At 44.8% G+C, this 288,358-nt stretch overlaps 5 protein-coding genes, 6 long non-coding RNA genes, 4 other non-coding genes and 2 pseudogenes across 17 annotated transcripts; 8 read left to right on the forward strand and 9 right to left on the reverse strand.

The window, feature by feature from the left end:
• Positions 1-21,496: 21,496 nt before the first annotated feature.
• LOC137307006 (histone H4) lies at positions 21,497-21,864 on the reverse strand. Its single transcript, XM_067976358.1, has one exon. The coding sequence runs from the start codon at positions 21,862-21,864 to the stop codon at positions 21,553-21,555; it is 312 nt and encodes a 103-aa protein (XP_067832459.1). The 3' UTR covers positions 21,497-21,552.
• A 695-nt stretch (positions 21,865-22,559) lies between these two features.
• On the reverse strand, positions 22,560-23,543 carry LOC137306903 (histone H1.3-like). Its single transcript, XM_067976290.1, has 4 exons — positions 23,364-23,543; positions 23,199-23,270; positions 22,936-23,048; positions 22,560-22,635 (listed from the first exon to the last, which is right to left on the reverse strand). Exons 1-4 carry the CDS (start codon positions 23,541-23,543, stop codon positions 22,560-22,562), a joined length of 441 nt encoding a protein of 146 aa, XP_067832391.1.
• A 3,100-nt stretch (positions 23,544-26,643) lies between these two features.
• Positions 26,644-36,039, forward strand: LOC137307007 (uncharacterized). The gene is made up of 3 exons (XR_010958984.1): positions 26,644-27,103; positions 27,477-27,563; positions 35,953-36,039. It is a non-coding gene; the product is annotated as an uncharacterized lncRNA (long non-coding RNA).
• An 897-nt stretch (positions 36,040-36,936) lies between these two features.
• LOC137307009 (uncharacterized) lies at positions 36,937-87,315 on the reverse strand. The gene is made up of 4 exons (XR_010958985.1): positions 87,224-87,315; positions 86,763-86,848; positions 40,039-40,129; positions 36,937-37,246 (listed from the first exon to the last, which is right to left on the reverse strand). It is a non-coding gene; the product is annotated as an uncharacterized lncRNA (long non-coding RNA).
• A 14,647-nt stretch (positions 87,316-101,962) lies between these two features.
• Positions 101,963-102,034, reverse strand: trnar-ucu (transfer RNA arginine (anticodon UCU)). The gene has a single exon. It is a non-coding gene; the product is annotated as a tRNA-Arg (tRNA).
• A 579-nt stretch (positions 102,035-102,613) lies between these two features.
• Positions 102,614-119,119, forward strand: LOC137307012 (uncharacterized; annotated as a pseudogene).
• Positions 105,544-116,195, forward strand: LOC137307013 (uncharacterized). 2 transcript variants are annotated; one of them, XR_010958987.1, is made up of 4 exons: positions 105,544-105,955; positions 106,332-106,417; positions 112,254-112,344; positions 115,933-116,195. It is a non-coding gene; the product is annotated as an uncharacterized lncRNA (long non-coding RNA). The 2 variants fall into 2 exon arrangements; XR_010958988.1 differs by lacking the exon at positions 115,933-116,195 and adding an exon at positions 114,725-115,918.
• Positions 119,120-127,065: 7,946 nt separating the features above from the next.
• On the forward strand, positions 127,066-127,776 carry LOC137307172 (histone H1-like). The gene has a single exon (XM_067976532.1). The coding sequence runs from the start codon at positions 127,100-127,102 to the stop codon at positions 127,739-127,741; it is 642 nt and encodes a 213-aa protein (XP_067832633.1). The 5' UTR covers positions 127,066-127,099; the 3' UTR covers positions 127,742-127,776.
• A 1,000-nt stretch (positions 127,777-128,776) lies between these two features.
• On the forward strand, positions 128,777-129,118 carry LOC137307010 (histone H4). Its single transcript, XM_067976360.1, has one exon. It carries the CDS (start codon positions 128,777-128,779, stop codon positions 129,086-129,088), a length of 312 nt encoding a protein of 103 aa, XP_067832461.1. The 3' UTR covers positions 129,089-129,118.
• Positions 129,119-132,401: 3,283 nt separating this feature from the next.
• LOC137306932 (histone H2A type 1-C-like) lies at positions 132,402-132,758 on the reverse strand (the record flags this gene model as incomplete). Its single annotated transcript, XM_067976312.1, has 1 exon — positions 132,402-132,758. A coding segment is annotated over exon 1 (357 nt), but the record flags the coding sequence as incomplete, so codon positions are not given.
• Positions 132,759-136,311: 3,553 nt separating this feature from the next.
• Positions 136,312-139,865, reverse strand: LOC137307011 (uncharacterized). Its single transcript, XR_010958986.1, has 2 exons — positions 138,954-139,865; positions 136,312-136,719 (listed from the first exon to the last, which is right to left on the reverse strand). It is a non-coding gene; the product is annotated as an uncharacterized lncRNA (long non-coding RNA).
• A 5,145-nt stretch (positions 139,866-145,010) lies between these two features.
• LOC137306904 (protein FAM200A-like) lies at positions 145,011-146,876 on the forward strand (annotated as a pseudogene).
• A 5,903-nt stretch (positions 146,877-152,779) lies between these two features.
• trnar-ucg (transfer RNA arginine (anticodon UCG)) lies at positions 152,780-152,869 on the reverse strand. The gene is given in 2 exon segments: positions 152,780-152,815; positions 152,833-152,869. It is a non-coding gene; the product is annotated as a tRNA-Arg (tRNA).
• Positions 152,870-173,777: 20,908 nt separating this feature from the next.
• On the forward strand, positions 173,778-213,361 carry LOC137307015 (uncharacterized). Of its 2 annotated transcripts, none has more exons than XR_010958990.1 (3): positions 173,778-173,886; positions 206,370-206,441; positions 211,164-213,361. It is a non-coding gene; the product is annotated as an uncharacterized lncRNA (long non-coding RNA). The 2 variants fall into 2 exon arrangements; XR_010958991.1 differs by lacking the exon at positions 211,164-213,361 and adding an exon at positions 208,918-209,020.
• On the reverse strand, positions 194,835-196,607 carry LOC137307014 (uncharacterized). The gene is made up of 2 exons (XR_010958989.1): positions 196,461-196,607; positions 194,835-195,134 (listed from the first exon to the last, which is right to left on the reverse strand). It is a non-coding gene; the product is annotated as an uncharacterized lncRNA (long non-coding RNA).
• A 43,485-nt stretch (positions 213,362-256,846) lies between the features above and the next one.
• trnar-ucg (transfer RNA arginine (anticodon UCG)) lies at positions 256,847-256,935 on the reverse strand. The gene is given in 2 exon segments: positions 256,847-256,882; positions 256,899-256,935. It is a non-coding gene; the product is annotated as a tRNA-Arg (tRNA).
• Positions 256,936-276,654: 19,719 nt separating this feature from the next.
• trnar-ucg (transfer RNA arginine (anticodon UCG)) lies at positions 276,655-276,744 on the forward strand. Its single transcript is given in 2 exon segments — positions 276,655-276,691; positions 276,709-276,744. It is a non-coding gene; the product is annotated as a tRNA-Arg (tRNA).
• Positions 276,745-288,358: the final 11,614 nt, after the last annotated feature.

A 288,358-nucleotide genomic window follows, 5' to 3' on the forward strand; every position in this document is an offset into this window, starting at 1 on the left:
GTGTTCCCCGACTGGGAGGGAACCCTCCTGTTTGGCGATTGTTGCGCGGTGTCCGTTCATCCGTTGTCGCAGCGTCTGCATGGTCTCGCCAATGTACCATGCTCTGGGGCATCCTTTTCTGCAACGTATGAGGTAGACAACGTTGGCCGAGTCACAGGAGTATGAACCATGCACCTGGTGGGTGGTGTCCTCTCGTGTGATGGTGGTATCTGTGTCGATGATCTGGCATGTCTTGCAGAGGTTACCGTGGCAGGGTTGTGTGGCGTCGTGGACGCTGTTCTCTTGAAAGCTAGGTAGTTTGCTGCGAACGATGGTCTGTTTGAGGTTGGGTGGCTGTTTAAAGGCGAGTAGTGGAGGTGCGGGGATGGCCGTAGCGAGGTGTTTGTCCTCATTGATGACATGTTGAAGGCTGCGGAGAACATGGCGTAGTTTCTCCGCTCCGGGGAAGTACTGGACAACAAAGGGTACTCTGTTGGTTGCGTCCCGTGTTCGTCTCCTGAGGAGGTCTATGCGATTTTTTGCTGTGGCCCGTCGGAACTGTCGATCGATGAGTCGAGCGTCATATCCCGTTCTTACTAGGGCGTCTTTCAGCGTCTGTAGGTGTCCATCGCGTTCCTCCTCGTCTGAGCAGACCCTGTGTATTCGCAGGGCCTGTCCATAGGGGATGGCCTCTTTGACGTGGTTAGGGTGGAAGCTGGAAAAGTGGAGCATCGTGAGGTTGTCCGTGGGCTTGCGGTAGAGTGAGGTGCTGAGGTGCCCGTCTTTGATGGAGATTCGTGTGTCCAAGAAAGAAACTGATTCTGAGGAGTAGTCCATGGTGAGCTTGATGGTGGGATGGAACTTGTTGATGTTATCGTGTAGTCTCTTTAGTGATTCCTTGCCGTGGGTCCATAGAAAGAAAATGTCGTCCATGTATCTGGTGTATAGTGTTGGTTGGAGGTCTTGTGCAGTGAAGAAGTCCTGCTCGAACTTGTGCATGAAAATGTTGGCGTATTGGGGTGCGAATTTGGTCCCCATGGCTGTTCCGTGTGTTTGGGTAAAGAACTGGTTATCGAAGGTGAAGACATTGTGATCCAGGATGAAGCGGATGAGTTGTAGGATGGCTTCCGGAGATTGGCTGTTGTTGGTGTTGAGTATTGATGCTGTCGCAGCGATGCCTTCATCGTGGGGGATACTGGTGTAGAGTGCCGAGACGTCCATCGTGGTGAGAAGTGTTCCTGGTTCAACTGGTCCGTGGGTACTGAGTTTTTGTAGGAAGTCTGTAGTGTCGCGACAGAAGCTGGGGGTTCCCTGTACGATGGGTTTCAGGATGCCCTCGATGTATCCAGAGAGGTTCTCACACAGGGTTCCGTTGCCTGATACGATAGGATGTCCGGGTGTGTTGGCTTTGTGTATCTTTGGGAGGCAGTAGAAGTCTCCCACACGGGGATTACGTGGGATGAGAGTGCGTAGGATGCTTTGAAGGTCTGGATCGAAGGTCTTGATCAGTTTGTTGAGCTGGTGGGTATGTTCTTTGGTCGGATCTGCGGGTAACCGTCTGTAGTGTTCCTGGTTGTCCAGTTGTCGGTATGCTTCTTTGCAATAGTCTGTTCTGTTCTGTATGACTATGGCTCCTCCTTTGTCCGCTGGTTTGATGACGATGTTGCGGTTGGTCTTGAGAGCGTTGATGGCGTTGCGTTGTGCTCGGGTGACATTCTGGACTGTCTTCTGAGTGCGGCTGATGAATCTGGCATTGACGCATTTCCTGACAGCTTGAGCATACATGTCCAGCTGAGGGCAGCGACCCTCTGGAGGAGTCCAGTTTGACTCTTTCCTCTTCGGTTGCTGTACCGCGGATCCCTCTGTCTGCTGTTCCGGATCGTCGATTGTCTCATTGGGTTCGCTGCTGAAATCTTGGGGTTTGTGGTAGAATTCCCGGAGCCTCATTCTCCTGATGAATTCCTCTGTGTCCGCCGCGAGACTAGTGGGGTCCATTTTGGTAGTGGGGCAGAAATTGAGCCCTCGGCTGAGAACTTCGATTTCGTCTGGTTGAAGGGTGTGGTCGGATAAATTGACAATAGACTTCCCTGTGGTTGCAACCGTGGTACCAGGGGAAGCTTGGTCGTTGCTGGTGGTGATGCCGAGTTTCTCAAGCTTCCTGCTCTTGGTTTTCATGTAGGCAGCGTAGTTCCGTTGCCTCGTCTGTTTGGCGGTATAACGTAGCTGGTCTGCTGTGTCCTGAGTACAGGACCCACCGCAACATCGTCATCAAACCAGCGGACAAAGGAGGAGCCATATTCATACAGAACAGAACAGACTATTGCAAAGAAGCATACCGACAACTGGACAACCAGGAACACTACAGACGGTTACCCGCAGACCCGACCAAAGAACACACCCACCAGCTCAACAAACTGATCAAGACCTTCGATCCAGACCTTCAAAGCATCCTACGCACTCTCATCCCACGTAATCCCCGCGTGGGAGACTTCTACTGCCTCCCAAAGATACACAAAGCCAACACACCCGGACGTCCCATCGTATCAGGCAACGGAACCCTGTGTGAGAACCTCTCTGGATACATCGAGGGCATCCTGAAACCCATCGTACAGGGAACCCCCAGCTTCTGTCGCGACACTACAGACTTCCTACAAAAACTCAGTACCCACGGACCAGTTGAACCAGGAACACTTCTCACCACGATGGACGTCTCGGCACTATACACCAGTATCCCCCACGATGACGGCATCGCTGCGACAGCATCAATACTCAACACCAACAACAGCCAATCTCCGGAAGCCATCCTACAACTCATCCGCTTCATCCTGGATCACAACGTCTTCACCTTCGATAACCAGTTCTTTACCCAAACACACGGAACAGCCATGGGGACCAAATTCGCACCCCAATACGCCAACATTTTCATGCACAAGTTCGAGCAGGACTTCATCACTGCACAAGACCTCCAACCAACACTATACACCAGATACATCGACGACATTTTCTTTCTATGGACCCACGGCAAGGAATCACTAAAGAGACTACACGATAACATCAACAAGTTCCATCCCACCATCAAGCTCACCATGGACTACTCCTCAGAATCAGTTTCTTTCTTGGACACACGAATCTCCATCAAAGACGGGCACCTCAGCACCTCACTCTACCGCAAGCCCACGGACAACCTCACGATGCTCCACTTTTCCAGCTTCCACCCTAACCACGTCAAAGAGGCCATCCCCTATGGACAGGCCCTGCGAATACACAGGGTCTGCTCAGACGAGGAGGAACGCGATGGACACCTACAGACGCTGAAAGACGCCCTAGTAAGAACGGGATATGACGCTCGACTCATCGATCGACAGTTCCGACGGGCCACAGCAAAAAATCGCATAGACCTCCTCAGGAGACTAACACGGGACGCAACCAACAGAGTACCCTTTGTCGTCCAGTACTTCCCCGGAGCGGAGAAACTACGCCATGTTCTCCGCAGCCTTCAACATGTCATCAATGAGGACAAACACCTCGCTATGGCCATCCCCACACCTCCACTACTCGCCTTTAAACAGCCACCCAACCTCAAACAGACCATCGTTCGCAGCAAACTACCTAGCTTTCAAGAGAACAGCGTCCACGACGCCACACAACCCTGCCACGGTAACCTCTGCAAGACATGCCAGATCATCGACACAGATACCACCATCACACGAGAGGACACCACCCACCAGGTGCATGGTTCATACTCCTGTGACTCGGCCAACGTTGTCTACCTCATACGTTGCAGGAAAGGATGCCCCAGAGCATGGTACATTGGCGAGACCATGCAGACACTGCGACAACGGATGAACGGACACCACGCAACAATCACCAGACAGGAGGGTTCCCTCCCAGTCGGGGAACACTTCAGCAGTCATGGACATTCATCCACCGACCTTCGGGTAAGCGTACTCCAAGGCGGCCTTCGAGACACACGACAACGCAAAATCGTCGAGCAGAAATTGATAGCCAAGTTCCGCACCCATGAGGACGGCCTCAACCGGGATCTTGGGTTCATGTCACGCTACACGTTACCCCACCAGCGAACAAATGTTATCTGTTTTTAATATAATGGGTCATTTGCTGGCTCTCTCTGCCTTCCGGATGTTTCTGCCTCTCTCTGTGTTTTTTCTCTGTTTTTTTTCCCTGTTTGTTTTTTTGTTGAATGTGTATTCGGGGGTTCTGCAGGTGACACCTCTCTGTCTGAACACGGTGATTGCCTTGGCAACGGGCAGTTGCAGGGGCAGTCTGTAAACACCATGTATTGTTCTATATGTATAAATGCGTAGGCTTCAAGGAGCTCTTGAAACATTTGCCTGAGGAAGGAGGAAATCTCCGAAAGCTTGTGAATTTAAAATAAAATTGCTGGACTATAACTTGGTGTTGTAAAATTGTTTACAATTGTCAACCCCAGTCCATCACCGGCATCTCCACATCAAGCCATTATAGAGAGTGCGGTGCCCAGAACTGAACACAGTTCTCGAAATGAGGTCTAACCAGAGCTCTGTATAACTGTGACATAACTTCCACTCCTTCTTATTCCAGTTCCCTTGAGATGAAGATCAAATTTTAATCTCTATTTCACCTTATATTTTTTTGTGAATTCTGTACTTGGACCCCTAAATCTCTCTCCTCCCCCACAGTTCCTAGCTTCTTGCCATTTAGAAAATACTCGGATCTATCTTTTTAAGGTTCAAAGTCGATGACCTCACACTTTCAAACGTTGAACTCCATCTGCCACTGTCTTGCCCACTCACTTAATCTTTCAATGTCCATTTGCAACTTTCTGCTCCCATCTATAATGCTTACTGTGCCACCTAACTTAGTTTCGTCAGTACACTGGGTTATAAGGTTCTCTACATAAGAACAGAACAAATAGGAGCAGGAGTAGGCCCTACGGCCCCTCGAGCCTGTTCCGCCATTCAATCAGACCATGGCTGATCTTCAACCTCAACTCCACTTTTCCACCCGATCACCATATCCCTTGATTCCCCTAAAATCCAAAAGTCGATAGATCACAGACTTCAATATGCTCAACGGCTGAGCGTCCAAAGTCCTCTGGGTGAGAGAATTCCGAAGATTCACAACCCTTTGAGTGAAGAATTTTTTCCTCATGTTGGTCCTAAATGGCCGACCCCTTATCTTGAGACTATGACCTCTAGTTCTTGACTCTCCAGCCAGGGGAATCAGCCTCTCAGCATCTACACTGTCAAGCCGTCGAAGATTTTTATACATTGCAATGTGATCACCTCTCTTTCTTCTGAACTCCAACGAATGTAGACCAATTTTACACAATATCTCCTCACAGTAAAATTGCAGCAAGTCCTCCTTACTCTTATATTCCAACACCCTTGCAATGAAGACGAATATTTTATTTGCCTTCCTCACTCTCATTGGACCCTTGGTAACTCACTATTTCCAGTACGTTTTTCCTCTATTCTTTCTGCAGGGAGAGAAAATCATCGTTGAAAACATTTCACTCCAATTATATCCGTTTATGTTTGGGGAACAAAATCCAGCCGAACGACAACAAATGCGGCTCCAAACTTAGAGTTTCTGAAGAAAGAATATTAATGTGAACGTTGAATTGCGATGGCTGGGAATCGAACCCGGGTCAACTGCTTGGAAGGCAGCTATACTCACCAGTATACCACCAACGCTGAAAAAAATCATCAATAAAATAGTTCCCAACCATCAGATCCTGAACAGCCACTGCAGGCTGATGCATTTTGTTCTTCATTTCAACTGGTTTCTGACGGATCCTTTCTCGCTCTGTTGCAGTTCCAGTTTCCGTCCAGTAGATGACGCCAAGCCCCAATCAATGGAAATTACACAACAGCCAGTAATTCTTCACCTGAGATCGGACTGAAGAGATCCTCGATCCCTGCAATACTTGACCAGCTGGAAATACAACGCAAAATCGTCGAGCAGAAATTAATAGCCAAGTTCCGCACCCATGAGGACGGCCTCAACCGGGATCTTGGGTTCATGTCACACTACACGTAACCCCACCAGCGAACAAATGTTATCTGTTTTTAATATAACGGGTCATTGACTGTGTTCCTTCTCTCTCTCTCTCTTTTTTTTTTGGGGGGGGGGTTTGTATATTCAGTGGCCTTTTAGATGACACCTTTCTGTCTGCTCACTGTGATTGCCTTGGCAACGGGCAGTAATCACCAGGCTTTGTTCTGTGATCTTAAAATGCGAAGGATTCGAAATTGTCTTTTCCACACTGCCTGAGGAAGGGGAAAGCCCCCGAAAGCTTGTGGGATTAAAAATAAAATCGTTGGACTACAACTTGGTGTTGTAAAATTGTTTACAATTGTTAACCCCAGTCCATCACCGGCATCTCCACATCATCTTTGGAAAGGACAGAGAAGTGGGGAAAGGAGGAGGAGTAGCAATATTGCGAATGGAAAATATTACAGCAGTTGAAAGATAGAATATCAGTGAGCGTGAGGGGGCAGTGTAAACACTCTGAGAGAGACTGATCAAAAGTGGCCCCACTGCACAACTCCAGAAGGTATAAGAAGGGCGAGTTGGGGAGGATTTCTTCATTCTTTGTGAAAGTGTTTGTGAGATTGTGGAAATGTCTGAATGAGGAAAATCCGGTGGAAAAACTCGGGCCAAGGCCAAGTCTCGCTCATCCCGGGCAGGACTGCAGTTCCATGTGGGCCGTGTTCACAGGTCCTGCGAAAGGGGAACAATGCTGAATGTGTCGGTGCCGGAGCTCCGGTCAATCTGGCTGCTGTGCTCGAGCACCTGACGGCTGAAATCCTCGGGCTGGTTGGTAATGCGGCCCGCGACAACAAGATGACGCGCATCATCCCCAGACACCTGCAACTGGCCGTCCGCAACGACGAGGAGCTCAACAAGCTGCTGTGAGATGTGACCATCGCTCAGGATGGGGTGCTGCCTAATATCCAGGCCTGTTTCTGTGATGTAATTTCGATGTAATTAGATGTAAATGCTCTTTTCAGAGCCACCCACTGTATCTATGAAAGGGCTGGTTACTGTCTGAAGGGAGACGCTGATATCATGCTACCAGTGCTGCTTTGAGCTGCTTTTTTTCTCGTTGTGGACGAGATGAGGTATTAATGGGACTGGAGTCGGTGCACCGACCACATTCCGGTACTTTAAACGGTAACTTATGGACCCCAGTCCACACATCACCAGATTTCTTGTATTTATTTAAACTACTTCTCATGATGGGCTCGAAAAGCATCACCAGAACTGCTCGACTAACCTTTCAACATCTGTGGGATTCAGCGCTTCGCTCCGTTTCTGTTCTATTTTGTTGGATTATTTAAATAACTAATCAAACTCACTGGGGAATCACTGAAATGTAACTCTGTACAGAAACAAATAACAGTGAACGGCCTGGTGCCCAGGAGATCAGAAATATTATTCGCCTTTCGCCTTGTTGACCAGTAAACCGTGTTTGGAGTCCACCAACCCGCGTTGTTTACATATGGGGATCAAATAGAGAGGGCGGGAGGGGAGGAGACAGAGTGACGGACAGAGCAGAGAGCGGCCTCTGATCTTCCAGCTCCACGTCCAGCTTTCTCCACCCGCCAATTTCAAACCGTTTATTGATAATAGAACCGAAACACAGCGCTCCGCACAAACCCTTACAGACTCGGGCTTCATATTCAAGGATTCCCAGGAACCCGGAGCTTTCAAATAAACCCCGTTGCAATCAACAGTCAGTAATATTCCTGACTAAATACAGTCCCTTCGATAACAAGTCAAACCGTCTCCTTCCATTTCAGTCCCACACCCGATTCTATCTCCCCACATATCCCCTCCCAGACGGGTTCAGCGTTTTACAAACACCTTATTCCAGCTGATTTGGAGAATCTCATATGTTGGGGTTTGAGTTAAGACGCGGAGTTTCTCCGCCAGTGTTACCGTCTCACAGAGACTCTCGCCCTGAATCTGTGAAAAGAAAATGACCATGAACTGGGAGTGGAGCCGAACACATCCCCAGTTACAGTGAGGCTCGGACACCCCATTCTCTCTGTTTTATATCAGACAGTATCCGACCTTCGTGTCCAGCACTTGACAGAGCGAGCGGAGAGGCACAGTGCCACAGTATCAGTTCCAGACTGACCTGTAAAGTTGCGTTTTATCCAGAAAATCCCGTTGGAGAGACAGAAGATGCATTCTTATCTCTCATCGATATACCAGAGACGGAGACACTATTAATCCCACACTCAAGGACAGTACAGAGAGTGACAAAAACAATGTGGGCCGAATTTAACCCTCTCTTGCCTGTTGTACTATATTCGGTTTTGCAGATCAGGTCCGTTCGTTATTACTCTCAGTGACCGAGAGTTTCACTCTGATTATATTAATCTGGGACTGTTGCTGTCTGATATTAATCCGACACAGTCCCAGCAAATACACCGACTCCCGCTTTCCTCCCATGTTTCTCCAGGATTGGTTTGAGAAATCCTGCCTTCAGTTTCGGGTTCACGCGTTACTTTATCAGTAAAGGGACCAAGAATAAACAGAACCCATTGGCTCATTTCACAGCCGTCCACGTTATCTCTGATTGCCCCTTTACCATAAAAAGATACCGAGAGAAACAGCAGGGATGGAAACATCGAGTTTCATGGTTGGAGATTGTAAAGTCAGTCTGGATTCCAGCGTTCGGCACTGGTGGAATCCCATCAGTTTCCCATTCTGGTGCCTGTTCCTGCACTGCCTGTGGACCCCATTCCCTCTGACCTTTCCCCCACTTCCTTTGCTCAGACTCTGAAAAATTCCAATTGGGGAAAGTTTCCATCGATTTTGGTATTGCGAATTAAACCAGATATCTGCGCATGCGTGACTCAGCCCCGGCCCCAGCGCTGCTTGCTGGTGAGCAGAAGAGCGCATGCGCGCTCCCCTCCCCCAGCTCGGCCTGTGGGCGACATTCCCTCAGTGAGCGGAAGAAGATGGTTTAAAACAGCCGGGAATGGAGAGATCACGTCCCCCGGGGGAAGGGAGCAAAGAGCAGCCTCGTTACAGCAGCTCATCGCTTCGGGACCGTGTCCGCAGATGGGCTCAGAGATCGGCATTGAGTCCGGGGGAAGGTCAGGGGGAGTCCGGGGGCTGTTTGTAAGAGGCGGAGTGGATCAGGATCTCGTCCCGGAACATGGAGTGAGCGGGGGAAGGGAGAGGTCATTCTCGGGCTGTGTGTGTCCAGGGTGAGGGAGAGAGAATGGGATGAGCAGGTTATTTGAAATCATTGCTGCTTTCTCTCCCCAAACCAGTGGTGAATTGTTCCTGGTTTAGTTCCAGTCTCACCCTGTTTATTCTTATTGAACAGTGAACAGTGGAAGCAGAGCCGGACAATGAGGATATGGGGAGTTTTGCAAAGAGCATCTATTGCAGGCACCAGGTGACAATTGTGAACACATTTTAAACAGCGGCTGTTATGTTTCGGTTGAACGGTTAGTTCCATGGTAGAGGGTATTAGAAACCTGACCTGCACAAAGGTCCCTGCCCCATCGGGTCGTCCCATTCATGGATCAGTGCAGGGGTTGTGTTGTGTCTGGATGTCACCAAATTGTTGTCAAACAGCCCAACACACCTGGTGTGCAGAAGCTGAGTGCTGCAGTACTGCAGTGGAGTACTGACACTGTTTGTATGTTTGTATCGCTGGTTTTCATTTGTGGTTATTACAATGATTATTAACGGAGAAATTCAATTGATCACTTTTGTATTTTCCACTTCACCTGTTCTTGAGTTACAAGAGGTACTTTTTCTTCCCACAGTCAAATCCTTGAAGGACCCAGAATCAGTGTAATGTTTACTCCACCCGAGCCACAAGGAGCAGTCAGTGCAGCCAGCTCCTTCTCACACACAGTAAGTACATTATCACTCACAGAGCACAGAGACACAGACAGGTCATCAGTCCCACAGTCTCAGACAGCGGAAATAGTCAGTCGCACACTGACCCCAATCCAACACTCAAACAGAGCAGGAGAGACAGACATAATTTCCATTTCACAACGACTCAGTACTGCTGACCGGCAGATAAATAATTCCCAGTCCAAAATCACACCCAGTATCAGATTGAAAGGCACTGTGTCAATCTCTCTTTCGTTCAGCCTTAGCTACAAATTAAATACCAGATAGAACTGACACATGGTACTGATTGATAGGTACAGAATGAATCAGAATAGTGTGCTCCAAGATTCAAATTAAATACCAGCCCACAACTCTCACACATTATGAGTTTAAAGATGCAATATTCATGCCACTATTGTGCACTGAGATACAAATTAGATACCAGTTCAGATGTTACCCATTTTTGACTCACATATATGTCCAAAAACTTCATAGTGTCAGAATGAAATGTACAGTTTCAATTCATTCACTGCAGGCTGAGGTACACATTAGATACCAGTCCAAAATTCTCATACAGTATGAGACTGAAAGAGAGACTATCAACCCCATTAGTGCAGACTGAGCAACACATCACATACCAGTCCAAAAATCTCAGTGTCAGGTTGAAAGATACAGTATCAATTCCATAAGTGCAGATTGAGCTCCACATTATCGACCAGTCCAAAATTTGCATAAAGTATCGTACTGGAAGATACAGTATCAATCCCATTAGTGCAGACTGAGGTACACATTATTTACCTGTCCAAAAATCACATTGTGTCAAATGAAAGGCACAGTGTAAATTCCTTTATTGCAGACATAGGTTCACATTAGATACCTGTCCAAAAATCTGGTCCAGTATTATCGTGAAAGATATCGTGTTGATGTGATTAGTACAGAATGACCTACACGTTACATACCAGAATAAAAATCTCACACAGTTTTAGACTGGAAGATACAGTATCAATCCCTTTAGTGCAGACTGAGGTGTATATTAGATACCAGTCCAAAAGTCACATTCAGTGTCAAATTGAAAGATACAGTATCAATTCCATTAGTGTAGACTGAACTACACCTTACAAAGCAGTCTAAATATATTACACAGTATCAGAATGAAAGTTACAGTATGAATTCCATTCGTGCAGACTGAGCTACACATTATATATCGTCCAAAAATCTCATACATTATCATACTGAAACATACAGTATGAATCCTTTTAGTGTGGACTAAGCTACACATAACAAAGCAGTCCAAAAATCCCTCGCTGTGTCTGACTGAAAGTTCGAGTGTCAATTCCATTGGTACAGACAGAACCACACATCACATACCAGTCCAAAAATCTCATACAGTGTCAGACTGAAACATACAGTATCAATTCCATTAGTACAGACTGAGCGACACCGAACACACCAATCCAAAAATCTCATACAGTGTCAGACTGAAACATACAGTATCAATTCCATTAGTACAGACTGAGCGACACCGAACACACCAGTCCAAAAATCTCATTCAGTGTCAGACTGAAACATACAGTATCAATTCCATTAGCCCAGACTGAGCTACACAATAAATACCAGTCCAATAATTTCACAGTAAAAGGTTGAAGTGAACATTATCTTCACAGAGATTAAGATACAATCATACAACAAAACTCACACATGTTGTTTGATTAAAACAAAATCCAAAAGCGTATCCATATTTACACATTAATGCCGGACAAAAGATTTGTATACATTAGTGAATTAAAGATACAGTTTCAAGCACCATACTGCAACCTGAAATAAGAATACAGAACGAATACAGACTTGCACTTTGCCCAGAGACTGAGTTACAGAATGAATCCCACACTGAGATAAAATACCAGAGATTGAGAGATACCGAATGAATCCCACACTCACAGATTGCACCAGAGATTGACAGATACCGAATGAATCCCACACTCACACACATTCCCAGAGATTGACAGATACCAAATGAATCCCACACTCACACACATTCCCAGAGATTGACAGAAACAGAATGAATCCCACACTCACAGATAGCACCAGAGATTGACAGATACAGAATGAATCCCACACTCTCACACATTCCCTGAGATTGACAGATACAGAATGAATCCCACACTCACACACATTCCCAGAGATTGACAGAAACAGAATGATTCCCACACTCACAGATAGCACCAGAGATTGACAGATACCGAATGAATCCCACACTCACACACAGTATCAGAGACTGACAGACACAGAATGAATCCCACACTCACAGACTGAACTGGAGACTGACGGAAACAGAATGAATATCACACTCACATACAATCTGACATCTACTGGCCATAAGTGAGAACTGTAACAGAGTGGAACAAATTCACATTTTCTGTCGTTGTTTTTCGATTCAGGACAATGTGCAATGTGAGGAAATAGTTTCTCTCTGTAACTTCTACTCTCGTATTTTTTCATATTTTTTCAGTGAAAAATTGGACAATTGATTCATAATAAAGTTTTTGTTTTGCTCATTCGAAAGTTGCCCCATTGTATTTCACTCTGCATTGCACAATATTTCTGTCTGATTTCTCAAGACACGATTTATATTAATCCAAATAAACCAAACTGAAACACAAATAAAAACTGAGCGCAAATCTGGAAGTTTGAATGGCGACCGTCAAAAGTGAAAGGGACAAAATATAGAAAAAATTAAAACCGAAAATGCTGGAAAGACTCAGCAGGTCCGGCAGCATCTGTGGAGAAGGGAAGCTCGGGTTAACGGTTCAGGACGATGACCCTTCTCTCGATCAGAAAGGTTAATCAGACATAATTTAAATAAGGAACGGGAATCAGCAGACGGAAAACCTTCAGAAAATCAATTAATTTCACTGAATCCGAGCAATTGAGTCCCGCATCCACCATTCAGATCAGAGCAAGTAATAATACAAAGGAACAGAGTTGTGGGGGAAATAAATGCATTTTAGAAGTATTTTTACATGAATTAGACCCGTTTGTGTTTTGGAAACACTATCCCTCTGAACATCATCAAATTCAGTTCCAGTCTTGGTGTTTCTGAATTCAGCGTGCTGGGATTCAAACCTGTTGGAATTAACTACTTGGAAGACAGCTATACTCACCATTATAGCGCCTTATTTCACCAGGAGGGAGAAGTCGAGTGTTTCTGTGGAGTTTCAGACTGAATTGCTCCCTTTGGGTTTCTGGCACTTTAATCATAAGGCAATAAATAGTTCCCAAACATCAGCCCCTGAACAGACACAACAAGCTGGTGGAATTTCTCATTCATAGATATTAAATAAGAGGATGGCAAAAGCGAATAGGAAGAGGTTCGGAAGAAGTCACCAAAACAATTAGGGAAGCAAACAGGAACCACGAAATCAAATTATCAAGGAATATAAAAAGAAATAGTAAATTATTCCACTGACACAAAAATAACAAAAGGAAAATCAGAATATCTTGAGTGCCACTAAGTGATGCACAAGATAAACTCACAGATAACGTCAGCGAAATGGCAGAAATATTGAATTGTTACTTTGTCTCAGCATTTAACCGGGAGATTAACAGGGTGAATGTATTAGAGGAAGAGGTCAATAAAGATATCAAGGCATTTAAGTCAGAAAGGGTGGTTAAACTCCTGGTCCAGATCGATTGCATCTGTGCATATTAAATGAAGCAAGGGTAGAGATAGCAGAGGCACTGTTACATATATGGGAAAAATCATCACAAAAAGGAATAGTGCCAGAGGACTGGATGACAGCTAATGTGATTCTTATATTTTAAATCAGGTGATAGAACAAGTTTAGGGAACTATAGACCAGTTAACTAAAGGTCGGTGGCAGGAATGATCATGGAATCTTTTACTCAATGATGCAATAGAAAAACATCTAGAAACCGAAAATATAATATAAGCAGTTTGACAGAAGGTTTGACAGTTTAAATTATAGTTCAACATAACTTATTTGCTTTCAATTCTATTCCTCGAGAAATAAACCCCAGTGCTGTGTTTGCTTTTTATGTCCTTATCAAATTGTGTTGCTACTTTTAATGATTTGTCAATCTGTACCCCTAAATCCCTTTGTTCTTTTACCCCATTTAGACTCTTACTTTCCAAACAGCATGTGGCCTCCTTATTCCCCCCAGCAAAATGCACCACATCACACCTTTCAATATGGAAATTCAATGGCCATTTACACCGCCATTCAGCAAGCTTATTAATTCTTCTTGTATCGGCTACACCCCCTAAATTAATTACAAGAATTTAACACAGCATTACAACTAATGTTTGATCTAACAAAATGTACTTGCAGCTCGTCTCCATTCCCAGTTTTTCTAAATCCCACTCGTGCAATATAATGTGAAGAATTAGTTTCTGTTCTGTCCCTCTCTCATCTGCAAACTTCACTGTCCCGGGGTTTGGGGACATCTACTGGCCGGAAGCAGAACTGCAACAGTTCGGAACAAATTGCTGAAACCGGACAATGTGCAGTGTGAGCGTGTTTGTGATTGGTGGCAGGTACTAAATCTGATTGTCTGAAGAAACCAATTAGAGAGTTACTGTTAATAATTATTGTGACCTCACTCCCAATGACCCAATCACCATCATTGCCGTTCCCAATCCCTCATTACCATAGGGCTGTGGTGCTGCCGATTTAATCCGAGCTCGGAGCGGATTTGGGTCATTCCTGGGTCTGAAATTGAGTTTGAAAATGCCTGAGGACAAGAAAGCAGCTCCCAAGAAGGGCGCCAAGAAAACCTTGAATAAAGCACCAGCCAAAGGCGGCAAGAAGCGGAGAAAGTCGAGGAAGGAGAGTTACTCCATCTACATCTACAAAGTGATGAAGCAGGTTCACCCCGACACCGGCATCTCCTCCAAGGCCATGAGCATCATGAACTCCTTTGTGAGCGATATTTTCGAGCGCATCGCAGGTGAGGCTTCCCGCCTGGCCCATTACAACAAGCGGGCGACCATCAGCTCCCGGGAGATGCAGACCGCCGTGCGCCTGCTGCTGCCCGGGGAACTGGCCAAGCACGCCGTGTCAGAAGGGACAAAGGCGGTGACCAAATACACCAGCTCCAAGTAAAACTCCACAATGAACTGAAAAAAAAACAACGGCTCTTTTAAGAGCCACCCACAACCTCTCTGAAAGAGCTGCATTTCCTGTATATTTACTTAGGATCATTTTATTGCAGCAATATTATTATTCCAATCGAAAAGTGACTCGAACTACCCCGTTCATATCCCTGGCCCCTAAAATGAACACGAGTTTATCATCCGCTCCTTCCCATTTGTTTTGTTCTTAAAGCATTACTATTCTGGCCTCTCATCCCCTTTATGATCCCCTCAGCAATTCCGTTCTATGAATGCAGTTTCTGAAATGTTTATGGACTGACGTGAAAATCCCCAGATTAACAGTAACCCCACCCCTTGCAGTAACAGCGGAATCGGGGCAGAATGAGAGCTCTGTCCTGGTCCCTCTTTTCACAGAAACACTCCCGGCACTGAGAAGGGACCAATCTATAACGTTTCACTTTTCTAAAGACTAAATTCAAATGTGTCCTTTCACGGAATGCTGTGAATGGGGCTTTAGTCCGGTCCGGTGCAGTTTGAAGGCGATGGTAGAATGCGACATAATTTAAAGCAGATTTTAAAACAGAGCGAGCGATTAGTGACGGGGAGCGCTGAATAAGACAAGATAAGAAGAACGGGTTTAAAATATTGTGCTCAGGGCGACATTGATCGAAATCCGATCCTTCACTGCACTGAAATTGGCGGGCTTTTTGTAATTCATAAAATTCCTGGTCTGACTGTTGAGGCCGGTAAATCCCGCCCTCTTCTAATTTCCAGCTATCTGATTGGTTAATGAAATCGGAAAATGAGGTGTAATAAGGGACAACCAATCATAGAGTCATAGAGTTATACAGCACGGATAGAGGCCCTTCGGCCCATCGTGTCCGCGCCGGCCATCAAGCCCTGTCCAATCTCATCCCATATTCCAGCATTTGGTCCGTAGCCGTGTATGCTATGGCATTTCAAGTGCTCATCCAAATGCTTCTTGAATGTTGTGAGTGTTCCTGCCTCCACAACCCTTTCAGGCAGTGAGTTCCAGACTCCAACCACCCTCTGGGTGAACAAGTTCTTTCTCAAATCCCCTCTCAACCTCCCGCCTTTTACCTTGAATCTATGTCCCCTTGTTATCGAACCCTCAACGAAGGGAAAAAGCTCCTTAGTATCCATCCTATCTGTGCCCCTCATAATTTTGTACACCTCAATCATGTCCCCCCTCAGCCTCCTCTGCTCCAAGGAAAACAAACCCAATCTTCCCAGTCTCTCTTCATAGCTGAAGCTCTCCAGCCCTGGTAACATCCTGGTGAATCTCCTCTGCACCCTCTCCAAAGCGATCACATCCTTCCTGTAGTGTGGCGACCAGAACTGCACACAGTACTCCAGCTGTGGCCTAACCAGTGTTTTATACAGCTCCATCATAACCTCCTTGCTCTTATATTCTATGCCTCGGCTAATAAAGGCAAGTATCCCATATGCCTTCTTTACCACCTTATCTACCTGTTCCGCCGCCTTCAGGGATCTGTGAACTTGCACACCCAGATCCCTCTGACCCTCTGTCTTGCCTCGGGTCCTCCCATTCATTGTGTATTCCCTTGCCTTGTTAGTCCCTCCAAAGTGCATCACCTCGCACTTTTCCGGGTTAAATTCCATTTGCCACTGTTCCGCCCATCTGACCAACCCATCTATATCGTCCTGCAGACTGAGGCTATCCTCCTCGCTATTTACCACCCTACCAATTTTTGTATCATCAGCGAACTTACTGATCATACCTTTTACATTCGTATCCAAGTCATTAATGTAGAACACAAACAGCAAGGGACCCAGCACCGATCCCTGTGGTACCCCACTGGCCACAGGCTTCCAGTCACAAAAACAACCTTCGATCATCACCCTCTGCCTTCTGCCACTAAGCCAGTTTTGTATCCAAAGTGCCAAGGCACCCTGGATTCCATGGGCTCGTACCTTCTCGACCAGTCTCCTGTGCGGGACTTTATCGAAGGCCTTACTGAAATCCATGTATACCACATCCATTGCGTTACCCTCATCCACACGCCGAGTCACCCCCTCAAAAAATTCAATCAAATTAGTCAGACATGATCTTCCCTTGACAAAGCCATGTTGACTATCCCTGATTAATCCTTGCTTCTCCAAATGGAGACTAATTTTGTCCTTCAGAATTTTTTCCAATAATTTTCCGACCACTGATGTTAGGCTCACTGGCCTGCAGTTCCCCGGTTTTTCCCTACTCCCCTTCTTGAATAATGGTACTACATTAGCGGTTCTCCAGTCCTCTGGCACATCCCGTGTGGCCAGAGAGGTTCTGAATATATGTGTCAGAGCCCCCGCAAACTCCTCCTTTGCCTCACACAGTAGCCTGGGATACATTTCGTCCGGGCCTGGGGATTTATCCATTTTTAGGCCTGCTAAAACCGCCAATACCTCCTCCCGCTCGATGTTAATATGTTCGAGTATATCACAGTCCCCCTGCCGTATTACTATGTCTGCATCGTCCTTCTCCATAGTGAAAACAGATGCAAAAAATTCATTTAGAACCCCTCCTACATCTGCCGGCTCCACACACAGATTGCCATTTTTGTCCCGAATGGGCCCTATTTTTTCCCGAGTCATCCTCTTACCCTTAATATACTAATAAAACATCTTAGGATTTTCCTTTATTTTGCTCGCCAGTGTTATTTCATGGCCCCTCCTTGATCTCCTAATTTCTTTTTTAAGTATCCCCCTGCACTTTTTGTACTCTTCGAGGGCTTCCTCCGTCTTTAGCCTTTTGTATCTGCCAAAAGCCCTGCTTTTTTTCCTAATCCATTCTCGTATATCCCCTGACATCCAAGGTTCCCTGGAGTTCTTGGAACCACCCTTGACCTTCACGGGAACATGTTGCCATTGTATGGTCTCAATCTCCCTTCTGAAAGACTCCCATTGCTCCGATGCGGATTTTCCTACAAGCAGCTGATCCCGGTCCATTTTGGCCAGATCCTGCCTTATCCTATTAAAATCGGCCTTCCCCCAATTTAGAACCTTTATTTCCGGCCCCTCCCGATCCTTTGATCTTTCAGTCTGCAAGAAGGGTAAATACAGAAGTCATTCTTCATTCTTTGTGAAAGTGTTTGTGAGAATGTGGAAATGTCTGGAAGACGAAAAACCGGCGGTAAAGCTCGGTCCATGGCCAAGTCTCGCTCATCCCGGGCCGGACTGCAGTTCCCTGTGGGCCGTGTTCACAGGCTCCTGCGAAAGGGGAACTACGCTGAACGTGTGGGTGCCGGAGCCCCGGTCTATCTGGCCGCTGTGCTCGAGTATCTGACGGCTGAAATCCTCGAGCTGGCCGGCAACGCGGCCCGGGACAACAAGAAAACCCGCATCATCCCCAGACACCTGCAACTCGCCATCCGCAACGACGAGGAGCTCAACAAGCTCCTGGGACGGGTGACCATCGCTCAGGGCGGGGTGCTGCCTAATATCCAGGCCGTGCTTCTGCCGAAGAAAACCAGCCATGTGAGCACCAAGAGCAAGTAAAGCGGCCAAGATTTAATCTGATAACCCAAAGGCTCTTTTCAGAGCCACCCACTGTATCTTTGAAAGGGCTGATTACTGTCTGAAGAGAGTCAGGAATCAATTTAATAAGGACTTGATTCCGATCCTAGAACTAACAATAACTTGTTGATCACAAATGATCCAGATCGGTCTGTTGAAGTACTCGCTTCCGGACAGCAGATGTCGCCAACCTCCAATAGATTGATATTTGCAGTTTGTGTGGTGAATGAGACAAAATGTCAAAATTGTCATTAAACTGGGCGGGTGGGATACAGAAATACCAGGGACGTTTGATCATCGGCATCAAGAGGCATTCTGTTGTGTTCCACCCAATAATATTTACAGTCTCATCCTCCGACAACACTTGCTCGGTCTGTATTATTTTACCCAGATTTGTGCAACAGAAGCTGACTGATGTGTTGAATATTGTGTCAGCGATTGCTGAATCAAGAATGTGAGTGAAATTTGCCCGTGTTATTAGATGTGATTGAGGGATTGATTCTGTCCCTGTATCAGTTACGAGTGTTAGTGAATGTAACACTAATGTTTTACACTGCTTCTGATTCTAGCGCTGATAGAGAGCAAGACACACTGCCTTTCGATCTATTAGTGCGAGTTGCATTGAAACAGCCTCTGCCACTATATCTGCAGGGGGAGAACAGACTGAAACGTTATTTGATCCGAGTCTGATTCCTTACATCCAGCATGGGTTTTCGGTCCCGTCCGATTGCACCTGTCCTTCAGTGCTGGACTCAAATGTCCAGTAAAGTGTTGGAGTGAGGCTCGAACTTTTAAACCCCTGACTCTGACATTCGAGTGTTTCCAACCGAGCCAAGCTGACACGACATTGGAAATGAGAACTTGTATCTCTCGTGCTTTCCACGAGTCCCTCTTTCGAGTCATCGAGTTATACAGCACGGATAGTGGCCCTTCGGCCCATCGTGTCCGCGCCGGCCATCAGCCCTGTCTACTCTAATCCCATATTCCAGCATTTGGTCCGTAGCCTTGTATGCTATGGCATTTCAAGTGCTCATCCAAATGCTTCTTGAATGTTGTGAGGGTTCCTGCCTCCACAACTCTCTCAGGCAGTGAGTTCCAGACTCCAACCACCCTCTGGGTGAAAAAGTTCTTTCTCAAATCCCCTCTAAACCTCCCGCCTTTTACCTTGAATCTATGGCCCCTTGTTATAGAACCCTCAACATATGTCCCAGGAAGTTTGACACTGGGGGTGTATGTACCTCATGTGAAAGAGTGGGGTCGGAATCAGAACTTTCTGCAGCTGTTTGCCAGAACTTTCTCTGTCCGAATGAGGCACTGGTGGTGATGAGAGTCAGTCTGGTGGAATTCACCTCCCTCCAGTCCTGCGTGTGTGTGAAAATGAAACTGTCTCCGTTTCAAATTCCTCATGTTGGTCAGTCTGGAATTGGCACTCCTCTCTGGTGCTGAATCTTCGTCCAAAATGAACAGCAGCTGTTTCTGCCATAAAACCGAGACGTCTCTGTTCCCATCTCTCCGCTGTTATGATGAGCCAACAGTCTGTCAGGCCTTCCCGTCTGACATCCGCTCACTCCCCTTTATGCATTTCCCATTTAATCAAATTTCGGTGAACTGCACGGCCCTGCGATTTCAACCCCAGAGATCACAGCTCTTTCCTTTGCTGATTTGGTGGCTCTGAAAAGAGCCTTTGTTGCACTTGGTGCTGAAGGCGGGTCAGGTTTAAGCGCGCTCCCCGCGGATGCGGCGGGCCAGCTGGATGTCTTTGGGCATGATGGTGACTCGCTTGGCGTGGATAGCGCACAGGTTGGTGTCCTCAAACAGCCCCACCAGGTAAGCCTCGCTGGCCTCCTGCAGGGCCATGACGGCCGAGCTCTGGAAGCGCAGGTCTGTCTTGAAGTCCTGAGCGATCTCTCGCACCAGGCGCTGGAAGGGCAGTTTGCGGATGAGCAGCTCGGTGGATTTCTGGTAGCGGCGGATCTCCCTCAGAGCCACAGTGCCGGGTCTGTAGCGATGAGGCTTCTTCACTCCGCCTGTGGCTGGAGCGCTCTTCCGGGCCGCTTTGGTCGCCAACTGTTTGCGAGGAGCTTTCCCGCCGGTCGATTTACGCGCTGTCTGTTTGGTCCTGGCCATTTTCTGAACAGATCTCAACACAACCTGAGACACAGAAACTGTTAATAGCGAGCCGGCTCTGGGGCTGCATTTTAAAGTGTCTGTGAGGAACCGCCCCGAGACTGTGATTGGCTGTATTCCGACACCCAGTCAGGGAGGGACCGCCCCTGGACTGTGATTGGCAGGTTTGAACCGAGCTCTGACAGTCAGAACGAAACGGCGGGAGGTCTTGGGCCCCAATTGGCTGAGCTGAATTTAATCATCAATTTCAAAAAGCCCGCCAATTTCAGAGCATCAAATAACAGTTTGAAGAAAATCTCATTTCCCTCCAGCAATTTAAGAATCTCTCTCTTTATAATCTCCATTATTTCCTACTCGTCACCACAAATCTCAGGTTGTTTCACATTCCGGTTCATTCTCTGACCTATCTGTAAACGGGCGGGAATAAAGTCCCGGTCATTGCTTTCCGTGGGAAGCGGGACAAAGTCCCGCTTCGATTTCAAAAATCCCGCCAGTTCCGGCCCGGTGAACGGCTCCTCAAACAGAAACTTCACATCGAACTGATATTTGAATGAGGGCAAGAAATAAACACCGAGCAGAGAGGACACAGCGGGAGAGGGAGTGAGGAGGGATTTTACTCTGAGGGAAGAATGTAATGTCTGTGGAAAGACTCTGCATCCCCGCCTGTTCATTTATACCGTGAAACCGGGAATTCCGCTCCTTCTCTCGGGATGGCCGAGAAGCCCGGCCGTTTTTCTGATCTCCCTGCAACGAGTGCTGGAGAAATCTCCCCATATTAATAGAATATCGGAAACTACTTCCCCACCCCAAGATCGTCCCACTCCCCCTTCCCAGGTCACTGCTCTCTCTGTGAGGCGGTGGGTGGCTCTTAGAAGAGCCTTTGTTTTGTGTTTGGTTGGAAAGGGTCGAGTCGTTCAGCCGCCGAATCCATAGAGGGTGCGGCCCTGCCGTTTCAGAGCGTACACCACATCCATGGCCGTGACCGTCTTGCGCTTGGCGTGTTCAGTGTAAGTGACCGCGTCCCTGATCACATTCTCCAAGAAAACCTTCAGTACCCCACGGGTTTCCTCGTAGATCAGACCCGAGATCCGCTTAACACCGCCACGGCGAGCCAGGCGGCGGATGGCTGGTTTGGTGATCCCCTGGATGTTATCACGAAGAACTTTTCGGTGCCGCTTGGCGCCACCTTTGCCCAGTCCTTTGCCTCCTTTACCTCTGCCAGACATGATAATTCTTCACTGAAATGAACAGCGAACTCGTGCTGGTTCCCTTTTTTATGCAGACTGCCCCGACCTGACTGAAACATGCACAGAGTGAAAGTGGGAGGGGAGGAGACAGAGTGAGAAATTAAACAGGGAGGGGAGGAGACAGAGTGAGATATTAAACAGAGAGGGGAGGAGACAGAGTGAGAAATTAAACAGGGAGGGGAGGAGACAGAGTGAGATATTAAACAGGGAGGGGGAGGAGACAGAGTGAGAAATTAAACAGGGAGGGGAGGAGACAGAGTGAGAAATTAAACAGAGAGGGGAGGAGACAGAGTGAGATTAAACAGGGAGGGGCGAGAGAGTCAGAGTGATGGACAGGGCGGAGAGCAGTCTCTGATCTTCCAGCTCCAACTCCAGCTTTCTCCACCCGCCAATTTTAAACCGTTCATCGATAATAGAACCGAATCACAGCGCTCCGCACAAACCCTGACAGACTCGGGCTTCATATTCAAGGATTTACAGAAACCGGGAGCTTTTAAATAAGCCCCGTTACAATTATCAGTCAGTAATATTCCTGCCTAAATACAGTCCCTTCTATAACTGGTCAACCCGCCTGCTTCCATTTCAGTCCCAGACCCGATTCTATCTCCCACACATTCCCTCCCAGACGGATTCAGCAGTTCACAAACACATTATTCCAGCTGATTTGGAGAATCTCATGTGTTGGGGTTTGAATTGTGATAGCGGCGGATCTCCGCCAGTTTTCCCCTGTCACGGACCCTGGCCATGAATCTGTGAGAAAAAGAATGAACTGGGACTGGAGGTGAACACGCCCCCAGTTACAGTGAGGCCCGGCCCGGGTATCCCATTCTCTCTATTTTATATCAGACAGTGGGAGTGGGGCGGGGGTAGGGAATGTCAGCGAGTCACCAGGACCCTGGGTTTATTGTAAATGAGTTCAATCTGAAATCTGAGCCCGGCCCCGGGACAGGAATCATCTGATTCCGGGATCAGCTCTTTTCTGAGAGACGTGGGTGGCTCTGAGAAGAGCCGTTGGGTTCAGATGGTCACAAGTTGCACTTGATTTTTTACTTCTTTTTGCCTGCTGCTTTCTTCGGTTTGGGCTTGGCGCTCGGTTTTTGTACCTTCTTCGCCTTCGCCTTTACTGGCTTGGGGGTCTTGGGCTTCTTCACAGCCGCTTTCTTCTTAATTGGTGATTTCGCCGCCTTCTTTGTGGTCGATTTCTTGACAGCTGTTTTCTTGACCGCTGGTTTCTTGGCCGTTAATTTCCTGGCCGCTGGTTTCTTGGCCGCTGGTTTCTTTCCGGGAGATTTCTTGGTTCCTTGTTTCTTCACCTTCTTTCCCACTTTTTCCTGGGCTTCCTTCTTAGCGACTCTGAAGGAGCCCGAGGCGCCCGTGCCCTTGATCTGCACCAGGGAGCCTTTTTCCACATTTCTCTTGATACTTAATTTGATCTGGGTCCGGTGCTTCTCCACATCCAGGCCTTTGGTGGCCAGAACCTTCTTTATCGCGGCCAGGGATATCCCCTTGCGATCCTTGCAATCCGCCACAATCTTGAGGATCTGTTCGCCCAATTTGGGACCGGCTGTCTTGGGTCGGTGAACCGCCTTCTTCTTCTTCGGAGCATTGGTTTGAGCGGCGGCGGGAGGTGCGGTTTCGGCGGCTGCAGTATCTGTCATGTCCGGGACTCTGAAGAAAATCTCTCTGACAGTCAGAGCTGGGTCAGAAATGAAACGAGAGGCGGCGGCACAGAGCAACTTAAAGGCCCAGAGCGGACGGGGCGGAGACACCCTGCTGTCAGCTCTCGGCACCTCCAGCCTCTCTGTGTTTCTCTCTCCTCTTAAACTACCCGATTCTAATTATAATCCGGCACTCCAGAGTCCCAGACTCGCCCCTTCCCATCTCCAACACCGGAATGTTTGCTGTCGAAAAACTTTCACCGGAATTAAAAGCACCAGTTTCGATTTAAACCCGTTTCATTGCTGCACTGATCGCGCTCTCTCACCCGATCGCTGACAGGATTTCTGTTTTTCGGCTGAAATCTTGAATTGAACAAAAACCGTACCTTTAATTTTCACTTCGGGTCTCGGCAGGGGAGGAGGGCGATCCTTTGACAGGGATTTTTTAAAAAAATACTCAAAAGGGACTCGGACATCCGGCGATGAGACCGGCCATACAAACACAGTGGCATTAATCTAACCCGCCCGCCCATTTCACACACTCTCTCTGACACAATGTTCACATCTGTACATTCACAGGACAAACTGTTCGCCAGATTGACAATTCCCGGGACAGACTTTCCTCCCCGCTCGGCCTGTGCTGCGGATTCTCGGGGGTTGGTTGTCGTTTCCCAGCTCAGGAACTGTTAAACACTCTGAGGCCGGCGCTCCTCACAGTCTCTGGTCTCCAGATTCAGGGACAGGAGCCAATCACAGCTCTGGCTGTGATAATCCATATCTGCTTTTACATTATTGTATTGTTCGCACACAGAAATATGTTTGGTTAAGTTGAAAATTCAAATTATCCGCTCTGGGCTCCTCCAGTCTCTCTCTGTTTCCTTCTCCTGCTAAACTGACTGACAGGCAAAAGTAACTGGTGTCCGATCCATCCCATTCTCCACACACAGAGACGGCGAGTCACTGAATAAATTCAACACTCACAGACAGTCCGGAGTCAGACTGTTACAGGCTGTTTCTCATCACCTTTACTTTTCGGCGGATAAATGCACCGTCAGACCGGCTCATATACAGTAGAAGGGAGAGTAATCGTCTCACCAACAGCACACAGACACAGAATCAGTCTTTCACATTCCATCAGTGGGTCTATATTACGCTCAGTAACAGTGTCCCGCATTCATGTGCAGAACTAAAGAGAGAGAGAGACGGAGCGGCTGATAAACGGACAGACAGAGACACAGTCAGACAGACGCAGAATCAGTCTCACACATCCCATCAATGTGTCCGTTTCACGCTCAGTAAACATTATCCCAGCTTCATGTACAGCACTAGAGAGAGAGAGAGATACAGACAGGCACAGTATCAGTCTCACACATCCCACCAGTGTGTCTGTATCATGCTCAATAACAGTATCGCACCTCCATATAAAGTACAAGAGAGACAGAGAAACTGAGCTGCAATGAGCGGTATTCACCCAGTAACAAATAGGGAACTATTCCATTCCAATTGCTGTTCCAAGGTTGAATAATTTTAATTGAAAATCACAAGCTTTCGGAGGCTTCCTCCTTCCTCGGGTGAATGTGGAAATGAAATCCTCGAAACTTTCGCATTTATAAATCACAGAACAATACCTGGTGATTACAGAAAGTCTTTCCAACTGCCCGTTGCCAAGGCAATCAAAGTGTTCAGACAGAGAGGTGTTACCTACAGGGCCACCGAATATAGGGGATGGCCTCTTTGACATGGTTAGGGTGGAAGCTGGAAAAGTGGAGCATCGTGAGGTTGTCCGTGGGCTTGCGGTGGAGTGAGGTGCTGAGGTGCCCGTCTTTGATGGAGATTCGTGTGTCCAAGAAAGAAACTGATTCTGAGGAGTAGTCCAAGAAAGAAACTGATTCTGAGCACCTCACTCTCCCGCAAGACCACGGACAACCTCACGATGCTCCACTTTTCCAGCTTCCACCCTAACCACGTCAAAGAGGCCATCCCCTATGGACAGGCCCTGCGAATACACAGGGTCTGCTCAGACGAGGAGGAACGCGATGGACACCTGCAGACGCTGAGAGATGCCCTAGTAAGAACGGGATATGATGCTCGACTCATCGATCGACAGTTCCGACGGGCCACAGCGAAAAATCCCAGAGACCTCCTCAGAAGACTAACACGGGACGCAACCAACAGAGTACCCTTTGTCGTCCAGTACTTACCCGGAGCGGAGAAACTACGCCCTGTTCTCCGCAGCCTTCAACATGTCATCAATGACGACGAACACCTCGCTATGGCCATCCCCGCACCTCCACTGCTCGCCTTTAAACAGCCACCTAACCTCAAACAGACCATCGTTCGCAGCAAATTACCCAGCTTTCAGGAGAACAGCGTCCACGACGCCACACAACCCTGCCACGGTAACCTCTGCAAGACATCCCAGATCATCGACACAGATACCACCATCACACGAGAGGACACCACCCACCAGGTACATGGTTCATACTCCTGTGACTCGGTCAACGTTGTCTACCTCATACGTTGCAGGAAAGGATGCCCCGGAGCATGGTACATTGGCGAGACCATGCAGACGCTGCGACAACTGATGAACGGACACCGCGCAACAATCGCCAAACAGGAGGGTTCTCTCCCTGTCGGGGAACACTTCAGCAGTCATGGACATTCATCCACCGACCTTCGGGTAAACATACTCCAAGGCGGCCTTCGAGACACACGACAACGCAAAATCGTCGAGCAGAAATTGATAGCCAAATTCCGCACCCATGAGGACGGCCTCAACCGGGATCTTGGGTTCATGTCACACTACACGTAACCCGACCAGCGAACAAAAGTTATCTGTTTTTAATATAACGGGTCATTTGCTGTCTTTCTCTTCCTTCCGGATGTTTCTATGTTTCTGCCTCTCTCTCTCTGTTTTTTTTCGTTGTTTGTATATTCTGTGGCCCTGTAGGTAACACCTCTCTGTCTGATCACTTTGATTGCCTTGGCAACGGGCAGTTGGAAAGACTTCTGCAATCACCAGGTATTGTTCTGTGATTTATAAATGCGAAAGGTTCGAGGATTTCATTTCCACATTCACCTGAGGAAGGAGGAAGCCTCAGTGAGCGGAAGAAGATGGTTTAAAACAGCCGGGAATGGAGAGATCACGGCCCCCGGGGGAAGGGAGCAAAGAGCAGCCTCGTTACAGCAGCTCATCGCTTCGGGACCGTGTCCGCAGATGGGCTCAGAGATCGGCATTGAGTCCGGGGGAAGGTCAGGGGGAGTCCGGGGGCTGTTTGTAAGAGGCGGAGTGGATCAGGAACTGGTCCCGGAACATGGAGTGAGAGGGGGAAGGGAGAGGTCATTCTCGGGCTGTGTGTGTCCAGGGTGAGGGAGAGAGAATGGGAAGAGCAGGTTGCTTAAAATCATTGCTGCTTTCTCTCCCCAAACCAGTGGTGAAATGTTCCTGGTTTAATTCCAGTCTCACTCTGTTTATTGTTATTGGACAGTGAACAGTGGAAACAGAGCCGGAGAGGAAGGATGTGGGGAGTTTTACAAAGAGCATCTATTGCAGGCAACAGGTGAGAAGTGTGAAGGACACAATTTAAACAGCGGCTGTTTGGTTTTGGTTGAACGGTTAGTCCCATGGGAGAGGGGATTCGAAACCTGACCGTTGCAAAGGCCCCTCCCCATCGGGTAGTCCCATTCATGGATCAGTGCAGGGGTTGGGTTTTTTCTGGATGTCACTAAATTGTTATAAAACAGCCCAACACACCTGGTATGGAGAAGCTGAGTGCTGCAGCCCTGCAGTGGAGTCAGACACTGACACTCTTTGTATCACTGGTTTTCATTTGTGGATATTCAAAATAATTATTAACAGATATTACATTGATCACTTTTGTATTTTCTACCTCACCTGTTCCTGAGTAACAAGATATAATTTTCTTTTTTCAGGCCAATCCTTGAAGGACCCAGAATAAATGTGATGTTTCCTCCACCCGAGGCAGAAGGAACAGTGCGGCCAGCTCCTTCTCACAAACAGTAGGTCCATTATCACACACAGAGATACAGACAGGTCATCAGTTCCCCAGTCTCAGACAGCAGAAGTGGTCAGTCCCACACTGATCCCAGTTTCCAGAGACACATTTTCAATCCAACAGTCAAACAGAGCAGGTGAGGCAGACGCTGTTTCCATTTCCCCCGAACTCAGTCCCGCTGACAGGAAGATACAAAAATCCCAGTCCAAAATCACACTTTCAGATTGAAAGACACTGTGTCAATCTCACAATCGGGCAACATTAGCTCTGAATTAAATACCAGATAGAAATCACACATGGTACCCGATTCAAAAGTGCAGAATAAACCCCAATAATGTACCTCGAGATTCCAATTGAATACTAGCCCAGAACTCACACATGTGAGTTTAATAGATGCAGTATCAATTTGATTAGTGTATCATGAGATACAAATTGCAGGCAAGTCTAAAACACATGTACAGTATCAGATTGAGAAATGCTGTGACAGTGTAACCTGAGAAACAAATTAGAAACCAGTTTATAATACACTCATTGTATGAGATGTAAAGATAGAGTATCAATTCTATTCGTGCAGACTGAGATATACATTACATACCAGTCCAAAAATCTCATAATATTCGATTGAAAGACACAGTGTCGATTACAATAGTACAGACTGAGCTGCACATTATATATCAATTCAAAAATCACCATATCAGTTTGAAATATATATTATCATTCACAATATTACACAGAAATATAGATTTAATAGTGGTCCAAAAAGCACACAAATGATTTGATTAGGATTTGGTGCTGGATGATTTTAAAGTTTATCAATATTTACCAATTAAATAATGATAAATACTATTTAAACATGAAGCTATTAAAGCTACAGTATTGTATGTCATAAGATAATCTGAGAGAACAATTATAGACAGATACAGAATGAATCTCACACTCATGTATGGTACCAGAGTTGACAGATACAGAATGAGTCCCACACTCTCATAATGTACCAGATACTGGCAGATAAAGTATGAATCCCACACTCACACAGTACCAGAGACTGAGAGATACAGACTGAATCACACACTCACACACAGTACCAGAGAATGTATCGACAGAATGAATCTCACAATCATATAGAGTACCAGATTACTGATTCAATCCCACACTAACATACATGATGAGAAACTGCATATATAAAGTGAATTCAACATCCACATACAGTACTGGAAACTGACAGACACAGAATGAATCCCACACAGTATCACGGAGTGAGAGATACAAAATGAATCTCACAGTCACCTACATTACTGCTGGCTGAGTTACAAATTACGTACCAGTCCAAAAATCTCAGTGTCAGATTGAAAGATACAGTATCAATTCCATTCGTGCAGATAAACCACTACAAAAAATATCTGATGCAGATTCAGACTGAAATATACAGTGTTCCATTCATGCAGACTGAGCTCCACATTATATACAAGTTCAAAAATGTCACCATATCAGTTTGGAAGATGCACTAAATCACAGTTGTGTTCACATCGATGCAGATTTAAGAGTAGCCCAAAAAGTGCACTCATTCTCTGATTATAACCTACAGCATCACATGTTAAAGTGTATGATTATCTACCAGTTAAATACTGGGAAAAATTATTTATACATTTAGGTATTAAAGATACAGTTTTGAACGCCATACTTTAAACTGAGATACAAATTAGATACAGATAAAGAATTAATCTCATACTCAGTTCCAGTGCCTGAGACTGACATACAGAATGAATCTCACACTCACACAATGTACCAGTGATTGATAGATACAGGACAAATCCCACACTCACAGACAGTAGCACAGACTGACAGATACAGAATTTATATCACTCATAGACAGTATCAGAGATTGATGGAAATGGAATGAATGTCTCACTCACATACAGCATCAGAGACTGACAGATATGGAATGAATCCCAAATTCACACACAGTTTCAGAGACTGACAGGAACAGAGAGAATCACAAGTACCACAGTCAGACAGATACAGAATGAATCTCACTCACAGACAGTACCAGGGACTGACATATAGAGAATGAATCCCACACTCACACACAGTAGCACAGGTTGACAGATACAGAATGAATCACAAAGTACCACAGTCAGACAGATACAGAATGAATCTCACAGTCACATTATTGCAGACTGAGTTACACATAAATCAGTCCAAAAATCTTATTGTTTCATATTGGTAGATAATGTTTCAATTCGATTAGTGCAGACTGAGCCAAACAATACATAGCAGTCGAACAATTTCATACCATATCAGACTCAAAGATACAACATCAATTCCATTAGCATGCACTGAGCTACATGTTACACACCAGTCCAAAAATCTCATACAGTATCAGACTGAGATACAGAATTAATTCCATTATTATAGACTGAGCGACACATTATATACCAGTCCAATAATTTCACCGTGAACGGATTGAAAGGTACGTTATCATTCACACTAGAGTTCAGAGATTAAGATGTAATACTACTCTGAAACTCACACACATTGTTTGATTTAAGAAAATCCAAAAGTGTATCCATATTAACAAATTAAATACTCGACGAAGAACTGTATATACTTTGAAGTGGAAAAGATACAGTTTCAAATAAGATACTGTAAACTGAAATAAGAATCCAGACTGAATGCAGACTTGCACATTATCTCAGAGACTGAATTACTGAATGAATCCCTCACTGAGATAAAGTAGCAGAGAATGGCAGATACTGAATGTATCCCCCCCACACACAGACAGTACCGGAGACTGACAGATACAGAATAAACCCCATACACATGTACAGTACCAGAGAATGACAGGCACAGAATAAATCCCAAATTCAGATACAGTACCAGAGACTGACAGATACAGAATAAATCCCACACTCGCATACCTTATCAGAGACTGACAAATGCAGAATGAACCCCAATCTCTGGTACAGTATCAGAGACTGACAGATACAGAATAAACCTCACACTCATGTACAGTACCAGAGACAGACAGATACAGAATGAATCCCACATGCACACACAGTATCAGAGACTGACAGATACAGAATAAACCCCACACTTGCATACTGAACCCAAGATTGACAGATCTAGAGTAAAACCCACACTCATATACTGGACTAGAGACTGACAGATACAGAATAAACCCCACACTCATATACAGTACCAGAGACAGACAGATACAGAATAAATCCCACGCTCATGTATAGTACCAGAGACTGACAGGCACAGAATGTATCCCACACTCACGTACAGTACCAGAGACAGACAGGTACAGAATAATTCCCGCACTCCTATACATCACCAGAGACAGACAGATACAGAATAAACCCCACATTCATGCACAGTAACAGAGACTGACAATTATAGAGTTAATTCCACACTTGTTAATAGTACCAGGGACTGACAGAATACAGAATAAATCCCACTCTCATACACAGTACCAGGGACTGACAGAATACAGAATAAACCCCACTGTCATATACAGTACCAGGGACTGACAGAATACAGAATAAACCCCACTGTCATATACAGTACCAGGGACTGACAGAATACAGAATAAACCCCACTGTCATACACAGTACCAGGGACTGACAGAATACAGAATAAACCCCACTGTCATACACAGTACCAGGGACTGACAGATACAGAATAAACCCCACTCTCATACACAGTACCAGAGACTGACCTCTACTGGATATAAGCGAGAACTGTATACGAGCGGAACAAATTCACTTTGTCTGTCGTGGTTGCAGAAACAGGACAATGTGCAATGTGAGGAAAGTCTCTGTCTGTAACTTCTACTCTCGTATTTTTGCACATTTTGATAGTGGAAAATGAGGACAATTTATTCATAATAAAGTTTTGTTTCACTCATTCAATAGTTGTGAATTTGCCCCATTATATTTCACTGTACATTGCGCAGTATTTCTCTCTGATTTCTCAGGTCGATTTACATTACTCCTCTACCCCTTTCAGACGCTTTTTGCCAAGCAGTATGTGGCAAACTTGTTCCCCTGGCAAAATGCACCAGCTCACACCTTTCTATATTGAAATTCAGTGGTCATTTGCACAGCCGTTCTGCAAACTTATTTTTTGCAGTCTTCCTCAGTATTGACTATACCCCCTAAATCAATTATAAGAATTTAACACAGCATTACATCTAATGTTTGGTCTAACAAAATGTACTTGCAGCTCGTCTCCATTCCCAGTTTTTCTAAATCCCACTCGTGCAATATAATGTGAAGAATTAGTTTCTGTTCTCTCCCTCTCTCATCTGCAAACTTCACTGTCCCGGGGTTTGGGGACATCTACTGGCCGGAAGCAGAACTGCAACAGTTCGGAACAAATTGCTGAAACCGGACAATGTGCAGTGTGGGCGTGTTTGTGATTGGTGGCAGATACTAAATCTGATTGGATATCTGAAGAAATCAATCAGTGAAAGGAACAGGTGTGTCTTTGGGGATGTCTTACTGCTGTTATACAGGCCTTGGTGAGACCACATCTGGAGTATTGTGTGCAGTTCTGGTCTCCTTATCTGAGGAAGGATGTCCTTGCCATGGAGGGAGTGCAACGAAGGTTTACCAGACTGATTCCTGGGATGGCAGAACTGACGTATGAGGAGAGATTGGGTCGACTCGGCCAGTATTCACGAGAGTTAAAAGAATGAGAGGTGATCTCATCAAAACATATAAAATTGTAACAGGTCTAGACAGACCAGATGCAGGGAGGATGTTCCCGATGGCTGGGGAGTCCAGAACCAGGGGTCACAGTCTCAGGATACGGGGTATGCAATTTAGAACCGAGATGAGGAGAAAATTCTTCACTCAGAGAGTGGTGAACCTGTGGAATTCTCTACCACAGAAGGCAGTGGAGGCCAAGTCATTAGATGTATTCAAGAAGGAGATGGATATATTTCTTAATGCTGAAGGGACCAAGTGATATCAGAGCCAGACCTTTCAGGAGCGAGATTAGAAAACATTTCTCCACACAAAGGGTGGTAGAAGTTTGGAACTCTCTTCCGCAAACAGCAATTGATACTAGCTCAATTGCTAAATTTAAATCTGAGACAGATAGCTTTTTGGCAACCAAAGGTATTGAGGGATACGGGCCAAAGTCGGGTACATGGAGTTAGATCACAGATCAGCCATGATCTTATCAAATGGCAGAGCAGGCAGGAGGGGCTGAATGGCCGACTCTTGTTCCTATGTTCTTATATGGGGTATAAGCGGGAACAGGGCACTGAATTAGACGATCAGCCATGATCATTTTGAATGGCGGAGCAGGCCCGACGGTCGGAATGGCCACTCTTACTCCGATTTTCCATGTTTCGATGTAAGGTGGCTTCACTCCCATCCGTCAAATCACAATCATTGCCTTCACCCATCCCTCATTAGCATAGGGCTGTGTGGCTGCCTATTTAATCCGAGCTCGGAGCGGATTTGGGTCATTTCTGGTTCAGAAATTCAATTTGAAAATGCCTGAGGACAAGAAAACAGCTCCCAAGAAGGGCGCCAAGAAATCCTTCAGTAAAGCACCAGCCAACAGCGGCAAGAAGTCGCAACTGACACAGGAACAGAATAATTCCCTCGCTCACATCCAATTACAGACAAATGTCATTCACTGATTCAGTAATCGCTGACACAATAATCAACACATCAGTCAGCTTCTGCTATACAAATGTGGGTAAAATAATACAGAGCGAACAAGTAATATTGAATATGAATGTAAAAGGTGTGATCAGTAAGTTCGCTGATGATACAAAAATTGGTAGGGTGGTAAATAGCGAGGAGGATAGCCTCAGTCTGCAGGACGATATAGATGGGTTGGTCAGATGGGCGGAACAGTGGCAAATGGAATTTAACCCGGAAAAGTGTGAGGTGATGCACTTTGGAGGGACTAACAAGGCAAGGGAATACACAATGAATGGGAGGACCCTAGGCAAGACAGAGGGTCAGAGGGATCTTGGTGTGCAAGTTCACAGATCCCTGAAGGCGGCGGAACAGGTCGATAAGGTGGTAAAGAAGGCATATGGGATACTTGCATTTATTAGCCGAGGCATAGAATATAAGAGCAAGGAGGTTATGATGGAGCTGTATAAAACACTGGTTAGGCCACAGCTGGAGTACTGTGTGCAGTTCTGGTCGCCACACTACAGGAAGGATGTGATCGCTTTGGAGAGGGTGCAGAGGAGATTCACCAGGATGTTACCAGGGCTGGAGCGCTTCAGCTATGAAGAGAGACTGGGAAGATTGGATTTGTTTTCCTTGGAGCAGAGGAGGCTGAGGGGGGACATGATTGAGGTGTACAAAATTATGAGGGGCACAGATAGGATGGATACTAAGGAGCTTTTTCCCTTCGTTGAGGGTTCTATAACAAGGGGGCATAGATTCAAGGTAAAAGGCGGGAGGTTTAGAGGGGATTTGAGAAAGAACTTTTTTACCCAGAGGGTGGTTGGAGTCTGGAACTCACTGCCTGAGAGGGTTGTGGAGGCAGGAACCCTCACAACATTCAAGAAGCATTTGGATGAGCACTTGAAATGCCATAGCATACAAGGCTACGGACCAAATGCTGGAATATGGGATTAGATTAGACAGGGCTTGATGGCCGGCGCGGACACGATGGGCCGAAGGGCCTCTATCCGTGCTGTATAACTCTATGAACTCTAAGTGTAGTCGGAGGATGAGACTGTAAATCACATTGGGTGGAACACAACAGAATGCCTCTTGACGCCGATGATCAAACGTCCCTGGTATTTCTGTATCACACCCGCCCAGTTTAATGACAATTTTGATATTTTGTCTCATTCACCACACAAACTGCAAATATCAATCTATTGGAGGTTGGCGACATTTGCTGTCCGGAAGCGAGTACTTCAACAGACCGATCTGGATCATTTGTGATGAAACAGTTATTGTTAGTTCTCGAATCGGAATCAAGTCCTTATTAAATTGAGTCCTTATTAAATTGATTCCTGACTCTCTTCAGTCAGTAACAAGCTCTTTCATAGATACAGTGGGTGGCTCTGAAAAGAGCCTTTGGGTTATCAGATTAAATCTTGGCCGCTTTACTTGCTCTTGGTGCTCACATTGCTGGTTTTCTTCGGCAGCAGCACGGCCTGAATATTAGGCAGCACCCCGCCCTGAGCGATGGTCACCCGTCCCAGGAGCTTGTTGAGCTCCTCGTCGTTGCGGATGGCGAGTTGCAGGTGTCTGGGGATGATGCGGGTCTTCTTGTTGTCCCGGGCCGCGTTGCCGGCCAGCTCGAGGATTTCAGCCGTCAGATACTCGAGCACAGCGGCCAGATGGACCGGGGCTCCGGCACCCACAGGTGCCTGTGAACACGGCCCACAGGGAACTGGAGTCCGGCCCGGGATGAGCGAGACTTGGCCTTGGCCCGAGCTTTACCTCCAGTTTTTCCTCTTCCAGACATGTTCACAATCTCACAAACACTTTCACAAAGAATGAATGATGTGGAGATGCCGGTGATGGACTGGGGTTGACAATTGTAAACAATTTTACAACACCAAGTTATAGTCCAGCAATTTTATTTTAAATTCACAAGCTTTCGGAGGCTTCCTCCTTCGTCAGGTGAACGATGTGAAAATGAAATCCTCGAAATGAAATCGCATTTATAATTCACAGAACACCGCTTGGTGATTACAGACAGTTTTTTCAACTGCCCGTTGCCAAGGCAATCAGTGTGCAGACAGACAGGTGTTACCTGCCAGGTCTCAGAATATACAAATCACCAAAAAAACAACAAACAAAAAAAAACAGAGATGGAGAGGTAGAAACAAAGAAAAGACAGCAACTGACCCGTTGGAGGAGATGCCGGTGTCGGGGTGAACCTGCCTCATCACTTTGTAGATGTAGATGGAGTAACTCTCCTTCCTCGACTTTCTCCGCTTCTTGCCGCCTTTGCCTGGTGCTTTACTCAAGGTTTTCTTGGCGCCCTTCTTGGGAGCTGCTTTCTTGTCCTCAGGCATTTTCAAACTCAATTTCAGACCCAGAAATGACCCAAATCCGCTCCGAGCTCGGATTAAATCGACAGCCCCACAGCCCTATGGTAATGAGGGATGGGGGAAGGCAATGATTGTGATTGGGTCATTGGGAGTGATGCAACGTCACCTTTTCTTTTCACTCTCTGATTGGCAATCTGAAGAAACCAATCAGATTTAGTACCTGCCACCAATCACAAACACGCTCACACTGCACATTGTCCGGTTTCAGCAATTTGTTCCGAACTGTTGCAGTTCTGTTTCCGGCCAGTAGATGTCCCCAAACCCCGGGACATTTTTTAAATTATTTTTTTAAACCAAAAACCAAGTGTCAAATTAAAATTTTATTTCCCTCGTCCAGGATACACTCCAGCTCCTGCGGTGCCCACCGGTGGCGGAAAGCCTCAAGCGTACCGGCAGACACCGCGTGCTCCATCTCCAGGGCCACCCGGGCACCGAGCATTCCGCGGAAGAGAGGCAGACAGGCCGAGCGACCGCCCCCACGGGCCCCGAGCAACCTGGACCTGTGGATGGCCACCTTGGACAGGCCCAGGAGCAGGCCCACGAGGACGTCCACCGACCTGCCCGCCCCCCTCCTCACCGGGCGGCCAAAGATCAGGAGCGTGGGGCTGAAGTGCAGCCAGAACTTCAGGAGCAGCCCCTCCAAATAATCAAACAGGGGCTGCAGTCTCCCACACCCGGTGAACAAGTGAAACACGGACTCCTCCAGGCCGCAGAAATTGCAGGCGGCCTGGGCGTCCGTGAAATGGCGTAAACGCCTATTGGACGCGACTGCTCCGTGCAACACCCTCCACCCCAGATCCCCGATGTAACACGGGAGGATCCCTGAGTAGAGAGCCCTCCATTGGGGACCCCCGCCTCCGCCGGACGGCAGGATGGTACGCCAGGGCGTGTCCGGGCGAGAGACGAGGGCGAGGAATTGGAGAGTGTGCAGGAGCAGCCCGAACCCCGGGACAGTGAAGTTTGAAGATGAGAGAGGGAGAGAACAGAAACTAATTCTTCACATTATATTGCACGAGTGGGATTTAGAAAAACTGGGAATGAAGACGAGCTGCAAGTACATTTTGTTAGACGAAACCTTCGTTGTAATGGTGTGTTAAATTCTTGCAATTAATTTAGGGGGTATTGTCCATACCGAGGAAGATTGCAACAAAATACAAGACGACTTTAATCAGCTTGCTGAAAGGCGGTGTAAATGGCCATTGAATTTCCATATTGAAAGGTGTGAGGTGGTGCATTTTGCTTGGGGGAATAAGGAGGCCACATACTGCTTGGAAAATAAGAGTCCAAATGGGGTAAAAGAGCAAAGGGATTTCGGGGTACAGATTGACAAATCATTAAAAGTAGCAGCACAGGATGATGAGGCCATAAAAAAGCAAACACAGCACTGTGGTTTATTTCCAGAGGAATAGAATTGAAAAGCAAATAAGTTATGTTGAACTGTAATTTAAACTGTCAAACCTTTGGCCAAACTGTTAAACCTTCCCTTTCTGAAATCCGTGCTGACTATTCTTTATTATATTTTCGGTTTCGAGATGTTTTTCTATTGCATCATTGAGTAAAAGATTCCATGATCAATCCGACCACCGACCTTTAGTTAACTGGTCCATAGTTCCCTGGACTTGTTCTATCTCCTGTATTAAAATATAAGAATCACATTAGCTGTCATCCAGTCCTCTGTCACTATTCCTTCTTGTGATGATTTTTCCTACACATGTAACATTGCATCTGCTATCTCTTCCTTTGCTTCATTTAATATGTGCGGGTGCAATCCATCTGGACCGGGAGTTTAACCACCCTTTCGAACTTAAATGTCTTTATATCTTTATTGATCTCTTCCTCCAATATCATATTCACCCTGTTAATCTCTCGGGTAAATACTGAGGCAAAGTAATAATTCAATATTGCTGTCATTTCGCTGATGTTACCTGTGAGTTTATCTTGTGCATCACTCAAGCAATTCTGATTTTCCTTTTGTTATTTTTGTATCTGTGGAATAATTTACTATTTATTTTTATATTCCCTGATAATTTGATTTCCTGGTTCCTGTTTGCTTCCCTAATTGTTTTGGTGACTTCTTCCGAGCCTCTTCCTATTCGCTTTTGCCATCCTCTTATTTAATATCTATGAATGAGAAATTCCACCAGCTTGTTGTGTCTGTTCAGGGGCTGATGTTTGGGAACTATTTATTGTCTATGATTAAAGTGCCAGAAACCCAAAGGGAGCAATTCAGTCCGAAACTCCACAGAAACACTCGACTTCTCCCTCCTGGTGAAATAAGGCGCTATAATGGTGAGTATAGCTGCCTTCCAAGCAGTTAATTCCAACAGGTTTGAATCCCAGCACGCTGAATTCAGAAACACCAAGACTGGAACTGAATTTGATGATGCTCAGAGGGACAATGTTTCCAAAACACAAACGGGTCTAATTTATACAAAAAATAATATTAAAATTCATTTATTTCCACCATAAAGTTGAATTTAACTCTGTTCCTTTGTATTATTACTTGCCCTGATCTGTCCGGTGGATACGGGACACAATTGCTCGGATTCCGTGAAATTAATTGATTTTCAGAAGTTTTTCCCTCTGCTGATTCCCGTTCCTTTTTTAAATTATGTCTAATTAACCTTTCTGATCTATAGAAGGGTCATAGTCCTGAACCGTTAACCTGAGCTTCCCTTCTCCACAGATGCTGCCGGACCTGCTGAGTCTTTCCAGCATTTTCGGTTTTAATTTTTTCTATATTTTATCCCTTTCACTTTTGACGGTCTCCGTTCAAACTTTGCGCTCAGTTTTTATTTGTGTTTCAGTTCGGTTTATTTGAATTAATATAAATCGTGTCCTGAGAAATCAGACAGAAATATTGTGCAATGCAGAGTGAAATATAATGGGGCAACTTTCGAATGAGCAAAACAAAAACTTTATTATGAATCAATTGTCTCATTTTTCACTGACAAAATATGAAAAAATATGAGAGTAGAAGTTACAGAGAGAAACTATTTCCTCACATTGCACATTGTCCTGAATCTGCAACAACGACAGATGATGTGAATTTATTCCACTCTGTTACAGTTCTCACTTATGGCCAGTAGGTGTCAGATTGTATGTGAGTGTGAGATTAATTCTCAGTCTGTCAGTCTCCAGCACAGTCTGTGAGTGTGGGATTAATTCTGTATCTGTCAATCTCTGGGAATGTGTGTGAGTGTGGGGATTCATTCTGTATCTGTCAGTCTCTGATACTGTGTGTGAGTGTGGGATTCATTCTGTATCTGTCAGTCTCTGGTACTGTGTGTGAGTGTGGGATTCATTCTGTATCTGTCAGTCTCTGGTGCTCGTTCAGTCTGCACTAATGGAATTGATACTGTATCTTTCAATTTGACACTGAATGTGACTTTTGGACTGGTATCTAATGTATACCTCAGTCTGCACTAATGGGATTGATAATGTATCTTCCCGTCTGATACTGTGTGAGATTTTATACTGGTATGTAACGTGTAGGTCAGTCTGTACGAATCAAATCGATACTATATCTTTCAGTCTGATATTATACTCGATTTTTGGACAGGTATCTAATGTAAACCTCTATCTGCAGTAATGGAATTGATACTCTGCATTTCAGTTTGACAAAATGTGATTTTTGGACAGGTAACTAATGTGTATCTCAGTCTGCACTAATGGGACGGATACTGTATCTTCCAGTATGTTACTTTATGCGAATTTTGGACTGGTATATAATGTGGAACTCAATCTGCATTAATTGAATTAATACTGTATCTTTCAACCTGACACTGTGATTTTTGGGCTGGTATGTGATGTGTTGCTCAGTCTGCACTAATGGGGTTGATACTCTCTCTTTCAGTCTTATACTGTATGAGAATTTTGGACTGGTATCTAATGTGTACCTCAGTCTGCAGTAAAGGAATTGAAACTGTACATTTCATTCTGACACTGAGGTTTTTGGACATATATGTGAGTCAAATATGGTTAACATCTGAACTGGTATCTAATTTGTATCTCAGTGTACAATAGTGGCATGAATACTGCATCTTTAAACTCATAATGTGTGTGAGTTGTGGGCTGGTATTTAATTTGAATCTTGGGGTGCATGATTGTGATTCATTCTGTACCTATCAATCAGTCCAATGTGTCAGTTCTATCTGGTATTTAATTTGTAGCTAAGGCTGAACTAATGTGAGATTGACAGAGTGCCTTTCAATCTGATACTGGGTGTGATTTTGGACTGGAAATTATTTATCTGCCGGTCAGCTGTAATGAATCGTTGTGAAATGGAAATTACATCTGTCTCTCCTGCTCTGTTTCACTGTTGGATTGGGATCAGTGTGGGACTGACTATTTCTGCTGTCTGAGACTGTGGGACTGATGACCTGTCTGTGTCTCTGTGCTCTGTGAGTGATAATGTACTTACTGTGTGTGAGAAGGAGCTGGCTGCACTGACTGTTCCTTGTGCCTCGGGTGGAGTAAACATCACACTGATTCTGGGTCCTTCAAGGATTTGACTGTCGGAAGAAAAAGTATCTCTTGTAACTCAAGAACAGGTGAAGTAGAAAATACAAAAGTGATCAATTGAATCTCTCTGTTAATAATCATTGTAATATCCACAAATGAAAACCAGTGATACAAACAGTGTCAGTGTCTGACTCCACTGCAGTACTGCAGCTCTCAGCTTCTGCACACCAGGTGTGTTGGGCTGTTTTGCAACAATTTAGTGACATCCAGACACAACCCAACCCCTGCACTGATCCATGAATGGGACTACCCGATGGGCCGGGGACCTTTGAACATATCAGATTTCTGTTTCCCACTCCCTTGGGACAAACCATTGAACCGAAACAAAACAGACGCTGTTTGAAATGTGTCCTTCAACCTTCTCACCTGATGTCTGCCATAGATGCTCTTTGTATAACTCCCCATATCCTTACTGTCCGGCTCTGTTTACTGTTCAATAACAAACACTAAAGGTTAATGCGCAGGTTTAAAAAATCAGATTTAGTACCTGCCACCAATCACAAACACGCTCACACTGCACATTGTCCGGTTTCAGCAATTTGTTCCGAACTGTTGCAGTTCTGCTTCCGGCCAGTAGATGTCCCCAAACCCCGGGACAGTGAAGTTTGCAGATGAGAGAGGGACAGAACAGAAACTAATTCTTCACATTATATTGCACGAGTGGGATTTAGAAAAACTGGGAATGGAGACGAGCTGCAAGTACATTTTGCTACACCAAACATTAGCTGTAATGCTGTGTTAAATTCTTGTAGTTGATTTCGGGGGTATCGTCAATACTGAGGAAGACAGCGGCAAAATAAACTTGCTGAACGGCTGTGTAAATGGCCAGTGAATTTCAATATCGAAAGGTTTGCGGTGCTGCATTTCGCTCGGGGAAATAAGGAGGCCACATACTGCTTGGAAAGTAAGAGTCTAAATGGGGGAGAGGAACAATGTAAATCGTGTCCTGAGAAATCAGAGAGAAATACTGCGCAATGTACAGTGAAATATAATGGGGCAAATTCACAACTATTGAATGAGTGAAACAAAAACGTTATTATGAATAAATTGTCTTCATTTTTCACGGTTAAAAAGTGCAAAAATACGAGAGTAAAAAATCAGGTACTGTGTATGAGAGTGGGGTTTATTGTGTATCTGTCTGTCTCTGGTATCTGTGTCTTTACCATTTCAAATGAAACACAGTTCTTCGTCAAGTATTTAATTTATTAATATGGATACATTTTTCGATTTTCTTCAATCAACGTGTGTGAGTTTTGGAGTAGTATTATATCTTAATCTCTGAACTCGATTGGGAATGATAATGTACCTTTCAATCTGTTCACGGTGACATTACTGGACTGGTATGTAATGTGTTGCTCAGTCTGCAATAATGGGATTAATTCTGTATCTGAGTCTAACACTGTATGAGGTTTTTGGACTGGTGAGTAACACATAGCTCAGTCTGTGCTCATGGAATTGACACTCTATCTTTCAGTCTAATATTGTATGACATTGTTGGACTGTTATATAATGTTTAGCTCAGGCGGTGCGAATAGAATTTAAACTATATCTTCCAGTCTGATCATTTATTTGATTTTTGGACTGGTATGTAATGTGTAGCTCAGTCTGTACCAATGGTATTGATAATGCTTCTCTCAGTATAACACAAGTATTTCCCAATATATCGGATATGTAGCTCAGTCTGCACCAATGGAATTGATACTGTATCTTTCAATCTGACCCTATGAGATTTTTGGACTGGTATGTAATGTGTAGCTCAGTCTGCAGTAATGTGAGTGTGAGATACATTCTGTATCTGTCAGTCTCTGGTGCTATATGTGAGTGTGGGATTCATTCTGTATCTGCTATTCTCTGCTACTTTATCTCAGTGAGGGATTCATTCTGTAATTCAGTGACTGAGACAATGTGCAGGTCTGAATTCATTCCACATTCTTATTTCAGTTTAAAGTATCTTATTTGAAACTGCACCTTTAATACTTTAAAATATATACAGTTCTTTGTCCAGTATTTAATTTGTTAATATGGATACACTTGTCGATTTTCTTTACTCAATGTGGGTGTGGGATTCATTCTGCATCTGTCAGTCTGGAGTAGTGTGTGTAAGTGTTAGATTCATTCTGTATCTGTCAGTCTCTGGTACTGTGTGTGAGTGTGGGATTCATTCTGTATCTGTCAATCTCTGGTACTGTGTGTGATTGTGGGATTCATTCAGTATCTGTCAGTCTCTGGTACTGTGTGTGAGTGTGGGATTCATTCTGTATCTGTCAATCTCTGGTACTGTGTGTGATTGTGGGATTCATTAAGTATCTGTCAGTCTCTGGTACTGTGTGTGAGTGTGGAATTCATTCTGTATCTGTAAATCTCTGGTACTGTGTGTGATTGTGGGATTCATTAAGTATCTGTCAGTCTCTGGTACTGTGTGTGAGTGTGGGATTCATTCTGTATCTGTCAGTCTCTGGTACTGTGTGTGAGTGTGGGATTCATTCTGTATCTGTCAGTCTCTGGTACTGTGTGAGTGTGGGATTCATTCTGTATCTGTCAGTCTCTGGTACTGTGTGTGAGTGTGGGATTCATTCTGTATCTGTCAGTCTGTAGTTTTGTGTGTGAGTGTTCGATTCATTCTGTATCTGTCAGTCTCTGGTACTGTGTGTGAGTGTGGGATTCATTCTGTATCTGTCAGTCTCTGGTATTGTGTGTGGGTGAGACATTCATTCTGTATCTATCAATTTCTGATGCTGTATGTGAGTGATATAAATTCTGTATCTGTCAGTCTGAGCTACACTGTGTGAGTGTGGGAATCATTTTGAATCTGTCAGTCGCTGGTACATTGTATGTGTTCGGGATTCATTCAAAATGTCAGTCTCTGGCACTCTATCAAAGTGTGAGATTCATTCTTTATCTGTATCTAATTTGTATCTCCGTTTACAGTATGGCATTCAAAACTGTATCTTTAATACATTAATGTATGACTATTTTTCACTGTCTTTAATTGGAAGATAATGATATATTTTAAAATGTAATGCTGCAGAATATAATCAGATAATGTGGGCATCTATTTTTAGACTTCTATTACATCTGTCTCGACGGGAACACAATTGTGAATTTGTGCGTCTTCCAAACTGATATGGTGACATTTTTGAACTTGTATATAATGTGGAGATCAGTCTGCATCAATAGAATACTGTATATTTCAGTCTGAATCTGTATCAGTTTTTTTGTAGTGGTTTATAATGTGCAGCTCAGTCTGCACCAATGGAATTGATACTGTATCTTTCAATCTGACACGATGAGATTTATTGGACTGGTAAGTAATGTGCAGCTCAGTCTGCAGTAATATGAGTGTGGGATTCATTCTGGATCTGTCAGTCTCTGGTACTGTTTGTGAGCATGAGGTATATTCTGCATCTGTCAGTCTCATGGGGTACTACATATAAGTGATGGATTCATTCTGTGTCTGTCAGTCTCTGGTACTGTGTGTGAGTGTAGGATTCATTCTGCATCTGTCAGTCTCTGGTACTGCATGTGATTGTGGGATTTATTCTGTCTCTGTCAGTCTCTGGTACTGTGTGTGAGTGTGGGATTCATTCTGTAGCTGTCAATCTGAGCTACAGTTTTGCAGTGTTGGATTCATTCTGTATCTGTCAGTCCCTGGTACTGTGTGTGAGTGTGGGATTCATTCTGCATCTGTCAGTCTCTGGGAATGTGTGTGAGTGTGGGATTCATTCTGTATCTGTCAGTCTCTGGGAATGTGTGTGAGTGTGGGATTCATTCTGCATCTGTCAGTCTCTGGTACTGCATGTGATTGTGGGATTTATTCTGTCTCTGTCAGTCTCTGGTACTGTGTGTGAGTGTGGGATTCATTCTGTAGCTGTCAATCTGAGCTACAGTTTTGCAGTGTTGGATTCATTCTGTATCTGTCAGTCCCTGGTACTGTGTGAGAATGTGGGATTCATTCTGTGTCTGTCAGTCTCTGCTCCTGTATGTGATTGAGGGATTCATTCTGTATCTGTCAGTCGCTGGTACTGTGTGTGAATTTGGGATTCATTCTGTGTCGGTCCGTCACTGGTACGATGTGTGAGTGTGGGATTAATTCTGCATCTGTCAGCCTCTGGTACTGTATGTGAGTGTGGGATTCATTCTGTATCAGTCAGTCTCTGGTGCTGTAGACAAGTGTGGGATTCATTCTGTATCTGTCAGTCGCTGGTACTGTGTGTGAATTTGGGATTCATTCTGTATCTGTCAGTCTCTGTTACTGTGTTTGAGTTCGGAATTCATTCCGTATCTGTCAGTCTCTGGAACTGTGTGTGAGTGTGGGATTCATTCTGTATCGGTCAGTCTCTGGTGCTGTGTGTGATTGTGGGATTCATTCTGTATCTGTCAGCCTCTGGTACTGTGTGTGAGTGTGGGATTCATTCTGTACCTGTCAGTCTCTGGTACTGTGTGTGCGTATGGGATTCATTCTTTGTCTGTCAGTCATTGGTACGGTGTGTGAGTGTGGGATTAATTCTGCATCTGTCAGCCTCTGGTACTGTATGTGAGTGTGGGATGCATTCTGCGTCTTTCAGTCTCTGGTACTGTGTGTGCGTATGGGATTCATTCTGTGTCTGTCAGTCATTGGTACTATTTGTGATTGAGGGATTCATTCTGTATCTGTCAGAAACTGGTGTGGCAGGGAAGTGTGGGATTCATTCTTTATCTGTCAGTCGCTGGTACTGTGAACATAAGAACATAAGAACATAAGAAATTGGAGCAGGAGTAGGCCAATCGGCCCCTCGAGCCTGCTCCGCCATTCAATAAGATCATGGCTGATCTGATCCCAACCACAAATCTAAAGAACACAAGAAGTCGGAGCAGGACCCGGCCACATAGCGCCTGGGCCCTCTCCGCCACCCACAGGGCATTGACCGATCCGAACTCAGCTGTGTGTGAGTATGTGGGATTCATTCTGCAACTGTCAGTCACTGGTACTGTGTGTGAGTATGGGATTCATTCTGTATCTCTCTGTCTCTGGTACTGTGTGTGAGTGTGGGATTCATTCTGTATCTCTCTGTCTCTGGTGCTGTGTGTGAATGTGGGATTCATTCTGTATCTGTCAGTTCCTGTGACTGTGTGTGAGTGCAGGATTCATTCTGTATCTGTCAGTCTCTGGTACGATGTGTGAGTGTGGGATTCACTCTGCATCTCTCTGTCTCTGGTGCTGTGTGTGAGTGTGGGATTCATTCTGTATCTGGCAGTCTCTCGTACTGTGTGTGAGTGTGGGATTCATTCTGTATCGGTCAGTCTCTGATCCTGTGTGTGAGTGTGGGATTCATTCTGCATCTCTCTGTCTCTGGTTGTGTGTGTGAGTGTGGGATTCATTCTGTATCTGTCAGTTCCTGGGACTGTGTGTGAGCATGTGGGATTCATTCTGCAACTGTCAGTCTCTCGTACTGTGTGTGAGTTTGGGATTCATTCTGTATCTGTCAGTCTCTCATACTGTGTGTGAGTGTGGGATTCATTCTGTATCTGACAGTCTCTGGTACTGTGTGTGAGTGTGGGATTCATTCTGCATCTGACAGTCTCTGGTACTGTGTGTGAGTGTGGGATTCATTCTGCATCTGACAGTCTCTGATACTGTGTGTGAGTGTGGGATTCATTCTGCATCTGACAGTCTCTGATGCTGTGTGTGAGTGTGGTATTCACTCTGTATCTCTCTGTCTCTGGTGCTGTGTGTGAGTGTGGGATTCATTCTGTATCTGGCAGTCTCTCATACTGTGTGTGAGTGTGGGATTCATTCTGTATCGGTCAGTCTCTGATCCTGTGTGTGAGTGTGGGATTCATTCTGCATCTGTCAGTCTCTGGTACTGTGTGTGAGTGTGGGATTCATTCTGCACCTGTCAGTCACTGGTACTGTATGTGAGTGTGGGATTCATTCTGTATCTGTCAGTCTCTGGTTCTGTGTGTTAGTGTGGGATTCATTCTGTATCTGTCAGACTCTGGTACTGTGTGTGAGAGTGGGATTCATTCTGTATCTGTCAGTCTCTGGTACTGTGTGTGAGTGTGGGATTCATTCTGTATCTGTCAGTCTCTGGTGCTGTGTGTGAGTATGTGGGATTCATTCTGTATCTCTCTGTCTCTGGTACTGCGTGTGAGTGTGGGATTCATTCTGTATCTCTCTGTCTCTGGTGCTGTGTGTGAATGTGGGATTCATTCTGTATCTGGCAGTCTCTCGTACTGTGTGTGAGTGTGGGATTCATTCTGGATCGGTCAGTCTCTGATCCTGTGTGTGAGTGTGGGATTCATTCTGCATCTCTCTGTCTCTGGTTGTGTGTGTGAGTGTGGGATTCATTCTGTATCTGTCAGTTCCTGGGACTGTGTGTGAGCATGTGGGATTCATTCTGCATCTGACAGTCTCTGATGCTGTGTGTGAGTGTGGTATTCACTCTGTATCTCTCTGTCTCTGGTGCTGTGTGTGAGTGTGGGATTCATTCTGTATCTGGCAGTCTCTCGTACTGTGTGTGAGTGTGGGATTCATTCTGTATCGGTCAGTCTCTGATCCTGTGTGTGAGTGTGGGATTCATTCTGCATCTGTCAGTCTCAGGTACTGTGTGTGAGTATGGGATTCATTCTGTATCTCTCTGTCTCTGGTTGTGTGTGTGAGTGTGGGATTCATTCTGTATCTGTCAGTTCCTGGGACTGTGTGTGAGCATGTGGGATTCATTCTGCAACTGTCAGTCTCTCATACTGTGTGTGAGTGTGGGATTCATTCTGTATCTGTCAGTCTCTCATACTGTGTGTGAGTGTGGGATTCATTCTGTATCTGACAGTCTCTGGTACTGTGTGTGAGTGTGGGAATCATTCTGCATCTGACAGTCTCTGGTACTGTGTGTGAGTGTGGGATTCATTCTGCATCTGACAGTCTCTGATACTGTGTGTGAGTGTGGGATTCATTCTGTATCTGTCATTCTCTGGTACTGTGTGTGAGTGTGGGATTCATTCTGTATCGGTCAGTCTCTGGTACTGTGTGTGAGTGTGGGATTCATTCTGTATCGGTCAGTCTCTGGTACTGTGTGTGAGTGTGGGATTCATTCTGCACCTGTCAGTCACTGGTACTGTGTGTGAGTGTGGGATTCATTCTGTATCTGTCAGTCTCTGGTACTGTGTGTGAGTGTGGGATTCATTCTGTATCTGTCAGTCTCTGGTCCTGTGTGTGAGTGTGGGATTCATTCTGTATCTGTCAGTCTCTGGTACTGTGTGTTAGTGTGGGATTCATTCTGTATCTGTCAGTCTCTGGTACTGTGTGTGAGTGTGGGATTCATTCTGTATCTGTCAGTCTCTGGTACTGTTTGTGAGTGTGCGATTCATTCTGTATCGGTCAGTCTCTGGTACAGTATGTAAGTGTGGGATTCATTCTGTATCTGTCAGTCTCTGGTACCTTGTGTGAGTGTGGGATTCATTCTGTATCTGTCAGTCACTCATGCTGTGTGTGAGTGTGGGATTCATTCTGCATCTGTCATTCTCTGGTACTGTGTGTGAGTGTGGGATTCATTCTGTATCTGTCAATCTCTGGTACTGTGTGTGAGTGTGGGATTCATTCTGTATCTGTCAGTCTCTGGTACTGTGTGTGAGTATGGGATTCATTCTGTATCTGTCAGTCTCTGGTACTGTGTGTGAGTGTGGGATTCATTCTGTTGCTGTCAATCTCAGCTGCAGTTTTGGACTGTGGGATTCATTCTGTATCTGTCAGTCTCTGGTACTGTGTGTGAGCATGGGATTCATTCTGTATCTGTCAGTCTCTGGTACTGCATGTGAGTGTGGGATTCATTCTGTATCTCTCTGTCTCTGGTACTGTGTGTGAGTGTGGGATTCATTCTGTATCTGTCAGTCTCTGGTACTGTATGTGAGTGTGGGATTCATTCTGTATCTGTAAGTCTCTGGTACGATGTGTGAGTGTGGGATTCATTCTGCATCTGTCAGCCTCTCGGCCTGTGTGTGAGTATGGGCTTCATTCTGTACCTCTCTGTCTCTGGTACTGTGTGTGAGTGTGGGATTCATTCTGTATCTGTCAGTCTCTGGTACTGTGTGTTAGTGTGGGATTTATTCTGAATCTGTCAGTCTCTGGTACTGTGTGTGAGTGTGGGATTCATTCTGCAACTGTCAGTCACTGGTACTGTGTGTGAGTGTGGGATTCATTCTGTATCTCTCTGTCTCTGGTACGATGTGTGAGTGTGGGATTCATTCTGCAACTGTCAGTCACTGGTACTGTGTGTGAGTGTGGGATTCATTCTGCATCTGTCAGCCTCTGGGCCTGTGTGTGAGTGTGGGATTCATTCTGTATCTGTCAGTTCCTGGTACTGTGTGTGAGCGTGGGATTTATTCTGCATCTGTCAGTCTCTGGTACTGTGTGTGAGGATGTGGGATTCATTCTGCAACTTTCAGTCACTGGTACTGTGTGTGAGTGTGGTATTAACTCTGTAACTCTCTGTCTCTGGTGCTGTATGTGAGTGTGGGATTCATTCTGTATCGGTCAGTCTCTGATCCTGTGTGTGAGTGTGGGATTCATTCTGCATCTCTCTGTCTCTGGTTGTGTGTGTGAGTGTGGGATTCATTCTGCATCTGTCAGTTCCTGGGACTGTGTGTGAGCATGTGGGATTCATTCTGCAACTGTCAGTCTCTCATACTGTGTGTGATTGTGGGATTCATTCTGCATCTGACAGTCTCTGATACTGTGTGTGATTGTGGGATTCATTCTGCATCTGACAGTCTCTGATACTGTGTGTGAGTGTGGGATTCATTCTGCATCTGACAGCCTCTGATGCTGTGTGTGAGTGTGGGATTCATTCTGTATCTGACAGTCTCTGGTACTGTGTGTGAGTGTGGGATTCATTCTGTATCTGTCATTCTCTGGTACTGTGTGTGAGTGTGGGATTGATTCTGTATCGGTCAGTCTCTGGTACTGTGTGTGAGTGTGGGATTCATTCTGCACCTGTCAGTCACTGGTACTGTATGTGAGTGTGGGATTCATTCTGTATCTGACAGTCTCTGGTACTGTGTGTGAGTGTGGGATTCATTCTGTATCTGCAAGTCTCTTACACTGTGTGTGAGTGTGGGATTCATTCTGTATCTGTCAGTCACTGGTACTGTATGTCAGTGTGGGATTCATTCTGTATCTGTCAATCTCTGGTACTGTGTGTGAGTGTGGGATTCATTCTGTATTTCTCTGTCTCTGGTACTGTGTGTGAGTGTGGGATTCATTCTGTATCTGTCAGTCTCTGGTACTGTGTGTGAGTGTGGGATTCATTCTGTATCTGTCAGTTCCTGGTACTGTGTGTGAGTGTGGGATTTATTCTGTATCTGTCAGTCTCTGGTACTGTGTGTGAGTGTGTGGGATTCATTCTGCAACTTTCAGTCGCTGGTACTGTGTGTGAGTGTGAAATTCATTCTGTATCTGTCAGTCTCTGGTGCTGTGTGTGAGAGTGGGATTCATTCTGTATCTGTCAGTCTCTGGTACTGTGTGTGAGTGTGGGATTCATTCTGTATCTGCAGTCTCTGGTGCTGTGTGTGAGTATGTGGGATTCATTCTGTATCTGTCAGTCTCTGGTCCTGTGTGTGAATGTGGGATTCATTCTGTATCTGTCAGTTCCTGGTACTGTGTGTGAATGTGGGATTCATTCTGTATCTGTCAGTTCCTGGTACTGTGTGTGAGTGTGCGATTCTTTCTGTATCTGTCAGTCTCTGGTACTGTGTGTGAGTGTGGGATTCATTCTGTATCTGTCAGTCTCTCATACTGTGTGTGAGTGTGGGATTCATTCTGCATCTGTCATTCTCTGGTACTGTGTGTGAGTGTGGGATTCATTCTGTATCTGTCAATCTCTGGTACTGTGTGTGAGTGTGGGATTCATTCTGTATCTGTCAGTCTCTGGTACTGTGTGTGAGTATGGGATTCATTCTGTATCTGTCAGTCTCTGGCACTGTGTGTGAGTGTGGGATTCATTCTGTATCTGTCAGTCTTTGGTACTGTGTGTGAGTGTGGGATTCATTCTGCAACTGTCAGTCTCTGGTACTGTGTGTGAGTGTGGGATTCATTCTGTTGCTGTCAATCTCAGCTGCAGTTTTGGAGTGTGGGATTCATTCTGTATCTGTCAGTCTCTGGTACTGTGTGTGAGCATGGGATTCATTCTGTATCTGTCAGTCTCTGGTACTGCATGTGAGTGTGGGATTCATTCTGTATCTCTCTGTCTCTGGTACTGTGTGTGAGTGTGGGATTCATTCTGTATCTGTCAGTCTCTGGTACTGTTTGTGCGTGTGGGATTCATTCTGTATCTGTCAATCTCTGGTACTGTGTGTGAGTGTGGGATTCATTCTGTATCTGTCAGTCTCTGGTCCTGTGTGTGAGTATGGGATTCATTCTGCATCTGTCAGTCTCTCATACTGTGTGTGAGTGTGGGATTCATTCTGTATCTGTCAGTCTCTGGTACTGTGTGTGAGTGTGGGATTCATTCTGCAACTGTCAGTCACTGGTACTGTGTGTGAGTGTGGGATTCATTCTGTATCTCTCTGTCTCTGGTACGATGTGTGAGTGTGGGATTCATTCTGCATCTGTCAGCCTCTGGGCCTGTGTGTGAGGATGGGCTTCATTCTGTATCTCTCTGTCTCTGGTACTGTGTGTGAGTGTGGGATTCATTCTGTATCTGTCAGTCTCTGGTACTGTGTGTGAGTGTGGGATTCATTCTGTATCTGTCAGTTCCTGGTACTGTGTGTGAGTGTGGGATTTATTCTGTATCTGTCAGTCTCTGGTACTGTGTCTGAGGATGTGGGATTCATTCTGCAACTTTCAGTCGCTGGTACTGTGTTTGAGTGTGGGATTCATTCTTTATCTGTCAGTCTCTGGTACGATGTGTGAGTGTGGGATTAATTCTGTATCTGGCAGTCTCTCGTACTGTGTGTGAGTGTGGGATTCATTCTGTATCGGTCAGTCTCTGATCCTGTGTGTGAGTGTGGGATTCATTCTGTATCTCTCTGTCTCTGGTACGATGTGTGAGTGTGGGATTCATTCTGCATCTGTCAGCCTCTGGGCCTGTGTGTGAGGATGGGCTTCATTCTGTATCTCTCTGTCTCTGGTACTGTGTGTGAGTGTGGGATTCATTCTGTATCTGTCAGTCTCTGGTACTGTGTGTGAGTGTGGGATTCATTCTGTATCTGTCAGTTCCTGGTACTGTGTGTGAGTGTGGGATTTATTCTGTATCTGTCAGTCTCTGGTACTGTGTCTGAGGATGTGGGATTCATTCTGCAACTTTCAGTCGCTGGTACTGTGTTTGAGTGTGGGATTCATTCTTTATCTGTCAGTCGCTGGTACTGTGTTTGAGTGTGGGATTCATTCTGTATCTGGCAGTCTCTCGTACTGTGTGTGAGTGTGGGATTCATTCTGTATCGGTCAGTCTCTGATCCTGTGTGTGAGTGTGGGATTCATTCTGCATCTGTCAGTCTCAGGTACTGTGTGTGAGTATGGGATTCATTCTGTATCTCTCTGTCTCTGGTTGTGTGTGTGAGTTTGGGATTCATTCTGTATCTGTCAGTTCCTGGGACTGTGTGTGAGCACGTGGGATTCATTCTGCAACTGTCAGTCTCTCATACTGTGTGTGAGTGTGGGATTCATTCTGTATCTGTCAGTCTCTCATACTGTGTGTGAGTGTGGGATTCATTCTGTATCTGACAGTCTCTGGTACTGTGTGTGAGTGTGGGATTCATTCTGCATCTGACAGTCTCTGATACTGTGTGTGAGTGTGGGATTCATTCTGCATCTGACAGTCTCTGATACTGTGTGTGAGTGTGGGATTCATTCTGCATCTGACAGTCTCTGATGCTGTGTGTGAGTGTGGGATTCATTCTGTATCTGACAGTCTCTGGAACTGAGTGTGAGTGTGGGATTCATTCTGTATCTGTCATTCTCTGATACTGTGTGTGAGTGTGGGATTCATTCTGTATCTGTCATTCTCTGGTACTGTGTGTGAGTGTGGGATTCATTCTGTATCGGTCAGTCTCTGGTACTGTGTGTGAGTGTGGGATTCATTCTGTATCTGACAGTCTCTGGTACTGAGTGTGAGTGTGGGATTCATTCTGTATCTGTCATTCTCTGATACTGTGTGTGAGTGTGGGATTCATTCTGTATCTGTCATTCTCTGGTACTGTGTGTGAATGTGAGATTCATTCTGTATCTGTCAGTCTCTGGTACTGTGTGTGAGTGTGGGATTCATTCTGTATCGGTCAGTCTCTGGTACTGTGTGTGAGTGTGGGATTCATTCTGTATCTGTCAGTATCTGGTACTGTGTGTGAGTGTGGGATTCATTCTGTATCTGTCAGTCTCTGGTGCTGTGTGTGAGTATGTGGGATTCATTCTGTATCTGTCAGTCTCTGGTACTGTGTGTGAGTGTGGGATTCATTCTGTATCTGTCAGTTCCTGGTACTGTGTGTGAGTGTGGGATTTATTTTGTATCTGTCAGTCTCTGGTACTGTGTGTGAGCATGTGGGATTCATTCTGCAACTTTCAGTCGCTGGGACTGTGTGTGAGTGTGAAATTCATTCTGTATCTGTCAGTCTCTAGTACTGTGTGTGAGTGTGGGATTCATTCTGTATCTGCAAGTCTCTTACACTGTGTGTGAGTGTGGGATTCATTCTGTATCTGTCAGTCTCTGGTACTGTGTGTGAGTGTGGGATTCATTCTGCACCTGTCAGTCACTGGTACTGTATGTGAGTGTGGGATTCATTCTGTATCTGTCAGTCTCTGGTCCTGTGTGTGAGTGTGGGATTCATTCTGTGTCTGTCAGTCTCTGGTCCTGTGTGTGAGAGTGGGATTAATTCTGTATCTGTCAGTCTCTGGTACTGTGTGTGAGTGTGGGATTCATTCTGCACCTGTCAGTCTCTCGTACTGTGTGTGAGTGTGGGATTCATTCTGCATCTGTCAGTCTCAGGTACTGTGTGTGAGTGTGGGATTCATTCTGTATCTCTCTGTCTCTGGTTGTGTGTGTGAGTGTGGGATTCATTCTGTATCTGTCAGTTCCTGGGACTGTGTGTGAGCATGTGGGATTCATTCTGCAACTGTCAGTCTCTCATACTGTGTGTGAGTGTGGGATTCATTCTGTATCTGTCAGTCTCTCATACTGTGTGTGAGTGTGGGATTCATTCTTTATCTGTCAGTCTCTGGTACGATGTGTGAGTGTGGGATTCATTCTGTATCTGTCAGTCTCTCATACTGTGTGTGAGTGTGGGATTCATTCTGTATCTGTCAGTCTCTCATACTGTGTGTGAGTGTGGGATTCATTCTGTATCTGACAGTCTCTGGTACTGTGTGTGAGTGTGGGATTCATTCTGCATCTGACAGTCTCTGATACTGTGTGTGAGTGTGGGATTCATTCTGCATCTGACAGTCTCTGGTACTGAGTGTGAGTGTGGGATTCATTCTGTATCTGTCATTCTCTGATACTGTGTGTGAGTGTGGCATTCATTCTGTATCTGTCATTCTCTGGTACTGTGTGTGAGTGTGGGATTCACTCTGTATCGGTCAGTCTCTGGTACTGTGTGTGAGTGTTGGATTCATTCTGTATCGGTCAGTCTCTGGTACTGTGTGTGAGTGTGGGATTCATTCTGTATCTGTCAGTCTCTGGTTCTGTGTGTTAGTGTGGGATTCATTCTGTATCTGTCAGTCTATGGTACTGTGTGTGAGAGTGGGATTCATTCTGTATCTGTCAGTTCCTGGTACTGTGTGTGAGTGTGGGATTTATTCTGTATCTGTCAGTCTCTGGTACTGTGTGTGAGCATGTGGGATTCATTCTGCAACTTTCAGTCGCTGGTACTGTGTGTGAGTGTGAAATTCATTCTGTATCTGTCAGTCTCTAGTACTGTGTTTGAGTGTGGGATTCATTCTGTATCTGCAAGTCTCTTACACTGTGTGTGAGTGTGGGATTCATTCTGTATCTGTCAGTCTCTGGTCCTGTGTGTGAGAGTGGGATTAATTCTGTATCTGTCAGTCTCTGGTACTGTGTATGAGTGTGGGATTCATTCTGTGTCTGTCAGTCTCTGGTCCTGTGTGTGAGTGTGGGATTCATTCTGCATCTGTCAGTCTCTGGTACTGTGTGTTGGTGTGGGATTCATTCTGTATTTGTCATTCTCTGGTACTGTGTGTGAGTGTGGGATTCATTCTGTATCTGTCAGTCTCTGGTACTGTGTGTGAGTGTGGGATTCATTCTGTACTTGTCACTGTTTGATACTGTGTTTGAGTGTGGGATTCATTTTGCATCTGTCAGTCACTGGTCCTGTGTGAGAATGTGGGTTTCATTCTGTATCTGTCAGTCTCTGGTACTGTGTGTGAATGTGGGATTCATTCTGTGTCTGTCAGTCTCTGGTACTGTGTGTGAGTGTGGGATTAATTCTGTATCTGTCAGTCTCTGGTGCTGTGTTTGAGTGTGGGATTCATTCTGTATCTGTCAGTCTCTGGAACTGTGGGTGTGTGTGGGATTCATTCTGTATCTGTCAGTCTCTGGTACTGTGTGTTAGTGTGGGATTCATTCTGTATCTGTCATTCTCTGGTTCTGTGTGTGAGTGTGGGATTCATTCTGTATCTGTCAATCTCTGGTACTGTGTGTGAGTGTGGGATTCATTCTGTGTCTGTCAGTCTCTGGTACTGTGTGTGAGTGTGGGATTCATTCTGCAACTGTCAGTCACTGGTACTGTGTGTGAGTGTGGGATTCATTCTGTATCTCTCTGTCTCTGGTACTGTGTGTGAATGTGGGATTCATTCTGCATCTGTCAGCCTCTGGTACTGTGTGTGAGTGTGGGATTCATTCTGTATCTGTCAGTCTCTGGTACTGTGTGAGTGTGGGATTCATTCTGTTGCTGTCAATCTCAGCTGCAGTTTTGGATTGTGGGATTCATTCTGTATCTGTCAGTCTCTGGTACTGTGTGTGAGTGTGGGATTCATTCTGGATCTGTCAGTCTCTGGTGCTGTGTGTGAGTGTGGGATTCATTCTGTATCTGTCTGTCTCTGGTACTGTATGTGAGTGTTGGATTCATTCTGTATCTGTCAGTTCCTGGTACTGTGTGTGAGTGTGGGATTCATTCTGTGTCTGTCATTCTCTGGTACTGTGTGTGAGTGTGGGATTCATTCTGTGTCTGTCATTCTCTGGTGCTGTGTGTGAGTGTGGGATTCATTCTGTATCTGTCAATCTCTTGTCCTGTGTGTGAGTGTGGGATTCATTCTGTGTCTGTCAGTCTCTGGTACTGTGTGTGAGTGTGGGATTTATTCTGTATCTGTCAGTCTCTGGTACTGTGTGTGAGGATGTGGGATTCATTCTGCAACTGTCAGTCTCTCATACTGTGTGTGAGTGTGGGATTCATTCTGTATCTGTCAGTCTCTCATACTGTGTGTGAGTGTGGGATTCATTCTGTATCTGACAGTCTCTGGTACTGTGTGTGAGTGTGGGATTCATTCTGCATCTGACAGTCTCTGATACTGTGTGTGAGTGTGGGATTCATTCTGCATCTGACAGTCTCTGGTACTGAGTGTGAGTGTGGGATTCATTCTGTATCTGTCATTCTCTGATACTGTGTGTGAGTGTGGCATTCATTCTGTATCTGTCATTCTCTGGTACTGTGTGTGAGTGTGGGATTCACTCTGTATCGGTCAGTCTCTGGTACTGTGTGTGAGTGTTGGATTCATTCTGTATCGGTCAGTCTCTGGTACTGTGTGTGAGTGTGGGATTCATTCTGTATCTGTCAGTCTCTGGTTCTGTGTGTTAGTGTGGGATTCATTCTGTATCTGTCAGTCTATGGTACTGTGTGTGAGAGTGGGATTCATTCTGTATCTGTCAGTATCTGGTACTGTGTGTGAGTGTGGGATTCATTCTGTATCTGTCAGTCTCTGGTGCTGTGTGTGAGTATGTGGGATTCATTCTGTATCTGTCAGTCTCTGGTACTGTGTGTGAGTGTGGGATTCATTCTGTATCTGTCAGTCTCTGGTCCTGTGTGTGAGTGTGGGATTCATTCTGTATCTGTCAGTTCCTGGTACTGTGTGTGAGTGTGGGATTTATTCTGTATCTGTCAGTCTCTGGTACTGTGTGTGAGCATGTGGGATTCATTCTGCAACTTTCAGTCGCTGGTACTGTGTGTGAGTGTGAAATTCATTCTGTATCTGTCAGTCTCTAGTACTGTGTTTGAGTGTGGGATTCATTCTGTATCTGCAAGTCTCTTACACTGTGTGTGAGTGTGGGATTCATTCTGTATCTCTCTGTCTCTGGTGCTGTGTGTGAGTGTGGGATTCATTCTGTATCTGTCAGTCTCTGGTCCTGTGTGTGAGAGTGGGATTAATTCTGTATCTGTCAGTCTCTGGTACTGTGTGTGAGTGTGGGATTCATTCTGTGTCTGTCAGTCTCTGGTCCTGTGTGTGAGTGTGGGATTCATTCTGCATCTGTCAGTCTCTGGTACTGTGTGTTGGTGTGGGATTCATTCTGTATTTGTCATTCTCTGGTACTGTGTGTGAGTGTGGGATTCATTCTGTATCTGTCAGTCTCTGGTACTGTGTGTGAGTGTGGGATTCATTCTGTACTTGTCACTGTTTGATACTGTGTTTGAGTGTGGGATTCATTTTGCATCTGTCAGTCACTGGTCCTGTGTGAGAATGTGGGTTTCATTCTGTATCTGTCAGTCTCTGGTACTGTGTGTGAATGTGGGATTCATTCTGTGTCTGTCAGTCTCTGGTACTGTGTGTGAGTGTGGGATTAATTCTGTATCTGTCAGTCTCTGGTGCTGTGTTTGAGTGTGGGATTCATTCTGTATCTGTCAGTCTCTGGTACTGTGTGTGAGTGTGGGATTCATTCTGTACTTGTCACTGTTTGATACTGTGTTTGAGTGTGGGATTCATTTTGCATCTGTCAGTCACTGGTCCTGTGTGTGAGTGTGGGATTCATTCTGTGTCTGTCATTCTCTGGTACTGTGTGTGAGTGTGGGATTCATTCTGTATCTGTCAATCTCTTGTCCTGTGTGTGAGTGTGGGATTCATTCTGTGTCTGTCAGTCTCTGGTACTGTGTGTGAGTGTGGGATTTATTCTGTATCTGTCAGTCTCTGGTACTGTGTGTGAGGATGTGGGATTCATTCTGCAACTGTCAGTCTCTCATACTGTGTGTGAGTGTGGGATTCATTCTGTATCTGTCAGTCTCTCATACTGTGTGTGAGTGTGGGATTCATTCTGTATCTGACAGTCTCTGGTACTGTGTGTGAGTGTGGGATTCATTCTGCATCTGACAGTCTCTGATACTGTGTGTGAGTGTGGGATTCATTCTGCATCTGACAGTCTCTGGTACTGAGTGTGAGTGTGTAATTCATTCTGTATCTGTCATTCTCTGATACTGTGTGTGAGTGTGGCATTCATTCTGTATCTGTCATTCTCTGGTACTGTGTGTGAGTGTGGGATTCACTCTGTATCGGTCAGTCTCTGGTACTGTGTGTGAGTGTTGGATTCATTCTGTATCGGTCAGTCTCTGGTACTGTGTGTGAGTGTGGGATTCATTCTGTATCTGTCAGTCTCTGGTTCTGTGTGTTAGTGTGGGATTCATTCTGTATCTGTCAGTCTATGGTACTGTGTGTGAGAGTGGGATTCATTCTGTATCTGTCAGTATCTGGTACTGTGTGTGAGTGTGGGATTCATTCTGTATCTGTCAGTCTCTGGTCCTGTGTGTGAGTATGTGGGATTCATTCTGTATCTGTCAGTCTCTGGTACTGTGTGTGAGTGTGGGATTCATTCTGTATCTGTCAGTCTCTGGTCCTGTGTGTGAGTGTGGGATTCATTCTGTATCTGTCAGTTCCTGGTACTGTGTGTGAGTGTGGGATTTATTCTGTATCTGTCAGTCTCTGGTACTGTGTGTGAGCATGTGGGATTCATTCTGCAACTTTCAGTCGCTGGTACTGTGTGTGAGTGTGAAATTCATTCTGTATCTGTCAGTCTCTAGTACTGTGTTTGAGTGTGGGATTCATTCTGTATCTGCAAGTCTCTTACACTGTGTGTGAGTGTGGGATTCATTCTGTATCTCTCTGTCTCTGGTGCTGTGTGTGAGTGTGGGATTCATTCTGTATCTGTCAGTCTCTGGTCCTGTGTGTGAGAGTGGGATTAATTCTGTATCTGTCAGTCTCTGGTACTGTGTGTGAGTGTGGGATTCATTCTGTGTCTGTCAGTCTCTGGTCCTGTGTGTGAGTGTGGGATTCATTCTGCATCTGTCAGTCTCTGGTACTGTGTGTTGGTGTGGGATTCATTCTGTATTTGTCATTCTCTGGTACTGTGTGTGAGTGTGGGATTCATTCTGTATCTGTCAGTCTCTGGTACTGTGTGTGAGTGTGGGATTCATTCTGTACTTGTCACTGTTTGATACTGTGTTTGAGTGTGGGATTCATTTTGCATCTGTCAGTCACTGGTCCTGTGTGAGAATGTGGGTTTCATTCTGTATCTGTCAGTCTCTGGTACTGTGTGTGAATGTGGGATTCATTCTGTGTCTGTCAGTCTCTGGTACTGTGTGTGAGTGTGGGATTAATTCTGTATCTGTCAGTCTCTGGTGCTGTGTTTGAGTGTGGGATTCATTCTGTATCTGTCAGTCTCTAGAACTGTGGGTGTGTGTGGGATTCATTCTGTATCTGTCAGTCTCTGGTACTGTGTGTTAGTGTGGGATTCATTCTGTATCTGTCATTCTCTGGTTCTGTGTGTGAGTGTGGGATTCATTCTGTATCTGTCAATCTCTGGTACTGTGTGTGAGTGTGGGATTCATTCTGTATCTGTCAGTCTCTAGAACTGTGGGTGTGTGTGGGATTCATTCTGTATCTGTCAGTCTCTGGTACTGTGTGTTAGTGTGGGATTCATTCTGTATCTGTCATTCTCTGGTTCTGTGTGTGAGTGTGGGATTCATTCTGTATCTGTCAATCTCTGGTACTGTGTGTGAGTGTGGGATTCATTCTGTGTCTGTCAGTCTCTGGTACTGTGTGTGAGTGTGGGATTCATTCTGCAACTGTCAGTCACTGATACTGTGTGTGAGTGTGGGATTCATTCTGTATCTCTCTGTCTCTGGTACTGTGTGTGAATGTGGGATTCATTCTGCATCTGTCAGCCTCTGGTACTGTGTGTGAGTGTGGGATTCATTCTGTATCTGTCAGTCTCTGGTACTGTGTGAGTGTGGGATTCATTCTGTTGCTGTCAATCTCAGCTGCAGTTTTGGATTGTGGGATTCATTCTGTATCTGTCAGTCTCTTGTACTGTGTGTGAGTGTGGGATTCATTCTGGATCTGTCAGTCTCTGGTGCTGTGTGTGAGTGTGGGATTCATTCTGTATCTGTCTGTCTCTGGTACTGTATGTGAGTGTTGGATTCATTCTGTATCTGTCAGTTCCTGGTACTGTGTGTGAGTGTGGGATTCATTCTGTGTCTGTCATTCTCTGGTACTGTGTGTGAGTGTGGGATTCATTCTGTGTCTGTCATTCTCTGGTACTGTGTGTGAGTGTGGGATTCATTCTGTATCTGTCAATCTCTTGTCCTGTGTGTGAGTGTGGGATTCATTCTGTGTCTGTCAGTCTCTGGTATTGTGTGTGAGTATGGGATTCATTCTGTATCTGGAAGTCTCTGGTACTGTATGTGAGTGTGGGATTCATTCTGTATCTGTCAGTCTCTGGAACTGTGGGTGAGTGTGGGATTCATTCTGTCTCTGTCAGTCTCGGGTGCTGTGTGTGAGTGTGGGATTCATTCTGTATCTGTCAGTCTCTGGAACTGTGTGTGAGTATGGGATTCATTCTGTATCTGGAAGTCTCTGGTCCTGTGTGTGAGTGTGGGATTCATTCTGTATCTGTCAGTCTCTGGAACTGTGGGTGAGTGTGGGATTCATTCTGTCTCTGTCAGTCTCTGGTACTGTGTGTGAGTGAGGGATTCATTCTGTATCTGTCAGTCTCTGGTCCTGTGTGTGAGTGTGGGATTCATTCTGTATCTGTCAGTCTCTTGTACTGTGTGTTAGTGTGGGATTCATTCTGTATCTGTCAGTCTCTTGTGCTGTGTGTTAGTGTGGGATTCATTCTGTATCTGTCATTCTCTGGTTCTGTGTGTGAGTGTGGGATTCATTCTGTATCTGTCAGTCTCTGGAACTGTGGGTGAGTGTGGGATTCATTCTGTCTCTGTCAGTCTCTGGTTCTGTGTGTGAGTGTGGGATTCATTCTGTATCTGTCAGTCACTGGTACTGTGTGAGAATGTGGGTTTCATTCTGTATCTGTCAGTCTCTGGTACTGTGTGTGAATGTGGGATTCATTCTGTATCTGTCAGTCTCTGGTACTGTGTGTTAGTGTGGGATTCATTCTGTATCTGTCAGTCTCTGGAACATTGGGTGAATGTGGGATTCATTCTGTCTCTGTCAGTCTCTGGTGCTGTGTGTGAGTGTGGGATTCATTCTGCATCTGTCAGTCTCTGGTCCTGTGTGTGAATGTGGGATTCATTCTGCATCTGTCAGTCTCTGGTCCTGTGTGTGAATGTGGGATTCATTCTGTATCTGTCATTCTCTGGGACTGTGTGTGAGTGTGGGATTAATTCTGTATCTGTCAGTCTCTGGTACTGTGTTTGAGTGTGGGATTCATTCTGTATCTGTCAGTCTCTGGAACTGTGGGTGTGTGTGGGATTCATTCTGTATCTGTCAGTCTCTGGTACTGTGTGTTAGTGTGGGATTCATTCTGTATCTGTCATTCTCTGGTTCTGTGTGTGAGTGTGGGATTCATTCTGTATCTGTCAATCTCTGGTACTGTGTGTGAGTGTGGGATTCATTCTATGTCTATCAGTCTCTGGTACTGTGTGTGAGTGTGGGATTCATTCTGCAACTGTCAGTCACTGGTACTGTGTGTGAGTGTGGGATTCATTCTGTATCTCTCTGTCTCTGGTACTGTGTGTTAGTGTGGGATTCATTCTGTATCTGTCAGTCTCTGGAACATTGGGTGAATGTGGGATTCATTCTGTCTCTGTCAGTCTCTGGTGCTGTGTGTGAGTGTGGGATTCATTCTGGATCTGTCAGTCTCTGGTCCTGTGTGTGTGTGGGATTCATTCTGTATCTGTCATTCTCTAGTACTGTGTGTGAGTGTGGGATTCATTCTGCATCTGTCAGTCTCTGGTCCTGTGTGTGAATGTGGGATTCATTCTGCATCTGTCAGTCTCTGGTCCTGTGTGTGAATGTGGGATTCATTCTGTATCTGTCATTCTCTGGGACTGTGTGTGAGTGTGGGATTAATTCTGTATCTGTCAGTCTCTGGTACTGTGTTTGAGTGTGGGATTCATTCTGTATCTGTCAGTCTCTGGAACTGTGGGTGTGTGTGGGATTCATTCTGTATCTGTCAGTCTCTGGTACTGTGTGTTAGTGTGGGATTCATTCTGTATCTGTCATTCTCTGGTTCTGTGTGTGAGTGTGGGATTCATTCTGTATCTGTCAATCTCTGGTACTGTGTGTGAGTGTGGGATTCATTCTATGTCTATCAGTCTCTGGTACTGTGTGTGAGTGTGGGATTCATTCTGCAACTGTCAGTCACTGGTACTGTGTGTGAGTGTGGGATTCATTCTGTATCTCTCTGTCTCTGGTACTGTGTGTGAATGTGGGATTCATTCTGCATCTGTCAGCCTCTGGTACTGTGTGTGAGTGTGGGATTCATTCTGTATCTGTCAGTCTCTGGTACTGTGTGAGTGTGGGATTCATTCTGTTGCTGTCAATCTCAGCTGCAGTTTTGGAGTGTGGGATTCATTCTGTATCTGTCAGTCTCTGGTACTGTGTGTGAGTGTGGGATTCATTCTGGATCTGTCAGTCTCTGGTGCTGTGTGTGAGTGTGGGATTCATTCTGTATCTGTCTGTCTCTGGTACTGTATGTGAGTGTTGGATTCATTCTGTATCTGTCAGTTCCTGGTACTGTGTGTGAGTGTGGGATTCATTCTGTGTCTGTCATTCTCTGGTACTGTGTGTGAGTGTGGGATTCATTCTGTGTCTGTCATTCTCTGGTACTGTGTGTGAGTGTGGGATTCATTCTGTATCTGTCAGTCTCTGGAACTGTGGGTGAGTGTGGGATTCATTCTGTCTCTGTCAGTCTCTGGTACTGTGTGTGAGTGAGGGATTCATTCTGTATCTGTCAGTCTCTGGTCCTGTGTGTGAGTGTGGGATTCATTCTGTATCTGTCAGTCTCTTGTACTGTGTGTTAGTGTGGGATTCATTCTGTATCTGTCAGTCTCTTGTGCTGTGTGTTAGTGTGGGATTCATTCTGTATCTGTCATTCTCTGGTTCTGTGTGTGAGTGTGGGATTCATTCTGTATCTGTCAGTCTCTGGAACTGTGGGTGAGTGTGGGATTCATTCTGTCTCTGTCAGTCTCTGGTTCTGTGTGTGAGTGTGGGATTCATTCTGTATCTGTCAGTCACTGGTACTGTGTGAGAATGTGGGTTTCATTCTGTATCTGTCAGTCTCTGGTACTGTGTGTGAATGTGGGATTCATTCTGTATCTGTCAGTCTCTGGTACTGTGTGTTAGTGTGGGATTCATTCTGTATCTGTCAGTCTCTGGAACATTGGGTGAATGTGGGATTCATTCTGTCTCTGTCAGTCTCTGGTGCTGTGTGTGAGTGTGGGATTCATTCTGGATCTGTCAGTCTCTGGTCCTGTGTGTGTGTGGGATTCATTCTGTATCTGTCATTCTCTAGTACTGTGTGTGAGTGTGGGATTCATTCTGCATCTGTCAGTCTCTGGTCCTGTGTGTGAATGTGGGATTCATTCTGCATCTGTCAGTCTCTGGTCCTGTGTGTGAATGTGGGATTCATTCTGTATCTGTCATTCTCTGGGACTGTGTGTGAGTGTGGGATTAATTCTGTATCTGTCAGTCTCTGGTACTGTGTTTGAGTGTGGGATTCATTCTGTATCTGTCAGTCTCTGGAACTGTGGGTGTGTGTGGGATTCATTCTGTATCTGTCAGTCTCTGGTACTGTGTGTTAGTGTGGGATTCATTCTGTATCTGTCATTCTCTGGTTCTGTGTGTGAGTGTGGGATTCATTCTGTATCTGTCAATCTCTGGTACTGTGTGTGAGTGTGGGATTCATTCTATGTCTATCAGTCTCTGGTACTGTGTGTGAGTGTGGGATTCATTCTGCAACTGTCAGTCACTGGTACTGTGTGTGAGTGTGGGATTCATTCTGTATCTCTCTGTCTCTGGTACTGTGTGTTAGTGTGGGATTCATTCTGCATCTGTCAGTCTCTGGAACATTGGGTGAATGTGGGATTCATTCTGTCTCTGTCAGTCTCTGGTGCTGTGTGTGAGTGTGGGATTCATTCTGGATCTGTCAGTCTCTGGTCCTGTGTGTGTGTGGGATTCATTCTGTATCTGTCATTCTCTAGTACTGTGTGTGAGTGTGGGATTCATTCTGCATCTGTCAGTCTCTGGACCTGTGTGTGAATGTGGGATTCATTCTGCATCTGTCAGTCTCTGGTCCTGTGTGTGAATGTGGGATTCATTCTGTATCTGTCATTCTCTGGGACTGTGTGTGAGTGTGGGATTAATTCTGTATCTGTCAGTCTCTGGTACTGTGTTTGAGTGTGGGATTCATTCTGTATCTGTCAGTCTCTGGAACTGTGGGTGTGTGTGGGATTCATTCTGTATCTGTCAGTCTCTGGTACTGTGTGTTAGTGTGGGATTCATTCTGTATCTGTCATTCTCTGGTTCTGTGTGTGAGTGTGGGATTCATTCTGTATCTGTCAATCTCTGGTACTGTGTGTGAGTGTGGGATTCATTCTATGTCTATCAGTCTCTGGTACTGTGTGTGAGTGTGGGATTCATTCTGCAACTGTCAGTCACTGGTACTGTGTGTGAGTGTGGGATTCATTCTGTATCTCTCTGTCTCTGGTACTGTGTGTGAATGTGGGATTCATTCTGCATCTGTCAGCCTCTGGTACTGTGTGTGAGTGTGGGATTCATTCTGTATCTGTCAGTCTCTGGTACTGTGTGAGTGTGGGATTCATTCTGTTGCTGTCAATCTCAGCTGCAGTTTTGGAGTGTGGGATTCATTCTGTATCTGTCAGTCTCTGGTACTGTGTGTGAGTGTGGGATTCATTCTGGATCTGTCAGTCTCTGGTGCTGTGTGTGAGTGTGGGATTCATTCTGTATCTGTCTGTCTCTGGTACTGTATGTGAGTGTTGGATTCATTCTGTATCTGTCAGTTCCTGGTACTGTGTGTGAGTGTGGGATTCATTCTGTGTCTGTCATTCTCTGGTACTGTGTGTGAGTGTGGGATTCATTCTGTGTCTGTCATTCTCTGGTACTGTGTGTGAGTGTGGGATTCATTCTGTATCTGTCAGTCTCTGGTATTGTGTGTGAGTGTAGGATTCATTCTGTGTCTGTCAGTCTCTGGTACTGTGAGTGAGTGTGGGATTCATTCTGTATCGGTCAGTCTCTGGTATTGTGTGTGAGTGTGGGATTCATTCTGTATCTGTCAGTCTCTGGTACTGTGAGTGAGTGAGGGATTCATTCTGTTTCTGTCAGTCTCTGGTACTGTGTGAGAAAGTGGGATTCATTCTGTATCTGTCAGTCTCTCGTACTGTGTGTGAGTGTGGGATTCATTCTGTATCTGTCAGTCACTGGTACTGTGTGAGAATGTGGGTTTCCTTCTGTATCTGTCAGTCTCTGGTACTGTGTGTGAATGTGGGATTCATTCTGTATCTTTCAGTCTCTGGTACTGTGTGTGAGTGTGGGCTTCATTCTGTATCTGTCAGTCTCTGGAACTGTGGGTGAGTGTGGGATTCATTCTGTCTCTGTCAGTCTCTGGTACTGTGTGTTCGTGTGGGATTCATTCTGTATCTGTCATTCTCTGGTACTGTGTGTGAGTGTGGGATTCATTCTGTATCTGTCAGTCTCTGGTACTGTGTGTTGGTGTGGGATTCATTCTGTATCTGTCATTCTCTGGTACTGTGTGTGAATGTGGGATTCATTCTGTATCTTTCAGTCTCTGGTGCTGTGTGTGAGTGTGGGATTCATTCTGTATCTGTCAGTCTCTGGAACTGTGGGTGAGTGTGGGATTGATTCTGTCTCTGTCAGTCTCTGGTACTGTGTGTTCGTGTGGGATTCATTCTGTATCTGTCATTCTCTGGTACTGTGTGTGAGTGTGGGATTCATTCTGCATCTGTCAGTCTCTGGTACTGTGTGTTGGTGTGGGATTCATTCTGTATCTGTCATTCTCTGGTACTGTGTGTGAGTGTGGGATTCATTCTGTATCTGTCAGTCTCTGGTACTGTGTGTGAGTGTGGGATTCATTCTGTATCTGTCAGTCTTTGGTGCTGTGTGTGAGTGTGGGATTCATTATGTATCTGTCAGTCTTTGGTGCTGTGTGTGAGTATGGGATTAATTCTGTTTCTGTCAGTTCCTGGTACTGTGTGTGAGTGTGGGATTCATTCTGCATCTGTCAGTCTTTGGTGCTGTGTGTGAGTGTGGGATTAATTCTGTATCTGTTAGTCTCTGGTACGATGTGTGAGTGTGGGATTCATTCTGCATCTGTCAGTCTCTGGAACTGTGGGTGAGTGTGGGATTCATTCTGTATCTGTCAGTCACCGGTCCTGTGTGAGAATGTGGATTTCATTCTGTATCTGTCAGTCTCTGGTACTGTGTGTGAATGTGGGATTCATTCTGCATCTGTCAGTCTCTGGTACTGTGTGAGAATGTGGAATTCATTCTGCATCTGTCAGTATCTGGTGCTGTGTGTGAGTTTGGGATTCATTCTGTTTCTGTCAGTCTCTGGTAATGTGTGTGAGTGTGGGATTCATTCTGCATCTGTCAGTCTCTGGTGCTGCATGTGAGTGTGTGATTCATTCTGTATCTGTCAGTCTCTGGTACTGAGTGTGAGTGTGGGATTCATTCTGTGTCTGTCATTCTCTGGTACTGCGTGTGAGTGTGGGATTCATTCTGTATCTGTCAATCTCTTGTACTGTGTGTGAGTGTGGGATTCATTCTGTATCTGTCAATCTCTGGTGCTGTGTGTGAGTGTGGGATTCATTCTGTATCTGTCAGTCTCTGGTACTGTGTGTGTGTATGGGATTCATTCTGTGTCTGTAAGTCTCTCAGACTGTGTGTGAGTGTGGGATTCATTCTGTATCTGTCAGTCACTGCGACTGTGTGAGAATGTGGGTTTCATTCTGTATCTGTCAGTCTCTGGTACTGTGTGTGAATGTGGGATTCATTCTGTATCTGTCAGTCTCTGGTACTGTGTGTGAGTGTGGGATTCATTCTGTATCTGTCAGTCTCTGGAACTGTGGGTGAGTGTGGGATTCATTCTGTCTCTGTCAGTCTCTGGTGCTGTGTGTGAGTGTGGGATTCATTCTGTATCTGTCAGTCTCTGGTAATGTGTGTGAGTGTGGGATTCATTCTGTACCTGTCACTGTCTGATACTGTGTTTGAGTGTGGGATTCATTTTGCATCTGTCAGTCACTGGTCCTGTGTGAGAATGTGGGTTTCATTCTGCATCTGTCAGTCTCTGGTACTGTGTGTGACTGTGGGATTCATTCAGCATCTGTTAGCAGCTGGTACTGTATGTGAGTGTGGGATTCATTCTGTTTCTGTCAGTCTCTGATCCTGAGTGTGAGTGTGGGATTCAATCTGTATCTGTCAGTCTCTGGAACTGTGGGTGAGTATGGGATTCATTCTGTATCTGTCAGTCTCTGGAACTGTGGGTGAGTGTGGGATTTATTCTGGATCTGTGCGCAGCTGGTACTGTATGTGAGTGTGGGATTCATTCTGCATCTGTCAGTCTCTGGTACGATGTGTGAGTGTGGGATTCATTCTGCATCTGTCAGCCTCTGGTACTTTATGTGAGTGTGTGATTCATTCTGTATCGGTCAGTCTCTGGTATTGTGTGTGAGTGTGGGATTCATTCTGTATCTGTCAGTCTCTGGTACTGTGAGTGAGTGTGGGATTCATTCTGTATCTGTCAGTCTCTGATACTGTGTGTGAGTGTGGGATTCATTCTGTATCTGTCAGTCTCTGGTATTGTGTGTGAGTGCAGGATTCATTCTGTGTCTGTCAGTCTCTGGTACTGTGAGTGAGTGTGGGATTCATTCTGTATCGGTCAGTCTCTGGTATTGTGTGTGAGTGTGGGATTCATTCTGTATCTGTCAGTCTCTGGTACTGTGAGTGAGTGAGGGATTCATTCTGTTTCTGTCAGTCTCTGGTACTGTGTGAGAAAGTGGGATTCATTCTGTATCTGTCAGTCTCTCGTACTGTGTGTGAGTGTGGGATTCATTCTGTATCTGTCAGTCACTGGTACTGTGTGAGAATGTGGGTTTCCTTCTGTATTTGTCAGTCTCTGGTACTGTGTGTGAATGTGGGATTCGTTCTGTATCTTTCAGTCTCTGGTACTGTGTGTGAGTGTGGGCTTCATTCTGTATCTGTCAGTCTCTGGTAATGTGTGTGAGTGTGGGATTCATTCTGCATCTGTCAGTCTCTGGTGCTGCATGTGAGTGTGTGATTCATTCTGTATCTGTCAGTCTCTGGTACTGAGTGTGAGTGTGGGATTCATTCTGTGTCTGTCATTCTCTGGTACTGCGTGTGAGTGTGGGATTCATTCTGTATCTGTCAATCTCTTGTACTGTGTGTGAGTGTGGGATTTATTCTGTATCTGTCAATCTCTGGTGCTGTGTGTGAGTGTGGGATTCATTCTGTATCTGTCAGTCTCTGGTACTGTGTGTGAGTATGGGATTCATTCTGTGTCTGTAAGTCTCTCAGACTGTGTGTGAGTGTGGGATTCATTCTGTATCTGTCAGTCACTGCGACTGTGTGAGAATGTGGGTTTCATTCTGTATCTGTCAGTCTCTGGTACTGTGTGTGAATGTGGGATTCATTCTGTATCTGTCAGTCTCTGGTACTGTGTGTGAGTGTGGGATTCATTCTGTATCTGTCAGTCTCTGGAACTGTGGGTGAGTGTGGGATTCATTCTGTCTCTGTCAGTCTCTGGTGCTGTGTGTGAGTGTGGGATTCATTCTGTATCTGTCAGTCTCTGGTAATGTGTGTGAGTGTGGGATTCATTCTGTACCTGTCACTGTCTGATACTGTGTTTGAGTGTGGGATTCATTTTGCATCTGTCAGTCACTGGTCCTGTGTGAGAATGTGGGTTTCATTCTGCATCTGTCAGTCTCTGGTACTGTGTGTGACTGTGGGATTCATTCTGCATCTGTTAGCAGCTGGTACTGTATGTGAGTGTGGGATTCATTCTGTTTCTGTCAGTCTCTGATCCTGAGTGTGAGTGTGGGATTCAATCTGTATCTGTCAGTCTCTGGAACTGTGGGTGAGTATGGGATTCATTCTGTATCTGTCAGTCTCTGGAACTGTGGGTGAGTGTGGGATTCATTCTGGATCTGTGCGCAGCTGGTACTGTATGTGAGTGTGGGATTCATTCTGCATCTGTCAGTCTCTGGTACGATGTGTGAGTGTGGGATTCATTCTGCATCTGTCAGCCTCTGGTACTTTATGTGAGTGTGTGATTCATTCTGTATCGGTCAGTCTCTGGTATTGTGTGTGAGTGTGGGATTCATTCTGTATCTGTCAGTCTCTGGTACTGTGAGTGAGTGTGGGATTCATTCTGTATCTGTCAGTCTCTGATACTGTGTGTGAGTGTGGGATTCATTCTGTATCTGTCAGTCTCTGGTATTGTGTGTGAGTGCAGGATTCATTCTGTGTCTGTCAGTCTCTGGTACTGTGAGTGAGTGTGGGATTCATTCTGTATCGGTCAGTCTCTGGTATTGTGTGTGAGTGTGGGATTCATTCTGTATCTGTCAGTCTCTGGTACTGTGAGTGAGTGAGGGATTCATTCTGTTTCTGTCAGTCTCTGGTACTGTGTGAGAAAGTGGGATTCATTCTGTATCTGTCAGTCTCTCGTACTGTGTGTGAGTGTGGGATTCATTCTGTATCTGTCAGTCACTGGTACTGTGTGAGAATGTGGGTTTCCTTCTGTATTTGTCAGTCTCTGGTACTGTGTGTGAATGTGGGATTCATTCTGTATCTTTCAGTCTCTGGTACTGTGTGTGAGTGTGGGCTTCATTCTGTATCTGTCAGTCTCTGGAACTGTGTGTGAGTGTGGGATTCATTCTGTATCTGTCAGTCTCTGATACTGTGTGTGAGTGTGGGATTCATTCTGTATCTGTCATTCTCTGGTACTGTGTGTGAGTGTGGGATTCATTCTGTATCTGTCAGTCTCTGGTACTGTGTGTTGGTGTGGGATTCATTCTGCATCTGTCATTCTCTGGTACTGTGTGTGAGTGTGGGATTCATTCTGTATCTGTCAGTCTCTGGTACTGTGTGTGAGTGTGGGATTCATTCTGTATCTGTCAGCCTTTGGTGCTGTGTGTGAGTGAGGGATTCATTATGTATCTGTCAGTCTTTGGTGCTGTGTGTGAGTGTGGGATTCATTCTGTATCTGTCAGTCACCGGTCCTGTGTGAGAATGTGGGTTTCATTCTGTATCTGTCAGTCTCTGGTACTGTGTGTGAATGTGGGATTCATTCTGCATCTGCCAGTCTCTGGTACTGTGTGAGAATGTGGAATTCATTCTGCATCTGTCAGTATCTGGTACTGTGTGTGAGAGTGGGATTCATTCTGTATCTGTCAGTCTCTGGTAATGTGTGTGAGTGTGGGATTCATTCTGCATCTGTCAGTCTCTGGTGCTGCATGTGAGTGTGTGATTCATTCTGTATCTGTCAGTCTCTGGTACTGAGTGTGAGTGTGGGATTCATTCTGTGTCTGTCAGTCTCTGGTACTGTGGGTGAGTGTGGGATTCATTCTGTTTCTGTCAGTCTCTGGTACTGTGTGTTTGTGTGGGATTCATTCTGTGTCTGTCATTCTCTGGTACTGTGTGTGAGTGTGGGATTCATTCTGTATCTGGAAGTCTCTCAGACTGTGTGTGAGTGTGGGATTCAATCTGTATCTGTCAGTCACTGGTACTGTGTGAGCATGTGGGTTTCATTCGGTATCTGTCAGTCTCTGGTACTGTGTGTGAATGTGGGATTCATTCTGTATCTGTCAGTCTCTGGTACTGTGTGTGAGTGTGGGATTCATTCTGTATCTGTCAGTCTCTGGAACTGTGGGTGAGTGTGGGATTCATTCTGTATCTGTCAGTCTCTGGTAATGTGTGTGAGTGTGGGATTCATTCTGCATCTGTCAGTCTCTGGTGCTGCATGTGAATGTGTGATTCATTCTGTATCTGTCAGTCTCTGGTACTGAGTGTGAGTGTGGGATTCATTCTGTGTCTGTCAGTCTCTGGTACTGTGGGTGAGTGTGGGATTCATTCTGTATCTGTCAGTCTCTGGTACTGTGTGTTTGTGTGGGATTCATTCTGTGTCTGTCATTCTCTGGTACTGTGTGAGCATGTGGGTTTCATTCGGTATCTGTCAGTCTCTGGTACTGTGTGTGAATGTGGGATTCATTCTGTATCTGTCAGTCTCTGGTACTGTGTGTGAGTGTGGGATTCATTCTGTATCTGTCAGTCTCTGGAACTGTGGGTGAGTGTGGGATTCATTCTGTCTCTGTCAGTCTGCGGTACTGTGTGTGAGTGTGGGATTCATTCTGTATCTGTTAGTCTCTGGTCCTGTGTGTGAGTGTGGGATTCATTCTGTATCTGTCAATCTCTTGTACTGTGTGTTAGTGTGGGATTCATTCTGTATCTGTCATTCTCTGGTTCTGTGTGTGAGTGTGGGATTCATTCTGTGTCTGTCAATCTCTGGCACTGTGTGTGAGTGTTGGATTCATTCTGTATCTGTCAGTCTCTGGTACTGTGTGTGAGTGTGGGATTCATTCTGTATCTGTCAGTCTCTGGTACTGTGTGTGAGTATGGGATTCATTCTGTGTCTGTCAGTCTCTGGTGCTGTGTGTGAGTGTGGGATTCATTCTGTGTCTGTCAGTCACTGGTACTGTGTGAGAATGTGGGTTTCATTCTGTATCTGTCAGTCTCTGGTACTGTGTGTGAATGTGGGATTCATTCTGTATCTGTCAGTCTCTGGTACTGTGTCTTCGTGTGGGATTCATTCTGTATCTGTCATTCTCTGGTACTGTGTGTGAGTGTGGGATTCATGCTGTATCTGTCAGTCTCTGGTCCTGTGTGTGAGTGTGGGATTCATTCTGCATCTGTCAGTCTCTGGTACTGTGTGTTGGTGTGGGATTCATTCTGTATCTGTCATTCTCTGGTACTGTGTGTGAGTGTGGGATTCATTCTGTATCTCTCAGTCTCTGGTACTGTGTGTGAGTGTGGGATTCATTCTGCATCTGTTAGCAGCTGCTACTGGATGTGAGTGTGGGATTCATTCTGTTTCTGTCAGTCTCTGATCCTGAGTGTGAGTGTGGGATTCAATCTGTATCTGTCAGTCTCTGGAACTGTGGGTGAGTGTGGGATTCATTCTGGATCTGTCAGTCTCTGGTACGATTTGTGAGTGTGGGATTCATTCTGCATCTGTCAGCCTCTGGTACTTTATGTGAGTGTGTGATTCATTCTGTATCGGTCAGTCTCTGGTATTGTGTGTGAGTGTGGGATTCATTCTGTATCTGTCAGTCTCTGGTACTGTGAGTGAGTGTGGGATTCATTCTGTATCTGTCAGTCTCTGATACTGTGTGTGAGTGTGGGATTCATTCTGTATCTGTCAGTCTCTGGTATTGTGTGTGAGTGTAGGATTCATTCTGTGTCTGTCAGTCTCTGGTACTGTGAGTGAGTGTGGGATTCATTCTGTATCGGTCAGTCTCTGGTATTGTGTGTGAGTGTGGGATTCATTCTGTATCTGTCAGTCTCTGGTACTGTGAGTGAGTGAGGGATTCATTCTGTTTCTGTCAGTCTCTGGTACTGTGTGAGAAAGTGGGATTCATTCTGTATCTGTCAGTCTCTCGTACTGTGTGTGAGTGTGGGATTCATTCTGTATCTGTCAGTCACTGGTACTGTGTGAGAATGTGGGTTTCCTTCTGTATCTGTCAGTCTCTGGTACTGTGTGTGAATGTGGGATTCATTCTGTATCTTTCAGTCTCTGGTACTGTGTGTGAGTGTGGGCTTCATTCTGTATCTGTCAGTCTCTGGAACTGTGGGTGAGTGTGGGATTCATTCTGTCTCTGTCAGTCTCTGGTACTGTGTGTTCGTGTGGGATTCATTCTGTATCTGTCATTCTCTGGTACTGTGTGTGAGTGTGGGATTCATTCTGTATCTGTCAGTCTCTCGTACTGTGTGTTGGTGTGGGATTCATTCTGTATCTGTCATTCTCTGGTACTGTGTGTGAGTGTGGGATTCATTCTGTATCTGTCAGTCTCTGGTACTGTGTGTGAGTGTGGGATTCATTCTGTATCTGTCAGCCTTTGGTGCTGTGTGTGAGTGAGGGATTCATTATGTATCTGTCAGTCTTTGGTGCTGTGTGTGAGTGTGGGATTCATTCTGTATCTGTCAGTCACCGGTCCTGTGTGAGAATGTGGGTTTCATTCTGTATCTGTCAGTCTCTGGTACTGTGTGTGAATGTGGGATTCATTCTGCATCTGTCAGTCTCTGGTACTGTGTGAGAATGTGGAATTCATTCTGCATCTGTCAGTATCTGGTACTGTGTGTGAGTGTGGGATTCATTCTGTGTCTGTCAGTCTCTGGTAATGTGTGTGAGTGTGGGATTCATTCTGCATCTGTCAGTCTCTGGTGCTGCATGTGAGTGTGTGATTCATTCTGCATCTGTCAGTCTCTGGTCCTGTGTGTGAGTGTGTTATTCATTCTGCATCTGTTAGCAGCTGGTACTGTGAGTGAGTGTGGGATTCATTCTGCATCTGTCAGTCTCTGGTACTGTGTGTGAGTGTGGGATTCATTCTGGATCTGTTAGCAGCTGGTACTGTATGTGAGTGAGGGATTCATTCTGTATCTGTCAGTCTCTGGTACGATGAGTGAGTGTGGGATTCATTCTGCATCTGTCAGCCTCTGGTACTTCATGTGAGTGTGTGATTCATTCTGTATCTGTCAGTCACTGATACTGTGTGTGAGTGTGGGATTCATTCTGTATCGGTCAGTCTCTGGTATTGTGTGTGAGTGTGGGATTCATTCTTCATCTGTCAGTCTCTGGTACTGTGAGTGAGTTTGGGATTCATTCTGTTTCTGTCAGTCTCTGGTACTGTGTGAGAAAGTGGGATTCATTCTGTATCTGTCAGTCTCTCGTACTGTGTGTGAGTATGGGATTCATTCTGTATCTGTCAGTCTCTGGTACTGTGTGTGAGTGTGTGTTTCATTCTGTATCTGTCAGTCTCTGATCCTGAGTGTGAGTGTGGGATTCAATCTGTATCTGTCAGTCTCTGGTACTGTATGTGAGTGTGGGATTCATTCTGTATCTGTCAGTCTCTGGAACTGTGGGTGAGTGTGGGATTCATTCTGCATCTGTCAGTCTCTGGAACTGTGGGTGAGTGTGGGATTCATTCTGTGTCTGTCAGTCTCTGCTACGATGTGTGAGTGCGGGATTCATTCTGTGTCTGTCACTCTCTGAAACTGTGTTTGAGTTTGGGATTCATTCCGTATCTGTCAGATTCTGGTACGATGTGTGAGTGTGGGATTCATTCTGTGTCTGTCAGTCTCTGGTACTGTGTGTGAGTGTGGGATTCATTCTGTGTCTGTCAGTCTCTGGTACTGTGTGTGAGTGTGGGATTCATTCTGCATCTGTCAGTCTCTCGTCCTGTGTGTGAGTGTGGGATTCATTCTGTATCTGTCAGTGTCTGGAACTGTGGGTGAGTGTGGGATTCATTCTGTATCTGTCAATCACTGGTACTGTGTGTGAATGTGGGATTCATTCTGCATCGGTCAGCCTCTGGTACTGTGTGTGAGTGTGGGATTCATTCTGTGTCTGTCAGTCTCTGGTACTGTGTTTTAGTGTGGGATTCATCCTGTATCTGTCAGTCTCTGGTACTGTGTGTGAGTATGGTATACATTCTGTATCTTTCAGTCGTTGGTACTGTATGTGAGTGTGTGATTCATTCTGCATCTGTCAGTCTCTGGAACTGTGGGTGAGTGTGGGATTCATTCTGCATCTGTCAGTCTCTGGTGCTGTGTGTGAGTGTGGGATTCATTCTGTATCTGTCAGTCACTGGTACTGTGTGTGAGTGTGGGATTCATTCTGCATCTGTCAGTCTCTGGTACTGCATGTGAGTGTGTGATTCATTCTGTATCTGTCAGTCTCTGGTACTGAGTGTGAGTGTGGGATTCATTCTGCATCTATCAGTCTCTGGTACTGTGTGTGAGTGTGGATTCATTCTGTATCTGTCAGCCTCTGGTACTGTGTGTGAGTGTGGGATTCGTTCTGCATCTGTCAGTCTCTGGTACTGTGTGTGAGTGTGGGATTCATTCTGTATCTGTCAGTCTCTGGTACGATGTCTGAGTGTGGGATTCAATCTGCATCTGTCAGTCTCTGGAACTGTGGGTGAGTGTGGGATTCATTCTGTTTCTGTCAGTCTCTGGTACTGTGTCTGAGTGTGGGATTCATTCCGTATCTGTCAGTTCCTGGTCCTGTGTGTGAATGTGGGATTCATTCTGCATCTGTCAGTCTCTGGTGCAGCAGGTGAGTGTGGGATTCATTCTGCATCTGTCAGTCTCTGGTACTGTGTGTGAGTGCGGGATTCATTCTGTCTCTGTCAGTCTCTGGTACTGTGTGTGAGTGTGGGATTCATTCTGTATCTGTCAGTCTCTCGTGCTGTGTGTGAGTGTGGGATTCATTCTGCATCTGTCAGTGTCTGGAACTGTGGGTGAGTGTGGGATTCATTCTGTATCTGTCAATCACTGGTACAGTGTGTGAATGTGGGAATCATTCTTTATCTGTCAGTCTCTGGTACTGTGTGTGAGTATGGGATACATTCTGTATCTGTCAGTCGTTGGTCCTGCATGTGAGTGTGGGATTCATTCTGCATCTGTCAGTCTCTGGTGCTGTGTGTGAGTGTGGGATTCATTCTGTATCTGGTCGTAGCTCGTACTGTGTGTGAGTGTGGGATTCATTCTGCATCTGCAAGTCTCTGGTACGATGTGTGAGTGTGGGATTCATTCTGCATCTGTCAGCCTCTGGTACTGTGTGTGAGTGTGTGATTCATTCTGTATCTCTCAGACTCTGGTACTGTGTGTGAATGTGGGCTTCATTCTGTGTCTGTCCGTCTCTGGTGCAGCAGGTGAGTGTGGGATTCATTCTGCATCTGTCAGTCTCTGGAACTGTGGGTGAGTGTGGGATTCATTCTGTATCTGTCAGTCTCTGGAACTGTGGGTGAGTGTGGGATTCATTCTGTACCTGTCAGTCTGTGGGACTGCGTGTGGGTGTGGGATTCATTCTGTGTCTGTCAGTCTCTGATACTGCATGCGAGTGTGGGATTAATTGTGTATCTGTCAGTCTCTGGTACTGTGTATTAGTGTGGGATTCATTCTGTATCTGTCAGTCTCTGGTACTGTGTGTTAGTGTGGGATTCATTCTGTATCTGTCAGTCTCTGGTGCTGTGTTTTAGTGTGGGATTCATCCTGTATCTGTCAGTCTCTGGTACTGGGTGTGAATGTGGGATTCATTCTGTATCTTTCACTCTCTGATACTGTGTTTGAGTTTGGGATTCATTCTGCATCTGTCAGTCTCTGGTACGATGTGTGAGTTTGGGATTCATTCTGTATCTTTCAGTCTCTGGTACTGTGTGTGAGTGTGGGCTTCATTCTGTATCTGTCAGTCTCTGGAACTGTGGGTGAGTATGGGATTCATTCTGTATCTGTCAGTCTCTGGAACTGTGGGTGAGTGTGGGATTCATTCTGGATCTGTGCGCAGCTGGTACTGTATGTGAGTGTGGGATTCATTCTGCATCTGTCAGTCTCTGGTACGATGTGTGAGTGTGGGATTCATTCTGCATCTGTCAGCCTCTGGTACTTTATGTGAGTGTGTGATTCATTCTGTATCGGTCAGTCTCTGGTATTGTGTGTGAGTGTGGGATTCATTCTGTATCTGTCAGTCTCTGGTACTGTGAGTGAGTGTGGGATTCATTCTGTATCTGTCAGTCTCTGATACTGTGTGTGAGTGTGGGATTCATTCTGTATCTGTCAGTCTCTGGTATTGTGTGTGAGTGCAGGATTCATTCTGTGTCTGTCAGTCTCTGGTACTGTGAGTGAGTGTGGGATTCATTCTGTATCGGTCAGTCTCTGGTATTGTGTGTGAGTGTGGGATTCATTCTGTATCTGTCAGTCTCTGGTACTGTGAGTGAGTGAGGGATTCATTCTGTTTCTGTCAGTCTCTGGTACTGTGTGAGAAAGTGGGATTCATTCTGTATCTGTCAGTCTCTCGTACTGTGTGTGAGTGTGGGATTCATTCTGTATCTGTCAGTCACTGGTACTGTGTGAGAATGTGGGTTTCCTTCTGTATTTGTCAGTCTCTGGTACTGTGTGTGAATGTGGGATTCGTTCTGTATCTTTCAGTCTCTGGTACTGTGTGTGAGTGTGGGCTTCATTCTGTATCTGTCAGTCTCTGGTAATGTGTGTGAGTGTGGGATTCATTCTGCATCTGTCAGTCTCTGGTGCTGCATGTGAGTGTGTGATTCATTCTGTATCTGTCAGTCTCTGGTACTGAGTGTGAGTGTGGGATTCATTCTGTGTCTGTCATTCTCTGGTACTGCGTGTGAGTGTGGGATTCATTCTGTATCTGTCAATCTCTTGTACTGTGTGTGAGTGTGGGATTTATTCTGTATCTGTCAATCTCTGGTGCTGTGTGTGAGTGTGGGATTCATTCTGTATCTGTCAGTCTCTGGTACTGTGTGTGAGTATGGGATTCATTCTGTGTCTGTAAGTCTCTCAGACTGTGTGTGAGTGTGGGATTCATTCTGTATCTGTCAGTCACTGCGACTGTGTGAGAATGTGGGTTTCATTCTGTATCTGTCAGTCTCTGGTACTGTGTGTGAATGTGGGATTCATTCTGTATCTGTCAGTCTCTGGTACTGTGTGTGAGTGTGGGATTCATTCTGTATCTGTCAGTCTCTGGAACTGTGGGTGAGTGTGGGATTCATTCTGTCTCTGTCAGTCTCTGGTGCTGTGTGTGAGTGTGGGATTCATTCTGTATCTGTCAGTCTCTGGTAATGTGTGTGAGTGTGGGATTCATTCTGTACCTGTCACTGTCTGATACTGTGTTTGAGTGTGGGATTCATTTTGCATCTGTCAGTCACTGGTCCTGTGTGAGAATGTGGGTTTCATTCTGCATCTGTCAGTCTCTGGTACTGTGTGTGACTGTGGGATTCATTCTGCATCTGTTAGCAGCTGGTACTGTATGTGAGTGTGGGATTCATTCTGTTTCTGTCAGTCTCTGATCCTGAGTGTGAGTGTGGGATTCAATCTGTATCTGTCAGTCTCTGGAACTGTGGGTGAGTATGGGATTCATTCTGTATCTGTCAGTCTCTGGAACTGTGGGTGAGTGTGGGATTCATTCTGGATCTGTGCGCAGCTGGTACTGTATGTGAGTGTGGGATTCATTCTGCATCTGTCAGTCTCTGGTACGATGTGTGAGTGTGGGATTCATTCTGCATCTGTCAGCCTCTGGTACTTTATGTGAGTGTGTGATTCATTCTGTATCGGTCAGTCTCTGGTATTGTGTGTGAGTGTGGGATTCATTCTGTATCTGTCAGTCTCTGGTACTGTGAGTGAGTGTGGGATTCATTCTGTATCTGTCAGTCTCTGATACTGTGTGTGAGTGTGGGATTCATTCTGTATCTGTCAGTCTCTGGTATTGTGTGTGAGTGCAGGATTCATTCTGTGTCTGTCAGTCTCTGGTACTGTGAGTGAGTGTGGGATTCATTCTGTATCGGTCAGTCTCTGGTATTGTGTGTGAGTGTGGGATTCATTCTGTATCTGTCAGTCTCTGGTACTGTGAGTGAGTGAGGGATTCATTCTGTTTCTGTCAGTCTCTGGTACTGTGTGAGAAAGTGGGATTCATTCTGTATCTGTCAGTCTCTCGTACTGTGTGTGAGTGTGGGATTCATTCTGTATCTGTCAGTCACTGGTACTGTGTGAGAATGTGGGTTTCCTTCTGTATTTGTCAGTCTCTGGTACTGTGTGTGAATGTGGGATTCATTCTGTATCTTTCAGTCTCTGGTACTGTGTGTGAGTGTGGGCTTCATTCTGTATCTGTCAGTCTCTGGAACTGTGTGTGAGTGTGGGATTCATTCTGTATCTGTCAGTCTCTGATACTGTGTGTGAGTGTGGGATTCATTCTGTATCTGTCATTCTCTGGTACTGTGTGTGAGTGTGGGATTCATTCTGTATCTGTCAGTCTCTGGTACTGTGTGTTGGTGTGGGATTCATTCTGCATCTGTCATTCTCTGGTACTGTGTGTGAGTGTGGGATTCATTCTGTATCTGTCAGTCTCTGGTACTGTGTGTGAGTGTGGGATTCATTCTGTATCTGTCAGCCTTTGGTGCTGTGTGTGAGTGAGGGATTCATTATGTATCTGTCAGTCTTTGGTGCTGTGTGTGAGTGTGGGATTCATTCTGTATCTGTCAGTCACCGGTCCTGTGTGAGAATGTGGGTTTCATTCTGTATCTGTCAGTCTCTGGTACTGTGTGTGAATGTGGGATTCATTCTGCATCTGCCAGTCTCTGGTACTGTGTGAGAATGTGGAATTCATTCTGCATCTGTCAGTATCTGGTACTGTGTGTGAGAGTGGGATTCATTCTGTATCTGTCAGTCTCTGGTAATGTGTGTGAGTGTGGGATTCATTCTGCATCTGTCAGTCTCTGGTGCTGCATGTGAGTGTGTGATTCATTCTGTATCTGTCAGTCTCTGGTACTGAGTGTGAGTGTGGGATTCATTCTGTGTCTGTCAGTCTCTGGTACTGTGGGTGAGTGTGGGATTCATTCTGTATCTGTCAGTCTCTGGTACTGTGTGTTTGTGTGGGATTCATTCTGTGTCTGTCATTCTCTGGTACTGTGTGTGAGTGTGGGATTCATTCTGTATCTGGAAGTCTCTCAGACTGTGTGTGAGTGTGGGATTCATTCTGTATCTGTCAGTCACTGGTACTGTGTGAGCATGTGGGTTTCATTCGGTATCTGTCAGTCTCTGGTACTGTGTGTGAATGTGGGATTCATTCTGTATCTGTCAGTCTCTGGTACTGTGTGTGAGTGTGGGATTCATTCTGTATCTGTCAGTCTCTGGAACTGTGGGTGAGTGTGGGATTCATTCTGTCTCTGTCAGTCTGCAGTACTGTGTGTGAGTGTGGGATTCATTCTGTATCTGTTAGTCTCTGGTCCTGTGTGTGAGTGTGGGATTCATTCTGTATCTGTCAATCTCTTGTACTGTGTGTTAGTGTGGGATTCATTCTGTATCTGTCATTCTCTGGTTCTGTGTGTGAGTGTGGGATTCATTCTGTGTCTGTCAATCTCTGGCACTGTGTGTGAGTGTTGGATTCATTCTGTATCTGTCAGTCTCTGGTACTGTGTGTGAGTGTGGGATTCATTCTGTATCTGTCAGTCTCTGGTACTGTGTGTGAGTATGGGATTCATTCTGTGTCTGTCAGTCTCTGGTGCTGTGTGTGAGTGTGGGATTCATTCTGTGTCTGTCAGTCACTGGTACTGTGTGAGAATGTGGGTTTCATTCTGTATCTGTCAGTCTCTGGTACTGTGTGTGAATGTGGGATTCATTCTGTATCTGTCAGTCTCTGGTACTGTGTCTTCGTGTGGGATTCATTCTGTATCTGTCATTCTCTGGTACTGTGTGTGAGTGTGGGATTCATGCTGTATCTGTCAGTCTCTGGTCCTGTGTGTGAGTGTGGGATTCATTCTGCATCTGTCAGTCTCTGGTACTGTGTGTTGGTGTGGGATTCATTCTGTATCTGTCATTCTCTGGTACTGTGTGTGAGTGTGGGATTCATTCTGTATCTCTCAGTCTCTGGTACTGTGTGTGAGTGTGGGATTCATTCTGCATCTGTTAGCAGCTGCTACTGGATGTGAGTGTGGGATTCATTCTGTTTCTGTCAGTCTCTGATCCTGAGTGTGAGTGTGGGATTCAATCTGTATCTGTCAGTCTCTGGAACTGTGGGTGAGTGTGGGATTCATTCTGGATCTGTCAGTCTCTGGTACGATTTGTGAGTGTGGGATTCATTCTGCATCTGTCAGCCTCTGGTACTTTATGTGAGTGTGTGATTCATTCTGTATCGGTCAGTCTCTGGTATTGTGTGTGAGTGTGGGATTCATTCTGTATCTGTCAGTCTCTGGTACTGTGAGTGAGTGTGGGATTCATTCTGTATCTGTCAGTCTCTGATACTGTGTGTGAGTGTGGGATTCATTCTGTATCTGTCAGTCTCTGGTATTGTGTGTGAGTGTAGGATTCATTCTGTGTCTGTCAGTCTCTGGTACTGTGAGTGAGTGTGGGATTCATTCTGTATCGGTCAGTCTCTGGTATTGTGTGTGAGTGTGGGATTCATTCTGTATCTGTCAGTCTCTGGTACTGTGAGTGAGTGAGGGATTCATTCTGTTTCTGTCAGTCTCTGGTACTGTGTGAGAAAGTGGGATTCATTCTGTATCTGTCAGTCTCTCGTACTGTGTGTGAGTGTGGGATTCATTCTGTATCTGTCAGTCACTGGTACTGTGTGAGAATGTGGGTTTCCTTCTGTATCTGTCAGTCTCTGGTACTGTGTGTGAATGTGGGATTCATTCTGTATCTTTCAGTCTCTGGTACTGTGTGTGAGTGTGGGCTTCATTCTGTATCTGTCAGTCTCTGGAACTGTGGGTGAGTGTGGGATTCATTCTGTCTCTGTCAGTCTCTGGTACTGTGTGTTCGTGTGGGATTCATTCTGTATCTGTCATTCTCTGGTACTGTGTGTGAGTGTGGGATTCATTCTGTATCTGTCAGTCTCTCGTACTGTGTGTTGGTGTGGGATTCATTCTGTATCTGTCATTCTCTGGTACTGTGTGTGAGTGTGGGATTCATTCTGTATCTGTCAGTCTCTGGTACTGTGTGTGAGTGTGGGATTCATTCTGTATCTGTCAGCCTTTGGTGCTGTGTGTGAGTGAGGGATTCATTATGTATCTGTCAGTCTTTGGTGCTGTGTGTGAGTGTGGGATTCATTCTGTATCTGTCAGTCACCGGTCCTGTGTGAGAATGTGGGTTTCATTCTGTATCTGTCAGTCTCTGGTACTGTGTGTGAATGTGGGATTCATTCTGCATCTGTCAGTCTCTGGTACTGTGTGAGAATGTGGAATTCATTCTGCATCTGTCAGTATCTGGTACTGTGTGTGAGTGTGGGATTCATTCTGTGTCTGTCAGTCTCTGGTAATGTGTGTGAGTGTGGGATTCATTCTGCATCTGTCAGTCTCTGGTGCTGCATGTGAGTGTGTGATTCATTCTGCATCTGTCAGTCTCTGGTCCTGTGTGTGAGTGTGTTATTCATTCTGCATCTGTTAGCAGCTGGTACTGTGAGTGAGTGTGGGATTCATTCTGCATCTGTCAGTCTCTGGTACTGTGTGTGAGTGTGGGATTCATTCTGGATCTGTTAGCAGCTGGTACTGTATGTGAGTGAGGGATTCATTCTGTATCTGTCAGTCTCTGGTACGATGAGTGAGTGTGGGATTCATTCTGCATCTGTCAGCCTCTGGTACTTCATGTGAGTGTGTGATTCATTCTGTATCTGTCAGTCACTGATACTGTGTGTGAGTGTGGGATTCATTCTGTATCGGTCAGTCTCTGGTATTGTGTGTGAGTGTGGGATTCATTCTTTATCTGTCAGTCTCTGGTACTGTGAGTGAGTTTGGGATTCATTCTGTTTCTGTCAGTCTCTGGTACTGTGTGAGAAAGTGGGATTCATTCTGTATCTGTCAGTCTCTCGTACTGTGTGTGAGTATGGGATTCATTCTGTATCTGTCAGTCTCTGGTACTGTGTGTGAGTGTGTGTTTCATTCTGTATCTGTCAGTCTCTGATCCTGAGTGTGAGTGTGGGATTCAATCTGTATCTGTCAGTCTCTGGTACTGTATGTGAGTGTGGGATTCATTCTGTATCTGTCAGTCTCTGGAACTGTGGGTGAGTGTGGGATTCATTCTGCATCTGTCAGTCTCTGGAACTGTGGGTGAGTGTGGGATTCATTCTGTGTCTGTCAGTCTCTGCTACGATGTGTGAGTGTGGGATTCATTCTGTATCTGTCAGTCTCTGGTACTGTGTGTGAGTGTGGGATTCAATCTGCATCTGTCAGTCTCTGGAACTGTGTGTGAGTGTGGGATTCATTCTGTATCTGTCAGTCTCTGGTACTGTGTGTGAGTGTGGGATTCATTCTGTATCTGTCAGTCCCTGGAACTGTGGGTGAGTGTGGGATTCATTCTGTACTGTTCAGTTTCTGGTACTGTACGTGAGTGTGGGATTCATTCTGCACCTGTCAGTCTCTGGTACTGTGTGTGAGTGTGGGATTCATTCTGTGTCTGTCACTCTCTGAAACTGTGTTTGAGTTTGGGATTCATTCCGTATCTGTCAGATTCTGGTACGATGTGTGAGTGTGGGATTCATTCTCTGTCTGTCAGTCTCTGGTACTGTGTGTGAGTGTGGGATTCATTCTGTGTCTGTCAGTCTCTGGTACTGTGTGTGAGTGTGGGATTCATTCTGCATCTGTCAGTCTCTCGTCCTGTGTGTGAGTGTGGGATTCATTCTGTATCTGTCAGTGTCTGGAACTGTGGGTGAGTGTGGGATTCATTCTGTATCTGTCAATCACTGGTACTGTGTGTGAATGTGGGATTCATTCTGCATCGGTCAGCCTCTGGTACTGTGTGTGAGTGTGGGATTCATTCTGTGTCTGTCAGTCTCTGGTACTGTGTTTTAGTGTGGGATTCATCCTGTATCTGTCAGTCTCTGGTACTGTGTGTGAGTATGGTATACATTCTGTATCTTTCAGTCGTTGGTACTGTATGTGAGTGTGTGATTCATTCTGCATCTGTCAGTCTCTGGAACTGTGGGTGAGTGTGGGATTCATTCTGCATCTGTCAGTCTCTGGTGCTGTGTGTGAGTGTGGGATTCATTCTGTATCTGTCAGTCACTGGTACTGTGTGTGAGTGTGGGATTCATTCTGCATCTGTCAGTCTCTGGTACTGCATGTGAGTGTGTGATTCATTCTGTATCTGTCAGTCTCTGGTACTGAGTGTGAGTGTGGGATTCATTCTGCATCTATCAGTCTCTGGTACTGTGTGTGAGTGTGGATTCATTCTGTATCTGTCAGCCTCTGGTACTGAGTGTGAGTGTGGGATTCATTCTGCATCTATCAGTCTCTGGTACTGTGTGTGAGTGTGGGATTCGTTCTGCATCTGTCAGTCTCTGGTACTGTGTGTGAGTGTGGGATTCATTCTGTATCTGTCAGTCTCTGGTACGATGTCTGAGTGTGGGATTCAATCTGCATCTGTCAGTCTCTGGAACTGTGGGTGAGTGTGGGATTCATTCTGTTTCTGTCAGTCTCTGGTACTGTGTCTGAGTGTGGGATTCATTCCGTATCTGTCAGTTCCTGGTCCTGTGTGTGAATGTGGGATTCATTCTGCATCTGTCAGTCTCTGGTGCAGCAGGTGAGTGTGGGATTCATTCTGCATCTGTCAGTCTCTGGTACTGTGTGTGAGTGCGGGATTCATTCTGTCTCTGTCAGTCTCTGGTACTGTGTGTGAGTGTGGGATTCATTCTGTATCTGTCAGTCTCTCGTGCTGTGTGTGAGTGTGGGATTCATTCTGCATCTGTCAGTGTCTGGAACTGTGGGTGAGTGTGGGATTCATTCTGTATCTGTCAATCACTGGTACAGTGTGTGAATGTGGGAATCATTCTTTATCTGTCAGTCTCTGGTACTGTGTGTGAGTATGGGATACATTCTGTATCTGTCAGTCGTTGGTCCTGCATGTGAGTGTGGGATTCATTCTGCATCTGTCAGTCTCTGGTGCTGTGTGTGAGTGTGGGATTCATTCTGTATCTGGTCGTAGCTCGTACTGTGTGTGAGTGTGGGATTCATTCTGCATCTGCAAGTCTCTGGTACGATGTGTGAGTGTGGGATTCATTCTGCATCTGTCAGCCTCTGGTACTGTGTGTGAGTGTGTGATTCATTCTGTATCTCTCAGACTCTGGTACTGTGTGTGAATGTGGGCTTCATTCTGTGTCTGTCCGTCTCTGGTGCAGCAGGTGAGTGTGGGATTCATTCTGCATCTGTCAGTCTCTGGAACTGTGGGTGAGTGTGGGATTCATTCTGTATCTGTCAGTCTCTGGAACTGTGGGTGAGTGTGGGATTCATTCTGTACCTGTCAGTCTGTGGGACTGCGTGTGGGTGTGGGATTCATTCTGTGTCTGTCAGTCTCTGATACTGCATGCGAGTGTGGGATTAATTGTGTATCTGTCAGTCTCTGGTACTGTGTATTAGTGTGGGATTCATTCTGTATCTGTCAGTCTCTGGTACTGTGTGTTAGTGTGGGATTCATTCTGTATCTGTCAGTCTCTGGTGCTGTGTTTTAGTGTGGGATTCATCCTGTATCTGTCAGTCTCTGGTACTGGGTGTGAATGTGGGATTCATTCTGTATCTTTCACTCTCTGATACTGTGTTTGAGTTTGGGATTCATTCTGCATCTGTCAGTCTCTGGTACGATGTGTGAGTTTGGGATTCATTCTGTATCTGTCACTCTCTGATACTGCATGTGAGTTTGGGATTCATTCTGTATCTGTCAGTCTCTGGTACCATGTGTGAGTGTGGGATTCATTCTGCATCTGTCAGTCTCTGGTACTGTGTGTGAGTGTGGGATTCATTCTGTATCTGTCAGTGACTGGTACTGTGTGAAAATGTGGGATTCATTCCGTATCTGTCAGACTCTGGTTCTCTGTGTTAGTTTGGGATTCATTCAGTATCTGTCACTCTGATACTGCATGTGAGTTTGGGATTCATTCTGTATCTGTCAGTCTCTGGTACTATGTGTGAGTGTGGGATTCATTCTGCATCTGTCAGTCTCTGGTACTGTGTGTGAGTGTGAGATTCATTCTGTATCTGTCAGTGACTGGTACTGTGTGAAAATGTGGGATTCATTCCGTATCTGTCAGTCTCTGGTACTGTGTGTGAGTGTGGGATTCATTCTGTGTCTGTCAGTTGCTGGTACTGTGTGTGAGTGTGGGATTCATTCTGTATCTGTCAGTCTCTGGTACTATGTGTGAGCATGCGATTCTTACTTTACCTCTCAGTCTCTAGTGCTTTATGAGAGTGTGGGGTGAACTCGGTTTCTGTCAGTCTCTGGTACTGTCTGCCTGTGTGGGATTCATGCTGTCACTCTCATCTCTGGTGCTGTGTGTGAGTGTGGGATTCATTCTGTATCTGTCAGTATCTGGTACTGTGTGTGAGTGTGGGATTCATTCTGTATCTGTCATTCTCTGGTGCTGTATGTGAGTGTGGGATTCATTCTGTATCTATCAGTCTCTGGTACTGTGTGTGAGTGTGGGATTCATTCCATGTCTGTCAGTCTCTGGTATTATGTGTGAGTATGCGATTCTTACTTTACCTCTCAGTCTCTAGTGCTTTATGAGAGTGTGGGATGAACTCGGTATCAGTCAGTCCTTGGTGCTGTCTGCCTGTGTGGGATTCATTCTCTATCTATCATCTCTGGTACCATACTTGTGTGTGGGATTCACTCTATGTCTGGCAACCTCTTATGCTGGATGTGAGTTTGGGATTCCTTCTGCTTCTGTCAGTCTCTGGTATGGTATTTGAGTGTGGGATTCATTCTGTGTCTGTGTGTCTCTGTACTGTATCTGTGTGTGAGATTCATTCTGTATCTGTATATAATTATTCGCTCAGATTACGTTATGGCGTTCAATACTGTAACTTTAATACCTTAATGTTGAAATATTTTTTTCTCATTTTGTCGTTGGTAAATATGGATACACTTTAGGATTTGATGCTGGAGGTTTTAATCAGATAATTTGTGTGCTTTTTGGACTCCTATTAAATCTGTATCTCTGTGAGTAATATTGTGAATGATAATGTATCTTTAAAACTGATATTTTTGAATTGGTATATAATGTGTGGATGAGTCTGTCCTAAATTAATTGATACTGCATCTTTAAATTTATTTTATAACATTTTTCGACTCATGTGTAATGTGTATCTCAGTCTGTGCAAATAGAATTGATGCTGTATCTTTAAATCTCATACTATGAGTGTATTATAAACTGGTATCTAATTTGTTTCTCAGGTTACACTGTCACAGCATTTCTCAATCTGATACTGTACATGAGTTTTGGACTTGCAATTTGTATCTCTTCATATGCTATTCGAATGGATACTGCATGAATTAAACTCAAGTGTGTGTGAGAGTTCTGGGCGAGTATTCAATTTGAATCTCGGGGTATCTGGTATTTAATTCATGGCTAATGTTGCCCTTTTGTGAAATGGACAACCTGAAAGCGTGACTTTGGACTGGGATTTTTGTATCTTCCTGTCAGCGGGACTGAGTTCGGGGGAAATGGAAACAGCGTCTGCCTCACCTGCTCTGTTTGACTGTTGGATTGAAAATGTGTCTCTGGAACCTGGGATCAGTGTGGGCCTGACCACTTCTGCTGTCTGAGACTGTGGACCTGATGGCCTGTCTGTGTCTCTGAGCTCTGTGAATGATAATATACCTACTGTGTGTGAGAAGGAGCTGGCTGCACTGTTCCTTTGCCTCGGGTGGAGGAAACTTCACATTCATTCTGGATCCTTCAATGGTTTGCCTGTGGAAAGAAACGTATCTCTTGTAACTCAAGAACAGGTGAGGTAGAAAATACAAAAGTGATCAGTTTAATATCTCTGTTAATAATTATTTTGAATATCCACAAATGAAAACCAGTGATACAAAGAGTGTCAGTGTCTGACTCCACTGCAGTACTGCAGCACTCAGCTTCTGTATACCAGGTGTGTTGGGCGATTTTAAAACAATTTAGTGATATCCAGACACAACCCAACCACTGCACTGATCCATGAATGGGACTACCCGATGGGGAGGGGCCTTTGTACCGGTCAGGTTTCTAATCCCCTCTCCCATGGGATTAACCATTCAACTGAAAGCAAAGAGCCGCTGTTTAAATTGTGTCCTTCACACTTCTCACCTGGTGCCTGCAATAGATGCTCTTTGTATAACTCCCCACGTCCTGACTGTCCGGCTCTGTTTCCACTGTTCACTGTCCAATAACAATAAACACGGTGATGTGGAGATGCCGGTGATGGACTGGGGTTGACAATTGTAAACAATTTTACAACACCAAGTTATAGTCCAGCAATTTTATTTTAAATTCACAAGCTTTCGGAGACTTCCTCCTTCCTCAGGTAAATGTTCAGGAGCTCCTGAACATTTACCTGAGGAAGGAGGAAGTCTCCGAAAGCTTGTGAATTTAAAATAAAATTGCTGGACTATAACTTGGTGTTGTAAAATTGTTTACAATAAACAGGGTGAGACTGGAACTAAACCAGGAACAATTCACTACTGGTTTGGGGAGAGAAAGCAGCAATGATTTTAATAGCAGGTTCTTCCCATTCAGTCTCCCTTCCCCTGGACACACCCTGTACACACACAGCCCGAGAATGCCCTCTCCCTTCCCCCGCTCACTCCATGTTCCGGGACCAGTTCCTGATCCACTCCGCCTCTTACAAACAGCCCCCGGACTCCCCCTGACCTTCCCCCGGACTCAATGCCGATCTCTGAGCCCATCTGCGGACACGGTCCCGAAGCGATGAGCTGCTGTAACGAGGCTGCTCTTTGCTCCCTTCCCCCGGGGGCCGTGATCTCTCCATTCCCGGCTGTTTTAAACCATCTTCTTCCGCTCACTGAGGGAATGTCGCCCACAGGCCGAGCTGGCGGGGGGGGAGCGCGCATGCGCTCTTCTGCTCACCAGCAAGCAGCGCTGGGGGCGGGGCTGAGTCACGCATGCGCAGATATCTGGTTTAATTCCCAATCCAAAAATCGATGGAAACTTTCCCCAATTGGAATTTTTCAGAGTCTGAGCAAAGGAAGTGGGGGAAAGGTCAGAGGGAATGGGGTCCACAGGCAGTGCAGGAACAGGCACCAGAATGGGAAACAGATGGGATTCCACCAGTGCCGAACGCTGGAATCCAGACTGACTTTACAATCTCCAACTGTTAAACTGGATGTTTCCATCCCTGCTGTTTCTCTCGGTATCTTTTGATGGTAAATAGACTTTCAGAGATAAAGTGGGACGTTTTGAAATGAGCCAATGTGTTCTGTTCATTCTTGGCCCCTTTACCGATTAAGTAACGTGTGACTCCGAAACTGAAGGCAGGATTTCTCAAACCAATCCTGGAGAAACATGGGAGAAACGTTGGAGTCGGTGTATTTGCTGGTACTGTGCAGGATTAATACCTGACAGCAACAGTCCCAGGTTAATATAATCAGAGTGAGACTCTCGGTCACTGAGAGTCATCGCGAACGGATCTGATTTGCAAAACCGAATATGGTACAACAGGCAAGACAGTGTTAAATTCGGCCCACATTGATTTTCTCACTCTCTGCACTGTCGCTGACTGTTGGATTAATAGTGTGTCCGTCTTTGGTATATCAGTGAGAGATAAGAATGCATCTTCTGTCTCTCCAACGGGATTTTCTGCATAAAACGCAACTTTACAGGTCAGACTGGAACTGATACTGTGGCGCTGTGCCTCTCCGCTCGCTCTGTGATCGTATTTGTCTCTCTTTCTCTCCCGCTCTGATGGTTGGATGCAGCTATTGGGGTTGATATGAACACAATGAAGTGTAAGATTGAAAGTGTGTATGTGTGTGTCTCTCTCTCTCTAGTGCTGGACATGAAGGTGGGATACTGTCTAATATAAACAGAGAGAATGGGGTGTCCGGGCCTCACTGTAACTGGGGATGGGTTCGGCTCCAGTCCAGTTCATGGTCATTTTCTTTTCACAGATTCAGGGCGAGAGTCTCTGTGAAACGGTAACACTGGCGGAGAAACTCCGCGTCACAACTCAACCCCAACACATGAGATTCTCCAAATCAGCTGGAATAAGGTGTTTGTGAAATGCTGAACCCGTCTGGGAGGGGATGTGTGGGGAGATAGAATCGGGTGTGGGACTGAAATGGAAGCAGGCGGGTTGACTAGTTATAGAAGGGACTGTATTTCGGCAGGAATATTACTGACTGTTAATTGTAACGGGGCTTATTTAAAAGCTCCGGGTTCCTGGGAATCCTTGAATATGAAGCCCGAGTCTGTCAGGGTTTGTGCGGAGCGCTGTGTTTCGGTTCTATTATCGATAAACGGTTTGAAATTGGCGGGTGGAGAAAGCTGGAGGTGGAGCTGGAAGATCAGAGGCCGCTCTCCGCCCTGTCCATCACTCTGACTCCTCCCCTCCCGCCCTCTCTATTTGATCCCCATGTGGAACCAACGCGGGTTGGTGGACTCGAAACACGGTGTATTTGTCAATAAGGTGAAAGGCGAGTAATATTTCTGATCTCCTGGGCACCAGGCCGTTCACTGTTATTTGTTTCTGTACAGAGTTACATTTCAGTGATTCCCCAGTGAGTTTGATGCGTTATGTAAATAATCCAACAAAATGGAACAGAAACGGAGCGAAGCGCTGAATCCCACAGATGTTGAAAGGTTAGTCGAGCAGTTCTGGTGATGCTTTACGAGCCCAGCATGGCAAGTAGTTGAAATAAATACAAGAAATCTGGTGATGTGTGGACTGGGGTCCATAAGTTACCGTTTAAAGTACCGGACTGTGGTCGGTGCCCCGACTCCAGTCCCATTAATACCTCATCTCGTCCACAACGAGACAAAAAGCAGCTCAAAGCAACACTGGTAGCAAGATATCAGCGTCTCCCTTCAGACAGTAACCAGCCCTTTCACAGATACAGTGGGTGGCTCTGAAAAGAGCCTTTACATCGAGTTACATCGAAATTACGGCACAGAAACAGGCCATTCGGCCCAATTGCTCTGATGCCGGCGTTTCTGCTGCTCACGCGCCTCCTCCTTCCTGACTTCATCTAACCCTATCGGCATATCCTTCCATTCCTTTCTCTCTCATGTGCTGATCTATCTTCCCCTTAAATGCATCAATACTATTGGCCTCAGCTATCCTGAGAAACCCTATCATTATCTTAAAAAAATTTATCAGGTCAACCCTCAGCCTTCACTTTTCTACTGAAACGAGACCCAGTCTGCTCAGCCTTTCCTGATAAGAATATCCTTTCATTTCTGGTATCATCCTTGTGAATCTTATTTGCATCTTCTCCAATGCCCCTATGTCTATAATATGGAGACCAGAACTGTTCGCACTATTCCAAATGTGGTCGAACCAAGATTCCATACTCGTTGAGCATTACTTCTTAGCTTTTCAATACTATCCCTCTCGAAATGAATCCTCGTGTTTGATTTGCCTTTTTATCACCAGCGTCGCTACTTTCAGTAATTTGTTCATCTGCACCATGAGATCCCTTTGCTCCTCTATCCCGTTTAGACTCTTATTATCCAAACAGTATGTGATCTCCTTATTCTTCATTCTGCAAGTTTATTAATGTCCTCTTGAATTTTGACACATTATTCCTTTGTATTAAAGACATCCCCCAATTTGATGTCATCAGCAAATTTTGAAATTGTACATCCGATTCCGGAATCCAAATCATTATTGTAAATTGTGAAGAACAGTGTTCCCAGCACCGATTCCTGTGGAACTCCACTTCCCAACTATTGCCAGTCTGAGTACCGACCCTGGACCTCTATTCTCGGTTTTCTGTTTTGTAGCCAGCTTCCGATCCATTCTAAAACCTGTCCACGTGCTCTGATGTCAGGGGATATACGAGAATGGATTAGGAAAAAAAGGAGGGCTTTTGGCAGATACAAAAGGCTAAAGACGGAGGAAGCCCTAGAGGAGAACAAAAAGTGCAGGGGGATACTTAAAAAAGAAATTAGGAGATCAAGGAGGGGCCATGAAATAACACTGGCGAGCAAAATAAAGGAAAATCCTAAGATGTTTTATAAGTATATTAAGGGTAAGAGGATGACTAGGGAAAAAATAGGGCCCATTAGGGACAAAAATGGCAATCTGTGTGTGGAGCCGGCAGATGTAGGAGGGGTTCTAAATGAATTTTTTGCATCTGTTTTCACTATGGAGAAGGACGATGTGGACATAGAAATACGGCAGGGGGACTGTGATATACTCGAACATATTAACATCGAGCGGGAGGAGGTATTGGCGGTTTTAGCAGGCCTTAAAATGGATAAATCCCCAGGCCCGGACGAAATGTATCCCAGGCTACTGTATGAGGCAAAGGAAGAGATTGCGGGGGCTCTAACACATATATTCGGAACTTCTCTGGCCACAGGGGATGTGCCAGAGGACTGGAGAACCGCTAATGTAATACCATTATTCAAGAAGGGGAGTAGGGAAAAACCGGGGAACTACAGACCAGTGAGCCTAACATCAGTGGTAGGAAAATTATTGGAAAAAATTCTGAAGGACAAAATTCGTCTCCACTTGGAGAAGCAAGGATTAATCAGGGATAGTCAACATGGCTTTGTCAAGGGAAGATCATGTCTGACTAATATGATTGAATTTTTTGAGGGGGTGACTAGGCGTGTGGATGAGGGTAACGCAGTGGATGTGGTATACATGGATTTCAGTAAGGCCTTCGATAAAGTCCCCCACAGGAGACTGGTCAAGAAGGTACGAGCCCATGGAATCCAGGGTGCCTTGGCACTTTGGACACAAAACTGGCTTAGTGGCAGAAGGCAGAGGGTGATGGTCGAAGGTTGTTTTTGTGACTGGAAGCCTGTGGCCAGTGGGGTACCACAGGGATCGGTGCTGGGTCCCTTGCTGTTTGTGGTCTACATTAATGACTTGGATATGAATGTAAAAGGTATGATCAGTAAGTTCGCTGATGATACAAAAATTGGTAGGGTGGTAAATAGCGAGGAGGATAGCCTCAGTCTGCAGGACGACATAGATGGGTTGGTCAGATGGGCGGAACAGTGGCAGATGGAATTTAACCCGGAAAAGTGTGAGGTGATGCACTTTGGAGGGACTAACAAGGCAAGGGAATACACAATGAATGGGAGGACCCTAGGCAAGACAGAGGGTCAGAGGGATCTTGGTGTGCAAGTTCACAGATCCCTGAAGGCGGCGGAACAGGTAGATAAGGTGGTAAAGAAGGCATATGGGATACTTGCCTTTATTAGCCGAGGCATAGAATATAAGAGCAAGGAGGTTATGATGGAGCTGTATAAAACACTGGTTAGGCCACAGCTGGAGTACTGTGTGCAGTTCTGGTCGCCACACTACAGGAAGGATGTGATCGCTTTGGAGAGGGTGCAGAGGAGATTCACCAGGATGTTACCAGGACTGGAGCGCTTCAGCTATGAAGAGAGACTGGGAAGATTGGGTTTGTTTTCCTTGGAGCAGAGGAGGCTGAGGGGGGACATGATTGAGGTGTACAAAATTATGAGGGGCACAGATAGGATGGATACTAAGGAGCTTTTTCCCTTCGTTGAGGGTTCTATAACAAGGGGACATAGATTCAAGGTAGAAGGCGGGAGGTTTAGAGGGGATTTGAGAAAGAACTTTTTCAACCAGAGGGTGGTTGGAGTCTGGAACTCACTGCCTGAAAGGGTTGTGGAGGCAGGAACCCTCACAACATTCAAGAAGCATTTGGATGAGCACTTGAAATGCCATAGCATACAAGGCTACGGACCAAATGCTGGAATATGGGATTAGAGTAGACAGGGCTGATGGCCGGCGCGGACACGATCGGCCGAAGGGCCTCTATCCGTGCTGTATGACTCTATGACTCTATGACTCTATGAACTTAGCCATGAGTCTACAATGCGGTACATTATCGAAGGCCTTCGGAAAATCCAAATATATCACATCTACAACATGAACCTAGTCTATCTGTTCCTTCTTCAAATGATTTGATAAGTTTGGTCCTGTCCTTGCCCTGTTATTAGATTAAATCTTTGTTTTATGTGTTCATGGGATGTGGGCGTCGCTGGTGAGGCCGGCATTTCATCCCCATTCCAAATTGCCCTTGAGAAGGTGGTGGTGAGCCGCCTTCTTGAACCGTTGCAGTCTGTGTGGTGAAGGTTCTCCCACAGTGCTGTTAGGAAGGGAGTTCCAGGATTTTAACCCAGCGACGATGAAGGAACGGCGACATATTTACAAGTCGAGATGGTGTTTGACTTGGAGCAGAACGTGCAGGTGGTGTTGTTCCCATGTGCCTGCTGCCCTTGTCCTTCCAGGTGGTAGAGGTCGCGGGTTTGGGAGGTGCTGTCGAAGAAGCCTTGGCGAGTTGCTGCAGTGCATCCTGTGGATGGTACACACTGCAGCCACAGTGTGCCGGTGGTGAAGGGAGTGAATGTTTATGGTGGTGGATGGGGTGCCAATCAAGCGGGCTGCTTTGTCCTGGATGTTGTCGAGCTTCTTGAGTGTTGTTGGAGCTGCACTCATCCAGGCAAGTGGAGATTATTCCATCACACTCCTGACTTGTGCCTTGTAGATGGTGGAAAGGCTTTGGGGAGTCAGGAGGTGAGTCACTCGCCGCAGAATACCCAGCCTCTGACCTGCTCTTGTAGCCACAGTATTTATATGGCTGGTCCAGTTAAGTTTCTGGTCTATGGTGACCACCAGGATGCTGATGGTGGCGATGGTAATGCCGTTGAATGTCAAGGGGAGGTGGTTAGAATCTCTCTTTTTGGAGATGGTCATTGCCTGGCATTTGTCTGGCGCGAATTTTACTTGCCACTTATGAGCCCAAGCTTGGATGTTGTTCAGGTCTTGCTGCATGCGTGCTCAGACTGCGAATGGAACTGAACACTGTGCAATCATCAGCGAACATCCCCATTTCTGACCTTATGATGGAGGGAAGGTAATTGATGGAGCAGCTGAAGATGGTTGGGCCTCGGAAACTGCCTTGAGGAATTCCTGCAGCAGTGTCCTGGGGCTGAGATGATTGGCCACCAACAACCACTACGATCTTCCTTTTTGCTAGGTATGACTCCAGCCACTGGAGAGTTTTCCCCCTGATTCCCATTGTCTTCAATTTTACGAGGGCTCCTTGCTGCCACACTCGGTCAAATGCTGCCTTGATGTCAAGGGCAGTCACTCTCACCTCACCTCTGGAATTCAGCTCTTTTGTCCATGTTTGGACCAAGGCTGTAATGAGGTCTGGAGCCGAGTGATCCTGGCGGAACCCAAACTGAGCATCGGTGAGCAGGTTATTGGTGAGTAAGTGCCACTTGATAGCACTGTCGAAGACACCTTCCATCACTTTGCTGATGATTGAGAGTAGACTGATGGGGCGGTAATTGGCCGGATTGGATTTGTCCTGCTTTTTGTGAACAGGACATACCTGGGCAATTTTCCACATTGTCGGGTAGATGCCAGTGTTGTCGCTGGACTGGAACAGCTTGGCTGGAGGCGCAACTAGTTCTGGAGCACAATTCATCAGCACTACAGCCGGGTTGTTGTCGTGGCCCATAGCCTTTGCTGTATTCAGTGCACTCAGCCGTTTCTTGATATCACGTGGAGTGAATCGAATTAGCTGAAGACTCGCTTTTCTGATGGTGGGGATATCGGGAGGAGGCCGAGATGGATCATCCATTCAGCACTTCTGGCTGAAGATGGTTGCAAACGCTTCAGCCTTGTCTTTTGCACTCACGTGCTGGACTCCGCCATCGTTGAGGATGGGGATGTTTACAGAGCCTCCACCTCCCGTTATGTGTTTAATTATCCAGCACCATTCACGACTGGATGTGACAGGACTTCAGAGTTCAGCATAGTTCCCCTTTCGCAGGACCTGTGAACACGGCGCACATGGAACTGCAGTCCTGCCCAGGATGAGCGAAACTTGGTCTTGGCCCGATATTTACCGCCGGATTTTCCTCTTCCAGGCATTTCCACAATCTCACAAACACTTTCACAAAGAATGAAGAAATCTTCCCTAACTCGCCCTTCTTATACCTTCTGGAGGAATACAGTGGAGCCACTTTTGATGGGTCTCTCTCAGAGTGTTTACACTGCCCCCTCACCCTCCCTGATACTCTATCTTTCAACTGCTGTAATATTGTCCTTTAGCAATATTGCTACTCCTCCTCCTTTCCCTACTTCTCTGTCCTTTCTAAAGATCTTATAAACTTGAATATTAAGCTGCCATTTGTGCCCAGTTGGCAGTCAGGTCTCCGTAATAATTTAATGAAATTATTTAACTTTACTTGATGGCTGATGTGAATTGCGGCAAAGTGTATTTCCACTGGTCAAGTATTGCAGGGATCGACGATCTCTTCAGTCCGATATCAGGTGAAGAATTACTGGCTGTTGTGTAATTTCCATTGATTGGGGCTTGGCGTCATCGACTGGACGGAAACGGGAACTGCAACAGAGCGAGAAAGGATCCGTCAGAAACCAGTTTAAATGAAGTACAAAATGCAACAGCCTGCAGTGCCTGTTCAGGATCTGATTGTTGGGAACTATTTTGTTGATGGCTATTTTTAGCGATGGTGGTATCGTGGTGAGTATAGCTGCCCCGGGTTCGATCCCCGGCGATTGCAATTAATCTACTTTCTTCAGAACCTCCAAATTTGTTGCTGTTCAGCTGGACTTTGTTCCCCAATCACAAACGGGTATAATTAGAGAGAAATGTTTTCAACGATGATTTATTTTCCCTATAGAATGAATGGAGGAAAAACATACTGGAAATCGTGAGTTGCCAAGGGTCTAATGAGAGTGAGGAAGGCAAATGAAATGTTAGTCTTTATTGCAAGGGTGTTGGAATATAAGAATAAGGAGGACTTGCTGCAATTTTACTGTGAGGAGATAGTGTGTAAAATTGGCCGACATTCGCTGGAGTTTAGAAGAAAGAGAGGTGATCACATTGCAATGTATAAAATTCTTAGCCGGCTTGACAGTGTCGATGCTGAGAGGCTTATTCCCCTGGCTGGAGAGTCAAGAACTAGAGGTCATATTCTCAAGATAAGGGGTCGGCCATTTAGGACCGACATGAGGAAAAAATTCTTCACTCAAAGTGTTGTGAATCTTCGGACTTCTCTCACCCACAGGACTTTGGAAGCTCAGTCGTTGAGTATATTCAAGTCTGAGATCGATCGAGTTTTGGATTTTAGGGGAATCAAGGGATATGGGGATGGCGGGAAAGTGGAGTTGAGGTCGAAGATCAGCCATGGTCTGATTGAATGGCGGAACATGCTCGAGGGGCCGTCGGGCCGACTCCTGCTTCTATCTGTTCTATTCTTATGTAGAGAACCTTCTATCCCAGTGTGCTGACGAAACTAAGTTAGGTGGCACAGTAAGCTTTATAGATGGGAGCAGAAAGTTGCAAAGGGACATTGATAGAATAAGTGAGTGGGCAAAACAGTGGCAGATGGATTTCAACGTGGGAAAGTGTGAGGTCATCCACTTGGGACCTTAAAAAGATAGATCCGAGTATTTTCTAAATGGCAAGAAGCAAGGAACTGTGGGGGAGGAGAGAGATTTAGGGGTCCAAGTACAGAATTCACTAAAAATATAAGGTGAAATGGAGATTAAATTTTGATCTTTATCTCAAGGGAACTGGAATAAAAAGGAGTGGAAGTTATGTCACAGTTATACAGAGCACTGGTTAGACCTCATTTCGAGAACTGTGTTCAGTTCTGGGCACCGCACTCTCGATAATGGCTTGGAATGAGAAGGGGTTTTTCTCTTTGTGATTCTCTATGATGGGAGGGAATGGGAAAGGGTTTGGTCTGTTTGGATTTTTTTCCAGTGGCAGTGAATGAGAAGGGGTTTGATTCATTGGGATTCCTTCTGCGTGCTCTTGCATTGATACGGAGACCTGCATGTTGCCAAATTGCTTTGTGTTTAACTTTGTGCCCCCTCGTTTGAACCCTGAAAAGAAAACCATAAATGTAATGGAACATGGAAAGGAAATTCGTCAGATATCAGGTTATCAGCGGAGCTTATGTGTAAGGAGTAAGGATGGGTGATACGAGAACTAGGGGGCATAATCTTAGAATAAGGGGCTGCTCTTTCAAAACTGAGATGAGGAGAAACTTCTTCACTCAGAGGATAGTAGGTCTGTGGAAGTTGCTGCCCCAGGAAGCTGTGGAAGCTACATCATTAAATAAATTTAAAACAGAAATAGACAGTTTCCTTGAAGTAAAGGGAATTAGGGGTTACGGGGAGCGGGCAGGAAATTGGACATGAATTTAGATTTGAGGTTCGGATCAGATCAGCCATGATCTTATTGAATGGCGGAGCAGGCTCGAGGGGCCGATTGGCCTACTTCTGCTCCTATTTCTTCTGTTCTTATGTTCTTATAGGGCAGGTAACTGCTCGCCAGAGAATGCCGAGCCGGATTGGCAATATCAGCTCACTGCCATTAAATGGGTACGGTCACAATACAAACCCAAGAAAATCAAATGAACCATAACTGGACATTAAATAAGAAAGTGGCAAATATTTATTTCATAAAGAGATAAAATGTCACGGGCAGTTTTGTGGTCAGAAGTCGTGATTGCGTGACATTGATTGGTTGAATGTTGGACTGAAGTTTACATTCACATTTTTATTCGGTAATTCCCGTTGGGCGGATGACAGACAGTCATTTCATTCTGTGGAGCGATGACTTGTTCCAGTGGAATGGTCATTCTGTTCCGTTTAGTGTTTCTCAGCATCACCCAGGACGCGCTCTTCCTCGCCACCAAAGCCATGGTGAGTGGTGCTGGTCTGGGCCCAGTATCACGGGGAAAGGAGTCAGGGGCGGATTAATCACCAAACCTTAATTCCCAAAATTGATAATTTTGTAATAAAACAAAGAAGTTCGAAAACACAGTTCTCAAACCCATCAACATCCGACAATAAAACCAACATGTGTGAGTCCGTCGTCTGCAACAGGAAGTTCGAGTAATGACGGACAAACTTCTGTCATGTGGACCAGGCCTGAACCGTCCACTAAGAAGAAAACCAAATCGTAGACGAGGCAGTACAGTGAGGCTTTTTTGAAATGTGGTTTCATCAATTGTGCAAATGCAAACCATGATCCAAAGCCCCGGTGTTTTATTTGTAGCGAGGTGCTTGTTAACGAGAGTTTAAAACCGTCAAAATTAAAAAGACATTTTGAAACAAAACATGGGGATCTCGTTGATCACCCGCTTGAATATTTTCAAAGGAAGCAACGGGGATTAAAGTTATCAGCACAAGTTCTTAATCGGTCAACTGCTCTGAATGATAAGGCACAACTGGCGTCATATTTGGTCGCAAACCGTGTGGGAAAAGAGAAAATGGCCCTTACAGTTGCCGAAAAACTTATTTTTCCAGCATCTCTGGATATTGTGCGTACAATCTTCGACGAGAAGCCGACTGAAAAATTGAGAAGCATTTCTCGCAGTTATATGTCTCGGCGAATATGTTCTATTGCTGAGCATTTAGAATCCAAGCTTACAGTCAGCCGGGGATTTTACTATCCAACTTCACGATAGTGCTGATATTTCAAATTGTACAACCCTGTGAGTTTATGTGAGATAGGTCGGAAGGTTGGCTGTATTGTCTAACTTTACCAACAAATACAGGAGCACAATATTCGAATCACTGCATGACTGTGTAGATGGAAAATACAAATTGGACTGGGCTAATTGCAAAGGAATTCCAAGTGATGGAGCAGCAAATATGACAGGTAGAAATAGTGGAATTATGAGAAGAATATCTGAGGCAGCTGATCATGATGTTTGGAATCACTGTTTCATTCACCACGAAGCTTTGCCGTCCAAGTGTATTCTCCCTGATCTTATGGCAATACTGAAGGAAGTAGTGAAAATTGTTAATTTTTTTAAATTAAGCACACTGAACTGCAGGCTTTTTGAAGTGTTATGCTCAGAAATCAGGAGCTGAGCTTACTCATTTACTGTTTCACATTGAAGTATGATGGCTGTCACGGGGCAGAGTGCTTAGATCTGTGTTCGACCTCAGGAAGAGATTCACATTTTTTCCTGGTAGAGAAAGAGTCTAATATGACAAATTTGTTTTACGATGGCAGTTGGTTAATGAAGTTGTCATACCTGGCTGACATGTTCTCAATTTTAAACGAACTAAATTTGAAGTTACAAGGAAGAGGCAGTGATTTGTTTCGACCTTGTGAACAGATACAAGCATTCAAAAAGTCATTAGAACTGTGGCAAGCCCGACTGAAAATTAATCACCCGAGCTATTCCATGTTCCCAACACTGTTACAACACATTGAGGAGAACAGCATCAAAGAAGAAAAAGGAAATGAAATGAAATGTTTCATACCTTTTTAAAAAAAAAGGTAATGCAATAATCATGGGCGATTTTATATTTCATATAGATTGGACAAATCAAATTGGCAAAAATAACCTTGAAGAGGAGTTCATAGAGTGTATTAGGGAATATTTCTTCGACCAATACGTCGGGGAACCAACCAGGGAACAGGCCATCTTGGATTTGGTAATGGGTAACGAAACAGGATTAATTACTGATCTCAAAGTGAAGGATCCCTTGGGAAGCTGTGATCATAACATGATAGAATTTCACATCCAGTTTGACAACGAGAATCTTGGGATTGAAACTACTGTATAAAAGTTAAATAAGGGCAATTATAAAGGAATGAGGGCGGAATTGGCTAAAGTGGATTGGTAAACAGATTAGATGGTATGATGATGGATAAGTAGTGGCAAACATTTAAAAATATATTTTATGACTCGCAACAAAAATGTATCCCTGTGAGGAGGAAAGACCCCACAAAAAGGGTGAACCAACCATGGCTAACTAAGGAAGTCAAGGATGGTATCAGGTTAAAAGAAAAAGCATACAGCATGGCAAAGATTACTGGTAAGCCTGAAGATTGGGCACTGTTTCACATCCGGCCAACCTGTAACATGCAATATTAATGCACACTGGACCTCATCTGGTCAATGAGAAACATTTAATAATAATGAACAATTGACATTGGGCCACATTTGGTCCATCTGAAACATTTACTAATAATTCACATTGGAGACTTGCGCATAACTGGCCTCAGTGAAACATTTAGTAATAATGCACGCTGGTCACTGGGGCATATCTGTTCAACGTAAACATTTAATAATAATGCACATTGAACACTGGGTCTGATATGGAAAACCTATAACATTTAATAATAATGCACACTGGGCACTGGGTTACATCTTGTCAATGTGAAACATTTAATAATAATGCACAGTGGACAATGGGCCATATCTGGTCAATGAGAAACGTTTATTAATAATCTGCACTTGACTCTGGGCTACATCTGGACAATCTGATGCAATCTGGAGCCTGGGGCATATATCGCCATTGTAATACACTTAATAATAATGCACACTCGACACTGGGGTACAACGGGTCAATGTGAAACATGTAATTCTAATGTACACTGGAAATTGGGTCACATCTGGCCAATTTGAAACATTTAATAACAGTGCACACGGGACTCTCAACCACATCTGGTCAATGAGAAACATGTAATAATAACGCACACTGGCCGCTCGGTCACATCTGGTCACTGTCAATCATTTAACAACAATGTACAATGTACACTAGCCCACATCTGGTCAACGTGAAACATTCATTAATAATGCAGATTGGACACTGCCACATCTCGTCAACGTGTAACATTTAATAATAATGCACACTGGACCCTGGACCACATCTGGTCAATGAGATACATTTATTAATAATGATACACATTGGACACTGCAATGTCAATATGAAGCATTTAGTAATAATGCACATTAAACACTGGGCCAACTATGGTCAATGTGAAACATCGAATCTTAATGCACACCGGACACTGCATCACATCGTGTAACATTTAATAATGCACACTGGATACTGGGTCACATCTGAACAATGTGAAGCACTTAGGAGTAATGCACACTGGACAATGGGGCACATCATCGCAGACACGGACCAGCTTTCAGATGTAAGCTGACAAAACCACCGCCTCTCTTGATCCTTCCAGGTCTTTGTTTTATCAGACCGACATCGTGTTTCAGATGAGCCACAATTTCCTCTGGTTACAATTGGAGAGTCTTTGGTCCCACAACTTCCACATCATTGCCACTGATTCCAACCCCATGCCTGGCTTTCGTCTGAGGCTGATCCTGACTGTTGATAACTGCGAAGCTTCTGACCCCATACCCGCTCCATACCAAAGACCGCCTACTTCTACATCCGTAACGTCCCACCTGCCGAGCCCATCTGCAACTAAAACCCTCAGCCATGGGTTTGAAACGTCTCTGGCCTTTGTTCTCCTCTCCGGCCTCTCCACAAACTTCAGCTCATCCAAAACTCTGCTGTCCGTATCCTATCCCGCACTAAGTCCCTCACCAATCACCCAAGTCCTCATTGACCTGCAATGGCTTCCTGTCTCCTCAGCCTGCAGTTTAATTTTTCTTTCTTGTATAAGAACACAAGTAATAGGAGCAGGAAGAGGCCATGAAGCCCCTCGAGCTGCTCCCGTATTCAATAAGATCATGGCTTATCGTCGTCCTTACCCTCCCTATCTCTGTAATCTCCTGTTCCACAGCCCTTCCCTCTGCTCCTCCGCCTTTGGCCGCTGTTTGACCAATGTTTACTTTAGCTGCCCTCTTCCTTTTTATATACTTGTGGAAGCTTTTACTGTCAGTTTTTATATTTCTTGCTAGTTTACTCTCATAATTTATTGTGTCTCTCTTTATTATTCTTTTAGTCATTCTATGCTGGTTTTTAAAGTTTTCCCAATCTTCGGGCTGACAGAGCTGAACTGCAACAAATTCGGCTGCAAACTTAGAGTTTCTGAAGAAAGCAGATGAATGGAAACATTGAATTGCGATGGCCGGGGATCAAACCCGGGTCAACTGCTTAGAAGGCAGCTATACTCACCACTATACCACCATCGCTGGAAATAATCATCAATAAAATAGTTTTTACCCATTAGATCCTGAACACACATTTTGTTCTTACTTTAAACTGGTTTCTGACGGATCCTTTCTCGCTCTGCTGCAGTTCCCGTTTCCGCCCAGTCGATGACGCCAAGCCCCAATCAATGGAAATTACACAACAGCCAGTAATTCTTCACCTGATATCGGACTGAAGAGATCGTCGATCCCTGCAATACTTGACCAGTGGAAATACACTTTGCCGCAACACATATCAGCCATCGAGTAAAGTTAAATAATTTCATGAAATCATTACTGAGACCTGACTACCAACTGGGCACAAATGTCAGCTTAATATTCAAGTCTATAAGATCTTTAGAAAGGACAGAGAAGCAGGGAAAGGAGGAGGAGTAGCAATATTGCTAAAGGACAATATTACAGCAGTTGAAAGATAGAATATCAGTGAGGGTGGGGGGGCAGTGTAAACACTTTGAGAGAGACCCATCAAAAGTGGCCCTCACTGCAATCCTCCAGAAGGTAGAAGGGCGAGCTCTGGAGGATTTCTTCATTCTTTGTGACAGTGTTTGTGAGATTGTGGAAATGTCTGGAAGAGGAAAATCCGGTGGTAAAACTCGGGCCAAGGCCAAGTCTCGCTCATCCCGGACCGGACTGCAGTTCCCTGTGGGCCGTGTTCACAGGTCCTGAGAAAGGGGAACTCTGCTGAATGTGTGGGTTCCGGAGCTCCGGTCTGTCAGGCTGCTGTGCTCAAGTATCTGACGGCTGAAATCCTCGAACTGGTCGGTAATGCGGCCCGCGACAACAAGAAGACCCGCATCATTCCCAGACACCTGCAACTAGCCGTCCGCAACGACGAGGAGCTCAACAAACTGCTGGGAGGGGTGACCATCGCTCAGGGCGGGGTGCTGCCTAATATCCAGGCCGTGCTGCTCCCGAAGAAAAGCGCTGGGAGCATCAAGAACAAGTGAAGCGGCCAAGATTTAATCTAATAACAGGGCAAGGACACGAACAAACTTATTAAATCATTTGAGGAAGGAACAGAAAGACAAGGTTCATGTAGTAGATGTGATAGATTTGGATTTTCCGAAGGCCTTCGATAATGTACCACATTGTAGACTCATGGCTGAGTTCAGAGCACGTGGAGTCAGTGGACAGGTGGTGGAATGGATCGGAAGCTGGCGACAAAACAGAAAACCGAGAATAGAGGTCCAGGGTCGGTACTCAGATTGGCAAAAGTTGGGAAGTGGAATTCCACAGGGATCGGTGCTGGGACCACTGTTTTTCACAATTTACAATAATGATTTGGATTCCGGAATCGGATGTACAATTTCAAAATTTGCCGATGACATCAAATTGGGGGATGTCTTTAATACAAAGGAAGAATGTGTCAAAATTCAAGAGGACATTAATAAACTTGCAGAATGAAGAATAAGGAGATCACATACTGTTTGGATAATAAGAGTCTAAACGGGATAGAGGAGCAAAGGGATCTCGTGGTGCAGATGAACAAATTACTGAAAGTAGCGACGCTGGTGATAAAAAGGCAAATCAAACACTGGGATTAATTTCTGGAGGGATAGAATTGAAAAGCTAAGAAGTTATGTTAAACTAGTATGGGATCTTGGTGAGACCACATTTGGAATAATGCGAACATTTCTGGTCACCATATTACAGACATAGGGGCATTGGAGAAGATGCAAAAAAAGATTCACAAGGATGATACCAGAAATGAGAGGATATTCTTATCAGGAAAGGCTGAGCAGACTGGGTCTCGTTTCATTAGAAAAGACAAGGCTGATTTTCATTAATGATAGGGTTTCTTAGGATAGCTGAGGCCAATAGCATAGATGCATTTAAGGGGAAGATAGATCAGCACATGAGGGCGAAAGGAATGGAAGGATATGCCGATAGGGTTAGATGAAGTAAGGAAGGAGGAGGCGCGTGAGCAGGATAAACGCCGGCATCAGACCAATTGGGCCGAATGGCCTGTTTCTGTGCCGTAGTTTCGATGTAACTCGATGTAAAGGCTCTTTTCAGAGCCACCCACGGTATCTGTGAAAGGGCTGATTACTGTCTGAAGGGAGACGCTGATATCATGCTACCAGTGCTGCTTTGAGCTGCTTTTGTCTCGGTGTGGACGAGATGAGGTATTAATGGGACTGGATTCGGGGCACCGACCACAGTCCGGTACTTTAAACGGTAACTTCTGGACCCCATGCTGGTCTCGTAAAGCATCACCAGAACTGCTCGACTAACCTTTCTACATCTGCGGGATTCAGCGCTTCACTCCGTTTCTGTTCTATTTTGTTGGATTATTTACATAACGCATCAAACTCACTGGGGAATCACTGAAATGTAACTCTGTACAGAAACAAATAACAGTGAACGGCCTGGTGCCCAGGAGATCAGAAATATTACTCGCCTTTCGCCTTGTTGACTAGTAAACCGTGTTTCGAGTCCACCGACCCGCGTTGGTTCCATATGGGGATCATGTCCAGCACTGGAGAGAGAGACAGAGCCTGTCAGTCTTACACTTCCTATCAGTGTGTTCATATCACGCTCAATATCTGTATCCAACCTTCATATCGAGCATCAGAGAGTGAGAGAGAAAGGAAGACAAATACGGTGACAGAGCGAGCGGAGAGGCACAGTGCCACAGTATCAGTTCCAGACTGACCTGTGAGCTTGCGTTTTATCCAGAAAATCCCGTTGGAGAGACAGAAGATGCATTCTTATCTCTCACTGATATACCAAAGACGGACACACTATTAATCTCACACTCAGGGACAGTGCAGAGAGTGACAAAAACAATGTGGGCCGAATTTAACCCTCTCTTGCCTGTTGCACTATATTCGGTTTTGCAGACCAGTTCCGTTCGCTATTACTCTCAGTGTCCGTGAGTTTCACTCTGATTACATTAATCTGGGACTGTTGCAGTCTGATGTTAATCCCACACGGTCCCAGCAAATACACCGACTCCCATTTTTCTCCCATGTTTCTCCAGGATTGGTTTGAGAAATCCTGCCTTCAGTTTCGGAGTCACACGTTACTTAATTAGTAAAGGGGCCAAGAATGAACAGAACCCATTGGCTCATTTCAAAACGTCCCACTTTATCTGTGAAAGCCCCTTTACCATCAAAATATACCGAGAGAAACAGCAGGGATGGAAACATCGAGTTGAATAGTTGGAGATTGTGAAGTCAGTCTGGATTCCAGCGTTCGGCACTGGTGGAATCCCATCTGTTTCCCATTCTGCTGCCTGTTCCTGCACTGCCTGTGGACCCCATTCCCTCTGACCTTTCCCCCACTTCCTTTGCTCAGACTCTGAAAAATTCCAATTGGGGAAAGTTTCCATCGATTTTTGTGTTGGGAATTAAACCAGATATCTGCGCATGCGTGATTCAGCCCCGGCCCCAGCGCTGCTTGCTGGTGAGCAGAAGAGCGCATGCGCGCTCCCCTCCCCCAGCTCGGCCTGTGGGCGACATTCCCTCAGTGAGCGGAAGAAGATGGTTAAAAACAGCCGGGAATGGAGAGATCACGGCCCCCGGGGGAAGGGAGCAAAGAGCAGCCTCGTTACAGCAGCTCATCGCTCCGGGACCGTGTCCGCAGATGGGCTCAGAGATCGGCATTGAGTCCGGGGGCTGTTTGTAAGAGGCGGAGTGGATCAGGAACTGGTCCCGGAACATGGAGTGAGCGGGGGAAGGGAGAGGTCATTCTCGGGCTGTGTGTGTGCAGGGTGTGTCCAGAGTGAGGGAGAGAGAATGGGAAGAACCTGCTATTAAAACCATTGCTGCTTTCTCTCCCCAAACCAGGAGTGAATGGTGCTGGTTTAGTTCCAGTCTCACTGTGTTTATTGTTATTGGACAGTGAACAGTGGAAACAGATGTGGGGAGTGAAACAAAGAGCATCAATTGCAGGCACCAGGTGAGAAGTGTGAAGGACACATTTTGAACAGCGGCTGTTTGCTTTCAGTTGAACGGTTAGTCCCATGGGAGAGGGGATTAGAAACCTGACCTGTACAAAGGTCCCTGCCCCATCGGGTGGTCCCATTCATGCATCAGTGCAGGGGTTGGGTTGTGTCTGGATGTTACTAAATTATTTTAAAACCGCCCAACACACCTGGTGTACAGAAGCTGAGAGCTGCAGTACTGCAGTGGAGTTAGACACTGACACTCTTTGTATCACTGGAAATCATTTGTGAACATTAAAAATAATTATTAACAGAGATATTAAACTGATCACTTTTGCATTTTCTACCTCACTTGTTCGTGAGTTACAAGAGATACGTTTCTTTCTACAGGCAAATATTTGAAGGATCCAGAATGAATGTGAAGTTTCCTCCACCCGAGGCAAAGGAACAGTGCAGCCAGCTCCTTCTCACACACAGTAGGTATATTATCACTCACAGAGCACAGAGACACAGACAGTAATCAGGTCCACAGTCTCAGACAGCAGAAGCGGTCAGTCCCACACTGATCCCAGGTTCCAGAGACACATTTTCAATCCAACAGTCAAACAGAGCAGGTGAGGCAGACGCTGTTTCCATTTCCCCCGAACTCAGTCCTGCTGACAGGAAGATACAAAAATCCCAGTACAAAGTCACGCTTTCAGGATGTCAATTTCACAAAAGGGCAACATTAGCCATGGATTAAATACCAGATACCCCGAGATTATCATAGAAGTTACAACATGGAAACAGGCCCTTCGGCCCAACATGTCCATGTCGCCCAGTTTATACCACTAAGCTAGACCCAATTGCCTGCACTTGGCCCATATCCCTCTATACCCATCTTACCCATGTAACTGTCCAAATGCTTTTTAAAAGACAAAATTGTACCCGCCTCTACTACTGCCTCTGGCAGCTCGTTCCAGACAATCACCACCCTTTGAGTGAAAAAATTGCCCCTCTGGACCCTTTTTTATCTCTCCCCTCTCACCTTAAATCTATGTCCCCTCGTTATAGACTCCCCTACCTTTGGGAAAAGATTTTGACTATCTACCTTATCTATGCCCCTCATTATTTTATGGACTTCTATAAGATCACCCCTAGAACTCCGACTCTCCAGGGAAAAAAGTCTCAGTCTATCCAACCTCTCCCGATAAGTCAAACCATCAAGTCCCGGTAGCATCCCAGTAAATCTTTTCTGCACTCTTTCTAGTTTAATAATATCCTTTCTATAATAGGGTGACCAGAACTGTACACAGTATTCCAAGTGTGGCCTTACTAATGTCTTGTACAACTTCAACAAGACATCCCAACTCCTGTATTCAATGTTCTGACCAATGAAACCAAGCATGCTGAATGCCTTCTTCACCACCCCATCCACCTGTGACTCCACTTTCAAGGAGCTATGAACCTGTACTCCTAGATCTCTTTGTTCTATAACTCTCCCCAACGCCCGACCATTAACGGAGTAGGTCCTGGCCTGATTCGATCTACCAAAATGCATCACCTCACATTTATCTAAATTAAACTCTATCTGCCTTTCATCGGCCCACTGGCCCAATTTATCAAGATCCCGTTGCAATCCTAGATAACCTTCTTCACTGTCCACAATGCCACCAATCTTGGTGTCATCTGCAAACTTACTAACCATGCCTCCTAAATTCTCATCCAAATCATTAATATACATAACAAATAACAGCGGACGCAGCACCGATCCCTGAGGCACACCGCTGGTCACAGGCCTCCAGTTTGAAAAACAACCCTCCACAACCACCCTCTGTCTTCTGTCGCCAAGCCAATTTTTTTATCCAATTGGCTACCTCACCTTGGATCCCGTGAAATTTAACTTTATATAACAACCGACCAAATTGAATACCAGCCCAGAACTCTCACAAACACGTGAGTTTAATTAATGCAGTATCCATTTGAATAGCGTATCAAGAGATACAAATTGCAAGTCAAAACTCATGTACAGTATCAGATTGAGAAATGCTGTGACAGTGTAACCTGAGAAACAAATTAGATACCAGTTTATAATATACTCATAGTATGAGATTTAAAGATACAGTATCAATTCTATTAGCACAGACTGAGATACACATTACACATGAGTCCAAAAATATTCTCAAATAAAATTTAGAGATGCAGTATCAATTCCTTTCGTGCAGACAGATCTACACATTATAGACCAATTCCAAAATGTCACCATATCATTTTGAAAGATACATTATCATTCACAATATTACTCACAGAGATACAGGTTTAATAGTAGTTCAAAAAGCACACAAATTATCAGATTAAAAGCTCCAGCATCAAATTCAAAAGTGTGTCCATATTTACCAATTAAATAATGAGAAAAACTATTTAAGCATTAAGGTACTAATCCTACAATATTGAACATGATAATGTAATCTGAGAGAATAACTATGTACAGATACAGAATGAATCTCTCACACAGATACAGTACAGAGACACACAGACACAGAATGAATCCCACACTCACATACAGTACGAGAGACAGACAGACACAGAGTAAGTACCACACTCAAATATGGTACCAGACATGATAGATACAGAATGAATCCCACACAGGCATACAGCACCAAGGACTGACAGGTACTGAGTTCATCCCACAATCTCATAAAGCACTAGGGACTGAGAGGTAAAGTATGAATCCCACACTCACACACTGTACCAGAGACTGACAGATACAGAATGAATCCCACACTCACACACAGCACCAGAGAGAGACAAATACAGAATGAATCCCACACTCACACACAGCACCAGAGACAGACAAATACAGAATGAATCCCACACTCACAAACAGTACCAGAGACTGACAGATACAGAATGAATCCCACACTCACTCACATCACCAGCGACAGACAGATACAGAATGAATCCCACACTCACAAACAGTACCAGAGACTGAGAGATACAGAATGAATCCCACGCTCACACACAGCACCAGAGACAGACAGATACAGAATGAATCCCACGCTCACACACAGCACCAGAGACTGACAGATACTGAATGAATCCCACACTCACACACAGTACCTGAGAATGGCAGATACTGAATGAATCCCATACTAACATACATTATGAGAAACTGCATATAAGGATGTAATTCAACACCCACACACAGTACTAGAGAATGTATATACTGAATGAATCCCACAGTTAAATTGAGTACCAGGGAGTGACAGATGCAGCATGAATCCCACACTCACACGCAGTACCAAGAGACTGAGAGATACAAAGTGAATCTCATAGTCACCTACATTAGTGCAGGCTGAGTTACAAATTACGTACCAGAGCAAAAATCTCATTGTGTCAGATTGAAAGATACAGTATCAAATCCACTAGTGCAGACTGAGCTACATATTAGATATATTGGTAAATACTCAGAGTATTATACTGAAATAAACAGTATCAATACCATTGATACAGACTGAGCTACACATTACATACTCGTTCAAAAACCTCAAATGTTCAGACTGGAAGATACTGAATTAAAGAATGAATCCCACACTGAGATAAAGTACCAGAGACTGACAGACACAGAATGAATCCCACACTCACACACAGTATCAGAGACTGACAGATACAGAATGAATCCATCACTGATATATAGTACCCCTGAGACTGAGAGATGCAGAATATACCCCATGCTCACAGCCAGTACCAGAGACTGACAGATATAGAATGAATCCTACACTCACATACAGTACCAGGAACAGAATGAATCTCACTCATGCACAGTACCAGAGTCTGACAGTTGTAGAATGAATCTCACACTCACACACAGCACCAGAGACAGACAGATACAGAATGAATCCCACACTCACACACAGCATCAGAGACTGACAGATACAGAATGAATCCCACACTCACACACAGTTCCAGAGTCTGACAGTTGTAGAATGAATCTCACACTCACGCAAAGTACCAGAGTCTGACAGATACAGAATGAATCTCACACTCGCATTACTGCGGACTGAGCTACACATTACATACCAGTCCAAAAATCTCATAGGGTCAGATTGAAAGATACAGTATCAATTCCATTGGTGCAGACTGAGCTACATATTCGATATATTGGTAAATACTCGTGTTATACTGAAATAAACATTATCAATACCATTGGTACAGACTGAGCTACACATTGCATACGAGTCCAAAAATCAAATAGATGATCAGACTGGAAGATATCGTTTAAATTCTATTAGCTTAACATTATATAACAGTCCAACAATCTCATACACTTTTAGACTGAAAGATACCGTATCGATTCTATTCGTGCAGACTGAGCCACACATTATAGAGCAGTCCAACAATCTCATACAATATCAGACTCAAAGATACAATATCGATTCCATTAGCACAGACTGAGCTATATGTTACTCACCAGTCCAAATATCTCATACAGTGTTAGACTCAGATGCAGAATTAATCCCATTATTGCAGTTTGAACGACACATTATATACCAGTCCAGTAATTTCAACGTGAACAGATTGAAAGGTACATTATCATTCACAATAGAGTTCAGAGATTAAGATGTAACACTGAGCCAAAACTCACACATGGTGCTTGATTAAAGAAAATCGAAAAGTGTATCTATATTAACAAATCAAATACTCGACGAAGAAATGTATCTACTTTGAAGTGGTAAAGATACAGTTTCAAATACGATACTGTAAACTGAAATAAGAACCCAAAATGAATCCAGACTTGCACATTGTCTCAGAGACTGAATTACAGAATGAATCCCTCACTGAGATAAAGTAGCAGAGAATGGCAGATACAGAATGTATCCCCCCCACACACAGACAGTACCAGAGACTGACAGATACAGAATTATTCCCAAACTCACATAAAGCACTTGAGACTGACAGATACAGAACGAATCCATCACTTATATATAGTACCTGAGAGTGACAGATGCAGAATATACCCCATGCTCACACTCAGCACCAGAGACTGACAGATACAGAAAGAATCCCAAACTCACGCACAGTACCAGAGACAGACAGATACACAATAAACCCCACTCTCATATACAGTACCTGAGACTGACCTCTAATGGACGTAAGCGAGAACTGTAAAAGAGCGGATCAAATTCACATTATCTGTCGTGGTGAGAGAAACAGGACAATGTGCATTTTGAGGAAAGTTTCTGTCTGTAACTTTTACTCTCGAATTTTTGCACTTTTTGACAGTGAAAAATGAAGACAATTTATTCATAATAAAGTTTTTGTTCCACTCGTTCAATAGTTGTGAATTTGCCACATTGCGCAGCATTTCTCTCTGATTTCTCAGGACACGATTTACATTGTTCCTCTATCCCATTTAGACTGTAATTTTTCAAGCAGTATGTGGCCTCCTTATTCCCTCCAGCGAAATGCAGCACCGCAAACCTTTCGATATTGAAATTCACTGGCCATTTACACAGCCGTTCTGCAAGTTTATTTTGCCGCTGTCTTCCTCAGTGTTGACAATACCTCCTAAATCAATTACAAGAATTTAACACTGCGTTACAACTAATGTTTGGTCTAACAAAATGTACTTGCAGCTCGCCTCCATTCCCAATTTTTCTAAATCCCAATCGTGCAATATAATGTGAAGAATTAGTTTCTGCTCTGTCCCTCTCTCATCTTCAAACTTCACTGTCCCGGGGTTTGGGGACATCTACTGGCCGGAAGCAGAACTGGTCGGAACAAATTGCTGAAACCGGACAATGTGCAGTGTGAGCGTGTTTATGATTGGTGGCAGGTACTAAATCTGATTTTTTAAACCTGCCCATTAACCTGTAGTGTTTGTTTCTGAAAAGTAAACAGAGCCGGACAGTAAGGATATGGGGAGTGAAACAAAGAGCATCTATGGCAGTCATCAGGTGAGAAGGTTGAAGGACACATTTTAAACAGCGTCTGTTTTGTTTCAGTTCAATGGTTTGTCCCAAGGGAGTGGGAAACAGAAATCTGATATGATCAAAGGTCCCCGCCCCATCGGGTAGTCCCATTCATGGATCAGTGCAGGGGTTGGGTTGTGTCTGGATGTCACTAAATTGTTGTAAAACTGCCCAACACACCTGGTGTGCAGAAGCTGAGAGCTGCAGTACTGCAGTGGAGTCAGACACTGACACTGTTTGTATCGCTGGTTTTCATTTGTGGTTAATGCAATGATTATTAACGGAGAGATTCAATTGATCACTTTTGTATTTTCTATTTCACCTGTTCTTGAATTACAAGAGAATCTTTTTCTTCCGACAGTCAAATCCTTGAAGGACCCAGAATCAGTGTGATGTTTACTCCACCCGAGGCACAAGGAGCAGTCAGTGCAGCCAGCTCCTTCTCACACACAGTAAGTACATTATCACTCACAGAGCACAGAGACACAGACAGGTCATCAGTCCCACAGTCTCAGACAGCAGAAATAGTCAGTCCCACACTGATCCCAATCCAACAGTGAAACAGAGCAGGAGAGACAGATGTAATTTCCATTTCACAACGATTCATTACAGCTGACCGGCAGATAAATAATTTCCAGTCTAAAATCACACCCAGTATCAGATTGAAAGGCACTCTGTCAATCTCACATTAGTTCAGCCTTAGCTACAAATTAAATACCAGATAGAATTGACACATTGGACTGATTGATAGGTACAGAATGAATCACAATCATGCACCCCAAGATTCAAATTAAATACCAGCCCACAACTCACACTCATTATAAGTTTAAAGATGCAGTATTCATGCCACTATTGTACACTGAGATACAAATTAGATACCAGTTCAGATGTTACCCATATTTGACTCACATATATGTCCAAAAACCTCATAGTGTCAGAATGAAATGTACAGTTTCAATTCATTCACTGCAGACTGAGGTACACATTAGATACCAGTCCAAAATTCTCATACAGTATAAGACTGAAAGACAAAGTATCAACCCCAATTGTGCAGACTGAGCAACACATCACATACCAGTCCAAAAATCACAGTGCCAAGTTGAATGATACAGTATAACTTCCATAAGTGCAGATTGAGCTACACATTATATACAAGACCAATATTCACATGAATTATTGTACTGGAAGATACAGTATCATTCCCATTCGTGCAGACTGAGGTACACATTAGTTACCTGTTCAAAAATCACATTGTGTCAAACTGAAAGTACAGTATCAATTCCTTTACTGCATACAGACGTTCACATCAGATACCTGTCCAAAAATCGGGTACAATATCAGACTGAAAGATATGGTATCGATGTGATTAGTACAGACTGACCTACATGTTACATACCAGTATAGAAATCTCACACAGTATCAGACTGTAAGATACAGTATCAATCCCATTAGTGCAGACTGAGGTATACATTAGATACCAGTCCAAAAGTCACATTCAGTAACAAATTGAAAGATACAGTATCAATTCCATTAGTGCAGACTGAACTACACCTTACTGTGTAATATATTTAGGCTGGTTTGTATCAGATTGAAAGGTACAGTATAAATTCCATTAGTGCAGACTGAGCTACACATTATATACCGTCCAAAAATCTGATACTTTATCAAACTGAAACATACAGCATGAATCCTATTAATGTAGGCTAAGCTACACATTACAAACGAGACCAAAAATCTCTTGCAGTGTCTGACTGAAAGTTGGAATGTCAATTCCATTCGTGCAGACTGAACCACACATTACACACCAGTCCAAAAATCTCATACAGTGTCAGACTGAAAGAAAGAGTGTCAATTCCATGAGTACAGAGTGAGCTGCACCTTACACACGAGTCCAAATATCTCATACCGTATCAGATTGAAAGAAAGAGTGTCAATTCCATTAGTACTGACTGAGCGACACCATAAATACCAGTCCAATAATTTCACAGTAAAAGACTGAAGTGTACATTATCTTCACAGAGATTAAGATATAATCCGACAAAAAAACTCCCACACGTTGTTTGATTGAAACAAAATCCAAAAGTGTATCCATATTTACAAATTAATGCTACACAAAAGATTTGCATAAATTAGTGAATTAAAGATACAGTTTCAAGCACCATACTGCAGCCTGAAATAAGAATACAGAACGAATCCAGACTTGCACTTTGCCCAGAGACTGAGGTACAGAATGAATCCTACACTGAGATAAAATACCACAGATTGACAGATACAGAATGAATCCCACACTCACACACATTCCCACAGATTGACAGAGACAGAATGAATCCCACACTTACAAATAGCACCAGAGATTGACAGATACCGAATGAATATCACACTCACACACAGTACCAGAGACTGACAGATACAGAATGAATCCCACACTCACACACAGTACCAGAGACTAACAGATACAGAATGAATCCCACACTCACAGACTGAACTGGCGACTGACGGATACAGAATTAATCCCACACTCACACACAGTACCACAAACTGACAGACAGAGAATTAATCTCACACTCACATACAATCTGACATCTACTGGCCATAAGTGAGAACTGTAACAGAGCGGAAGAAATTCACATTATCTGTCGTTGTTTCAGATTCAGGACAATGTGCAATGTGAGGAAATAGTTTCTCTCTGTAACTTCTACTCTCAGATTTTTTCATGTTTTTCAGTGAAAAATGAGACAATTGATTCATAATAAAGTTTTTGTTTTGCTCATTCGAAAGTTGCCCCATTATATTTCACTCTCCATTGCACAATATTTCTGTCTGATTTCTCAGGACACGATTTATATTAATTCAAATAAACCGAACTGAAGCACAAATAAAAACTGAGCGCAAATCTGGAAGGTTCAACGGCGACCGTCAAAAGTGAAAGGGACAAAATACAGAAAAAATTAAAACCGAAAATGCTGGAAAGACTCAGCAGGTCCGGCAGCACCTGTGGAGAAGGGAGGCTCGGGTTAACGGTTCAGGACGATGACCCTTCAATAGATCAGAAAGGTTAATCCGATATAATTTAAATAAGGAAAAGGAATCATCAGAGGAAAAACTTCCGAAAATCAATTAATTTCACTGAATCCGAGCAATTGTGTCTCGTATCCACCGTACAGATCAGGGCAAATAATAATACAAAGGAACAGAGTTAAATTCAACATTATGCGGGAAATAAATGAATTTTAAAAGTATTTTTAATATAAATTAAACCCGTTTGTGTTTTGGAAACACTGTCCCTCTGAACATCATCAAATTCAGTTCCAGTCTTGGTGTTTCTGAATTCAGCGTGCTGGGATTCAAAACTGTTGGAATTAACTGCTTGGAAGGCAGCTGTACTCACCATTCTAGCGCCTTATTTCACCAGGAGGGAGAAGTGGAGTGTTTCTGTGGAGTTTCGGACTGAATTGCTCCCTTTGGGTTTCTGGCACTTTAATCATAGACAATAAATAGTTCCCAAACATCAGTCCCTGAACAGACACAACAAGCTGGTGGAATTTCTCATTCATAGAGGATGGCAAAAACGAATAGGAAGAGGCTCGGAAGAAGTCACAAAACAATTCGGGAAGCAAACAGGAGCCAGGAAATCAAATTATCAAGGAATATAAAAAGAAATAGTAAATTATTCCACTGACACAAAAATAACAAAAGGAAAATCAGAATTGATTGAGTGCCACTAAGTGATGCACAAGATAAACTCACAGGTAACGTCAGCGAAATGGCAGAAATGTTGAATTGTTACTTTGCCTCAGTATTTACCCGGGAGATTAACAGGGTGAATGTATTAGAGGAAGAGGTCAATAAAGATATCAAGGCATTTATGTTCGAAAGTGTGGTTAAACTCCTGGTCCAGATAGATTGCATCTGTGCATATTAAATGAAGCAAGGGAAGAGATAGCAGAGGCATTGTTACATGCATCGGAAAAAATCATCAAAAAAGGAATAGTGCCAGAGGACTGGATGACAGCTAATTTGATTCTTATATTTTAAAACAGGATGTAGAACAAGTCTAGGGAACATAAGACCAGTTCACTTAAGGTCGGTGGTCGGATTGATCATGGAATCCTTTACCCAATGAAGCAACAGAAAAACATCTAGAAACCGAAAATATAACAAAGAATACTCAGCACAGATTTCAGAAAAGGAAAGCTTAACAGTTTGGCCAAAGGTTTGACAGTTTAAATTACAGTTCGACAGAACTTACCTGCTTTACAATTCTATTCCTCTGGAAATAAACCTCTGTGTTTGCTTTTTTATGGCCTTATCATCCTGTGCTGCTACTTTTAATCATTTATCAATCTGTACCCCGAAATCCCTTTGTTCTTCCACCCCATTTAGACTCTTAATTTCCAAGCAGTATGTGGCCTCCTTATTTCTCCGAGCAAAATGCACCACCTCACACCTTTTTATATGGAAATTCAATGGCCATTTCGACCGCCTTTCAGCAAGCTTATAAAAGTCTTCATGTATTTTGTTGCATTCTTCCTCAGTATCGGCTATAACCCCGAAATTAATTACAAGCATTTAATACAGCATTACAACTAATGATTTGTCTGACAAAATGTTCTCCATTCCCAGTTTTTCTAAATCCCACTCGTGCAATATAATGTGAAGAATTAGTTTCTGTTCTGTCCCTCTCTCATCTGCAAACTTCACTGTCCCGGGGTTTGGGGACATCTACTGGCCGGAAGCAGAACTGCAACAGTTCGGAACAAATTGCTGAAACCGGACAATGTGCAGTGTGAGCGTGTTTGTGATTGGTGGCAGATACTAAATCTGATTGGTTTCTTCAGATATCCAATCAGAGAATGAAAATAATAGACGACGTTGCATCACTCCCAATGACCCAATCACAATCATTGCCTTCACCCATCCCTCATTACCATAGGGCTGTGGGGCTGCCGATTTAATCCGAGCTCGGAGCGGATTTGGGTCATTTCTGGGTCTGAAATTGAGTTTGAAAATGCCTGAGGACAAGAAAGCAGCTCCCAAGAAGGGCGCCAAGAAAACCTTGAATAAAGCACCGGGCAAGGGCGGCAAGAAGCGGAGAAAGTCGAGGAAGGAGAGTTACTCCATCTACATCTACAAAGTGATGAGGCAGGTTCACCCCGACACCGGCATCTCCTCCAAGGCCATGGGCATCATGAACTCCTTTGTGAACGATATTTTCGAGCGCATCGCAGGTGAGGCTTCCCGCCTGGCCCATTACAACAAGCGGGCGACCATCAGCTCCCGGGAGATCCAGACCGCCGTGCGCCTGCTGCTGCCCGGGGAACTGGCCAAGCACGCCGTGTCAGAAGGGACAAAGGCAGTGACCAAATACACCAGCTCCAAGTAAAACTCCACAATGAACTGAAAAATTTTTAAACACAAAGGCTCTTTTAAGAGCCACCCACAGTCTCTCTGAAGACGCTGTACCGACACCTCTGTATGGAATCATTTTACTGTAGATAATTTGACACTAACGTTCTCTCTAACGGCAATTGATACCAGCTCAAATGCTAAATTTAAATCAGATAGATAGCTTTTTGGCAACGAAAGGTATGAAGGGATATGGGCCAATGGCAGGTGTATGGAGTTAGATCACAGATCAGCCATGATCTTATCAAATGGCGGAGCAGGAAAGAGGGGCTGAATGGCCGACTCCCTGTTCCTATGTTCTTGTGCTTTTGAAATTTCTCTTGAAATCTGTAAGATTCTCTCAATCACTGCCCGGTATAATCAGTGGATCGCTTTTTTAATCAGTCCCAATAACTAAAAACGTGTCCTTGATCCTCTCATTCCCGCTCATATTCCGCCCCTTCCCCCGCATCTGCCCCATCAGAGCCGTTTTAAGGCGGTGGATTACACTTCAGTCATTTCTTTCTCCTTGTCACCTTTGTTTGCTCATTATTCGGGAATATCACTTTCAGAACCGCAATCCTTTGTGAAGCAGCAATCCCGAAAGGGTGTTCACACCGAGGACAGAACAGTCTAAAGACTCTGTCACTGTTCGACTTCTTGCACCAGGAGTCTCGGCTGCGGTTTCGATCGCGCTGCAGCTCCTGTGAACAGGGATCAATCCACAATCTGTGGTTTGTTACTTTTACAAAGATTGAGCTGGAATCTGTCCCGTTACAAAATGGGGCTTTATTCCCGCCCGATTGAAAGCGAAAGGTGAATGAAGGCGGATTTTAACCGGATTGTAAAAGATTCTAGAAGTTGTGACGGGAAATGTGGAATAACAGAGTAAAAGGAGAGAGATTTTTAAATCTTTGTCTTTACGCGACATTATTTACTAAATCCGCTTCTTGTGTTGGAAATATATTGGCGGGCTTTTCAAATTTCATCAACTGTTCAGTTCGGTGTTTTCCGCCCTTTTCTCATTGCCGGCTATTGATTGGTGAATAAAGCAGCTCTCTGATTGGTTCAACGAACAGCCCAATGAGATTGCGAACAGTTGGACCAATCACAAGTGCCCCCACTGTATTCCTCCAGAAGGTATAAAAAGGGCGAGTTCGGGAGGATTTCTTCATTCTTTGTGAAAGTGTTTCTGAGATTGTGGAAATGTCTGGAAGAGGAAAAACCGGCGGTAAAGCTCGGGCCAAGGCCAAGTCTCGCTCATCCCGGGCCGGACTGCAGTTCCCTGTGGGCCGTGTTCACAGGCACCTGCGAAAGGGGAACTACGCTGAACGTGTGGGTGCCGGAGCCCCGGTCTATCTGGCTGCTGTGCTCGAGTATCTGACGGCTGAAATCCTCGAGTTGGCTGGCAACGCGGCCCGGGACAACAAGAAGACCCGCATCATCCCCAGACACCTGCAACTCGCCATCCGCAACGACGAGGAGCTCAACAAGCTCCTGGGACGGGTGACCATCGCTCAGGGCGGGGTGCTGCCTAATATTCAGGCCGTGCTGCTGCCGAAGAAAACCAGCAATGTGAGCACCAAGAGCAAGTAAAGCGGCCAAGATTTAATCTGATAACCCAAAGGCTCTTTTAAGAGCCACCCACTGTATCTTTGAAAGGGCTGGTTACTGACTGAAGAGAGTCAGGGATCAATTTAATAAGGACTTGATTCCGATTCGAGAACTAACATGAACTTTTTCATCACAAATGATCCAGATCGGTCTGTTGAAGTACTCGCTTCCGGACAGCAGATGTCGCCAACCTCCAATAGATTGATATTTGCAGTTTGTGTGGTGAATGAGACAAAATATCAAAATTGTCATTAAACTGGGCGGGTGGGATACAGAAATACCAGGGACGTTTGATCATCGGCGTCAAGAGGCATTCTGTTGTGTTCCACACAATATTATTTACAGTCTTATCCTCCGACAACACTTGCTCGGTCTGTATTATTTTACCCAGATTTGTATAGCAGAAGCTGACTGATGTGTTGATTATTGTGTCAGCGATTACTGAATCAGTGAATGACATTTGTCTGTTATTGGATGTGAGCGAGGGAATTATTCTGTTCCTGTGTCAGTTACGACTTCTTGCCGCCGTTGGCTGGTGCTTTACTGAAGGATTTCTTGGTGCCTTTCTTGGGAGCTGTTTTCTTGTCCTCAGGCATGTTCAAACTCAATTTCTGACCCAGAAATGACCCAAATCCGCTCCGAGCTCGGATGAAATAGGAAGCCCCACAGCCCTATGCTAATGAGGGATGGGTGAAGGCAATGATTGTGATTGGACGGATGGGAGTGATGCCACCTGACATCGAAAATATGAGTAAGAGTCGGCCATTCCGGCCTTCGGGTCTGCTCTGCCATTCAAAATGATCATGGCTGATCGTCGAACTCAGTACCCTGTTCCCGCTTTTTCCCCATATAAAAACATAGGAACAGGAGTAGGCCATTCAGCCCCTCCTGCCTGCTCTGCCATTTGATAAGATCATGGCTGATCTGTGTTCTAACTCCATGTACTCGCCTTTGGCCCATATCCCTTAATACCTTTGGTTGCCAAAAAGCTATCCATCTCAGATTTAAATTTAGCAATTGAGCTAGTATCAATTGCCGTTTGCGGAAGAGAGTTCCAAACTTTTACCACCCTTTGTGTGGAGAAATGTTTTCTAATCTCGCTCCTGAAAGGTCTGGCTCTAATATCCCTTGATCCCTTTAGCAGTATGAAATATATCTATCTCATTCTTGAACACATCTAATGACTTGGCCTCCACTGCCTTCTGTGGTAGAGAATTCCACAGGTTCACCACACTCTGAGTGAAGAATTTTCTCCTCATCTCGGTTCCAAATTGCATACTCCGTATCCTGAGACTCTGACCCCTGGTTCTGGACTCCCCAGCCATCGGGAACATCCTCCCTGCATTTGGTCTGTCTAGTCCTGTTAGAATTTGATATGTTTTGAAGAGATCACCTCTCATTCTTTTAACTCGAGTGAATACTGGCCGAGTCGACCCAATCTCTCCTCATACGTCAGTTCTGCCATCCCAGGAATCAGTCTGGTAAACCTTCGTTGCACTCCCTCCATGGCAAGGACATCCTTCCTCAGATAAGGAGACCAACACTGCACACAATACTCCAGATGTGGTCTCACCAAGACCTGTACATCAGCAGTAAGACATCCCTAAAGACATCTCTGATTGATTTCTTGAGATATCCAATCAGATTTAGTACCTGCCACCAATCACAAACGCACTCACACTGCACATTGTCCGGTTTCAGCAATTTGTTCCGAACTGTTGCAGTTCTGCTTCCGGCCAGTAGATGTCCCCAAACCCCGGGACAGTGAAGTTTGCAGATGAGAGAGGGACAGAACAGAAACTAATTCTTCACATTATATTGCACGAGTGGGATTTAGAAAAACTGGGAATGGAGACGAGCTGCAAGTACATTTTGTTAGACCAAACATTAGTTGTAATGCTGTGTTACATTCTTATAATTGATTTAGGCGGTTATAGTCAATCCTGAGGAAGAATGCAACAAAGTAAGTTTGCAGAACGGCCGTGTTAATGACCACTGAATTTCAATATAGAAAGTGTGAGCTGGTGCATTTTGCCAGGGGATCAAGTTGGCCACATACTGCTTGGAAAATAGGAGTCTAAACGGGGTAGAGGAGCAAAGTAAATCGACCTGAGAAATCAGATAGAAATACTGCGCAATGTACAGTGAAATATAATGGGGAAAATTCACAACTATTGAATGATTAAACAAAACTTTAATGAATAAATTGTCCTCATTTTTCACGATCAAAATGTGCAAAAATACGAGAGTAGAAGTTACAGACAGAAACTTTCCTCACATTGCACATTGTCCTGTTTCTGCAACCACGACAGACAAAGTGAATTTGTTCCACTCGTATACAGTTCTCGCTTACGTCCATTGGAGGCCAGTTTCTGGTGCTGAAGATGAGAGTGGGGTTTATTCTGTATCTGTCTGTCTCCGATACTGTACATGAGTTTGGGGTTTATTCTGTATCTGTCTGTCTCCGATACTGTACATGAGTTTGGGGTTTATTCTGTATTTGTTGTTATCTGGTACTGTACATGAGTGTGGGATTTATTCTTTATCTGTCTGTCTCATTTACTGTGTGTGAGTGTGGGTTTTATAATGTATCTGTCTGTCTCTGATACTGTACATGAGTTTGGGGTTTATTCTGTATCTGTCTGTCTCTGGCACTTAACATGATTGTGGGGTGTACTCTGCATCTGTCTGCATCTGGTACTGTGTGTGAGTGTGGGGTTTACTCTGTATCTGTCTGTCTCGGGTACTGCATATGAGTGTGGGGTTTATTCTGTCTCTCTCAGTCTCTAGTACTGTGTGTGAGTGTGGGATTCATTCTGTATCTGTCAGTCTCTGGTACTGTGTGTGAGTGTGGGATTCATTCTGTATCTGTCAGTCTCTGGTACTGTGTGTGAGTGTGGGATTAATTCTGTGCCTGTCAGTCTCTGGTACTGAAGATAAGTGTGGGGTTTATACTGTATCTGTCTGTCTCTGGTACTGTGTGTGATTGTGGGATTTATTCTGTATCTCCCTGTCTCTGGTACTGTATATGAGTGTGGGGTTTATTCTGTATCTGTCTGTCTCTGGTGCTGTGTGTGATTTATTCTGTATCTCCTGTCTCTTGTACAGTATATGAGCGTGGGGTTTATTCTGTATTTGTCTGTCTCTGGTACTTTACATGAGTGTGGGATTTATTCTGTATCTGTCAGTCTCTGGTGCTGTCTATGAATGTGGGGTTTATTCTGTATCTGACAGTCTCTGGTACTGCATGCGAGTGTGAGGTTTATTCTGTGCCTGTCAGTCTCTGATACTATAAATGTGTGTGGGGTTTATTCTGTATCTGTCAGTCTCGGGTACTCTATGCGAATGTGGGATTTATTCTGTATCTATCTGTCTCTGGTACTGTGTGTGCGTGTGGGGTTTATTCTGTATCTCCCTGTCTCTGGTACTGTATATGAATGTGGGGTTTATTCTGTATCTGTCTGTCTCTGGTACTGTGTGTGAGTGTGGGATTCATTCTGTGCCTGTCAGTCTCTCGTACTGTACATGTTTGTGGGGTTTATTCTGTATCTTTCACTCTCTGGTACTGTAAGCCAGTGTGGGCTTTATTCTGAATCTGTCTGTCTCCGGTGCTGTGTGCGAGTGTGGGGTTTATTCTGTATTTGTCACTCTCTGATACTGTATATGAGTGTGGGTTTTATTCTGTATCTGTCAGTCTCTGATACGATATATGAGTGTGGGACTAATTCTGTAACTGATATTCTCTGGTACTGTCTGTGAGTATGGGATTCATTCTGTATCTGTCATTCTCTGGTTCTGGCTGTGAGTGTGGAATTCATTCTGTATCAGCCATTCTCTGCTGCTTTATCTCAGTGTGGCATTATTTCTGCAATTCAGTCTCTGAGGCAATGTGCAAGTCTGGATTCACTCTGTATTCTTATTTCAGTTTACATTATTGTATTTGAAACTATATCTTTAATACTTTAAAGTACATGCTTTTTTGTCGAGTGTTTAATTTGTAAATATTGAGACACTTATGGATTTTCTTCAATCAAACAATGTGTGAGAGTTTTGGAGTAGTGTTACATCTTAATCTCTGAACTTTATTGTGAATGACAATGTACCTTTCAATCTGTTCACGGTGAAATTATTGGACTGGAATATAATGTGTAACTCAGTCTATAATAATGGAATTAATTCAGTATCTCAGTCTGATACTGTATGAGATTTTTGGACTGGTGTGTAACATATAGCTCAGTGCATGCTAATGGAATTGATGTTGTATCTTTGAGTCTGATATGGTATGAAATTGTTCGACTGCTATGTAACGTTTTGCTCAGTCTGCACTAATCGAATTCAAACATTATCTTTCGATATGACACTGTAAGATTTTTGGACTGGCTTGTTATGTGTAACTCAGTCTGCAATAATGTGACTGTGAGATTCATTCTGTATCTGTCAACCTGTGGTACTGTGTGTGAGTGTGGGATTCATTCTATTTCGGTCAGTCCCTGGTACTGTATGCAAGTGAGATTCATTCTGTATCTGTCTGACTGTGGTACTTGTGATTCTCTCTGTTCCTGTCAGTCTCTGGCACTGTGTGTGAATTTGGGATTCATTCCATATCTGTCAGTCTCTGATGCTGTATGTGATTGAGACATTCATTCCGTTTCCATCAATCTCTGATACTGTCTATGAGTGATATAAATTCTGTATCTGTCAGTCTGTGCTACTGTATGTGAGTGTGGGATTTGTTCTGTATCTATCAATCACTGGTACATTGTGTGAGTGTGAGAATCATTCCATATGTCAGTCTCTGGCACTGGATCTGAGTATGAGATTCATTCTTTATCTGTATCTAATTTGTATCTCAGTTCAGAATATGGCGTTCAAAACTGTATCTTTCATACCTAAATGTATAAATAATTTTTCCCAGTATTTAAGTGGGCCTGACCACTTCTGCAGTCTGAGACTGTGGACCTGATGACCTGTCTGTGTCTCTGTGCTCTGTGAATGATAATATACCTACTGTGTGTGAGAAGGAGCTGGCTGCACTGTTCCTTCTGACTCAGGTGGAGGAAACATCACATTTATTCTGGGTCCTTCAAGGATTTGCCTGTAGAAAGAAAATTTTATCTTGTTGCTCAGGAACAGGTGAGGTAGAAAATACAAAAGTGATCAATTTAATATCTCTGTTAATGATCATTTTGAATATCCACAAATGAAAACCAGTGATACAAAGAGTGTCAGTGTCTGACTCCACTGCAGCTCTCAGCTTCTGCATACCAGGTGTGTTGGGCGATTTTAAAACAATTTAGTGACATCCAAACACAACCCAACCCCTGCACTGATCCATGAATGGGACGACCCGATGTGGCGGGGGCCTTTGCACCGGTCAGGTTTCTAATCCCCTCTCCAATGGGACCAACCGTTCAACCGAAACCAAACAGCCTCTTTTTAAATCGTGTCCTTCACACTTCTCACCTGGTGCCGGCAGTTGATGCTCTTTGTTTCACTCCCCACATCCTTACTGTCCGGCTCTGTTTCCACTGTTCACTGTCCAATCACAATAAACAGGGTGAGACTGAAACTAAACCAGCACCATTCACTCCTGGTTTGGGGAGAGAAAGCAGCAATGATTTTTAATAGCAGGTTCTTCCCATTCAGTCTCCCTCACCCTGGACACACCCTGCACACATACAGCCCGAGAATGCCCTCTCCCTTCCCCCTCTCACTCCATGTTCCGGGACCAGTTCCTGATCCACTCCGCCTCTTACAAACAGCCCCCGGACTCCCCCTGACCTTCCCCCGGACTCAATGCCGATCTCTGAGCCCATCTGCGGACACGGTCCCGAAGCGATGAGCTGCTGTAACGAGGCTGCTCTTTGCTCCCTTCCCCCGGGGGCCGTGATCTCTCCATTCCCGGCTGTTTTAAACCATCTTCTTCCGCTCACTGAGGGAATGGCGCCCACAGGCCGAGCTGGGGGGGGGGGGTGCGCGCATGCGCTCTTCTGCTCACCAGCGCTGAGGGCGGGGCTGAGTTACGCATGCGCAGATATCTGGTTTAATTCCCAATACAAAAATCGGTGGAAACTTTCCCCAATTGGAATTTTTCAGAGTCTGAGCAAAGGAAGTGGGGGAAAGGTCAGAGGGAATGGGGTCCACAGGCAGTGCAGGAACAGGCAGCAGAATGGGAAACAGATGGGATTCCACCGGTGCCGAACGCTGGAATCCAGACTGACTTTACAATCTCCAACTGTTAAACGAGATGTTTCCATCCCTGCTGTTTCTCTCGGTATATTTTGATGGTAAAGGGTCTAACAGAGATAACTTGGGCGGCTGTGGAATGAGCCAATGGGTTCTGTTCATTCTTGGTTCCTCTACTGATAAAGCAACGCGTTAATCCGAAACTGGAGGGAGGATTTCTCAAACCAATCATGGAGAAACATGGGAGGAAAGTGGGACTCGGTGTATTTGCTGGGACTGTGCAGGATGAATATCTGACGGCCACAGTCCCAGTTTATTTCAATCGGAGTGAAACTCTCGGTCACTGAGAGTAATACTGAACCGCCCTCTGCTGCAAGATTGCAGAGAGTACAATCTGCAAGAGAGGATTAAATGTGTGACACTGTCCCTGAGAGTGGGATTAATAACGTGTCTGTCTCTGGAATAAGATCAGTTACAGATGAGACTGCATCTTCTGTCATTCAACCTTGGAATAGTAATTGGAATGGAATGATTCCCTATTTGGTACTGGGTGAAAACCGCTCATTACAGCTCAGTTTCTCTGTCTCTCTTGTACTTTATATGGAGGTGCGATACTGTTATTGAGCATGATACAGACACATTGATGGGAAGTGTGAGACTGATACTGTGCCTGTCTGTATCTCTCTCTCTCGAGCGCTGCACATGAAGCTGCGATAATGTTTACTGAGCGTGAAACGGACACATTGATGGGATGTGTGAGACTGATTCTGCGTCTGTCTGACTGTGTCTCTGTGCGTTTATCAGCCGGTCCGTCTCTCTCTCTCTCTCTCGCTTAATTTCTGCACATGAATGCGGGACACTGTTACTGAGCGTAATATAGACCCACTGATGGAATGTGAAAGACTGATTCTGTGTCTGTGTGCTGTTGGTGAGACGATTACTCTCCCTTCTACTGTATATGAGCCGGTCTGACGGTGCATTTATCCGCCGAAAAGTAAAGGTGGCGAGAAACAGCCTGTAACAGTCTGACTCCGGACTGTCTGTGAGTGTTGAATTTATTCAGTAACGAGCCGTCTCTGTGTGTGGAGAATGGGATGGATCGGACGCCAGTTACTATTGCCTGTCAGTCAGTTTAGCAGGAGAAGGAAACACAGAGAGACTGGAGGAGCCCAGAGCGGATAATTTGAATTTTCAACTTAACCAAACATATTTCTGTGTGCGAACAATACAATAATGTAAAAGCAGATATGGATTATCACAGCCAGAGCTGTGATTGGCTCCTGTCCCTGAATCTGGAGACCAGAGACTGTGAGGAGCGCCGGCCTCAGAGTGTTTAACAGTTCCTGAGCTGGGAAACGACAACCAACCCCCGAGAATCCGCAGCACAGGCCGAGCGGGGAGGAAAGCTTGTCCCGGGAATTGTCAATCTGGAGAACAGTTTGTCCTGTGAATGTACAGATGTGAACATTGTGTCAGAGAGAGTGTGTGAAATGGGCGGGCGGGTTAGATTAATGCCACTGTGTTTGTGTGGCCGGTCTCATCGCCAGATGTCCCAGTCCCTTTTGAGTATTTTTTTAAAAATCCCTGTCAAAGGATCGCCCTCCTCCCCTGCCGAGACCCGAAGTGAAAATTTAAGGTACGGTTTTAGTTCAATTCAAGATTTCAGCCGAAAAACAGAAATCATGTCAGCGATCGGGTGAGAGAGCGCGATCAGTGCAGCAATGAAACGGGTTTAAATCGAAACTGGTGCTTTTAATTCCGGTGAAAGTTTTTCGACAGCAAACATTCCGGTGTTGGAGATGGGAAGGGGCTAGTCTGGGACTCTGGAGTGCCCGATTATAATTGGAATCGGGTAGTTTAAGAGGAGAGAGAAACACAGAGAGGCTGGAGGTGCCGAGAGCTGACAGCAGGTTGTCTCCGCCCCGTCCGCTCTGGGCCTTGAAGTTGCTCTGTGCCGCCGCCTGTCGTTTCATTTCTGACCCAGCTCTGACTGTCAGAGAGATTTTCTTCAGAGTCCCGGACATGACAGATACTGCAGCCGCCGAAACGGCACCTCCCGCCGCCGCTCAAACCAATGCTCCGAAGAAGAAGAAGGCGGTTCACCGACCCAAGACAGCCGGTCCCAAATTGGGCGAACAGATCCTCAAGATTGTGGCGGATTGCAAGGATCGCAAGGGGATATCCCTGGCCGCGATAAAGAAGATTCTGGCTACCAAAGGCCTGGATGTGGAGAAGCACCGGACCCAGATCAAATTAAGTATCAAGAGAAATGTGGAAAAAGGCTCCCTGGTGCAGATCAAGGGCACGGGCGCCTCGGGCTCCTTCAGAGTTGCTAAGAAGGAAGCCCAGGAAAAAGTGGGAAAGAAGGTGAAGAAACAAGGAAGCAAGAAATCTCCCGGAAAGAAACCAGCGGCCAAGAAACCAGCGGCCAGAAAATTAACGGCCAAGAAACCAGCGGCCAGGAAATTAACGGCCAAGAAACCAGCGGTCAAGAAAACAGCTGTCAAGAAATCGACCACAAAGAAGGCGGCGAAATCACCAATTAAGAAGAAAGCGGCTGTGAAGAAGCCCAAGACCCCCAAGCCAGTAAAGGCGAAGGCGAAGAAGGTACAAAAACCGAGCGCCAAGCCCAAACCGAAGAAAGCAGCAGGCAAAAAGAAGTAAAAAATCAAGTGCAACTTGTGAACATCTGAACCCAACGGCTCTTCTCAGAGCCACCCACGTCTCTCAGAAAAGAGCTGATCCCGGAATCAGATGATTCCTGTCCCGGGGCCGGGCTCAGATTTCAGATAGAAATCATTTACAATAAACACAGGGTCCTGGTGACTCGCTGACATTCGCTCCCCCCGCCCCACTCCCACTGTCTGATATAAAATAGAGAGAATGGGATACCCGGGCCGGGCCTCACTGTAACTGGGGGCGTGTTCACCTCCAGTCCCAGTTCATTCTTTTTCTCACAGATTCAGGGCCAGGGTCCGTGACAGGGGAAAACTGGCGGAGATCCGCCGCTATCACAATTCAAACCCCAACACATGAGATTCTCCAAATCAGCTGGAATAATGTGTTTGTGAACTGCTGAACCCGTCTGGGAGGGAATGTGTGGGAGATAGAATCGGGTCTGGGACTGAAATGGAAGCCGGCGGGTTGACCAGTTATAGAAGGGACTGTATTTAGGCAGGATTATTACTGACTGATAATTGTAACGGGGCTTATTTAAAAGCTCCGGGTTTCTGTAAATCCTTGAATATGAAGCCCGAGTCTGTCAGGGTTTGTGCGGAGCGCTGTGATTCGGTTCTATTATCGATGAACGGTTTGAAATTGGCGGGTGGAGAAAGCTGGAGGTGGAGCTGGAAGATCAGAGACCGCTCTCCGCTCTGTTCATCACTCTGACTCTCTCGCCCCTCCCTGTTTAATATCTCACTCTGTCTCCTCCCCTCCCTGTTTAATATCTCACTCTGTCTCCTCCCCTCCCTGTTTAATATCTCACTCTGTCTCCTCCCCTCCCTGTTTAATTTCTCACTCTGTCTCCTCCCCTCTCTGTTTAATATCTCACTCTGTCTCCTCCCCTCCCTGTTTAATATCTCACTCTGTCTCCTCCCCTCCCACTTTCACTCTGTGCATGTTTCAGTCAGGTCGGGGCAGTCTGCATAAAAAAGGGAACCAGCACGATTTAGCTGTTCATTTCAGTGAAGAATTATCATGTCTGGAAGAGGTAAAGGAGGCAAAGGACTGGGCAAAGGTGGCGCCAAGCGGCACCGAAAAGTTCTTCGTGATAACATCCAGGGGATCACCAAACCAGCCATCCGCCGCCTGGCTCGCCGTGGCGGTGTCAAGCGGATCTCGGGTCTGATCTACGAGGAAACCCGTGGGGTACTGAAGGTTTTCTTGGAGAATGTGATCAGGGACGCGGTCACTTACACTGAACACGCCAAGCGTAAGACGGTCACGGCCATGGATGTGGTGTACGCTCTGAAACGGCAGGGCCGCACCCTCTATGGATTCGGCGGCTGAACGACTCGACCCTTTCCAACCAAACACAAAACAAAGGCTCTTCTAAGAGCCACCCACCGCCTCACAGAGAGAGCAGTGACCTGGGAAGGGGGAGTGGGACGATCTCGGGGTGGGGAAGTAGTTTCCGATATTCTATTAATATGGGGAGATTTCTCCAGCACTCGTTACAGGGAGATCAGAAAAATGGCCGGGGTTCTCGGCCATCCCGAGAGAAGGAGCGGAATTCCCGTTTTCACGGTATAAATGAACAGGCGGGGATGCAGAGTCTTTCCACAGACATTACATTCTTCCCTCAGAGTAAAATCCCTCCTCACTCCCTCTCCCGCTGAGTCCTCTCTGCTCGGTGTATATTTCTTGCCCTCATTCAATTATCAGTTCGATGTGAAGTTTCTGTTTGAGGAGCCGTTCACCGGGTCGGAACTGGCGGGATTTTTGAAATCGAAGCTGGACTTTGTCCCGCTTCCGACGGAAAGCAATGACCGGGACTTTATTCCCGCCCGTTCACAGACAGGTCAGAGAATGAACCGGAATGTGAATCAGCCTGAGATTTGAGCTGAGGAGTGGCAAATAATGGAGATTATAAAGAGAGAGATTCTTAAATTGCTCGAGGGAAATGAGATTTTCTTCAAACTGTTATTTGATGCTCTGAAATTGGCGGGCTTTTTGAAATTGGGGCTCAAGACCTCCCGCCGTTTCGTTCTGACTGTCAGAGCTCGGTTCAAACCTGCCAATCACAGGCCAGGGGCGGTCCCTCCCTGACTGGGGTCGGAATACAGCCAATCACAGTCTCGGGGCGGTTCCTCACGGAGACTTTAAAATGCAGCCCCAGAGCCGGCTCGCTATTAACAGTTTCTGTGTCTCAGGTTGTGTTGAGATCTGTTCAGAAAATGGCCAGGACCAAACAGACAGCGCGTAAATCGACCGGCGGGAAAGCTCCTCGCAAACAGTTGGCGACCAAAGCGGCCCGGAAGAGCGCTCCAGCGACGGGCGGAGTGAAGAAGCCTCATCGCTACAGACCCGGCACTGTGGCTCTGAGGGAGATCCGCCGCTACCAGAAATCCACCGAGCTGCTCATCCGCAAACTGCCCTTCCAGCGCCTGGTGCGAGAGATCGCTCAGGACTTCAAGACAGACCTGCGCTTCCAGAGCTCGGCCGTCATGGCCCTGCAGGAGGCCAGCGAGGCTTACCTGGTGGGGCTGTTTGAGGACACCAACCTGTGCGCTATCCACGCCAAGCGAGTCACCATCATGCCCAAAGACATCCAGCTGGCCCGCCGCATCCGCGGGGAGCGCGCTTAAACCCGACCCGCCTTCAGCACCAAGTGCAACAAAGGCTCTTTTCAGAGCCACCAAATCAGCAAAGGAAAGAGCTGTGATCTCCTGGGTTGAAATCGCAGGGCCGTGTAGTTCACAGAAATTTGATTAAATGGGAAATCCATAAAGGGGAGGGAGCGGATGTCAGACGCAAGGCCTGACAATCTGTTGGCCCATCATAACAGCAGAGAGATGGGAACAGAGCCGATCTACGTTTTATGGCAGAAACAGCTGCTGTTCATTTTGGACGAAGATTCAGCACCAGAGAGGAGTGCCAATTTCAGACTGACCAACATGAGGAATTTGAAACGGAGACAGTTTCATTTTCACACACACGCAGGACTGGAGGGAGGTGAATTCCACCATTCTGACTCTCATCACCACCAGTGCCTCATTCGGACAGAGAAAGTTCTGGCAAACAGCTGCAGAAAGTTCTGATTCCGACCCCACTCTTTCACATGAGGTACATACACCCCCAGTGTCAAACTTACTGGGACATATATGCAGAGAGGGACTCGTGGAAAGCACGAGAGATACAAGTTCTCATTTCCAATGTCGTGTCAGCTTGGCTCGGTTGGAAACACTCGAATGTCGGAGTCAGGGGTTTCAAAGTTCAAGCCTCACTCCAACACTTTACTGGACATTTGAGTCCAGCACTGAAGGACAGGTGCAATCGGACGGGACCTGAAACCCATGCTGGATGTAAGGAATCAGACTCGGATCATATAACGTTTCAGTCTATTCTCCCCCTGCAGATATAGTGGCAGAGGCTGTTTCAATGCAACTCGCACCAATAGATCGAAAGGCAGTGTGTCTTGCTCTCTATCAGCGCAAGAATCAGAAGCAGTGTAAAACATTAGTGTTACATTCACTAACACTCGTAACTGATACAGGGTCAGAATCAATCCCTCAATCACATCCAACAACACGGGCAAATTTAACTCACATTCTTGATTCAGCAATCGCTGACACAATATTCAACACATCAGTCAGCTTCTGTTGCACAAATCTGGGTAAAATAACACAGACCGAGCAAGTGTTGTCGGAGGATGAGACTGTAAATAATATTGGGTGGAACACAACAGAATGCCTCTTGATGCCGATGATCAAACGTCCCTGGTATTTCTGTATCACACCCGCCCAGTTTAATGACAATTTTGATATTTTGTCTCATTCACCACACAAACTGCAAATATCAATCTATTGGAGGTTGGCGACATCTGCTGTCCGGAAGCGAGTACTTCAACAGACCGATCTGGATCATTTGTAATCAACAAGTTATTGTTAGTTCTTGAATCGGAATAATAATTCATAGAGTTCATAGAGTTATACAGCACGGATACAGGCCCTTCGGCCCATCGTGTCCGCGCCGGCCATCAAGCCCTGTCTACTCTAATCCCATATTCCAGCATTTGGTCCGTAGCCTTGTATGCTATGGCATTTCAAGTGCTCATCCAAATGCTTCTTGAATGTTGTGAGGGTTCCTGCCTCCACAACCCTTTCAGGCAGTGAGTTCCAGACTCCAACCACCCTCTGGGTGAAAAAGTTCTTTCTCAAATCCCCTCTAAACCTCCCGCCTTTTACCTTGAATCTATGTCCCCTTGTTATAGAACCCTCAACGAAGGGAAAAAGCTCCTTAGTATCCATCCTATCTGTGCCCCTCATAATTTTGTACACCTCAATCATGTCCCCCCTCAGCCTCCTCTGCTCCAAGGAAAACAAACCCAATCTTCCCAGTCTCTCTTCATAGCTGAAGCGCTCCAGCCCTGGTAACATCCTGGTGAATCTCCTCTGCACCCTCTCCAAAGCGATCACATCCTTCCTGTAGTGTGGCGACCAGAACTTATTAAATTGAGTCCTTATTAAATTGATTCCTGACTCTCTTCAGTCAGTAACCAGCCCTTTCAGAGATACAGTGGGTGGCTCTGAAAAGAGCCTTTGGGATATCAGATTAAATCTTGGCCGCTTTACTTGCTCTTGGTGCTCACATTGCTGGTTTTCTTCGGCAGAAGCACGGCCTGGATATTAGGCAGCACCCCGCCCTGAGCGATGGTCACCCGTCCCAGGAGCTTGTTGAGCTCCTCGTCGTTGCGGATGGCGAGTTGCAGGTGTCTGGGGATGATGCGGGTCTTCTTGTTGTCCCGGGCCGCGTTGCCGGCCAGCTCGAGAATTTCAGCCGTCAGATACTCGAGCACAGCAGCCAGATAGACCGGGGCTCCGGCACCCACACGTTCAGCGTCGTTCCCCTTTCGCAGGTGCCTGTGAACACGGCCCACAGGGAACTGCAGTCCGGCCCAGGATGAGCGAGACTTGGCCTTGGCCCGAGCTTTACCGCCGGTTTTTCCTCTTCCAGACATTTCCACAATCTCACAAACACTTTCACAAAGAATGAAGAATGACTTCTGTATTCACCCTTCTGACAGACTGAAAGATTATCTGATTGGTTGTCCCTTGTTACACCTCATTTGCCTATTTCATTAACCAATCAGATAGCTGGAAATTAGAAGAGGGCGGGATTTACCGGCCTCAACGGTCAGACGAGGAATTTTATGAATTACAAAAAGCCCGCCAATTTCAGTGCAGTGAAGGATCGGATTTCGATCAATGTCGCCCTGAGCACAAGATTTTAAACCCGTTCTTTTTATCTTGTCTTATTCAGCGCTCCCCGTCACTAATCGCTCGCTCTGTTTTAAAATCTGCTTTAAATTATGGCTCATTCGACCATCGCTTTCAAACGCCACCGGACGGGACGAAAGCCCCATTCACAGCATTCCGTGAAAGGACACATTTGAATTTAGTGTTTAGAAAAGTGAAACGTTATAGATTGGTCCCTTCTCAGAGCCGGGAGTGCTTCTGTGAAAAGAGGAACCAGGACAGAGCTCTCATTCTGCCCCGATTCCGCTGTTACTACAAGGGGTGGGGTTACTGTTAATCTGGGGACTTTCACGTCAGTCCATAAATATTTCAGAAACTGCATTCATAGAACGGAATTGCTGAGGGGGTCATAAAGGGGATGAGAGGCCAGAATAGTAATGCTTTAAGAACAAAACAAATAGGAAGGAGCGGATGATAAACTCGTGTTCATTTTTGGGGCCAGGGATTTGAACGGGGTAGTTCGAGTCACTTTTCGATTGGAATAATAATATTGCTGCAATAAAATGATCCTTAGTAAATATACAGGAAATGCAGCTCTTTCAGAGAGGTTGTGGGTGGCTCTTAAAAGAGCCGTTGTTTTTTTTTCACTTCATTGTGGAGTTTTACTTGGAGCTGGTGTATTTGGTCACCGCCTTTGTCCCTTCTGACACGGCGTGCTTGGCCAGTTCCCCAGGCAGCAGCAGGCGCACGGCGGTCTGGATCTCCCGGGAGCTGATAGTCGCCCGCTTGTTGTAATGGGCCAGGCGGGAAGCCTCACCTGCGATGCGCTCGAAAATATCGGTCACAAAGGAGTTCATGATGCTCATGGCCTTGGAGGAGATGCCGGTGTCGGGGTGAACCTGCTTCATCACTTTGTAGATGTAGATGGAGTAACTCTCCTTCCTCGACTTTCTCCGCTTCTTGCCACCTTTGGCTGGTGCTTTACTCAAGGTTTTCTTGGCGCCCTTCTTGGGAGCTGCTTTCTTGTCCTCAGGCATTTTCAAACTCAATTTCAGACCCAGAAATGACCCAAATCCGCTCCGAGCTCGGATTAAATCGGCAGCCCCACAGCCCTATGGTAATGAGGGATGCGGGAAGGCAATGATTGTGATTGGGTCATTGGGAGTGAGGTCACAATAATTATTAACTGTAACTCTCTGATTGGTTTCTTCAAATATCCAATCAGATTTAATAACTGCCACCAATCACAAACACGCTCACACTGCACATTGTCCGGTTTCAGCAATTTGTTCCGAACTGTTGCAGTTTTGCTTCCGGCCAGTAGATGTCCCCAAACCCCGGGACAGTGAAGTTTGCAGATGAGAGAGGGACAGAACAGAAACTAATTCTTCACATTATATTGCACGAGTGGGATTTAGAAAAACTGGGAATGAAGACGAGCTGCAAGTACATTCTGTTGGACCAAACATTAGTTGTAATGCTGTGTTAAATTCTTGTAATTAATTTAGGGGATGCAGCCTACACTGAGGAAGAATGCGACAAAATACAAGAAGAATTAATAAGCTTGCCGAAAGGCGGTGTAAATGGCCATTGAATTTCCATATAGAAAGGTGTGAGGTGGTGCATTTTGCTTGGGGGAATAAGGAGGCCACATACTGCTTGGAAAATAAGAGTCCAAATGGGGTAAAAGAGCAAAGGGATTTCGGGGTACAGATTGACAAATCATTAAAAGTAGCAGCACAGGATGATAATGCCATAAAAAGCGAACAAAGCACTGGGGTTTATTTCTAGCGGAATAGAATTGAAAAGCAAATAAGTTATGTTGAACTGTAATTTAAACTGTCAAACCTTCTGTCAAACTGTTTTATTATATTTTCGGTTTCTGGATGTTTTTCTGTTGCATCATTGAGTAATAGATTCCATGATCAATCCAACCACCGACCTTTAGTTAACTGGTCTATAGTTCCCTGGACTTGTTTTATCACCTGATTTAAAATGTAAGAATCAGATTCGCTGTCATCCAGTCCTCTGGCACTATTCCTTTTTGTGATGATTTTTTCCTATATATGTAACAATGCCTCTGCTATCTCTATCCTTGCTTCATTTAATATGCACAGATGCAATCTCTCTGGACCAGGAGTTTAACCATGCTTTCTAACTTAAATGCCTTGATATCTTTATTGACCTCTTCCTCTAACGTATTCACCCTGTTAATCTCCCGGGTAAATACTGAGACAAAGTAACAATTCAATATTTCTGCCATTTCGCTGACGTTATCTGTGAGTTTATCTCGTGCATCACTTTGTGGCACTCAAGATATTCTGATTTTCCTTTTGATATTTTTGTGTCAGTGGAATAATTTACTATTTCTTTTTATATTCCTTGAGAATTTGATTTCGTGGTTCCTGTTTGCTTCCCTAATTGTTTTGGTGACATCTTCCGAACACTACAGGAAGGATGTGATCGCTTTGGAGAGGGTGCAGAGGAGATTCACCAGGATGTTACCAGGGATGGAGCGCTTCAGCTATGAAGAGAGACTGGGAAGATTGGGTTTGTTTTCCTTGGAGCAGAGGAGGCTGAGGGGGGACAAGATTGAAGTGTACAAAATTATGAGGGGCACAGATAGGATGGATACTAAGGAGCTTTTCCCCTTCGTTGAGGGTTCTATAACAAGGGGACATAGATTCAAGTTAAAAGGCGGGAGGTTTAGAGGGGATTTGAGAAAGAACTTTTTCACCCAGAGGGTGGTTGGAGTCTGGAACTCACTGCCTGAAAGGGTTGTGGAGGCAGGAACCCTCACAACATTCAAGAAGCATTTGGATGAGCACTTGAAATGCCATAGCATACAAGGCTATGGACCAAATGCTGGAATATGGGATTAGAGTAGACAGAGCTGATGGCCGGCGCGGACACGATGGGCCGAAGGGCCTCTATCCGTGCTGTATAACTCTATGACTATGACTCTTCCTATTCGCTTTTGCCATCCTCTTATTTAATATCTATAAATGAGAAATTCCACCAGCTTGTTGTGTCTGTTCAGGGACTGATGTTTGGGAACTATTTATTGTCTATGATTAAAGTGCCAGAAACCCAAAGGGAGCAATTCAGTCCGAAACTCCACAGAAACACTCTACTTCTCCCTCCTGGTGAAATAAGGCGCTAGAATGGTGAGTATAGCTGCCTTCCAAGCAGTTAATTCCAACAGGTTTGAATCCCAGCACGCTGAATTCAGAAACACCAAGACTGGAACTGAATTTGATGATGTTCAGAGGGACAGTGTTTCCAAAACACAAACGGGTCTAATTCATGTAAAAATAATTCTAAAATTCATTTATTTCCCCCATATCGTTGAATTTAACTCTGTTCCTTTGTATTATTATTTGCCCTGATCTGAATGGTGGATACGAGACACAATTGCTCGGATTCAGTGAAATTCATTGATTTTCTGAAGGTTTTCCGTCTGCTGATTCCCGTTCCTTATTTAAATTATATCGGATTAACCTTTCTGATCTCTGGAAGGGTCATAGCCCTGAACCTTCAACCCGAGCTTCCCTTCTCCACAGATGCTGCTGGACCTGCTGAGTCTTTCCAGCATTTTCGGTTTTAAGTTTTTCTATAATTTGTCCCTTTCACTTTTGACGGTCGCCGTTCAAACTTCCAGATTTGCGCTCGGTTTTTATTTGTGTTTCAGTTCGGTTTATTTGGATTGATATAAATCGTGTCCTGAGAAATCAGACATAAATATTGCGCAATGTAGAGTAAAATATAATGGAGCAACTTTCGAATGAGCAAAACAAAAACTTTATTATGAATCAATTGTCCAATTTTTCACTGACAAAATATGAAAAAATACGAGAGTAGAAGTTACAGAGAGAAACTATTTCCTCACATTGCACATTGTCCTGAATCTGTGACAACGACAGATGATGTGAATTTGTTCCACTCTGTTACAGTTCTCACTTATGGCCAGTAGATGTCAGATTGTATCAGAGTGCGAGATTAATTCTCTGTCTGTCAGTCTCTGATACTGTACGTGAGAGTGGGATTCATTCTGTTTCTGTCAATCTCTGGTACTGTGTGTGAGTGTGGGATTCATTTGGTATCTGTCAATCTCTGGGTGCTGTCTGTGAGTGTGGGATTCATTCGGTATCTCTCAATCTCTGGTATTTTATCTCAGTATGGGATTCATTCTGTAACTCAGTCTCTGGGAAAAGTGCAAGTCTGGATTTGTTCTGTATTCTTATTTCAGGTTACAGTATGGTGCTTGAAACTGTGTCTTTAATTCACAAATGTATGCAAATCTTTTGTCCGGCATTAATGTGCAAATATGGATACGCTTTTGGATTTTGTTTTAATCAAACAACGTGTGTGAGTTTTGCTGTGTGATTGTATCTTAATCTCTGTGAAGATAATGTTCACTTCAACCTTTTACTGTGGAATTATTGGACTGGTATTTATTGTGTAGCTCAGTCTGGGCTAGTGGAATTGATATTGTATGTTTCAGTCTGACACTGAATGAGATTTTTGGATTGGTGTGTTCGGTGTCGCTCAGTCTGTACTAATGGAATTGATACTGTACGTTTCAGTCTGACACTGAATGAGATTTTTGGACTGGTGTGTGATGTGTGGTTCTCCCTGTACCAATGGAATTGACACTCTAACTTTCAGTCAGACACAGCGAGGGATTTTTGGACTGCTTTGTTATGTGTAGCTTAGACTACACTAAAAGGATTCATACTGTATGTTTCAGTATGATAATGTATGAGATTTTTGGACGATATATAATGTGCAGCTCAGTCTGCACTAATGGAATTCATACTGTACCTTTCAGTCAGATACTGTGTAATATATTTAGACTGGTTTGTAAGGTGTAGTTCAGTCTACACTAATGGAGTTGATACTGTGTATTTCAATTTGACACTGAATGTGACTTTTGGACTGGTATCTAATGTATACCTCAGTCTGCACTAATGGGATTGATACTGTATCTTCCAGTCGAATACTGTGTGAGATTTTTATACTGATATGCAACGTGTAGGTCATTCTGTATTAATCACATCGACACTATATATTTCACAATAATACTGTACCAGATTTTTGGACAGGTATCTGTTGTGAACCTCTGTCTGCAATAAAGGAATTGACACTGTGCCTTTCATTTGACACAATGTGATTTTTGGACAGGTAGCTAATGTGTACCTCAGTCTGCACTAATGGGATTGATACTGTATCTTCCAGTACGATACATTATGCGAATTTTGGACTGGTATATAATGTGGAGCTCAATCTGCACTTATGGAATTGATACTGTATCTTTCAACCTGACACTGAGATTTTTGGACTGGTATGTGATGTGTTGCTCAGTCTGCACTCATGGGTTTGATACTCTCTCTTTCAGTCTTATACTGTATGAGAATTTTGGACTGGTATCTAATGTGTACCTCAGTCTGCAGTGAATAAATTGAAACTGTACATTTCATTCTGACACTATGAAGTTTTTGGACATATATGTGAGTCAAAAATGGGTAACATCTGAACTGGTATCTAATTTGTATCTCAGTGTACAATAGTGGCATGAATACTGCATCTTTAAACTCATAATGTGTGTGAGTTGTGGGCTGGTATTTAATTTGAATCTTGGAGCACACTATTGTGATTCATTCTGTACCTATCAATCAGTGCCATGTGTCAGTTCTATCTGGTATTTAATTTGTAGCTAAGGCTGAACTAAAGAGAGATTGACACAGTGCCTTTCAATCTGATACTGGGTGTGATTTTGGACTGGGAATTATTTATCTGCTGGTCAGCAGTACTGAGTCGTTGTGAAATGGAAATTACGTCTGTCTCTCCTGCTCTGTTTGAGTGTTGGATTGGGGTCAGTGTGCGACTGACTATTTCCACTGTGGGACTGATGACCTGTCTGTGTCTCTGTGCTCTGTGAGTGATAATGTACTTACTGTGTGTGAGAAGGAGCTGGCTGCACTGACTGCTCCTTGTGGCTCGGGTGGAATAAACATCACACTGATTCTGGGTCCTTCAAGGATTTGACTGCAGGAAGAAAAAGTATCTCTTGTAACTCAAGAACAGGTGAAGTGGAAAATACAAAAGTGATCAATTGAATCTCTCCGTTAATAATCATTGTAATATCCACAAATGAAAACCAGCGATACAAACAGTGTCAGTGTCTGACTCCACTGCAGTACTGCAGCTCTCAGCTTCTGCACACCAGGTGTGTTGGGCTGTTTGACAATAATTTGGTGACATCCAGACACAACACAACCCCTGCACTGATCCATGAATGGCACTACCCGATGGGGCAGGGACCTTTGTGCAGGTCAGGTTTCTAATACCCTCTACCATGGAACTAACCGTTCAACCGAAACATAACAGCCGCTGTTTAAAATGTGTTCACACTTGTCACCTGGTGCCTGCAATAGATGCTCTTTGCAAAACTCCCGATATCCTGACTGTCCGGCTCTGTTTCCACTGTTCACTGTCCAATCACAATAAACAGGGTGAGACTGGAACTAAACCAGGAACAATTCACCACTGGTTTTGGAGAGAAAGCAGCAATGATTTCAAACAACCTGCTCTTCCCATTCTGTCTCCCTCACCCTGGACACACACTGTGCACACACAGCCGGAGAATGCCCTCTCCCTTCCCCCGCTCACTCCATGTTCCGGGACCAGTTCCTGATCCACTCCGCCTCTTACAAACAGCCCCCGGACTCAATGCCGATCTCTGAGCCCATCTGCGGACACGGTCCCGAAGCGATGAGCTGCTGTAACGAGGCTGCTCTTTGCTCCCTTCCCCCGGGGGCCGTGATCTCTCCATTCCCGGCTGTTTTAAACCATCTTCTTCCGCTCACTGAGGAAATGGCGCCCACAGGCCGAACTGGGGGAGGGGAGCGCGCATGCGCTCTTCTGCTCACCAGCAAGCAGCGCTGAGGGCGGGGCTGAATCACGCATGCGCAGATATCTGGTGTAATTCGCAATACCAAAATCGGTGGAAACTTTCCCCAATTGGAATTTTTCAGAGTCTGAGCAAAGGAAGTGGGGGAAAGGTCAGAGGGAATGGGGTCCACAGGCAGTGCAGGAACAGGCACCAGAATGGAAAACAGATGGGATTCCACCAGTGCCGAACGCTGGAATCCAGACTGACTTTACAATCTCTCACTATTCAACTGGATGTTTCCATCCCTGCTGTTTCTCTCGGTATCTTTTTATGGTAAAGGGGCAATCAGAGATAACGTGGACGGCTGTGAAATGAGCCAATGGGTTCTGTTTATTCTTGGTCCCTTTACTGATAAAGTAACGCGTGAACCCGAAACTGAAGGCAGGATTTCTCAAACCAATCCTGGAGGAACATGGGAGGAAAGCGGGAGTCGGTGTATTTGCTGGGACCGTGTAGGATTAATATCAGACAGCAACAGTCCCAGATTAATATAATCAGAGTGAAACTCTCGGCCACTGAGATTAATAACGAACGGACCTGATCTGCAAAACCGAATATAGTACAACAGGCAAGAGAGGGTTACATTCGGCCCACATTGTTTTGTCACTCTCTGTACTGTCCCTGAGTGTGGGATTAATAGTGTGTCCGTCTCTGGTATATCCGTGAGAGATAAGAATGCATCTTCTGTCTCTCCAACGGGATTTTCTGGATAAAACGCAACTTTACAGGTCAGTCTGGAACTGATACTGTGGCACTGTGCCTCTCCGCTCGCTCTGTCACCGTATCTGTCTCCCTTTCTCTCTCACTCTCTGGTGCTGTATATGAAGGTTGGATACAGTTATTGAGGGTGATATGAACACACTGATAGGAAGTGTAAGACTGACAGTCTCTCTCTCAAGTGCTGGACATGAAGGTGGGATACTGTCTGATATAAAACAGAGAGAATGGGGTGTCCGAGCCTCACTGTAACTGGGGATGTGTTCGGCTCCACTCCCAGTTCATGGTCATTTTCTTTTCACAGATTCAGGGCGAGAGTCTCTGTGAGACGGTAACACTGGCGGAGAAACTCCGCGTCATAACTCAAACCCCAACATATGAGATTCTCCAAATGAGCTAGAATAAGGTGTTTGTAAAACGCTGAACCCGTCTGGGAGGGGATATGTGGGGAGATAGAATCGGGTGTGGGACTGAAATGGAAGGAGACGGTTTGACTTGTTATCGAAGGGACTGTATTTCGGCAGGAATATTACTGCCTGTTAATTGTAACGGGGTTTATTTAAAAGCTCCGGGTTCCTGGGAATCCTTGAACATGAAGCCCGAGTCTGTAAGGGTTTGTGCGGACCGCTGTGTTTCGGTTCTATTATCAATAAACGGTTTGAAATTGGCGGGTGGAGAAAGCTGGAGGTGGAGCTGGAAGATCAGAGGCCGCTCTCTGCTCTGTCCATCACTCTGACTCCTCCCCTCCCGCCCTCTCTATTTGATCCCCACATGGAACCAACGCGGGTTGGTGGACTCGAAACACGGTTTACTCGTCAAGAAGGCGAAAGGCGAATAATATTTCTGATCTCCTGGGCACCAGGCCGTTCACTGTTATTTGTTTCTGTACAGAGTTACATTTCAGTGATTCCCCAGTGATTTTGATGAGTTATTTGAATAATCCAACAAAATAGAACAGAAACGGAGCGAAGCGCTGAATCCCGCAGATAAAGAAAGATTTGTCGAGCAGTTCTGGTGATGCTTTACGAGCCCAGCATGGCAAGTAGTTTAAATAAATACAACAAATCTGGTGATGTGTGGACTGGGGTCCATAAGTTACCGTTTAAAGTATCGGAATGTGGTCGGTGCCCCGACTCCAGTCCCATTAATACCTCATCTCGTCCACAACGAGAAAAAAGCAGCTCAAAGCAACACTGGTAGCATGATATCAGCGTCTCCCTTCAGACAGTAACCAGACCTTTCACAGATACAGTGGGTGGCTCTGAAAAGAGCCTTTACATCGAATTACATCGAAATTACGGCACAGAAACAGGCCTGGATATTAGGCAGCACCCCATCCTGAGCGATGGTCACATTTCACAGCAGCTTGTTGAGCTCCTCGTCGTTGCGGACGGCCAGTTGCAGGTGTCTGGGGATGATGCGCGTCATCTTGTTGTCGCGGGCCGCATTCCCAACCAGCCCGAGGATTTCAGCCGTCAGGTGCTCGAGCACAGCAGCCAGATGGACCGGAGCTCCGGCACCTTCACATTCAGCATTGTTCCCCTTTCACAGGACCTGTGAACACGCCCCACATGGAACTGCAGTCCTGCCCAGGATGAGCGAGACTTGGCCTTGGCCCGAGTTTTTCCACCGGATTTTCCTCTTTCAGACATTTCCACAATCTCACAAACACTTTCACAAAGAATGAAGAAATCCTCCCGAACTCGCCCTTCTTATACCTTCTGGAGGATTACAATGGGGCCACTTTTGATCAGTCTCTCTCAGAGTGTTTACACTGCCCCCTCATCCTCACTGATATTCTATCTTTCAACTGATGTAATATTGTCCTTTAGCAATATTGCTACTCCTCCTCCTTTCCCTACTTCTCTGTCCTTTCTAACGATCTTATAGACTTGAATATTAAGCTGCCATTTGTGCCCAGTTGGTAGTCAGGTCACCAGAATGATTTAATGAAATTACTTAATATTAAACAATGGCTGATGTGAGTTGCGGCAATGTGTATTTCCAGCTGGTCAAGTATTGCAGGGATCGACTGTCTCTTCAGTCCGATATCAGGTGAACAATTACTGGCTGTTGTGTAATTTCCATTGATTGGGGCTTGGCGTCATCTACTGGGCGGAAACGGGAACTGCAACAGAGCGAGAAAGGATCCGTCAGAAACCAGTGCAAATGAAGAAAAAAATGTAACAGCCTGCAGTGGATGTTCAGGATCTGATGGTTGGGAACCATTTTATTGATAACTTTTTTCGGCGATGGTGGTATAGTGGTGAGTACAGCTGCCTTCCAGCAGTTGATCCGGGTTCGATTCCCGGCCATCGCAATTCAACGTTCATCCGCTTTTTTCAGGAAACTCTAAGTTTGCAGTTCAGCTGGATTTTGTTCCCCAAACACAAACTGGTATAATTGGAGTGAAATGTTTTCAACAATGATTTATTTTCCCAGCAGAAGGAATGGAGGAAAAACATAATAGAAATAGTGAGTTACCAAGGGTCCAATGAGAGTGAGGAAGGCAAATAAAATATTCGTCTTCATTGCAAGGGTGTTGGAATATAAGAGTAAGGAGGACTTGCTGCAGTTTTACTGTGAGGAGATAGTGTGTAAAATTGGCCTACATTCGCTGGAGTTTAGAAGAAAGAGAGGTGATCACATTGCAATGTATACAATTCTTCGACGGCTTGACAGTGTAGATGCTGAGAGGCTGATTCCCCTGGCTGGAGAGTCAAGAACTAGAGGTCATAGTCTCAAGATAAGGGGTCGGCCATTTAGGACCGACATGAGGAAAAAAATCTTCACTCAAAGGGTTGTGAATCTTCGGAATTCTCTCACCCACAGGACTTTGGACGCTCAGTCGTTGAGTATATTGAAGTCTGAGATCGATCGAGTTTTGGATTTTAGGGGAATCAAGGTATATGGTGATCGGGCGGGAAAGTGGAGTTGAGGTTGAAGATCAGCCATGGTCTGATTGAATGGTGGAACAGGCTCAAGGGGCCGTTGGGCCGACTCCTGCTCCTATTTGTTCTGTTCTTGTGCAGAGAACCTTATAACCCAGTGTGCTGACGAAACTAAGTTTGGTGGCACAGTAAGCATTATAGATGGGAGCAGAAAGTTGCAAAGGGACATTGATAGATTAAGTGAGTGGGCAAGACAGTGGCAGATGGAGTTCAACGTGGCAAAGTGTGAGGTCATCCACTTTGAACTTTAAAAAGATAGATCAGAGTATTTTCTAAATGGCAAGAAGCAAGGAACTGTGGGGGAGGAGAGAGATTTAGGGGTCCAAGTACAGTAATCACTAAAAATATAAGGTAAAATGGAGATCAAATTTTGATCTTTATCTCAAGGGAACTGGAATAAAAAGGAGTGGAAGTTATGTCACAGTTATACAGAGCTCTGGTTAGACCTCATTTCGAGAACTGTGTTCAGTTCTGGGCACCGCACTCTCTTTAATGGCTTGCACTGTGAAAGGGTTTTTCTCTTTGGGATTCTATGCAATGGGAGGGAATAGGAAAGGGTTTGGTCTGTTTGGATTTTTTTCCAGTGGCAGTGAATGAGAAGGGGTTTGGTCCATTGGGATTTCTTCTGCGTGCTCTTGCATTGATACGGAGACCTGCATGTTGCCAAATTGTTTTGTGTTTAACTTTGTGACCCCTCGTTTGAACCCAAAAAAGAAAAGCATAAATGTAATGGAACATGGAAAGGAAATTCGTCAGACATCAGGTTATCAGCGGAGCTCATAGGGCAGGTTACTGCTTGCCAGAGAATGCTGAGCCGGTTTGGCAAGATTAGCTCACTCCCATTAAATGGGTACGGTCACAAAACAAACCCAGGAAAATCAAATGAACCATAACTGGACATTAAGTAAGAAAAGGGCAAATATTTATTTCATAACGAGATGAAATGTCACGGGCAGTTTTGTGGTCAGAACTTGTGATTGCGTGACGTTGATTGGTTGAATGTTGGACTGAAGTTTACATTCACGTTTTTATTCGGTAATTTCCGTTGGGCAGATGACAGGCAGTCATTTCATTCTGTGGAGCGATGACCTTGTTCCAGTGGAATAGTCATTCTGTTAGGTTTAGTGTTTCCGAGCATCAACCAGGACGCGCCCTTCCTCGCCGCCAAAGCCACGGTGAGTGGTGCTGGTCTGGGCCCAGTATCACGGGGAAAGGAGTCAGGGGCGGCTTAATTACCAAACCTTAATTCCGCAAAATTGATCATTTTATAAGAAAACAAAGAAGTTCAAAAACACAGTTCTAAAACCCATCCACATCCGACAATAAAACCAACATGTGTGAGTACGTCGTCTGCAACAGGAAGTTCGAGAAATGAGGGACATAATTCTGTCATGTCGACCAGGCCTGAACCGTCCACTAAGAAGAAAACCAAATCGTGGACGAGGCAGTATAGTGAGGCTTTTTTGAAATGTGGTTTCATCAATTGTGCAAACGCAAACCATGATCCAAAGCCCCAGTGTGTTATTTGTTGCGAGGTGCTCGTAAACGAGAGATTAAAACCGTCAAAATTAAAAAGAAATTTTGAAACAAAACATGGGGAACTCTTTGATCACCCGCTTGAATATTTTCAAAGGAAGCAACGGGGATTAAAGTTATCAGCACCAGTTCTTAATCGGTCAACTGCTCTGAATGAGGAGGCACAACTGGTGTCATATTTGGTCGCATACAGTGTGGCAAAAGAGAAAATGGCCCTTACAGTTGCCGAAAAACTTATTCAGAGATGCTGGAAGAATTTCAGCATCTCTGGATATGGGGCGGAAATCTTCGACGAGAAGCCTGCTGAAAAATTGAGAAGCATTCCTCTCAGTGATAGCACAATGTCTCGGCGAATATGTTCCATTGCTGAGGATTCAGAAGCCAAGATTATTACTCGGTTACAGTCAGCCGGGGATTTTGCGAGCCAACTTGACGAGAGTGCTGATATTTCAAATTGTGGAACACTGTTAGTTTCTGTGAGATATGTCGGGCAAGATGACTTTATGGAAGTTTGGCTGTGTTGTCTAACTTTATCAACAAATGCAACAGGAGCACAAATATTCGAAGCACTACATGACTGTGTAGATGGAAAATACAAATTGGACTGGGCTAATTGCAAAGGAATTCCAAGTGATGGAGCAGCAAATATGACAGGTAGAAATAGTGGAGTCATGAGAAGAATATCTGAGGCAGCTGACCATGATGTTTGGAATCACTGTTTCATTCACCACGAAGCCTTGACGTCCAAGTGTATTCTCCCTGATCTTATGGCAATTATGAAGGAAATCATGAAAATTGTTAATTTCATTAAAGGAAGCTCACTGAAGTAAAAGCTTTTTTGAAGCGTGATGCTGAGAAATGGGAGCTGAGTTCATTCATTTCCTGTTTCACACTGAAGTACGATGGCTGTCACGGGGCAGGGTGCTTACAAGGGTGTCCGACCTTAGGAAAGAGATTCACATTTTTCTGGCAGAGAAACAGTCTAACATGACAAATTTGTTTTACGATGACAGTTGGTTAATGAAGTTGTCATCCCTCGCTGACATGTTCTCAATTTTAAACGTTCTGAATTTGAAATTACAAGGAAGAGGCAATGACTTGTTTCGACATTGTGAACAAATACAAACTTTCAAAAATCATTTGAACAGTGGCAAACCGGAGTGAAAAGTAATCGCCCGAGCTATTCCCTGTTCCCAACATTGTTACAACACACTGAGGAGAACAGCATCAATGAAGAAAAAGGGAATGAAATGAAATGTGTCATACAGTTCCATCTCGCTGCTCTGTCTGATCATTTTAGTCGCTACTTCCCTGCAGAGAGGTTTGAAAATTTGAAGGCAAAGTGTTGGGTGAAAGGTCATTTTGTTTTCGAAAACCCTGAATCAATAATGAAGCGAAACTTGATGCCTGAGCAAGAAAACGAGCTGGTGCGACTCACCTGTGATAGCACACTGAAAACACGCCACAAGTCATTCAGTTTGTCATCTTTTTGGATCAGTATTTTCAAAGAACATCCTCTGTTAAGTCAGATTAGTGTTCTGTTTTTGCTGCCCTTAACAACAACCTACATGTGCGAACTTGGATTTTCGACTTTGACAAGGCTAAAAACAAGAGAAAGAAACCGACTCAACAGCGCACCTGATATGCGTGTGGAGCTTTCATCGTGTGATCCAGATTGGAACGAGATCATGAAGAAGCGACAGTCCAACCCTTCACATTAAGAAAGTGAAACTCAAACTGATCTTTTTTTACTTTATTAATACTGTATTTAAAATATTTTTCAAGTAACGTCGATGTCTAATTTTAGTTATTACTTGAAGTGAAGTGAAGTGAAGAGCGAGCATGGATTGTCCTCCATTGGGATTTGATGAAAACTCCAGTCAGAAGATATTATTGTTTTGGGTCCCTGGGGGAAGTGTTTTTCTTTCACTGGGTCACGAGAAAAATAGTTTGAAAAACACTGTTCCACATTGTACGGTCAGTGTCTGTTCAGCAAACCGGCTCTGAACTCCTCAGTCTGCATTTCGAGAAACGGTTCTGTGCGCGACGCGGGCAATAAAACACTGAACGACGCCCGGCGACTAATGGCGGCCGCCGGCCCCACAATCCGCCGCGCCCCAGAAACCCCTCTATCTCTCCAAGGCGCTGCATTTCCGCTCAGACGGCGCAAGCTCCCCAGGCCCGCCCCGCGTTCTGGGAGCGCCTCTGCCCTGTCTCTTGTCTCGAGTCGGACTCGGTGGAAACGGGAGATGAAATCGGGAAGCGGCGGGTTGGACTTGTGAGGCGCTGGGTGATCGGTTTAATGGTGCCCGGGCCCCCCGGCACGCCCGTCCGCCGGGTCCCCCTGCTCTGATTCGGGGCCTGAGCCGCACTCGGTGTTGCTGAGACTCCGCTCAGTGTGAATGCAGGTTATTGTTGATCTGCCACCGTTGGCTTCAGCTTTGCCGGAGAGAATCAGCCAGAGACGGCGGCTACCGATGGTCGAAATACCGGCAGTTCACTGCATAGGCTCACAAGTGCAGAATTACCACTTGGCCTAATACTGGAGGGCAGACAGTGACTGGGGCCGAACCCCACCATCACGCTGCACCTTCAGGAGAGAAAGGCAGAAAATTAGAGCCTGCGATGAATCTGGATTTCAAACAGTGAGGACGTGTCAAGGAGGTAGAGTGTGTGTGGGGGATTTACAGCTTAATAGGAGCAAGGAGGGAGAGTGTGGGACGGGGGATTTACAGATTAATAGGAGCAAGGAGGGAGAGTGTGGGACGGGGGATTTACAGATTAATAGGAGCAAGGAGGGAGAGTGTGGGACGGGGGATTTACAGCTTAACAGGAGGAAGGAGGGAGAGTGTGTGGGACGGGGGATTTCCAGCTTAATAGGTGCAAGGTGGGAGACTGTGGGACGGGGGATTTGCAGATTAATAGGAACAAAGAGGGAGAGTGTGGGACGGGGGATTTGCATCTTCTTGGGACTATGGAGAAAATAATGTTCCACACAAACTGAAACTGTCTGTTCTGAATTTCTATCCTGCACTTACAGTGACCACTTATGTAAATTATGAGAATCGATGCATAGACTCGGCTTGTCTTCACTTGAATATACAAGATTAATGGGTGATCGAATTGTGGTGTTTCAGGTGATTAAAGGATTTGATAGGGTAGATACAGAGAAACTATTTTCTGTGTTGGGAGAGTCTGGAACAAGGGGTTATCACCTTAAAATTAGAGCTGGGCCGTTGAGGGGTGATGTCAGAAGGAATTCTTCACACAAAGGGTAGTGGAAATCTGGAACTCTCCTCACTCCAAAATGCTGTTGAGGCTGGGGGTCAATTAAAAATTTGAAAATTGAGATTGATAGATTTTTGTTTGGCCAGGGTATTATGATTTATGATACCAAGCCAGGCAGATAGAGTTAAGATACAGATCAGCCATGGTCTAATTGAATGACGGAACAGTCTCGTGGAGCGGTGTGGCCTGCTCCTGTTCCTATGTTTCCAGATGCAGCCACCCGCAATAAGGTTGTGGATGACAAGGGCCTTGTTCACAAGTGAACGGACATCTGGAGGGAGATGCGGAGAGAGGAAGTAACTGGTTAGGGAGTGTCTGTAAATGAAGGAAATATGTTGGCGTGTCAGGTTGCGACTGCAAATGAAGGAGAAATGGTGACTGGTCAGACAGTGTCTTTAAATGAAGGAGAAATGGTGACGGGTCAGGGAGAGTCCTTAAATGAAGGAGAAATGGTGACTGGTCAGACAGTGTCTTTCAATGAAGGAGAAATGGTGACGGGTCAGGGAGAGTCCTTAAATGAAGGAGAAATGGTGACGGGTCAGGGAGAGTCCTTAAATGAAGGAGAAATGGTGACGGGTCAGGTAATGTTTGTAACTGAATGAGAAATAGTGACTTATCAGGGAGTGTCTGTAAATGAAGGAGGTCAGGGTGAATCTTCAAATGAAGGATAAATAGTGACTGGTCAGGGAGTATCTGGAATTGAAGGAAAATGGTGACGGGTTTGGGAGAATCTGCAAATGAAGTAGAATAGTGACAGATTAGGGACCGTCTTTAAATGAACGAGAAAAGGTGACTGGTCAGAGAGAGTCCGTCGCCAAAAGTGGGAGATACCACAGATGGACAGCTTACCGGCAGCAATAGGGTGGGACGTAATGTCGAAATGAGGGGGAGAGCATATATCCCCAGCCAGTCTCAGCATCTTCAGGAGAGGAGAGGGAGGGGAACCACTGAGTGTGGAACTGAACCCGGTCAGAGCCAGCACCTTCAGGGGAGGAGAGAGAGGGAGAGGGGAACCAGTGAGTGTCGAACTGAACCCAATCAGAGTAAGCACCTTCAGGGGAGGAGAGAGAGGGGAACCAGTAAGTGCAGAACTGAACCCAGCCAGAGTCAGCACCTTCAGGGGAGGAGAGAGAGAGAGATGGGAACCTTCACCGTGTCGAGCTTCTTGAATGTTGTTGGAGCTGCACTCATCCAGGCAAGTGGAGAGTATTCCATCACACTCCTGACTTGTGCCTTGTCGATGGTGGAAAGGCTTTGGGGAGTCAGGAGGTGAGTCACCCGCGAATAATGAATAAAATTAAAACTAAAGAAAAAGGCGTACGCTGAGTACATCGACAATACCGGAGAGGATGAGAAAAGGGAACGTGAGAAGATTGGGAACAAAGTAAAAAAAACAATTCGGAAAGCAAAGAGGAACGACGAGGTTGAATTAAATTATCAAGCAGTATAAAAATAGTTAATGATTCGACAGACACATAAATAACAGAAGAAAAATCAGGATAGGGATAGGGCCACTGAGGGATACATAGGATAAACTCACAGGTAATGACAGGGAAATGGCGGGAATATTCAATAATTACTTTGCCGCAGTATTTGTGAGGTTATCCACTTTGGTTGTAAAAACAGAAAAGCAGATTATTATCTGAATGGTGATGGATTGGGAAAAGGGGAGGTGCAACGTGATCTGGGTGTCCTTGTACACCAGTCGCTGAAAGCGAGCATTCAGGAGCAGCAAGCCGTTCGGAAGGCGAACGGTATGTTAGCCTTCATTGCAAGAGGATTTGAGTACAGGAGCAGGGATGTCTTACTGCAGTTGTACAGGGCCTTGGTGAGACCACATCTGGAGTATTGTGTGCAGTTTTGGTCTCCTTATCTGAGGAAGGATGTCCTTGCCATGGAAGGAGTGCAACGAAGGTTTACCAGACTGATTCCTGGGATGGCAGCACTGACGTATGAGGAGAGATTGGGTCGAGTCGGCCTATATTCACTAAAGTTTAGAAGAATGAGAGGTGATCTCATCGAAACATATAAAATTCTAACAGGACCAGACAGACTGGATGCAGGGAGGATGTTCCCGATGGCTGGGGAGTCCAGAACCAGGGGTCACAGTCTCAGGATACGGGGTATGCCATTTAGAACCGAGACGAGGAGAAATTTCTTCACTCAGAGGGTGGTGAACCTGTGGATTTCTCTCGCACAGAAGGCAGTTAGGCCAAGCCATTAGATGTATTCAAGAAGGAGATAGATATATTTCTCAATGCTAAAGGGATCAAGGGATATGGGGAAAAAGCAGGAACAGGTTACTGAGTTAGACGATCAGCCATGATCATTTTGAATGGTGGAGCAGACCCGAAGGGCCGAATGGCCTACTATTGCTCCTATTTTCGATGTTTCTATTCACCACAGAGACCAGCAAGGTGGGCAGGACATTGGAAGGAGAGATCGAAGAAGATACAAAGACATTTAAGACAGGAAGGGAATTCAGGAGAAACTTCTTCACCCAGAGAGTAGTGAGAATGTGGAATTCACTCCCACAAGGAGTGGTTGGGGCGAACAGCAGATAAAGACATGAGGGAGAAAGGAATAGAAGAATAGGGTGAGATGAAGTTGGGAGGGAGGAGGCTCGTGTGGAGCTTAAACACCGGCATGGCCTTGATGGGCCGTCCCTGTTCTGTGCTCTCAAAGTGATTCAATGTAATTCACCTTCACTGCTCTCGGGGGAACAACCCCAGCTTCTTCAGTCTTTCCCCAGAACTGGAGTCCCTCATCCCTGGCACCATTCTAATCAATTTCCTCGTCACCCACTCCTCAGTTTGAAGTGCTGCCTGGCACACTCTCTTCCTCACATGTTGTCCCCACAAACCCCCAACCCCCAACCAAGCCCGAGGGCACTGAGCCCAAGTCCAGCCGAGGTCGAACCTCAGCTGCAGGCCCGAGCTCGAGCCTGGGACTTTTGTAATCTCTGGGGCTCAGCGCTGGACGGTGCATTCGCCCAGCCGTCTGAGGGAGCTGTCCCTGGCTCTCTGAGTGGGGACCCAGGGGAAAATATTGACGTCTTTTTTTTAACCTGTGATTGGTGTCTGACTCGTCTCACCCAAAGAGTCGGGGATATTGGCTTAACGCTATGATTCCGTCAGCATGGCTATGTTAGGCTGTTATTTGACTAGTTTGTGGTACAACTCGGCCCAATTCTTTACACAAACCCCCAGATGTTATTGTGGAGAATTTTGTGAAATGTACTGCTGGTATTTGAACCCAAGATATTCGGTTTATAGAACAGGTGTTCGAACCACTGAGCCACGGCGCCCACATGTTTTGAATTATTTCCTACCGTTATGGTATTGATACATTTGCCAAGCCACTTTGTTGCGCCTTCTCCCTCAATACGTCTGCGCAATAACATCAATCTTTTGTTCATCAGTCTCTGCATGGGAAACCATGGGTATCAGTCATGATCTTCTCTTCCTTATCCCATGTCAGTACATCTTATATCGAGCTCTATTCATCCTGTTGTATTTCCACACTCTCTCCAGACTATCTGGTCTTATCCAATTACATTTCTCATCTCTTCCCACAAAATGTTGGTGAGTAATGTCTGTGATACACCAGGCCCTGACCTCCTCCTGTGGGTGACCTCCTACAAATATTGCACAATAGTCTAATGTGTGTGTGTTTTATATTCGGAAATGTGTATTAGCGCTAGTCTACCTGGTGTATATATTCTCACACAAACGGCAATATAGCTGTAGAGCATTTAAATTTTAGAAAGTCTTAATTGATAAGACAAATATAAGGAATCTTACAACATCAGGTTATAGTCCAACAGTTTTATTTGAAAATAAAACTGTTGGACTATAACCTGGTGTTGTAAGATTCCTTACATTTGTCCACCCCAGTCCATCACCGGCATCTCCACATCATGGTTGATAAGACAAGTTGTCCCTCTCCATTTCAACAAAATATAAACAATCCAGGGATACAGACTTCAAACACCGGTGTCGGATTGGTATTAATTGCTTTCAAGCCCATTTTGATTGCACAAAACTTACGCAGGGCCGTAACAAAAGTTCAATACAATAACGACACGGATGGGATTCGGACCCATACCGACAGAGCACAATGGATTCGCCGACCATTTCTGAATCCAAACAGTAGAAATAAAGTCACTTTGACACTATGTCCTGCCCGTGCACCCAGATCGACAATATTGAAAATGTGGAGTCAATTTCTGAAAGCAAAGTAATTTAGGGATTTCTGTTCCATCCGACTGTTCGAAACGGTCGGGTGCAAAACAGTTCGGGCGCACGTCGGACAACTTTTCACCCAGCGAGTAAAACGACCGCGGCAGGACTCGAACCTGCAATCTTCTGATAACAACTCGAGTTAATACCGAAGTCAGACGCCTTATCCATTAGGCCACGCGGCCGATGACGAATTGTTTCACCAAATGATCCTAAACGCTGGGCAGGGCTGGTTAATCCTCTGCTTGTCTCTTTCTCTTCCTTTCGCTTTGTTGATGTTGTTCATTTATTGTTTTCTCTCTTGCAGCAAGTTGGCTCCACTGTTTCCGACTGATCCGGAAACTGACAACTGAACTCCCGCTGGGTCTCCGAGAAACCGACAATCAGAATAAACAATGTTCAAATCTTTGATCAAAATGTTTCGCCTCCAATGCGAATCGCTTTCACACTCAGTCTGCAAAATAGAGTCAGGGGAAATGAAACAAAAGACAAATCGGTAAATTAAAAATGTACACGGAGAACAACACCGAGCGGAGAATGTGAACAGAATTTACTATCCAAGCCCGCCGGGCCGAGTGGCCTCATCCTGTCCTGTAAAATACGAACAATCCCCAATTCTGCTGGGTGAGATTATTATTTTCTGATTTTTTTTTTCTAAATATAAACGCGGACGGGGTCCCGCACCACGGGGAAAAGCGCTCAGTGTTAATGTTAATATTGAGCACGGTATTCTATCCGTGTAATAATAAAATCGCCGATTTCTTGCTATATATTCGACACAGTCCCTTGCTGTGTGTTTAATCAGGGCAGGGAATATTTTGCTGGTTTCGTGATATTCATTTTTCAGGAAATTAGTGAACTCGTCTCGAAACATGAATTTTCCAGTTTCTGTTTCGCTAAATGGAGTTGAGGTGCAGATCAGCGATGAGCTGCTGTGACTCCGCCGCGCCGGTTTAACCGGAATTAGACGTTTCAGTGAAGTGAACCGTCTCAATCCGGTTTATTTCTTTATTTCTAACATTGTTTATTTTGCGTGGTAGATTTATCGAAATTTCATTCAGAGTTCAGTTGTCAGTTTTCTGATCAGTTGGAATCTGAAGAAGATAAAAATAAGGAAATAAAAACATTACAAAGGTCCAAACTCGAACTGATACAATCACCTTGTCTTCACCTTGAAGAGTAATTCGTTCTCCCTGCTACCCTGATCAATATTTATCCCTCCAGTAACATAACTAGCACACATTATCTGGTCATTGTCACATCGCTGTGTTTGGGATCTTGCTGTGTGCAAATTGGCTGCCTCGTTTCCTACATGTCAGCAGTGACTACACTTCAAAGAGTGGTTCGTTGTCTGTGAAGCGCTTTGGGACGTCCGAGGTGGTGAAGAGCGCAATCGAAATGCAATCTTTCTTCCTGTGGCCCCATGTGCCCGGTACCATATCCGAATCCTGTCGACTGGCGCACACAGGAAACATTGGGGGAAAAATTGGATAAGGGCCGTTTTGGGCTTATGTCGCGTGATGCGCTGTTACTCCGCGCCCAGGTCGGTGAATGGCTGGCGAGTCTTCGGTTTTTTCCTCTGATTTGGGGAATTGGGTAAAATTGAATTAAAAGCTTGAAGTATCAAACTCCTGGAAGCTCATTAAAATTAAAGCTTAAACTACTTAACTAGAGTAAAATAAACAAAAATAACCGTAATTTGTTTTTGCTTTGTTTAAGTTAATCGAATATATTAAGGCATGGCAGGGTAGCTCAAACCTGTCGAATGCACGACCTGTGCCATGTGGGAACTCCGGGACTCATCCCGTGTCCTGGACAAGACTGTAGTGGGAGTTGTGCATGGGCCCCCTTGTCGAAGCTGTGAAGTTGCAGAATGTATAAATGCGGAGATGAGACAAGCATGCAGCAAAGGCAGAGTGGTTTTAATGGGGAATAGATTTCAACTTTCATATAGATTGGGATAAACAGACGAGCTCATGTCAGAAAGGTAATGAATTTTTTGCGTGTGTTCAGGAAAGCTTTCTGCAACAATGAGTCCGAGGGCGAACAAGGGGGCAGGCCATATTAGATTTAACAATGGGTAATGAGCCAGATTTAGTTCATATCCTAACGGTGTATGAACATTGATCTAAATTGGAAAATTGCACATGTCACTCCACTATTTAAGAAAGGTGACAGAAGGAAAATCGGGAATTATAGACCAATTAGCCAAACATCTGGTTTCGAGAAATTACCAGAGTCTATAATTAAGGATAGTGACTGAACACCTTGAACATTTTCAGCTGATCAGGAAGAGCCAGCATGGATTTGTTTTGAGGAGGTGAATAAAATGGTGGAGCGGGGATTGTCTATGGGTGTTGTTTGTATGGACTTCCGAAAGGCATTCGATAAAGTCCCTCAGAAGAGGCTGTTAGCTAAAGTTGAAGCTCTTGGAACTAAGGGGTATTTATTGATCTGGTTTACAAGTTGCAGAGCGGCAGAAGACATTGGGCCAGAAATCGCTGCGAGCGGCGAGGCAACGCTCACCACAGCTCCTGCGAATTAAATTCACAAAAATACTTACTGTCGGCTCTGTGGCGATGAATTGCTTGAATTTGAACTTTACAAAAATTGGGCACAATCAACCCAGCCTCTGAGCAGCGTGATTTGCTGCGCAGCTGGAAAGCTGTGTGAGAAAAAGACACGACCACAAAATCGGTAAGGACGAGAGTCCCGCCCACAGAATCAGGCTGCATTGCTCAAACAAGCAAGCAGACTTCATTCCTTTAAAGTTCGCATTCTGTATGTCATTGCAAATAAAAACAATAATAATAAAAAGCCAAAGAAATCATTGAATTACATTAAAGAGACAGAAGGGAAAAGTTTTTAAAAATAATATTGTAATTTTAATTCTTTTTCAACAACCAAAAACTAATATAATAAGGAATAATATGAGAGACCCCATTTTTAAAAGTTAATCTTTACTTGTATGGCAGTCATTAAAAAATACCGAGCTGTTAAAATTCAGTTTGGACCTTTTATTTAGTAGAATGATACCTGGACTTCAAGGGTTAAATTATGACGAGAGATTACACAAACTAGGGTTGTATTCTCTGGAATTTAGAAGACGAAGGGGTGATTTCATCGAAGTTTTCAAAATATTAACGGGAACTGATAGGGGAGATGGAGAGAAACTATGTCCACTGGTTGGGGAATCTCGGACTCGGGGTCAGAGCCGAACAAATCGAGCCAGAAGTTTCAGGAGTGAAGTTAGGAAACACTTCCACACGCAAAAAGTGGTCGATGTTCGGAATTCACTTCCGCAAACAGCAGTTGATGCGAGATCAATTGTTAATTTTAAATCTGAGGTTGATATATTTTTGTTAACCCTGTGTTCAGGGATTATGGGATTAAGGTGGGTATGTGAAATTAGGTCAGAGATCCGCCATGATCCCATTGAATGGCGGAACAGGCTCGAGAGGCTGAATGGCCTCCTCCTGTTCCTGTGTTCCTGGTCAATGTCATCACCTACCACAACCACCAGCAGGGGCCGCTGCTGACCAGCAGTGACAGAGCAGAGAGACAGAGAAAGAGGCAAGAGAAAGAGACGCATCCAAAAGAAGAGTGAGAAATGGGCAGGGGGAGGGAGAGAGAAAAATAAAGACAGATTCATATAGTTGGGGAGAGAGAACGAGACAGACAGACAGGGGACAAAGAGAGAGACAAACAGAGAAGAGAGAGCAAGAGATAGAGATAAATAGGGGAGGCAGAAAGAGAGACAGAGAGAGAGGGGGATAGAGGCAGAGATAATTGAGGGAATGAGAGAGAGAGACGGAGAGAGTTACGGAGAGGAGGACGGAGAGAGAGACGGAGATGGGGGGGGGAGAGAAAGAGATGGAGAGGGGGACAGAGAGACAGTGATAGAGAGGCAGATAATCAGTAGGGAGAGAGAGACAGAGAGACAGAGAGGTAGAGACACACAGATGGTAAGGGAGAAAGAATGAAAGACACAAACAGAGGGAGAAACAGACAGACAGACAGAGAGGGCGGTGGGAGGAAGCGAGAGAGAGAGAGAGAGACGGGGATCGGTCAGAGAAGGAGAGTGGAGACGGAGACTGAAGAAGGAGAGTATAGAAGGAGAGTGGAAAATGAGAGACAAATTAGAGGGAGTGAGACAGGGAGAGAGATACATAGAGAGGGAGAATGAGTACATGGAGAGCGACAGAGAGACAGACAGACTGTAAGCGTCAGAATAATTGAGAGAGAGAAAAAGTGGGCGTGAGGGAGAAAGAAAGAGACAGACAGAGGGAGAAACAGACTGATAAAGAGAGAGAAACAGGGGAGACAGAGCAACAAGGAAGATAGAGAGGGAGAGAGGGGAATGGATCTAAGAGTGTAGAGGGAAGGAGATAGAGAGACAGAGCGAGTAGAGACATGGAGAGAAGTGTAGAGGCAGAGAGACGGGGAAAGGAAGAGAGAGAGAAAGAGAGTAGAGGGTGAATGACCGGGAATGAAAGATAATCAGAGGATGTCAATGGGAGAGGGTCAGAGGCAGACAAAGTGACAGATTTAGAGAGTATCGGGAGAGTCATAAGGGAATAAAGTTGAGATCAGCAAGAGAGGGGAAGACCCAGGGGAAATCTACAATACAAATAGTACAAACAGTTGTTCAAGAACAAATGAAAGAGAAAAGCGTAGAGCAGCGGAAAGAAAGTGTACTTTAGGCACGACAGATAAAATAAAAACTAGAAGGCGTAAGGCGATTAACCCAGCATCAAAGCTGTGGCAGGGGGTTGGGAACCTGAGCATGGAGACAGAGGAAAGCGTGTCAGGAAGGGACAGAACGTATGGAGTAAAAGGTAAAGTGTTAAAAAAGGAAAAAGCAGGAACTAAGTGTCACAAAACATAATTGAAAGTTCTTTATCTGAATGCACGTAGCATTCGTAACAAAATGGACGAGTTAACGGCATAAATTACTACGTATGGGTATGATCTTGTGGCCATTACAGAAACATGGCTGCAGGGTGACAACGACTGGGAATTAAATATGCCAGGGTATTTAACAATCAGAAAGGACAGGCAGGAAGGAAGGGGAGGTGGGGTTGCTATTTTAGTAAAGGAAGGAATCACTGTAATACAGAGAAATTATATTGGGACAAAGGATCAGGATAATGAAACAGTGTGGGTAGAGATAAAGAATAATAAGGAGAAAAAAGCACTAGTGGGCGGAGTATATATGCCTCCTAATAGTTGCAACTCTGCTGGAAGAAGTATTAATCAGGAAATAGTCGGGGCATGTATGAAGGGAACAGCAGTAATTATGGGGGATTTTAACTATCATATTTACTGGACAAATCAAATTGGGCAGGGCAGCCTTGAGGAAGAGTTTATTGAGTGTATTAGGGATGGATTTCTTGAGCAGTCTGTAACTGATCATACAAGGGGGCAAGCAACTCATGTCCTAGTTAAGGATCCCCTTGGAATGAGTGACCATAACATGGTTACATTCCATAACCAATTAGAGGGTGAGAAGGTTGGTTCTCAAACAAGCGCACTGAGCTTGAATAAAGGAGATTATGATGGTATGAGAGCGGAATTGATTAACGTGGACTGGGAAAATTGGGTCAGACGGTACATGAGCAGTGGTGTTCATTTAAGGAGTTATTTTACAACTTTCAAAAAATATATATTCCACTGAGGAAAAAAGGGTGTAAAAGAAATGACAGCCATCCATGGCTAAGTAAAGAAATTAAGGATAGTATCCGACGAAAAACAAGGACATATAAGGTAGCCAAACTTAGTGGGAGGATAGAAGATTGGGAAGTCTTCAAAAGATAGCAAAAAGTAACGAAAGGATTGATTAAGAAAGGGAAGATAGATTATGAAAATAAATTCGCAAAAAATATAAAAACAGATAGCAAGAGTTTCTTTTGTTATATGAAAATAAAGGGTGACTAAGGCAAACTTAGTTCCCTTGGAGAATGAGACCGGGAAATTAATGGTGGGAAACATGGAGATGGCAAAAATGCTGAACAAATATTTTGTTTCAGTCTTTATGGTAGAGGACACTAAGAATATCGCAACACTGGACAAACAGGGGGCTCTGGGGGGGGGGGGGGGGAGGAGCTAAACACGATTAAAATCACTAAGGAATTGGTACTCAGTAAATTAATGGGACTCGCGGCGGATAAATCACCTGGACCTGATGGCTTACATCCTCGTGTCTTGAGGGAAGTGGCAGTAGGGATTTTGGATGCTTTGGTAATAATTTTCCAAAATTCTCTGGACTCGGCAAAGGTCCCGGCAGATTGGAAAACTGTTAATGTAACACCCTTCTTTAAAAAGGGTAGTAGGCAGAAGGCTGGAAATTATAGACCAGTTAGCCTAACATCTGTGGTGGGTAAAATTTTGGAGTCTATTATTAAGGAGACAGTAGCGGAACATTTGGATAAACATAATTTAATAGGACAAAGTCAGCATGGCTTTATGAAGGGGAAGTCATGTCTCACAAATTTGCTTGAGTTCTTTGAGGATAGAACGTACAGGGTGGATAAAGGGGAACCAGTGGACGGAGTGTATTTCGACTTCCAGAAGGCATTCGACAAGGTACCACATAAAAGATTATTGCTCAAGATAAAGAATCACTGGATTGGGGGTAATATTCTGGCATGGGTGGAGGATTGGTTATCTGACAGGAAGCAGAGAGTTGGGATAAATGGTTCATTCTTGGACTGGTAACCAGTCGCCAGTGGTGTTCCTATATTAACGATTTGGAGGAGGGGACCGAGTGTAACATATCAAAGTTTGCAGATGATACAAAGATGGGAGGGAAAGTAGAGAGTGAGGAGGACATAAAAAACAACAAGCGGATATAGACAGGCTGGGTGAGTGGGCGGAGATTTGGCAGATGCAATACAATATTGGAAAATGTGAGGTTATGCACTTTGGCAGGAAAAATCAGAGAGCAAGTTATTATTTTAATGGGGAGAAACTGGAAAGTACTGCAGTACAAAGGGATCTGGGGGTCCTCGTGCAAGAAAATCAAAAAATTAGTATGCAGGTGCAGCAGGTGATCAAGAAGGCCAACGGAATGTTTGCTTTTATTGCTAGGGGGATAGAATATAAGAACAGGGAGGTATTGCTGCAGTTATATAAGGTATTGGTGAGACCGCACCTGGAATACTGCATACAGTTTTGGTGTCCATACTTGAGAAAAGACATACTTGCTCTCGAGGCAGTACAAAGAAGGTTCACTCGGTTAATCCCGGGGATGAGGGGGTGGACATATGAGGAGAGGTTGAGTAGATTGGGACTCTACTCATTGGAGTTCAGAAGAATGAGACGCAATCTTATTGAAATATATAAGATTTTGAAGGGGCTTGATCGGGTGGATGCGGTAAGGATGTTCCCAAGGATGAATGAGACTAGAACGAGGGGGCATAATCTTAGAATAAGGGGCTGCTCTTTCAAAACTGAGATGAGGAGAAACTTCTTCTCTCAGAGGGTAGTAGGTCTGTGGAATTTGCTGCCCCAGGAAGCTGTGGAAGCTACATCATTAAATACATTTAAAACAGAAATGGACAGTTTCCTAAAAGTAACGGGAATTCGGGGTTACGGGGAGCGGGCAGGAAATTGGACATGAATTTAGATTTGAGGTTAGGATCAGATCAGCCATGATCTTATTGAATGGCGGAGCAGGCTCGAGGGGCCGATTGGCCTGCTCCTGCTCCTATTTCTTATGTTCTTATGAGAGAGTGAGACGGGGATGGGTCAGAGGGCGAGAGACAGAGACAGAGAAAGAGGGACAGAGAGATGGGGATGGGTCAGAGAATGTAATGGCAGATATTGTAGTGGCAGAGAGTGTAGTGGCACAGAGTGTAGTGGCAAGGGCCAAGAGAATGAGTAAAGGGGAAGAGTGAAAGTGAAGGTGAGATATAGAGAAAGGGAGAGAGTCAGTGAATGAGAGAGGTGGAGAGTAGAGGTGGAGGTGGGGAAAAATGGAGAATAAAGGGAGAGAGTAAGAGGGAGAGTGAAGAACGAAAGAGGGAGATACAGTGTCGAGGGAGAGAGACACGGAGAGGGTGAATGAGGAGGGGGAGGGTGACAGAGAGACAGACAGACAGACTGAGAGTCTGAATATTACAGACAGAGAAATAGTGGGTGTGAGAGAGAAAGAACGGATGCTCCAACCTGTTGGTAATTTCTGTAATTAACTTTTATATAATTACAGAAATTTTATATAATTTGGAGAGGCAGGGACAGATTAGGAACAGTCAGCATGGTTTTGTGAGTGGAAAATCATGTCTCACGAATTTGATTGAGTTTTTTGAAGGGGTAACCAAGAAGATAGTTGAGGGCTGTGCAGTAGATGTGGTCGACATGGACTTCAGCAAAGCCTTTGACAAGGTACCGCATGGTAGGTTGTTACATAAGGTTAAATCTCACGGGATCCAAGGTGAGGTAGCCAATTGGATTGACGACAGAAGACAGAGGGTGGTTGTAGAGGGTTGTTTTTCAAACTGGAGGCCTGTGACCAGCGGTGTGCCTCAGGGATCGGTGCTGTGTCCGCTGTTATTTGTTATTTATATTCATGATTTGGATGAGAATTTAGGAGGCATAGTTCGTAAGTTTGCAGATGACATCAAGATTGGTGGCATTGTGGACAGTGAAGAAGGTTATCTAGGATTGCAACGGCATCTTGATAAATTGGGCCAGTGGGCCGATGAATGGCAGGTGGAGTTTCATCGATAAAAATGTGAGGTGATGCATTTTGGTGGATCGAATCGGGCCAGGACCTACTCCGTTAATGGTAGGGCGTTGGGGAGAGTTATAGAACAAAGAGATCTGGGAGTACAGGTTCACAGCTCCTTGAAAGTGGAGTCACAGGTGGATAGGGTGGTGAAGAAGGCATTCAGCATGCTTGGTTTCATTGGTCAGAACATTGAATACTGGAGTTGTGATGTCTTGTTGAAGTTGTACAAGACATTAGTAAGGCCACACTTGGAATACTGTGTACAGTTCTGGTCAACCTATTATAGAAAGGATATTATTAAACTAGAAAGAGTGCAGAGAAGATTTACGAGGATGCTACCGGGACATGATGGTTTGACTTCTAGGGAGAGGTTGGATGGACTGAGACTTTTTTCCCTGGAGAGTAGGAGGTTTGGAGGTGATCTTACAGAAGTCTACAAAATAATGAGGGGCATAGATAAGGTAGATAGTCAAAATCTTATCCCAAAGGTAGGGGAGCCTATAACGAGGGGGCATAGATTTAAGGTGAGAGGGGAGAGATACAAAAGGGTCCAGAGGGGCAATCTTTTCACTCAATGGGTGGTGATTGCCTGGAACGAGCTGCCAGAGGCAGTAGTAGAGGCGGGTACAATTTTGTCTTTTAAAAAGCATTTGGACAGTTACATGGGTAAGATGGGTATAGAGGGATATGGGCCAAGTGCAGGCAATTGGGACGAGCTTAGTGGTATAAACTGGGCGACATGGACATGTTGGGCCGAAGGGCCTGTTTCCATGTTGTAAACTTCTATGATTCTTCTATGATTAGTGATGGACCCTCCTACCTCTTGGTAATTTCAGTGGTTACTTTTTATATAAAGATTAATGATGAACCCTCCTCGCTGTTTGCAATTCAGTAGTTACTTTTTATATAAAAATTATTGATGGACCCTCCAATCTGTTGGTAATTTGAATGGTTACTTTTTATATAAAGATTAGAGATGGACCCATTTGCCTATTTGTAATTTCAGTAGTTACTTTTCATACAAAGATTAGTGATGGAACTTCCTTCCTGTTGGTAATTTGTGTCGTTACTTTTTATATGAAGATTAGTGTGGACTCTTCTACCGGTTCGAAATTTGTGTCGTGACTTTTTATATAAAGATTAGTGATGGACTCTCCTACCTGGTGGTAATTTGAGTTGTTACTTTTATATAAAGATTAGTGATGGACCCTCCTGCCTGTTGGTAATTTGAGTTGTTACTTTTATATAAAGATTAGTGATGGACTCTCCTACCTTTTTGAAGTCAGTAGTTACTTTTTACATAAATATTAGTGATTTGCCCTTTTACCTTTTGGTAATTTCAGTCATTACTTTTTCGATAAATATTAGTGATGGACCGTCCTACTTGTTGGTAATTTCAGTCGCTGCTCTTTATATTAAGATTAGGGATGGATTCCACTACCTGTTGGTAATTTCAGTGGTTACTTTTTAATAAAAATTAGTGATGGACCCTCCTACCTGTTGGTAATTTCAGTATTAACTTTTTATATTAAAAACAGTAATAGACCCTCCTTGCTGTTTGTAATTCAGTCGTTATTTTTTATTTAAATTTAGTGATGGGACCCTCCTACCTGTTCGTAATTCCGTATTTACTTTTTATTTCAAGTTTAGTGATGGACACTCCTCCCTGTTTGTAATTTCAGTAGTCACTTTTTATATAAAGATTGTTGATGGACACTCCTCCCTGTTTGTAATTTCAGTAGTCACTTTTTATATAAAGATTGTTGATGGACCCTCCTCCCTGTTGGTAATTATAATATGATGTGGAGATGCAGGTGATGGACTGGGGTGGACAAATGTAAGGAGTCTTCCAACACCAGGATATAGTCCAACAGCTTTATTTGAAATCACAAGCTTTCGGAGGCTTCCTCCTTCGTCAGGTGAGTTGTTGGCTGATTTGCCAGGTGCCCGGCGGAGAGCAATAATCGGCCATTGCGAATGTGTTAAGCCTTCACTGAGCTGAACTGTGTGTTCGAACAGTCTTTGATCAGTTCAATAAACGTGTACCGGGCACAAAACGGTTCAGTGAGTAAAAAGAGCCAGTATCAAAGTTATAAATAAATGCATATCCAGTGAGAAAGGCCAGTTTCCCACCCCTGTTTACTGAATATCAAATTCTAACATGGGGAGGAGGCACCGCTGGACTAAGATCGTGTAAATCACTGGAGTTCGTGTGAATGCTTTCTGTCCCGGAACCGCTTTAAAATGTGTCTGTGGGAAGATTGGTGGGGTCTCTGAAGGCATAAGCCCTGAAATTCTCGGTGTAAAATAGCCGGCCTTCAGTCAGTGTCTGAGCGATAAATTAGTGAATTGTTCCATCCACGAGCAACAGAGAGCTCCCTACGCCGGGGAACATATCTGACCGCGGGAAATCGGCTTTACAAAAGAGGAAGAGGCAGAAATAGTTAATTAAAAACAAATTGACACCACATTAACATTACATTGATCCCGCAACGATTGTCCGTCTCTCAATGCCCGTGTTGATTTTACACATTATATCCTTGTTATTTCATTACAGCCAATCGAGTAAAAGTTCCTTGCTTTATTTTAGCAGTTCATCACTTGGGAATTTGATCTGATCCTTGTTATGTGAGATTGAGAGCTCCGCCTCCTGTGAAAGCTGCTGCCCGACATCAGGATGGATTTCAACGCAAACATTCCTCATTTGTTTCAGAACAGGGAGCGGCCTTTCTGGTGGAATCTAATCGAACCGGGTTGACAATTCGCTGCCACGAAAACTGTGAAAAAAGTCGGTTATAAATTTTACGTTTTCTCTTCTTGTTCCAGGGAAGTTCAGTAAAACAGATACTTGGTTAGAAATAAATTGTTACATTTGCATCAGGAACATTGTTTGCTAAAAGTCCCATCGATTTCCTCATATTTGCGCTTTCAACCCTGAGGCCAAGAGCCAGTGTTTCGTCAGTGAGCTGCAGAGAGGCTGTTTCTGTAAGTGAGGACATTAACCATTTAACCACCGAATTAAACTATCGCTGAGCATCAATCACCTCAATCACTGGGGGAATGAGGACTGACTTTCCACAGTTACATTTATCATAATAAATATTCAGCAGATACACCAATTACATTGTTAAATCCGGAAAGGACCATTTCTGTGCTGTGATCGGTATAAAGTTTGGATTTCCCTCATTTTGAGCGGGTTCATAGACTGCAATAAATAGCCCCTCCCCGGGATGGAAGTGTCCGATTAGAGGAAGTGTTTGAGGACAGATTGTGGTGATAATTCCGAGGGACGGATTGTTGTGATCAATCCCAGGGACAGATTGTGGTGATAATTCCGAGGGACGGATTGTTGTGATCAATCCCAGGGACAGATTGTGGTGATAATTCCGAGGGACGGATTGTTGTGATCAATCCCAGGGACAGATTGTGGTGATAATTCCGAGGGACGGATTGCTGTGATCAATCCCAGGGACAGATTGTGGTGATAATTCCGAGGGACGGATTGTTGTGATCAATCCCGACTAAAATATAATACCTCACACTCATTAGATACAGAGAAGGAATTTCCTGTCAAGGACGAGTCCAGAACAAGGGGCAAAATATTAAGATTGGCCTTCGGCCGTTCAGGAGTGAAATGTGGACGGACTTTGTTGCACAAAGTTTACTGTAAATGTGGAATTCCCTCCTCCAATAGGTTGTGAGTTCTGGTTCAACTGAAATTTTGAAGACTGATAGCTGCAGCATTTTTTACGTAAGCGTATCACGCGAAATGGATCAAGGGCAGGTAAATAGAATTCAGGTACAGAGCAGCAATGATCTAATTAAATGGGAGGACAGATTCGAGGGGCTTAATGGCCTACTCCTGTTCCGATGTTCCTCTATTTAAACATGTGCTGGACTATGAATTCCGGAATTTGGTGAATGCGAAGGTTAACCAGAGTTTCTGTACAATGACTTCAGCACTGGAGGGTTTGTACGTTCCCCTTAAATGGATGCATCGTAGTATCATAGTAGGTACAGCACAGGAGTCCATTCGGTCCATGATACCTGTGCTGGCTCTTTGAAAGAGCTATCAACTTAGTCCCTTTCCCGTGTTCTTTCCCCATATCCCTGTAAATCTTTCCTTCAAAATTTTAATCCAATTCCCCTTTGAAAGTTACTCTTGAATCTCTCTTTTTGCCCGTCTAATTCCCTCCTTTTTTAAAGATCTCCTCTGTTCTTTCTGTATTCAGCCTGGTTCTCTACGTTACATTCGTCATAAGCCTCAATTTTCTGTTTCATTTTAATCTCTATCTCTTTACTCATCCAGGGAGCTCCAGCTTTGGGTGCCCTTCCTTTCCCCCTCGTCGGGATGTGTCTACACTGTACTCGAACCAAGTGGGCTCTGACTGGCTGTTTTTATGTAAGGCTGAGCTCCATCGGTTCTGTACTTCGCAGAATTCCAGGGGAGCAAAGATCAGATAATCGGTGCAAGAGAATCGAAGGTAAACTTTGTTAAATGTAGTTTAGTAAACACACCCATTGTTGCACCCTGTGTCCAGTCAGAATTAAACAGCGAAACCCTGAAACCAACCTGCGATTTTATTTCGGGGACGGTTAAAAGTTCAGCACAAGAGATTCTGCATCTGCAGATTTTAAATACTAAGGTCCTGAAATTAATGCTTTTTGTATCTGCCGAGATGCTAACCTGATGTGTCCAGGATTCTGGATCGCAATTCACCCCCCAAACAAACCCACGCTATCATAAGAATCTTATTGTTCAGTCGATAACCAGTGACACAGGTCAGAACATCGCAATCTCTGGCGCCGTTTCGGAGTCTCCGCCTCTGCCGGGCGAGTCCCAGCAGTTCTCCCGCACCTACCTGGCAGGACAAGGCAACGCTTGAACAGAAGGTTGTTTTTTTAATCTGTGAGTTTGACAGTGCAGTCGTTCGAACTGTTCTGCTTGAACCGCAGCAATGCACAAACACAGCCTGCCGGCTCCGGGCATTTTATTGGTGATGTTTTAAGTACCCCTTGTTCCCTGCTCTTGATTGTGCCGAGATTGCCTGCATTAATCCGGTCCTAGGGGGGAATATTATGGCCTGGTTGTTCCTTCCTGGCATTACTTTCCTTTCATTCCTGGCGTCACTTGTTCAATGCATTATTTCCCAACAATATCAGGAAAGATTTAACAGGCTGTGTCTCTTTTCTCTATTCAGTTGAAGACGGAGAGGTGAACTGATAGAGGTCTTTTAGATTCGGAAGGGGTTCCATAGGCTAGAACTGGAGAGGATATTTCCCCTTGAGAGCAGTCCAAAAATAAAGGCCATGAAGATAAGAAAGTTTCCAATGAAACCAAGATGGATTTCAGGGGAGACTTGTTGCTCAGAGAGTGACGAGAAAGTGCAATTCGCTACCACGTGGAATGGTTGAGGCGAAAAGTGCAGATGCATTTAAGGGGAAGGCAGAAAAATACATGAGGGGGCTAGAAATAGAAAGATAAGTTAATAGGGTGCGATGAAATGGTGTGGGAGAACGCTCGTGTGGAGCACAAATCCAGGCAAAGACCTGTTGGGCCAAATGGGCTGTTCCTGAGCTGTAAAATTCCATGTCATTCAATGAATATTTTGATTACACCAGCTCTTTCATCATCACACAGTGTCAGAATTATCAGCACTATATTTAGCAGGGATACTGTCAGTAATATCAGCCCTATATTGAGCAGGGATACTGTCAGAATTATCAGCCATATATTGAACAGGGATACAGTCAGTAAAGCAGAGCTCTATTGAGCACAGACACTGTCAGTAATATCAGCGCTATATTGAACCGAGATAAAGTCAGTAACAGCGCCATAATAGCACAGATACTGTCAGTAATATCAGCTCTATAATCAACACAGACATTGTCATTTAACAACCCTATGAGCATCACAAATACTGTCACTATTAAGCTCGATAAAATCAGCACAGATACTTTCAGTAATATCAGCTCGACAATCAATAGAAGTACTGTCAGTAATATCAGTTCATTGATAAATACAGGTACGTTCAGTAATATCAGCTCGATAATAAATACAAATACTGTCAGTAATATCAGCTCTATAATCAGTACAGGTGCGTTCAGTAATATCACCTGTATGATCAGCAGAGATACTGTCAGTAATACCAGCTCTATAATCAGTGCAGATACTGTTCATAATATCAGCTCTACAATTAATGCAGATACTCTCAGTAACATCAGCTCTTTGATCAAGACAGGTACTCTCAGAAGCATAAGCTCTATAATCAAAACTTATACTGTCAGAAGTATCAGCTCGACAATCAGTAAAGGTACTGTCAGTCCATTTAACAGTGTATTTAATGAGGTACAAACTCACAATTTACCCATATTGTCCATTTAACAGTGGATTTAATGAGATATAAACGCGCCATTTACCCACAATGTCGATTTGATAGTGTATTTAATGATGTATCAACGGAACATTTCCAAACAATGTTCATTTAACAGTGTATTTAATGATATATAAACCCACCATTTACCCACACTGTCCATTGAACAGTGTATTTAATGATATATAAACCCACCATTTACCCACACTGTCCATTGAACAGTGTATTTAATGATATATAAACCCACCATTTACCCACACTGTCCATTGAACAGTGTATTTAATGATATATAAACCACCATTTACCCACACTGTCCATTTAACAGTGGAATTAAAATTTATATCAACCCACCATTTTGTCACACTGTCCATTATACAGTGTATTTAATGATATATAAACCCACCATTTACCCACACTGTCCATTTAACAGTGTATTTAATGATATATAAACCCACCATTTACCAACACTGTCCATTTAACAGTGTATTTAATTATATATAAACCCACCATTTACCAACACTGTCCATTTAACAGTGTATTTAATGATATATAAACCCACCATTTACCAACACTGTCCATTTAACAGTGTATTTAATTATATATAAACCCACCATTTGCCCACACTGTCCATTTAACAGTGTATTTAATGATATATAAACCCAACATTTACTCACACTGTCCATTTAACAGTGGATTTAATGATATATAAACCCACTATTTACCTACACTGTCCATTGAACATGTATTTAATGATATGTAATCCACCATTTACCAGTACTGCCTATTGAAAAGTGTATTTAATGATATATTAACTGACCATTTACCAATACTGTCAATTTAACAGTGTATTTTATGCTATATGAATTGACCATTTACCCAAACTGTCCATTTAACAGAGTATTTAATTATCACCATAATCCGTCCCTGGGATTGATCACAACAATCCGTCCCTCGGAATTATCATCACAATCTGTTCCTGGGATTGATCACAACAATCCGTCCCTCGGGATTATCACCACAATCTGTTCCTGGGATTGATCACAACAATCCGTCCCTCGGAATTATCACCACAATCTCCCCCTGGGATTGTTCACAACAATCCGTCCCTCGGGATTATCACCACAATCTGTCCCTGGGATTGATCACAACAATCCGTCCCTCGGAATTATCACCACAATCTGTCCCTGAGATTGATCACAACAATCCGTCCCTCGGGATTATCACCACAATCTGTTCCTGGGATTGATCACAACAATCCGTCCCTCGGAATCTGTCGTCAAAAACTTTCTCTCTTCGGACACTTCCATCCCGGGGAGGGGCTATTTATTTCTGTCTGTGAACCCCCTGAAAATAAGGGAAATCCAATCCTTATACCAATCACAGCACAGGAATGGCCCTTTCCGGATTTAACGATGTAACTGGTTTATCTGCTGAATATTTACTATGATAAATGTAAATGTGGAAAGTCAGTACTCATTCCCCCAGTGATCGAGGTGATTGATGCTCAGCGATCGTTTAATTCGGCCGTTAAATGGTTAATGTCCTCACTTGGAGAAACAGCCTCTCCTCAGTTCACTGACGAAATACTGGATTTTGGCCCCAGGGTTGAAAGCGCAAACATCAGAAAATCGATGGGACTTTGAGCAAACAACGACGCTGATGCAAATGCAACAATTTATTTCGAACCATTTAACAGTGTATTTAATGATATATAAAGCCACCATTTACTCACACTGTCCATTGAACAGTGGATTTAATGATATATAAGCCCACTATTTACCAGTACTGTCCATTGAAAAGTGTATTTAATGATATATTAAATGACCATTTCCCAATACTGTCCATTTAACAGTGTATTTTATGATATATTAATTGACCATTTACCCAAACTGTCCATTGAACAGTGTATTTAATGATATATGAACCCACCATTTACCCACACTGTCCATTTAAGAGTGGATTTAATGATATATAAACCCACTATTTACCTACACTGTCCATTGAACAGTGTATTTAATGATATGTAATCCAACATTTACCAGTACTGTCTATTGAAAAGTGTATTTAATGATATATTAACTGACCATTTACCAATACTGTCTATTTAACAGTGTATTTAACGATATATAAACCCACCATTTGCCCACACTGTCTATTTAACAGTGTATTTAATGATATATAAACCCACCATTTACCCACACGGTCCATTTAACAGTGGAATTAAAATTTATATAAACCCACCATTTACTCACACTGTCCATTGAACAATGTATTTAATGATATATAAACCCACCATTTACCCACACTGTCCATTGAACAGTGTATTTAATTATATGTAATCCAACATTTACCAGTACTGTCTATTGAAAAGTGTATTTAATGATATATTAACTGACCATTTACCAATACTGTCCATTTAACAGTGTATTTTATGCTATATTAATTGACCATTTACCCAAACTGTCCATTTAACAGAGTATTTAATTATCACCATAATCCGTCCCTGGGATTGATCACAACAATCCGTCCCTCGGAATTATCATTACAATCTGTACCTGGGATGGATCACAACAATCCGTCCCTCGGAATTATCATTACAATCTGTCCCTGGGATGGATCACAACAATCTCTCCCACGGGATTATCACCACAATCTGTTCCTCGGATTGATCACAACAATCCGTCCCTCGGAATTATCATCACAATCTGTCCCTGGGATTGATCACAAAAATTCGTCCCTCGGAATCTGTCGTCAAAAACTTTCTCTCTTCAGACACTTCCATCCCGGGGAGGGGCTATTTATTTCTGTCTGTGAACCCCCTGAAAATAAAGGAAATCCAATCCTTGTACCAATCACAGCACAGGAATGGCCCTTTCCGGATTTAACGATGTAACTGGTTTATCTGCTGAATATTTACTGTGATAAATGTAACTGTGGAAAGTCAGTACTCATTACCCCAGTGATTGAGGTGATTGATGCTCAGCGACAGTTTGATTCGGCCGTTAAATGGTTAATGTCCTCACTTGGAGAAACAGCCTCTCCTCAGTTCACTGACGAAATACTGGATTTTGGCCCCAGGGTTGAAAGCGCAAACATCAGAAAATCGATGGGACTTTTAGCAAACAACGACGCTGATGCAAATGTAACAATTTATTTCGAACCAAGTATCTGTTTTACTGAACTTCCCTGGAACCAGAAGAGAAAAAGTAAAATTTACAACCAACTTCGTTCACAATTGACGTGGCAGCGAATTGTCAACCCGGTTCGATTAGATTCCATCAGAAAGGCCTTCCCTGTTCTGAAACAAATGAGGAATGTTTGCGTTGAAATCCATCCTGATGTCTGGCAGCAGCTTTCACAGAGGGCGGAGCTCTGAATCTCACAACAAGGATCAGATCAAATTCACAATTTGCAACTTGCTAAAATAAAGCAAGGAACGTTTACTCGATTGGTTGTAATGAAATAACAAGGATATAATTTGCAAAATCTAAACGGACATTGATAGGCGGAAAATCCTTGCGGGATCAAGGTCAGGTTAATGTTGTTTCAATTTGTTTTTTTAATTAACTTTTTCTGCCCCTTCCTCTTTTCTAAAGCCGACTTCCCGCGGTCAGATATGTTCCCCGGCGGAGCAAGCTCTCCATTCCTCGCGGATGGAACAATTCACGAATTGTTCGCTCAGACACTGACTGAAGGCCGGCGACTTTACTCCGGGAATTTCAGGGCTCATCCCAACATGGATCCCATCAATCTCCCCAGAGACACATTTTAAAGCGGTTACAGGACGGAAAGCAGGAACATGAACTCTGGAGATTTACACCATCCTCGTCCAGATGTGCCTCCTCCCCATGTTAGAATTTGATATTCAGTGAACACGGGTGGGAAACTGACCTTTCTCACTCTATAAGCATTTATTTTTAACTTTGACACTCGCTCGTTTTACTCACTGAAATGTTTCGTTCCCGGTGCACTTTTATTGAACTGATCAAAGACAGATCGAACACACAGTTCAGCTCAGTAAAGGGTTAACACATTCGCAATGGCCAAGAATCGCTCTCTGCTGGGTCCTTGGAAAATCAACCGATGGTAACCCGAGGGAGGACTAAACGCCATCCAATCACAGGATAGGAGCAAAATCGGAGACAAAACTTGTTCCTGATGAATTATAATTAATTGGTTTAATCGGAATTTGGTGGAGGAATAGAGCAGGTACTTCAGTTTTTTCTAAAATGTGTTATTGAGGATGTTATTTGTTAAATTGGTTCAACTGAAGAAAGAAAGGCCGCTCCGTGCAAACAGAAACAAACTTCAGGAATGTTTTAAAGGGAAACCGGTTCAGGGCTGAAACCATCTTTCACACAGATAGGTGGTTCCTGATCGCTAATCTTAGGAATTTGAGTAATTACTTTTAATATCAACAGGTAGGAGGATCCATCACTAATCTTTATGGAAAAATATTCACTCAAATTACCAACAGGTAGGAGGGTCCATCACTAATCTTCACATAAAAAATAACTACTGAAATTACCAACAGGTAGGAGGGTCCATCACTAATCTTTGCACAAAAAATAACTACTGAAATTACCAACAGGTAGGAGGGTCCATCACTAATCTTTGCACAAAAAATAACTGCTAAAATTTCCAACAGGTCGGAGGGTCCATCACTAATCTTTATACAGAAAGTAACTACTGAAATTACCAACAGGTAGGAGGACCCGTTCCCTCGGCTTTATATAAAAAAATAACTGAGCACTCAAATTAATCTTGTGTTTGATAACTCTAATGTAATTCGTGTACATGTAAATGTAAGTTTTTGTTGCTCTTCTTTTATTACACTCGTGTTAGAGTGAATGAAACAACAGATAACTGCATCTTACAAGGTCTCAAACTTGGTTGTACATTAATGCCAGAGAATAACTTCAACTATAGTTTGATGAAATTACTGTCCGAGATTAATCTCTTTGACATTTCCACAGTGTGGACAGGAAATTACGGTGACTAATAGTTTGATTGGTTGCTCTTGCCTTTGTGCGCACACACAGCGAGGCACACACACAATTGGGAATAATGATTGTAAAACAGCAGTCAAATTTACAAATTATATATTTGTGGTGTTTTCCGAGATTGGAAGACCCCTAAAGATGCTCCAAAAATAAATGTGCAACACCTGTTTAAAGTTACACGATTCATAACATTATACATTAGTGCTAATATTATTGAATGGTATAAAATTCCTTACCTCCTCCAGTGCTCATTAGTTAGGTGCTGATACCATGAGAGATATGGTAAATATATTCAAATAGAAGCATCAAACAAAACACATCTCCATGAACACACGGACAATGTCACTACCCATAGAGAGCAGAGAAATCACACCCAGCTCCATCTTGTGTATGTAGATAGATATCAGGTTCATAAAATGCCAGAATTTAATATCAAAACTCAACAAATCAAAAATATTAAAACAAATCTGTGAATAAAATAATACAATAGCGCCAGACTGGGTAAAACCGAGTGAAGGATTATTTAATTCATCACCTCGCTCAAAATTGCACTCCAGAATATTCACTCCCTCAGAATAATTCCAGTGTTGGCCTGCACTGTGAGTAAATCTTACCAATTGATGCTCCCAGTGAAGAATCTCGGCCGTCTGGAACTGGGTTGTGGAGATCAGCGGGACTCATTGGGTTTCACTGGGCAGCTGTCTGTGCCGCACCCGATGTGGAGAGTTGTTGGGAACAGTCGGGAAATGCTCAATTCCAGAGCGAACAGTTGTTCCACTGATGGGGGAGGAGGGACTTGATATCGCGACAAGGCGACGTTTTATCCTTCTTATTTTAATATTTCTGTCTAACCCTCCAATTAATCTATTCATTACAGAGCATCAGAATCTAGGAACGCCTGTCACCACCATGGCTGAAGGTCCAAACAGGGGAGAAGATCCAACATCATCAACAAGAACGGGAATAGACACCGGTTGGTTCAGAACAGCCTTAAAATATCAATTGTGTCCTGATAAACGGTTCAGATCACGAACAAGAACCTGCCGCTCAATCAGGAAGAGAAAACCGAGCAGATACTGTGCAGATAGAGGAAAGTGAGTGAACATCTAATGGGGCAGTGTGCAGTCTCAGGTGGAGGGACATCAGTACTGGAACTGTTCGCTCGATAACTGGTGTTGGGGACTGTAAGGTGGATAGAGACAGGGACTCAGGATGGTCTTCCTGAGTAATAGTTTGACACCAGGGAGTAAGGGGACACTCCGAGTGGGGCAGGTATGAGAGGCAGGTTGGGCACAGGGATAGGGGAGCGATAGTGGTGCGATATTCTATAGTCAGGCGAATAAACATACTCTTCTGCAGCCATGAACAGGTCCCAATTGGTAAGTTGCCTTCCTGATGTCAGAGGGACTAACTTCCTGGAACAGGTGGGACCATCTCTGGGAAGGAAAGGAGAGCAGTAAATAGTCATGGCCGCAACCAATAACAAGGAAAGAGCTAGGTTTACAGAGGGAATATTAATATTTGAGCTCTAGACTGAAAAACAAGGCCTCAAGGTGGTGATCTCTGGATTGTTTTGCGCTGGGCTGCTTAAGGAGGACAATATGAGGCAGGTCAATGTGCGGCTGCAGGGCTGGAGCAGGAGGGAAGAGTTCATGTTTTTGGGACACCAGGGTGAGTTCAGGAAGAAGGGAAGGGATGGTTACGATCTGAACCGACAAACAACAACGGTTTGACAGACTGAGCACATGGAGCAGTGGGAGGGTTTCACCTGATAGGACTGGAGCGTGTGAAATATCCGGATCTGAGACCAGAGAGTGGAAATAATAAAACTGTTGGAGCAGGAACAGAAGATTTATGAAATAGTGAAAAGTTATTAGCAGGAAAACGGAAGGAGGTTTTGAAGTAGTGACAGGAGAAGTAACTTGATATGAAAAGCGAAGAAAAACGAGAACGGGTCAACATTCCACTGAATTGGAGTTCAGGTTGTGTGTTATGTCTCAGAATCTACAAATCATTCCAAATACATTTGGAAAGTCAGAATCTTGGGAGATATGATCCAGTATCTGTAAGACTGGGCTGTGGTGGATGAGGTTTTGGGGAGAAACAAAATATTTTATTTTATTTTGTTTCTAAAAGTGATGGCAGGTGTGAAAATGTTGTTGTACCAGAGGAGGATGTGGGACCATATTTCGAGTCAACTGTGGAGACGGATCTGTATCTGAATTTAATAGCCGAGGTCGATAAGTCACTGAACTCAGAGATAAGGCACCCGAGGCTGTTAAAGGAAGTTTGAGAGGAGATAGGATGGAATTTGATCACAATTCAAACATCTATCCATCTCAGCCTTGTATATATTCAATGACTCATCATCCACAGCCCTCTGGTGTAGAGAGGTCCAAAGATTCAAAACACTCTGCGTGAAGAAATTCCTCCTCATCTCAGTCTTGAATGGCCGACCCTTTATCCTGAGACAATGCCCCCTAGTTCCAGAAACAATCTCTCAGCATCTACCCTGTCAACCCCCCTCATAATCTTATATGTTTCAATTAGATCAGCTCTCGTTGCTCTAAACTCCAGGGAGTACAGGCCCAATCTACTCAATCTCTCCTCATGGGACAACCCTCTCATCCCACGAATTAATCTATTGAAACTTCGTTGCAACGCCTCCAAGGCAAGGAAACCCTTCCTTAAATAAGGAGGCCAAAACTGGACGCAATACTCCAGGTGAGGTCTCACTAAAGCTTTAATAATTCTTCCTCTCTCTTGTACTCCAACCCCCTTGCAATAAAGGCCAACATGCCATTTGCTTTCCTAATTAGCTGCTGTAGCTGCATACTACATTTTTGTGTTTCTTGCACAAGGATAAGTCTCTGTGAACACCAATATTTAATAGTCCCCCACCATTTTAAAATATTCTGCTTTTCTATTCTTCCTACCAAAGTGAATAACCTTACATTTCCACACATTATGCCCCAACTGTCACCGTCTTGTCCACTCACTTAATCTGTCTCTATCCTTTCGCAGACTCTTTGTGTCCTCCTCACAATTCACTTTCCAACCTAGCTTTGTATCGTCAGTGAACTTGGACACATTACACTGTCCCTTCATCTAATTCATCAATATAGATTGTAAATCGCTGAGGCCCAAGGACTGATCCCTGCGGCACCCCACCAGTTGCACCCTGCCAACCCGACAATGACCCGTTTATTCATTCTTTCTGTTTCTTTTCTTTAACCAATCCAGGATCATTCTGTGTCTGCTTAAAATGGGTGTGCTGTCAGTCCCGGATCATTCTGTGTCTGTTTAAAATGGGTGTGCTGTCAGTCCCGGATCATTCTGTGTCTGTTTAAAAGGGGTGTGCTGTCAGTCCCGGATCATTCTGTGTCTGTTTAAAAGGGGTGTGCTGTCAGTCCCGGATCATTCTGTGTCTGTTTAAAATGGGTGTGCTGTCAGTCCCGGATCATTCTGTGTCTGTTTAAAATGGGTGTGCTGTCAGTCCCGGATCATTCTGTGTCTGTTTAAAAGGGGTGTGCTGTCAGTCCCGGATCATTCTGTGTCTGTTTAAAATGGGTGTGCTGTCAGTCCCGGATCATTCTGTCTCTGTTTAAAAGGGGTGTGCTGTCAGTCCCGGATCATTCTGTGTCTGTTTAAAATGGGTGTGCTGTCAGTCTCAGATCATTCTGTGTCTGTTTAGTCGACACATTCCTACGAGGGGGAAAGGAAGGGCACCCAAAGCTGGAGCTCCCTGGATGAGTAAAGAAATAGAGATTAAAATGAAACAGAAAATTGAGGCTTATGACGAATGTATGGTTCATAGCTACTTTTTCATCCGCGAATTCTCCGCTCCTCCACTTAAGTTCTTTCTGTAAATCTTCCTTAAATCAGCTTTTTATTTTCCCCATTTTACCAGCCTGACCCAGTAACTGAAACATATTTGGTCATTTTCCAAGTGAATTGCTTACTTTGCAGACCAAGGAGCAGAATGCGTTTTGGTAAGGGACACAGATTGCTCAGGGGCAACTGAGGTATCTGTTTTGTTGAAGTTCGAATTCAAACAATATTCTGTCCAAAACAAACTGTGAGATAGGACTTTGTGTCACATGAGGTGAAACACTCCGAACATTCACCCCTGGGACCGACAGATCTCAGGTCGAATTGTTATGTTTTGCTCAGACCCGAACATGTTTCGTGCAGTAATGAAAGTCATCCTCAATAGTCCATGAACTGATTAAATTGTTCTAAGGTGCCATTCAAGTGCCGTCAAAAACCTATTAAAACCTGTTTCTTCAATGTTATTTTCTCCACCTATCTCCTTACCATGCATTGTCCCTCCCTCACATTCTGTTGAATTCTTTGTAAAGCAATCTCCGATATTTATTTACAAACAAAGCCTGACACTGAATACAGATCGAAACTGAATATTGCCCCCACTCTGAAGACTGTCCCCACTCTGGGAACACAGAGCCCACCGGAGGTGGGGTGGGCGGCGCTGTAATCAATGTAGCGGTGAGAGCCGGTGTTCTTCATAAGTCACTGAATTGGCAGCGTTGCTCTGAGGTGCAGATCATGTGGACCCAAAAGAAAACCTATTTCTTCAAAATGCTTTTCCTCCATTTTCTCTTTAACCCGCACTCTCTACCATATTCTGCGTGCAGTCGAATTCTTTGTAAAGTCATCTGAGCATCTATTTATAAACAGCCTGACACTGAATACCGACCACCACTGCATAAGGAACATATTCTGAACACAGACTCCATTATGAAGTTGTCTTTGTCAGTGTACAGGAAACTTCATTGTCCATCTGGACGATGCTGTTCCTCTCCCCTCACTTCTCCTTCACCCTCCATGGCTTCACACACTATTGTAACATTAAATATTTCATTAACATTTCACCCTCAACTTCGTCATCGAATCTTCCTCTCCTGCACTTTATTTTTTTCTCTTAGTATGCTGTAAATCTGCTTGTTATTTTCAACATTTTAGTTGCTTTTCTCTGTGAATATGACACTTTAGTCAGATTTGAACTTAATTCCTTAATTTGGATTCATAACAACAAAGCCACCTCATCGACAGAATATATTTTCATACGGGACAGAGATTGCTCGGGGGGAAGGAGGAATTCTGTTTTGTTGAAGGCGTAATTCTCACAAAATTGTATCCGGAACAAACTATGAGACACCGCCCTGTGTCACATGAGGGGAACACGATCAACATCCAATCCTGGGACCGAAATACCTGAGATAAAAGTACTGTGCGGAGTTAAGGCCTTAAAATATTTAGTGCCAGTAATGTAAAGATGTCCTTATTATGTCCTGAATTATAAAATTTCTCTATGGTGTCTACAAGTGCCTTCAAAAGCTGTTTTAAAACCAGTTTCTTCAAAGAGCTTTGTCTCCATCTATCTCTTTAAGCCGGACTTTCTCTCACATTATGCAAGCAGATGAATCCTTTATAAATTAGTCTAAGGTATCTATTTATAAACAAAGCCTGACACTGAACACAGATCCCACACGGAACACAGACTCCTCTCAGAACACAAACTACACTCTGAACACAGGCCACATTCTGAACACAAATCCCACTCTGAACACAGATCCCACACGGAACACAAATCCCACTCTGAACACATACCCCACTCTGAACAAAGACACCACTCGGAACTCAGACAATACTCTGAACACAGGTCCCACTCTGAACACAGACACCACTCTGAACAAAGACACTACTCGGAACTCAGACCATACTCTGAACACAGGCCACATTCTGAACACAAATCCCACTCTGCACACATACACCCCACTCTGAACAAAGACACCAATCTGAACAAAGACACTACTCAGAACTCAGACCATACTCTGAACACAGGCCCCACTCTGAACACTGACCCCTCTCTGAACATAAACTCTACTTTGCACACAGGCATCACACTGAACGCAAATCCTATTCTGAACACAGACCTCACTGTGAACAAAGACCCAATCTGAAGATTTCTGTGTTAGCGTTGATGGAGCTTTATTTTATATTTGGGCGATGTTGTTCCTCTCTCCTCACTTCTCCTTCATCTCCGTGGCTCCACCCACCTTTGGAATATTATATATGCCATTTACATTCCCCCTTCCTCTTCATCCCCGAATTCTCCTCTCCAATACTTCAGTTCTTTCTGCAAATCTTTTTTTTAATCTGCTTTTTATTTTTCCATTTCACCTGCCTGACTCAGTAATTGAAGCATTTTGGTCATTCTCCAACTGAACTCCTTACTTTGCACACCAAGGAACAAAGCCACCTCATCGACAGAATATATTTTCATACGGGACAGAGATTGCTCAGAGGGAAGTAGGTATCTGTTTTGTTGAATTTCGAATTCAACGAATATTCTGTCCGAAACAAACTGTGAGGCAGGACCTTGTGTCACATGAGGAGAAACACTCTGAACATTCACCCCTGAGATTAAAGATCTCAGGTAAAATTGCTATTTGGAGTTCAGAGCCCAACATATTTCGTGCCAGTAATGAAAGTCGTCGTTATTAGTACCGGTAATGGTAAAGTTGCTCTCAGCTGCCAATCAAGTGCCTTCAAAAAACTGTTTCAAACCCTTTTCTTAGAAGGTATTTCCTCCATTTATCTCTTTAACCCGCACACTCCCTCACCATCTGCATGCAGTTGAATACTTTGTGAAGCAATCAGAGATATCTATTCACAAACAAAGCCTGACACTGAACATAGACCCCACTCTGAATACAGTCCCCTCGATGATCACAGACACCACTCCGAACACTGTCCCCACTCTGAAACCTGTCCCCACTATGAACACGAATCCCACTCTGTGCACGGACCCCACTCTGAACATAGGCCCCACTCTGAACATGGACCCCACTCTGAACATGGACCCCACACTGAGCACGGACCCCACTCTGAACATAGACCCCACTCTGAACATGGACCCCACTCTGAACATAGACCCCACTCTGAACATAGACACCACTCTGAACACAGACCCCACTCTGAACAAAGACCCGACTCTGAAGATTTCTGTGTTAGTGCAGAGGAAGCTTTATTCTACATTTGGACGATGCTGTTCCTCTCTCCTCACTTCTCCTTCACCCCCAGGGCTCCACCCAACTTTGCACCATTGCATATTTCATTTACATTGCCCTCTCCTTTTCATCTCTGAATTCTCCTCTCCTCCAAGTTAGTTCTTTCTGTAAATCTTCTTTAAATCAGCTTTTTATTTCCCCTTTTTACCATCCTGGCCCAGTAACTGAAATATTTTGGTCATTTTCCAACTGAATTGCTTACTTTGCCTCCCAAGGGACAAGGCCACCTCATCAACAGAATACGTTTTCGTAAGGGTCACAGATTGCTCAGGGGAAACGGAGGTAACTGTTTTTTTGAAGTTCGAATTCAAACAATACTCTGTCCAAAACAAACTGTTAGATAGGACTTTGTGTCACATCAGGTGAAACACTCCGAACATTCACCCCTGGGACCTACAGATCTCAGGTAGAATTGTTATGTTTTGCTCAGACCCGAACATTTTTCGTGCAGTAATGAAAGTCATCCTCAATAGTCCCTGAACTGATAAAGTTGTTCTAAGTTGCCATTCAAGTGCCATCAAAAACCCATTTAAAACCTGTTTCTTCAATGTTATTTTCTCCACCTATCTCCTAACCACGCACTGTCCCTCCCTCACCTTCTGCGCGCTGTTGAATTCTTTGTAAAGCAATCTCCGATATCTATTTACAAACAAAGCCTGACACTGAAAACAGATCGAAACTGAACATTGCCCCCACTCTGAAAACTGTCCCCACTCTGGGAACACAGACCCCACAGGAAGCGGGGTGGGAGGTGGTGTATCAATGTAGCTGTGAGAGCCGGTGTTCTGAATAAGTCCCTGAATTGGCAGAGTTGCTCTGAGGTGCCGCTCATGTGGACACAAAAGAAAACCGATTTATTCAAAAGGCTTTTCCTCCATCTTCTCTTCAACCCGCACTCTCTCCCACAATCTGCGTGCATTCGAATTCTTTGTAAAGTCATCTGAGATATCTATTTATAAACAAAGCCTGACACTGAATACCGACCACCACTGCATCAGGGCCATACTCTGAATTGAGACCACTCTCTAAACACAGACCCTAATCTCAAGATGTCTTTGTTAGTGTACAGGAAACTTTATTGTACATCTGGACTTCGCTGTGCCTCTCTCCTCACTTCTCCTTCTCCCCGCACCACCCCTTCGGCTCCACCCATCGTTGTTTCATTACTTATGTCATTTACATTTCCCCCGCCTTTTCGTCATTGAATCTTCTTCTCTTCCACTTTGTTTCTTTCTCAAAGTATGCGGTAAATCTGCTTTTTATTTCCCCCACTTTAGTTGCTTTTCTCTGTAAATATAACTCGTTGGTCAGTTTTCAATTCAATTCCTTTGGATGCCGAGCAACAAAGCCACCTCATCGACAGAATATATTTTCACGCGGACAGAGATTGCTCAGGGGGAAGGAGGAATTCTGTTCAGTTGAAGGCGTAATTCTCACAAGGTTGTATCCAGAAGAAAATGTAAGACACCGCCCTGTGTCACATGAGGGGAACACTATGAACATTTGCCCCTGGGAACTAAATACCTGAGATAACCTATTGTGTGGAGTTCAGGCCTTGAAGTATTCAGCGCCAGTAATGAAAAGATTTCCTGAATATATCCTGAATTTGTAAAGAGGCTGTGAAGTGTCTGCAAGTGCCTTCAAAAGCTGCTTTAAATCCAATTTGTTCAGAGAGCTTTCCCTCCATCTATCTCTTTAAGCTGCACTCTCTCATACAGTATACACGCAGTTGAATCCTTTATATATTAGTCTGAGTTTTCTTTTGTTAAACAAAGCCTGACACTGGACACAGATCCCACACGGAACACAGACTCCTCTCAGAACACAGACTCCACTCTGAACATAGACCATAGCCGAAACACAGACCACACTCTGAACAAAGACACCACTGTGAACACAGGCCCAACTCTGAACACAGACCCCATTCTGAACACAGGCCCAACTCTGAACACAGACCCCACTCTGAACACATACCCCACTCCATATGCAGGCTTCACACTGAACGCAAACACCATTCTGAAAACAGATCCCACTCTTAAGATTCCTGTGTTAGTGTAGACAGAGTTTTATTGTACATCTGGACGATGCTGTTCTTCCCTCCTCAATTCTCCATCACCCCCGTTGCTCTACCACCTTCGGAACATTACATATCTCATTTACATTTCCCCCTTCCTTTTCAACACCGAATTCTCTTCTCCTCCGCTTTAGTTCTTTCTGTAAATCTTCTTTAAATCTGCTATTTATTTTCCCAATTTTATTGCCTGACTCAGTAACTGAAACATTTTGGTAATTTTCCAACTGAATTGCTTACTTTTCATACCAAGGAACAAAGCCACCTCATCAACAGAATATGTGTTCGTAAGGGACACAGATTGCTCATGGGGAACGGACGTATCTGTTTTGTTGTAGTTCGAATTCAAACAATATTCTGTCCAAAACAAACTGTGAGACAGGACTTTGTGTCACACGAGGAGAAACGCTCCTGACATTCACCTCAGGGACAAAAGATTTCAGATAAAATTCCTGTCTGGAGCTCAGACCCGAACATATTTCGTGCCAGTAATGAAAGTTATCCTTAATAGACCCAGAACTCGTAAAGTTGATCTAAATTGCCATTCAAGGGCCTTCAAAAACCTGTTTCAAACCTCTTTCTTCAAAGTTCGTTTTTCCGCCTGTCTCCTTAGCCCGCACTGTCTCTCCCTCACATTCTGCGCGCAATTGAATTCTTTGTAACGCAACCTCCGATATCTATTTACAAACAAAGCCTGACACCGAATACAGACCGAAACTGAACATTGTGCCCACTCTGAAAACTGTCCCCACTCTGGGAACACAGAGCCCACAGGAAGCGGGGTGGGAGGTGTTGTTGTCAATGTCGCTGTGAGAGCCGGTGTTCTCAATCAGTCGCTGAATTGGCAGCTTTGCCCTGAGGTGCCGATCGTGTGGACGCAAAAGAAAACCAATTTCTTCAAAAGGCTTTTTCTCCATGTTCTCTTTAACCCTCACTCTCTCACACAATCTGCGTGCATTCGAATTCTTTGTAAAGTCATCTGAGGTGTCTGTTTGCAAACAAAGCCTGACACTGAATACCGACCACCACTGCATCAGGGCCATACTCTGAATAGCGGCCCCTCTCTGAACACAGACTCCATTCTGAAGATGTCTTTGTTAGTGTACAGGAAACTTTATTTTACATCTGGACGATGCTGTTCCTCTCCACTCACTTCTCCTTCACCCTCCATGGCTTCACACACTATTGTAACATTACATATTTCATTTACATTTCCCCCTCATCTTCGTCAGCGACTTTGCTTCTTTCTCTAAGTATACTGTAAACCTGCTTGTTATTTTCGCCATTTTGGTTGCTTTTCTCTGTACACATAAGACTTTGGTCAGTTTTTAACTTAATTCCTTACTTTGGATTCCGAGCAACAAAGACACCTCATCGACAGAATATATTTTCATAAATTGCTGAGGGGGAAGGAGGAATTCTGTTTTGTTGAAGGCGGAATTCTCACAAAATTGTATCCAGAACAAACTATGAGACAGCGCCCTGTGTCACATCAGGCGAACACTATGAATATTCACCCCTGGGACCTAAATACCTGAGATAAAAGTACTGTGCGGAGTTGAGGCCTTAGAATATTTACTGCCAGCAACGTAAAGATGCCCTGAATAAGTCCTGAATTGGTAAAGAGGCTGTAAGTCCTGAATTGGTAAAAAGACGACCCTCTGAACACAGACCCCACTCTGAAGATTTCTGTGTTAGTGAAGACAGAGCTTTATTGTACATCTGTTCGGTGTTGTTCCTCTCTCCTCACTTCTCCTTCACCCCCGTGGCTGCACCCACCTTTGGAACATTACATATGTCATTTACATTGCCCCTTCCTCTTCATCCCCGAATCCTCCTCTCCTCCACTTTATTTCTGTTTAATAATCTTCTTTAAGTCTGCTTTTTATTTTCACCAATTTATCTGCCTGAGTGAGTAACAGGAACATTTTGGTCATTCTCCAACTGAATTCCTTACTTTTCATAGCAAGCAACAAAGCAACCTCATCGAAAGAATATATTTTCATCCGGGACAGAGATTGCTCAGAGGGAAGTAGCTAACTGTTTTGTTGAATTTCGAATTCAACCAATATTCTGTCCGAAACAAACTGTGAGGCAGGACCTCCAATCACGTGAGGAGAAACACTCTGAACATTCACCCCTGACACTTAAAGATCTCAGGTAAAATTGCTATTTGGAGTTCAGAGCTTAACATATTTCGTGCCAGTAATGAAAGATGTCCTCATTAGTACCGGAAATGGTAAAGTTGCTCTAAGATGCCAATCAAGTTCCTTCAAAAATCTCTTTAACCCGCACTCTCTCTCTCTCTCTCATATGTTGCACGCAGTTGAATTCTTTGTAAAGCAATATGAGATATATATTTACAAACAAAGCCTGACACAGAACACAGACCGACACTGAACACAGACCCCACTCTGAACACATTCCCCACTGTGCACACATCCCTCAATCTGAACACAGACTCCACTCTAAACACAGACCCCACTCTGAACTCATTTCCCACTATGAACACATTCCCACGATGAACACAGATACCACTCTGAACACTGTCCCCGCTCTGAACACTGTCCCACTCTGAACACAAGCCCCACTCTGAACACTGTCCCCACTCTAGAAACAGAACCGATAGGATGCGGGGTGGGAGGAATTGTAATCATGCTCACAGTTGGAACCGTTGTCCTTTATAAGTCCCTGAATTGGCAAAGTTGCTCTGAGGTGCCGATCATGTGCCCTCAAAGGAATCATTAAAACCTATTTCTTCAAAGGGCATTTCCTCAATTTTCGCTTTAATCCGCACTCTCTCACACATTCTGCGTGCAGTCTTTGTAAAGTATCCTGAGGTATCGATTTATAATCAAAACCTGACACTGAATACCAACTACCACTGCATAAGGACCATACTCTGAACACAGACCCCTCACTGAACACAGATCCCAATCTGAATACAGGCTCCAGTCTGTACACGGACCCTACTCTGAGCACGGACACCATTCTGAAGATGTCTTTGTCAGTGTACAGGAAACATTATTGTACATCTGGACGATGCTGTTCCTCTCCCCTCACTTCTCCTTCTCCCTCCATGGCTGCACTTACCTTTGTTACATTACATATGTCATTTACATTTCCCCCTCCTCTTCGCCATCGAATCTTCCTCTCCTCCACTTTACTTCTTTCCATAAGTATGCTGTAAATCTGCTTTTTATTTTCCCCATTTTAGCTGTTTTTCTCTGTAAATGTAGCACTTTGGTCAGTTTTCAACTGAATTCCTTACTTCGGATTCCTAGCAACAAAGCCACCTCATCGACAGAATATATCTTCATACTGAACAGAGATTGCTGAGGGGGAAGCAAGAATTCTGTTTTGTTGAAGGCGCAATTCTCACAAAATTGTGTCCAGAACAAACTGTGAGACAGGGACCCGTGTCACATGAGGGGAACACTCTGAATATTCACCCCTGGGAACTAAATATTTCAGATAATATTGCTGTGCAGAGTTCAGACCGTAACATATTTAGAGCCAGTAATGAAAAGACATCCTTAATAAGTCCCGAATTGGTAAATAGTCTGTAAGGTGTCTGCAAGTGCCTTCAAAAGCTGCTATAAAACCAATTTCTTCAGAGAGCTTTGCCTCTTTCTATCTCTTTGAGCCGCACGCTCTTATACATTCTGCAAGCAGTTGAATCCTTTTTTCAATTCGTCTGAGGAATCTATTTATAAACAAAGCTTGACACTGAACACAGATCCCACACGGAACACAGACCACATTCTGATCAAAGACCCCACTCTGAACACTGTCCAAACTCGGAACACAGACCTCACTCTGAACACTGTCCACACTCTGAACACTGTCACCACTCTGAACACTGTCACCACTCTGAACACTGTCACCACTCTGAACACAGACCCCACTCTGAACACAGACACACATTGAACGCAAATCCAATTCTGAACACAGACCGCACTCTGAACACAAAACCCACTCTGAACACTGTCCCCACTATGAACACAGACCCCACTCTGAACACAGACACACATTGAACGCAAATCCAATTCTGAACACAGACCGCACTCTGAACAAAGACCCCACTCTGAACAAATACACCATTCTAAGCAAACCCCACTCTGAACATTGACCCAACACTGAACAAAGACCCCACTCTGAACATGGACCCTTCTCTGAACATTGACCCCACTCTGAACAAGTGGACCCGATTCTGTACAAATAGCCCACTCTGAACACAGACCCCACTCTGAACACAGACCCCACGCTTAACACAGATCTCACTGTGAACACAGATCACGCTCTGAACACAGACCACACTCTGAACACAGACCACACTCTGAACACAGACCCCACTCTGAAGACAGACCCCACTCTGAACAAAGATCACACTCTGAGCACAGATCACACTCTGAACACAGACCCCACTCTGAAGACAGACCCCTCTCTGAACACAGATCACGCTCTAAACACAGACCCCACGCTTAACACAGACCCCACTCTGAAGACAGACCACACTCTGACCAAAGACCCTGCTCTGGAGATTTCTGTGTTGGCGTTGACGGAGCTTTATTGAACATCTGTTCCAAAGAAAACAAACCTAGCATGTTCAATCTTTACTCATCGATAAAATTCTCCAGCGCTGGCAATATCCTGGCAAATCTCTTCTGTCCCCTCTCGAGTGCAATCACATCTTGACTGTAATGTGGTGACCAGAATTGCAGCAAGTATTCAAGCTGTCGCCTGACCAATGTTTTATGCTGTTCTAGCATAACCTCCCTTGTATTCTATGACTCCGCTAAAAAAGGAAAGTATCCCGTATGCCTTTCGAACTATCTGATCTACCTGTCCTGCTACCATCAGGGATCTGTGAACATGCACTCCAAGGTCCGTTGGTTCATCTAATCCTCTCAGTATCCCCCCATTTATTGTGTACTCCATTGCCTTGTTTCCCGTTTCCAAATGCATTTCCTCACAATTCTCTGCATTGAATTCCATTTGTCACTTTTCTGCCCACCTGACCAGTCCATTGATATCGTCCTGAAGTCTACAGCCTTCCTCCTCACGGTCAACCACACGGCCAATTTTTGTATCATCTGCAAACTTCATGGTCAAGCTCCTCACATTCAAGGCCAAATCAATAATATATACCACAAAAAGCAGAAGAGACCTACTACTGAGCCTTGCGGGACCCGAATGGAAACAGCCTTCCAGTCGCAAAAACAACCGTCAACCACGGCAGGACCAACTCGGGTTAGATACAGAGTGAAGCTCCTCCAACACTGTCCCTTCAACAATCCCAGGGCAGGTACAACAGAGGTTAGATACAGAGTAAAGCTCCATCAACACTCTCCCATGCTCTGTGTGTGGGTGCCAGTCCGACACCGGATGAGATCTACTAACAGAGGCCGGGATGTTGCCTGGGCCTTCCCCAGAGATCACTGCCTCCCCCCATTCTCGGTGATTCCACCTCTCTGTGATGCTGTGACCCTGATTCTCTCTCTCTCTCTCTCTGTCATTCCACTCTCTCTCTGACCAGTCTCTATCACACACTCAGTCCCCGTCTCTCCCTCTCTCTGGATGTATCTCCCCTGTTTCTCTCTCTCTGCCTGTTTCTCTCTCTCTCGCGTCCCTCGATCGGTCACTCTCACTCTCCCCCTTGTCTTTCTCAGTCTTCCCCTCTGTCTCTTTTTAACTTTTTGTGCTCTCCTTCTCTTTATCCTCTCTCTGCCTCATCCCCTCTTCTCTCTCTCTCTGAACCTCTCTCTCTCTACTCTCTCTTTCTCACCTTACTCTTTCTATCTCTCTCTCTCTGTCCCACTCTCTCTCCCTCTACCTTCTGTCTCCTTTTACTCTCTCTTTCTCACCCTCCTCTGTCTCTGTCTCTGTCTCTCTCTCTCTCTCTCTCTTAATCGCTCTGCCTCTACTCTCTCTCTCTCTCTCTCTCCCTCAATACTCTCCCTTTCTCTTGCCCTCTACTCTCTCTCTCTCTGTACCCGTCCTCTCTGTGATAATAAACTGATTGGCAAAAGATCCAGAGGGGAAATGAGGACACACTTTTCACTGAGGTTTATTATGATTTGGAATGCAACATATGAAAGAACAGTGAAACCACATTCCATAAGAACTTTCAAAAGGCAATTGGACATGCCCTTGAAGAGGACTAATTTGCAGGGTTGTGGGGAAAAAGCTGGGATGTGGGAATAAATCGGGCACTTCTTTCAAAGTGCCAGCACAGGTATGACGGGCCGAATGTGTGGTAAATTCCAGGATTTCGTAGACTGTACAGCTCAGAAACAGGCCATTCGGCCCAACAGTTCCATGCCAGTGATTATGCTCCAAACGAGCCCCCTCCCATATTTCTTCATCTAACCCCATCACCATATCCTTCTATTCATTTCGCATCTCATTGAAACATATAAAATAGAATATAAGATTCGGAGGGGGCTTGACAGGATCGATGCTGAGAGATTGTTTCCCCTGGCTGGCGAGTGTCGAACAAAGGCGAACAGTCTTCGGACAAGGGGTCGGCCATTTACGACTGAGATGAGGAGGAATTTCTTCACTCAGAGGTTTGCGAATCTTTGGAATTCTCTACCCCAGAGGGCTGTGGATGCTCAGTCGTTGAGTATGTTCAAGGCTGGGATTGATAGATTTTTGGACTTTAGGGGAATCAAGGGGTATGGGGATCGGGCGGGAAATTGGAGTTGAGGTGGAAGTTCAGCCATGATCTGATTGAATGGCGGAGCAGGCTCTCTCTCTCTCTGCATGTATCTCCCCTTAAATCCATCTTTGCTATTCGTCTCAACTATCCTTTGTGGTAGCAAGTTTCACATTCTCAGCACCATCTGGGGAAAGAAGTTTCTCCTGCATTCATTTTTCGATTCAATTCGATTTATTCGTGACTATCTTATAATAATGACCCCTGGTTCTGGTCTCCCCTGCAAGCGGAAACATCTTCTCTGCGTCTACCCTGTCAAACAGATCATTAATCTTAAAGACCTCTATCACGTAAGTCCTCAGTCTTCTCCTTTCTAGAGAAAAGAGCCCCAGCTTTTTCTCTCTTTCCTGACATGTGCAACCTCTCAGTTCTATGATATTGTTTGAGAAAACTGAGCTCGATGCACTCTAGAAATGTATTGCCCTTATGTCCCAGTCTATGTGAAAATTAAAATCTCCCTTCCTAACTGCTTTGCCTGAGCTACAGGCGCCTCTGATCTCCGTATTTCTGTGTAGGCTCAATACTTCCTGTTTGAAGTATTTGTTTCATTAAATGAATGTTTTTCATGCCCCAGTTCACCTCAGTGTGTTGAGATCTCCAGTGTGATGGAGCTGTCTGCGGGTTCAGGTTATGATCAGCAACTTGATTCTGTGATCCGGGACTGACAGCGCACCCATTTTAAACTGACATAAAATGTTCTAGGACTGACAGCCCAACCCTTTTAAACTGACACAGAGTTAACCGGCCACTTCCTAGAAGAGCTTCTGGCACTTTCAATTTGCTTTGCAAGTTGGCATTCCCGGGAAACAAATCCTCTGCAGCTGTCTATCAAAGGAACTGCTGGAGGGTAGCAATTTATGAAAATGTACAACATAGGCCTGAAATATCTGTAATCTCTGCAACAATGTATAACATAGGCCTGAAACATCTGTAATCTCTGCAACAATGAATAACGTCGGCCTCAAACATTTGTAATCGCTGCAACAATGTATATCATAGGCATGAAACATCTGTAATCTCTGCAACAATGAATACGTAGGGTTGAAACATTTGTAATCCCTGAAACAACGTGTAGCACAGGCCTGAATCATCTCTAATCTCTGTAAAATTGTATAACATAGGTCTGAAACATCTCTAATCTCTGTAACATTGTATAACATAGGCCTGAAACATCTCTAAACTCTGTAAAATTGTATAACATAGGCCTGAATCATCTCTAATCTTGATGCAGCACTAAATCTGACCTCTCTCTCCTGCTCGCTGCTCGACTCTTTAATATCTCACCTAGTCAGGTCTCTCTTCCACCCGCCCCTCTCGGGCAGTCAGCAGCATGATTCTAAGTACCGAGAGCAGCACTTTCATCACACACAACCATATACAGTCACATGCACACACATACAAACACATATCGGCACATCCATACACATAAAAGCACATCCACACACATAAAGTCACAGATGCGCACACACATACACACAAACATGAACATACACATACATACAGGCACATACACACATATACACGCATATACATACATATAAAGTCACAGACACACACATAGGGCAAAAACACAAACATGTATATATATATATATATAAAGGCACATACATACATATACACACACACACACTCATACGGGCACACACACACACACATAAAGGCACATACACACACATACGGGAACATACACACACATACACACATACACACACATAAAGCCACACACACACACATAAAGGCAGATACGCACAAATATTCATACATACTCATACAGGCAAATACACACACATAAAGGCACATGGACACACATCAAGGCACATGCACAGACATACACATACACAAACATAAAGGTATAGAATCATGGAAAGTTAAAGCACAGAAGGAGGTAATTCGGCCCACTGTGTCCGTGCCGGCCGATAAAGAGCTATGCAGCTTAATCCCACTTTCCAGCACTTGGTCCGTAGCCGTGTAGGTTACGGCACTTCAAGTGCTCATCCAAGTGTTTTTTAAATGAGTTGCGAGTTTCTGCCACTTCCACCCTTTCAGGCAGTGAGTTCCAGACCCCCACCACCCTCTTGATGAATTTCTTTGTCCTCAACTCCCCTCTAATCCTTCTACCAATTCCTTTAAATCTGTGTCCCCTGGCACTGACATCTCTGCTAAGAGAAATAGGTAATTTTTATCCACTCTATCTAGTCCCATCATTATATTATGTACCTCAAGTAAATCTCTCCTCAGCCTCCTTTGTTCCAATGAAAACAAACCCCAGCCTATCCAATCTTTTCTCATAGCTAAAATTCTCCAGCCCTTGCAATGTCCTCGTAAATCTCCTCTGTACCCTACTGAGTGCAATCACATCTTTCTTTTAATGTGTGACCAGAACAACACGCAGTATTAAAGCTGTGGCCTAACCAATGATTTATATAGTTCTCATATAACCTCCCTGCTCTTATATTCTATGCCTCGGCTAATAAAGGAATGTATTCCATATGCCTTCTTAAGCACCTTATCTACAAGTCCTGCTACCTTCAGGGATCTGTGGATATGCACTCCAAGGTCCCTTTGTTCCTCTACAACTCTCAGTATCCTCCCATTTATTGTTTATTCCCTTGCCTTGTTTGCCTTTCCCAAATGCATTATCTCACACTTCTCTGGATGGAATTCCATTTGCCACTTTTCTGCCCACCTGACTTGTCCATTAATATCTTCCTGCAGTCTCCAGCTTTGCTCCTCACTGAAAACAACACAGCCAATTTTTGTATCACCTGCAAACTTCTTGATCAAGCCCCCCACATTCAAGTCCAAACCATTAATATATACCAGAAAAAGCAACGGACCGAGTACTGAACCTTGCAGAACCCGCCTGAAAACAGCCTTCCAGTCGCAAAGATGCCCTTCGACCATTTCCCTTTACTTCCTGCTACTGAGCCAATCAATCACTCTCACTTGGATCACATGGGATTGTACTTTTTAACCAGTCTGCCATGTGGGAGCTTGTCAAAAGCCTTGCTAAAATCCATGGACACGAGATCAAACGCGTTACCCTCCTTCTTACCTGCTCAAAAAATTCAATCAAGTTAGTCAGACACGACCCTCCCTTAACAAATCCAAGCTGACTGTCCTTGATTAACCAGTGCCTTTCTAAATGAAGGTTAATGTTATCCCTCAGAATCGATTCCAATAATTTGCCCACCACCGAGGTTAGACTGACTGGATATATTACTCTATCTATCTCTTTCTCCCTTTTTACACAATGGTACAGATTGAAGAGTCCTCCAATCCTCTGTCACATACCTGTAGCCAGGGAGGATTGGAAAATGATGGTCAGAACCTCCGCTAATGCCTCCCTTGTTTTTTCTGAGCAGCCTGGGATACATTTCATCCGGGCCGAGTGATTTATCGACTGTCAAAAATTCCAATCTCGTTAATATTTCCTCTCTCGCTATGTTTATCCCATCCAATATTTCACACTCCTCCTTCTTAACTTCAATTCCTGCATTATCCCTCTCCTTTGTGAAGACAGAATTAAAGTATTCATTTAGAACCATACCCACATTTTCCACCTCCACACATGGGTTAGCTTTTTGATCTCCAATAGTCTGTACTTTTTCCACAGTTATCCTCTTGCTCTTTATGCATTTATAAAACATTTTTTGGGTTTTCCATAATTTTAATTACCAGTATTATTCTTTGCTTTCCTAATTTCCTTTTAAATTTCACCGATTTAATTTAATTTCATTTTCCATACTCCTCTAGGCTTTCTGCAGTATTGAGCACTTGGTGTCTGACATAAGATTCCTTTTTTTTGCTTTATCTTACCCTGTATGCTACTTGTCACCCAGGAGGCTCTAGATTTGGCAGTCCCACCCTTTATCTTTGTGGCAACACGTTTACTCTGAAACCCTTGAATTTCCCTTTTAATGGCTCCGACTGCTCTGACACTGATTTAACTTCAAGTAGCTGTTTCTATTTCACTTTTGCTAAATCACTTCTCAGCTTAGTAAAATTGGCCTTAACCCAATTTTGAACTTTAACTCCTGTTCTATCTCTCCTCCACCCTATTTCATCTAACCCTATCAGCATACACTTCTGTTCATTTCTCCCTCGTGTGTTTATATCGGGATTTAAAAGGGATTTGGGTGTCCTTGTGGAGGAATCATAGAAAGTTAGCATGCAGGTACGACAATCAATTAGGATGGCAAATGGCATGTTAGCCTTTATTGCAAGGGGGTTGGGTTAAATTGTAAGGGGGACTTGCTGCAATTGTACAGGGCTCTGGTGAGATCGCACCTGGAGTGCTGTGTACAGTTTTGGCCTCCTTACCTAAAGAAAGATATACTTGCCTTAGAGAAGATTCAAAGAAGGTTCATTTGGTTAATTTCTGCTCCCTAGATTCATCTCAATTTGTGGAAATACGCTGAGCAAAATATCAGGTATTGCTTGCCAGCTATTCAAAAATTTCACATCAAATTAGAAAATGAACAAACAGATTCAGTAACAGAGACGGACTGTCAAAAATAAGGAAAAACAAGGTCCAAAAGATTCGCAGAGAGAACCAAATCAGAGGCATGGATAATTCATGGATGAAGAAGAGTGTGTAAATGTCACTTGAGGATGGAAGATAATAAAATTAGTTCAAGAATCGAGGCTGCATGAGACGTGGAGGCAGAGGTGCAGCAGAAGTTAGGACCAAAAGCAGGCTTCGCTCTCGAGCAATGTCAAAATCTTGCAGGATTCCATGCCACTGGTGGGCCTTGCACATCCTGAGCAGCTCATTTGCGAACTAGGGGTGCAGAAGCTGTGATCAGCTCATGCAATGTGTTCAGAGTACAGGCTGGGATCAGTGTGAAAGTGTTTGTGTTTGGATAGTCCTGTTGCATCAGGGATCTTAACTTAGAACGAAGACCCGGACAGAGAGAGAAAGTGGGTAAGTGACAGACAGATAGGAAACAGTGACAGGTGGAAATAAGTGAGAGAGAGGGAGATTTAGAGAGAGAGAGAAGAGAGGGTAGGCGAGATAGAATAAGGCAGAGAGATAGAAAGGGGGGAGGGAAGTTAGAGCAGCAGCGATGGAAAGGAAGAGAATGAGGCAGAGAGAGAAAGACGAGCGAGAGACAGGAAAGCGGCAGAGTTGGCGAGAAACAATGATGCAGAGAGAAGAGAGAGGGACGATACAGATGGAGTGAGGGGGAATGAGAGCGAGGCAAGAAGAGGGAACGAGAGATAGAGAAGAGAACAAGGCAGGAAGTGTAAGAGAGACGAGGCAGAGTGAAATAAGCTAGAGGTAGCGAGAGAGAGAGAGCGATTGAGAGATCGAAAAGAGAGACCCCGTCAAACTGAATGAAAGAGGGAGAACGAGGCAGGGAGTGACAGGGCCAGAGTTAAATAAACAGAGGCAGAGAAATCAGAGGCAGAGAAAGATGAAGCATAGAGAGAGATAAATTAAGTCAAAGAGAGAAAGAGTGAGTGAAAACGAGACCGAGAGATTAGGCAGAGGCAGAGAGAGCGACAGAAGTTGGAACATGTTTTATCTTTGCTTCCCTATACAGTTAAATATTTCTTATATTTTTTATTCTTCTAATGTAAGAGCGCTGTTGGGTTATAATCACAGGTTTTGAACCCATACAATTGTGTTCAGTAAGTAATGATTTTGATATAGTTACTGATGTCAGAGCAGCTTCATCCAACAGCATCGAGTTATACTGCCAGATTCACATGGGTCTCTTGTCAATCTCCCTCAACACTGGCACATCAACTCTCCCAGGGCAGGTACGGCAAGGGTTAGATAGAGAGTGAAGCCCCATCTACACTGTCTCCATCAAATACTCCCAGGGCAGGAAGAGCACGGGCTAGATTCAGAGTTAAAGCTCCCGCTTTAATGACCAATCAAGCAATCTGATGGGCCTGATGCAATGTGTGTCTCCTTCCAATCTTCCTGAAGAAACACGGTCAAGTGAGATATCTTGAACCTTGAACGCCTGTCTTATTTCAGTAATTTTCTGAATGTGTTATTAGGCACTTTCAGAGATTCCCTGCTCTGGTCTCCTCTTCTCATTACCGACGATTCCGACATCTTCCCGCAGCCTCATAAGACCCCTGAGCATGCAAACCTGGGACACAATGATCCAAAAGAGAAACAAGACACGGATATGAAGCTGTGATCAATGCAGTGAGATTTATTTCTGAGTACAGCCCATTATTCAGACAGCAGTAATACAGGGTCCGAGGGTTATGGGACGAACACAATCAAACAGAGCCTGCTCCCCGTGAACGAAGGTTTCATTCAGTGAGAACTTGGAGCGCTCGGGCTGGTGAGAATCCATCACTGGATCTTTCACTAGTTCGGCCTGCAACAATGGAACCCATCGTGGCAGATCAGCAGCAGAGTCTCCTCGTTTGTGTTACAAGATCCCTCACGACACATTGCTCCAAGCGAGCTGCAGTTGAAAACGTGCACTAAAATACAAAACGAAGAGTTAATTAATTGACCGTTCTGAACAAAGAGGGTGGGAGATCAATGAGAAAACATGAAGCTGAGTCTGTCCGTGTTACCGGGACTGACTCTGGACCACACATGAACCTCAGCTCATTTTTACTTCATTAAACCTCGCATTGACCTCTCCCCGACCTGTAGTGACTCACTCTTTGTTCTCAAGGGCAGCACAATAGGTTTTCCACAGAATGGAGCCCACCATTCCCGCTATCTGAGACCAGAGACAAAGAAAAGAAAGATCTGACATTTATATCGAGCCTTTCCCGTCAACAGAAGGGTCGAAGGTGTTTCAAAGACAAAGGATTATTTCTGAAGTGCCGACACCATGTTGGCACCAAATTGCTCACAGCAAAGTCCCACAAACAGAAAATGAGACTTGACAGTGTGGGGAGTTTCTGGTCATGTTAGTTGAGAGAGTAATGTTGGTCCAGGACACCAGGAGAACTCCCAGCTCTTCAAATAATGCCACCAAATGTTTCCTGCCCCATGAACGGGAAGACAAGGTCTCCGTTTAACGATTCATTCAAAAATGACACCTCCAACAGTGCAGCACTCCCCCAGTGCTGGGCTGTATGTACTGGAGTGGAACATCAACCCACAACATGTTCACTCAATTCCCAACTGAGGCAAACTGACACCCGGCGACTGAACTTGATAGTTTCACTGTTGATTCCTCTACTCAGTTCATGTCCTCATATTCTGATCTCTATGTAGACTGCAGAATTATTAGGATTCAGAAACCTGTTTTGAAACCCTTTTGATCCAATCCCTTCCCCTCATGTTATGAAAATCTGACTCGTGTCTGGGGTCCGGTTCCACAGATGCCTCCAGTATCGCTCCCAATTCACCATTCTTCATCTGGGTCTGAGCAGTGAGTGTGGGGGAAAGGGGCTGAAGGAGTTCCTGATGCCGTTCGCACTCTTACACTTTGTAGCAGGTAGCACTGATTGGGAGCAGGAACTGTGAGTTTCGCCCTCCCTAATACCTGGGAACTGAGACCAATTACTGAGTCTCCCAAACAGGTCAATGCTCCGGCTGAGATCCACTGACTTGGCACTGGCCAGTAATTTGTGCTTTAATTCCTGGTCTGTTTGGATCATCAAACAACACCCACCATCCCCACTACCCGCTCAGGTACCGACTAAACAATCGGGGGATTTAGTTGGTTCAGGTTAAATTCTTCAATCATTCTTACAATAATATTCATTTAACCAATCAAACCGTGAGCTTCATTCAGATCATAAAATAGTTTAAACAAAACTTGGTGTTGCGAGATCAGAGAAACTTACCTCCGCGACTTGCGACAACGACGCGTCCTCCCAACCTCCACCAATCAACAGTGATGGACTGAGTCAGCACCAGGACTCCAAATACCAAGAGCAGGACTTTCATCATCTTCCGCTGAGTTCCTCAGAGTCAGGATCAGACGGCTGGAGTACACAAGTTCTGTATCTAGACTCAGAGAGTTTGCTGTATTTATAATCGCATACACGGGGAGGGACTCTCTGAAAATATTCGGAGAAAACGAATTTCCCTTCTGTGTAACCGTGAATCAGTTGGCAGCTTGCCTCAGTTGGCAGTTCTCTATCTTTCAGATCACAAGGTTGTGTTTTTGGCCCCACTTCTGGTTTTAAAACTCGAGCTGATCTGACAGGATGTGCCAGGCACACAAGCAGGACATTTCACCCTTAACTCCACCCAAAGTATTGCATCCACATGAGCTCGAAATCAGACCCCTCTCTCCTGCACGCTTCCCGTGCACTTTAATATGCCATCTGGTGTGATGTCTCTGGTGTGATGACTCCAAGAACCGAGAGAAGAGCTTCCATCAGTTCTGGCACAGAGAGTTGTCTGCATTTTTTCATCACACACACGGGGACTGACCGCTCTCTGAAAAAATCCTGGGAAAAGTTGTTTCCTTTCTGTGTGACTGTTGATCAGTTGGCAGCTGGACGAAGTTGGCAGTTCTCGATCTTTCAGATCACAAGGTTGTGAGCTGTGGCCCAACTAAAAGGCTTAACACGTGAGTTCAGGTGACAGAATGTGACAGATACACGAACAGGACATTTAACCCATCAACTCCAACTACAGTATTATCTCCACGTGAAGTCAATATATAACCCGTCGCTCCTGCTCGCTCACCTTGCTCCTTAATATTTCACAGTCTGATCTCTGTTCTACCGGTAAACAGACACAGAATGTTCATGGACTGACTGCACATCGCTTTTAAATTGACACGGAATGACCCGGGACTGACAGCACACCCCTTTTAAACAACCACAGAATGATCCGGGACTGACAGCACATCCCTTTTAAACAGACACAGAATGATTCGGGACGAACAGCAAACCCCTTTTAAACAGATACAGAATGATCCGGGAATGACAGCACACCCCTTTAAAACAGACACAGAATGATCCGGGAATGACAGCACACCCGTTTAAAACAGACACAGAATGATCCGGGAATGACAGCACACCCCTTTAAAACAGACACAGAATGATCCGGGAATGACAGCACACCCCTTTTAAACAGGGACAGAATGATCCGGAACTAACAGCAAACCCTTTTGAAACAGACACAGAATGATCCGGTACTGACAGCAAATCCCTTTTAAACATACAGAATGATCCGGGACTGACAGCGCATCCCTTTTAAACGGACAGAATGATCCGGGACTAACAGCAAACCCTTTTTAACCAGACACAGAATGATCCGGAAATGACAGCGCATCCCCTTTAAATAAAAACTAAATGATTGGGGATTGAAGTTGAGGAGGAGTGTGAAATATTGGATGGGATAAATATAGTGAGAGAGGAAGTATTAAGAGGATTAGCTTCTTTGAAACGGGATAAATCACTCGGGCCGGATGAAATGTATCAGAGGCCGTTCAAAGAAGACAGGGAGGAAATAGCGGAGGCTTCAACAATCATTGTTCAAACTTTACTGGATACAGGGGCAGTGCAGGAGTATTGGAGGACTGGGAACATTGTACCGCTGTTTAAAAAGGGAGTGAGGGATAGGCCGATTATTACAGGCCAGTCAGCCTAAACTCAGTGGTTGGCAAATTATTGGTATCAATTCTGAGGAACGGGATATACTGTCACTTAGCAAAGGCATGAACTGATCAAGGACAGTCAGCACGGATTTGTTAAGGGGAGATCGTGTCTGACTGACTTGATGGAATGTTTCGATGAGGTGACAAGGAGGATCGATGAGAGTAGCGCAATTGATGTAGTCCACATGGATTTTAACAAGGCTTTTGACAAGGTCCCACATGGCAGATTGATCAAAAAAGTAAAGGCCCATGGGATCCAAGGGAGAGTGGCAAATTGGATCCGAAATTGGCTCTTTTGCAGGAAGCAAAGTGTCATGGTTGACGGATATTTTTGCCACTGGAAGGCTGTTTCCAGTGGGGTGCCGCACTGCTCGGTACCAGGTCCTTTTCTTTTTGTGGTATACATTAACGATTTGGACTGAAACGTAGTGGGCACGATTAAGAAAGTTGCGGATGACACAAAGATAGGCCTTGTGGTTGACAGTGACGAGGAAAGCTGTAGACTGCAGGAAGATATCAATGTACTGGTCAGGTGGGCAGAAAAGTGGCGAATGGAATTCAATCCGGAGAAGTGCGAGGTAATGAATTTGAGGAGAGCAAACAAGGCAAGGGAATACACAATAAATGAGAGGATACTGTGAGGTATAGATGAAGTGAGGGACCTTGGAGTGCATATCGACAGATCCCTGAAGGTTGCAGGAAAGGTTGATAAGGTGGTTAAGAAGGCATATGGAATGCTTTCCTTTGTTAGCCTAGGCATAGAATATAAAAGCAGGGATGTTATGCTGGAACTGTATAAAACACAACTGAGGCCACAATTTGAGTACTGCGCACAGTTCTGATCACCACATTGCTGGAAGGATGTAATTGCACGAGAGAGGCTGCAGAGGAGATTTACGAGGATGTTGCCAGGACTGGAGAATTTTACCTCGGCTGGTGTTGTTTTCCTTGTAATAGAGGAGGCGGAGGGGTGATTTGATTGAGGTGTCCTAAATTATGAGGGGCCAAGATAGAGCAGGTTGGAAGGACCTATTTCCCTTAGTGGAGGGGTCAATAATCAGGGTGCATGAATTTAAAGTGATTTGCAGAAGGTTTAGAGCGGAAATGAGGAATCTTTTTAAACCCAGAGAGTGGTGGGCGTCTGGAACACACTGCCTGAGAGGGTGGTGGAGGCAGAAACCCTCAACTCATTTAAAAAATGCCTGGATGTGCACCTGAAGAGCCTTGACCTACAGGACCATGGACAAAATGCGGGAACGTGGGATTGGGCTGGATGGCTCGTTTCTCAGCTGGCGCGTACACGATGGGGAGAATGGCCTCATTCTGTTCCGCAATTTTTCTATGACTCTATGATTCTAGGCATGGAATGATCTGGGACCGACAGCGCACGCCTTTTAAACAGCCACAGAATGATTCGGGGCTGACAGCACACCCCTTCTAAACAGGCCCAGAATGATCCGGGACTGACAGCACACCCCAACTAAACAGACACAGAATGATCCGGGACTGACAGCACATCCCATTCTAAACAGCCACAGAATGATTCGGGACTGACAGCACACCCCAACTAAACAGACACAGAATGATCCGGGACTGACAGCACATCCCATTCTAAACAGCCACAGAATGATTCGGGACTGACAGCACACCCCAACTAAACAGGCCCAGAGTGATCCTGGACTGGTATATATTAAACACCTGGACTTGGGTATACAGGATATAATTTGAAAGTTAGCAGAAGAGACGAAACTCAGAAACGGGGTAAACAATGTAGAGGATAGTAACATTCTTCAGGAGGACACAGACAGACTGGTGAAATGGGTCCATCCATGGCAGATGTAAATTAACGAAGAGAAGTGTGAAGTGATACGTTTGCTGGAAGAATAGGAGAGGCAATGTGGGAGAACAGAGCGATCTGTGGGTATATGTGCACAAATTTTTGAAGGTGGCAGGACAAGTTGAGAAGGCAGTAAAAGATGAGAGATCCCGGACTTTATTAATAGAGGATAGAGGACAAATGGAAGAATAATATACTAAAACTTTATAAAACAATGCTTAGGCCTCAACGGGAGTATTATGTCCAATCTGAGCACCGCACTTTAGGAAGGATGTCAAAGCCTCAGAGAAGGTACAGAAGAGGTTTACTAGATTGATTCCTGGGATGAGGGACTTCAATTATGTGGAGTGACTGAAGAAACTGCTTTGTTCTCCTTGGAACAGAAAAAAGTTAAGGGGTGATTTGATAGAGGTATGCAAAATCATTAACAGTTTTAATAGAGTAAATAATTAGAAGCTGTTTGCAGTGGCAAACGGGTCGGTAACCAAAGGACTCAGATTTAAGATGATCGGCAAAAGAGCCAGTGAAGATATGCGGTCGGTTTTTTTTCGCAGCGAGTTGTAATGATCTGGAATGCGCTGCCTGAAAAGTGGTGGAAGCAGATTCAATAGTAACTTTCATACTAATGTGTAAAAGTGAATTGGATAAATTCTTGAAGGGTAAATAATTGCAGGGCTTTGAGGAAAGAGCAGTGAAATGTGTAACATGGGCCTGAATCATCTCTAATGTACACAACAATGTGTAACATAGGCCTGAATCATCTCTAATGTACACAACAATGTGTAACATAGGCCTGAAACATCTCTAATGTACACAACAATGTGTAACACAGGCCTGAAACATTACTAATCTCTGAACCACTGTGTAACATAGGCTTGAAACATCGGCAATCGTTGCAACAATGTATAAAATAGGCCTGAAACATCTGCAATCGTTACGACAACTTGTAACATAGGCCTGCAACATTTCCAATCCCTGCAACAATATAAAGCATAGCTCTGAAACATCGCTATCTCAACAATAATATATGACTTAGGTCAGAAACGTCTCTAATATTTGCAACAATATATAAAATAGGCCTGAAACATCTCTAATTATGACAACAATGCATAACATGGGTCTAAAACTTCTCTTAACTCCACAAAAATATATAACATAGGCTTGAAACATTTCTATTGTCTGCAACAATATATAACATATGCCTGAAACCTATTTAATCTCTACATCAATGTATGCAATAAGGCTAAATCTTCTCTAATCTCAAAAACAATGTGTATCATAAACCAGAAACGTCTCTAATCTCTTACACAATGTATACAATAAGCCTGAAACTTCTCTAAATGCTACAACAATGTATAACATGGGCCTATATCAGCTCCAATATCTACAACAATGTATAACATGGGCCTGAAACATATAATCTCTGCAACAAGATGTAACATAGGCCTGAAACATATCTAATCTCTGCAGCAATGTATAAAAAAGAACTGAAGCATCTTTAATCTCAACAAAAATGTGTTACACATGTCAGAAAAATCTTTACTCTCTGCAACAATATAAAAAAAAGGCCTGAAACCATTCTAAACTCAACAATAATATATAACATAGGCAGCAAGCGGCTCTGATTTTTGCAACAAGATATAAAATAGGCATGAATCATCTCTAATATCTCTAACAATGTATAATATAGGCCAGGATCATTTCTAATCTCTGCAACAAGATGTAACATAGGCTTAAAACATCTGTAACATCTGTTACAATGTATAACAAAGACCTGAATCATTTCCAATGCCTAAAACAATGTGTAACGTAGGACTGAAACATCACTAATCTGTAAAACAAGGTGGGACACAGGCCCGAAACATTTCTACCCATTGCAACAATGAGCAACAAAGCCCTCAACTATCTGTAATCTTTGCAACAATGTATAACATTATCCTGAAACAGCTGGCATCTCTACAACAATGTGTAACATCGGCCTGAAATATCTGCAATCGCTACAGCAATATCTTACATGGTCCTCAAACATCACTAATTTATACAACAATCGATAAAATTGACGTGGAACATCTCTAATCTCTACAACAATGCATAACATCGGCCTGCAACAATGTAGAAAATGGGCCTGATACAACTCTAATCATAGAAACATAGAAACATAGAAAATAGGAGCAAGAGTCGGCCATTCGGCCCTTCGGGCCTGCTCCCCCATTCAAAATGATCATGGCTTATCGTCGAACTCAGCATCCTGTTCCCGCTTTTTCCCCCTCACCCTTTAGCATTAAGAAATATATCTATCTCCTTCTCAAATACATCTAATGACTTGGCCTCCACTGCATTCTGTGGTAGAGAATTCCACAGGTTCACCACCCTCTGAGTGAAGAAATTTCTCTTCATCCCTGCTCCTGTACTCAAATCCTGATGCAATGAAGGCCAACATACCATTCGCCTTCGTAACTGCTTGCTGCATCTGAATGCTTGCTTTCAGCGACTGGTGTACGAGGACACCCAGGTCTCATTGCACCTCCCCTTTTCGCAATCTATCACCATTCAGATAATAATCACTACAAAAATGTATGACAAAGGGTAAAAACGTCTCCAATCCCGACAGTAATGTGTGACATAAGCCTGAAACATCTCCAATCTCTTGCAACAGTGTATAACATATGTCTGAAATATATCTAATTTCTACATCAATGTGTAACATGGGCCTGAAACATCTCTAATCTCCAGAACAATCTGTAAAATAGGCCCGAAACATCTGTGATCGTTGCAACAATGTATATCATGGCCCTGTCACTTTTATATCTTGTAATACTATGTAACACATTGTTGAAGAGATTAGAGATGTTTCAGGCCTATGTTAGACATTTTCCGAGATTAGAAATGTTCCAGCCTATGTTATAGATTGCTTTTGAGCTTCGAGATGTTGGAGGGCCATGTTACACATTTTTGAAGAGATTACATGTGTTTCAGGCCTATGTTGCACATTGTTGTAGAGATTGAAGATGCTTGAAGCCTACTTTAGACATTGTAGTAGAGATTAGACATCTATCAGGACGATGCTGCACGTTGCAGTCGCGATTACAGGCGTTGCAGCCTGTGTTACACGTTGCTGTATAGATAACATGTTTCAGGCCTGTATTACACATTGTTATGGAGATTAGAAATGTTTCTAGCTCATGTGATACATTGTTGTTGGGATTGCAGATGTTTCAAGCCGGTGTTACGCATCTTTGTACAGATTAGAGACGTTCCAGGTCTATTTTTTTGCATTGTTGTCAAGATTCGAGTTTTTTCATGCCTTTGTTATGCATTGTTGTAGAGATCAGAGAGGTTCCAGGTCTATTTTAAACAATGTTGTCGAGATTAAAAATGTCTCAGAGATTGCAGATGATTCAGGCCTATGTTCCGGGTTGTTGTAGAGATTACAGATGCTTCTGGCCTATATTTCACGTTGCTTTAACGATTACAGATGTTTCAGGCCTGTGTTACCATAGTTGTACAGAAGACCGATGTTTCAGTCCCATGTTGTACATTGTTGAGAAGATAACAGTTATTTCAGGTCTGCGTTGCACATTTTTGCAATGAAAAGTGGTAATTTAGGCCTGTGTTCCACATCGTTGTAGAGATTAGTGCTGTTTCTGGCCTATGTGATACATTGTTTCAGAGATTACAGATGTTTCAGGCCTCTCTTACACACTGTTGCGAAGATTACAGACGTTTCCGGTCTCTGTTGCACAATTTTGCAATGAGTGGAAATGATTGAGTCCGTTGTTATACATTGTTCGAGAGATTGGAGATGTTCCAGGCCCATGTTATACAATGTTGCAGAGATTAGAGATGCTCCAGGCCTATGTTGCATATTGTTGTAGATATTGGAGCTGCTTAAGGCCTATATTACACATTGTTGTATCATTGGAGATGTTTCAGGCCTATTTCATATATTGCTGCAGCGAGTCGAGATGTCACAGACCCATGTTACATATTGTGGTAGCCATTGCAGATATTCCAGGCATTTATTACATCATGTTGTGAAGATGAGAGATGTTTCAGGCCCATGTTGCACATTTTTGCAATGAATAGAGTTAATTAGGCCCATGATACATGCTGTTGCAGAAATTAGGAATGTTTCAGGCCCATGTTATACATTATAGCAAAAATTGCCGAAGATTCTTGTCTATGTTACAGGTTGTTGTCGAGGTTAGATTTGATTCAGGCTTATGTTTTATATCATTGCAGAGATTGGAGATGTTTCAGGCCTATCTTATACTTTGTTGCAGAGATTAGTGATGTTTCATTCCCGTGTTATATATTGATATAGAGATTAGTGAAGTTTCACTCCCCTGTTATACATTGTTGTAGAGATTAGTGATGTTTCATTGCCCTCTTATACATTGTTGCCTGGATTAATGATGTTTCATTCCCCTGTTATACATTGTTGTGGAGATGAATGAAGTTTCATTCCCGTGTTATACATTGTTGTAGAGATTAGTGATGTTTAATTCCCGTGTTATACATTGTTGTGGAGATTAATGATGTTTCAAGCCAATTTTATACATTGATGTAGAGATTAGAGATATTTCAGGCTCACGATATACATTGCTGGAGAGATTACAATTGTTTCAAGCCTATCTTACACATCGTTGCAGAGATTACACATTTTCATGCCGATGCTGTACTTTCTTGTGCCGATTACAGATGTTTCAGGCCTGTGTTACAGTTTGTTGCAGAGATTATACCTTTTCAAGCCTATGCTGTACATTGTTCTAGCGATTACAGGTTTCCCATGCCTATGCTACACATTGTTGAGAGATTGCAGATGTTTCAGGCCGATGTTACGCATTTTTCTAGAAATTAGCGATGTTCCAGGTTTATTTTGTACATTGTTGCAGAGATTAGAGATGTTTCGGGCCTATATTACATATCGTTGTCGAGATTAGAGATGTTTCAGGCCTATGTTGCACATTGTTGTAGCGTTTGCAGATGTCCCAGGTCTTTGTTACATAATGTTGTAGAGATGACAGATATTTCAGGTCCATGTTGCAGATTTTTTGCAATGAACAGAGGTCGTCAGGCCTATGTTACGCATTGTTGTCGAAATTTTTGATGTTTCAGTCCCAAGTTATACATTTTTGCAAAAATTACAGATATTTCTGACCTATATTACGGGTTGTTGTAGAGATTAGATTCGTTTCATGCCTATGTTATACATTGTTGCAGAGATTGTTGGTGTTTCAGGCTCAAGTCAGACATTGGTGCAGAGATTTTAAATGTTTCCTGTCTATGTTATACATTGTGGTAGAGACTACATATGTTTCAGTCGTGTGTTCCTCATTGTTCTTTAAACGACAAATGTTTCAGGTTCATGTTATACATTGTTGTGAATATTACAATGTTTCATATCTATGTTGCTCATCTTTGCAATGAGCTGAGGTATTTCAGGCCTATGTTACAGATTGTTGCAGAGATTAGAGATGTTTCAGGTTGACGATACAAACTGTTGTTGAGATTAGAGGTGTTTCAGCCCTATTTTATACATTGACGTCGAGATTGGACATGTTTCAGGCCTATTTTATACATTATTGTGGAGATTAGATATATTTGAGGCTTATGCTGTATATTGTTAGAACGATTACAGATGCTTCATGCCTATGTTACACATTGTTGTAGCGATTGCAGATGTTTCAGGTCTATGTTACGCATTTTTCTAGAAATTAGACTTGTTCCAGGTCTATTATATACATTGTTGTAGAGGTTAGAAATGTATCAGGCCTATGTACACATCGTTGCAGAGATTAGAGATGTTCCAGTCCCATTGTGGTAGAGATTAGAGATGTGGTTACTCATTGTGATAGAGATTAGAGATTTTTCGGGCCCATGCGACACATTGTTGCAGCGATGACAGATTGTTCCGGCACATGTTATACATTGCTGCGAAGAGTGATGATGTTTCAGGCTATGTTGCACATTTCTGTAATTAATGGATGGGCTTCAGGCTTATGTAACACTTGTTGCAGAGATCAGAGATGTTTCTGCCCTGTTGCAGAATATTGCAGACATTAGAAATGTTTCAGGCCTATTTCATATATTGCTGCAGAGACGAGAGTTGTTTCTGGCCCATGTTACACCTTTTTGTTGAGATTTTTGCAATGAATAGAGATGTCTCAGGCCTATGTCGCACATTGTTGTAGCGATTGCAGATGTTCCAGGCCTTTGTTACATAATGTTGTAGCGATGACAGATGTTTCAAGTCCATGTTGCACATTTTTGCAATGAATACACGTGTTTCTGTCCTACCAGGTCTTGCGGACCTCAAGTGTCCACAGCGGTAGAACTGCAACTGAAGCCCGCAGCAAAGAGCACACAGCACAGGTAAGCTTTCCCATTCCTTGACAGAACAGAATCACCACTTCCCTTCGGGCTTGAACTTGCAGGTTAACGGGAGTCCCCTGGGAAATAGTGGACAGTTTAAACTCCGGTCGCTTCAATACATTTCCTTGAAAAATAAGTTTCTTAGTGGCGTAGAAGCACAAGGAGTCCGAGAGATATCGATTCATAAATTATTAAATGTGGCAATGCTACAACAACAAGAACTTACATTCATATCATGCCCTTAACGTCCCACGGCACTTCACGGGAGTGTTACCAAACAAAATTTGAAAAGGACCCACATAAGGAGATAGGTGAGCAAATGTCTGGTCAAATCGATAGGTTTAAAGGAGTGTCCATGAGGAAGAGAGAGAGGTCGAGAGGCGGAGAAGTTTAGGAAGGGAATTCCAGAGATCAGGGCCTAGGCAGGTCAACAAGGCCATAGAAAGTGCAAACAAAGCACTGGGGTTAATTTCTGGAAGAATAGAATTAAAAAGCAGAGAAGTCATGTTAAACTGATATAGCACTTTGAATGGACCTCACCTGGAGTACTGAGCACATTTCTGGTCCCCATGGTACAAAAATCCCGTAGAGGGACTGGAAAAAGTGCAAAATGATTTACAATGGTGATACCAGAACTGAGACATTATAACGATCAGGGAAGACTGAACAGGCTGTGGTGCATTTTTCTGGAAAAGTGAAATCCGAGAGGTGACCTTATAGAAGTCTTTAAAATGATGAAGGGGTTGTCTTGGGTCGACGGAGGGAGAATGTTTCCACATGTGGGGGAGACCAAAATTAGGATGCAAAAATATCAGAAATTCAGCAGTAAACCAATAGGAATTCAGCAGAAACGTCTTTACCCAGAGAGTCGTTGGAATGTAGAGCGTGTTAGCACAAGGAGTAGTTGAGCTGAATAGCATGAATGCATTTAAGGGGAAGCTAGATAAGTACATGAGGAAGAAAGGAATGTAAGGATATCATGATAGACTGAGGTGAAGCAGAATGGGAAGAAACTCGTGTGAAGCATGAACTATGGCATGGACCTGTTGGGCCGAATGGCTTTGTTTGTGTGCTGTAAATTCGATGTCATTTTATAGTGAATTGTGAAAAGTCGAGGTGCAGCACTCAAAACAAACTTCAGCAAGCGGCTGTGTGTCACAGAGAGTCAACACTTCGGCCGCTACGGATCTGAAGGTCTTACTTAAACTGAATGTGGGGTTTTCAAACACAGTCCTTGCTGAGAGGTTGGATTTGTGCCAAACCGAGCATTAAATGGGCGGACCGGCTTTTATGTGCCGATCAAGAGCACCCAAAACATCTTCAAAACCTCTCCCTCAATCACTGAGGCAGAAGGGAATATAAGGTTATATTGATAGGATTAGATGAAATCAGTCGGGAGGAGGCTCGTGTGGAGCATAAACACCGGCGTGGATCAGTGGGGCCGTAATGGCCTGTTTCTGTGCTGAACATTCTCTGTAATTCGATGTTATTCCCTCCTTCTGCTTGGCTTCGTTCTTCGAGGGAATGGGAATTCGATAATATTGAAAATGGAGAGTCAACTTTTGTAAGTAAACTTCAGTGGGAGATCCTCTCTCGCCACGGGATGTAAAAAAATGCCGGACAGACTGAAGACTCTGAGTTAGAAATGGTCGGGTGCAAAACACATTCGGAACATGTAGGAAAAGGTTACGCCCTGTGTCTAAAAACAACGCGACAGGACTCGAAGCTGTAATCTTCTAACAGCAACACGATTCAGACTGAAATCAAGCGCCTTTTCCATTCGACCACGCGGCCACTGACACGAGAATAAAATCGATTGGAGAAAACTCTGAGCAGTTTCAGGGCCCGTGATCTCCAGGTTGAAAGGATGAACGAAAAATAACAGGTATCGAATAACTGAAAAGTTCCACTGCGAGCCGGGTTAGAATCTGCCCGAGGAAAGCCCAATGGATTTCGAATCCAACGACCTGAACCTAGCTGAAATCTCACAGGCACCCAAGGAGAATAATGCAGTACTGGAGGGAGAGGATGTCTTGGAGGGGTCAGAGAGTTAAGAAATAAAAGAGGTGCCATGACACTACTGGGTGTATTCTGTCGGCCACTAACCAGTGGGAAGGATATCGAGGAGCACATTTGCAGGGAAATTACAGAGAGGTGCAAAAGCCATAGAGCAGTGATAACGGGGGACTTCAACCATCCTAATATAGACTGGGGTAGTAATCATATATGCGGCACAGAGGGGGAGTAATTTTTGAAATGTATTCAGGATAACTTTCTTAACGAGTCCGTTTCCAGCCCAACGAGGAAGGAGGCATTGCTGGACTTGGATCTCGTGAATGAGGTGGGCCAAGTGGAGCAAGTGTCAGTGGGGGAGCATTAAGAGAGAAACTGGCGGATGGGTCAAGAACCAGAGGAGTGAGATTTAAGGTAATTTGCAAAAGAACTAAAATTGACATGAGGATTTTTTTTTACACAGTGAATGGTTCGGATCTGGAATGCACTGCCCGAGAGGGTGGTGGAGGAAAATTCAATCATGGCCTTCAAAAGGGAACTGGATAAGTACTTGAAAGGAAAAAATGCAGTGCTACGGGGAAAGGGCGGGGGAGTGGGACTAGCTGGATTGCTCTCTCCATCAATCTCTCTCTTTGCCCCCCTCTCCACCTATCTCTCTCTCTGTCTCACTCTTCTCTACTCGCTCTCTGTCATTCTTTGTGTCCTTTTTGTCTTTTTCTCTCTCATTTTTTTCCCCTTTGCTCCCTCCCTACTCTGTGTCTCGCTTTCTGTGTCTCTCTATCTCTCGCAATCTGTCTTTCTCCATCTTTCTCTCACTCTCTATCTCCTTTTTCTGTTAATCATTACAGATTCGTTTCCTCAAGCTGCACAGTTTTCCTCTGTCTGTCCCGCTGTGTCTCTTTCCCCTTCCCTCTCCAGACTCTCTTTCTCTCTGTGCCTCTCTCTCTCTCTGTCTCTCTCTCTGTCCCATTTCCTGTCTGTGTTTGTGTGTGTGTCTCTCTCTCTCTCTCTCTGTCTCTCTCAATCTGCCTCTCGCTATGTCGCTTTCTGTCTCTTTGTATGTCTCTCTGTCTATCTCTCTCTATCTCTCTATGTGACTCTATCTCCGTCTCTCTCCCTCTCTTTCTCTCTCTGCCTCTCTGTCTCTCTCTGCCACTCTGTCTCTCTCTGTCGTTTTCTCTCTCTGTCTCTCTATCTCTCTCCCGTCCCTCCCTCTCCTGCTCTCTCTCTCTCCTTCTCCCCCTCTCTATCACTCTCCTTCTCTTTCTCCCTCTCTCCCTGTCTCTCTCTCTCTCTGTCACTCTAAGTTTGTGTGTTCGTCACTCTCTCGGTCTCTCTCCCTCTCCCTGCCTCTTCCTCTACCTCTCGCTTCCCCTTCCCCGGCTAGAGAATCTCGAAACGAGACAGGATAGATGCTGAGATGTCGTTTCCATTGGCTGGAGAGTCTGGAACTAGGGAGCATAGTCGCAGGATAAGCGGTCGGCCATTTAAGACTGAGATGAGGAGGAATTTCGTTACTCAGAGGTTTGCGCATCTGTGAATTCTCTCCCCCCAGAGGGCTGTGGATGCTCAGTCGTTGAATACATTCAAGGCTGAGATCGATAGGTTTTTGGACTCATGGGGAATAAAGGGATATGGGAATTGGACGGGAAAGTGGAGTTACTGGAGAAGATCGGCCACGATCTTATTGAATGGTGGAACAGGCCCAAGGGACCGAATGGCCTACTCCTGCTCCTATTTCTTATGTTCTTATGATCTTATATTCTCTCCCTCTCTCTCTGTCTCCACCTCTCTCTGTCCACTCCCTCTCTCTCTCTGTCTCCACCTCTCTCTGTCTGCCCCCTCTCTCTCTCTGTCTCAGTCTCCGTGTGTGTGTGTGTGTGTCTTTCTCTTACTTTCTTTTTCTCACCTTCTATCTCTCTATCCCTCTCCTGTCTGTCTGTCTCGCTCTCTCTTCCATCACTCCTGGTCAGCAATGACCCCTGCTGGAAAGTGCGGTAGCGGCTGGCAACGAGAGCCCCTTGTGACACAGGAGATAAGGCCCTTGGTGTGAATTGTCAATGAGGCAGCCTGGGTCTGTGGAGCCCGTCCCTCAGCAACAGTCGGTACGTGTAGCGGGTGGGAGGAGGGAGAATGGAAAGATCAATGTCAAGTGAATCACTAATATCACCAGAGTTGCTGTGAAATGTGAAGGGTCCAACTTCGCTGCATTTCACCAACAGTCCACTGGGTGGCGGAGGGGGGGGTAGCGGGAATATTTTAGCAAAGGTGCCATCTTCTGGAAGCACGAAGTATTAAACCTCAGCGTTTGATGAGTCGTGCAGCACAGGAAGAGGTCATTCAGCCCATCGTGCCTGTGTCATCTCTTTAAAAGAGCTATCCAATTAGTTCCACTCCCCTGCTCATTCCCCAGAGCCCTGCAATTTTCTCCCCTTCACGTATTTATCCAATTCCCTTTTGATGGTCACCATTCAATCTGCTTCCTCTGCCCTTTCGTGCAGTGCATTCCAGATCATAACAACTCGCTGCGTAAACGAAATTCCTCATCACCTCCCCTCTCTGGTTCTTTGGCCAATTATCTTAAATCTGCGTCCTCTGGTTAGCGACCTTCCTGCCAGTCGAAACAATTTCTCCTTCTGAACTATATGAAAACCCCTTGTAAATCTGAAGACCTCTAATATTTCTCCTCTTAACCTTTTCTGTTCGAAGGAGAACAATTCCAATTTCTCTAGTCTGTCCACGTAGCTGAGCTGCCTCATCCTGGAACTATACCAGTCAATCTCATCTGAACCCTCTGCAAGGCCTTGACATCCTTCCTAAAGTGTGGTGCCAAGAATTGGACACAGTACTCCAGCCGCGGTCTAACACAGTGATTTATAAAGGTGTTGCAGAGGGACAGAAGGAGGCCATTTAACCCCTCGAATCTGTTCCGCCATTCAATAAGATCATGTCTGATCTGTGACCTAACTCCATCGGCGCTCCTGAGCCACATCTACCTTAATACCTAAGGTGAACAAAAATCTATCTATCTCAGGTTTGAAATTAACAATTGAGCTCGCATCAACTGCTGTCCGTGGAAGAGGATTCCAAACTTCGACCAGCCTTTGCGTGTGGAAATATTTCCTAACTTCACTCCTGAAAATCATGGCTCTAATTTTTAGGCTATGTCCCCTAATCACAGACTCGCCAAACAGCGGAAATAGTTTCCCTCTATCTACCCTATCAGTTCCCGTTAATATCTTGAAAATTTCGATCAAATCACCTCTTAGTCTTCCAAATTCCAAGGCATACAACCCGAGATTGTGTAATGTCTCCTCGTAATTTAACCATTGGAGTCCAGGTATAATTCTAGTAAATCAACGCTGCGCTCCCTCCAAGGCCAATATATCTTTCCTTGGTGCGGAGCACAGAAGTGAATATTGTATTCAGGAGTGGTCCAACCGGGACTTTGTACAGTTGTAGCATAACTTCTACCACCTGTAGTATAGTCCTCTAGATATAAAGGCCAGCATTTCCAATCGCCCTTTTGATTATTTTCTGCACCTGTCCATGACATTTCAATAATCTATGTACAAAGTCTCTTTGGCCCTTCGCTGTTTCGAGCATTTCACCATTTAGAAAGTACTCTGATCAATCCTTTTTCGGTCCAAAGTTGATGACCTCACACTTGCTTACATTGAAATCCATTTGCCACAGTTTTGCCCATTCACTTAATCTGTGACGATCTCGCTGTAGTTTTATGATTCCATCTACACTTGAATGTTGCCTATCTTTGTGTCATCGACAAATTTGGATATGTGGCTCTCTGTCCCGTCATCTGAGTCGCTAATAACTACAGTGAATAGTTGAGGCACCAAGAGAGATCACTGAGAGACACCACCAGTCACATCCTGCCAAATTGAGTACCTGCCCATTATCCCAAAGATACGAAGCAGAGAGAAAATCCCGAGATATTTCGGTGAGAAACTGTTGAAGAAATTGGAAGGAAAAATCAAATGCAGTTTTCAGGTGAAAGAAAGATTTGCATTTTATAGCCACTTTCACGTCCTCAGGACGTCCCAAAGCGCTTTTCTTGCCAATGAACCGAGTTACTGTTGTAATGTAGGAAACGCGGCAGCCAATTTGCACAGCGCAAGGTCCCACAAACAGCAATGTGAGAGTGATCAGGTAATCTGTTTTTCGTGATGTTGGTTGAGGGATACATATTGTCCCAGGACACCAGGGAGAACTTCCCCTGCTCTTCCTCCAACCGTGGCCGTGGGATCTTTTATGTCCACTTGAGAGGACAAATGGGGCCTCGGTTTAACGTCTCATCTGAAAGATGGTACCTCCGACAGTGAGGCACTCCCTCGGTACAGGCACCGGGAGTGCCAACCTGGATCATGGGCCTAAGTCTCTGCAGTGAGAAATGAACCCACGACCTGCTGACTCAGAGGCGATAGAGCTACAAACTGAGCTCGATGGAAGGGTAGGATATAATTGGAGGCAGTGAAGATTCAATCTCCATTTACAAGTCATCCATTCTCTCCTTACTCCCATTGAACTGGTCAGTGTCCTGTGAATTTGAACATGGGCAGATAAAGAATACGAAACACGAGAACGAGAATTTTCAAATTAGATGATAGAGATCAATTGCCACAAGCTGGTTTAAATGATGATGTTATCGTCTGTAAAAATGGCTGCTTTCGATTACAAGAATGTCACTTTAAATAAGTAAAAACTGCTTTAATAAACACATGGTTTTAAATGATTCATCCACTGCTTGAAGTTATATTTGTTCTCTGAAATTTTAGATATGTGGTTTTAATTGAGAGATGTCTTGCATTAAGTTACACATGCACACACACACACACACACATATATATATATATATATATATATAGTTTTGAGAGATAAATATGCAAATTATACAAATGCTGCCTTAGATTATATACATGTTGTTTGGATTTATAGGGAGGCCATTTGATTCATACTTAATATTTTAAATTATACAAATGCTGATTTGAAATAAAAAAATAAAATATTAAATTGTTTGCTGTGTGTACTGAATTGAAAACTCTGTAATATTGATATACGCGTCACGGGGATGGGCACCAGGATGTAGCATTAGAAAGGAGAAACAATGTCCACAAAGGATTGGGAGAGACTAGAGTAAGAAATAATATATTATTAGGTGGGATCAGACGAATACAAAATACGAGAAGGTCTAAGGTAGGTTTAGACTGCATGTGTGTAAACGCATCAAACATGGTAAATAAGGTTGGTGAGCTGCAGGCACAAATAGCCACATGGAAATATGGTGTTGTGGCGATAACAGAGACCTGGCTCATAAAAGGGCAGGATTGGGTACTAAATATTCCTGGATACAACGTGTTCATTAAACATAGGAAACGAAAAAAAGGATGCGGGGAGATTTGGGCTCGTAGCAGTATTGATTGAGGAGAAAATGTCAGTGCTGGAGAGAAAGGATGTCCTTGAGGGATCACGGATAGAATCTATTTGGTTAGTGTTAAGAAACAATAGAGGTGCCAATACACTAATCAGTGTATTATATCGGCCACCATATTTTTGGAAGGAGATGGAGGAGCAAATTTGCAGGGAAATTACAGCGAGTAGCAAGAAATATAGAGTAGTGATAACTGGGGACTTCAACTATCCTAATATAGACTGGGATAGTAATATTATGAAGGGCAGAGTGAGGGATGAATTTTTGATTGTGTTTCGGAAAATTTCCCTGATAAGTATGTTTCCGGCCCAATGCTGAATCTGGTTCTGGGGAATGAGGTGGGTAAAGTGGAACAAGTGTCAGTGGGGGAACATTTAGGGAACAGTGATAATAATATCCTACGTTTTAGGTTAGTGATGGAAAAGGACAAGGAAAAAACGAGATTAAAAATCTTGAATTGGAAGTGGGCCAATTTTGGTGAGTTGAGAACTGATCTGGCCCTGGGAAATTGGAATCAAAGATTGCCAGGGAAAACTGTAATCGAACAATGGGCAGCCTTTAAAGAGCAGATGGTTCGGGGACAGACCAGATACATTCCCACGAGGGGGGAAGGTAGGGCAAACAAAAGCAGAGCTCCCTGGATGACGAGGAGAGGCAATATAAAATAAATGGTACAATACTGAAGGTGGTGCAGGTACAGATAGACCTGGGGGTATGTGTGCACAAATCTTTGAAGGTGGCAGAATGTGTTGAGAACGCGGTTAAAAAAGCATACAGCCTCCTGGGCTTTATAAATAGAGGCATAGAGTACAATAGCAAGGAAGTTATTTTCAACCTTCATAAAACACTGGTTCGGCCAAAGCTGGAGTATTGTATCCAATCCTGGACACCGCGCTTTTTGAAGAATGTGAAGGCCTTCGAAAGGGTGCAGAAACCATTTACTAGAATGATTCCAGGGATGAGGGACTTCAGTTATTGGATACACTGGGGAAGCTGGGGTTGTTCTCCTCAGAGCAGAGAAGGGTGAGAGGAGATTGTCAGTGTTCAAAATCTTGAAGGGTTTACATAAAGTAAATGAAGAGCAACTGTTCCGATTGGCCGAAGAGTCGAGAAACAAAGGACACAGATTTAAGGTGATTGGCAAAAGAACCAAAGGTGACATGAGGAAAAACTTTTTTTTACACAGCGAGTAGTTATGATCTGGAATGTCCTGTCTGAAAGCGTGGTGGAAGCAGATTCAATCGTGGCTTTCAAAAATGAATTGGAGAAATACTTGAAGGGTAAAAAATGAGCAGGGTTAGGAGGAAAGAGCAGGAGAATGGGACTAAATGGATTGCTCTTACAATGAGCAGGCACGGGCACGATGGACTGAATGGCCTCCTTCTGTAATGTAACAATTCTATGATTCTATGATTCGCTATCTATAATCGACAACAACCTGCATTTATATAGCACATTTAAAGTGGTAAAACGTCCCAAGTCGCATCTCAGGAACATTATCAAACACAGTTTGACACTGAGCCACATAAGGAGGCATTGGAACAGTTCACTAAAATCTTGATCAAAGAGGTAGATTTTAAGGAACGTCTTAAAGGAGGAGACAGAGGTAGAGAGGCGGAGAGGTTTAGGGAGGGAATTCCAGAGCTTGCGGACTGGGCAGCTGAAGGCGCGGCCGCCAGTACTGGAGCGATGAAAATTGGGAATGCACAAGAGGCAAGAATTGGAGGAGTTCAGAGTTCTCGGGGTGTGGGGGGTGATGTAGGGCTGGAGGACGATACAGTGATCGGGAGTGGTGAGGCCCTGGAAGGATTTTAACAGGAGGATTGGAAATTTAATTTCGAGGCGTTGCCGGACCATTATTCAATGTGCTTCATACTTCTCCACATTAAACGGCATCTGCCACCTGTCAGTCCATTCCAGTCCAAACCATCAATGACTTCCTGAACTCATTTAAATTTACGTTACTGGTTTTCAAAACTCCAAATTTTGTTTCATCAGCAAATGTTCCGATTGTGCTCCCGATTCCCAAATCCGAATAGTCTATATTTTTGGAGCGGAGATGTGGGCCCAGCACTGACCCGTCGGATAATCACTTCCACCCCTACTCCATTGGAACATAGTTACTGAGGAACATCGGGACATTGGAACATAGGAATATCGGGACATTGGAACATAGGAACATCGGGACATCGGAACATAGGAACATAGGAACAAGAGTAGACCATTCAACTCCTCCAGCCTGTTTCGTTCAATTTGATCATGGCTGATCTGAAACTTAACTCCATCTACCCGCATCGGTTCCGTAACTCATAATACCCGTGCCTAACAAAAGTCTATAAATCTCAGTTTTGGAATTTTCAATGGATCCCCAGCCTCAACAGCTTTGGGGGCGAGAGTTCCACATTTACACTGCCCTTTGTGTGAAGAAGTTCTATCTGACTTCACCCCTGAACGGCCCGGCTCTAATTTTAATTTTATTCCCGGTGTTCTGCACTCCCCCACCAGAGGAAACAATTCCTCTCTATCATCTTAAACGCTTCTATTAGATCTTCTATTGGAATTAGAATCTTCTATTCTCAAGGGAATGACAGTCATTTAAACAAATCCTCGGATCCATCCTTTTTTGGTCCAAAACAGATGACCTCACACGTAACTGCTTTGAAATCCATCTGCCACAGTTTTGCCCAATCACTTAATCCACAAATGTCTCTTTGCAATTTTCGGCTCCCATGTACACGACTTGCTAGGCCATAAATCCTTGTGTCATTTGCAATCTTGGATAAATGGCTCTGTATTGTGTTATCCATTTTAATAATAAATATACTGAATAGTTGTTGCCCCAGTGCAGATCCTTGTTGGTTCAGTTGTTGGGGAAGGGGATCAGGGTGTGGGGAACTGATTCAAGGCTGGGAAGTTGATGGTCGGGATTCAGAGGGTGGGAACGAGGTTCAGGGGTTTGGGAAGGGATCAGGGAATCTTGGCGGTGGAAGGGGTTTATTGACTGGGAAGGTGTTCAGGGGGAGGGGAACTGGTCGAGAGGATTGAAAATGATCCAGGGGGTGGGGCAGGGTTTCAGAGGGAGGGAAGGAGTACATGGATTGTGAAGGGGTTCAGGGAGTGGGAAGCGATTCAGGGTATGGGAAGGAGTTGGGGAAGATGCTCAGGTGGTTGGAATCATATCAGCGGGTAAAAAGGGTTTCAGGGGATGGGAATGGGTTTAAGGACGAGAAGCGGTTGAGTGTATCGAGAATGGGTTCATGGGGTTGAAAAGGGGTTCAGGGGATGGGAAGCGATTAATTGTGAGTGTAAGGAATTCAGAGTGTGGGAAGGGTTTCGGGGGATGGGAAGCTGTTCAGGGAAGTCGTTCAGTATTTGGGGAAGGGCTTGAGGGAGTGCGAAGGCGTTTATGGGGTGGGGAATGTGTTCAGGTGGTTGGAAGGAGCCGACGGGCGATCCTGGTTGCCTCTCAGAGTTTGAATCCCAACTCTAGCTCCTTTCGGTGCCCGTCCCCGTTGGAAGGCGGCGGTTTCGCCTATTTCAGGACCTGGTTGGACGGATGCGGCGATGGCGACCCCACCTTCCCACAATCCAGCGCGGCGGCGAAAATCCCCCATCGGACGTCAGCTCTGGCCGCGCTGCACTCTGGGAGATGGCGTCAACTGACCACGTGACTCCTCAAACGGTCACTCGGATGCGGGGCAGCAGGAGGAGCCCAGCTGGGCCCGGCGCTGGACACGTTGAGCTGGCATCGATGTGAAGAGGTCACTTCTGGGTAGGGACAACATGTCGGATGCTGAGCGGGCGGGGCAGCAGCGTTGGAGGCGGCCATGTTGGATCTTTGTCGTACTCGGTGCGGTCACTTCCTGTGAGACGCACCGAGGCAGGAGCCCCTGCCCCCTCCCCCCGTCTGCAAACCTCCATTGTGCTCAATGTCTGGGGGACGTTTTGCTGCTTTCACAGGAGGGGATTAAGAATAATGTTAAAAAGCTTTAAAAGGGTTTAAAGTGACTCATGTTCTAAAAGGGTTAAAAAGAGGGTTTAAAGAGGTTCAATAAGTTACTGGTTGAAATGGTATTAAAGAGGTGAAAAAGAGGTCGAAATAAAATAAACGGTTAAAAGGGGGTTAAAGTTTTAAAAGAGGGTTGGATGTGAAAAGGTGGTTTCAGAGTTTAAAAGGTTTAAAAAAGATAGTTATAAACGGTTTAAGGAGGTTAAATAGTTAAAAGGGGATTAAAGAGGTTTGAAAGGGGTTTAAAAGGGGGTGAGGAGAGAGACTGTTAGCTCGGTGAGAAAGAGATGGGTTTCAAAAGGAACCACAGTGGGAGAGTTTGGAGAAAGACAGTCTCTCAAAAAAATGGGTTTAAAAAGGGGAGGAAATCGGTGAAATAGCAGGGTTTAAAAAGGACCTTTAAAAGGGATTAAAAGGGGTTTAATGACGTTTCCAATGACATTTTAAAGTGGCTTTAAAAAGTGGGGATACAATTGGTATAAAAAGGAGGTATTAAAAGGAGGTTTAAAAAGAGGGTTCACGGGGGCCGATTGAACCGGGTCCTATTTGCGATTCTCTATATTAATTCTGGACCAGTGTGCGATGCTCATTTTCTCTCGTGCTCTGTCTGAGTTTGTGTCACACCTTTTCTCTGTTTCTGTTTAATTCTATCCCCCTCTCTCTCCGACCTCTCTCTCACCTGTCCCGCTCTGTTTCTCACCACTTCTTTCACTGTGTGTCTCTACCTTTCCTACTGACTTTGGTTCGCTCTTTCGCCTGACTCTTTGCCGAGGTGGGACTGTCCTCGCCTGGTCCATTCCCATCTGTCCAGTTGCAGTCAGAGAATCACCTGTGACGGCTTCTCTTCCCGCTCCTGCACCTTTACCTCTGGAACCCCCCAATGCTCTCTCCTTGGCCCCCATCAATTTCTCCTCCTCATGCTGCCCCTCGCCGAGATCATCCGAGAACATAACGTCAGGTTCCAGACGGCCTGTGGCGATCCAGCGCTCGAAGGGATGTCGCTTTTTGATTCTCTGATGTCGGCTGTTCCTATCATTGTGAAGTAGACTTCATCCAGCGCTGGATTGATCACACACTAATATTGAACGCGAGCTCGGATCAGACCGTCGTGAGACAGGTTAGTTTTACCCCACTGATGATGTGTTGTTGCAATAGTAATCCTGCTCAGTACGGGAGGAACCAGTTCAGGCTGCTGACGAGACCCAGCTCCACATCCCCATCACCTCTCCCGACCCCTCCACTGCCTCTGATTTGTCAGGCTGCTTGTCGGTCATCCAGTATTAGATATTTTCCTCCGATTAAACGTTGGGAATACCGAAGCCTTTGTCTTCGGTCCCTGCCACTAATTCCATTCCCTCGACACTGACTGCATCCCTCTCCCTGGACAATGTGTGAGGCTGAACCACACCATTCACAACCTCAGCGCCCTATTTGACTCTGAGATGAACTTCTGACCCCATATCCTCTCCATCACCAAGACCGCCTACTTCCGAATCTGCAACATCGCCCGTCTCCACCCATTGCCTCAGCTCATCTGCTGCTGAAACACTCATCCATGTTTTTGTTACCTCCAGACTCAACTACTTCAATGCTCTCCTGGCCGGCCTCCAACCTTGTACCCTCTGCAAACTTGAGCTCATTCAAAACTCTGCTGCCCAAATTCTCACTCGCATCAAGTCCCGTTCTCCCATCACCCCTCTGTGCTCGCTGACCGAAATTGGCTCCCGGTTCTGCAACGCCTCGATTTTAACATTTTCATCCTTGTCTTCAAATCTATCTAGGGCCTCGCCCCACCTTATCTCTGAAACCACCCCGACAACCCTTCGAGATCTCTGCGCCCCTCCAATTCTGGCCTCTTGCGTTTTCGATTTGCATCGCCCCACCATTGGCGGCCATGCATTCAGCCGCCTGACCTCTGAAGTGCCCTCGCTGAACTTCTCTGCCTCTCACCATTCCTTTCCACCTTTAAAACGCTCCTTAAAACCTACCTCTTTACCAATGCTTTTGGTCACATGTCCTAATATTTCCTCAGGCGGCTCGGTGTCAAATTTTGTTTGATAGTCGCTCCTGTGAAACGCCCTGGGACGTTTCACTACGTTAAAGGTGCTGTATAAATGTGAGTTATTGTTGTTAATATTCACCTATGTCTCTGTCAGGGTGTTAATATTCCTGAGATCAGTGGGAGTGTTTTACTGTGCAGAGGGTGTCTCTGGCCGTGGGCGATGAAGTACAGATTGTCTCAGTGAGAGTGTTAATATTAACCTGTGTAATCTATCGGTGTGATAATACTCATGAGTCATTGGGAGCATGTTACTGTTTACAGGAAACCTCTGGCAGTGTTGTGGTCTGTTCATCAACGGTAATATTTACAGGATGCTTCTGTCAGTTTGTTATCACATCCTGGGGGTCTCTGAGAGTGATTCATTGCTGACAGGAAGTGCCTGCCAATGTATTAGTATGGAAAGAGGGAAGTATGTTAGTGCTTGCTGCGTGTATCTGTGAGACTTGTTAATGTTCACAGGGTGTTTCCTTCAATCTGTTAATGTTTACAATTTTTCTGACAGTCTGTTTATGTTTACATTGTTTTTGTGTGAGTCTGTTAAAGTTTACAGTGTTTCTGTGATTCTATTAATATTTACAGTGTCTCTCCGTGAGTATGTTATTATTTGCAACATGTTTCTGTGAATCTGTTAATGTTTACAGGTTCTTTGTGTGAGACGGTTAATGTTTACAGGGTAATTCTGTGATTCTATTAATATTTACAGTGTCTCTCCGTGAGTATGTTATTATTTACAACCTGTTTCTGTGAATCTGTTAATGTTTACAGGTTGTTTGTGTGAGACGGTTAATGTTTACAGGGTATTTCTGTGAATCTATTAATATTTACAGTGCCTTTCCGTGAGTATGTTATTATTTACAACCTGTTTCTGTGAAACTGTTAATGTTTACAGGTGGTTTCTGTGAATTTTAATGTTTAGAGGGTGTTTCTGTGAGACGGTTAATAATTATATGGCCATTCTATGCGACTGTTAATGTTTACATTGTGTTTCCTTCAGTCTGTTCATGTTTACCGGTTGTTTCTGTGACTGTGCAAATGTTCACTTGTTGTCCATTTCAGTTTACAAATATTCAAAGGAGTCTTCCGTCATGTTACTGAAAGTTTAATTGATAATTTCTTTCAATAATTTCATACATCTTCCAACGATTGGCCAGTCCCACAATGTCTCGACAGGAAGCAGTAGTGAAATTCCCGGCCCCATTCAAGAAGCACCGCAGGGACCCTAGAAGTTGTGATCGGACCCAAACCTCCATTGAAATTGGGAACCGATGATAGCATTTTGGACTGGTTCAGTGTCACAGCCGATTGACCCCAATATCTCCATATCACAGACCTCGGGGGCGGAGCAGGTCGGACAGAATATGATGCTGGGAATTCTTCTGTTGTTCTCATCATTTAAATGTTTTAGCAATGAGAGAAAAGGGATATTTCAGCATTTTCTTCAACTGCTCTCTGAATTTAATCTGGGTCACAGCATAAATACAAGTGTTCGTGCAGCAACTCAGGAGCTGGAGCATGAATCCCAGTTCCATGAGAACGATAGGCGGAATTACAGCCTGACCTGTGAAACCCAACACGCGTATCCATATAGAATACAACATAAACATCGCCCATAGCAGCATGAAATTCCCCGAGATGACGAACAGTAAAATAATGGACTTCCTTCGACTCGTAATTTCTGGGTCACTGGGACTCTCTTCACTGCTGTGGTCCCGGAGTCTCCTGCGGGCTCTGTTGGCCACTACAATGTGTCTGACGATTAAAACATTGAGCAGCAGAATCCGAACAAATGGGACACCCGGGGTTAGAATATAATGAAGGAGTTCGATTGCTCCCCATACCCGGGAATCGTTAACACGACCGAATACAGTACAAAACCAGGGGAGGTTACCAAGAGTATACCAACTCGATAACATAAAGTACCAGGTGCTGTTCTTTCAACAGCTCAGCACAGTCACTGTTCCAAGAACCACAGCCGCCATTTTCTCGGTGCAATATTTAGTTTTCAGTTTCAGGCAACAAATGGCCACAAATCGATCAAAGGTGAAAGTGACGGTGAACCAGACAGAACAGTCTGTAGCTGCATAAAGCAGGACGGCGTGGATATTACACACGGGGATGTCGTACAGGAAAAGAAATCGTTCGTAATAAACAATCGGAATCTGCCTCAATATCAGATCGATGATAACGACCAGTAGATCCGCCGCTGCCATGGCCACCAGGTAGCGAGTGACACATTTGGAGAGACCGCACTGATCTCGGGACAGGATCACAATCGTCACTAAGTTAACTGTAAGGAAGGAAAATAAACAGGGAAATTATACATCAGGCTGGGAGCAAAAGCAGCAGTTTGATGGAGTTCGGGGTGAAATTTGCTGCTTTGTTACTGAATCCAGTGATGGATCTGATTATTATACTTGTGATACGGCTTTCTACTGGAGACAGAGTTTAAATACAATAATAGTGATTGGACTGGGAAATAGAGAAACAATCAAGGATTTCTGCTGGAATCAGGAGTGGATTGAGAAGTAAATAAAAGAACGGGATTAAATTACACATGAAAGATAATAGGTTTCCAATGATTCAGATCCCCCTGTAAATATTGGTAGAGCCTTTGATACAAGTGTAAATATTAATACAATCTATGGTTCCAATGCAAATATTGTCATAACATTTGGACCCACTTGTTAACATCGTACCGTCCCTTTAACTCTTGTAGATATGGCCACTGAATCGAGGCGCCCCCATAAATATTCGGGAAGTCCATAGATCCAACTTTCAATATTCGTAAAGTCTCTGGATCCCGTGTTAATGTGGCATAGTCCCTGAAAACCCCTGAAAGTTTGGTACAGTCACTAAATCCCCTATTAATGCTGATTTTTTTATTCAGCCTCTGACCGTGTCAGTCAATACAAGGGTCGGTGGATAGTGCCAATATTTCATGCAATAAAAGAATCATAGAGCACACAAGCAGGAAACTCGGCCCACCGTGCCCGTGTCGGCTCTTTGAAAGAGTTATCCAGTTACTCCCACTCTCCTGCCCTTTCCCTACAACCCTGAAATTGTTTCCTTTTCAAGTATATATCCAATTACCTTTTGAAAGCTACTGTTGAATCCTCTTCCACCACCTTTCAGACAATGCATTTTCCAGATCATGATAACTCGCTGCATAAAAAAGCATTCTCCTCATCTCCCCCTGCTTTATTTGCCAATTATCACAAACCCGTTCCTTTGGTTCCCGACCCTCCTGCCAGTGGAAACAGTTTCGACTTGTTTACTCTGTCAAAACCCCTCATTATTTTGAACACCTTTATTATATCTCCGCATGGATTTTTCTGCTCGAAGTGAACAATCCCAGCTTCTCTAGTCTCTCCACAGAATGAAATCCTTTATCCCGGCTATCATTTTTGCACATGACCTCTGCACTATTTCTTTGACGAAATTTCTAAAGTATGGTTACCAGAATTGGGCACAATACTTCAGCTGAGGCTTAACGAAGCATTGCCAGAGAGTGTGCATATTCAGTCAGACGCCAGAATGCGTCAGTGTTTATATGGGTGGGTGAGTCAATATTTACAGGGTTACCAGGGAGCGTGCACATTCAGGCAATCCCCGAGTGCGTTGGTATGTACAGATTCTATAACAATCAGTCAATGCGAACCGCGGACACAGGACCAGGAGGAGGCCATTCAACCGCTCGAGTCTGTTCACCACTCAATTGGATCATAGCTGATCTACATCTCAACTCCTTTTACCCCCATTTTGATCCATATCATTTGTTAATAAACAAAAAGCTTTCGATTTCAGTCCCGAAAATGTGAATTGACCCAATACACACAGCCATTTGGGGGAAGAGTGTTCAAAGCTTCCGCTACCCGTTGTGTGAAAAAGTGCCTCCTGATTTCGCTCCAAAATGGAATATTTTGCCCTCTTCTTTTGGATTCCAACAGAATAGAAAACATGTTGTCGGTTTCTACCCGATTCAATGCATTTATGACTTTAAACACGCCGATTAGATAACCTCTCAGATTTTAAACTGAAGGGAATACAAAAGAAGTTTATGCATCCCACAAGTACTGACACGCACAAAGGAACATCCAGTGAATAGTGAGATTCACTTAGGAAAACCTATAATTACTGACACACACATAGAAAGATCCAGCAAATACTGACACTCCACTCATTCAGAAACATCCGGTAAATACTGAAACTCAACCCGGATCATTCTTTAAATACTGACACTAACCTAGGAATATCCTATAAACACTGACACTCACCTAGAAAGATCCAGCAAATACTGACACCCACTTAACAACATCCTGTAAATATTGGCACTCACCCAGGAGCATCCTGTAAATACTGACACTCAGTCAGGAACATCCTGGAAATACTGACACTCACCTAGAAACAATCTATAAATACTGACACTCACCTAGGAACAGCCTGTAAACACTGACACTCAAACAGGAACATTCTGTAAATACTGACACTCACTCACGAACATTCGTTAAACACTGACAATCACCCAGGAACATGCAGTAAAGACAGACAGTCAATCAGGAGCATTCTGTAAATACTGACACTCACCGAGGAATATCCTGTATATACTGACACTCAAACAGGAACATTCTGTAAATATTGACACTCACCCAGGAACATTCGTTAAACACTGACAATCACCCAGGAACATCTTGTAAATACTGACACTCACCCAGGAACAACCTGTCATTACTGACACTTACCCAGGAATATTCTGTAAATACTGACACTCGACACAGGACATCCTGTAAATAAAGACACTCACTCCGGATCCTCCTCGAAATATTGACACTCACTCCCGAACATCCTGTAAATACTGACACTCACACAAGAATATCCTGTAAATACTGAAACTCACGCAGGAGCTTCCGGTAAATACTGACGCTCACTCAGGAACATCCCGTCATTACTGACACTGGCTCAGAAACACCCTGTAAAAACAAACACTCACCAGGTACATCCTGTAATACTGACACTCACCCAGGAATATTCTGTCAATACTGACACTCACTCAGGAACATCCTGTAATACTGACACTCACTCTGGAACATCCTGTAAATACAGAAACTCATTCAGGCACATCCTGGAAGTAATGACACCCAGAAGACCTGCGCAAATAAATCTCCCATCCTCGAAACCCCATATAATAATTGAGGCTCAGCAGGAGACCCCGCAATTATTTCTTCCATCCCGGAAAACCCCATATATACATAGAGACTTACCAGGAGACCTCGTAATTACATCTTCCATCCTGGAAACCCCATATCGATACAGAGACTAACCAAGAGACCCTCTAATTACAAGTTCCATTCCGGAAAAACCCATATAGATATAGAGACTTAACAAGCGAACAGGAAATTACATCTTCCATCCCGGAAAACCGCATATCGATATAGAGACTTGCCAAGAGACACTCAAATTACAACTTCCGTCCCGAAAAACTCCATTTGGATATGGAGACTTGCCAAGCGACCCCGCAATTACATTTTCCATCCCAGAAAACCCATATCGATATCGAGACATGCCAAGAGATCCTGTAATTAAAACTTCCATCCCTGAAAAACCCAAATAGATATAGAGACTTGCCAAGAGACACTCAAATTACAACTTGCATCCAGGAAACCCCATATCGATATAGAGATAATACAAGAGATCCTGCAATTACAACTTCTATCCAGGAAACCCCATCTCGATGTGGAGACTTATCAGGAGACCCTGTAATTCTATCTTCCATCCCGGAAACCCCATAGATAGAGAAACTTAACAGTGGACAATCGTAATTGCACCTTGCATCCCAGAAACCCCACATAGATATAAATACTTACCAGGAGACCCCGCAATTATATCGCCCTTCCCAGAAACTCCATATCCATATATAGACTTACCAGGAGACCATGTAATTACACCTACCATCCCAGAAGATCCATATAAATTATCGAGAATTAGCAGGAGTTCCCGTAGTTTGATCTCCCATTCCGGAAAACCCATATAGATAAAGGGACTTGCCAGTTGATAGCGTAATTACATCTCCCATTCTGGAACCCGACGTAGATATAAAGACTGAGCAGGAGACCTCCGCAATTACATCACCCATCCCAGAGACCGCTTAAAGATATAAAGACTTAAGAAGAGTGCCCGTAATTACATTACCCGTCCCGGAAACCTCGTATCGATATAAAGACTTAGCAGGAGACGCCTGTAATGACATCACCCATCCCAGAATCCGCATATAGATATGCAGAATTAGCAGCAGAACCCCGTAATTTTATTTCCCATTCCAGAAACCCCATATAGGTGCAGATACTTACTTGGAGTCCCCGTAATTACATCTCCCATCACGGAAAACCCATACAGATATCGGGACATACCAAGAATTCCTGTAATTATAACTCCCATCCCTGATACCCCATAAAGATTTGGAGACTTCCAAGGAGACCAAGTTTCCATCCTGGAAACCATCTACAGAAAAAGACTTACCAGGGGATCCCTTAATTGCATTTGCAATCCTGCAAACCCCAAATAGATATAAATTCTGAGCAGAAGACCTCCGTAATTACATCTTCCATCGCAGAAAGCCCAGATAGATATGGAGACTGAAAATGAGAGCCCAGAATTACACCTCCCATCCCGGATATATAATGCAGCGAGTGAGACTGAGAAGGAGAACCCGTAATTACCACGCATCCTGGAAACCGATACAGATATATAGGTTTACGAGGAGACCCCGTAATTACATCTTCGATCCTGAAAACACTTATGGATGTCGAGAATTACCAGGAGACCCCGTAATTACATCTCGCATTAGTGAAACACATGTAGATATCGAGACTTACCAGGAGACCCCGTGATTACGTCTCGCATTCTGGAAACACATGCAGATACAGAGACCGACCAGGAGACCCCCGAATTATATCTCGCATTCTGGAAACACATGTAGATATGGAGACTTAGCAGGAGACCCCCTAATTATATCTCGCATTCTGGAAACACATGTAGATACAAAGACTTACCAGGAGACCGCGTAATTACATCTCGCATCCTGGAAACACAAGTAGATACAGAGACTTACCAGGAGACCGCGTAATTACATCTCGTATCCTGGAAACACATGTCGATATGGAGAATTACCAGGAGACCCCGTAATGACATCTTCTCCACTGAAATCCCATATAGATGCAGAGACTAACCAGCAAACATCGTAGTTACATCTTGCGTCCCGAAAACCCCATATACATATGCATTCTTTGCGGCAGCTCCAGGAGAAGTGAAGATGGGGCAGTAAATTACGAGAAAACTAATACAATGAAAGGTAGTTTACAAACTAATAGCTGGATATAGAGCCTTAAACAACAATAGCATCATCAGCGAGGAGCAGACAGTAAACGGGAAGAATAGTATAACAGTGAAACAGGTGTTATAGAATTAATAGCTGATATAGAAATTACCAGGGACACAAACAGCAGCGAGGAGTGGATGGTAATTTACAACAACAGTAATACAGTGGAACATGGCTTATGGAATTAATAGCTGAATATAGGATATGGAGAATTAACAGGGACACCAATAGAAGCGAGGAGGGAATTGTAAATGACAAGAACAATAATACAGTGAAACCTGTTTTATAGAATTAAGAGCTGAATGTAGAGACTGACCAGGAACACTAAAATCAGAAAGGAGAGGATGGTAAATTACAAGAAATGAAATAGACTGAAACATGGCATGTTGAAATAATAGCTCGATATAGAACTCACCAGGATCACCAAAATCAGCGAACGGGATGAAATAAATGAGAGGAAAAGAAGTACAGTTAATCGTGGATTACAGAATCAACAGGTTGATTTCGAGACTTACCAGGCGCAGCAACAACAGCAAGGAAGGGGAAGTAAATGAGAAGAACAGTAATACAGTTAAACATGGTTTAGGGAATTAACAAGATAGAATATTACCAGGGAAACCTGCAACAGCGAGGATGGGATAGTAAATCTTTTGAATAATCACAACTGCCAAATATATCCGAACAGCTAATTTTAGTCTATCATAATTTGCAGAAAGATAATCAAACTCCCAGGAGAAACTCCTGCCCATTGTTGTAACATTCCAATCTATTGTAATCATATTCGGTTCCATTGTTGTAACATTCCAATCTATTGTAATCATATTCGGTTCCATTGTTGTAACATTCCAATCTATTGTCCTCAGATTATGGCCCATTCTTGTAACATTCCAATTTATTGTTCTCAGATTCAGACACTTTCTCCCACTCTCTGTCGAGCCGCTGATCCCTGTTAATGCCGGAGGTGGTACTTCCACTGACACGATGGGATAACACATTTCAAGGAGCTTCTTATTTATAGCCGAGTGAAACTCTCCAGTGAAACAATTAGGGCCCGTGGAGGCTAACTTGAAGTACAGTCACTGAATAAACAGATTCAGTTAACGCCTTTCAACCCAATATATTTTATATCACGACATATATTTATCCAAATGTTACACATTTGTAAATCTAAAAGCCCAGTACATTATTTTAATGAATATTTGGAAGAACAGACAATATGAGACCCGCATCGGTGTGACAGCATCGGTGTGAAGCGAAAGCAACTTCAATTACAGATTGCAGATTATTTCTGAACGTAATTTTTAAGTTGATTTCAATTCGTTTCGACCCATTTCTAAAGGGTTGGGTTTACACTCAGAGATAGAAACTGATTCATTTCACCAGTCAGCTTGAAGACCACCGTGCCAATATTGGTGTAATCTCTGGATACCCCGTCAATATTGGGAAGTCAATAGATTATCTTGCAAATATTGGTACAGTCTCTGGGTCTACCTTTAAGTAACGGTATAATCTTTGGATTGTACTGTATATATTCGCACAGTCTATGGGTTTCCCTGCAAATATTTCTACAGACACCGATAAATGCTCTGGATAATTCTAAAATTATTGGGCCATCTCAAGATTTCCCATCATTATTGAAACATCTCTGGATACCCCCCATAAATATTGGCACCATCGCTGCATCCCTCTTTAGATACGAACACAGTGTCTGGATCCCATGTAAATATTAGTCCAGTCTCTCCACGTCCAGTGAAGTTTAGTGCAGGCTCCGGATCTACTTGTAAATATTGGTACATTGTCTGGATCGCTTTGCAACGGTTGTAGAGTGTGTGGATCCTCTGAAATAAGAGTTATAGCCTTACCCTGTCATAAATTAATAGCAAGAACTCTGTAGCCTTTGCAAATATTGGTAGAGTCTCTAAGTTTTCTCCTGATATATTTGAACACTAACTACATCCATTCTAACTATTGGTGCATTCATTGAGACTACAGGGAGCGACTGAAAGTGTACTCTCCACTGTACACCAATAGATAAGAACAGAAGAAATAGGAGCAGCATTCGGCCATACGGCCCCTCGATCCTGCTCCGCCATTCAATCAGATCATGGCTGATCTTCTACCACAATTCCACTTTCTCGCCCGATCCCCATGTCCCTCGATTCCCTTAGTGTCCAAAAATCCATCGACCTCAGCTTTGACTGTACTCAGCGACTGAGCATCCACAGCCCTCTCGGGTGGAGAATTCCAAAAATTCACAATCCTGCGAGTAAAGAATTTGTTTTTCTCAACTCAATCCTTAATGGCCGATCCCAAATTCTGAGACCATGACCCCTTGTTCTCGACTCATGCACATGTCACTCCGCTTTTTAAGAAAGGAGAGAGAGGGAAACCGGGGAATTATAGACCAATTGTTGTTGGGAAAATGCTGGAGTCTATAATTAAGGATAGGGTGACTGAACACCTCGAGAATTTTCAGTTAATCAGAGAGAGCCAACATGGATTTGTGAAAGGTAGGTCGTGCCTGACAAACCTGATTGAAGACTTTGAAGAGGTGACTTATGTAGTGGACAGGGGAATGTCAATGGATGTTATTTATATGGACTTCCAGAAGGTTTGATAAGGTCCCGCATAAGAGACTGTTAGCTACGATAAAAGCCCATGAACGATAAAAGCCCATGGAATCGAGGGAAACGTACGGACTTGGTTCGGAAGTTGGCTGAGCGAAAAACGACAGACAGTAGGGGTAATGGGAAGGTACTCACATTGGCAGGATGTGACTAGTGGTGTCCCACATGGATCTGTCTTGGGGCCTCAATTATTCACAATATTTTTTAACGACTTAGATGACGGCATAGGAAGTCTCATATCTAAGTTTGCCGATGACACAAAGATTGGTGGCATTGTAAGCAGTGCAGATGAAAACCTGGCGATATTGATAGATCAGGTGAAAGGGCAAAACTGTGGCAAATGGAATTCAATGTGGACAAATGTGAGTTCATCCACTTTGGAACAAAAAACGACAGAACAGGGTACTTTCTAAATTGTAAAAAGTTAAAAACAGTGGATGTCCAAAGGGACTTAGGATTTCAGGTACATCGATCATTGAAGTGTCATGAACAGGTGCAGAAAATAATCAAAAAGGCAAATGGAATGCTGGCTTTATATCCAGAGGACTAGAGTACAAGGGGGCAGAATTTATGCTGCAGCTGTGCAAAACACTGGTTAGACCGCACCTGGAGTACTGTGAGCAGTTCTGGGCACCGCACCTTCGGAAGGACATATTGGCCTTGGAGGGAGTGCAGCGTTGGTTTACTGGAATGATACCCGGACTTCAAGGGTTAAGTTACGAGGAGAGATTACACAAATTGTGGTTGTTTTCTTCAGAGTTTCGAAGGTTAAGGCGTGATCTGATCGAAGTTTAGAAGATATTAAGGGGAACAGATAGGGTGGATAGAAAAAACTATTTCTGCTGGTTGGGGATTTTAGGACCAGGGGGCACAGTCTAAAAATTAGAGCCAGACCTTTCAGGAGCGAGATTAGAAAACATTTCTACACACAAAGGGTGGTAGAAGTTTGGAACTCTCTTCCGCAAACGGCAATTGATACTAGCTCAATTGCTAAATTTAAAACTGAGATAGATAGCTTTTTGGCAACCAAAGGTATTAAGCGATATGGGCCAAAGGCAGGTACATGGAGTTAGATCACAGATCAGCCACGATCTTATCAAATGGCGGAGCAGGCATGAGGGACTGAATGGCCTACTCCTGTTCCAATGTTCCTACTCTCCAGCCAGGGGAAAGCACGCGTCACCATTCTACCCTGTCAAGGCCTCAACGAATTTTGTTTGCGTTTCAATGAGATCACCTCTCATTCTTCTGAAACCCAGACGAAGATGGCCCAATCAACACAATTTCTCCTCAAAGGACAACCCTCTCATCCCAGGAATCAATCTAGTGAACCTTCGTTGCGCTGCTTCCAAGATAAGTACATCCTTCCTTGGGTAAGGAGGCCCAAACGGTACACAGTAAACCAGGCGTGGTAGCACTAAAGTCCTGTATAATTGCAGCAAAATGTCCTTACTCTTATACTCCAACCCCATGCCATAAAGCCTAATATGTCATTTGCTTTCCTTATTGCTTGCTGTCCCTGCATTTTAACTTTCTGTGATTCTTTTGTAAGGACACCCATATCCCTCTGAATATCAATATTGACCAGTCTCTCACATTTTTAAGAATATTCTGCTTTTCTATTCTTCCTACAAAGTGGATGATTTCACATTTCCCCACATTATACTTCATCTGCTACCGATTTGACAAATCACTTAAACTGTCTTTAACCCTTTCCATCCTCTATGTGTCAATCTCACTGCTTACTTTCCCACTTAGCTTTGTACCGTCAGCAAACTTGGCTACATTACACTAGGTCGCTTCATCTGATTCATTAATATAGATTGTAAATAGATGAGGGCCATGGACTGATCCTTGCGACACCCCACTATTAAAACCTACCAACCCGAAAATGAACCGTTTATTCTTACTCTGTGTTTTCTGTCTGTCAACCGATCCTCAAACCATGCTAATATATTACCCCCAACCCCACGAGTCCTTATCTTGTATGACAACCTCTTGTGATGCACCTTATCAAACGCCTTCATAAAATCCAAACATACGACATCTATTCGTTCCCCCTTATCTGCCGTGTTGACTCTGGCTGATCACATTATGATTTTCTATGTGTTCTTGCATCACAGCCCAATAATAGATTCTGTCATTTTCCCCACCACTGATGTCAGCCTAACCAGCCTATCGTTCCCTGTTTTCTTTCTCCTTCCTTTCTTGAATGGCGGGATTCCATTTGCTACCTTAGAATCGATGGGGATCGTAGGAGAATCGAGGGAATTCTGGAAGATGAAAACAAATGCATCCACTATCTCTGTCGCCATCTCTTTTAAAACCCGAGGATGTAAGCCTTCAGGTCCAGGCGATTTGTCGGCTTTTAGTCACATTAATTTATCCAGTCCCTTTTCTTTACTAATCTTAATTACTTTAAGTTCCTCACTTTCATTAGATCCTTGGTTCACCACCATTTCCGGTACTTTTTTGTGCCTTCTACTGTGAAGACAGATGCAACATATTTGTTCAACGTCTCTGCCATTTCCTCCTTATTCCCCATTATAATTTCTCCTGATTCTGCCTCCCCTAAAACCCTTCTTTCCTCAGCAGTATTGTGTGCGGCATTGCTGTGGTCGGGGCAAGACTACCGTAACTGATGTGTGGTGCAGTGATCGTACAGTGGTTACACACATGTTAAAAAGTGTAAGGATAAACTCAACAACTCCAGGCCAGTCAGTTTAACCTCGGGAGTGGGGAAATTTTTAGGAACTATAACCCGGGACAAAATGAATAGCCATTTGGACATGTGTAGTTTAAATAAGGAAAGCCAGCACGGATTTGTTGATGGCCAGTCATGTTTGACTGACTTGAATGAGTTTTTTGATGGGGTAACAGAGAGGGTCGATGAGGGCAATGCGGCTGATGACGTTGAAATGGACTTCCAAAAGGCGTTTGAAAAATTGCCGCATTATCGGCTTGTCATCAAAGTTCAAGCCCATGGAATAAAAGGGACAGTGGCAGCATGGATACGAAATTGGCTCAGTACCAGGAAACAGAGAGCAGTGGTAAATGTTTGTATTTCCGACTGTAGGGAGGTGTACAGCGATGCTCCCCGGTGGTCGGTACTGGGACCACTGCTGATTTTGATACTTATCAATGACTTGGATTTGGGTGTTCACGGCACAATTTCAAAATGTGTAGGTGACACAAAACTGGAAGGGTAGTGAACATGAGGAGGATAAAGATAGAGTTCAAAAGAACAGAGACAGGCTGGTGGAATGGCCGGACACGTGGCAGATGAAGTTCAACGCAGAAAAGTGTGAAATGATATATTTCGGTAGGAAGAACGAGGAGAGGGAATATAAACTGAAGGGTACCATTCTAAAAGGGGTGCAGGAACAGAGACATCTGGGAGTATATGTGCACAAATCGTTGAAGTTGGCAGGGCAGGTTGAGAAAGCGGTTAGGAAATGCATATGGGATCCTCGGCTTTATAAAAAGAGGCATAGAGTGCAAAAGCAAGGATATTATGATGAACCTTTGTAAAACACTGGTTCGGCCACAACTGGAGTATTGTGTCCAGTCTGGGCACCGCACTTTAGGAAGGATGTGAAGGCCTTAAAGCGGCTGCAGAAGAGATTTACTGCGATGATGCCAGGAATGAGTGACATGAGAGACGTACATAGACTGGAGAAGCTGGTGTTGTTCTCCTTATAGGAGAGAAGGTTGAGAGGAGATTTGATGGAGGTATTCAAAATCATGAAGGGTCTGGACAGAGTAGATAGAGAAAATCTGTTCCCATTGGCGGAGGGGTCAAGAACCAGAGGACCATAGATTTCAGGTGACTGGCAAAATAACCAAAGGCGACATGAGGAAATACTTCTTGCACAGCGAGGCTTCACATCATTCATAAAGTGCGGTGCTCAGAACTGGGCACAATACTCCGGTGGTGGCCGAGCCAGTGTTTTATAAAAGTTCATCATAACTTCTTTGCTTTAATACTCTATGCCTCTATTTATAAAGCCAAGGATCCCGTCTGCTTTCTTAAAACTTTTTTACACAGCGAAAGGTTGTGACCTGGAATGCACTGCCTGAGGGGTGGTGAAGGCAGATTCAATCGCGGCTTTCAAAATGGAATTGGATAAGTACTGGAAGGGAAAACATTGCAATGCTGCGAGGATAGGGCGGGGGAGTGGGACGAGTTGAATTGCTCTTGCTGAGAACCGGCACGGACTCGATGGGCCGAATGGCCTCCTAACGTGCTGTAACCATTCTATGATTCTATGCTGAAGTACTGAACATCACGACCAGAAAACGAAGCCACGCAATCTGAACACATGGCCTTCGACCACGCGGCCATCCCCGCTCCCGGGTGCGTCATTCAAATCCATGAATCAACCTGCAACGCTCTGTTCCAGATTGCCTGAAATCCTAACATGGTTCGCGAGTCGCCGTCACAAATGCAATTTTTTTTCTGTTGTGCCCATGTTGATTGTCATCCATTCTCATTATACAGGCGGTATTTTGGGACTTGGTTAAAAATGTTCCGTGCTTATGTCACCAGGAATCTAAAAAGAATTTGAATTCTCCACCTCACCAACACACAACGGTAACTATTGCCCCCATTCTATCTTGCAACCCCATCAAATGCCGCCTCCATTAAAAAACCTTAACTAATAACAATCCTCCTCTCCGCCACTATTGTCCAACCTCAAGTGTGTATCTACAAAGTGTGAGTGTGTTTGTTTGACTGTGATATTTATGTAATAGCAGCCAATACTGGAGCATCAATGTCCGGGCTCAGGCCACTCGACTCCGCTCGATACCACTGTTGTCCAATAGAAATTGCTGACTAACCGCAGGTGTGGCGATGGCGACACCGTTTTATCCACATGCACGGATTTTAGTAGAAAACAGCTCACACTCACAATACAGGGAATTGGACTTCACAAGTGTGTATTTCACAACATCTTTCACCATTCAGTAACCAAGGAAGTAAAACACTCACAACGACGAAACTACACTCGCACACTCTGCTTTTCATCTTGTCATTTCACCAACAACACAAAAAGGTTAAAGTTCACATGCAAACCGCATGCGAACATGAGTATTGAGATCAAAGGCCCAAAGACTGTGTTCATTACTCATTTTTATTTAGTGGCCAAGGTATTGGAGAACACTGGTCTGTGTCACAATGTATTGTTTGGACGGGCCGTGTTCTGCTGAACCCCAAGAGCAGATATTCTTACAACAAACAAAAATAAACCTGCCGTGGACAGATGGCGGGTTGATTTTCTGATTGGTTTTCTGGAAGGAACAAATCGACTGGGTCGAAAAAATCGCCTCCAACCGAAAGAACAAAAAGAGTTCGGTGCTTTTCCAGGACAAAACTCAGAAGGGGAATTCGAGCCCACGTCACTCGAGAAAACAGCAAACTAAACGCAGCGGCTTGGACCGCTCGGCCATCCTGATTACAAAGTGATGAATTCACTTACTCTGATTTTCCCACAGAGGCCTAGTGACCGTTTCACTCTTTCTGGTTCTCGGTTCATCCTGGTGGAAAACCGAGTGACCAGGCCACAGGCTCCTCGGATTTTCCTGTGCCTGTGCTCGGTGTATGGGGAGGATTGGTCGCTCCGTGGAATATTGTTTCCCGTTGGAGGGGCAGTAACGCGCGGTCTGAGACTGGATTCAGTGCTTTCCGTCGGCAGCGGTTCATTGGTGCAAGAGAGGCCGGACAGGCGGCTTGAATGTTGCTGCTGTCGTGGCCTCTCTCACTCCGAGAGCTGGGGAACAGCCATCGTCACACCTGCGGTTAGTCAGCCATTTTGATTGGACAACACTGGCAAAGAGCGTCGTCGAGTGACCTGAGCCCGGACATTGATGTTCCAGTATTGTCGGGGCGCGATTCGACTTTCGTCACTCACAAACTTCCCATAGACACGGAGGGATTGGAGGCGGCTATTACATATATCTCACAGTCAAATAAAAACACTCACACATTGCATATGCACACTTGAGGTTGTATAATAGTTGGGGGGGTCACTTGTTCAGGTTTTTTTAAATGAGGGGGCACCAGTTGGGGTTGTCTGACAGAGTGGAGCAGCAGTTACCGTTGTGTTTGAGTTTGGTGGGGAATTTAACAAAGGCTGCACCAGATTCCTGGTGTCATAAGCACGGAACATTTTTTAACCAAGTCCTAAACTACCGTCTGCAAAATGAGAACGGAATAAAATTCAACACATGCAAAACACAAAAACTTATTAAAGTTTTGACTCTCTCGGTAATCATGGTGGGATTTCCTTCAGTCTGAAACAGAAAGTTACCGGTTGATTAATGGCGATTGGAACAATTATTCATCTTTTTTACAGAGTTTAATGAGTTTTGCTTAATTAATACAGTAAACTGTTTTGAAAAATGTATTCCCTGAACGGGAATCGAACACATCTCCCGCATTGAAAACATTTGTGAAGCGCAGTTCTCTTCTGAGTTGTTTCTCGAATAATTTACAGAGTGAGTTTCCGCAGTGTGGCGTTTATCACTCTCGCCGAATACACGAAAAGACCCTGGTTTGAAATTGCGTGGAATTATTTTGAAAAAAATCCTCATTAAAAACGAATAAATGTAAAGAGTTGAAGAATTCATATTGAGGTTCAATATGAATAAAATACAATATCTCACAGCCCCGGTGTATTCTTTCTTTCTCTGTACAGTTCTACACACAGCCAAACAATACAAAGATACCGGCAGTGTCTCTCCCTCACTCCCGTTCCCTGCTCTGACGATGCAGAAAACTCCTCTCAATGCTGCACATTCAGTTGATTTGTGAGAGATCATTAAATGATCCTGCAGCGCTGCCTTGGTTAATAACAACAGGTTTTAACCGCATTTCAGCCGCGGCAACAAAGCCATCAGTTTTACTCTGTTCCCCAGCCCCCGGAGTGAGTGAGGTCGCGACAAGCTGCAACATTGAGGCCGCCTGTCCGGTCCCGCTCTCTCCAATTACCCGCTACCGGCGGAAAGCAGTGAATGCAGCCTCAGACATCGCATTACTGCCCCTCCCTGGGAAACATGTAACCACGGCCCGGTCAAAGCTCCACAGACACCGAGCACATGGGTAGGAAATACTGGGGAGATTGTAACTCAGTCACTCGGCCCTCCTGAAGCATTCAACGAAGTCCAGAATGGGTGAAAATTTCTTTGGGTTTTAATGTGGAAATGAGAGAATGTGACGACTGTTTCTGGGAGTCTGGATTCCGAGGCGCTGCGTTCAGGTCGTGTGGAGACGTGGGTTCGAATCCCAGTCCTGACATTCAGTCCTTCACAAAATGGAACAATTTTTGGTGCATTCGGCTGGAGGTGATTTTACGGCCCAGTTGATTTGCTCCTTCCAGAAAACCAACCCGACCTGCATCCGAATCCCAACCACCAGACCACCAGGGAACCTGCTGCAATTTTCCTGCAAGCAAGCCGACCAACGCTGATTTTCCGACTTGTCCTTTGAAATTCAGGTCATTTGCGCCCCAAACAAGCTGCTCGGACAAAATGGCATTTACTGTCAGAACACGAAAGACTTGTTCAGAGAATGAAATCACCAAGTGCGTGTAGGGATGAACATGGAATGGACAGTGAGGGGAAATACTATCACAAGCTGATGGTGTAACTGTTTCCATTTCCAAAACCCACCTCCCTGATCAACGCATCTCCTTGGAAAGGTGCAAGGTAACGCCGGCCTCTCATGCCTCATTTGAACCAAGTGACACTCACATTTTCTGCCTGTTTCCCCTGCCACCTCCTTCTGCTTCTGTCTGTTATTTTCCTCCAGCTTCCTCTGCTCCTCCAGATGCCGGGGAATTAGATGTTCGAAGCAAATACAGCGACTGAAAATAAAACCTTATCAGGAAAGCAGGGAAAGGGGAAGAAAGATATTGGTCATTGAGAAACGATGGATTTTGCAGATGCCAGGATAAATAGACACAAAGATCTCATCTCCCTGCCTCTTTCAGCTACTGAATATCTAAATGCTCAAGAGATGTTCTCACTGCCCCAGGCCAATTATTCCGAGTCGTACTGTCTCTCCAATCCTGCACACGTTGCTTAGCTTTGAAACTGTCCATCACCCCTGCGCGTGCTCACCCAGATTGAATCCCGGTCCGCCAATGCTCGATTTTAAAATTCTCATCCTTGTGTTCAGGTCCCTCAGAGGCCTCGCCTCTCCCTATCGCTGTCACCTCCCACAATCCTACAACCCTCCGAGATCACTGCGTTCCTCAAAATATGGCCTCCTGTGAACCCCTGATTTTAATGGCTCCACCATTGGCGGTCTTGCCTTCAGCTGCCTGGGCCCAAACTCCGGAATACCCGACTTAAACCCCTCCGCCTCTCTCTCCTTTATGACGCTCCTTACAAACGAACTTTTTTCACAAAGTTTGAGTTCACTTGTCCGAATATCTCCTTTTGTGGATCTGTGTCAAATTTTATCTGATTACGCTCCTGTGAAGCGCCTTGGGACATTTTATTATTTTCAAGGCGCTATATAAATGTAGGTTGTTGTCAATTGTAAGGTCTCCCACCATTGAAAGAATTAAGGATACGTCAGTAAGATTTGTAACTCCGAAGCATCTATTGCTGCACCCGATTCACCGTTTCCATCAGCAGCCCAGATGCACCCTCTCGAGAGGATGTGTACAGTGAGACTGAAGGTAAATCACAGGGTGAAGAACCGAGCACCAGTGAGCAGGAGGAGCTGGAAATAATTATGATAATTACGATTGCATAAACTTTGAACAGCCAATACCTTAAACAATAACCCAATATAAAACCAATCCCCAGTCCCCGAGTCGATGTACTCGGGTCGTGATTTGCACACGGTTCTGACTCACTTGGTACCAGACGCGCTCCCGTCAACAGTGAAGAGTTGGAGCCGGATCCAGAAGAGAGAAATCAGGACTGACCTCCACGGAGCACCCAGAGTATGGGAAGCCGAGTAACAGCAGCAGCCAGAGCGGTTTCCAAACCAGGCGCTGATGCCGGAATGAAGCGAGTCCCATTCGGAGCCGTGTCTGCCAGCCGCCTGCCGGGTCTTTTCATACTGAAGAGGTCCCATTCAGGACGAAGTCCCACACACAGACTTCAGTCAGGAAGGCTGTCTCCAGTATTGGCTCAGGTCGTCGAGCGATCGTAAACGCGATGTTCAGCTCACGATTTCTTCTGTCGATGGGGGTTTAAATTGCACTTAGAACATTGTCATTTTTATTCACTTACGGAGTTATTTCTGTGCATTCGGCAGGAGGTCCTTTTTCCTGCCCAGTGAGATTTGCCCCTTCAAGAAAATCATCCCGCCCTCCATCCACGGCAGGTTTTGACGTCCATCGGTTCATCCGAAAACTGAGCTTTAAACAAAAATAGAAAATACAAAAACACAAGGCGGGTCATTCAATATGAGCGGAGAGAAGTGACAAATTTACTTTCGGCTCTACTGATTTAAACATTAAATAAACAAACAGTTTGTAAATCGCAAAGGAAGTGGCAGAACTGGGAAAAGTAACCTTGCTAACTGACACTCCTACCTTCAAAATCTACTCAGTAAATACTTCTTCGCCCATTTTTTCACTAACCTCCCCTTCCCTTCGTCAGTCTGAGGTTGTGATGGACTCGGGACCGAACAGGCCCCCTCGGCCATTTGGCCCTTTGCTCCCAGCACAAGCACAGTCTTTCCAACAAACCCGGATGTACCAATGCGCTCCTCCCTCAAGCAGCGCGAAATCAACAAACAAAAAGGGTTGAAAGTCTATGTGAAATTCCAGTATCTAATGTATGAGAGAATATGCACTATTAATAAATCGAGGGAAATCTTCAGCTCATTTCTCAACATCTCCCGCTCTCTCGCAAAGAATCACAAGCTGACGGATTTATTCAGACTCAGCCCGTAGATGGAGATTTAAATGGGAGAGTCTCCAATGACAGACGAGCATCAGGTTCAAATTACAGACGATCCCCCTCTGTGTCACTATTTTAGTCAAAAATCACCAATTGGTTTCTCGCATCTTTTCAGCGTTGCCGATGGCAGAATTGATTCATATTCAGAGCACGTTTGAGAACCAAAGGACAGAATGCAAAGGGTTTGTCGAGACATCATACGGGCAGGACAGAAAATGTCTCAGGATGGTGTGTAGACTGAATCTGAACGGTAATTGATCCCAATTCAGGCAATCTCATGGGTGCACAATGCAAAAAGTTTCTGTAATGGCCGGGAATCGAATCCAACTGACTTGCAAAAGAAACGAGATTTCTCCTGCTTAAACACCAATGCCTGAACGGCAACAAATTACATTTGTCGCTTTGGATACCTGTCTGAAAGAATTTACAGTCTGCCAGATCGCCTGTGATAACCGTACGCATTCTAATGTACACTCGTGCAGCAATGGTTGAATGGTTAAGCCGTGGGACTTCCAATCTAATGGGGTTTTCCTCGGGATTTTCGCATTCTCCTTGCATCGCAGCTGTTTTAGTTCAAACGAAATGATCACTTTTGCAACTCGAGGAGAGATACTCCGCAACATGGACACTTTGAATTGAAAGCCCGATGGTCTCTTGCAAGATTTCAAAATACATGAAGGAATTGTTCCCAGCTCCAACTTAAATTCTGCTCATTCGCAAAAGTTGACATTTACACTCTTTTTTCCTGTACTTTAATCTCTCTATCTCTCCTTGTCTCAGTCTCTTGACTCTTTGTATTTTCCCCTGATGGACTTCTCAGGCGTCCTTGAACGGCCAAGGCTGATCGAACCCGCAAAACCAACAGAGAAGGGTAAAGAAAGAAAGACTGAGACGGTAGGAAAACCAAAAGTGCATCCCAGCTGATGAATTCGAAGCTAATGTCTCCACATTTATCTCTCTTCTCCTTCACAGTGAAAAATTAGCAATTTTATTCTCCTCATGGTTCAGTGTCGAACCTGCGGATGCCGAGACAGATGACAATGTAGCGTTGGAGCAGTAAATTCTGCAAAGTTTTACTTGATAAAACAAGTCGTTCATTCAAAACGAATGTGGTAAAGAGAGCCTAATATTGGTGACTTGAAATAGTTAGTGCTCAACTCGACACTGCTGAACATCGGAATAGAAAACGAGATTGGATGAACAGAAGTGGCCTGAAAGGCTGGCTGGTTGCGAATTGCACACTGGTTGCACGACCCTATTCTTGGCGGCTGGTGTGTCGAGGGGAATAATCCTCGCTGCGGGCGGTTTTGCTGATCATTTTTGCGAGAGGTCCCGGGTTCAAATCCCAATCGAGCGGTGTTCTGGCGCCACTTTTGTTGAAAATTCACTCATTTGCTTCTCACATCGTTTCAGCGATGCAGAAGGCAGGATTGACTTAATTCCAGAACCTGTTTCAGCTCTCGAGGACAGAATAACGAGGTTTCGTCAACGCAACACACGTGGAGAAAAAAGAAGTCTCAAGATGTTGTGCAGATTGAAGCTGAATATGAATTTATCCCAATTCACGCGATTTCATGAATACCGAATGAAAATGCCCCTGCATTGGGCGGAAATCGAACCCCAGCTTCCATGTGAGGCAGGCGAGAATTCGACCAATGAAACACCAATGGCCGAACGGCAGTTTGCTGCATGTGTTCACTTGGAAACAGACTGGAAGAACAGACATTCTCACAGGCGCGCAATACCTACGTGGGGCTCCAGTAGCGCCATCGGTTAGCGCGCGGTATTTATATAACAATATTCGGTTCGAGCAATGCCGAGGTTGTTAGTTCGAGTCTCACCTGGAGCCTTTTTGCTTCTGAACATTTCCACCCGAGTTCAAGATTCAGCTGGTGTGTTCCATGAAGCATCTCCTTCTTCGTGTTCTCCTGTGGGCACTGAGGGTCCTCTGGTTGGCCGTATGACAATAGCAGGTGTGAATTTACTTGTGAATTGGCGGGAGAGGGGCGATTGGCGTCAAAATGAAATGGCAAAGGAGGCGGCACGAGATCTCTAAATTTAATGAACCGAACATACAATTCTTCTTTTCGTGAAACAGACATTCTTTTGTTTGAAATGTCGTGTAGGAAAATTCGGAAGGGTAATGTGTTGCCCGGTGTCACTGAGCAACGGGTGGAATTATTCCGCTTTCAGTTGTTGATCCTTTGACAGGTCGAGAGACCATTTCCAGCTCCCGTGTGGGACAAGTTCAGCTTTTGAGGCACTGGGTAAAGTGTTTTTTTAATTAGTGCGAACGAATGACAGGACATTTGGCACAAACAAGAAGAATTGTAAACTCACGAGTTTCCTCTCCATGTTTCTCACATCATGTTCAACACAAACGAGGATTCTCCTCAAAACGTTACTGAGAATTTTGCAAAACGGACCCCATGTCGACGTTACTCAAGGGAAAAGACCAGCCATGAATCTGTATGATGGAGGAATAAACATCGGGCGGCTTGGAAAGCTCAGTCGGTGGAACATCAGACTTTTTAGCGAAGTAGTGATCTGAGGGTCCAGGCTTCAAGTCCCTGCTCAGGCTATCAATTTTTGAACAGCTGGCAAGTTCTGCCTTTCCAGCGGAATAATAACTGTGTGAGAGTCGATCCCTGCGATGTTTTGTCAATATGTTGACCATTGTTGAGCATTCTCAGAAAAGGGCTTTGTCCTTCTCTGATGATTATTTTACCAGAGACATTTGGACAGTAGAATATCAGTTGGAAAGCCCACTGATTGCCCGTTTGCACCACCCGTCCCTTGTCTGTACAGAGATTGCTTTGTGTCGAAACTGCTTCAAAGTGAGTCTCTTCCATAGTTACCTGGAAATGTTTGGATTGGTGCAGTTATCTGCAGCTTGTCAATTGGATGGTTAACACTGAGTTTAGTTGGGCTGATCTGATTTCTTTGCTCGAATAAATTAGGAACAGAGGAATCTCGGAACAGGAGTAGGCCATTCAGCCCCTCGTGCCTGCTCCGCCATTTGATAAGATCATGGCTGATCTGTGAACTAATTCCTTATACCTGCCTTTGGCACATATGCCTTAATACGTTTGTTTGCCAAAAAGCGATCTCTCTCAGATTTAAATTTAGCAATTGAGCGAGCATCAATTGGCTTTTGCAGAAGAGTGTTCCAAACCTCTACCACCCTTTGTGTGTAGAAATGATTTCTAATCTCATTCCTCAAAGGTCTTGCTCTAATTTTCAGAATGTGCCACTTACTCCGAAAATCCCCAACCAGCGGAAATAGTTTCTCTCTATCCACCCGGTTTGTTCCCCTAAATATCTTATATATTTCGATCAAATCACGCCTTGACCTTCTAAACTCGAGAGAATACAACCTCAATTTGTGTAATCTCTCCTGGTAACTTAATCCTTGAAGTCCGGGTATCATTTTAGTAAACTTACCCTGCACTCCCTCCAAGGCCAATATGTCCTACCGAAGGTGCGGTGCCCAGAACTGCTCACATTACTCCAGGTGCGGTCGAACCACGGCTTTGTGCAGCTGCAGAATAATTTCTGTCCGCTTGTACTCCAGTCCTCTCGATATGAAGGCCGGCATTCCATTAGCCTTCTTGATTATTTTCTGCACCTGTTCATGACACTTCAATGAACTTTGGACCTGAGCCCCTAAGTCCCTTTGGACATCCACTGTTTTTAACGTTTTACCATTTAGAAAGTAAGCTGTTCTATCCTTTTTTGATACAAAGTTGATGACGTCACATTTGCCTACATTGTATTCCATTTGCCACAGTTTTGTCCATTCATTTAATCTATCAATATCCCTTTGCAATTTTATGTTTTCATCTATACTGCTAACAATGCCACCACTCTTTGTGTCATCGGCAAACGTAGATATGAGACTTTCCATGCCATCATTTAAGTCGTTGATAAATATTGTGAATTGTTGAAGCCCGAAGACAGATCCCTGCGGGACTCCACAAGTCACATCCTGCCAATGTAAGTACCTACCCATTATCCCTACTCTCTGTCACCTTTCTCTCAGCCAACTTCCTAACCAAGTCCGTATTTTTCCCTCGATTCCATGGGCTTCTATCCAAACTAACAGTCTCTTATGTGGGACTTAATCAAATGCCTTCTGGAAGTCCATATAAATAACATCCATTGACACTCCCCATCTGGTCCTGGGGATTTGTCACTCTTTATTGCTATTATTATCTTCATTACTGTTATTTTACTTATATTAATTTCGTTGAGTCCCTGTCCCCGATTCAATATTAGTTTTCTTGGGATTTCCAGGATGCTATCCTCTTTTTCTACTGTAAATACTGACGCAAAATAATTAATCAACACGTCCGCATTTTCCCATTGTCAATGATCTTATCCCCACTTTCAGTTTTTAAGGGGCCAACACTGCACCTGACCACCCTCTTTTAACGAATATCACTCTAAAAGTTCTTCGTATTGGTTTTGATATCCCTTGCAAGTTTCTTTTCATTCTCTCTTTTTGTAGCTCTTACGATCTGTTTTGTGACCCTGTGTTGATCTTTGTATCTTTCCCATTCGCTGGGATCTGTGCCATTTGTTGCTTTTTTTGTGTGCGCTTTCCTTATGTCTTATACTGTCCCTTACCTCTTTCGTTGTCCATGGCTGGTTTGTTTTGGCAAGTAGAGTTGTTGCCCCTCAGGGGTATAAACTGATTCTGTATCACGTTAAATGTTTCTTAAAACATTTCCCATTGATCATCAGTCGTTTTACAGATTTGCCCAGTTCACTGTGGACAGTCTCTGTCTCATCACATTGAAGTCGGCCTTCCCCAAGTCCAGAATCTTAGCAGCTGATTCACTTTTTTTAACCTTTCAAATATTACATTGAACTCGATCATGTTATGATCGCTTTTGGACAGATGTTCACGCACAGTCAAGCTTTTAACTAAATCTGGTTCATTTCTCATTACAAAATCTTGAATGTCTTGCCCCCTTGTTGTCTCTTGGACATCCTGCTGTCGAAAACTATCCCGGACACGCTCATTAAATTCACTACCTTTCTGCGTGGCCTAATGGATAAAGCCTCTGACTTCGATGATAATCGAGTTGTTATCAAAACATTGCAGGTTCGAATCCTGTCTTGCTCGTTTTACTCGCTGGGTGAAAATTTGTCCGACGTGCGCCCCAACTGTTTTGCACCCGATCGTTTCGAACAGTCTGATGGAACCGAAATCCCGAAATTACTTTCCTTTCCGAACAGAGTGTAAAAGTGACATTATTTCTACTGTTCAGATTCAGAATGGTCGGCGAATCCATTGCGCTCTGCACGTATGGGTTCGAATCCCATCCGTGTGGTTATTGTATTGAACTTTTGTTACGGCCCCATGTAAGTTTTGTACAATAAAAATGGGCTTGAAAGCTATTAATACCAATCCGACACCGGTGTTTTAAGTCTGTATCCCTGGATTGTTCATATTTTGTTGAAATAGAGATGGACAACTTGTCTTACCAAGTCAGGCTTTCGAAAATTTAAATGCTCTGAAGCAAAATTGCCGTTTGTCTGAGAATGGATACACCAGGTTGACTCGCGCTAATACACTTTTCCTCATGTAAAACACACACACATTAAACTATTGTGCAGTATTTGTAGGAGGTCACCCACAGAAGGAGGTCAGGGCCTGGTGTATCACAGACATCACTCACCAACATTTTGTGGGAAGAGATGAGAAATGTAATAGGATAAGACCAGATAGTCTGGAGAGAGTAAGAGTGTGGGAATACAACAGGATAAATAGAGCCAGATATAACTTGTACTGACAGGGGATAAGGAAGAGAAGATCATGACTGATACCCATTGTTTACCATTCAGAGACCGATGAACAAAAGATTGATGTTGTTGCGCAGACATATTGAGGGAGAAGGCGCAACAAAGTGGCTTGGCAAATGTATCAACACCATAACATTAGGAAATAACGCGAAACATGTGGGCGCCGTGGCTCAGTGGTTAAAGCACCTGTCTTATAAACATGAAAGGTTCCTGGGTTCAAATCTCAACAATGCCATACCCTCAAGTCAAATCCCAGCGGTGCTTCTGGCAAAGTGCTCCTCATCAACATCTGGGCACTTGTGCCAACAATTGGGCGGAGTATTCCGACAGACGAGTCGAACAACAACCTGCCTCCACGACCACTGGGTAGGTCCAATCCCACGGGCAGGACAGATGAACCGGAGATGGCGGTTTTGTCATATACAGCAAAGAGATCGTGGCTGTGGGAGTTCTCAACTTTGACTCCGGACGAAAGACAGCTGTGTGTTTGGAAATTGGAGGGGGGTGCGTGGAGTGGAGTGAGAGCCTGGGAGAGGGAACGGGGGCAGAATGTGGCTGGCGTGGCGTGGCGGGGGTGGGGTGGCCTCAGAGTCTGGAATGTCTGTGTCTGAGGTGGGTAGTTTACTGAGGGAAAGGGACCAAGATCCTGAGAGATACAGTCAGTGACACAGGGTGAAAGGTGGTGAATGTCAGTGAAGTAACACAGGGCTGTGGTGGAGAGTGGTTCCGCAGCGACAGTGTGAGGGAGAGGAATTAACATCCGTACCGATACAGTCAGCAATACGGGGGCTTTGGGGTGACAGGGAGAGGAATTAACGTCAGTCACGCGGGGTGGGGGCCGAGTGGCGAAGAGACAAGGCCAGTGTGTGGAATGGGGGAATTCGGCCTGTCCCCTGTTGCAGCAACAGTGAATCAAAGCCCCGTTCCACGCGTGTATCCTTCTCCACGACTCCCCTTGTGATGTTCCCCCTTGTCCACCACTGCTGATTCTCCTGCCCTTCTGTGTCACACTGTGATCTTTCCCCGCTGTGATTCTCGCGCGCTCTCACTTGTTTGGTGTCGAGTTGTCGGGGTTTATCCTCCAATATGACCCTTGCGATCCGTCAGCAAACACTGGGTCGCTGTCCGTCAGATCAATGGAACCGATTGCAACCTCGACTCCAAGCTGAAGTCACTCAGCCCTCATCGGCGGCGATGAAGGGGTTGAGAAGCATGGGATAGGGGATGAGGTGAGTCTGTCAGTAACGCCTCTGTGTGACAAACTGTATCTCCACTGATGTTAATTCTTCTCACTCAGGAAACCGCTCTCCCCCCAGAGCCCTGTATCTCCACTGATGTTAATCCCGCCCTGTCACTCACGGAACCCAGCGCCCTCTGATACTGACTGTGTCTCGACTGATGTTAATCACACTGCCTCTCAGTAACCCCTCACCGCCAGCACCCCGTGTTACTGACTTTTTCTATTCTGATTTTAATCCCTCTCCCTCACACTGTCAGTCAGGAAACCCTCTCCCCCAGCGCCTTGTGTTACTGACTGTATCTCTACTGACATTGATCCCTCTCCCTCACACTTTCTCGCCGTAAACTACCTCCCCCCAGCGCCCTGTGTTACTGACTGTATCTCCACTGATTTTAATCCCTCTCCCTCACACTGTCACTCACGTTCCACTCTCAGCCCAGAGCCCTGTGTTACTGACTGTCTCTCTACTGATATTAATCGCTCTCCCTCAAACTCTCAATCAGTATCCCCTCGCCAACTTTACTCTCTTCTGACTCCCCGCTCAGGTTCCCATCCCCCTGTCACTCTCGTTTAAACCCTCGCCAACAGCAGTAGCAACTCCCCCTGCGAGGCTATTAGTCCCGGATCTGTTGAGGTGCAACCCGTCCGGCTTGTACAGTTCCCACCTTCCCCAGAATCGGTCCCAATTCCTCAGGAATCTAAATCCCTCTCTCCTGAACCAACCCTCCAGTCACGCATTCACCTGATCTATTCTCCTATTCCTATGCTCACTAACACGTGGCACTGGGGGTATTCCTGAGATTACTACCCTTGAGGTCCTGGTTTTTAACTTAATTCCTAACTCCTTACATTCAGATTGCAGGACCTCATCCCTCTTTTTACCTATGTGGTTGGTACCGATATGGACCACGACCTCTGGCTGTTCACCCTCCCCCTTCAGAATGTCCTGCAGCCGCTCAGTGACATCCATGACCCTGGCACCAGGGAGGCAACATACCATCATGGAACCACGTTTGCGGCCGCAGAAACGCCTCTCTGCTCCCCGAACTATCGAATCCCCGATCACGATTGCTCTCTTGACCATTCTCCTCCTCCCCTTTACAGCTGAGTCACCCATGATGCTTTGGACTTGGCTCTGTCTGCACTCCCCAGAAGAACCCTTTCCCCCACCAGTAACCAGATCTGAATACTGGCTGAAGATTGAGATGCCCTCAGGGGACTCCTGCACGAGCTGCCTGGTCGTCCTTTTCTGTCTGGCCCTCACCCAGTCCCTCTCTGCCTGCACTCTCTTAATCTGCGGGGTGACCACTTCCTGAAACGTGCTGTGCACGAAATTCTCAGCCTCGCGGATGCACTGCAGTGACGTCAGCTGTTGCTCAAGGTCCGAAACCGGGAGCTCGAGCTCCACCAGCTGACGACACTTCCTGCACATGTGCTTGTCCAGGACACGGGAAGCGTCCTGGAGTTCCCACATGGCACAGGTCGTGCATTCGACAGGTTTGAGCTGCCCTGTCATGCCTTAATTTATTAGATGAACGTAAACAAAGCAAAAACCTTAAATACGGCTTTTTTTGGTTATATTACTCCAGTTAAGTAGTTTAAGCTTTAATTTTAATGAGCTTCCAGGAGTTTTACACTTCATGCTTTTAAATCAATTTTATCCAATTCGCGAAATCAGAGAGAAAAACGAAGACTCGCCAACCAATCACCGACCTGCTGTCCTGTGACGTCACTCCTTGTTTGTTTTCACCGATTGCCTCTGTGCCGCTCGGAGTGCGGGTCGGCCTTCGAGTCTGGGCCTTGAGCAGTCTCCGAGTCCTGCGCGCTCTCCCAGGCTGTTTGAAGTGATGTGCAGGAAAATTTTAATTTATTTGCTCGAATAAATTAGATACTTTTTAACCCCAACCCACTCCTTGCAGACACTTCCAGCATCATCCACGTGGGCGGTAGAATGCAGAGACATTCAGCGCTCCAAATCAATCCGTGCTGCCTCTTACCGAAACTCGGGAACAATGTGAACCATTTCAGCCTCTCAGATGCCGATGTTTCCAATTTCATCTTGTGCAGCAAGAACCCCTGGTGATTTTACAGTCACTGAAGTTCGCTTCACTTTCCCCAAAGTTTGGTCTAAAAGAGAGCAACGAAAAATGAAGGAAAAGTGAGCGTTTCGTCATTGGTGGCGAAGCAAAATCGCTGCTTTCATTCCTTCCACCGCTGGTCTTCCTGCGGGCGATGAACCTTCTTCACTCCGCTATTTTTATCACATGACCAGGGACTGGAAACGAGTTGAATGTGAAAGTGGGAGCAACAAACTGAATCAAGCGGATAGGTGGAGCGGGATATTGCAAAACAAACAGGGAAGTCACGAGGAGCAGGTCAGCTGTAACATCAGAACATAAGAAATAGGAGCAGGAGGAGACCTTACGGCCCCTCGAGCCTGCTCCGCCATTCAATAAGATCATGGCTGATCATCGACATTAACTCTATTTTCCCGCCCGATCCCCATATTGTTCACACGACATTTCAAACAGAAGAATGCCTGTTTCACGAAAAGAAGAATTGTGTGTTCGGTTCTTCAGATTTAAAGATCTCGGGCCGCCTCCTTTGCCATTTCATGCTGCCGCAAATCGCCTCTCTCTCCGGCCTATGAACAACTAAACTCACACCTGCAATTTCAATACGATCGGCCAGAGGACCCAAAATGCCCACATGAGAACAGTAAGAAGGAGATGCTGAATGGAACAGACCAGCTGTACCTTGAACTCCGCTGGAAATATTCAGAAGCAAAAGGTTAAAATGCTCCCGGGGAGGATCGAATTCAACACTTCGGCATTCCTCGAGCCTGATACTATTATATAATACCGCGTGCTGACCGATTGCGCTGCGAAAGCTGCGTGGTATTAATACTCTCATTAAACACCCTCATTTTCGGCCTTGACGGTTGTATGTTTTTTCAGACAGGTTTCCAAGTGGACACATGCAGCCATTTGCCGTTCGGCTATTGGTGTTTTCGTGGTCGAATTCTTGCCTGCCACACAGGAAGCGGGAGTTCATTGCCGCCAAATGCAGGAGCATTTTCTGCATTCATGACATCGAGTGAATTGGGATAAATTCATATTTAGCTTCAATCTGCAAAACATCTTGATACTTTTTCTTTTCTCCAAGTGTGTTGCGTTCACTTAACCTCGGCTTCTATACGCAAAGGGTGGGAGACGTTTGAAACGCACTTCTGTAGATGGTATTTAATGGTAGCTCACTTGTGAATGTTAAATCTGAGATTGATAGATTTCTGTGAACCAAGGGTATTAAGGGATATTGGGCTAAGCCGGGTATATGGAGTTAGGTCACGGGTCCATATCTAAATGCCACTGCCACTTGCTGCCTCCTGATATGCGCCACCTTCACCTGCAAGAAAGCGGGACGTGTGTCTGGGTGATGTGCCTGTCATTGTTAAATAGCTACCAGTGTGTGTGGCCTATGAGTTGTGGGTGGGCGGCTTGCAACAGTGGGCATGTGTAAGAGTGAGAGGAAGCGTCTGGTTACAAGAGTTGAGTACTGATGGAAAGAGTTTGTTGGTATGTGGGGGATGGGGGTGTATTGCATGGTACAGTTGGTAGGAGATGAAACTTGAGAATTGCCCTCACTCAACTTGACCGCTCATGTCAAAGCAATGAACTTCTCCCTGCACTGCGTCCATGTTCATGATGATGTGCGCCTGGCATTGACGACATCCCCCGCTGCTCCCACTGCCTTTTGGATAAATGTCTGGAGGACCTCTTTCCCGGACCCACCCCTGCGGATATAGCATGCTCCTCCTTCTGTTCAACTCCTGCACCACAGTCTCTCAGCATCAGCAGAGAACCTTGGTGCATGCACCCTCCAGGCCTGGTAACAACTCAGATCTGCAGATTGGTGAGGTCTGGCGTGCAGATTGGAGGATGTGGGATTTCGTCGTGTATAACTTTTATACAATGTTTTAACATAACGCATCAGTGTGCAAACATAGGGATGGAACCTGCATCTGTGTTTTACGTGTGCAATGTCTGATCTCCGTTCAGACTCCGTTTGGACAGTAGGCTTTTATTTTAAGCAAATAACAGGTACCAGCTGCCTTTCAGCGATTTCCAAGAAACATCCTCCCTTTAAGAGATTGAGCTCCCCCGGGCGGTGGAAAGTGTGAATTGTAATGATTCTCCCTGCAAGGCCGGAATGGACCACTGAATGCAGGTGAGTCTTCGAGCCATCCGGATATTGCGTCCTGCGTGCCCAAGGGTCATTGGGCGCGGAGTAACAGCGCATCACGGTACCGGCGCCCAAAAACGGCACTGATCCAATTTTTCCCCCAATGTTTCCTGTGTGCGGCAGTCGACAGGATTCGGATAAGGTACCTGGCACATGGGGTCACAGGAAGAAAGATTGCATTTATATTGCACTCGTCACCAACTCGGACGTCCCAAAGCGCTTTACAGACAACGAACCACTCTTTGAAGTGTAGTCACTGCTGATATGTAGAAAACGAGGCAGCCAATTTACACACAGCAAGATCCCAAACACAGCGATGTGACAATGACCAGATAATGTGTTATAGTGATGTTACTGGAGCGATAAATATTGATCAGGTTAACAGGGAGAACTATTTACCCTTCAAGGTGAAGACAAGGTGATTGTATCAGTTCGAGTTTGGACCTTTGTAATGTTTTTCTTTCCTCATTTCTATCTTCTTCAGATTCCAACTGTTCAGAAAACTGACAACTGAACTCTCAATGAATTTTCGATAAATCTGTCACTCAAATTAAACAATGTTCGAAATAAAGAAATAAACCGGATTGAGACGGTTCACTTCACTTCACTGAAACGTCTCATTCCAGTTAAACCGGCGCGGCGGAGTCACAGCAGCTCATCGCTGATCTGCACCTCAACTCCATTTAGCGAAACAGAAACTGGAAAACTCATGTTTCGAGACGAGTTTACTAATTTCCTGAAAAATGAATATCACGAAACCAGCAAAATATTCCCTGCCCTGATGAAACACACAGCAAGGGGATGTGTCGAATATCTCGCAAGAAACCCGCGAATTTATTTTTACACGGATAGAATACCGTGCTCGATATTAACATTTACACTGAGCGCCAGGTCTGGATCTGACCCGTTTACCCCGTGGTGCGGGACCCCGTCCAAGTTTATATTTACCAAAAAAAGAAAATCAGTCAATAATATATCTCACCCAGCAGAATTGGAGATTGTTCGTATTTTACAAGACAGGATGAGGCCACTCGGCCCGTCTTGCTTGGATAGTAAATTCTGTTCGCATTCTCCGCTTGGTGTTGTTCTGCTTACATATTTTAGTTTACCGATCTGTCTTTTGTTGTATTTCCCCTCACTCTGCAAGAGAGAAAACAATAAATGAACAACATCAACAATGTGGATGGAAGAGAATGATCCAAGCAGAGTCTTAACCATCCAGGGTTTAAGGTCATTTGGTGAACTAGTTTATTGTTGGCGGCGTGGCCTCATGGATAAGGCGTCTGATTTCGTTATTCATCGCGTGGTTATCAGACGATTGCAGGTTCGAGTCCTGCTGCGGTCATTTTACTCGTTGGGTGCAAATGTGTCCGACGTGCGCCCAAACTGTTTTGCACCCGACCGTTTCTCACAGTCGGATGGAACGGAAATTCGTAAATTGCTTTGCTTTCAGAAATTGACTCCACATTTTCAACATTGTCGATCTGGGTGAACGGGCAGGACATAGTGTAAAAGTGACTTTATTTCTACTGTTTGGATTCAGAAATGTGCTCTGTCGGTTTGGGTCCGAATACCATCCGTGCCGTTATTGTTTTGAACTTTTGTTGCGGCGCAACGTAAGTTTTGTGCAATCAAAATGGGCTTGAAAGCTACTAATACCAATCCGACACCGGTGTTTTAAGTCTGTATCCCTGGATTGTTCATATTTTGTTGAAATGGAGAGGGACAACTTGCCTCATCAAGTAAGTCTTTCTGAAATTTAAATGCTCTGACGCAACATTGCCGTTTGTGTGAGAATAGATACACCAGGTGGACGAGCGCTCATAAACATTTCCGAATGTAAAACACACACACATTAAACTATTGTGCAGTATTTGTCGGAGGTCACCCACAGGAGGAGGTCAGGGCCTGGTGTATCACAGACATTACTCACCAACATTTTGTGGGAAGAGATGAGAAATGTAATAGGATAAGACCAGATAGTCTGGAGAGAGTGTGGGAATACAACAGGATGAATAGAGCCAGATATAAGATGTACTGACAAGGGGTAAGGAAGAGAAGATCATGACTGATACCCATTGTTTACCATTCAGAGACCGATGATCAAAAGATAGATGTCGTTGCGCAGACATATTGAGGGAGAAGGCGCAACAAAATCGCTTGGAAAATGTATCAATACCATAACGTTAGGAAATAATTAAAGTCACGTGGGCGCCGTGGCTCAGTGGTTGAAGCACCTGCCTTGTAAACAAAGGGTCTTGGATTCACATCCCAGCAGTGCCTTTCACCAAAGTTCTCCACTTTAACATTTGGAAACTTGTGGCAGAGTTGTCCCGTCGCTTGATAAACCACCAGCCTAACACAACCATTCTCACAGAATCACAGCTTTCAGCTGATGCCCCAGACTCTTCCATCACCAGCACTGGGTGGATCCTGTCCCACAGACAAAACAGGGATGGTGGTACAGTCATATACTCCGAGGAGGGAGAGGCCCTGCGCGTTCTCAACACAGACTCTGGACCCCAACATGGCATCGGCCCGAAGGTGGGGGAGAGGTAGAGGGCGATAGCCGATCTCTGGGAGAGGGGATGGTGGAGTCTGGATCGTCTGTGTGGGAGGTTGGCGGATGAGGGCATCGACCGTCTGTGGGGGAGGAGCGTCTGTGTCAGAGGTAAGGGGCGGGGGGCGAGTCTGGATTGTCTGAGAGAGCCAGGGTAAACGATGGGTGGGGCGGAGGGCCGTGAGACCGGGCCAGTGTCTGAAAGGGGGGAATCAGACCGCCGGCCCTCCGTGTATCACTGCGTTTCGTGTCCCTCCCTCCTCTATGTATCTATGTGATTCTCCCCCTCACTGCCCCTGCCATCACTGTGATTGTCCCTCCCACCCCTCTCTATCACTGTGATTCTGTCCCTCCCCCGACCCGTATCTCACTTGCTGCAACATTCACCGATCGATAATGGCGCACGCCGTGAATGCATCATTGTGGCTCGAGGTCCCATCAATTGCAGGACTATAATGATCGTGAAATAATTCTCATCTGTCAAAAGTTTAGACCTTGTTCCACTGCGGGTACCAAAAGCCTTCGCTCTGTTCACTGATCCCAGTTAAATGAGGCCCTGTCGGTGGATGTTAGAGATTCCCCAGCGCTGATGAAAGAAGCGCAGGGAATTCTCCCGCTCTCTTGTCCAACATTCCTGACTCAGTAACACGAACACCAAAGAGCGCACTGAAGGGTCCAAGTTTAAGGGATTGAAACTCAAAGCCCTCACGGCGTTCCACAGTCACCCATCGACCGTCGGAACTCACACTTCGATGGGATCCACTGTCCGATCATTGAGGAACACGTCCCTCCTCCGCTTGGCTCCGTCCTTTATGGGAATGGGAATTGGAAGGTTTCACCGACTTATGAAGTGTCCCTGGAACAGAATGAACAGCATTCCCTGTGTCTCGGGGTTTCAGTGACGGATTCTTGTCTGTCTGTCACAGGGCTGATCAGAACTCGATTCCTGATCCAAACAGTGTATCGTCTTTGAGAGAAACCGAGAGAGAACAGGAACAGAGAAGGAAACAAACTGCGGACTGGATTCCAATTGCGCTCCCGCGGTTATTGTTAACTAAAGGCACCGTGGAATTGGATCAACAGGCAGATTGTTGGGGATTTAAATGTTCGAGATTTAAACCCAGGCTTTCTCCCATGTTCTTTTTTTTTATTCGTTCACGGGATGTGGGCGTCGCTGGCGAGGCCAGCATTTATTGCCCATCCCTAATTGCACTCGAGAAGGTGGTGGTGAGCCGCCTTCTTGAACCGCTGCAGTCCGTGTGGTGACGGTTCTCCCACAGTGCTGTTAGGAAGGGAGTTCCAGGATTTTGACTCAGCGACAATGAAGGAACGGCGATATATTTCCAAGTCGGGATGGTGTGTGACTTGGAGGTGAACGTGCAGGTGGTGTTGTTCCCATGTGCCTGCTGCTCTTGTCCTTCTAGGTGGTAGAGGTCGCGAGTTTGGGAGGTGCTGTCGAAGAAGCCTTGGCGAGTTGCTGCAGTGCATCCTGTGGATGGTACACACTGCAGCCACAGTGCGCCGGTGGTGAAGGGAGTGAATGTTTAGTGTGGTGGATGGGGTGCCAATCAAGCGGGCTGCTTTATCTTGGATGGTGTCGAGCTTCTTGAGTGTTGTTGGAGCTGCACTCATCCAAGCAAGTGGAGAGTATTACATCACACTCCTGACTTGTGCCTTGTAGATGGTGGAAAGGCTTTGGGGAGTCAGGAGGTGAGTCACTCGTCGCAGAATACCCAGCCTCTGACCTGCTCTTGTAGCCACAGTATTTATATGGCTGGTCCAATTCAGTTTCTGGTCAATGGTGACCCCCAGGATGTTGATGGTGGGGGATTCGGTGATGGTAATGCCATTGAATGACAGGGGGAGGTGGTTAGACTGTCTCTTGTTGGAGATGGTCATTGCCTGGCACTTATCTGGCGCGAATGTTACTTGCCACTTATGAGCCCAAGCCTGGATGTTGTCCAGGTCTTGCTGCATGCGGGCTCGGACTGCTTCATTATCTGAGGGGTTGCGAATGGAACTGAACACTGTGCAGTCATCAGCGAACATCCCCATTTCTGACCTTATGATGGAGGGAAGGTCATTGATGAAGCAGTTGAAGATGGTTGGGCCGAGGACACTACCTTGAGGAACTCCTGCAGCAATGCCCTGGTGCTGAGATGATTGGCCTCCAACAACCACTACCATCTTCCTTTGTGCTAGGTATGACTCCAAATACAGTTCCCAAATACTGATCGAATAATCGGGAGATGGTAAAATGCAGGAGATGCAGGAGGGACCGAAGTCCTTCAATCTCGGCAGCAGTTACTGGGAACCGAGCCATGGGTGGGATTCTAGTTCAAAACGGGAGACTGTAAACAATTAGACAGATTCTGGGCTCAAATCTGGAAGGGAGCTCCCTCCAGATTCAATTTTTCTTGATGAAGAGCGGGTGGAGGAATTAAATTTAACAGAAAAAATGTACAGACTTGGTGTAAATCTAATAACTGGACAGGTTCAAGATTGTTAAAAAGTTTTGAAATTAGATTTCTTCCTGATGGTTAATGTTAACCCTTGATGTTCCACCTCCCTTATCATTTGCTGTTCCCGTTAATCTTTCATTCGCTGTAAACCCCAGAGGTAGCAAGGAAGGACAGAAAGATCTATCTCCGATCCGTCCTCTCGACTCGACCTTTATCCCATTACCGCAGGTGAACAATTCCAATTATCCGTCTATATTTAAACAAAATATAAACAATCTAGGGACACAGCCTTAAAACTGCGGTGTCAGATTGATAATAATGGCATTCAACCCCATTTGATTGCACAAAATTTAAGTTGGGCCGCAACAAAAGTTCAATACAATAACGACACGGATGGGGTTCGGGCCAATACATACAGAGCACAATGCATTCGCGGACCATTTCTGAATCCAAACAGCAGAAATAAAGTCACTTTTACACTATGTCCTGCCCGTGCACCCAGATCGACAATATTGAAAATGTCGAGTCAACTTCTGCAAGCAAAGGAATTTACGGATTCCCGTTCCATCAGGTCAGTTCCTGCAAGAAACGGTCCGGTGCGAAACAGTTGCGGCGCACATTGGAACAAGTGTAAAAACGACCGCGGCAGGATTCGAACCTGCAATCTTCTGATAACATCACGATCAACACCGAAGTCAGACGCCTTATCCATTAGGCCACGCAGCCACTATGATAGCAATTCAGCAAAAGATCTTAAACCGGGGCAGGAGTGGTTAAGACTCTGCTTGTCTCTTTCTCTTCCTTTCACTTTGTTGATGTTGTCCATTTATTGTTTTCTCTCTTGCAGCAAGTTGGCTCTGCTGTTTCCGAATTATCAGGATACGACAACTGAACTTCCACTGGGTCTCCAAGAAACCTACAATCAGAATAAACAAATCTTTGATCAAAATGTTTTGCCTCCAAAGCGAATCTCTTTCGCACTCAGTCTGCAAAATAGACACTGGGGAAATAAAATAAAAGACAAATCGGTAAACTAAAAATGTACACGGAGAACAACACCGAGCGGAGACTGTGAACAGAATTTACTATCCAAGCCCGACGGGCCGAGTGGCCTCATCCTGTCCTGTAAAATACGAACAATCCCCAATTCTGCTGGGTGAGATTATTATTTTCTGATTTTCTTTTTTTGGTAAATATAAGAGCGGACGGGGTCCCGCACCACGGGGAAAACGGGTCAGATCCAGACCTGGCGCTCAGTGTTCGTGTTAATATTGAGCACGGTATTCTATCCGTGTAAAAATACAATCGCGGGTTCCTTGCTTTATATTCGACACATTCCCTTGCTGTGTGTTTAATCAGGGGAGGGAATGTTTTGCTGGTTTCGTGATTTTCATTTTCAGGAAATTAGTAAATTCGTCTCGAAACATGAGTTTTCCAGTTTCAATTTCTCTAAATGGAGTTGAGGTGCAGATCAGCGATGAGCTGTTGTGACTCCTCGCGCCGGTTTAATAGGAATTCGACTTTTCAGTGAAGTGAACCGTCTCAATCCGGTTTATTTCTTTATTTTTAACATTGTTTATTTTGAGTGACAGATTTATCGAAAATTCTGTGAGAGTTCCGTTGTCATTTTTCTGATCAGTTGGAATCCGAAGAAGATAAAAAATAAGGAAAGAAAAACATTACAAAGGTCAAAACTCGAACTGAAACAATCACCTTGTCTCCGTCTTGAAAGGTGATTAATTCTCCCCGGAGAACTGTTCAATGTTTATCCCTTCAGCCACAACACTATAACACATTATCTGCTCATTATCACATCGCTGTGTTTGGGATCTTGCTGGGCGCAAATTGGGTGCCTCGTTTCCTGCATGTCAGCAGTGATTACATTTCAAAAAGTGCGTCATTGTCTGTCAAACGCTTTGGGACGTCTGAGGTGGTGAAGGGCGCTATCTAAATGCAATCCTTTTTCCTGTTGCCCCATGTGCCAGGTACGATATTGGAATCCTGTCGACTGGCGTATGCAGGAAATTTTGGGGGGAAATTGGATAAAGGCCTTATTTCGGCGCAGGTAGCGCGATGCGCTTTTTCCCCACGCCCAATGACCCAGGCGCAGGCAGGACGCAAGATTCGACTGTCCCGAAGACTCACCTGCATTCAGCGTTCCATTCCGGGCCTTGCACGTGGGATCAATGCAATATGCTCTTTCCACCACCAGGGGAGCTCAATCTCTTAAAGGGAGGATGTTTCTTCGAAATCTATCAAAGGTCGCTGGTACCTGTTATTTGCTGAAAATAACAGTCTACTGTCAGCACGGAGTCTGAACTGAGATGAGACATCACACACGTAAAACACAGATGCAGGTTCCATCCTTCTGTTCACACGCTGATGAGTTATGTTAAAACATTGAATAAAGGTTGTACACAACTCAATCCCACATCCTCCAATCTGCACGCCAGTCCTCACCAATCTGTCGATCTCAGTTGGTACCAAGCCTGGAGAGTGCATGCAACAAGCTTCTCTGCTGATGCTGAGAGACCTTGTTGCAAGAGTTGGGCAGAAGGAGGGATATCCTATATTTGCAGAGGTTGGGCGGTGGGGGTGGGCAAGAGGCCCTGCAGACATAGATCCAAAAGGTAGCGGGAGGCAGCGGGGGACGAAGTCATTGCCAGGCGCACAGTAGCATGGACTTCGATGCAGTGCAGGAAGAAGTTCAATGCTTTGACTTGAGTGGTCAAGGTGAGTGAGGTCAACTCTCAAATGACGTCACCTACCAGCTGCACCACGCACGACACCCCCATCACCCAGATACCAACAAACTCTTTCCATCAGTACTCAACTCTTCAAACCAGAGACTTCCTCTCACCCTTACACGTTACCACTGTTGCAAGCCGCCCACTAACAACTCACAGGTCACATACACTGGAAGCTATCAGCATTCACACAGACACACGTCCCACTTTCTTGCAGGTGAAAGTGGCGCATATCAGGAGGAGCAAGTGGCAGCGGCATTTAGCCCGTCGAGCCTGTTCCACCATTCAATGAGATCATAGTGGAGCTTTGACCTAACTCCATATATCCGTCTTAGCCTCATATCCCGCAATAACATTGGTTCACAGAAATCTATTAATATCAGATTTAACAATCACAAGTGAGTTAGCATCAATTACCTTCTGAAGAAGAATGTTCCAAACGTCTCGCACACTTTCCGTGTCGAAGCCGAGGTTAAGTGAATGCAACACACCTGGAAAAACGAAAATGTCTCATGATGTTGTGAAGATTGAAGCTGAATATGAATTTATCCCATTTCACGCGATGTCATGAAGGCAGAATGAAAATGCTCCTGCATTGGGCGGTAATCAAACCCCAGCTTTCTGTGTTGCAGGCAAGAATTCGACCACTAAAACAGTTAGCTGTGTGTATCCACTTGGAAACCTGTCTGAAAGAACATACAATCTTACAGGCCGCAATTGAGGCTGTTTGATGAGAATTTAGTAACGATGCGGTTCTCGTGGTGCAATCGTTGAGCGTGCGATACTTCAGGCACAGCAATTCCGTTCTAAAAATGTTGAGGTTTTGAGTTCGAGTCTCACCTGGAGCAGTTGAACCTTTTGCATCTGAACACTTCCTCCGGAGTTCAAGGTCCAGCTGGTCTGTCCCATTCGGCATCTCCTTCTTCGTGTTCTCAGGTGGGCGCTTTGCTTCCTCTGGCCGGCCGGATTACAAAGCAGCTGTGAGTTTAGTTGTTAATAGGCGGAAGAGAGGGGCGATTGGCGACAGCATGAAATGGCAAAGGAGGCGAGACGAGATCTGAAAATCTAAAACAACGAACGCACAATTTTCTTTTCGTGAAACAGGCATTCTTCTGTTTGAAGTGCCGTGTGGGAATATGGGGATCGGGCGGGAAAATAGAGTCGAGGTCGAAGATCAGCCATGAATGGCGAAACAGGCTCGAGGGGCCGGAAGGCCGACTCCTGATCCAATTTATTTTGTTCTTTTGCGACAGCTGAGCCGCTCCTCGTTCCTTGGCTGCTTGTTCTGCAATATCCCTCCCCGCCTATCCGCTTGATCCAGTTTGTCGCTCCCACTTTCACATTCAACTTGTTTCACTTTCTGGTCATGTGATATAAATAGCGGAGTGCAGAAGGTTCATAACCCGCGGTAAGATCAACGGTGGAAGGAATGAAAGCAGCGATTTTGATTCGACAACAAAGAAGAAACGCTCACTTTTCCTTCATTTTTCGTTGTTCTCTCTTAGAGCAAACTTTGGGGAAAGTGAAGCGAACTTCGGTTACTGAAAAATCACCAGGGGTTCTTGCTGCACAAGATGAAATTGGCGACATCGGCATCTGAGAGGCTGAAATGGTTAACATTGTTCCCGAGTTTCGGTAAGAGGCGGCACGGATTGATTTGTCGCGCTGAATGTCTCTGCATTCTGCCGCCCACGGAGATGATGCTGGAAGTGTCTGCAAGGAGTGGGTGGGGGTTAAAAAGTATTTAATTTATTCGAGCAAAGAAATCAGATCAGCCCAACTAAACTCAGTGTTAACCATCCAATTGACACGCTACAGATAAATGCACCAATCCAATCATTTCCAGGTAAATATGGAAGAGAATCACTTTGAAGCAGTTTAAACACGAAGCAATCTCTGTACAAACAAGGGACGGGTGGTGTGAACGGGCAATCAGTGGTCTTTCCAAATGATCATCAGCAGTCCGAATGTTTCTGGTAAAAATGGTGATCAGAGAAGAACAAAGTTATTTTCTGTAAATGCTCACCAAAAGTCAACATATTGACACACATCGCAGGCATCGTCTCTCACGCAATTGTTCCTCCGCTGGAAAAGCAGAACTTCCAAACTGTTTTGAACTGAACAGCCTGAAAAGGGACTTGAACCCTGGACCATCAAATCACGACTTCGCTAAAAATCGAATGTTTTACCGATTGAGCGACCCAGATTTATAGTTTGGTGCGCATCCATCATAAAGATTCATGGTAGGTTTCTAAATTATCTCTATGGGCGTCGAACAAGAGTGAGGGTCCGTTTTATAAAATTCTCATTCATGTCTTGAGTAAAATCCTTATTTGTTTTGAACCTGATGTGAGAAACATGGAGAGGTAACTCGTGAGTTTACAATTCTTCTTGTTTGTGCCAAATGTCTTGTCATTCGTGAGCACCAATTAAAACAACACTTTACCCAGTGCCTCAAAAGCTAAACTTGTCCCACACGGGAGCTGGAAAAAGTCTCTCGCCCTGTCAGCGGATCAACAACTGAAAACGGAATAATTCCACCCGTTACTCAGTGACACCGGGTAACACATTAACCTTCCGAATTTTCCGACACGACACTTCAAACAGAAGAATGTCTGTTTCACGAAAAGAAGAATTGTGTGTTCGGTTCATTAAATTTAAAGATCTTGTGCCGCCTCCTTTGCCATTTCATGCTGTCGCCAATCGCCCCCTCTCCCGCCTATGAACAAATAAGGTCACACCTGCTATTGCAATACGGCCAGCCAGAGGACCATCAGTGCCCACATGAGAACACGAAGAAGGAGATGCTTCATGGAACAGACCAGCTGTGTCTTCAACTCGGGTGGAAGTGTTCAGAAGCAAAATGTTCAACTGCTCCACGTGAGGCTCGAATGCACAACCTCGGCGTTTACTGGAGCCTAATACTGGTATTTAAGTACTGGGCGCTAACCGATTTCACCACGAACATTGCGTACGATTTAGTTCCACCAAACACCGTCATTTTGGGCCTGTGAGATTGTATATTCTTTCTGACAGGTTTCCAAGTGGAAACATGCAGCCAACTGCCGTTCGGCCATTGGTGTTTTCGTGGTCAAATTCCTGCCTGTCACACAGGAAGCAGAGGTTTGATTACCGCCCAATGCAGGAGCATTTTCATTCTGCATTCATGACATCGCGTGAATTGGGATAAATTCACAATCAGCTTCAATCTGCACACCATCTTGGGACACTTTCTTTTCTCCACGTGTGTTGCGTTGACGAAACCTTGGTATTTTATCCTCTGGAGCTGAAACTTGCTTTGGAATTCAGTCAATCCTGCCTTCTGTATCGCTGAAAAAATGTGAGAAGCAAATGAGTGAGTTTTCACCGTAAGTTGCGAAACAGCCGTGCTGGATTAGGATTTAAACCCGGGACCTCTCGCCCAAACAATCATTAAAACCGCCGTAAGCGATAATTATACCCCAAGACCAAACAGCCGCCACGAACAAGGCCGTGCAGCCAGTATACAATTCGCAGCCACCCACAGCCGACCAGCCAGCCTTTCAATCTCTTCTGTCAATCCAATCTCGTTTTCTATTCCGATGTCCAGCAATGTCAAGTTGAGCACTAACTATTTCAAGTCACCAATATTGGACGAGCTTTACCACATTCGTTTTGAATGACCGACTTATATTCTCAAGTAAAGCTTTGCAGAATTTACTCCTCTAAACCTGCATTGTCATCTGTCTCGTCATCCGCAGGTTATACACTGAACCATAAGTAAAATAAAATTGCTAACTTTTCACTGTGAGGGGGAAGAGAGATAAATGTGGAGACATTTGCTCCGAATTCATCAGCTGGGATGCACTTTTGCTTTTCCTACCGTCTCAGTCTTTCTTTCTTTACCCTTCCCTGTTGGTTTTGCAGGTTCGATCAGCATTGGCCGTTCAAGGAAGCCTGAGAAGTCCACCAGAGGAAAATACAAAGATTCAAGAGACTGAGACAGGGAGATTAAGGTATCGGAAAAAAAGAGTGTAAATGTCAACTTTTGCGAATTAGCAGAATTTAAGATGGAGCTGGGAACAATTCCTTCATGTATTTTGAAATCCTGCAAGAGATCATTAGATTTCCAACTGAAAGTGCCCGCGTTGCGGAGAATCTTTCCGAGAGTTTGAAAGACGATTATTTCGCTTGAACCCAAACACTTCCGATGCAAGGAAGATATGAACATGCCTCGGAAAAGTCGATTAAATTATTAGCCGAAAGCCTTAACCATTCAGCCATTTCTATACGGTTATACATCAGAATGCATACGGTTATCACAGGCGATCTGGCAGACTGTAAATTCTTTCAGACAGTTTTCCAAAGCGATATATGTAACGTGCTGCCGTTTAGAAATTGAGGGTTCAGTGGTGGAAATCTCGCTTTCTTTGCAATTCAGTCGGTTTCGTTTCCCAGCCATTCCGGAAACTTTTAGCATGAAGCACCCATGAGATTGCCTGAATTGGGATCAATTAACATTCAGATTCAGTCCACACACCATTTTGAGACATTTTCTTTTCTGCTTGGATGTTGCGTCGTTGAACACTTTGCATTCTGTCCTTTGGTTCTCAAACATGCTCTGAATGTAAGTCAATTCTGCCATCGGGAACGCTGACACGATGTGAGAAACCAATTGGTGATTTTTGATTGAAATTGTGACACAGAGGGGGCTCGTCTGGCATTTGAACCAAATGCTCGTCTGCCATTTGAGACCCTGCCATTTAGATCTCCATCTACGGGCTGAGTCTGAATAAATCCGTCAGCTTGTGATTCTTTGCGAGATAGCGGGAGATGTTGAGAAATGTGCTGAAGATTTCCGTGGATTCATTAATAGTGCACATTCTCACATATATTGGAAAATGGACTTTCACACAGACTTTCAACTATTTTTATTTATTGATCACAGCCTGCTGGAGGGAGGAGCGCATTGGTACATCCGGGTTTGTTGGAAAGACTGTGCTTGTGCGGGGAGCAAAGGGCCAAATGGCGGAGGGGACATTTTTGTTCCCCGAGTCCATCACAGCCTCAGACTGACGAAAGGAAGGAGAGGTTCGTGAAAAAATGGGCGAAGAGTAGTTATTGAGTAGATTTTTTGGTAGGAGGGTCAGTTAGCAAGGTCACTTTTCCCAGTTCTGTCACTTCCTTTGCTGTTTACAAACCGTTCGTTTATTTAATGTTTAAATCAGTAGAGCCGAAATTAAAATTGCCTCTTCTCTCCGCTTATATTGAATGACCCGCCGTGTGTTTTTGTATTGTATATTTTAGTTTAAAGCTCGGTTTTACCATAAACCGATGGACGTCAAAGTCTGCCGTGGATGGAGGGCGGGTTGATTTTTTTGAAGGGGCAAATCTCACTGGGCAGGAAAAAGGACCTCCAGCCGAATGCACAGAAATAACTCCGTGAGTGAATAAAAATGACAATGTTCTAAGTGCAATTTAAACTCCCATCCACAGAAGAAATCGTGAACTAAACACCGCGTTTTAGATCGCTCGACCACCTGAGCCAATACTGGAGACAGCCTTCCTGACTGAAGTCTGTGTGTGGGAGTTCGTCCGGTATCGGTCCCATTGCGTGCGACGAGGCCCGGCAGGCGGCTGGCAGACACGGCTCGGAATGGGACTCGCTTCACTCAGGCATCAGCGGCTGGTTTGGAAACCGCTCTTGCTGCTGCTCTTACTCGGCCTCCCAAACTCTGGGTACTCCGGAGAGGTCGGTCCTGATTGCTCTCTTCTGGATCCGGCTCCAACTCTTTACTGTTGACGGCAGCGCGTCTGGTACCAAGTGAGTCAGAACCGTGTGCAAATCACGACCCGAGTACATCGACTCTGGAACTGGCGATTGGTTTTATATTGGGTCATTCTTTAACGTATAGGCTGTTCAAAGTTTGTGTGTAATAGTAATTATCATGATTATTTCCAGCTCCTCCTGCTCACTGGTGCTCGGTGCTTCACCCTGTGATTTACCCTCAGTCTCACCATACACATCCTCTCGAGAGCGTGCAGCTGGGCTGCTGATGGAAACGGGGAATCGGGTGCAGCAATCGACGTTTCGGAGTTACCAAGCTCACTGTCATATCCATAATTCTTTAAATGGTGGGAGACCTTACAATTAACAACAACTCACATTTATATCGGGCCTTTAACACAATAAACCGTCCCAAGACGCTTCACAGGAGCGTTATCAGATAACATTTGACACAGATCCATAAAAGGAGATATTCGAACAGGTGAACTAAAACTTAGTGAAAAAAGGTCGGTTGTAATGAGCGTCATAAAGGAGGAGAGAGAGGCGAAGGGGTTTAAATCGGGTATTCCAGAGAATTGGGCCTAGGCAGCTGAAGGCAAGACCGCCAGTGGTGGAGCCATTAAAATCAGGAGTGCAAAAGGGGCCAAAATTTGAGTAACACCATGATCTCGGAGGGTTGTCGGGCTGGGGGTGGTTTCATCAATAGGGAGAGGCGAGGCCACGGAGGGATCTGAACGCAAGAATGAGGATTTTAACGTCGAGACATTGGCGAACTGGGAACCAATGCAGGTGAGCGAACACGGGGGTGATGGACAGTTTCAAAGCTAAGCAACGTGTGCAGGATTGGAGGGACAGTGTGACTCGAGATAATGGGTCTTCGGCAGTGAGAACATCTCTTGAGCATTAAGCTATTCAGCTGCTGAAAGAGGCGGGGAGATGAGATATTTGTGTCTATTCATCCTGTCATCTGCAAAATCCATCGTCTCTCAGTGACCTTTCAAACTGACCCACCTCCCTTCAAAATCTACTCAGTCACTACATCTTCGCCCATTTTTTCACTAACCGCCCCTTCCTTTCGTCAGTCTGAGGCTGTGATGGACTCGGGACCGAACAGGTCCCCTCGGCCATTTGGCCCATTGCTCCCCGCACAAGCACAGTCTTTCCAACAAACCCGGAGCCGCTCCTCCCTCAAGCAGCGTGTGATCAACAAATATAAAGCGTTTAAAATCCATGTGAATGTCCATTATCTAATGTACGTGAGAATGTGCACTATTAATAAATCGAGGGAAATCTCCAGCTCATTTCTCAACATCTCCCGCTCTCTCGCAAAGAATCACAAGCTGACGGATTTATTCAGACTCAGCCCGTAGATGGAAATTGAAATGGGAGAGTCTCCAATGACAGACGAGCATCAGGTTCAAATGCCTGACGATCACCCTCTGTGTCACTATTTTAGTCAAAAATCACCAATTGGTTTCTCACATCGTTTCAGCGTTGCCGATGGCAGAATTGATTCATATTCTGAGCATGTTTGAGAACCAAAGGACAGAATGCAAAGGGTTTGTCGACACAACATACGGGCAGAACAGAAAATGTCTCAGGATGGTGTGCCGACTGAATCTGAATATTAATTGATCCCAATTCAGGCAATCTCATGGGTGCAGAATGCAAAAAGTTTCTGTAATGGCCGGGAATCGAATCCAACTGACTTGCAAAAGAAGCGAGATTTCTCCCGAGATTTTGAACGGCAAAAAATTACATTTGTCGCTTTGGATACCTGTCTGAAAGAATTTAAAGTCTGCCAGATCGCCTGTGATAACCGTACGCATTCTAATGTACACTCGTGCAGCAATGGTTGAATGGTTAAGCCGTCGGACTTGTAATCTAATGGGGTTTTCCTCGGGATTTTCGCATTCTCCTTGCATCGCAGCTGTTTGAGTTCAAATTAAATGATCAGTTTTCCAACTCGAGGAGAGATACTCCGCAACATGGACACTTTGAATTGAAAGCCCGATGGTCTCTTGTAAGATTTCAAAATACATGAAGGAATTGTTCCCAGCTCCATCTTTAATTCTGCTAATTCGCAAAAGTTGACATTTACACTCTTCTTTCCTGTACTTTAATCTTTCTATCTCTCCCTGTCTCAGTCTCTTGACTCTTTGTATTTTCCCCTGATGGACTTCTCAGGCTTCCTTGAACGGCCAAGGCTGATCGAACCTGCAAAACCAACAGAGAAGGGTAAAGAAAGAAAGACTGAGACGGTCGGAGAAGCAAAAGTGCATCCCAGCTGATGAATTCGAAGCGAATGTCTCCACATTTATCTCTCTTCTCCCTCACAGTGAAAAACTAGCAACTTTATTCTACTCATGGTTCAGTGTATAACCTGTGGATGCCGAGACAGATGACAATGTAGCTTCAGAGCAGTAAATTCTGCAAAGTTTTACTTGATAAAACAAGTCGTTCATTCAAAACGAATGTGGTAAAGAGAGCCTAATATTGGTGACTTGAAATAGTTCGTGCTCAACTTGACACTGCTGAACATCGGAATAGAAAACGAGATTGGATAAGCAGATGTGGCCTGAAAGGCTGGCTGGTCGGCTGTGGGTGGTTGCGAATTGCACGCTGGTTGCACGACCCTATTCGTGGCGGCTGGGATGTCGTGGGGAAGAATCCTCGCTGCGGGCGGTTTTGCTGATCATTTGTGCGAGAGGTCCCGGGTTCAAATCCCAATCGAGCGGTGTTCTGGCGCCACTTTTGTTGAAAATTCACTCATTTGCTTCTCACATCGTTTCAGCGATGCAGAAGGCAGGATTGACTTAAGTCCAGAGCCTGTTTCAGCTCTCGAGGACAGAATGACGAGGTTTCGTCAACGCAACACACGTGGAGAAAAGAAAATGTCTCAAGATGTTGTGCAGATTGAAGCTGAATATGAATTTATCCCAATTCACACGATGTCATGAATACCGAATGAAAATGCCCCTGCATTGGGCGGTAATCGAACCCCAGCTTCCTGTGAGGCAGGCGAGAATTCGACCAATGAAACACCAATGGCCGAACGGCAGTTTGCTGCATGTGTTCACTTGGAAACAGACTGGAAGAACAGAAAGTCTCACAGGCCGCAAATGAGGCTGTTTGTTGCGAACATGGTGACGACGCGGCTCCAGTAGCACAATTGGTTAGCGCGTGGGACTTGTATAAACAGTATTGAGTTCGAGCACTGCTGAGGTTGTGAGTTTGAGCTTCACCTGGAGCAATTTTACCTTTTGCTTCTGAACATTTCCACCCGAGTTCAAGATGCAGCTGGTGTGTTCCATTAAGCATCTCCTTCTTCGTGTTCTCCTGTGGGCACTGAGGGTTCTCTGGCCGGATTACAATAGCAGGTGTGAGTTTATTTGTGAATGGGCGATTGGCGACAGAATGAAACGGCAAAGGAGGCGGCACGAGATCTTTAAATTTAATGAACCGAACACAATTATTCCTTTCGTGAAACAGGCATTCTTCTGTTTGAAGTGTCGTTTCGGAAAATTCGGAAGGTTAATGTGTTGCCGGTGTCACTGAGTAACGGGTGGAATTATTCCGCTTTCAGTTGTTGATCCTGTGACAGGTCGGGAGACCTTTTCCTGCTCCTGTGTGGGACAAGGTCTGCCTTTCCAGCGGAATAATAACTGTGAGAGAGTCGATCCCTGCGATGTTTTGTCAACATGTTGACCATTGTTGAGCATTCTCAGAAAAGGGCTTTGTTCTTCTCTGATCACTATTTTTACCAGAAACATTTGGAGAGTAGAATATCAGTTGGAAAGACCACTGATTGCCCGTTTACACCACCCGTCCCTTGTCTGTACAGAGATTGCTTTGTGTCGAAACTGCTTCAAAGTGAGTCTCTTCCACAGTTACCTGGAAATGTTTGGATTGGTGCAGTTATCTGCAGCTTGTCAATTGGATGGTTTACACTGAGTTTAGTTGGGCTGATCTGATTTCTTAAATTCGGAACATAGGAATATAGGAACAGGAGGAGGGCCTGCTCCGCCATTTGATAAGATCATGGCTGACCTGTGATCTAACTCCATAGACCTGCCTTTGGCACATATGCCTTAATACCTTTGGTTGCCAAAAAGCTCTCTCTTTCAGATTTAAATTTAGCAATTGAGCGAGCATCAATTGACTTTTGCAGAAGAGAGTTCCAAACTTCTACCACCCTTTGTGTGTAGAAATGATTTCTAATCTCATTCCTCAAAGGTCTGGCTCTAATTTTTAGACTGTGCCCCCTACTCCTAAAATCCCCAATCAGCGGAAATAGTTTCTCTCTATCCACCCTATCTGTTCCCCTTAATATCTTTTAAACTTCGATCAGATCACGCGTGAACGTTCTAAACTCGAGGGAATACAACCCCAATTTGTGTAATCTGTCCTCGTGACTTAATCCTTGAAGTCCGGGCATCATTCTAGTAAGCCGACGCTGCACTCCCTCCAAGGCCAATATGTCCTTCCGAAGGTGCGCTGCCCAGAACTGCTCACAATACTCCAGGTGCGGTCCAACCACGGTTTTGTATAGCTGCAGCATAACTCCTGTCCCCTTGTACTCTAGTCCTCTAGATATAAAGGCCAGCATTCCATTAGCCTTCTTGATTATTTTCTGTACCTGTTCATGAAACTTCAATGATCTATGTACCTGAACCCCTATACCCCTTTGGACATCCACTGTTTCTAACGTTTTACCATTTAGAAAGTACACTGTTCTTTTCTCATTTTGATCCAAAGTGGATGACCTCACATTTGCCTATGTTGAATTCTATTTGCCCCAGCTTTGTCCATTCATCTAATCTATCAATATCCCTTTGTAATGTTATGTTTTCATCTAAACTGCTTACAATGCCACCAATCTTTGTGTCATCGGCAAACTGAGATATGAGACTTTCCATGGCTTCATCTTAGTCATTAATAAATATTGTGAATAATGGAAGCCCCAAGACAGATCCCTGCGGGACTCCACAAGTAACATCCTGCCAATGTGAGTACCTACCCATTATCCCTACTCTCTGTCGCCTTTCACTCAGCCAACTTCCGAACCAAGTCCGTATTTTTCCCTCGATTCAATGGGCTTCTATCTAAGCTAACAGTCTCTTATGTGGGACTTTATCAAATGCCTTCTGGAAGTCCATATAAATATCATCCATTGACATTCCCCTGTCCACTACTTTAGTCACCTCTTCAAAAAATGCAATCAGCTTTGTCAGACACGACCGACATTTCACAAATCCATGCTGGCTCTCTCTGATTAACTGAAAATTCTCGAGGTGTTCAGTCACTCTATCCTTCATTATAGACTCCAGCATTTTCCCCACAACAGATGTTCGACCAACTGGTCGATTATTCCCTGGTTTCCCTCTCTCTCCTTTCTTAAATAGCGCAGTGACATGTGCAATTTTCCAATCTCGAGGGATAGTTCCTGAATCTCGAGAACTTTGAAAGATTATAGTTCGGGCATCTGCAATGTGCTCACCTCCTTCCTTTAAAACCCTGGGATGGAAACCATCTGGTCCTGGGGATTTGTCACTCTTTAGTGTTGTTATTTTCTTCATTACTGTTATTTTACTTATCTTAATTTTATTCAGTCCCTGTCCCCGATTCAATATTAGTTTTCTTGCGATTTCCAGGAAGCTGTCCTCTTTTTCTCCTGCAAATACTGACGCAAAGTAATTATTCAACACGTCCACATTTTTCCATTGTCAATTATCATATCCCCACTTTCAGTTTTTAAGGGGCCAACACTGCTCCTGACCATCCTCTTTTACCTAATATAACTATAAAAGTTTTTCGTATTGGTTTTGTTATCCATTGCGAGTTTCTTTTCATACTCTCTTTTTGTAGCTCTTACTATCTGTTCTGTGACCGTTTGTTGATCTTTGTATCTTTCCCATTCGCCAGGATCTGTGCCATTTTTTGCCTTTTTGTATGCCCTTTCATAATGTCTTATACTGTCCCTTACCTCTTCAGTTGTCCATGGCTGGTTTGTTTTGGCAAGTAGAGTTGATGCACCTCAGGGGTATAAACTGATTCTGTATCACGTTCAATGTTTCTTTCAACATTTCCCACTGATGATCAGTCGTTTTACCCATTAACAGATTTGCTCAGTTTACTGAGGACAGTCTCTGTCTCATCACATTGAAGTCGGCCTGACCCAAGTCTAGAATCTTAGCAGCTGATTCACTTTTTTCCCTTTCAAATATTACCTTGAACTCGTTCATGTTATGAACGCTTTTGGATAGATGTTCACGCACAGTCAAGCTGTTCACTAAATCTGGTTCATTCCTCATTCGAAAATCTAGAATGGCTTGCCCCCTTGTTGCCTGTAGGACATACTGCTGCAGAAAACTATCCCGGACACACTCAATAAATTCACTACCTTTCTGACAGTTGCTGGTGTGATTTTCCCAATCTATGTGATGGTTAAAATCCACCATGGAAACCACTATGCCTTTGTTAAACGCTTGTCTAATCCCTGCATTTATACAATCTCGCACTTCAGAGCTGCTGCCAGGGGTCCTATACACTACTCCCACTATAGTCTTGGATCCTTGCCTATTTCTCAATTAAACCCATAAGGTCTCTTTTGCCTGTCTACCCCTCGTTATACCCTCCTTGATCATTGAAGTGATTTCATCTCTAATCACTCTGGCTTACTGCTCCACCTCCTCCATTTTCCCTATCTCTCATGTAGACCTTATAACCTGGTATATTTAGTTCCCAATCCTGACCATCCTGCAGCCATGTTTCAGTAATAGCTATCTTTTCATGCCCTCCAATTTGAATTTGTGCCTGTAGTTCATTTAATTAATTCCTCATACTCCGTGGGCCCATACCCTCGCCTGACCTTCAGCTTTGATGCTTGGTTAATCGCTTTAAACCTTCTAGTTTTCACTTTATCTGTAGTGTCTAAAGTACGTTTTCTTTCTGCTGCTCCACGCTTTTCCCTTCCACTTGTTCTTGAACAACTATTTGTACTATTTTTAATGTAAATTTCCCCTGGGTCCTCCCGTCTCTTACTTCTGTCAACTTTACTCTCTTCTGACTCCCCGCTCAGGTTCCCATCCTCCTGCCACTCCAGTTTAAACCCTCGCCAACAGCAGTAGCAACTCCCCCTGCGAGGCTATTAGTCCCGGATCTGTTGAGGTGCAACCCGTCCGGCTTGTACAGTTCCCACCTTCCCAGAATCGGTCCCAATTCCTCAGGAATCTAAATCCCTCTCTCCTGCACCAACCCTCCAGCCACGCATTCACCTGATCTATTCTCCCATTCCTATAATCACTAACACGTGGCACTTGGAGTAATCCTGAGATTACTACCCTTGAGGTCCTGCTTTTTAACTCATTTCCTAACTCCTTATATTCTGCTTGCAGGACCTCATCCCTCTTTTTCACTATGTCGTTGGTACCGATATGGAGCACGACCTCTGGCTGTTCACCCTCCCCCTTCAGAATGTCCTGCAGCCGCTCAGTGACATCCATGACCCTGGCACCAGAGAGGTAACATACCATCCTGGAATCACGTTTGCGGCCGCAGAAACGCCTTTCTGCTCCCCTAACTATAGAATCCCCGATCACTATTGGTCTCGTGGCCTTTCTCCTCCCCCCACTTTACAGCTGAGCCTCCCATGGTGCTTTGGACTTGGCTCTGTCTGCACTCCCCAGAGGAACCCTTTCCCTCACCATTACCCAGAACTGAATACTGGTTGGAGATTGAGATGCCCTCAGGGGAATTCTGCACTAACCCGGACCTCGAGCTCCACCAGCTGTCGACACTTCCTGCACATGTGCTTGTCCAGGACACGGGAAGAGTCCTGGAGTTCCCACATGGCACAGGTCGTGCATTCGACAGGTTTGAGCTGCCCTGCCATGCCTGAATTTATTAGATTAACGTAAACAAAGGAAAAACCTTAAATACGGCTTTTTTTGGTTATATTACTCGAGTTAAGTAGTTTAAGCTTTAATTTTAATGAGCTTCCAGTAGTTTTACATTTCAAGCTTTTAATTCAACTTTACCCAATTTCCAAACTCAGAGAAAAAAATCGAAGACTCACCGGCCAATCACCAGTGACGTCACTCCTTGTTTTTTTTCACCGATTGCCTCTGTGCCGCTCGGAGTGCGGGTCGGCCTTCGAGTCTGGGCCTTGAGCAGTCTCCGAGTCCTGCGCTCTCTCCCAGGTCCGCTCCCGCCTGCAGCTCCGCTCTTTTTCATCCCACCCACTCCTTGCAGACACTTCCAGCATCATCGACGCGGGCGGTGGAATGCAGAGACATTCAGCGCTCCAAATCAATCCGTGCCGCCTTTAACCGAAACTCGGGAACAATGTTAACCATTTCAGCCTCTCAGATGCCGATGTTTCCAATTTCATCTTGTGCAGCCAGAACCCCTGGTGATTTTACAGTCACTGAAGTTCGCTTCATTTTCCCCAAAGTTTGGTCTGAGAGAGAACAACGAAAAATAAAGGAAAAGTGAGCGTTTCCTCATTGGTGGCGAAGCAAAATCGCTGCTTTCATTCCTTCCACCGCTGGTCTTCCTGCGGACGATGAACCTTCTGCACTCCGCTATTTTTATCTAAACAACCTGGGACTGGAAACCATTTGAATGTGAAAGTGTGAGCAACAAACTGGATCAAGCGGATAGGTGGGGCGGGATATTGCAAAACAAACAGCGAAGCCACGAGGAGCAGGTCAGCTGTAACATCAGAACACAAGAAATAGGAGCAGGAGTTGGCCTCACGGCCCCTCGAGCCTGCTCCGCCATTCAATAAGATCATGGCTGATCTTCGACCTCGACTCTATTTTCCCGCCCGATCCCCATATTCTTTACACGACATTTCAAACAGAAGAATGCCTGTTTCACGAAAAGAAGAATTGTGTGTTCGGTTCTTCAGATTTAAAGATCTCGTGCCGCCTCTTTTGCCATTTCATGCTGTCGCAAATCGCCTCTCTCTCCGGCCGATTAACAACTAAACTCACACCTGCTATTTCAATATGGCCGGCCAGAGGACCCAAAGTGCCCACATGAGAACAGTAAGAAGGAGAAGCTCAATGGAACAGACCAGCTGTACCTTGAACTCCGGTGGAAATGTTCAGAAGCAAAAGATCGAACTCAACACTTCGGCATTCCTCGAGCCTGATACTATTATATAATACCGCGTGCTGACCGATTACGCTGCTAAGGCCGCGTGGTATTAATACTTTCATTAAACACCCTCATTTTCGGCCTGTAAGGTTGTATGTTCTTTCAGACAGGTTTCCAAGTGGATACATGCAGCCAATTGCCGTTCGGCTATTGGTGTTTTCGTGGTCGAATTCTTGCCTGCCACACGGGAAGCGGGCATTCGATTACCACCCAATGCAGCAGCATTTTCTGCATTCATGACATCGCGTGAATTGGGATAAATTCATATTTAGCTTCAATCTGCAAAACATCTTCAGACTTTTTCTTTTCTCCAGGTGTGTTGCGTTCACTTAACCTCGACTTCTATACGCAAAGGGTGGGAGACGTTTGAAACGCACTTCTGCAGATGGTAGTTGATGGCAGCTCACTTGTGAATGTTAAATCTGAGATTGATAGATTTCTGTGAACCAAGGGTAATAAGGGATATTGGGCTAAGCCAGGTATATGGAGTTAGGTCACAGGTACATATCTAAATGCCACTGCCACTTGCTGCCTCCTGATATGCGCCACCTTCACCTGCAAGAAAGCGGGACGTGTGTCTGGGTGATGGGCCTGTCATTGTTGAATAGCTGCCAGCGTGTGTCACCTATGAGTTGTGGGTGGGCGGCTTGCAACAGTGGTAATGTGTAAGAGTGAGAGGAAGCCTCTGGTTACAAGAGTTGAGGACTGATGGAAAGAGTTTGTTGGTATTTGGGGGATGGGGGGTGTATTGCATGGTGCAGTTGGTCGGAGATGAAACTTGAGAATTGCCCTCACTCAGCTTGACCACTCATGTCAAAGCATTGAACTTCTTCCTGCACTGCATCCATGTTCATGATGTTGTGCGCCTGGCATTGAATTCGTCCCCCGCTGCCTCCAACTGCCTTTTGGATATCTGTCTGGAGGGCCTCTTGCCCTCACCCACCCCTGCGGATACATCATGCTCCTCCTTCTGTTCAACTCCTGCACCACCGACTCTGAGCATCAGCAGAGAACCTTGGTGCATGCACCCTCCAGGACTGGTACCAACTCAGATCGGCAGATTGGTGAGGTCTGGCGTGCAGATCGGAGGATGTGGGATTTGGTGGTGTATAACTTTTATTCAATGTTTGAACATAACTCATCAGTGTGCAAACATAGGGATGTACCTGCATCTTTGTTTTACGTGTACAACGTCTAATCTCTGTTCAGACTCCGTTTAGACAGTGGACTGTTATTTTAAGCAAATAACAGGTCCCAGCTGCCTTCAAGCGATTTCGAAGAAACATCCTCCCTTTAAGAGATTGAGCTCCCCCGGGCGGTGGAAAGTGTGAATTGCAAAGATCCCACGTGCAAGGCCCGGAATGGAACACTGATTTCAGGTGAGTCATCGGGCCAGCCGAATCTTGCGTCCTGCGTGCCCAAGGGTCATTGGGCGCGGAGTAACAGCACATCACGCTACCTGCGCCCAAAAACGGCCCTTATCCAATTCCCCCCTCCCCCCCCCCCCCCACCAACGTTTCCTGTGTGTGCCAGTCAACAGGATTCGGATGTGGTACCTGGCACATGGGGCCACAGGAAGAACGAGTCCACTTAGTTTGCCCTCTTCACACCTCGGACGTCCCAATGCGCTTTACAGACAACAAACCACTCGTTGAAGTGCAGTCACTGCTGACATGTAGGAAACGAGGCAGCCAATTTGCACACAGCAAGATCCCAAACACAGCGATGTGACAATGACCAGATAATGTGTTATAGTGATGTGACTGGAGGGATAAATATTGAACAGGGTAGCAGGGAGAACTAATTACCCTATCAGTTCGAGTTTGGACCTTTGTAATGTTTTTCTTTCCTTATTTTTATCTTCATCAGATTCCAACTGATCAGAAAACTGACAACTGAACTCTCAATGAATTTTCGATAAATCTGTCACTCAAAATAAACAATGTTAGAAATAAACCGGATTGAGACGGTTCACTTCAATTCAGTGAAACGTCGAATTCCGGTTAAACCGGCGCGGCGGAGTCACAGCAGCTCATCGCTGATCTGCACCTCAACTCTATTTAGCGAAACAGAAACTGGAAAATTCATGTTTCGAGACGAGTTCACTAATTTCCTGAAAAATGAATATCACTAAACCAGCAAAATATTCCCTGCCCTGATTAAAGACACAGTCGAACATATCGCAAGAAACCCGCGAATTTATTATTACACGGATAGAATACCGTGCTCAATATTAACATTAACACTGAGCGCTTTACCCCGTGGTGCGGGACCCCGTCCGCGTTTATATTTACCAAAAAAAAAGAAAACCAGCAAATAATAATCTCACCCGGCGGAATTGGGGATTGTTCGTATTTTACAGGAAAGGATGAGGCCACTGGTCCCCTCAGGCTTGGATAGTATATTCTGTTCACATTCTCCGCTCGGTGTTGTTCTCCGTGTACATTTTCCGTTTCCCGATTTGACTTTGTTTTATTTCCCGTCTCTTTATTTTGCAGACTGAGTGCGAAAGCGATTGCTTTAAAGGCAAAACGTTTTGATCAAAGATTTGAACATTGTTTATTCTGATTGTCGGTTTCTCGGAGACCCAGCGGGAGTTCAGTTGTCAGTTTCCGGATCAGTCGGAAACAGTGGAGCCAACTTGCTGCAAGAGAGAAAACAACAAATGAACAACGTCAACAAAGCGAAAGGAAGAGAAAGAGACAAGCAGAATCTTAACCATCCCTGCCCAGCGTTTAGGATCATTTGGTGAATCAATTCGTCATCGGCCGCGTGGCCTAATGGATAAGGCGTCTGACTTCGGTATTAACTCGAGTGGTTATCAGAAGATTGCAGGTTCGAGTCCTGCCGCGGTCGTTTTACTCGCTGGATGAAAATTTGTCCGACGTGCGCCCGAAATGTTTTGCACCCGACCGTTTCGAACAGTCGGATGGAACAGAAATCCCTAAATTACTTTGCTTTCAGAAATTGACTCCACATTTTCAAAATTGTAGATCTGGGTGCACGATATGGGTCCGAATCCCATCCGTGTCGTTATTGTATTGAACTTTTGTTATGGCCCTCCATAAGTTTTGTGCAATCAAAATGGGCTTGAAAGCTATTAATACCAATCCGACACCGGTGTTTTAAGTCTGTATCCCTGGATTGTTTATATTTTGTTGAAATGGAGAGGGACAACTTGTCTTATAAACCATGATGTGGAGATGCCGGTGATGGACTGGGGTGGACAAATGTAAGGAATCTTACAACACCAGGTTATAGTCCAACAGTTCTATTTGAAAATAAAACTGTTGGACTATAACCTGGTGTTGTAAGATTCCTTACACTTGTCTTATCAAGTAAGACTTTCTAAAATTTAAATGCTCTGAAGTTGCATTGCCGTTTGTGTGAGAATAGATGCACCAAGTAGACTAGCGCTAATACACATTTCCTAATACAAAACACACACACATTAAACTATTGTGCAGTATTTGTCGGAGGTCACCCACAGGAGGAGGTCAGGGCCTGGTGTCTCACAGGCATTACTCACCAACATTTTGTGGGAAGAGATGAGAAATGCAATAGGATAAGACCAGATAGTCTGGAGAGTGTGTGGGAATACAACAGGATGAATAGAGCGAGATATAAGATGTACTGACAGGGGATAAGGAAGAGAAGATCATGACTGATACCCATGGTTTCCCTTGCAGAGACCGACGAACAAAAGATAGATGTTATTGCGCAGACGTATTGAGGGAGAAGGCGCAACAAAGTGGCTTGGCAAATGTATCAATACCATAACGTTCGGAAATAATTAAATTTATGTGGGTGCCGTGGCTTGGTGGTTAAAACACCTGTCTGATCAACCGAAGTATTTCTGAGTTCAAATCACAGCTAGTGCATTTCGCTCATGTTAAATCCCAGCGGTTCCTTTCGCAAAGTCCTCCTCACCAACATCTCGGGACTTGTGCCAAAAATTGGCCAGAGTTGTCCGACAGACAAGTCAAGTAACAGCCTGACACAGCCATGTTCATCGAATCAGAGCTTTCAGCCAAAGTCCCCGACTCTTCCATCACCATCCCTGGGGAGCTCCTGTCCCTCCGGCTGCACAGACCAACCAGCGATGGCAGCACAGTCATAAATATCTCGAAGCGAGTGTCCCTGGGAGTCCTCAACATTAACTCAGGACCACATCATGGCGTCAGGTCAAACATGGGGAAGGGAGAGAATGACAGCCAATGGGAGGCGGGGGGGGAGAGAGAGAGAGAGAGAGACAGACAATCTGTGTGTGTGTGTGAGAGGGGAGGGTCTGGGAGGCTCGGGTTTTGGGGGGGGGAGAGTGTGTGTTGGAGGTAATGAGCGGGTAGGAGAGCATGGACCGCCTGTGTCTGAGGTAACCGGCGTAACTATGGATGGGTGTGCGCAGATGGCTGACAGACTGGGCGAGAGTATTGAATGGGGGAATCAGACCTCGCCTCCTCAGGCCGCCCACCTCGCTGGGGAGGGTGAGGCTGACCAGCCTTCTGATGGGGTCTTTATGTGCAGGAACCTCAATCTGCAAACGGAACAATATTAATGAGACCCTTCTAGATTAACAGAGTTGTTTTTCAAAGAATTCCAGATGGTCAGCTTGTTTTAACATCACTCGTCGAACCACGAGACCCCTTCATCAAGGTTGTTTTCCAAGGTTGGCCAGTTTGTGTGACCGCGCTCGTCACGATCCCGGCCCACGCGCTGTCTTTGGGTTATTGTTCGGCTCCTTTGGGTCTTTGCGCCTCTTTGGTCACGTGGCTGCCTTGCCTCACACTGGGGGTGGGTGAGACGGGTCAGTCACCAATCAAAGTTTAAGAAAAAACGTCAATATTTCCCTCCTGCCAATATTCTCCCCTGGGTCCCCACTCAGAGAGCCGGGGGACAGCTCCCTCAGACGGCTGGGCTAATGCACCGTCCAGCGCTGATCCCCAGAGATTAGGAAAATCCCAGGCTCGAGCTTGGGCCTGCTGCTGAGGTTCGACTTCTTGCCTTTGACCTCGGCTGGACATGGGCTCAGTGCCCTCGGGCTTGGTAGGGGGCGGGGGTTTGCGGGGACAACATGTGAGGAGGAGAGTGTGCCAGGCAGCTCTTTAAACTGAGGAGTGGGTGACGAGGAAATTGACTAGAATGGTGCCAGGGATGAGGGACTCCAGTTCCGGGGAAAGACTGAAGAAGCTCGGGTTGTTCCCCCGAGAGCAGTGAAGGTTAATTACATGGAATCACTTTGAGAGTACAGAACAGGGACAGGCCATTCGGCCCATCAAGGCCATGCCGGTGTTTAAGCTCCACACGAGCCTCCTCCCTCCCAACTTCATCTCACCCTATTCTTCTATTCCTTTCTCCCTCATGTCTTTATCTGCTGTTCGCCCCAACCACTCCTTGTGGGAGTGAGTTCCACATTCTCACCACTCTCTGGGTGAAGAAGTTTCTCCTGAATTCCCTTCATGTCTTAAATGTCTTCATATCTTCTTCGATCTCTCCTTCCAATGTCCTGCCCACCTTGCTGGTCTCTGTGATCAATAGAAACATCGAAAATAGGAGCAAGAGTAGGCCATTCGGCCCTTCGGGCCTGCTCCACCATTCAAAATTATCATGGCTGATCGTCCAACTCAGTACCCTGTTCCCGCTTTATCCCCATATCCCTTGATCCCTTTAGCATTGAGAAATATATCTATCTCCTTCTTGAATACATCTAATGGCTTGGCCTCAACTTCCTTCTGTGCGAGAGAAATCCACAGGTTCACCACCCTCTGAGTGGACAAATTTCTCCTCGTCTCTGTTCTAAATGGCATACCCCGTATCGGAAGACTGTGACCCCTGGTTCTGGACTCCCCAGCCATCGGGAACATCCTCCCTGCATCCAGTCTGTCTGGTCCTGTTAGAATTCTATATGTTTCGATGAGATCACCTCTCATTCTTCTAAACTCTATTGAATATAGGCCTAATCGACCCAATCTCTCCTCACACGTCAGTCCTGCCATCCCATGAATCAGTCTGGTAAACCTTCGTTGCACTCCCTCCGTGGCAAGGACATCCTTCCTCAGATAAGGAGATCAAAACTGCACACAATACTCCAGATGTGGTCTCACCAAGGCACTGTATAACTGCAGTAAGACATCCCAATCTTCTCACATTCCCCTTTCCCATCCTTTCCTTTATTGTCGATGTACTCAGCGTACGCCTTTTTCTTTAGTTTTAATTTTATTCATTATTCGCGGGTGACTCACCTCCTGACTCCACAAAGCCTTTCCACCATCTACAAGGCACAAGTCAGGAGTGTGATGGAATACTCTCCACTTGCCTGGATGAGTGCAGCTCCAACAACACTCAAGAAGCTCGACACGGTGAAGGTTCCCATCTCTCTCTCTCTCTCCTCCCCTGAAGGTGCTGACTCTGACTAGGTTCAGTTCTACACTCACTGGTTCCCCTCCCTCTACTCCCCTGAAGGTGCTGACTCTGACTGGGTTCAGTTCTACACTCACTGGTTCCCCTATCTCTCCTCCCCTGACGGTGCTGACTCTGACTGGATTCAGTTCTACACTCACTGGTTCCCCTCCCTCTCCTCCCCTGAAAGTCCTGAATCTGACTGGGTTTAGTTCTGCACTCATTGTTTCACTTCCCTCTCTCACCTCTCCCCCTCCCCCACCACGAATGACCAGGCTCTGACTGGGTTCAGTTCTGCACTCATTGGTTCCTCTCCCTCTCTCACCCCTCTCCCCCCAAGCACGATGGTCAAGGCTCTGACTGGGTTCAGTTCCACACTCAGTGGTTCCCCTCCCTCTCCTCTCCTGAAGATGCTGACACTGGCTGGGTGTTTATGCTCTCCCCCTCATTTCGACATTCCGTCCCTCCCGATTGCTGCCGGTAAGCTGTCCATCTGTGGTATCTCCCACTTTTGGCGACGAACTCTCTCTGACCAGTCACCATTTCTCCTTCATTTAAAGACGGTCCCTAATCTGTCACTATTTCTCCTTCATTTACAGACACTCCCTGACCCGTCACCATTTCTCCTTCATTGAAAGACTCTCCCTGACCTGTCACCATTTCTCCTTCATTTAAAGGCTCTCCCTGACCAGTCACCATTTCTCCTTCATTTACAGTCACGACCTGACCCGTCAACATTTCTCCTTCATTTACAGACACACCCTAACCAGTTCTCTCCTCTCTCCGCATCTCCCACCAGATGTCCGTTCACTTGTGAACAAGGACCTTGCCATCCACAACCTTATTGCGGGTGGCTGCATCTGGAAACATAGGAACAGGAGTGAACCATTCCGCTACAGCTTGGTATCATAACCCTTAATACCCTGGCCAAACAAAAATCTATCAATCTCAATTTTCAAATTTTCAATTGACCCCCAGCCTCAACAGCATTTTGGAGTGAGGAGAGTTCCAGATTTCCACTACCCTTTGTGTGAAGAATTGCTTCTGACATCACCCCTCAACGGCCCAGCTCTAATTTTATGGTGATTCCCCCTTGTTCTAGACTCTCCCAACAGAGGAAACGGTTTCTCTGTATCGACCCTATCAAGTCCTTTAATCATCTGAAACACCTCAATTCGATCACCCCTTAATCTTGTATAATCAAGTAAAGACAAGCCTAGTCTCTGCATCGATCCTCATAAATTATATAAGTGATCACTGTAAGTACAGGATAGAAATTCAGAACAGACAGTTTCAGTTTGTGTGGAACATTATTTTCTCCATAGTCCCAAGAAGATGCAAATCCCCCGTCCCACACTCTCCCTCTTTATACCTATTAAGCTGTGAATCCCCCGTCCCACACTCTAACTCCTTGTTCCCATTCAGCTGTAAGTCCCGCGTCTCGCACTCTCCGTCCTTGTCCCCATTCAGCTGTAAATCCCCGTACCACAACAATCTACCTCCTTGTTCCTATTAAGCTGTAAATCCCCAGTCCCACACTCTCCCTCCTCGTTCCGATTAAGCTGTAAACCTCCCGTCCCACACTCTCCCTCTTTGTTCCTATTAAGCTGTAAATCCCCCGTCTCGCACTCTCCCTCCTTGTTCCTATTAAGCTGTAAATCCTCCGTCCCACACTCTCCCTCCTTTTTCCTATTAAGCTGTAAATCCCCCGTCCCACACTCTCCCTCCTTGCTCCTATTAATCTGTAAATCCCCCGTCCCACACACTCTCCTTCCTTGTTCCCATTCAGCTGTAATTCCCCGTCTCGCACTCTCCCTCATTGTCCCCATTCAGCTGTTAATCCCCGTACCACACACTCTCCCTCCTTGTGCCTATTAAGCTGAAAATCCCCCGTCCCACACTCTCCCTCCTCGTTCCGATTAAGCTGCAAATCCCCCGTCCCACACTCTCCCTCCTTGTTCCAATGAGGCAGTAAATCCCCCGTCCCACACTCTCCCTCCTTGCTCCTATTAATCTGTAAATCCCCCGTCCCACACACTCTCCTTCCTTGTTCCCATTCAGCTGTAATTCCCCGTCTCGCACTCTCCCTCATTGTCCCCATTCAGCTGTAAATCCCCGTACCACACACTCTCCCTCCTCGTTCCGATTAAGCTGCAAATCCCCCGTCCCACACTCTCCCTCCTCGTTCCTATTCAGCTGTAAATCCCCCGTCCCACACACTCTTTCCTTGTTCCTGTTCAGCTGTAAATCCCCCGTCCCACACTCTCCCTCCTTGTTCCTATTAATCTGTAAATCCCCCCCACACACACTCTATCTCCTTGACACGTCCTCACTGTTTGAAATCCAAATTCATTGCAGGCTCTAATTTTCTCCCCTTCTCTCCTGAAGGTGCAGCGTGATGGTGGGGTTCGGCCCCAGTCACTGTCTGCCCTCCAGTACCCGGCCAAGTGGTAATTCTGCAGTTGAGAGCCGAAACAGCGACCTGCCGGTATTTCGACCATCGGTAGCCGCCGTCTCTGGCTGATTCTCTCCGGCAAATCTGAGGCCAACGGTGGCAGATCAACAATAACCTGCATTCACACTGAGCGGAGTCTCAGCAACACCGAGTGCTGCTCAGGCCCTGAATCAGAGCCGGGGGACCCGGCGGACTGGCGGGCGGGGGCCCCGGACATGTGTTAAACCGATCACCCAGCGCCTCCCACGTCCAACCCGCCGCTTCCCGATTTCTTCTCCCGTTTCCACCGAGTCCGACTCGAGACAAGAGACAGGGCAGAGGCGCTCCCAGTATGCGGGGCGGGCCTGGGGAGCTTGCGCCGTCTAAGCGGAAATGCAGCGCCTTGGAGAGATAGAGGGGTTTCTGGGGCGCGGGGAATGTGGGGCCGGTGGCCGCCATTAGTCGCCGGGCGTCGTTCAGTGTTTTATTGCCCGCGTCGCGCACAGAACCGTTTCTCGAAATGCAGACTGAGGAGTTCAGAGCCGGTTTGCTGAACAGACACTGACCGTACAATGTAGAACAGTGTTTTTCAAACTATTTTTCTCGTGACCCAGTGAAAGAAAAACACTTCCCCCAGGGACGCAAAACAATAATATCTTCTGACTGCAGTTTTCATCAAATCCCAATAGAGGACAATCAATGCTCGCTCTTCACTTCACTTCACTTCAAGTAATAACTAAAATTAGACATCGACGTCACTTGAAAAATATTTTAAATACAGTATTAATAAAGTAAAAAAAGATCAGGTTGAGTTTCACTTTCTTAATGTGAAGGGTTGGACTGTCGCTTGTTCATGATCTCGTTCCAATCTGGATCACACGATGAAAGCTCCACACGCATATCAGGAGCGCTGTTGAGTCGGTTTCTTTCTCTTGTTTTTAACCTTGTCAAAGTCGAAAATCCAAGTTCGCACATATAGGTTGTTGTGAAGGGCAGCAAAAACAGAACACTAATCTGACTTAACAGAGGATATTCTTTGAAAATACTGATCCAAAAAGATGAGAAACTGAATCACTTGTGGCGTGTTTTCAGTGTGCAATCACAGGTGAGTCGCACCAGCTCGTTTTCTTGCTCAGGCATCAAGTTTCGCTTCATTATTGATTCAGGGTTTTCGAAAACAAAATGACCTTTCACCCAACACTTTGCCTTCAAATTTTCAAACCTCTCTGCAGGGAAGTAGCGACTAAAATGATCAGACAGAGCAGCGAGATGGAACTGTATGACACATTTCATTTCATTCCCTTTTTCTTCATTGATGCTGTTCTCCTCAGTGTGTTGTAACAATGTTGGGAACATGGAATAGCTCGGGCGATTACTTTTCACTCCGGCTTGCCACAGTTCTAATGATTTTTGAAAGATTGTATCTGTTCACAATGTCGAAACAAATGATTGCCTCTTCCTTGTAATTTCAAATTCAGATCGTTTAAAATTGAGAACCTGTCAGCCAGGTATGACAACTTCATTAACCAACTGTCATCGGAAAACAAATTTGTCATGTTAGACTGTTTCTCTACCAGAAAAATGTGAATCTCTTCCTGAGTTCTTACACCCTTGTAAGCACCCTGCCCCGTGACAGCCATCGTACTTCAATGTGAAACAGTAAATGAGTGAGCACAGCTCCCTTTTCTCAGGATAACGCTTCAAAAAACCTTTTACTTCAGTGAGCTTCCTTGAATGAAATTAACAATTTTCACTACTTCCTTCATTCCTGCCAAAAGATCAGGGGGAATCCCCTTGGACGTCAAATCTTCGTGGTGAATGAAACAGTGATTCCAAACATCATGATCAGCTGCCTCAGATATTCTTCTCATGACTCCACTATTTCTACCCGTCATATTTGCTGCTCCATCACTTGGAATTCCTTTGCAATTAGCCCAGTCCAATTTGTATTTTCCATCTATACAGTCATGTTTTTTTTTATTCGTTCACGGGATGTGGGCGTCGCTGGCGAGGCCAGCATTTATTGCCCATCCCTAATTGCCCTCGAGAAGGTGGTGGTGAGCCGCCATCTTGAACCGCTGCAGTCCGTGTGGTGACGGTTCTCCCACAGTGCTGTTAGGAAGGGAGTTCCAGGATTTTGACCCAGCGACAATGAAGGAACGGCGATATATTTCCAAGTCGGGATGGTGTGTGACTTGGAGGGGAACGTGCAGGTGGTCTTGTTCCCATGTGCCTGCTGCCCTTGTCCTTCCAGGTGGTAGAGGTCGCGGGTTTGGGAGGTGCTGTCGAAGAAGCCTTGGCGAGTTGCTGCAGTGCATCCTGTGGATGGTACACACTGCAGCCACAGTGCGCCGGTGGTGAAGGGAGTGAATGTTTATGGTGGTGGATGGGGTGCCAATCAAGCGGGCTGCTTTATCTTGGATGGTGTCGAGCTTCATGAGTGTTGTTGGAGCTGCACTCATCCAAGCAAGTGGAGAGTATTCCATCACACTCCTGACTTGTGCCTTCTAGATGGTGGAAAGGCTTTGGGGAGTCAGGAGATGAGTCACTCGCCGCAGAATACCCAGCTTCTGAACTGCTCTCGTCGCCACATTATTTATATGGCTGGTCCAGTTAAGTTTCTGGTCAATGGTGACCCCCAGGATGTTGATGGTGGGGGATTCGGCGATGGTAATGCCGTTGAATGTCAAGAGGAGGTGGTTAGACTCTCTCTTGTTGGAGATGATCATTGCCTGGCACTTATCTGGCGCGAATGTTACTTGCCACTTATGAGCCCAAGCCTGGATGTTGTCCAGGTCTTGCTGCATGCGGGCTCGGACTGCTTCATTATCTGAGGGGTTGCGAATGGAACTGAACACTGTGCAGTCATCAGCGAACATCCCCATTTCTGACCTTATGATGGAGGGAAGGTCATTGATGAAGCAGCTGAAGATGGTTGGGCCTAGGACACTACCCTGAGGAACTCCTGCAGCAATGTCCTGCGGCTGAGAAGATTGGCCTCCAACAACCACTACCATCTTCCTTTGTGCTAGGTATGACTCCAGCCACTGGAGAGTTTTCCCCCTGATTCCCATTGTCTTCAATTTTACTCGGGCTCCTTGGTGCCACACTCGGTCAAATGCTGCCTTGATGTCAAGGGCAGTCACTCTCACCTCACCTCTGGAATTCAGCTCTTTTGTCCATGTTTGGACCAAGGCTGTAATGACGTCTGGAGCCGAGTGGTCCTGGCGGAACCCAAACTGAGCATCGGTGAACAGGTTATTGGTGAGTCAGTGCCGCTTGATAGCACTGTCGATGACACCTTCCATCACTTTGCTGATGATTGAGAGTAGACTGATGCAGCGGTAATTGGCCGGATTAGATTTGTCCTGCTTTTTGTGGACAGGACATACCTGGGCAATTTTCCACATTGTCAGTTAGATGCCAGTGTTGTAACTGTACTGGAACAGCTTGGCTAGAGGCGCAGCTAGTTCTGGAGCACAAGCCTTGAGCACGACAGCTTGGATGTTGTCGGGGCCCATAGCCTTTGCTGTATCCAATGCACTCAGCCGTTTCTTGATATCACATGGAGTGAATCGAATTGGCTGAAGACTGGCTTCCGTGATGGTGGGGATATCGGGAGGAGGCTGAGATGGATCATCCACTCGGCACTTCTGCCTGAAGATAGTTGCAAACGCTTCAGCCTTGTCTTTTGCACTCACGTGCAGTGCTTCGAATATTTGTGCTCCGGTTGCATTTGTTGGTAAAGTTAGACAACACAGCCAACCTTCGAAAAAGTCATCTTGCCCGACATATCTCACAGAGAAGAACAGTGTTGCACAATTTGAAATATCAGCACTCTCGTCAAGTTGGATCGCAAAATCCCCGGCTGACTGTAACCGAGTAATAATCTTGGCTTCTGAATCCTCAGCAATAGAACATATTCGCCGAGACATTGTGCTGTCACTGAGAGGAACGCTTCTCAATTTTTCAGCAGGCTTCTCGTCGAAGATTTCCGCACCATATCCAGAGATGCTGAAATTCTTCCAGCATCTCTGAATAAGTTTTTCGGCAACTGTAAGGGCCATTTTCTCTTTTGCCACACGGTTTGCGACCAAATATGACACCAGTTGCGCCTTATCATTCAGAGCAGTTGACCGATTAAGAACTGGTGCTGATAAATTTAATCCCCGTTGCTTCCTTTGAAAATATTCAAGCGGGTGATCAAAGAGTTCCCCATGTTTTGTTTCAAAATGTCTTTTTAATTTTGACGGTTTTAATCTCTCGGTTACAAGCACCTCGCTACAAATAACACACTGGGGCTTTGGATCATGGTTTGAGTTTGCACAATTGATGAAACCACATTTCAAAAAAGCCTCACTCTCCTGCCTCGTCTACGATTTGGTTTTCTTCTTAGTGGACGGTTCAGGCCTGGTCCACATGGCAGAAGTTTGTCCGTCATTTCTCGAACTTCCTGTTGCAGACGACGTACTCACACATGTTGGTTTTATTGTCGGATGGAGATGGGTTTGAGAACTGTGTTTTTGAACTTCTTTGTTTTATTATAAAATGATCAAATTTTGGAAATTAAGGTTTGGTGATTAAGCCGCCCCTGACTCATTTCCCCGTGATACTGGGCCCAGACCAGCACCACTCACCGTGGCTTTGGCGGCGAGGAAGGGCGCGTCCTGGTTGATTCTCGGAAACACGAAACCTAACAGAATGACTATTCCACTGGAACAAGGTCATCGCTCCACAGAATGAAATGACTGTCTGTCATCTGCCCAACGGAAATTACCTGATAAAAACGTGAATGTGAACTTCAGTCCAACATTCAACCAATCAATGTCACGCAATCACAAGTTCTGATTACAAAACTGCCCGTGACATTTCATCTCTTTATGAAATAATTGTTTGCCCTTTTCTTATTTAATGTCCAGTTGTGGTTCATTTGATTTTCTCGACCGTACCCATTTAATGGCAGTGAGCTGATATTGCCAATCGGGCTCAGCATTCTCTGGCAAGCAGTTACCTGCCCTATAAGCTCCGCTGATAACCTGATATCTGACGAATTTCCTTTCCATGTTCCATTACATTTATGCTTTTATTTTTAGGGTTCAAACGAGGGGGCACAAAGTTAAACACAAAGCAATTTGGCAACATGCAGGTCTCCCAATCAACGCAAGAGCACGCAGAAGGAATCCCAATGGACCAAACCCCTTCTCATTCACTGCCACTGGAAAAAAATCCGAACGGACCAACCCCTTTCCTATTCCCTCCCATTGCAGAGAATCCCAAAGAGAAAAAACCCTTCACAGTCCAAGCATTAAAGAGAGTGCGGTGCCCAGAACTGAACACAGTTCTCGAAATGAGGTCTAACCAGGGCTCTGTATAACTGTGACATAACTTCCACTCCTTTTTATTCCAGTTCCCTTGAGATAAAGATCAAAATTTAATCTCCATTTCACCTTATATTTTTTGTGAATTCTGTACTTGGACCCCTAAATCTCTATCCTCCCCCACAGTTCCTTGCTTTTTGCCATTTAGAAAATACTCTGATCTATCTTTTTAAGTTTCAAAGTGGATGACCTCACACTTTCCCACGTTGAACTCCATCTGCCACTGTCTTGCCCACTCACTTAATCTATCAATGTCCCTTTG

Source organism: Heptranchias perlo, chromosome X (genome assembly GCF_035084215.1).
Source record: "Heptranchias perlo isolate sHepPer1 chromosome X, sHepPer1.hap1, whole genome shotgun sequence".
Classification (NCBI taxonomy): domain Eukaryota; kingdom Metazoa; phylum Chordata; class Chondrichthyes; order Hexanchiformes; family Hexanchidae; genus Heptranchias; species Heptranchias perlo.

Excerpts from the sequence above, each read along its gene's own strand:
- LOC137307006 (XM_067976358.1), bottom strand. The coding sequence starts at position 21,864 with ATGTCTGGCAGAGGTAAAGGAGGCAAAGGACTGGGCAAAGGTGGCGCC.
- LOC137306903 (XM_067976290.1), bottom strand. The coding sequence starts at position 23,543 with ATGACAGATACTGCAGCCGCCGAAACCGCACCTCCCGCCGCCGCTCAA. Across the intron at positions 23,271-23,363 it reads CCCTGGCCGCGATAAAGAAG|ATCAAGGGCACGGGCGCCTC; the intron begins GTTCTGGCCACC and ends TCCCTGGTGCAG. Across the intron at positions 22,636-22,935 it reads AAAGCAGCAGGCAAAAAGAA|ATTCATGGCCAGGGTCCGTG; the intron begins GTAAAAAATCAA and ends TTTTTCTCACAG.
- LOC137307172 (XM_067976532.1), top strand. The coding sequence starts at position 127,100 with ATGACAGATACTGCAGCCGCCGAAACGGCACCTCCCGCCGCCGCTCAA.
- LOC137307010 (XM_067976360.1), top strand. The coding sequence starts at position 128,777 with ATGTCTGGAAGAGGTAAAGGAGGCAAAGGACTGGGCAAAGGTGGCGCC.